The 288,358-nt window shown below is 33.7% G+C and overlaps 2 protein-coding genes and 5 pseudogenes across 3 annotated transcripts; 3 read left to right on the forward strand and 4 right to left on the reverse strand.

Moving 5' to 3' along the window:
• Nucleotides 1-9,823: 9,823 nt before the first annotated feature.
• LOC149570435 (uncharacterized) lies at nt 9,824-15,057 on the reverse strand (annotated as a pseudogene).
• Nucleotides 15,058-16,024: 967 nt separating this feature from the next.
• Nucleotides 16,025-155,900, reverse strand: LOC149570436 (putative ubiquitin-conjugating enzyme E2 23; annotated as a pseudogene).
• Nucleotides 155,901-180,736: 24,836 nt separating this feature from the next.
• On the reverse strand, nt 180,737-183,811 carry LOC149570437 (non-functional NADPH-dependent codeinone reductase 2-like). Its single transcript, XM_089823087.1, has 6 exons — nt 183,565-183,811; nt 183,317-183,463; nt 182,257-182,432; nt 181,923-182,166; nt 181,564-181,743; nt 180,737-181,470 (listed from the first exon to the last, which is right to left on the reverse strand). The coding sequence occupies exons 2-6, from the start codon at nt 183,440-183,442 to the stop codon at nt 181,243-181,245; spliced, it is 954 nt and encodes a 317-aa protein (XP_089679213.1). The 5' UTR covers nt 183,443-183,463; nt 183,565-183,811; the 3' UTR covers nt 180,737-181,242.
• Nucleotides 183,812-193,342: 9,531 nt separating this feature from the next.
• LOC149570438 (NADPH-dependent aldo-keto reductase, chloroplastic-like) lies at nt 193,343-196,676 on the forward strand (annotated as a pseudogene).
• A 19,020-nt stretch (nt 196,677-215,696) lies between these two features.
• LOC149570439 (deoxymugineic acid synthase 1-A pseudogene) lies at nt 215,697-217,599 on the forward strand (annotated as a pseudogene).
• Nucleotides 217,600-217,705: 106 nt separating this feature from the next.
• Nucleotides 217,706-218,646, reverse strand: LOC149570440 (rhicadhesin receptor-like). The gene is made up of 2 exons (XM_089823088.1): nt 218,408-218,646; nt 217,706-218,327 (listed from the first exon to the last, which is right to left on the reverse strand). Exons 1-2 carry the CDS (start codon nt 218,535-218,537, stop codon nt 217,795-217,797), a joined length of 663 nt encoding a protein of 220 aa, XP_089679214.1. The 5' UTR covers nt 218,538-218,646; the 3' UTR covers nt 217,706-217,794.
• A 60,001-nt stretch (nt 218,647-278,647) lies between these two features.
• Nucleotides 278,648-284,451, forward strand: LOC149570441 (NADPH-dependent aldo-keto reductase, chloroplastic-like; annotated as a pseudogene). Its single transcript, XR_016361806.1, has 5 exons — nt 278,648-278,773; nt 279,027-279,202; nt 279,279-279,522; nt 283,654-283,833; nt 283,918-284,451. The product of XR_016361806.1 is annotated as an NADPH-dependent aldo-keto reductase, chloroplastic-like (transcript).
• Nucleotides 284,452-288,358: the final 3,907 nt, after the last annotated feature.

The raw sequence follows: 288,358 nt of genomic DNA on the forward strand, positions 1-288,358 counted from the left end.
GATAAATGTGTAATCTTTTGGTTGGTCTTTGTAATGTATATTGAATCAAATTCCTCTACTTGGTCTTGGAAATGGTCTCATGAATGAGAGTATGTGATAATTATATGCATTCATATAGTTATATAATTATGAAAGCCATTATACCTCTCTTCTAACTTCTTCACTTCTCACAATACTTTATTGAACTGATAACATTTAGTTAGGCCCCAAAGCGGGTTCGGCGAAAAAAAATTGCATTTCCAAACAACTGACATGCAAAACTAACTCATTCACCCTCTGACACTGATTTGAAACAAATTCGACCACTTGAAACAAAACTGCAACTCATTTTACCATTAATCTGCAAACTATCAATTTAATGCCAGAAGGTCCTTTGACTAGCTTTAAAAAATGACAAAAACACTTGACCAAGCTTTGAAAGTAAGTAAACTGATTCTCTGTCCCACATTCTTGCACCCTGTCAAATCTCATGTCATGATGAATTCTCATTCAAAATATATTGACTGTCAAAGTTGCCTATTTAAAACTACTTAAACTACTTGCAAACAAACATGTCAGAAAACAATAAATCATGTTATGTTTTGGCTTCAAAAACTAGGCAAATTAACACTTGGGAAGACAAAAACTGGGACATTGGTTCATTGTCATGAGGAAAATATAAATTTATGATTAGGGATCATTACAAATAACTGGGCGCATTTGGCAAGCAGTCAAAATGATCTACTCAAATTTACAAATTGGAAGTAATGGTAAAAAAATATTTTTTGCGAATTGAATGGGCTTGGGAAAGTGTGCAGACGAACTCGTCAACACTTAAAAATTGGCACACTTAAAGTATTTTCAGAGTAGAACAAAGTGGTACAATCTATTTGATCAAGTATCTATCACAAATTTTGAGTTATGACATCATGAATAGGGGTACTGACCAATCTGCACTTTATGACACCCATAAAAAGCTATAAATTGCATTTGGGATCAATTTCAAAAATGATCAAATAGATTCGTCATAAGCTCAAAATTAAAACATAACAATTCTCTAACCTATAGAATGCAAAATGAAAGGAATTTTATCATTTTAATCAACTGGGTCAAAGTTATGACAAGTTAAATAGGACATTCCAAAATTCTAAACAAATCAATATGACAACAATAAATGACCAATTTTGAGGGATTCAAAACCTAGTCAAACAGACTTGAAATGACACAAAATCTAAAACATAGGCTATCTAGTATGGGCACTAAACACTCCCAAAGTGGCGAGTCTTAAAACATTATTGGATGTGATATATTCAACTGCAAACACAACCTCTTATCGCTATTTGACACTTAACACAAAAATGCAAAACTTGACATTTCTCAAAACGGGACTTCACGGAATGGCTCAGAATGGCAATTTATCATCATGGAACACATAGGCATACTGAATGCAAGGTGCTAGAAGCATTAAAACCCTCTTAGGCCTAAATGGACAACCAAGTACATATGCATCAAAAAGTGTTTATAAGGTTTAATTTCTCAATGGTATTCAAAATTGGGGCTTCTATTTTAAGTCCCAACAGGTGCAATGAAGGAAATGTCATAATTTGTGTTTCATTTATGCCTCTTCATTTTGATTTTGTTCAAGGGAAGCTCATCAATGCTAATAGAAAACAACAATGCACTTTCTAAGAGTTTACAATTATTCAACAAAATTAATGCTTTAGTTGAACTTTCAATAAATTTTTATAATTTAAAAATATATATATATAACATTTTAAGAGTGGAAATATTTAAATAATGTATAGCATGTCACAATATTCTAAAATTGTATGACTTTTAGTAATATTTATTTAGTATATTAAAATATCAAGAAAATATAATTTTGATTTCAAATATAATCACTTTCTTGCTAATAAGGATGCCATTGAAGATTTTGTAAGATGCATTACACATCCACTAAGCATCAATGTCTTGTTTACAAAGGTATTAATTTTGTAAATATGAAAATTTATATGATTTGATTGATTTGACTAAGACCAAGAATATATAAGAAGAACTTTAGTGAAATAATTAATTTCAACCAAGTATGAAAGTGGTAGAAAAGGGAATTTATGAATTAAATAATAAAATATATTTTGATATTAAAAATCTAATTTATTATATATTCATAGAGGTTAAGTAGAGAAATAATAATAATAATTAGTTTATATTTGACTTATGTGCAAAAAAAAATCAGTTTCAACATGCCCAACATGACCACCCAAATCTCTCTCACATTGGCACTTATCCTTGTCATTGACTCAATGCGATCTCCTCCAAAGTTTTGCAATAAAATTTTTTTTTGGATTTATTTTATTTCAATATGAATAGAAAGTATCTACTAACGTTAGCATATTTAGTTTTATTTTCATCACCATGATGTCATTCTTTATTCTTATTAATTCCTTTCTTTTAGTCGTGTGAGCTTTTGTATCTTCTTTAAATACTTAATTCCTCTTCTTTAAATTAGCCTACCCTAATAATCCATATAAACTACCAGTCCCTCCTTTTAGGAGCTAAATAAATGTCAAAAAAGACCATGGAAATTACATTCAATCCATTCATGGAGTCATATAGAAATCTGAACAATAAATTATATAAATATGAAGAATTATACCAAAAATGTCTTAGATGGAGACTGACTTGACACACAATTCCATGTTACAAATAATTGTCAATCTATCTATTATTAATGAATTTTCATGATACAAATAATTGTCAATCTACCTATTGTTAATGAGAAAGTATAGAGGGATGATCTCCTCAAAATTGGATGATTTAAATGTTAAATTTTTGTAATGGTCATCTCTCATTGGATGTATACAACAACATCTCAATTTCCAATATGGGAGACTACATGAATACATAGAATAGGGAGCATAGCAATTTGTTGGGAATAATTAGAGATTTACAAGTGTATGCAGTTGGCATGCCCAAGGCCAAATAACAGTCTACATGGAGATACCTATCTTAGGCATTTGGTGAAGATTCTACATGCCTTGTTTATATTTCCACATTTCTCATGCTTTCTATTGAAAAATACAAGGAAAATATGACAACAATATTAGTAGGCAATAATGAAAAGATGCCATAGAAAAATACTTTTTGTCACTACTAGAGACAATGATTATAGATGTTCTTAGTTTGAGAGGAGTTCATATTTGCATACACTATAGGAGCAATTTATTTACGAGGAGGAGGTTTTTTACACACCTTGACTAGTGCTACATAAATCTAGTTTCTCATTCATGCAAATTATTGGGTTTTGGAGTTTGCACACTAGGTGTTTCACAAAATTCCCAAAGTGTTGTCATTGGGAATACCATGGTTGCAGTTTATGTTAAGAACGAGAAAAATATTTTTGAAATGCACCATCTTGGCCCCAAATTGAATTATGTGATTATTGGTAGCCTGCTTCTTGCTTGCATTATCTTATTGGCTCTACATTAGGACAAGGAGATGCATGATCACATAGTGAGAAGTGAATTTGGTGCCTATATAGTTGTCGACAATGCCCTCATAGACATGCATGCAAAATGTGGGAGTATAGTGGTTGCATATGAGTCTATTGGGGGAACTAACTTTTTATGGCTTGAACCTTGGCTTTAATCACACAACTTTTTGTTTTCCTTTAAATCAATTTCACTACAATTTTAAGCTACTTCAATTCATAATTTTGGTACCATAATAGATCATTGAATCATGGGCACAAATTTTTGAATATATTCTAACATCAATGATCAAGCCATTTTTCTAAGATTTAAAAAGTCATCAGTCAATCATCCTTTGTAATTTAATTTATTCATGAAAACTTATGGAGAAAAACTAGAAAAATCCTAGTGCGTGAACATATTATATGATGTATGGGAACATAAGTTTAATTTAGGAAATTGATTCAAGACTTTTATTTGTAAAGGTTGACTAGATTTAAGAGTGGACTACCATTTTTTGTGCATTTATGAGAGATCAGAGAATTTTTAATATTGGGTATCAATGATTCAATCGGTGCTAGAAATTCTTATTCTTTTCCAAATTGATAAAGCAAAAATTTAGGATACTTGTCGATCAAAATGATTTTTATTCTACTTTTTTTTGGAAAAATATTGTACAAGATGTTGAGATAATGGATAGAAAATAATAGGTGGGATTTAAGTAGAGCCAAGAGAAGAGGTAGAGGGCATGTGGTTGTGGTTTAGACAATATAGTAAATGAATATATGAAACACGCAAGTCTGCTTCTAAAATGAGAGACACCAAATGTCAAGGGGTACACAAACTATTTTTGTACAGTTTTTCATTCAACCCTAGGTGAGAATGGGGTGATTCCATGAGAAGGAAGAATATCTTTGGGCATGGACTGCACAACTTTCCTCATGATAATTTCTTATTTTTCTATATTTGAAGAGTTCCCTGATTTGAGGCTACATGCATACATAAAGAGAAGAGAATTGAAAGGCTAGAATATTTGAAGATGTTGATGAAACCATTCAATTCAATCAAGGAAGGTGAATATTGGTTTATTTACACGTACAATGTTTTTTCAAGTTTTTTTTTTCCTCATTTTCTTTGATCAAGGGGTAGATTCTACTGCATATCAATGCCAACCAATCACTTCTTTTGTCTTAGTTGAATTAACAAATGGCTGGACTTCTTCAAGGAGAGAAGATCCCAACTTATGGAACACTCCTTTTCCACTTCTCAATCTTTTGTGTAGGGAGATTGCAATTCATTCATACTATCGTAGCTCTACTTTTACGTTCATGGAAACTTCTCTCTCTCTCTCTCTCTCTCTCTCTCTCTCTCTCTCTCTCTCTCTCTCTCTCTCTCTCTCTCTCTCTCTCTCTCTCTCTCTCTCTCTCTCTCTCTCTCTCTCTCTCTCTCTCTCTCTCTCTCTCTCTCTCGATAGAGCTCCTTATGAATGTTTTGACAATTTTTAAGACTTTCTATGTGTATGTCTATATTGATTTGTGATAGTAGTAATTATGCTAACATGAATTGTGAACATATTCTAATGATAATATGCTAGGCCTATAAATGAATAAACAATATTTTGCAAACCAATTTTTTATAGCAATCAAACTCATATCTCACAGTTAAATTATTATGGATCATAGGCCTTCAGTGACATTTATATGCCTAAAAAAAACCAATAGGGGTATATAGCTACCATAAAGTCCCACTAAAAGAGATCATAAAGAGGATAAACTCAACAATCTTTATTCAATTTTAACCATTTAATAAGAACAATATCTTAAACCAAATACCAAGCACAACACAAAACATTAAAATGTAGTAAGGGCAAGGATTTATTCGAATAATGTAAATACATCATTAAAAACATGGTTCATTTTTCTCAACTCAAAATTACATCATCTTAATGAATTTTTGTTTTTGGCAGTAATTTTTGGATTCTCTTCTTTGTATCATCTTCAGAGGTTTCAATTGCATTTAATTGATTGTAGTCTAGACAATGGTGGGGTGACCATCTCATGCTCTTGTTGTTATTATTTTGATTGGCTACTCCATGATTAGCAGAAAATAAAAATTGTAATCAATTTGAAATTTTTGGAAATATAAGAGTAACTGAGAGGGGAGGAGTGAATCAGTTACTAGAAAAATAAAACCTAGATCCATTAGATTCCAATAAAAATAAAACTATGATTAAATTGTATTCTATTATAACTTAACAAATCCACATGCACTCATTTTACACTAGCAAATGTTGTAACTCGATAGATACTAAAATAACTCCATAAATTCTTAACATGAAAACCTTAAGATATTATCTGTGATTAGTCTTACTTTAAGTTAGTTGTAAACACACAACGGAAATAGCTTGAACAAAATTGACATAAAGATTTAATGTTGAAACCTAATTTGGGAAAAACCACCAATTGCAACTAGTTACTAATTTTCACTCTTCTAAAGTGAGCCCTATTAGGAGAAAACCCTATAAAAGGTTACAAAAAAACTATTAGGTGTGACCCTGTTAGAGGATTTAATCACCCTATTAGGAGTGGCCTTGTTAGAGGTCTTTAGACAATTCAATTTCAAAATGTCACCTTGTTAGAGGATTTACAAATAGTTGTTAAGACAACTCTGTTAAGAGATTTTAGATCACTGCTACAATGGTTAGAAAGTAACAATGAGATGACTTGATTTATGATGCAATTGAATTGCTGATTATAGATCTCAATTCTAGCTTGTATACTTGATCCTTCTTGATAAAATGTATCTTTTCAACTCAACAAGCATATTCTTCTTATCCTTTCAATTTTCTTCCTCTAAGCATCTTTGAATCTTATATTATGTTCCACACATTCAATCCTCAACTTGACCTTATATTTATATCTTTCACAATGTCAAGTCGACTAGAATACAACTTAGAATACTTAATATTGATCTTCTTAGTTAACTATAACCAACAAACAAAATAATTGAACTCAATATGCCAAAATAAGAAAATCCTCCATTAGTTGATAGTACTCGATAGACACTAATTTCATAGTGATTTTCCTGTGTTAACCAAGTGAACTTAGTCAACACTTCATATTCACAAAGTTCCTTTGATAACTAAGTGAACTCGATTAACACTAGTTCCATCAAACATTTCCTTCATTAACCAAGTGAGCTCAATTAACACTTGACTTCTACAAAGTTTTCTTTGTCACCCGAGTGAACTCGATAGACATTGTCTTCTAAACTAGGTAAACTCTAGAATGCTTGACAGACACAGGAAACTATCTTCCATGCCCAAGTGAGCTTGGTATACTCTAATTTTCAATGATATGACATTTTGTGTAACATCAAAGATGATACACAACAAATCAATTATTTTCAACAATCTCCCTCTTTGGCATTGATGGCAACACAACATGTCATGATACAATGGAATTTTTAGAGCAAGAATAAAGTAAGGAACATATGCTTAGTTTCATTATGATTCTTATCCATGAGAACTCCTGCTATTAGTGTGAACTCCCTCTGCCTTTAGTTTCTCCCTCTGTCAGCAAAACTCTTTTTTCAACATCTTCTTCTGATAACAAACTTTAAACCAAGTTCTCTTTCTTCTACATCTCTGAAAAAATATACTATTCCTCTTGATAAAATTTTTGTGAGATATGACAGAAAATTTCTCCCTCTTTGACATCTTATGACAAAGACAATAGTTAGTCGATATCAATGTACCTTATGTACTAATTCATATGCAATGTGCTCTTTTCAATGCTACATAAACTAACTAATCTTCAACATGCTTTGCTTCATGCATCACTAGACATTATTTTAGTGAGCTTCAAATTGGGGAATGACCCCTAACTTACCTCTTAGATACATAAATGTATCCTTAGGTAATGGTTTAGTAAATATGTCTACAATTTGTTCTTTAGTATTCACATATTCCAATCTTACCTCTTTATCTTGTACCAATTCTCTTAGAAAATGATATTTTATAGCAATGTGCTTGGTTTTGGTATGGATCACATGATTCTTTGATATATTAATTTCACTAGTGTTAGCACATAATATAACCATTGGATCCTTGATTTCTATCTTCATACCTGCCAATAGTTGCTTGAACCAAACAACATTTTACAATTAATTGTTGTTGCCACATATTCTGCCTCTGTTGTGGATTGAGAAATACAATTCTACTTCTTTCTTGTCCAAGAAAATAGTCTTTTACCAAGAAAGAATACTCCACCATTGGTGCTCTTTCTGTCATCAACACTTCCTACCCAATCAGTATCTGTGAATGCTTTCAAATAAAAATTGCCTTCCTTTTTGAACCATAAACCATATTCTTCAGTACCTTTTAGATACATCATATTCTCTTGATTTCCATCATGTGATTTTCTTTAGGATTTGTTGAGAATCTTGCCACCATACCAGCCGCCAATGTAATATCAAGCCTTGTGTGTACTACATATTGCAAATTTTCAATCATTGATTTGTATGTGGTCTGATCTACCTCTTTGGAATCATTAGTTTTTGAAATATTATGTCCAATAGACATAGGTATTCCAACTAATCTTGAATCTTCCATTCTAAACTTCTTTAATATCTCCTTGATATATTTAGATTGAGTGATGTCGATACTATCTTTCTTCTATTGAATCTGCAATCCAATAAAGAAGTTTATCTCTCCAAACATGGAAATCTCAAATTCTTTACTCATCTCTTCTAAAAATGCCTTGCATAAGTCATCATTTCCTATAAACAAAATGTCATCCACAAATATTTTTGCGAATACAATCTTCTTGTCTAGTCCTTTGATATACAGTCTGTTGTTATCATTCATTCTTTGAAAACCAATCTTTATCATGTTGGTGTAAATAATTATTCACTATTTACACTTACTTAAGTTTACTTAGGTTAATGCATAGTTTTTAATATTTATTTATTAGCCACCTAGGAGTATGTGTACTCTTGTGAGTTATCATGTTGACAACATAGGAGTATGCACATGGTGTGTACAATACAGGAGTTAGCACACTAATTAAGCACATGGTGTCTACAACCTTGTCATTCTTCTCCACTCATCTAGAATCGTGGATAAGGCATGTGCTTAGTTGTCATGATGCTTAGCTTATCTCCTGTTTCTTTCTAGAGATATATAGGCACTCCTAGTGTGTTTACACATCATATACTGAACAAAGCAATGTATTAGGACATACTCTGATTAATTGATCATATTCATTTTTTGTTTATAGTTGTGCTTGTGTTTTAGTTCTAAATTCCTAGGTGAATTTTTCCCTAAGGAAAATTCTTACAAGTAGTTATGAAGTCTTTCATACCAAGTTCTAGGAGTTTTTTTTAGACCATACAATGCTTTGTGTAATTTACAAACCATGTCCCTTTTGTTAGGCTCTACAAAACCTTCAAGTTGTTCTATGTAGACTTCCTCTTCAAGAATTCCATTCAAGAATGTAGATTACACATCCATTTGATAAACTTTAAATCCTTTATGTGTTGCATATGCTAGTAAAGTTCTAACACCTTCTAATCTTGTAATAGGAGCATGTTGGTAAAAAGATTTGTTCTTTTTATCTTTCATGAAATTATGACTCTTAATGCCCAGATTATGAAAAATATCTATTCACAACAGTTGAAAGCCATTTTATGGTTACTGGCTTTTCTCTAAATTGGTAAATACAGCTCCCTATATGAATGATATTCAAAGAATTTTGTTTGTTCCTCCTATCTAATTTGGGGTATGTTCTTGACCCAAGAACAATAGAGGTGTAACCAAGTTAGACTTGACAAGACCTAACTCAGGCGAGTTTGAGTTCTAAGCATCTAATTATTTTTGTGTATTCACAAACTTATGAATTCACAAAACCTTTAGATATCTAACAACGAAAATTTGAATCTAAATTACTGCTTTTAATTAATTATACTAAAGTTTCCTCTTTGAATGAACAATAACAATGCTTATTACATTCACTCACTGTATTATGAACAAGGGAACTAAAACTTCATTTATTCCTCATTCCAATTCCAAAACATCTAAGGAAAACACTAATTTCAACAATTCTATGGAATAGAAAATGATTGATATTGAGTACTCTCAATTGTCTCTGCAACAAAAAGCATCTCCCACCAAAAATTTTTTGACCCTCTACATGCAATGAAATGAAAAACCTAAAATAATATGCCCTCCCTTCTGCTCTAGCTCTTTGACTGTATGCAACCAAGAAGAAGAATCTCCTTTCTTAACAGATGACAATTTGCAATAAATAGATCTTCCTTGACTAATTAGTTCACCTTCGATTGCCAAATTGACTATTAAGTTTCATGATGGCCTTTCATTTCCAGTGAAATTTGAAATTTGTTTCCTTGTCTTTAGCCTTACGACGCCTTCTTGAAGCCCCCTACTGCAAAGAAGCATCCATATTTTTGGTATCACTTACATATTTTGTCTGACTGTCAATTTCTTTATCACCACCAATGTGATCCTCAAAATCGAAGCCAAGATTAGTCTTTTGTCACTTTTTCATATTTCCTTGTTTTGATGATGGATGTAATTTAACATACTCCCCACATTTTGACTCAATCTCACAATCTTTATCAATCTTTACCTCAGTTTCACATTCTTTTTCATCAACTGACATTTTAACAGTGTCAGACACATGGGACACCTCTTCAGCAGGGAGAAGCCGTATTACAATGTCCCTAATAAAATAATTAAAATTTGGATGCTCAACTAGGTCATAAACACTCACTATCTCTTCATTGTCAAACTCTCAATTATCCTCTGGTCGAGACACAAGTTTCTGCCATCTTATTATGGCAATACATTCTTTTGAATCCACCATTTTCACAACTCCTATGCGTATAGTTTGAGAATCTTCTCCATCCTCATTGGAACCCTTCTCTAGCACATACTGCTCAGGCCAGAAATCATGCTCTCCAAGATTATTAATGGAAAACAAGACCTTTGAATCTACTCCAAGTGACTTTGTACCATCTTGCCAAAGTACATCAACCTTTGTCTTCATGTTAACAATAAGCAGTGCTGATTCAAGAACATATCTTTCTTTGAAAGTTTTTTATCATGTTTCACTTTGCACTTACGATATTTCTTGCAGTGTGAATATGTCATAATTTTTGATCCAAGGCCAGTAGAATCCTGTGTTGGTATGGTCCCATTCTTGACTAATACTAAAGTATCATGGGAAGATGAATCATAACCAAGCAAGTTATTAGAGTATGTTGTTAATTCTGTGTCCTTATCTAGTAGGTCATCATGTTTCTCAGGGAAACTTATGTTTGATTTCCTTCCAGATATTGGGAGGAAAACACCAATCACCTAGTTGCCAATTTGCATATGAAAAAAAAAGACAAAAGCTTTAAATGTTTAGGGTCTTGCATATCTGTAGGAACACTTGTTGACTTCATAATAGATGCAAGATTTTTCGTAGGAATCTAGTAAACATATATTGAACCTACCTCAACATTATTGACTGTACCCTCCATTTGAGATGCCTTCCATGTACCTCGAAGCCATCTAGCATTCTTGAAGATAACTGAAGAAGTAGCTTGTACACGCTGACTTAGATAATAAGGAAAGTTTGTATCTTCAAAAACATTCTTAGAAACGGATGTAAGGTGCTCAGGGTCTGCCCTCATTACTTTACACTTTGAACCATCATCAAACAAAACTATGACATTATCTATAACTTTAACAACCCGGCCCAACCAAGATTCATAAAGTATATAATCTTCTTCTATGAAGGCTCTTATCCATTTCAGGTTCCTACTAGGGACATCTATTTTAACTTGTCTAGATGGCATCTTCAAGTCAACAAAAGGTCAATGTCGACTACTATACCTGTCTGTCCTTTTGGATCTTAAATAGATGCAACAATATCACCATGCATAAAGCTCCTATCAACTACAACAAGATTTGACCAAACTACATGAGCATGATCTCTTGAAACAGATTCAACATCATCATCTTCTTCAATATCAAAATCTAAGGAGTCTGAATCACCTACAACTCTAGTTACCATTCCAAACACACCCTCTTCTATTCTACTTTGGACTACATCTAATCTGTAAACACTTGCAATAAGAGGGTTCTTTATCAATTTTAGAGGAAAACTAGTTTCCCTTGTAGTTTCGATCTATGCTTTGCATAATAGATATCATCACCTTTCTTTTGACTGTTACAAATGCATGGAAAAGCCTATGTTTGACTCTAATGTACTGACATGAAGGAGAAAAAATTTCTTAAATAACTCATTTTACAGTATGTTGGAGTCTATTCAACATCTTCGGATAATAGTTCTTGCTTTTATTAGTGGTGTCACATATTGCATTTGCATCAGTGTACAGGCCCGAGAATATAAATTGCACCTCGTATGCATTGCACCTTGTGTAATCATCAACACATTCTCATTGCTATACAACCGTTAGCATAGGTCCACTACTGTGTCAACTTTGTTTTGAAGATTGTATAAACCAAGAATAACATTTTTATTTTCAAATGATCAATGGTTATAAAAATGCACCTATTATACTTTGAGAAGCCATTGTTTCCTTAATCATAGCCAATTCTTTTGATTTGATAAGATTCAATATAATGTGGCACTGTTATATATATAATGAAACTTACATAATTACATCTCCTGTTATCTTCATAGCAATGTAATGATGACATTAATTTATCTTCTCCAAGTGATCCTTTTAACAAAAGATCCTTTAGAAAATTGAAGTCATAATTTCATAACAATAAAAGATTTCTTTCCCAAGCACCATTGTTTGAACTTTGCTAAAAACTATAAAAAATCTGAGATGTGGTTCAATCTTTAACTATCCATACTCTGCTCCTAAAAACTGAATCAACCAGTAGACATCAGGTATACATATGCATTTCATTACAAGGAATAAATTCTGAATCTTCTAAGGCCACCTTTGTCAATATTTCATGTGAAGAACTTTCCTCTGATTTTTATGAATACTTGAGAATCATGATTCCCATTGATTCCTCTAAAATAGATTACCAATAAGAACATATCATCCTTGCTAGGTTGGGATCTATGACCTACCCATTATGAAAAGACTTTAGAACAACTCGCCTAGCTGAGAGAAGAAAAGGCAATAACAAGAAAACCTGACAAAGAAGCCTACCTAAGAAAGACTTAGACCTAGACACCAGACTGACCAAACTATATGAATCGATATTGCCAAAAAAAATGGGTGACTTAAAGTCAGGCAATAGCTGGCTCCGACTGGGGAATATGCACTACAAAGTGCATAGAGAATCTAACATCTCTGGTTAAACAAGTGCCTTCAGCATTGGGTTGCGGAGTCTAGACCGAAGGTCAATGAGGAAGTGCATATAGGGAGGGCGGAGGGCAGCAGGGAAACTTGAAACAAAGCAGGAGAAAACCTCAACTTAACTAAACAAGAAGAAGCTACACTAGACACACCAAAATTGAAAAAGAAAATTATTTACAAAAGGTGAGGAGACCTCACCAGCAGAACCCAAAATAGAGAAAGATTCATACTTGACCATTTATAGGAAGAGGGAAGTATGAACCTTTCCTAAAAAGGGGAAGATACTCCATTAATTTGAAACAACATTGGTGACTTCTGGCTACTCCTTCATTGTTGAACTTGAATCCAAAAGCTGTTTGCAACATAGTGACCCATAAAACCTTGCCAAACAGCCATGCCTCATCAAATACTTATATTTCCTCTGTACTTGCCTGCATACTATCTTTCACATGCTCTATCATGTTTTGTGAAGAAGAATAAAATTCATTGAACTCTGGAAATATCACTAAATCACACTTGCATCTATTCTCCTCAAGCTTGTCACTTATAACAAGGATATCAATTTTCAAATCCAAACTGGTAGAATATTCAAGTGATTCTAAAAGAACTACTGGAACATAATTACATCTACTGATACTATTACTTTCAGTAGAAATATTTGCATTAAAACTGGGATGGAGAACTTCAAAAAATTCTGGCAGCACTGCTTGAAAATACTCACATCTGTTTACTTCATTATAACTCTTAGCAGAGATATCATCTTTCAAATAAGAATGAACATAATCAGAAAATTGAAAAGCTTCTGGAAGTGGAATAGCATCATACCAATCACAAGCTTTATCATTAGCAACTTCAGATTTCAAAATGGGGTCAAAATTGAAGGATTCTTTATTTGCTATAGCATCCATCCAGGCTGAGACATCTTCTTCATTTTCTATAGCAAGATGTTCATCTAAATTCACAACTTCAATATCTAGATTAATTATGGAAGAGTATTCCAGACCAGGATGATTATAATCAGTTTCACTACCTTCTTCATAATGCTGCAATACCTCATTATTTTTTGCAATTCCTTCCTTTTCAACATCTATTATTGCTACATCTTCAGATTCAGTATGATGACCACTAAAGCATAATGCAACTAGTATGTTTGTTTTAGGATAGTTTTCAGGAAGACAAAAATTTAAAATATAATCCCCATTTATTTCTCTTTCAACTTTGCTAATCATTTCTTCAATCATATTTTCAGATTTGACAAAACATGTTTCCACTTTTTCTTCAAGACACATAGATTCTAATATAGTATCACCACAAACCTTTGCAACTTGAAAATCAGTTTCACGAAAATTTTCAATGGAATTCAACTCTTCATGTTTTGCATTAACTATCTGATTATTCTCATTGGAGACTTCATGCAAAGGTTTATCCTTATTTTCTTCAAATCTAAAACTTTTAAAATTAGAGGTAAATGAAGGTATGAAAGAAAATTCTTTGTCAATTGTTCTTACCAATTCTTCATCATTGAGAAGGTTGTCTTCATTTTCTGAAAGTTGTGCTTCCAGAAAAAAAGGCTTCTCTTGCTGTTCAGAGCTCAAACCATTGGTTGAAATGATCTCTTCATTCTGCTCATTGATTCTATCCACCTTAGGAATGCTTTCTGCAACTTCAATGATTTCAGCATGCTAGTCCAAAACTGATTCTTTTGTTTGCAGTTCTAGATTCATACTTACTGCATTAGGCTCAGTATTAGGAGAAAATTCTCATTTCCAACCTTAAATGATGGATCTAAAGGTGTAGCTAAAGACTCCACAGGAAATACTGTTGAGTAACAAGGAATAAAAACAACCTTTTCTTCTTCTGGTGGTGTTTCAGGCTAGAAACGCTTTCCATGCTGATTACCTTCTTCATGCTGATGGCTCATCCATGGTAATACTGAGGATGAAGAAAATTCAGGTTCTCTCAAAGTAGGGAAGATGGGAGACGACAAAGCATCCTTTTTAGAACTCGCATCAGTGCTTTTCTATTTGAACTCCTGGAGAACATAGAATCTCTTTTCAATCAGCTTCCACACTTCTCTAGACCGATGGTCTTGAGCTATACTCAAGTTGTTTCTTGTGGCATAGCTAACACTCTCTTTAAATTTACTCCAGAGTTGTTGAAGCATAGGATCATCATCAATCACAATCTCTTCAATAGATGGAAAAAGTCTCTTTTTATATTTTAAATCATTTCTCAAAAGAATCTGACCTCGATACATTTCTTGAGATTATTTGTACAAAAGAGTAACAAAAATTTGAATCAAATTTATGGAAAGATAATGATGTTACCTCGATCATGAGCAACCAATTTTCTAGCAAGTTCTTCAAAAATCTATTCTAATAGGCATGATCTTTTTTACAACGAAGTCGCTAATCTCTGAGAAGCAGAGGACAACAATAAACTAAAAAAACAATCTCTAGCACTGATCTTCTTGTCCAAGTCCCTAGCGGAGTTGCCAAAAATCTATTGGTAAACAGATTTTTTCTTTTTATCTTTCGTGAAATTATGACTCTTAATGCCTAGATTATGAACAATATCTATTCACAACAATTGAAAAGCCATTTTATGGCTACTGACTTTTCTCTAAATTGGTAGGTATAGCTCCCTATATGAATGATATTAAAAGAATTCTGTTTGTTCCTCCTATCTAATTTGGGGTATGTTCTTGACTCGAGAACAATAGAGGTGTAGCCAAGTTAGACTTGACAAGACCTAACTCAGGTGAGTTTGAGTTCTAAGCATCTAATTATTTTTGTGTATTCACAAACTTATGAATTCACAAAACCTTTAGATATATAACTACGAAAACTTGAATCTAAATTACTGCTATTAATTAATTATACTAAAGTTTCCTCTTTGAATGAATAATAACAATGCTTATTACATTCACTCACTATATTCTATTTATTCCTCGTTCCAATTCCAAAACATCTGAGGAAAACACTAATTTCAACAATTCTACGAAACAAAAAATGATTGATATTGAGTACTCTCAATTGTCTCTACAACAAAAAGCATCTCACACCAAAATTTTTCCTACCCTCTACATGCAATGAAATGAAAAACCTAAAAAAATATGCCCTCCCTTCTGCTCCAGCTCTCTGATTGTATGCAGCCAAGAAGAAGAACCTCCTTTCTTAATAGATGACAGTTTGCAATAAATAGATCTTCCTTGACTGTTCAGTTCACCTTCGGTTCCAAAATTGACTATTAAGTTTCATGACGGCCTTGCATTTCCAGTAAAATTTGAAATTTGTTTCCTTATCTTTAGCCTTACGATGCCTTCTTGAAGCTCCCTACTGCAAAGAAGCATCCATATTTTTGGTATCACTTACATATTTTATCTGACTGTCAATTTCTTTATCACCACTAATGTGATCCTCAAAATTGGAGCCAAGATTAGTCTTTTTTCACTTTATCATATTTCTTTGTTCTGATGATGGATCTAATTTAACACACTCCCCACTTTTTGACTCAATCTCACAATATTTATCAATGTTTACCTCAGTTTCATAGTCTTTTTCATCAACTAACATTTTAACAATGTTAGACACATGGGACACCTCTTGACCATGGAGAAGCCATATCACAATGTCCCCAATAAAATAATTAAAATCTGGATGCTCAACTAGGTCATAAATGCTCACTATCTCTTCATTGTCAAACTCTCGAGGATCCTCTGGTCGAGACATAGGTTTCTACCATCTTATTATGGCAAGACATTCTTTTGAATCCACCATTTTCACAACTCCTATACGTCTAGTTTGAGAATCTTCTCCATCCTCATCAGAACCCTTCTCTAGCACATACTGATCAGGCCAAAAATCATGCTTTCCAAGATTATCAATGGAAAACAAGACCTTTGAATCTACTCCAAGTGACTTTGTACCATCTTGCCAAAGTACATCAACCTTTTTCTTTGTGTTAACAATAAGCAGTGCTGATTCAAGAACATCATCTTTCTTCAAAAGTTTTTTTATCACATTTTACTTTGCACTTACGATATTTCTTGCAGTGTGAATGTGTCATAATTTTTGATCCAAGGCCAGTAGAATCCTGTGTTGGTACGATCCCATTCTTGAATGATACTAAAGTATCATGGGAAGATGAATCATAAGTAGGCAAGTTATCAGAGTCTATTTTTAATTATGTATCCTTATCTTGTAGGTCATCATGTTTCTTAGGGAAACTTATGTCTGATTTCCTTCCAGATATTGGGAGGAAAACACCAATCACCTAGTTGCCAATTCGCATATGAAAAACAATAAAAAAGCTTTAAATGTTTAGGGTCTTGCATATCTGTAGGGACACTTGTTGACTTCATAATAGATGCAAGATTTGCTGCAGGAATCCAGTAAACATATACTGAACCTGCCTCAACATTACTAACTATACCCTCCATTTGAGATGCCTTCCATGTACCTTAGAGGCATCTAGCATTCTTGAAGATAACTGAACAAGTATCTTGTACATGCTGACTTGGAAAATAAGGAAAGTTTGTATCTTCAAAAACATTCTTATAAACTGATGTAAGGCACTCAGGGTCTACCCTCATTACTTTACACTTTGAACCATCATCAATCAAAACTGTGACATTATTTATAACTTTAATAACCCAGCCCAACCAAGATTCATAAAGTACATAATCTTCTTCTATGAAGGCTCTTATCCATTTTAGCTTCCTGCTAGGGACATCTATTTTAACTTGTCTAGATGGCATCTTCAAGTCAACAAAAGGTCAATGCTAACTACTATACCTGTCTGTCATTTTGGATCTAAAATAGATGCAACAATATCACCATGCATAAAGCTCCTATCAACTACAACAAGATTTGACCAAACTACATGAGCATGATCTTTTGAAACAGTTTCAGCATCATCATCTTCTTCAGTATTGAAATCTGAGGAGTTCAAATCACCTGCAACTCTAGTTACCATTCCAAAAACACCCTCTTCTTTTCTACTTTGGACTACATCTAATCTGCAAACACTTGTAATAAGAGGGTTCTTTACCAATTTTAGAGGAAAACCAATTTCCCTTGTAGTTTCAATCTATGCTTTTCATAATAGATATCATCACCTTTCTTTTGACTATTACAAATGCATGGAAAAGCTAGTGTTCGGCTCTAATGTACTGACATGAAGGAGAACGGAGTTCTTAAAGAACTCATTTTATAGTATGTTGCAGTCTATTCAACATCTTCGAATAATAGTTCTTTCTTTTATTAGTGGTGTCACATATTGCATTTGCATCAGTGTATAGGCCCGAGAACATAAATTGCACCTCATATGCATTGCATCTTGTGTAATCATCAACACATTCTCATTGCTATACAACCATCAACACATGTCCACCATTGTGTCAACTTTGTTTTGAAGATTGCATAAACCAAGAATAACATTTTTATTTTCAAATGATCACTGGTTATAAAAATGCACCTATTATACTTTGAGAAGCTGTTGTTTCCTTAATCATAGCCAATTCTTTTGATTTGATAAGACTCAATATAATGTGGCACTGTTATATATATAATGAAACTTATGTAATTACATCTCCTCTTATCTTCATAGCAATGTAATGATGACATTAATTTATCTTCTCCAAGTGATCCTTTTAATAAAAGAGCCTTTAGAAAATTGAAGTCATAATTTCATAACAATAAAAGATTTCTTTCCCAAGCACCATTGTTTGAACTTTTCCAAAAACTATAAACAATCTGAGATGTGGTTTAATCTTTAACTATCCATACTCTACTCCTGAAAACTAAATCAACCAACAGACATCAGGTATACATGTGCATTCCATTACAAGGAATAAAATCTAAATCTTCTAAGGCCACCTTTGTCAATATGTCATGTGAAGAACTTTCCTCTAATTTTTATGAATGCTTGAGAATCATGATTCCAATTCATTCCTCTGAAATAGATTGCCAATAAGAACATATCATCCTTGCTGGGTTGGGATCTATGACCTACCCATTATGAAAAGACTTCAAAACAACCCGCCTAGTTGAGAGAAGAAAAGGCAATAACAAGAAAAGTTGACAAAGAAGCCTACCTAAGAAAGACTTAGACCTAGACACCAGACTGACTAGACTATATGACTCAATATTGCCAAAAAAAAAAGGGTGACTTAAAGTCAGAAAACAGAGCAAAAGTGTTACCATAATCAATACCTTCTTCTTCAGAACAACCTTTACAAACTAACATTGCTTTATTTCTAGGAACTTCTCCATCTTCATTTAGCTTATTTCTGAAAACCCACTTCGTGCCAATTAAATTTTTATTCTTGGGTCTAGGAACAAGAGTCCACATCTTATTCCTCTCTATCTATTCAATTTCTTTATGCATAGTTTCAATCCAACTTTCATTATCCAAATAATTTTTCACTGATGTAGCTTCAAATTTAGCAAGAAAACATGTATCTTTTAATTTTTTTCTTGTCATCATTCCATCTAACTTGTCTCTAATGATTTTTTTTAGGTGCATGGTGCCTTCTATCATATCTTGGTAACACAGGTACTTTGGATTTGAAATTTGTTCCATTAAGTTCTTCATGATCTTTTGCATCAAGCTTGGGTGCCTCTATCTGTAACTCGGGTCTATTAGACTCAATTTGTTCTGGCACTAGCTCGTTAGCTTCTAATTATGACTTGGGTCCTTTAGACTATGACTTGGGTTGCACTAGTTGCAACTCGGTAGCTTTAGGAGACTTTGGGTACTCAGGAGGTGAGACCTTCTGACTTCCAAGTTGATTTGGCAATGTATTAGGTTCATAATAAAAAAATCTTTTGTAATCCTCAGGTTCTTTGTTTCTTTCTTCTTCACTCTTTTCTACAAGCTCATCAATTCTCACATGTACACTTTCTAAGATCTTATGAGTAGTTAGATTCAAACATTTATATTCTTTACTTCTGTAGGAGTATCCTAGGAATATGCCTTCATCACTTTTGACATCAAATTTACTTTTCCTAGATTCCTTCAAGATATAACATTTGCTACCAAATACTTTCAAGTAACTTACATTAAATTTGTAGCCATACCATAGTTTATAAGGAGTTTGATTTGAGTCTTTCTTTAACCATACTTTGTTTAAGGTATGCACTATAGAATTGATTACCTCCTTCCAGTATTTGATTGCAACATTCTTTTCTATCATCAAGGTTCTTGCATAATCCATGATGTATATGTTCCTTCTTTCTACTATAACATTTTGTTGATGTGTATTGGGGGATGATACTTGTCTCTTAATTCCTTTTTAAATGAAGAAATCATTGAATTCATTGGAAATGAAATCACCACCTTTGTCTAATCTTAAATATTTTACCTTCTTTCTAATTTCTTTCTCTACTCTTTCAAGATGCCACTTAAATTTTTGAAGTGCTTTACATTTTTCTTTTAGATACATTACAATCATCATTCTAGAATTATCATCAACAAAAAGAATAAAATACTTATTTCCACTGTAACTCTATTCCAATATGTTTGGAAATATTATGACAAGCTATGTTACTGAGAGGGGAGGGGTAAATCAATAACTTCTAAAACTTTTATCCCAATTAGCAATTAATCCTTTAAATGAATTCTGATCTAACTCTATACATGAGAAACTGAGAAAACATGAAAGCATAAATAACACTTTGATACAAGATTTGGTGACCCAGAAACCTTCCAAATGGAAAGTAAAACTAGGGTGATGATGATACCCACAAGCTTTAGCACTACAGTATAAAGTTGGCATGTTAAGGCTTACAATGATCACTTCTAATGATCTACCATGTTAGGAGAAATAAGGACTACTAGGTCCACCTTGTGAAAGAATTTGCAAACATACAATGAAGTATGCACTTAGTAAAGAGATTTACATAAGACTGTTAGGTCTACCTTGTTAAAGGATTTGACTGATCCACCTGTTAGGTTGAAACAGTAGCTGATCTCTAATCTACAACTTGGCTTGCTGAATGAGATTCCCCTGAGTATACAAATCACCTTGTTGTGGCAGATGAATCTTTGTTGCTCCTTATATTTTTGTAGCCTTTGTAATTCACACTTTTTCTCTTCTATGATGATTACATTAATTCCTTTTTTATTTCATACATACATTGGATGTGATACAATGTATTAAATATATATCAATCCAATTACACAATTACAAAGTCGAGCACAATATAGGTTTACACAAAATATTACAAAGTCATCTAAAGTGTAGTAACTTGGGCTCTGAAGACTAACTTAGTGAGGTTCTGATACTTAGCATCCACTATCAATGCTTGGCATCATCATGCACTTGGTAAACATAGACGCTCAGTCCATACTGATCACTTCCAAGTAGTGTTGAACCCAGTTTTCACTGGTGACTCAATGAATACTGTAAAACTTTTCATATAAACTGAATCACTTTGTTTACATTGTATAGCTTGATAAACACTATCACCTCAAGCTTAGTATAAAATGAATCACTTGGTTAATACTGAGTGGCTCGGTCAACACTAGATTCACATCACATCAACTATGAACTTGGTAAACACTACACAAATTAGTTTACACTAGTAAACTTGGCATACACTATAATACTTGGTTTACACTACTAATCTTCAATTTTTTAGTAACTGCTTAATTCAAACTTAAATCTATCCATAGGACTCAGTAGCAACTGAAATGCTTGGTTAACATTGTTATCTATACAAAATGCTCAGTATGAACTCACAATCTGAATAAGTGTATGTCACTAATAACAAGCATGACTAGAATGTCAACATAATAGGTCCACATAAGTCTGTATGAACTAGCTCCAAGACTTCTTTTGAATGATAATATTTTCTTTTAAAACTTGTCTTTCCCATCTTACCTATTTGATAATTTTTGCATAGACCCATATTAGGTTTCCTCAGGATAGGAATACCTCTTACTCTTTTCTTTTTTCTCATCTTGATTAGATTATCAAATTTTACATGACATAACCTTTTATGCCATAACCATCTTTCTTCTACTTGAACAATAAAACATGAACTTTCACTGAGATCTAGCATGAATAGATTACCTTTTTTTTGTTTTCCAGACCCAACTAGATTTCTTTTTCCATCCAATAGTTTGGCCTTCCCATTCATGAATTTGACCTTGAATCCAATGTTATTCAGCTATGCCACACTTAATAGATTATGCTTTAATCCTTGAACCCAATAAAAATTATCACATCTAAGAGTATTGGTTAGTGAGATACAAAATTTTCCCTTTATGCATCAAAGTTCATTGTTTCCAAATCTCACACTACCACCATCATAATGTTCGATGTGTTCAAATTTTGTTTTATCACCAATCATATGATTGAAGTAGCCACTATCAATAATCCATGTATCATTCTTGCTAACAAGAGAGATAAGTGTCATTTTATCTCCGTCATCATTAGATTCATCTTTTACAACAATATATACAGTTTCATCATCTTCACTCCTATTTGAGTCTTTTTCTATAAAACAAGATTTATTACCTTTGTTCTTGTAGTCCTTGAAATTCTTGAAATCCTTCTTACCTTTGCACTTGTTGTTCTTAATTTCATCTTTGTCTTCTCTGTTTGGACATCTTGCAGGAATGTGTCCAACTTCTTCACAAGAGAAATAGATTAAAGGAATATTTCCTTTGTATTTTCATTTGCCTTTGGGATACCTTCTTACAAGCAATGCTTCAATGGATTCAAGATCACTATTAGAACTATATACCTCTTCACTTTCAAATTGATTTCCTTTTGACCTTTTGTTTTTCTTCTTAAGTGACAACTTGGCTTTAAATGTAGACTCAAGATTGCTAGAACTAGGAACATAATTATCATAGTTATCAAGCTCAAATGTTGTTAATCTTCTAACTACTGCATCCAATGATATGTCAATCTTTGGATTGCATCTCATTTCTTGAGTTGTTGATACTTTGATTGCATATATAGGAAGAAGTGTTTAGAAAAATTTACTCACCACTATTTCATCTTCAATATTTCTCTGAAAGCTTTGATAGCACAAATACTGGCTTTGATTTGTTCACTATATTTTGCAATATTCTTATCTTCTTTCATCTTTATTTGATCAAATTTCCCTCTAAGACTTTTGGATTTAGCTCTTCTTACATTATCATCTCCTCTATGGATGAATTTTAGCTTGATCAACATTTCACGAGTGTTGGAATTAACAAGTGGGAAGATTTACTTCTGAGTTGTGGTTGGGGGGGGGGGGGGGTTGTGGTTGGTGAATCAGAAGTAACTAACTTTAACCTTTTCAAATCCTTTTAACTGAAACCATTTACATGCATCTAATTCATTTAAAAAACATGAAAGTAAAGACATGCATGAAAACTAATAACACACAAATTTTGTGAGCCAGAAACCCTCCAAAATGAGAAGGTAAAACTTGGGTGGGGATGACACCCACAAAATATCACTGCAACAATGTGTAACTATTCAAGGTTATGATGTTTGACCACTTCCAATGGTCTGCCCTGTGAAAGGCCTATCCTATTAAAGAATTTACAGCCTATAACAAGTGACTTGGTTAAAGGATTTCACTACCCTGCTAAAAGTAGGCCTAGTTAAAGGACTTTAATACATTCACTTGGAATGCCACCCTATTAAAGGATTTACAAATGGCTGCTAGGCCAACCTAAGTCCATAGGATTTCCATTATCTAATACAATTTCTAGAGAGCATTAGAAAGTCTTTGACTTGATAGATTTGCAATCTTCAATTGCTAATTTCAAATCCTTGTTCTACTTTGTCAGCTCTGATCCTTGCTTGATCTGATATGTCACTCTTTGAAGTCCTGATACTTTGTTCTTTATCAACTGGATTCTACAATGCTACTCTTTTCTTCACTAAGTCTTTTCAAACTCCCCTTTGAATTTCACTATAGTTCACCCATAAACTTCTCTCATCTGTGCATACAATGGGGTTTCATCCCCCTTTTAAATATTTCAAAGACTTAGGGTTAGGTATGAATCTACGATCAATGTTAAATCTTCATTTCCTACTGAACTCTTGCACTTTTCTTATTGGTTGCATGCCTTCTCCATTTTTCTTATTGGCTGCATGTTGATTACATAGGTAATGTAAAAGATTCATTCTTATCTTTGTAGACACCTAAATTTGATTACACTATTTTAGTAATCCTATTTAGTTATCTAAAAAGGTGTTATTAATTAAATTTCTATTTAATTAATCCTTTGTCATCCCCTAGTTGATTAATTTAATTAATCATCTATAGTCATAATTGATAAATCAAATAATCTATTATTTATCAATTAAATCCTATTCTTCTATCTAATTCCAAAAATCCCCATTTATTAAATAAATCTATTTGATAAATGAAATCCTCAAATTCAAAAACCCCTAACCTATCTCTAATCCTCCATTTAGCCTAATCCACCCCATCCACCCATACTAACCAAGCTTAGCCACTAACTCACCCACCCTCATTAATGCCATCCACTTGCACATCTCTAACAAGCCTAATCTAATCCTAAACCCAAGCCTAATCCACCCCCTAATGTTGTCACATTCCTTAAACAAGTTTAAGACTTTCCTAATCCAAAACAAAGTCTCCCCTCAAAAAACCCAACCACTAAGTCATGAGTGCTCTTACAAAACATAAAAGACTCTTACAAACCCACTCATGACTCTTACACCCATCTTCCACACTCTTCCCTCTTCCACACTCATTCCTCTTACATCCCTCTTACATACTCAACCCCACTCATCATGACTTTAACCAACCCTTAACCCTACCCTCTCACACTCATCCTCCTTGTGACAAGTGTCACCTTCCCATTGGTGCTAAACAAGCACAATCCATGTGCTCCCCTTTGAGTGCATCTTAGCCCTCCTTAAGCCTTCATCCATCCTTGCATCTAAGCCCTCCATCCCTCTACCCCTTAGCCTATAAATTGAATCCCATCCCAAGCCATTCCATCAACAATCTTTGAGCTAAAGTTACCATGCTATTTTGAGAACCAAAGCCATCAACCATACCCTTATAATGCCAAATTGAGAGCTCACAAAGCTACCAATTTTCCATTACCCATCTCCATTGAAGCAACTTTTGAGCATCTTGAGCATACATCCACAACAAAAGGACACATCTACAGAATCAAGAAAGCATGGAGTGTTTTCTCTTGTGAGGTTTGCACTTCTTATTTTCTTTCTTAGTCTAAGCATATATGTGAATTTAGTTTTTGGTTTTTGAATGTTTACTTCATTTGTTAATGTTCTTTGCATACTGATTCTGGTTCTACAATCTTCAAGATACTTTGAGATTCATCCTATGTCAGCTCCAAAAATGGTTTACATATGAGTTAGTGAAGGCACAAACTCATATGTTGATTCTGTGTTACTCGACACTTACTAGTTGTTGATGCTCGACACATATAGGAAAACTAGCTCACTCGGCTCCTATAATAATTTTGTTTCACTCGACATCTATAATGAATCAGCATCTATACTTTTCTTGACACTTGAACTTCACTCCACATCTATAGATTGCTTAGCCCCTAAAGTTGACTCAACACCTATTGAATTCTCTAGCTTGGCATACACTATAGCTCAACATTAACTAAAGAATTGGTTAAGTGTGTTGACACTCAAATGTCAAAACCAATCTGAGATCAAAAATCTCCTCCTTTGACATGAGTGGCAAAAATACTCAACTTAAACATTGTGAATCTGATCTCTATGAGTATAACAAGTAATCATTTCGGCATATGTACAAGACTTCAAAAACTTGTTCAGAATTTTATAGACCTCAAAATTTTGTAACTCCCCCTGAGATAATTTTCCATTTCCATTCTTGTAACCAAAAATCTTGTGCTAAATTTGTCTCATGTGGATGTATTTGATACTCTTTGTTTTTTTTGCCTTTGTTTCTATATATGTGTATCCTATTTTTGCTTCTTGTACTCTATATATGTTCCCTGTCACATCTTCTTGCAGTTTTGCATCCTTCTTGAATTTTAATTACTTTCTCAAAATTTGAATTTGAATATCTTCCCATTTGGATATTCTTTAATGCTTCCATGTATTATCTCCTATTATATCTCCCTCTTTCTAATTACACACTATTTCTCCCACTTTTTGACACTTATGTCCAAGGGTCCTAAGGGTGAATAGAGTACTTTGCCAAAAATGTTTTATTAACCTCCATAATGATCTTGAGAAAAGCATCCCAATTATCTAAACCAATTTTCAATGACTTGTGTTGGATGGTTGTCTCTGTTACAAGATGAACAAGGCATTCTAATGTAGAAAGATTAGGATCTTTTTTTAGAACATTCTCTACATAGGCTTGTTCCTTATGGAGTACTTCCAGATGTAGGGTAATGGAAGATTGAATATGCATCAATTTAGCCTTAATATTGGCCTCTTCTACTATCAATGTAGCTAATTATTTTTGTGTGTGAAGCGTAGTTGCAAAATGCTTCTCACTCTAAGCTAGATCTTTGGGTAGCTGAGTGCTGAAAATCTTTAGATTTTGTTCCAAGCTCAATATCCTTTGGCTAGTTTCCTATGTGAAATATGATGAATCACATAGCTTGGTGTACAATGAGAATACATTCTCAAGTACTTTCTTCACTTTTTCAATCTTCTTTGCCAATTCAACTTGTGAAAGTTCTATTTCACTTGATATTTTCTCATTCACTTTCATCTAAAACTTCTTTTCTGACCATTCTAATAGTTTAACATTACTGTCAAGGTCCTCATTTTGTACCTGGTCCACCATGTTGACCAATTACTCCATGATGGGTCTAGTTTCATCAGGTATATGGAAGCTGAAAGTATCAAGAAATATATCATTAAATTCCACCAGTGATTGCTTTTTTTTTATATACTCATTTATGAGTATCTCTCGTCTCTTCCTTCTCTCTAGTGCCTCTTGCACTTCATTTATCTATTGTAGATTCAAAGTTCTTGAGTCATAACTAGGTATGACTATTTCTTCATCAAGTGTAGGATCTCCATAATGAAGTGCCCTTACAGCCTTCGTGGAGCTCAAGCTTGGTGTTGAAATCTGCAATGGGACTACATCAGTGCTCAACTTCTTATTAGGAGTCCTTGAGGTAGGAAAGTTCATCAATGTTTGTATTGCCTCTTGTTCCTTAGTGGTTTTCTCCTCTTCTTTACTACCTTAATCGATAATGATAATTTGAGGAGGTGCACCTTGACTTTGTGTAGTAGGAACATCTTGCCCTATTTTTACCTAAGCTAGCTCCTTGACAGTTGTGGCTATTGTAACTATACTATCAACCTTAGCAATTTTTTCTTGTTCTTCTTGCTCTTTGGGTTGATCTATTGTAGCTGTGGGAGGTTATGTAGATTGTTCTTTTTTTCTTTCCTTCTCCCTTGATATCTCTACTATAGCTCTCTGCAACTCATCAACACTCACCAAAACTAGATTTGTACAAAGTTGTGCTTGGAATGTAGATTGGTGAAGGATCTTTTTGAGATCCTCTACAATTAAAGCATTGATGTTCTAAGTTGAAGTGTTAGGAACATCCTTTATGATTATTATAATTTTAGGTGTTGTATGTGGGGGACTAGGTGGTGGCAGTTGGGTGTCTTGGACACTCTGTTTAGTCTGTTGCTCTTCAACTATTGCCTCTTCACCATGTGTCTTCTCCACTGTATCTTTTTCTCCTTCATCTTTTTCTTTCTCTCTTTCTTCTTCTTTCTCATTCTCTTCTTCTTCTTCACCATTTCTACCCTCAAATGGGTCTTCCTATCCTTCCTTCATAGTTATCAAACCATATATTAATTTTCATACTTGTGTGGACTTTTGGACAACATCTTCTATTTGGTTTTGCAAAATTTTAAAGGCTCTATATTTGGGTGAAAATTTGCTCCCATGCTTTTTACTAGCCTTTTTTATTTGATCTTTAGTAAGGGTTGGCATTACATGAGCCAATGTAGACTCCCTTATTTCTTTCTCCATTTTGAGATAGTAATGCCAGTTATTCTCAACTAGTGAGCTTAACTCCTTAGGCATTGTGATGTCCAATTCAAGTGGGGTGGTCTTGAACTTAGCCATCATAGTGTAGATGGACTCTTCCACTATGTTTTGTTGTTCCCTTGACAACTTATTGAAATCTATGATCTTTAGACCAATTAAATCAGCATTGTCTCTAATATTATTATAGATATTTTAAAATTTTGATGTGTTAGAATGGCTTACCAATTTGAATTGATCTTCATCAGACTTTGTTCTTTCTTCATCTGATTTAGGAGGTGCAACATACTTTCTTCTCTTCTTTCATTCTACAGGCCCTCCTTTTTCTATTTCCTTTTGTTTCTCCTACTTCTTTGCCACTCATAGTTGGCTTTTCTAGACTTGGCTTAGTAGCTTTCTTCTTTTTCTTTGGTTGTGCAACTAGGTATTTCTTTTCCCTTTCTCTTCTTTGACTGAACCTTGGGTGTTTCCTACTCGACACCTTCCTCCTCATCTGCATCCTCTCCCATACCTTGAGTTAAGGCAAGTGGCCCTTGACCTTTTTCTTCTTCATTATCCGTAGCATCTTCACCTTCGTCCTCTGCTTCTTTTGCAAAGCCTTCCCCAAATTTGGCTTTTAGCTTCTTAACAAGCTTATCTTTCTTTTTCAATGTGGAGGTAGTTTTCAAGTCCATATCCACTTTAGATCTCAACACATCATAAGTACCAATATGTGTTGCATCCTTGTCTATTTCCTCTACCAATAATGTAATTGATATTGATGCTTCAACTATTTCAATTTCATAACCAAGAGGTCTTAGCCATCTCACTCTTGGTATAGCAACTTGAATGTATGTATAGTCTATATCTACAAGAAAATATACATCATTTACATGTTTTTCCACTAATGACACTAGAATCATTAGCCTTTGCTTCATTGTCTTCTTAAAGTCCTCAAAGTAGCTAGTCATTAGGGTCTCAAAATTAGCTTCCATCTACTCTATTTATTCATTGACTTGAGCTATGATTGACCTATTAGTTTTCCATGCTACTTTACCAAATGAAGGAAATTCATTCTAAACATAAAAGAATATACATATCAAAAGAGCACCAAATTTTCATTGGGCTCCCTTGGTTCTTCTAATTGCTACTAGATTCTCATTAATTTGTTGCAATTGCAATTCTATAAGATCATTGGTATGATCCTTCTTCACCAATTTGTATCCTAAATCCACTGCAATGCAAGGCATACTATTGAGTCTGCTGGATTGGTAGAATTTGTGTGCTATAACCCTAATAACAAAATCAACTAGAGGATCTTGGATGGTATTAATTGTCATCCCTCTCATATTCCATGTTGCATCAATATTTTTCTTAATTGCCTCCTTAGAATCAGTCCTAAGGGTCTTTGGCTGATCTAGGATTGGGTACCCTATCATTCTATGAGCAATTCTCTTGGTGATTTTTATTGGGCCATCCTCTAACCATAAACTTCCATCATGCATTCTGCTCAACACTAGCCTAATCCATTCTATCTTGAACACTATAGGGAATTCTAGTTCATGCGTCAAACCCTTGTTTTCAATGATTTTATACTCTTCCTTCAACACTCCATTTTCACATAATTTCTCACACACTTCCCTCATTTCCATATCACCTATGGCTCCAATCTTGCGATTATAGCATTGCCTTACATCTTTAACCATTACAACCTTAGGGGGTATGATGGATAGGGCTCCAACTAGGTCATTCTTATACGCAACTTCTAGGATTGGATAGAAATTAGGTTGTTTGACCTCATTTGACACTAGCTGGACTTGGAAGCGTTCCATCTCCTGAGTTTTCCTAGAGCTAGAAGCCATTTTACACAATCTAGGATTTTAAAATGAAGAAAACACAAAATTGCATAGCTTGGCACAGTCTTAAATACCTTGAAATTGATGGAATCATACTGGAATGTTGTTGAAATCTTCTTATACACTAGATTCTTTACTTTGGATTCACTCTGCACTCTTTCTCATCTTTTCTCTTTGTTATTAGTGAAGAAAAATGATTGAAAATATGATAATATAACCTATTTTCATTGCATTTAATGCTTAGTGCAGTTACATCTATCTACTTAACTTTTGAAGAATTCTACATTACTCAACTTCCATTAACTTTCCACCACTTGGCTTCCATTGGAGTATTCTTTTATTCAACTTCAACTGAGATTTCTTCTTCACTCAGCTTGCTCTACCAACTTGGCTCCTACTAATCATTCGGCTCCCACTGTTTTGACAATCAACTCGGTATGTACTAAATTTTTACTTGGCTTCTAAGGGCAACTTGGCAACACTAGTGAAATCTTTATATTTTAACTTTGCATCTTTGTTCATGCTGATCTCTTCCTTTTAGTGCTTACTTGTTTAGGAACTGATGTATGATAAAGCTTTGTAAATTAGTCTCTCATGCCTTTTCATTTTTTAGTTTGACGAAGTGTGATCACTTGACCTATTAGGTGAAGTGATCCCTTCATTTGATGTTCTACACCCATCTTTCTTCTTCCATGTCTTATTCATTTCTCCTTTGATGTGTTCAACATCCACCTTCTCTTTACCTTTGTTGTTCTTTGGTGCCTTTGACTTTGTAGGGCAATTCCTATTGATATGACCAGTCTTCAAGCAACTGAAACATGTGGTTTGGCTCAACCATCTACTGTAGTTTCCTCTAAAATGTGCCCTTATGCAATTTTCAGGAATGCATCCATATTCCTAATAGTAATGACAGTTATATTTGGTGTTGTAATCTCAATTGTAGTGATGTTCATTATTTCCTCTAGTTGGCTAGTTTGGTGTCCACTTAGGCTTTGATCTGCACTCAAAAGCTCGGTGTCCATACTTTTTGCAATTATAGTAGCGACCTTCAAATCTTGGTATCCTAATAGTCCTAGTCCTACATTTATGTGCTTGATGTCCTTTCTTTTTGCACTTATGACAATAACTTGCATTCTTAGGTTTGTCATGATGATGGGAATTATTACTCCTGCATAAATTAGAGGTATGTCCCTTTTTACCACAGAAATGACAAGTAGGCTTAGTGTTCTTACCTTTGTTACTCCTTTAATCTGCAGTCTTGGATGACTCTCCTTGTTCAGTACTAGTGTAACCAAGTCCTAAAGTATCATTTCTAGCCCTTGGTGATTTTAGTAACTGCTCAAAGTACTTGATGTCTTCATTGGGTTTGTTGAAGCTTTCTGCAATCTCCTTTTCTCTTTTTAGGTTATTTTTCTATTTTTCATTTTGCATCTTTAGTGTAGTGATCTCAATATTCTTGACATTCAGTTCATGATGTGCATTCATCATCTCGCTTAGGGTGTCTAGCTGCATGTTTGAGATTATTGCAAGGTCAATTGATTTTTCTTCTAGTCTATTGGCAAAGTTTTTGTTGTCTTGTTCTAGCATAGCCTTGTCTTTAGATGGCTCTTTTCTTTTGTTTAGTCACTTCACAAAGCATTATGGCTTGTGATTCTTTTTCAAGCTTGAGTGTTTTGATTTCTTTTGCTTGAGTTCTATTCTTCTCCATTAGGTCTACTATTGTTGCATCAAACTCCTTAAAATCTCCATTTGAAAATAGATTTGAGGTGTTAATCTCCTTATATTGTGTGCCATTCTTAGCTATGGCAATCTCTCTTCTTCTCTTCAAGGATTTTCTTAGTTCTTCTCTAGCTTCTTCCAAAGTATGTAAAGGAAGTTGTATGTCAATTTTCTAATCCTCTATTATCTTCACAAGTTTGTAGAATTCCATTTCCAAATCTTTTTCTCCAAGCTATCAGGCTCCTTCTTGTGAGAATTGTGCTCAGATACCAGTTGTTGGAATTAACAAGTGGGAAGATTTACTTCTAAGAGAGGGGGGGGGCTGGTGAATCAAAAGTAACTAACTTTAACCTTTTCAAATCTTTTTAACTGAAAACATTTACATGCATCTAATTCATTTAAAAAACATGAAAGTAAAGACATGCATGAAAACTAATAACACACAAATTTGGTAACCCAAAAACCCTCCAAAATGAGAAGGTAAAACTAGGGTGGGGATGACACCCACAAAATATCACTACAGTAATGTGTAATTGTTCAAGGTTACAATGTTTGACCACTTCCAATGGTTTTCCCTATGGAAGGCCCATCTTGTTAAAGACTTTACACTCTATAAAAAGTGACCTAGTTAAAGAATTTCACTACCTTGCTAAAAGTAGGCCTAGTTAAAGGACTTTAGTATATTCTTGGAATGCCACCCTATAAAGGATTTACAAATGGCTTCTAGGCCAACCTAAGTCCATAAGATTTCCATTATCTAATACAATTGCTAGAGAGTATTAGAAAGTCTTTGACTTGATAGCTTTGCAATCTTCAATTGCTAATTTCAGATCCTTATTCTACTTTGTCAGCTCTGATCCTTGCTTGATCTGATTTGTCACTCTTTGAAGTTATGATACTCTGTTCTTTATCAATTGGATTCTGCAATGTTGCTCTTTTTTTCACTGAGTCTTTTCAAACTCCCCTTTGGATTTTTCTATAGTTCACCCATACACTTCTCTCATCTGCACATACAATGGGGTTTTATCCTCCTTTTAAAAATTTCAAAGACTTAGGGTTAGGTATGAATCTACGATCAATATTAAATCTTCATTTCCCATTAACTCTTGCACTTTTCTTATTGGTTACATGACTTCTCCATTTTTCTTATTGGCTACATGTTGATTACATAGGTAATGTAAAAGATTCATTCTTATCTGCAAGATCCTTCGAGATTCATCCTATGTCGGCTCCAAAAATGGTTTACATCTAAGTTAGTGAAGGCACAAACTCATATGTTGATTCTGTGTTACTTGGCACTTACTAGTTGCTGATGCTCTACACATATAGGAAAATTGGCTCACTTAGCTCCTATAGTAATTCTATTTCACTTAGCATCTATAGTGACTCAGCATTTGTACTTTGCTCAGCACTTGAACTTCACTGAACATCTATAGATTGCTTGGCACCTGAAGTTCAATCAACACCTATTGAATTCTCTAGCTTGGCATACACTATAGCTTGACATTAACTAAAGAATTGGTTAAGTTTATTGACACTCAAATGTAAAAACCAATCTAAGATCAACAATAAGCAATTCCACAGTCTTTGACCTCATCAAATTCAACATAGTTGGGAGATGAAGTAATATCAATCATCATGATGTTATGGCTTTTCTTCTCTGTAATTTCTTCAACAATCATAGTTCCATTAGGTATCGTGCATTTGGTGTCTAGATATTTTAGCCCTGAATCATCAATGGTTTCCAAGTGTAGCCTCATGAGTTCCTTCCATGCCTTGAAGTTGTCTCTATTTAGCTTTTGGATACCCCTTCTATAAGACATCCTAATCTTTAGCTTAGGTCCTTGAAACCTTTTCTACAAGCACCAAGAAGCTCTGATGCCAATTGTTAGAAATATAAGAGAAGTAACTAAGAGGGGAGGGGTGAATTAGTTACTACAAAAATAAATCCTAGATCTCATAGATTTCAATACAAATTAAATTGTAATTAAATTGTATTCTATTGTAACTTGGAAAACACACATGCACTCAATTTACACTAGAAAATGTTGTAACTCAACAACTACTAAAAATTTTCAATAAATGCTTAACATGAAAACGTTAAGATATTACTTGTGATTAGTCTTACTTTAACTTAGTTGCAAACACACAAAGGAAATAGCTTAAACACAATTGACACCAATATTTAACGTGGAAACCCAATTTGAGGAAAACCACCTATTGTAACTAATTATTGATTTTCACTCTTCTAAAGTGAGCACTATTATGAGACAACCCTATTAAAAGTTAAAAAACACACTACTAGGTGTGACCCTATTAGAATATTTGATCACCCTATTAGGAGTGGCCTTTTTAGAGGTCTTTAGACAATTCAATTTTGAAATGTCACCTTGTTAGAGGATTTACAAATAGCTGCTAAGTCAACTTTGTTAAGAGATTTTAGATCATTGCTACAATGGTTAGAAAGTAACAATGAGATGACTTGATTTCTGATGCAACTGAATTGCTAATTATAAATCTTAATTCTAGCTTGTATACTTGATCCTTCTTGATCGAATGTATCTTTGCAGCTCAACAAGGATATTTTGTTTATACTTTCAATTTGCTTCCTCTAAGCATCATGAAATCTTTTGTTATGTCCCACACATTCAATCCTCAACTTGACCTTATATTTATATCTTTCACATGTCAAGTCAACTTGAATATAACCTAGAATACTTAATATTCATCTTCTCAGTTAGCTAGAATCAAAAAACAAAATAATTGAACTCAATATGTCAAAAAAAGAAAATCCTTTGTTAGCTAACCCTTCTTGGTAGACACTAACTTCACAATGATTTTCTCATGTTAACTAAGAGAAATTGGTTAACACTGCATATTCACAAAGTTCCTTTGGTAACCAAGTGAGCTTGGTTAACACTGGTTCCATCCAACATTTCCTTCATTAACCAAGTGAGCTTGGTTAACACTCAACTTCTACAAACTTTTCTTTGTCACCTGAGTGAACTTGATAGACATTGTCTTCTAAACTAGGTAAACTCTAGAATTCTCAATAGACATAGCAAATAGTTTTCCATGCTTGAATGAGGTCGACATACACTGACTGAAAATGATATGACATTTTGTGTAACATCAAAAACAATACACAATTAATCAATTATTTTCAATAAAAATGAAAGCTTTTTATAGACCAAATTCTTATATCCTTTGATTATCAGTCATGGCAAGTCACTGTGAAGATATTATTTTTCCTTCTATCTTTACAGGTGATTACATCTTTAGCCAATGTTCAAAATTGCTTTCAAAATTTAGATTATTAAATTTTTCATCCATTCCAAAGCTTTACCAAAACAATGAAGAGCATGTGATAGACTAGATGGGAAGACTTGCATATTTGATGGGTTAATTATGAAGTCTTCATATCAATGATAAATAGTAATACATACTATGAGCTATTAAGCTTCCTTTATCAAAATGGCAGAGGTTATCTTCTATTCATTGAGAAGATGCTCATTGAGTGCTTTTCAATGCATGCATCTTGACAACTTTTATCTAAAAGTATAAATGAATTTTGTTAGATGGAATTTTAATGTAGGTTGCTACTAGGGACACTCCTTATACTTCAGAAAAAAAGATTTGAGGAGTTGAACCTTTCAACTGAACTACTTAGGGGTCTCTATTCATAGATGGGATTTGAGAAGCTAAGCAAAATCCAAGAAATAACTCTTCCAATAATTATTAGATCACCTCATCAAAATTTAATTTCTTAGGCTCACAATGGGTCTAGAAACACTCCTTTTTTTGTTCTAGGTATGTTGAGAAGATTTAATATGAAGATTAGTACACCACAGACACTTTGTGTGTGCCCAAAAAGAGAGTTGGTAATGCAGGTTGTTATTGTTTCTTTCTAGATTTTTTTTTTTATAGGAATTTGAAATATAATCCTATGGATGATTTTTTTTGTCATACAATCCTCATTTCAAATTTTTTTTAATACAAAATCAAGAATTCCTTTTAAAAATGGGCAATCATACATCCATAACTTCAGCATGTGTTGTGATACTAATGCTGCAAATTACATCAAAATGTGTTAACCTTTTACTGAGCATGTTATAATTGGTATACCTAGTACACTTAAAAAGTGGATGATGATAAAATTTTTGAGGGTGAGATAAAACAGTATGTTGATCTCAAATTGGTTTTGACTAGTGAGTGTCAACACACTTAAGTTATTTACTTAGTTCACGCTAAACAAGTAACATTGGTTGAGAAAATCATAAATCAATCTGAGTCATAGTGAGTGTCGAGCCACTCAAATTCTGAGTCACTCAACTACCAAGAAAATGGTATATGTCAAGTGATATAATAGCTAAGTAAATAGTGGATTTTGAGCAATGTAGATGCCGAGTCACAATAGAAAGATTAAGGCATGTAAAGCATCAGAGACTTAAGATGTTGAGTGACACAATTTTGACATATTTTTTTGTAATGGCACAAAAAATTATGTAAACCATTTTTGAGCTAACTTAAGATTGAATTTTGATATTTTGGAGATAAGGAAGAATCTCTAGTTGGATTCCCTATGCAATTACATGTAGACAATCAAAAAATGGGAAGTATTAAGTGGAAAAATGGATGAATCTCAACCATAGATTCATACCTAACCCTAAGTGACTAAGTCTTCCTAAGGAGGATGAAATCCTAAATATCACTGAGTGTGTAAGGGAATTGAAGGAGCGAAGAGAGAAGTTTAAATGTGCAAATAGAGCATTCATGGTGGCTTAGAAGTTATGAAGTGAGATTGAATTGCAAAATTAGTTCAAGCAAAATAGAGGATAGAGAAGAGTATACAACACGATGACATCTGATCGAGTGAAGGATAAAAAATACAAATGTTTAGAGGTGATATGCTATCAGGAAAGAAGGTGCTAACTGCAAGATCAAAGTTGAGATATTCATTTAGGTGATTTCATTTAAAATCTCTTAATAGAGTAGTCCTAATAGGTTGTATGAAATCCTTTAATAGGGTGCTTACTTAATTGTGAGTTAAAGTCCTTTAACAAGGCACACTTCTAACAGGGTGTTGAAATCCTCTAACAAGGTGAGACCTAACAATCTCTGTAAGTCTTTAATAGGGTAGACTTTTCACAGGGTAGATCATGACTCATGATCAAAACATTGTAACCTTCATTAGATACACTTTATTACTGCAGTAGTGAAGATTTGTGGGTGTCATCCCCACCCCAATTTTACCTTCTCACTTGGATGGTTTCTGGGAAATCATATCTGGTGTTATGTGTGTGAATGCTTACATGTTTACATGATTTAGATGTGTAGGATTTGCATGTTATTTTAGTTTACTTATTGAATGCATGAGATAGATATGCGGTGAAAGTTTTATGAGTCCAAGTTCAAACTATTGATTGACCCCACCCTCCTCCAAAGTTTACCTTTCCTATTTTAATTCCAACAATTGGTATTAGAGCCTTGTTATCTAAAAGAGAAGCTTTACACCTTTGAGGAAAGATCTTGAAATGGAAGCCTACAAGTCGGGTAAGACTATTGAGATCTAGGAGGTTGAAATACATCTCATACTATATCAACTGAATCAAGTGAGAGAAGACCTAAAGAATAATTTGAAGAAAAGGAAAGAAATTGTCATTATGGAGAATGACACACAATACAAAGAGATTGACACTACTAAGCTATTTGCAGATGGAGACTCAAGTGAATTTGATGCAACATATGTAGATCTAATGGAAAAGAATAGAGTCCAAGCTGAGGAAATAAAAAATCTCAAATTAGAGCAAGAATCACAAGCTATAATGCTATGTGAAGTGGTTGAACAAAATAAGAAAACCATGGAAGACAAAGCCATGATTAAAGAAGACAAAAGGGTTTTTGCCAACAGACTAGAAGAGAAATCATTAGAACTAACCAAGATTTCTAGCATGCAATTGGATACTCTAAGTCAAATGATGAATGCCAACTATGAATTGAATGCCAAGGACATTGAAGTTGCAGAATGAACAATTGCAGAGTGACCTAAAGAGGGAAAAAGAATTTGTTGAAAGTTTCAACAAACCAAATGAAGCCATCAAATACTTTGAGAAATTATTCGGATCCCCTAGATCCAATAATGATACATCAAGATTGGGTTATACAAGCACTGAAGAAGGAGAATCATCCAAAAGTACAAAAGAAAGGAACAAAAAAGGCAAGAACTCCAAACCTACTTGTCATAATTATGGTAAGAAAGGACATACTACTAATGTATGTAGGAGAGATTACAAATTAGAATGTTAATCATAAGAGCATTAGGAACTACCATAAGTGTAACAAGCAAGGTCATTAGGCACATGAATGTAGAACCAGGACCATGCATACACAAAGATTTGAAGGATATTGCTACAACTATCATAAGTATGGACATAGAGCTTTTGAATGCAAATCAAAATCCATGTGGTCATCAAACAAAAAAACAAAGGTAAGGAACAATGACAACTCTTATAATTAGGATTATAATACAAGCTATAGCTATAATTATTGTCAAGAATATGGACATGTTCCTAAGAATTGTATTAGGACACACTTCAGTGGTAACTATCAAAGGTGGTTAAGTCAAACTACATGTTTTAGCTATTTGAAGACTGGTCACATCATTAGATATTGTCCAACTAGGTAAAATGCATTAAGTTGTGAATTTGATAAAGGCAAAGGCAAGGAAAATGTTGAACACATCAGAAATTAGATAAATAAGACATGGAAAAAGAAAGATGACTACAACACATCAAATGAAGAAGGGATCACTTCACCTAATGGGTCGGGTGATCACACCTCATCAAACTAGGCAATCGAAAGGTATGTGGGACTGATATTTAAAAGCTATATCATACATCAATTCCAAAAGAAGATAATACTAGAAGGACTACATTAGCATGAATAAAGATGCAAGGTGTTGTTAGGAATTCAAGATAAATCTTTAAGTCTTTCATGTGGTTGTCGAGCATGAAATATTTGCTATGTGTATTGAGTGAAATATTAGGAGATGTTGAGCTAGCAGTTTGGCTACTTGATGCCAAGCTTATAGTGGTTGCTAAGTGATGGACATGTCAATGGATGTCGAGTGAGTTTGAAATTGGTTGATGCCGAGCTTACAGCTGTGTAAACACTCAACATTAATTGCAAGGTTTTTAAAGGGTATTTGATCAATTTTAACTCATTTTTCATCATTACAATTTCAAGAAAGAGTGAGTAGAATAGAAGGTGATCGAGAAATACATCCAAGTAGTTGCATAAAGATCTAAGTAGTGATTCTACACTAGTTTGTTAGATTTCAAAAGGTATTTATCAAGAGCTAAGCTACACAATTTAAAAAATTTTAAACCCTAGTTTCTCATTATAGCATCTAGTTTGAAGAATGTATAAGGGAAGTTTGGAATGTTTAGTTAGTAATAAATGAGGTCAAGCAACCTATTTTCAAAGCCATTCCTGACATTGCGTATAAGCAAGACCCTTTTGGTGCATTATCAATGATTCCTCCAAATATAATAATGGTGCAAGATGTAAGAAAATGCTATAACTGCAAGATTGGAAGCATTGGTGACATGGATATCAAGGAGGCATGTAAAAAACTTTGTGATAATGTTTTTTTGAAGGAAGAGTTCAAAATCATTGAGAAAGGGATTAACACAAGCCCTAAATTTTTCAAATGTATTCAAGACAGAGTGGATTAGGATAGTGCTTAGTTGAATCCATGATAGTTCATGATAACTAGACAATGGACCTATTAAAATAACTAAGAGAATAATCCATAGGGTTACTAGTTACCCAACCCTAGATTAGCCTAAGACACTGAGAAGTGATTCTAAGGAAGTGATTGAGAAGAACAATAGAGTTGTCTGGAATAAAAGAGGCATGACAATAGATACAATCATTGATCCTCTTATTAACTTTTTCATAAGGTTAATATGACACAATTTCTATCAATCTAGTAGATTAAATAGTGTGCCTTGTATATTTGTAGATGTGGGATATAAGATTGTAAAGAAAGATCATACATATGATCTAGTAGAGCTACAATTAAAATAATTGACAGAGAACCTTGGATCAATTAGAAAAATTAAGAGTGCATAGTGCAAATTTGGTTCAATTTTGATTTGCATATTCTTCTATGTGTAAAACACATTCCCTTCATTTGGTACTCTGGGATGGAAAACCAATAGATCAGTAGCAGTGTAGATTGGTGAGTATATTGAACAACTAGGAGAGAATTTTGAACCTCTAATGACAAGCTATTGTGAAGACTTCAAGAAGTCAATGAAGGAAAGATTAAGAATACCAGTATGCTTAGTTGAGAAACACTATGATGTTATATGTTTTCTTGTGGATACTGAATATACATTTGTTCAAGCTGCTACACCAAGAGTAAGATGGTGAGGCCACTTGGTTATGAAATAAATGTGGATGAAGCCTCTATAGCCATCACAATGGAAAACCAATAGATCAGTAGCAGTGTAGATTGGTGAGTATATTGAACAACTAGGAGAGAATTTTGAACCTCTAATGACAAGCTATTTTGAAGACTTCAAGAAGTCAATGAAGGAAAGATTAAGAATACTAGTATGCTTAGTTGAGAAACACTATAATGTTATATTTTTTCTTGTGGATACTGAATATACATTTGTTCAAGCTGCTACACCAAGAGTAAGATGGTGAGGCCATTTGGTTATGAAATAAATGTGGATGAAGCCTTTGTAGCCATCACAACTTTACTATCAGAAGAGGTAGACAAAAGTGCTAAGGTATTTGGAAACTATGAGATGGTAAAAACCAAAATTAACATGGAATTGAAGACTACTTTAGCTTTGAAGAAAAAGGAGAAGATAGTAAAGAAGTTGAAAGCTAAGTTTAGAGAGGGTGCCAAGGAAGAGGACGAAGAAGAAGAAGAAGAAGAAGAAGAAGAAGAAGAAGAAGAAGAAGAAGAAGAAGAAGAAAAGGAGGATGAAGAGGAAGAAGAAACCCAAGTAGAAGAACCTCTAACTTTGACACAAGGCATGGGAGAAGATCAAGAAGAGGAGGAAACTAAAGGTGTTGAGGGAGAAGAAGCCAAGGAAGCACCTACTCCTGTCGAGCCAAAGAAGAGAAAGGCCAAGGTACAACCTATGGCAAGGGCTAAGAAAATTATTCAACCAAGCCAAGATAAGACCACTGTACCTACTACAAGAGCTAGCACACATGCAACTGCACAAAAGGCCAAGGAGAAGACTAAACAAACCAAACAATGAGGTCAAGAGCAAAAGAGATCAAGAAGAAAGTATGTGGCACAAGCAGATTCTAATGAAGAGAAAATAGAATTAGATGACAACAACCAATTTAAGGTGGTGATTCATAATCCTCTTTTAGATGTTGATAATTTATGTGAAAATGTTAGAAATAGTGAAGAGCTATTAGCATTTGGTCATGTTGATTTTGATAAATTGGGTAAAGTAGAGAAGAATCAAGTGAAGGAGGCCATATATGCCATGATGGTAAAATTCAAGACAACTCCACTAGAGATTACCAACTCAATGCCTAAAAGTCTATTTGACAAAGTTGAGCAAAAATGGCATTATTGTCTAAACTTGGAGAAATAAATAAGAGAAACATCTCTAGCCCAAGTGATGCCAAATGAAGGCACAAATTGCAAAGGCTGTAAAGAAGTATGTAGTTAGGTTTGTACCTAAATATAGATCCTTCGACATTTTGCAAAAGAACATTGAGGATGTTGTCAAGAAGACCACTTAGATGTCAAAACTTACTTATGGGTTGACAATAGTAAATGAAGGAGATGAACCCATTGAAGTAAAGGATGATGAAAAATGTGACACAGTTGGAGGAAGAATAGAAATGCAAGAAGATGACAAGGCAATAGCTGAGCCTGAGCAACCAGAAGAACATAGTGTGCAAGACACATAGTTGCCGAGTGCCAGTCCTCCACATATCAAAAGTGAGACTACTAAGACAATAACTATCAAGGATGTTTCTGAACTATCAGCTCAGAACATTAATCCCCTCACTGAAGATTATTTGAAGAAGATCTTAGATCAATCTACACTATAGGTCAAACTTTGTGGCAATCTTGTTTTGGTCAGTGTGGATGAGCTATAGAAGTTAGTGACTAATGTTACAAGGGAAAAGGTGAATCCATAAGAACCACCTTCCATCATCCCTCTAGTCACTAATGTACAACCTTTAGTAAAGATCCAAGAAGCCATATCAAATAAGGTTGATAAAATTGCCAATATTGATATTGTAGAAAAGAGCATAGTGGAAGCACAAGTTGTTACTATAGAAATAGGTTAGATAGACTTATCTGCACCTACTACACAAGGAAAAGGTGCAAGTTAGGTCATTGTGACAGAATGGGGAAATCCTAAAGAGAGATATGACACCACAACTAAAGGATTAAACTAACATCTGAGTCCCGGTAACCTTACCTATATCTAGCACACCATCAAGTCATACTCTTCAGAAGTCAGACATAGAACCTACTCCATTGAGATCTTAGTGTTGAGCCCTAGCTCATTAAAGGCTGAAGAACTAATTCAATATGGAGATGTGTTCCTTGATGAAGAAATAATTTTACCAAAATTTGATTTTGATACCATGACAATAGAACAAATGGGCATATTGTAGTAGGACCTAGCAAGGAGAAAGCATCAAGAAATACTTAGAATGGAGCACACTTTAAGATATCAAAGACATCTTTTTAGATGCATTTAGTTTGTCAACTCTAGATGAGACCAAGCCACTAATGGATCAATTGAATGATATAGTGGAGAAGGTCAGTAATGAAGACCTGGATACAAATGTCAAATTACTTGAATGGTCAGAAAAGAAGTTCCAAAACAAATTAAATGAGAAAATATCTGGCTATATAGCACTAACACAAGTTGCATCAGCAACTAAGGTTGAGGATGTAAAGAAGGTACTTGAGAATATATTCTCATTCTACACAAAATTATGCAATCCAACACTCTTCACCCAAGAGATGAAAAGTCATATTCTGAGTCTGGAAAGCCAAATCTCAGCATCAGGTGCAAGACTACCAACAAATCTAGCTCAGAGTGAGAAGCATTTTAGGACATTTCTTGAAACATAGAATTAGTTAGTTGTATTGACTTAGTTCATGCTGAATAAGTAACATATGTCGAGAAAATCATTACCAAGCCAAGTCATAGTGAGTGCCAAGCCACTCATATGTCGAGTCACTCAAGTGTTGAGTGACATAGGAGCCGAGTAAATAGTGGATGCTGAGCAATGCAGGTGCTAAGTCACAATAGAAAGATTAGTGCATGCCAAGCATCAGAGACTTCAAATGCCAAGTGACATAGTTTTGACATATTGGTTTGTAATGGCCCAGACAAATATGTAAACCATTTTTGAGCCAACTTAAGATTAAATTTTGATATTTTGGAGATAAGGATGAATCTCTAGTTGGATTCCCAATGCAATTACATGCAACTAATCAAAAAATGGGAAGAATTAAGTGGTAAAAAGGATGAATCTTAGCTATAGATTCATACATAACCCTAAGTCACTAAATCTTCTTAAGGGGGATGAAACCCTAAATTATCAATGAGTGTGCAAGGGAATTGAAGGAGCGAAGAGAGAATTTTGTATGCACAAACAAAGAATTCTTGGTGGCTTGGAAGTTATGAAGTGAGATTGAATTACAAAATTAATTAGAGCAGAACAGAGGATAGAGAAGAGTATATAGCATAGTGGCATTTAATTGAGAAGGATAAAAAAAGACATGTTTAGAGGTGATCTGTTCTCAGGAAAGCAAGTGGTAATTGCAAGATCAAAGTTGAGATATTCTAATAGGTGATTTCAATTAAAATCTCTTAATAGAGTAGTCCTAATAGGCTGTATGTAGTGAAGATTTGTGGGTGTCATCCCCACCCCAATTTTACCTTCTGACTTGGATGGTTTCTGGGTAATCATGTCTAGTGTTATGTGTATGAATGCTTACATGTTTACATGAGTTAGATATATATGGTTTGCATTTTATTTTAGTTTAATTATTAAATGCAATGCATGATATGGATATGTGATGAAATTTTTATGGGTCCATGTTTATGTTGGAATAATCAAATGGGAAGAATACTTCTAAGAGGCCGGGGGGGGGGGTGAATCAAAAGTATCACACTTTCACCTTAAAAACTTTTAACTGAAAAATAAATTGCATGCATGTAAACATATCAATTAACCATAAAGTAAACACATGCATCAAAACACATAACACCAAATTCGGTACTCCAAAAACCCTCCAAAATGAGAAGGTAAAACTGGGGTGGGGATGATACCCACAAAATATCACTGCAACAATAATGGTTGACCACTTCTGATGGTCTGCCCTATGAAAGGCCTACCTTGTTAAAGGCTTTACACTGTATCAATAGTGACCTATTTAAAGGATTTAAAAATACTTTACATGAAGTGTCACCCTATTAAAGGATTTTATCATCTTGTCAAAGGTTCTACAACCTAGCTGTGAAGCTAACCTATCAACATAGGATTTTCTTTGTAATACAATTTCTAGAGAGTATTAGATTAATAAACTTGATAGCTTACAATCCTTGATTACTTAATTCAAGCACTTGATCTACTCTCTCTAATCTTGATCCTTTGAGATATAATATTTGTTCAATGCCCTTGCTCTATTCTGCCTAACTAAATATGCAATTGCTAATCAAATCTCTATGTCTCTAAGAACCCTGTTGCTTTCCATGTACTGCAATTCACTTACCTCAATTATTCATTTGCTTAGCAACTATAGATTGAGGGGTCTTTTCCTTCTTATAAAGGCTTCAAAGAATTAGGGTTTGAAATGAATCCACAAACTAATTTTTCTTGCTCAAATCATTGGATTTATCCTATTGGTTACATGCAATCTCCAATTTTCTTATTGGCTACATGTTGATTGCATAGGTAAAAGAAAAGATTCAAACTTATCTCTAAAATCCTTTGAGATTCATCCAAAAATGGTCTGCATCTAAGTTTGTGTAGGAACAAACTCCTATGTTGATTATGTGTTACTCGAAATATACTGGATTATTGGTGCTCTCCACATGTATGATCCTAGCTTGCTCGACACATATAGAATTTTGGCTTGCTCAACACATGTAGCATTCTAGTTTGCTTGACATTAATTATGACTTAGTACATACAGGTCACTCAGCACCTGAAGTCACTCAGCACTTGAAGTCACCAAGCACCTGTATCATGCTTGGTACCTAAAGTTAGTCGACACCTATTGGAATTCTAGCTCAACACTTACTGTGGCTCAACATACATAGTGCACTTGGCTTTTATATGAAAATTGGTTAAGTGTGTTGACACTCAATTGTCAAAACCATTTTGAGACCAACAATATCCCCCTTTGACATGAGTGTCAAAAACACTTACTAAGCATTTTACTTGATCTTATGGGTACATCATTTACTCTTGTTTGGCATATGTACAAAATTTTAGAAACTTGTTCAAAATTTTGTAAAGAACAATATACCTCAAAAATCTTATAACTCCCCCTAAGCTGATGTGTCATTTCCATTCTTTTAACCAAAATTCTTGTGCTGAGTTTTTCTCATGCTAATGTATTTGATACTCTTTGCCTTTGCCCTGTTTCTACATTCTATGGTCTGTATCTGAGTTATCTTCCATTCTTATTTACAATTCTGCAAAACATCAAAGCATTATGTATGTCTTCCCCCTTTTTTATTTACATAGTATAACTCCCCATTTATTAAATCTCCCCCTTTTTGACGCTTATGTCAAAGGGTGCTAAGGGTTAAGACCATATTTTTCAAAAAATTTACTATTTACCTCCACAATCATCTTTAGAGTTGCATCCGAATTCTCCAAAGCAATTTCCAATGATTTATGTTGAATGGTAGTCTCTGTAGCAAGATGAACAAGTCCATATAAAGTAGAAAGATTAGGATCTTTCTTTAGAATAGTCTCAGCATAGGCTTGTTCTTTATGGAGTACTTCCAAATGTGGGGTAATAGAAGATTGTATCTGCATTAGTTTGGCCTTGATATTGGCCTCCTTAGTTGTTATCACAACTAATTCTTTCTATGTGTGAAGCATTTGGGGAAAATGCTTCTCATTTTGAGCTAGATCTTTTGGCAATTGAGTGGTAGAAATATTTAGATTTCTCTCCAAGCTCATTTTTCTTTGACTTGTTTCCTATGTGAAGTATGAAAAATCACACAACATTTTGTACAATGAGAATACATTCTCAAGTATATTTTTTACCTTTTCAATCTTTTTAGCCAATTCTACCTATGAAAGTGCTATTTCAATTGATATTTTCTCATTAAATTTTCCTTGGAATTTCTTCTTAGACCATTCCATGAGTTTTACATTGGTTTCTTGGTCTTCATTTGTCACCTAGTCTACAATGTCTACTAGTTGTTCCATTATTGGCTTGGTTTCATCAGGTGTTTGCAAGCTAAAGGCATCCAAAAATATGTCCTTGATCTCTTGTAATGCTTTCTTTTGTTTATACTCCTTCCTAAGTATCTCTTGCCTTTTTCTCTTATTCAATGCTTCCCACATTTCAGTGATTTTCTTAGTGCTTATTATTTTTGAGTCATAACTAGGGATGACTCCTACATTTCAGTGATTTTCTCAATGCTTATTGTTTTTGAGTCATAACTAGGTATGAATATCTTCTCATCTAACTTAGGGTCTCCATAGTGAAGTACCCTTATTACTTTTGTTGAGCTCAAGCCTGGTGCAGAAATTTGCAATGGCATTACATTAGTACTTAGCTTCTGAAGGACTTGTGTAGGAGTGCCAGTAGTTGGTAGATTAACCAATGTCTATATGGCAGCCTACTCCTCTTCCTTTGGTCTATCCTTATCTTCATTTGATCTACCTAGATTAATCACAATCAATTGGGGTGTACCTTCAATTTGTATTGTAGGATCAGATGTAGCAATCTATCTTGTTTTCTCTGTTGATGTATCTTTTTCTTCTTCTGCAATCGGCTTTTTCTACATTGTGTCAACTGTTCCTAATGTGTCAAATATTGGAAATGGTAATTTAAGCATTAGAAGTTAACTAGTAGTAGCTATAGAGATGATGGAAGGTGGTTCTTGTGGATTCACGGTATCTCTAATTGAGTCAGTTATTGCCTTTTGTAACTCATCCACACTGACCAATACAGGATTTGTACATGATTTTTCTTGTTGCGTGGATTGGTCAAGGATATTTTTGAGATCCTCTATAGTCATTGGATTGATGTTTTGACAAGATTTATTAGGAACATCCTTCATAGTTATGGTATCTATAGATGTGATGATGACATGAGTAGGGCTAGGAGGTGGCAATTGTGTGTCTTGAACACTTTGTTATTCTTGCTATTGCTGCTAATTAGTTGTTACCATTTCCTCTCCTTTTTCTATCTCCTCCTCTTCTCCTTTTTCCTTTTTCTCTTCATCTTTCTTCTCTTCTTCTCCTTTCTCTATTTCCTTTTCCTCCTTTTATTTCTCTTCCTTCTCCTTCTCACTGGTCTCAACCTTATTTGCATCTTGATCTTATCCCTCTATCTTATGTTCCTCTTCTTTTCCATCTTTGTTAGTAGTCAAGTTATATATTGACTTCCACAAATTTGTGGACTTATTGACAACTTCTTCAATCTTGTTTTGCAAGATGCTAAAAGCTCTATGCTTTGGTACAAACTTGCTCCCATGTTTCTTATTTGCCTTTGCAATTTGACCTCTAGTCAATTCTGGCATCACTTGTGCCAAACTGGATTCTCTTATTTCCTTTTCCATTTTCAAACAATAATGGCACTTATTTTCAATAATTTCATACAACTCCTTGGGCAAAGTATTGTCCAATTCAAGAGGAGTGTTTTTGAATTCTGTCATCATGGCATATATTGATTCTTCTACCTTATTTTGATCTTCTCTACTTAGTTTATTAAAGTCAATACTTTTCAAATTAGAAAAATCTACATTATTTCTAACATTATCATAGATTTTATCAATAACTGACTTGGGAGGATGGCTTACCACTCTAAACTAACTGATTTCCTCAAATTCTATCTTCTCCTGATCATCTAACTCTGGTTGTGCAATGCATTTTCTTCTTGGTTTCTTTTGCACTTGACTAGTCTGCTCGATAGCATTCTTCTTCTCTTTCACTTGCTCCTTCACCTTTTGAGTTGAGGCCCTTGTGGTGGCTCTTGTCACTAGTTTTGACTTGGCTTGGGTTGGCTTTGCATCCTTCTTTGCTTTGGCTCAGGTTGTAGGCTGAGCTTTGGCCTTTCTTTTCTTGGGCTCAGCTTGAGTTGGCGCTTCCTCAGCTTTTCTTCCTTGGCACCTTCTTTATTTTCTTCATCCTCACCTAAGTCTTGTGTAATCTATAGTGAGCCTTGCCCCTATTCATCTTCTTCACTCTCATCTTCTTCTTCTTCTTCCTCTTCAACAATCCCTTCAATTCCTTCACCAAATTTCTTCTTCAATTTCTTCACCAGTTTATCCTTCCTCTTTATCACAGAGGTTGTCTTCAACTCCATTTCAATTTTGGATTTCACAACATCACATGTTCCAAAAGGTTTGGTACAAGAAATTTTGTGATTGTTGTTGATGCTTCATCAATGTTTAGCTCGTATTCCAATGGTCTTAGCCATCTAACCCTTGGAATCAAAAGTATCACACTTTAACCTTAAAAAAATTTAACTAAAAATAAATTGCATGCATGTAAACATATTAGTTAAGCATAAAGTAAACACATGCATCAAAACACATAACACCAAATTTGGTAACCCAAAAACCTTTCAAAATGAGAAGGTAAAACTAGGGTGGGGATGATACCCACAAAATATCACTACAATAATGATGTTTGACCACTTTTGATGGTCTGCCTTGGGAAAGGCCTACCTTGTTAAAGGCTTTACACTGTATCAATAGTGACCTATTTAAAGGATTTACAAACACTTTACATGAAGTGTCACCCTGTTAAAGAATTTTATCACCTTGTCAAAGGTTCTACAACCTAGCTATTAAGCTAACCTATCAACATAGGATTTTCTTTCTAATACAATTGCTAGAGAGTATTAGATTAATAAAACTTATTGCTTAAATCCTTGATTGTTTAATTCAGGCACTTGATCTTCTCTCTCTAATCTTGATCCTTTGAGATTTGATATCTGTTTGATATCCTTGCTCTGTTCTTACTAACTAAATATGCAATTGCTGATCAAATGTCTAAGTCTCTAACACCCCTATTGCTTGCCCTGTACTGGAATTCTCTTACCTCAATTATTTATCTGCTTAGCAACTACAAATCAAGGGGTCTTTGTCTTCTTATAAAGGCTTTGAAGACTTAGGGTTTGAAATGAATCCATGAACTAATTTTTCACACTCAAATCCTTGGATTTATCCTATTGGCTGCATGCAATCTCCACTTTTCTTATTGACTACATGCTGATTGCATAGGTAAAAGAAAATATTCAAACTTATCTCTAAAATCCTTTGAGATTCATCCAAAAATAGTTTGCATCTGAGTTTTTGAAGGCACAAACTCGTATGTTGATTTTGTGTTACTCGACACATAGTAGATTACTGGTGCTCTCCACATGTATGATTCTAGCTTGCTCGGCACATATAGCATTCTGGAATGCTTGGCACATGTAGCATTATAGCTTTCTCGGCATCAATTATGACTCAACACTTATAGATCACTCAGCACCTAAAGTCACTCGGCACCTGAAGTCACTCGGCACTTATTGGAATTCTTGCTCAGGACATACTGTGGCATGGAATATATAGTGTAGTTGGCTTTTATATGAATTTTTTTAAAGTGTGTTGACACTCAATTGTCAAAACCTTTCTGAGACCAACAGTTTAAACTACTGATTCACCCCCCCCTCCCCCTCTTAGAAATTTACCTTTCCTATTGTAATTCTAACATAGTATACTTGTCTTTAATGAAGTAGATCATATGTTGGCTTAGGTAACAACATTTTTTTATAGATAATTATCTTTTTCTCCATTAAGGTATTTCATTATATATGGTTCAAAGAGGCGGTGTTTGATGAAGCTTAGTAACTTGATATACAAGACAATGTAGTTGGTCACACCTTTTTTCTATTACAGTTGTTAGAGATTATGTAAACACAAACACTACGTTATTGTAGATATACACTTTCTTACTTGTTTCATTGGGGTATAGATAACACTTAATCCTCTTCCACTCCAAGGCATTGCAGAGCAAGGGCATGACATGACAAAAAAATTGCAGAGTAAGGGCACAAAGATCACAAGGGCATGACATGGGAACAAAATTTCATAGCAAGGGCATGACATGACAACAAAATGAAAAGAAAGGGCATGACATGACAATGAAATTCTAGATCCACACTCTTTCGCAATTGATCTCCACATTCTTTCATGCAAAAGTCTCCATAATCAATCAAACGGGGAATGATTAATGATGTGTTTTCTTCTATTTTGTGTATAATCACGTGGACATCACAACTACGATGCCAACATCAATATAACAATGGTGTCGAGGACACTTGCAAAAAAAACATAAAAATAAAAAACAAATCACACCATCATCTCAAATTGCCATTGTAATTTAATCCCCAATGTTGTAGTGTTTTAATAAGATTTTGAATGTTAGAAAATGGATCAAGAATAAAGGAACAAGAAAGGATTTCTTTCCAACAAGTAGTGGAGAAGGCAATTTTCCATTTGTCAAATAGGTTGAGTAACTGAAAAGGGGGTCAAATTGGTTATAATAAAATAATTTTGTTAACCTAAATCAATTTAGAACAATCTTAAATCATTTAGATTTTAATAAAAATATGAAAATGAAAGCACATAAACACCAAAAATACTAGAATTTGCATGGAAACCCAAGATGAAAATACCCATATATAAACTAGTTCTCATGAATACAAACACCAACAAAGGTAACAAAGGTCAAAAGGGCTCACTACCAATTTAAGTAGTAATTCATAAAAAAATAATTTAAATAATATAATTTAAATTAGACTATATTTTGAAATCAATAACCTTATAATTCAAAGGTCCATCCTTGCCCACAAATCTTTAATTAGTAAAGGAACACAATACTTTCACTTTTTACTTTTCATTTTATTTTCTAGAATGTGAAGTAGACAAAATTTATTTCTTACATATACAAATTAATTGAAAATATTATTTACTCCAAATTATTTTTCTATCATATATATATATATATATATAAACTTTTTTAAAAATATATTAAAAATCACAAACAAATCAAACATTATCTATTCACAAGAATTAAATGTAACTTATTCTTAAATGAATATTTTGTTAAACAAATCCTTATTTATCTTAAGATTCATTTAAAGATTTTTATTTTAGAAATATTTCTATGTAAATTATAGTTAAAAATATTTTAAAAATATTTCTCATGAATTTGATGATTTTATAAATTTATTATTCAATTAAACTTACTTTACATTTAAAATAGTTAATATAATACATATAAATTGTTATATATAATATTTGATAATTTAATATAAGAAAAAAATATAATAGAAAAATTTATTTTAATACTTTTATCAATATTGTACTATATAGATATTATAATTATATTATTTAATTTTTTATTGTAAAATTTTAAACCAAAATCTTTCTAAAAAGAATGTTAACAATTTGATTATAAATCTATATATCTAATATTTATATTTAAAAAAATTAAAAATTAAAAAATTGATAAACTTGTATTTAAATAATATATATTAAATAAAAAAATTATTTTATATCTCATCTAATTATCTCACTTCAACTTCAAAAAATCTAGAAAATATGGTGAATGATAGCATAAATGATACTCAAACATAAATTATAGTAAATATTTCAATCATTAAAATAACATAATTTCATAAGGTGAAGTTCATTAACAAATTATGACAAAGTCATACTCTATTTTTACAATTTATAGGATGATAGATGTTGATGGAGATTATTGCACATCGAAGTATAATTTTGATTGGACTATGGCATGGTGGATTCCTTGGACATAAGGGACAAGGATATATTTGTCAATTGTTATTGATGCCATCGTATGGGGTGTGGCACTTGGCACCAACTACCCAAGCAACAGAATCCCCCACCGTCTTAGAACCAAAACAATGTTTAGTTTCATGTATACTCATCAACCCATGTTATCAATTTGTTGATAGGTACAAACTAGCACTTGCATCGAAAGAAGGTGCAACAAATATGCCAATATATTTTTAATGTGAAAGCATAGTTGAAATCTTACATATTAAAAGGAAGTCTATTAAAGTGTCAATCTATAAACATGTTTCATTGTAACATGAAGTATTGTACATAGTTCCACGGACTATGGATGAACTAAAGTTACAATTTATTGTCCTACTATATTTTTTGTTTGTATAGATAAGAAATATTCCAACATGTATTGCAAGGAGCATATAATCATTCAACTATACTAGAAAGATCTATAAATAAACCTCAAAGTAATGTTAAAGAACATTAATACCATTAATCTTAAATTGTTTTGTTTATTAAGACAACAATTTTTGAAGGGCCCATGAAACCCTGTACATGGAAATCTTAAAGATTAAACATTAAGCCCAATAAGAAAAACAAAACAAAAAAGACAGGGCCAATAGATGAACAAAAGTTGAGTACAAAAGGATAGCAAATTAACCAACAAAAAAACACAAAAGACACATAAAGCACCAGGACACCAATAGGAACTCAACCCATATTCTTTAAAAGTTTGGCAACTTGAATCTCGAGCTAGTCAATCTTCTCTACAAAATCCTTAATTTTGACTACCATCAGTTGAGACATCTACAACCATCTTCCTAGTATTGGCTCTAGTCCTTTTACTTGACCCATCCTTGTTGTCAATAGCACCACCTTCATCCTCTAGAATAGTATCAATGGCTTTCTCCCCAACAATATTCTCCATCTTGTTGATGAGAATATTATTATGCTTGTTGGAGGCTTTGAAGTTTTTATAGCTCTAATCAACAATACTTCTTAGAGTACACTCAAGTCTATTAATCTTATTGTCTAGCTCTAGCAACTTAGCCTCCAATCTATAAAAGGTCTCCATATCAGTCAAATATCTCATCATAGGGCTTTCCTTATTAGCATTTTCTAGGTTCCTATGGTTGTCAATCCTTCCCTCTAGGGAACCCATCCTATCCTTTAAATCCATGAATTGATGAAATAACCACTTGATGGATCTAAAATTATCCAACAAGTTATTTATGGCATTATTTAGTACATCCATGTTCCCCTCCTTGTTGTAGTCACTAAGGATAATAATTGATGGGTTAATAAGTTCTTGGAGATCAACTTTATCTGGCTCCACCCCATCATCCATAAGATCAATTTTCTCTCAGGCTATACCAAGCCTCACCTGATTCATACGCATATTCTTGCAGGCCATTTTCTTACCCTTGGAAGGAGAAAAGAAAACTTCAGCATGAGTCTTAGCCTAAGTAGCTTGGGTTGTGTTAGTTTACTAGTCAACCTCCTTGACAGGAGAGTCATCCCCACACTAGTTCTTAATAAGATTCAAAGGGAAATTTGAGCCCTTGATGACACCATCATAATCTTCTAAAATTTCTATTATTTCCTTAAGGGCTTCATGCTTTTGATAGTTCCCTCCTCTTCAATATTTATTTCCATATCATCACCCTCCTCATCATAATCATCAAATAAAATAACAACTTTGGCATATTTCTTGGTCATAGGGCTTCTGAGATTTTTCAAAGCCAATGGATTTTTCTTCTACTCCTTTTGTAACCCATTCCCATGATATTTCTTCTATAAACCACCTCCTCAAAATTAATCTCTATATCTTCATGCTCTTTGAGGTAATCATCATCGACACCCATGACCTACTTGCCCTACTTCATGCCCAGGGAAATATTCATTTTTTTCTTAGGAGACTTCACAGGGACCTTAGAAGAAGACCCCTTAACCTTTCCCTTACTTTTTGGAGCCACATCATCATCTTGCAAATGCAATCCCTGATTATCTTTAGTTTCAAAGAAACCCTAGGAATCCTTCGACTCCTCCTCTTCATCCTCCACCATGTCCTTCACCTCAATAAATTTCCCCACATAATGAATTTTAATGTGCTCATAGATAAGAAATATTAAGTCATCATGGAGGGGAGGATTTGTGAGAATTTTCTCTGTCAACCCATTAATATTGGCAGTCATCAAGGAATAAAGATAAAAATGAATGGAAATCTTAATGTCATCCCTAAAATGGTTCATAATAGAAAAAGGATGCGAGAAAACCGTAGAAAATCTACCATCCAAAGTAATATAGTATATAATAGCACAAAAACCAAAATGCTAGATCCTCTTAATATATTTGGGATAGAAATATGTTTTACCTTCTTTTTTGACCAAGGCCTCACTCTCACTTGGCTCCTTGGAAACTCCTCAATAGAAATATCATGGGATAAGCTCAAAATTCATGAGTTAGTTTGATATAGCATCGAATAGCGATTATTGTATTATCAGTGGGGTCCAGTTAGAATATTAGTTAGCCCTACTATTCCCCCTAAAATTCTATTCTCGCAAAAATATTTTTTATTTGGCTTTGAAAGTTGGATATCCAGAAATGGGGATTCAACCACCCCTACAATTTGATGGGAAAATAATCTAATAAGGGATGCCTCTAGGGTAGTAACAATTATCTCTACTAGCTCTCCTTCATTAATGAGATGACTACCAAAAGTAGCCAAATTGTTCAACCGGTTGATCTAGAAGGACAGGTTCCATCTATAGTTAAGCTATCATGATCGGTCATATCTAATCTAGTGTTGATTATATACATCACATGGGTGGTTCTTACATCCAAACAATCCTTCTAGTACACCAAAGCTATGTTTGTTAATTGGACCATTGGGAGGTAGGGGCACAATGAAACAAAAGGATGGGATAGGAGGAGGGGCATAGTATAAAATAAAGAATGGGATGGGTAAAATCCTTCTAGTGTATCAGGAGGAGAAAATGATGCTTTAACTATTCTACTTTCTTTTGGGATGAACTCGATATTCTTATAGCTTGCTCAATTATATTTCTTTAAGCATTCCCCCATTAGAATGGTAGGGCTCTAGCTTTAATTGCAACTAATCTAGCTCCAGACAAGAAAGAAAGAATGTTGAACCTTCTACACCACCATCATGCTAGGGGAGCACTAACTGTATTGCTCTTCTTACTAGCTAGGGAGTTATAGCCCCTAATTTACCATAATTAGGTGGGCCCTACTATCTACAAGCAATGACATCAATGAGGCCCTACTATTCTATAGGGCATGAGGTACATTTTCTCATTGAGGCATCAGGCCCTAGGGAGGGAGTTCAAGTCAATGCCTATAGAATGGTAGGGTGTCTAGGAGGAAGTGAGAGCATTATTCCTCATCTTTGTTAGGAGATGGATTAGCTAACACCAGCCAAACAATCAAAACTAGAACTAGACTAGTTCTCAACTAGATGTATTTCTAAGAATTTTCCTTAGAGAAAAATCACACCAAGATTAAGAAGCTCAAGAACTAGCACAATATGAACCAATAAAGAATGATCAGAATAACAATAATGATAATATCATTGTGTACATACATACTAGAAGTACATGTTTATAAAGGCCTCTAAAATGACTAGGAGTCAGCAAAGTGATAAGTCTCACAATTAAGCACATGTCCACCAACAGTGGATTATCCTCCATTGAGCACAAAAGTTAATGTGATGATGAGAGGATAAACTTAACATAGGTGTATCTCATAAAGAGATGTTGTAGACACCATGTGCTTAATTAGAGTGCGAACAACTATGTTGTCTATATGACAACTTAGATGATCATGCAAACTCATGTGTTGTAGACACCATGTGCTAAAATGAGTTGCTAACTCCTATGTTGTCAACAAGACTACTCATATGAGTATGCATACTCCTAGGTGTCTAACTAATAAATAATAAAATTAATACATTAACCTAAGTAAACTTAAGTAAAGAGTAATAATAAAAAATTATTTACACTAACATCCCCCCTTAAGTGCAACTTAGGGAAATGTACTTAAGCTCACAAAAGCTATGACAAAAATGCATAATGGGTCCCAACTACTAGGCCATGTTAGGTACCCATTACAAATGGAATTCTCTACATATAATTTAATGCAATCTCTCTAAAAATGGAGAAAGAGGAAAACCTCATGGGAAAAATGCTCCCCCAAAAAGGGAGATGAAAAAACAAGATGCATTGATGGATGGAGTAATTAAGACCCCCACCCCACCCTACACCCCCCCACCCCATTACACCATACATCATGTATATACAATAGAGAAGTATGAGAAGGAAAAAATCCAAAAAGAGGAAAAATTCCCGCCCCCCCATAAGAGAGAAGAAATAGAAGAAGAAGAAAGGAGACAATGTAGTCCCCCCTCAATACAAAATGCCCATCAGAGGCTGCCACATGGAAAAAAGTCAAGCCACACTTGACCCAAAGTTGTAAGGAGAGGCAAAAAGATGAAAAAAAATTAAAATGTTATTTTAAAATATTTTTCTAATATATGGACATTCAAAAAATTTTAAAGTTTAAAAGGACACATTTCTATGGTTTAAACTTTAGAACTTTTTAAATTTTTGAAAAATTTAGAATTTCATTCATAGAGCCTTGGCAGAGGGATGTTTTTAAAATCAACTCTCAGGGAGTTTTTGGTAGGAAAAATATGCACTCCAATATACCATTAGAACTAGGTGAAATTGAATTCTCTGAAATATAAAGTTGGTTTTTGCACAGAATCTCACCAGTACATTCTATAGGAGGTTTTGTCCCTCAGAGTGATTCGTGTGTTTTATAAGGTGTTTTGAGTCGTTAGTTGTAGGATTCAGTGGAAAAACACCTTAAACACATTTAGTGACTCTTATATCTAGTTATTTTGAGACTTAGTGGTGTTTTGTCTCCAAATTGATCAATTGGCACATATCTGGGTTTAGTTATTAGATTTTTGTCTTTTGTTGAGATACTTTGCATTTGGAAAGCCAAAATAGAAAGGATATGATTAGCAGTTGATGGGAGAAGGTAGAGAGAGGTTATTCAGCTTCTTGGGAAAGAATTCTTAGGGGACACATGTCATCTTTTGATCAAATCCATGAATTGCTTCTTTGATATATATTCTTTCTTCTTCTCTGCAAAATTTGTTGTTGGTTGGTTTTCAATTTTCAATTCTAGGAGCTCTGCTCAAGCTATAAAAGCCACACACCCAACATTTCTCTTGTATTGAGCAGCATTTAGGTTTTATGCAAATAGTTCTCATTGTTTAGGTGATTTCTAAATCATTTATGTACATCTTCCATGTGTTTTTTCTCAAGGAGAATAAATAAAACATAGCAAAAGGTTTACATTCATCTTGGATCTTGTCTTTTGTTCATGGATCTATAATTTTTTCTAGTTTGTGAAAAAAGAGCATAAACTAGGTTGCATTTTGTTTAGAAATGCATGTGGTTGAAATGTCTTGCTTGTGGAACAAAGAGCCATGTAATTACTTGATATTTATCATAGGGTTTGCAGATTTCATGATGGGATGGTCTAAGTATGAGATTCATTTTGAAACAGATGTCTATTCACAAGGTGAAAGATAGATTAGGGATCTTGATGTAGGAATTATATCACAAATTTTCAAGAGATGTATGGTTGTAATTCATGAAATTTCCCAATAGATAAGGCACTGATTAGAGATAGGATCATTCAATTTTTCTGCTTATACCTAGGTCTTGCTAATATCAACATATTAAATCATCTTTTCCCTTTTTACGTTGAAAGCTATTCGAAGTTTAACCCTCACTTAGCTTACTAGTTTCATGAGTCATTCTATTAGCTATTTCATCTTGTGATTTCTTGGTTAAGTATATAAGATTTAGGGGTTTCATCTACTATTCTAGTTCCTGATTATGCTCATTGCACTAGTCGCATAATCAAATCTTAAGAGGTGCACCCACCTAGGTTTTGTATAGCCTGAAGTGAAGGAGTGTAGCCTTATAGTCGGCCTAGGTTCTTGGTGAATTGTGTCCATTATTGGAGATAGTTGCCCATAGATGCATTCTTGCCTTGTATACCTGGTTAGTCAAACTCTGTTAAATTAGGAGCCAACAAAATGGTGACTCTGTTGGGGAAGTATTAAATCCTAAAGAGAGATTCAATATGATTGAAAGAAAGGCATGTGCAAAGTTTGCTACAACAGCAAGGTGTAGTGTTTTCCATCTCTCTGTTGAATATTCATGCACCCCAGTAAGTTTTTATCTGTTTATAGTAGTAGGTTGTAAGATTGGATGTAAATTGTGTTCTATGACTATTATAAGTCTATCTTCAATTAGTTCAATCTTTGCAAGTGTTGTTGCATAAGTTTCAGAGTCAAGAATATATTTATGAAGTGTATTCTCTTTCCAAGGTGTTAGTGATCTGCAAGTTTTCCATATTGAAAGTTTGGTTCAGAATGTAAAAGTGGTAAAATTGTTTCAAATCTTTTCTCACTAAGTGTGAGTGGTGACTCTGATCTAAATCTATGTGCCAGTGCATGCTTTATTGTAATATCAGAGGCTTTTATTGTAATCTAGTTTGTTGAGAAAGAGAAATTATAAGTTTCTTGATTGATAGTTTATGTGGTTGTTTGTATCTTCTGAAGTAATGATTTCAAAAGGTAAATCACCATCGTGATTTCATTTTCCTCTTCAAGGAGGTGGTGGCTCTACAAGGATTCTATCTATAGTGTGAAGGATTTCTTATTTGCACCTATGCCAATTAGCAGATCATAGGTTTCAAACAACAACACATAAAAGGTATTTTCAATTTTGGCATTTCATGAAAGTTGAATGAACAAAATGGTTGCCTCCATCTAGTGGTTTCAACACTAAGAAAATAGAGGTAGGATTTTAGTATTGTGTAAGATGGATTCAGAGTTGAGGTTTGAAAATGATATGCCAATTCTTGAAAGTGTTTGTGAAAATATTGCTAGGTTGAAAAGAAAGATTCATGATAAGATAGTTATAATGTTAAGAGATACAATCAGTGATATTAAGGGTTTTAGTGGATTTCAAATTTACATGAAGTTTAAATTAGTAGTTATGAATCTTGATGATTTTTTCAAACCTAAGAAGTCTTCATGGCTAGTGGTACTCTTAGAAGTTTTTATGCCACATTCAATTGATTGGTCAGCAAAATCAAGATTAGATAAGATTTGTGAAATCCAAGATTTTATCATGGAGATTGAAAGTGCTTTGAATGCTAATGAATCTAATGTTAATGAATGCAATGAATCCATTGAAAATGATATTGAAGATGAGGAGTCTTAGTTTTATGAATTAGAGGACAGTAATCAGCAATTTGATGATATGCATAATGTGGATTCATCTTGTTATGATGATGAGTATAAAGATGAGGAAAAGTGTAACAACAGTAATAGTCTTTCTTCTAGTAATGAATTTGAATGTGTTACGATATCGATTGTTGAGGTATTGTCTAAAGAATAAGATCTGTGGGATGATCAGAATTTTTATTTTTCATAATGTATTACTAACAAGTCTATTGTTATAAATGTGTCAAGCTATCTAGATAGTAATCATAGCCAAGGAAAAGAAACTAGTAATGAAGTCTTGTTAAGTGTTGATGAGATTTCAAATTTGTTGGCTCATGATTTCAAAAGGTATGCTAATCTATCTAAGGATGTTTGTGCTTTGCCATGTTTTGCAATTTCATAAAGTGAAGTCATTTCCCTTAAATTTGATGTTGAAGAAGATATAGTTTTAGAATATGCTCTGTCAAGTTTGGAGGTGTATGTGATAGTAATCCATATATTAATACACATGACGACTTCTATGTTGTGAATGAAAATGTAGAGATAAGGCCTATTGTTGGTTCATTGTTTTTTTGTTTTCATGAGGCCAAGATACATTCAAATTGCTCATGTGATGAGGAAAGTAATATTAATGAAGTGATTTATTCTAATGAGTTATTTGAGGAAAACATTGATATGGATCAGCATATTGTGAACATGCAGTTTCATGATGATTCTTGTGATTTGGTATCTAATCATTTGTTTGAGTGTGAAGAGATGGCAGCAAATGTTTAGTTTGATTTATGGAGTACTGATATTATAGACAAGGAGAAATCAAATTTTACATTTTCTTCATATCTGGATGCACAAGGTGACTTACCATCTGATTCATGTAACTCGTTGAATGAAGTAGAATACCAAGCTTTTGTTTTTCTAGTTGAAGGTGTCCATGAGTTAGTTAGTGATGATTAGTTTCAATTTGATATCAGTAGTTATGATCATGATGATTCATATTTTCATAGTGAGCAAGATGAAGAGTTTAAATGTTGATTTGTACATGCACTATGAGAATGAAGGTGTGAATTCAGTTTTGCCAAGTGTTTTGTTTCAAGATGCTAATCTGATTGGTGGAATTGATGAGATAGATAATTTCAATTTGCCTCAAGAAAATTTCAATGAGAATCATGTGTATGACAGAGGTAAGAAGTTTTGAAAACTTTCGGTGGCCTAGGGTCATTGCTTGCACATAGTAGTTGTTTCCCTATTTTCAATAAAGTTGTTCAAGAGAAGTTTCTACTGTCAAGTGTGTGGTCTACTTCTTCTAGAGATCTGAATCCTTGACATGCCCACAAGAGACATGCATCCCCAAATAGAGCCACTATTGGGACTGAAAATTGCATGGTCAATTTTTAGTCACATATTGAAAATTTTGAAGAATCAATGCCCATATGGATGCTTTTTATGCATATGTACCTGACTATACTTTTGAGCCCCAAGAGGTCTTTAATTCTTTGAGAACCTTTCATTCAACACATACACTCATTTCATGAAGTTAAACTGACATTCTAAGCTATTCTGTGAAGTCTTGTTTTGAGGAATTGTCAATTATGCATTTTCACCTAAGTGTCAAACAGTGATGGGAGGCTTGGTTTGCATGTGAATATCTCACACCTAGTAATGTTTCATGACTTGCCACTTTGGGAGAATTTAGTGTCCATACTAGAGAACCTATGTTTTAGATTTTGAGTTGTTTTGAATCCATTTGACTAGGTTTTGAATCCCTCAAATTTGGTCATTTATTATTGTCATGCTGATGCAAAATGTTATGAATTCTGTAAGGCCCTATTTGACTTGTTATAATTTTGAGCCAATTGATTGAAATTCTAAAAGTCCTTTTGCATTGCTTTTGAGAGGTTAGAAAATTTCTACGTTTCCATTTTGAGCCTATGAAAAATTTGTTTGATCAGTTTTCAAATGTGATTCCAAATGTAATTTCTAACTTTTTATTGGTGTCAGGAAGAGAAAATTTGTTGGGACCCCTGTTCGTGATGTCATAACTTGAGATCTATCATAGGTGAGATCAAATGGATTGTACCACCATGTTATACCCTAAAAATACTTTAAGTGTGCCAATTTTCAGTTCTTGATGAATCCATTTTCACACTTTCCTAGGTCAATTCCATTTGCAAAAAATATTTTTCTGTCAGTGTTTTCTAGTCTGCAAATTTGAGTAGCTCACATTGACCACTTTTCATTTGCGTCTTGTTATTCATCATGAGCCCAAATCCTAGATTTATGTTTTTCTCATGATAGTGAATAAGTTCCCTAGTTTTCATTTCCCCATGTGTCTGTTTACCTAGTTTTTGAAGCCAAATCCAAACACATTATGTTTTTTTGACATGTTTTCTTGCAGGCAATACTAAGAGGGAAACTTCAACAGTCAATATCTTTTGACTGATTATTTTTCATGAGACAAGATTTGACAGGGTAAGAGTATGCAGAACAGAGAATCAATATGTCTGATTTCAGAGCCCAGTTATCTCATTAGATTAGTTTTTAAAGTCAGCCAACAGGCCCTGCTAGCAAAAAATCACAGTTTACAGATAAGATGTGAAATGAGTTTTAATGATAAACTTGATCAATGGATTATGTTACAATGTTATTTGTTTGAAAACAAAAATTTTTTTTGGTCAAACCTTCTTTGGGGCCCGACTAAATAGTATCAGACTAACAAGGAATATTGAGGACTAAAAATTTCCTAAAATTGAAGGGTTATAATGATTGTAATCAGTATAATTGTGGGCATATATCTTTCAAAGTTGGAAAAAAGGAAGATGAAGCAAGTAGATACTTCCAGTAACTTATTAATGTTGTTGATTATTACCATAGTAGAGGTGTTTACCGTAGAGGTTTGAAGCCAAAAAATCTTCTTTTGGACACATGGGAATTTGAAAATATTTGACTTTAGCCTTAGTGCATTGTCTCAAAAAGTTAGGGACGATGGTCTACTTCACACCACTTTTAGAACCCCTAGCTATGTTGCCTCTAAAGTCATTTAATGATAAAGGTTATGATGAGGCAATAACAAACTTGTAGCCATGTGGTGTTACCTACTTATTTTGAGGGCAGGGTTAAGGGTAGTTACCTTTTAATGAGTTGTTTGGAGTGTTCAACCATTGAATTCATGTTGATGAGCTTCCTAAACCTGTTACACCTATAGTAAAGATGTTTCATCAAAGAAAAAAGAATGGAAACATGAGTCTATCCAATGATGCATTGATATCGTTAGGGAGTTCCAACTTTATATTTGCAATGTAAAACCCATACATGTTGCTCCAATGATAGCTAAATACTTCCTATCCAATGAAATCAATCTGATGTTTTAGCCTTAGTTGTGGGTATCTTTCTACACACAAGTGGGTCATATGGCAATGAATTTATAGTAGCCCATCTCATAGAACTCAAGCCTAAAGGGGTGAACCAGAATGAGAGAAGCCACAGGTTAAAGCATGAACCACTATGAGAATTTTTCAACACCATTCATAGTCATAGATTGACTATATTTGATGTGAAAGGAAAGAGCTATGTCTCATATTTGAACTATAAAAAAATAGAGCAAGAGATGGTTATTCAATTTTTTGGAAAAAAGATGTATTTAGGATTTTGCAAGAATATAGTATTGAAATTAAGGAGCAAACCCATGTAGTCAAAGAGGCAAATACTTAGATGCATCCATAGCCACATTGAAGAAGAGGGCCAAGTAGAGATTCCAAAGAATGAGGAAGCTATTACATATACAAGAGGATGCATATGCCAGATAAAAGGAAGGTAGCAAACTTGGTGGAAGGTGTTAGCAAATGAAGGACATTAATACACAAACAAAGTCACCAATCCAAGCCACGACATGCAATGATGAGGCATTGGAATAAAATCAAAAAGGCTGGAAGCCCCCACATTGAAGGCAAACCATGCATAAAGGGGGAGATGCCAGCTGTAAATAGGGGAAAGAACATGTTAATGGGAGAGTGCAGTTGGCATTTAGGGAAAAAATAGAGGAGCCCTTCACCACTAAAAAATGCAGGAGGTACTACATTCAACATCAAGCTCCCACACATGAAGAAAGAGAGGAAGCTAGTTAAGACAATAAAGCTCAAGTGGGCATGGAAAAAAGGAGTCCAAAGTAGCATTAAAGGGGAGAATAAAAGAACCCACGTGAAAGCCAAAGGGAAGACACCATTAGAACTGGGACACCAACATTTTGTAGTAGAGGAGAGCATCTAAATTGGACCATGGGTATTGCCAAAATGAAATTGGAGATGGGTTCCATCACCATATGACTAAGTACAAGTAATGGTCTCCAAAGTGATTGGGACATCCAAGAGGTAGAGTAATGGATGGGCAAGTAGTTGTTCTAGTGTATTTATAGGAAATATACACAAATCAAATAGGCCATGGCTTGGAAAGTATTCAAAGAAATGAATGCTAATGGTCTCCTTCACTTCTACACCTTCTTGTTGAGTTTGATAAATGGCCATGGTTTTGGCAAGGTGGCTTTGATGACAATTCAAGGAACTGAACATTACAGTACGCAATATGAAATAGTTAGTTATAATAACACAAACTTGCCAATGGTAGAAAGTGAAAAAAGGGATGGGAGGACAGATAGAAGAGGCCTTCCCAGTGGCCTACACAATGGAGATATGCCCATACCACGTTACTCATCCTCAAGAAATTCTACCCTACATGGTCAAAGCAAGCCAGTGAGTGCAAAGGTAAAATGATGAAAAAGCCAATATCCCACATTCACCAGACTAGGAGATTTTTAAAAGTTTAAATACCTTTCATTACAATAGCCATAGTCTCTTAAGGACACCACCTTTTAAAGGCAGCATTTGTGTGTGTGGGGCCCATGGTTGATAGTTGGAGGTAATAAATGCTCAATTTTGAACGAAGATGCATGAGTGTTGATGTGGAGGTAGATGCACAGGATGCTACCACATGGCCACATCAAAGGGTTGGTGCTTTCTCGCAAAAGAAAGCTACGAGAAAGTTAAGAAATGTGAGAATGCACTCGAATGCCATATGGCAATGGGCATGGGGCACATAGAGATGTGGCAGATTGGTTACATGTTGGCGGGCTAATCAGAAGTTGCCACCTAGAAAAAAGTCAAGCCATGGTTGACCCAAAGTTGTAGGGTGAGGCCAAAAGATGAAAAAAATTTAAAATGTTTTTCAGATATATGGAAATGCAAAATTTTTAAAAGTTTTAAAAGGCACATTTCTATGGTTTAAAGTTTAGAACTTTTTATCTTTTTGAAAAATTTAGAAGTTCAGTCATAGAGCCCTAGTAGAGGGATTTTTTTTCAAATCAACTTTCAGGGGGTTTTCGATAGGAAAAATATGCACCCAATATACCATTGGAACCAAGAGAAATTGAATTCTTTGAATATGAAGTTGGTTTTTGCATAGACTGTCACGGTACATGCTATAGGAGGTTTTGTCCCTCATATTGATTAGTGTGTTTTATCATATGTTTTGAGTCGTCAATTGTAGGATTTAGTGGAAAAACACCTTAAACACATTTAGTGACTCTTATATCTGGTTATTTTGAGTCTTTTTGGTGTTTTGTCTCCAAATTGATCAATTGGCACATATTTGGGTTCAGTTACAAGATTTTTGTCTTTTTCTGAGATACATTGCATTCAAAAAGACAAAATAGAAAGGATATTATTAGCAATTGATGGAAGAAGGTAGAGAGAGGTTATTCAGCTTCTTGGGAAAGAATTATGAGGGGACACATGTCATCTTTTGATCAAATCCGTGAATTTCTTCCTTGATATATATTCTTTCTTCTTCTCTAAAAAAGTTCTTGTTGGTTCATTTTCAATTTTTAGTTCTAGGAGCTCTGCTCAGGTTGTGAAAGCCACACACCCAATATTTCTCTCTTGTATTGAGCATCATTTAAGTTTTGTGCAGATAGTTCTCATTGGTTAGGTTATTTCTAAATCATTTTTGTAGATCTTTCATGTATTTGTTTTCAAGAAGAATGAATAAAACATAGCAAAAGGTTTACATTCATTTTGGATCTTGTCTCATATTCATGGATCTGTAATTTTTTCTAGTTTGTGAACAAAGAGCATAAACTAGGTTGTATTTTGTTTAGAAATGCATGTGGTTGAAATGTCTTGCTTGTGGAACAAAGAGCCATGTAATTGGTTGATATTTATCACAGGGTTTGCAGATTTCATGATGGGATGGTCTAAGTATGAGATTCATTTTGAAGCAAATGTCTATTCATAAGGTGAAAGATAGATCAAGGATCTTGATGTAGAAATTATATCATAGACTTTCAGGAGTTGTATGGTTGTAATTCATGAAATTTCCCAATAGATAAGGCATTGATTAGAGATAGGATCATTCAATTTTGTTGCTCATACCTAGGTCTTGCTAATATCAACAAACCATCTTTTTACTTTTTATGTTGAAAGCTATTAAAAGTTTAACTCTCACTTAGCTTACCAATTTCATGAGTCTTGCTATTAGTTATTTCATGCTTGTGATTTCTTAGTTAAGTATAGAAGATTTTGGGGTTTCATCTATTATTCTAGATGTTGATTATGCACATTGCACTGATCACATAATCAAATCTTAAGAGGTGTACCCACCTAGGTTTTGCAAAGCCTTAAGTGAAGGAGTGTAGCCTTATAGTTAGCCCAGGTTCTTGGTGAATTGTGTCCATTATTGGAGATAGCTTCCCATAGATACATTCTTTCCTTGTACACCTGGTTATTCAAACTTTGTTAAATTAGGAGTCAACACATTTGAAGTTGTAAAATGTAGGATTGGGTAGGTATAGACACCAAAAACTAATTTTTTTGACAAACTTGTGCACCAAAACCAAAAAATAATGGCACCACTAAAAATTTCAAGAATTGTAGCTTAAAAAAAAATTGCACCTAATTTGGATTCTGGATGATTGAGATATGGCCTCCCAAAGTTGGACTATCAAATCAAAATGGCATATGGAGAGTGGTCTGATCATCAAAACATGAGGTTAAATTTGATATCCAAATGACCGTTGTAGTAGTGCAATTTGGCTTGCTGGTGATGGTCAAATGGTCATCAAATTTAAGAAAGTGTACTGATGACATCAACAAAAGAAGAGCCCCTTGGTGATGTGGCAGTAAGGTAGTGGTGATGTATCACATACAAATTTGAGGTGTTAGCTAACATCAACAATGCTAATGTGGCAACTGGCTTGGGTTGGTAACATGTCTATTAATGTCAAAGTTGATGTGGCACCATAGACTGTGTCATGGTAGTGCCACGTGTTAGCTTGCTATGTTGTTAGAGAGGTTGGCAAGAGCTCTACAGACGTGTAACATGGTAGGATATTGTGCTAAGGCGTGGAAGAGAAAGCCATGTGGTGGGTTTGGGGTGGTTGAAAAAGGTCACCAGATGCAAAGATAGTAGTATTGAAAAGGTTTACAAGCCGCCAGTGGGGGATATGACAATGGAGTAGAGTCGGCCAAGCCATAGCGGTGAAAGAGGTGGCACCACTTAGCGGTGGTGTGAGGATTTAATCCCACATTCACCACATAAACAAGCACAATCATGTTTATAAGGTGGATGTCGTAGAGAATTAAAATGGCTTAGAAGCCACTATTATTTGGTCCACCAATTTAACTATGAACACTACCAGTTGGTTATGAAATGCAGTGCCAATTAAGGTGATGTCTAAGCCACTAGGTATTTAATGGAATATTCCAGCATAGGTGCCAATAATTGATTGCCTAGTTTCCTACAATAAATGCTCTCCAAAAAAATTAGGAAATAAAAATAATAATTGCAGATCTGAAAAAAATACAGAATATACAAATCCAAAAAAATTGCAGAGATGCAATATAAAATATGTAGATCTAAAAATTAAATTCAAAAATCTAAAAGATGATACTAATTCTACAAATCGGGCCTTCAAGTGTCAGTTTGCAAAAAAAAATTGCCTCAATTTTGACTATGGCCTCGGGTAGGAAAATTTATAGTCAAAATTCACCAATTTGATGCTCTGAATGCAATGGTAAGGCCTGCTTTGGCTATAGACACTCCCAATGACTATAGATACTTTGGATCTAAATCAAGGTCCTCTGAGAGATGAAGCAAAAATGGTCTCCAATGGCTATGTAAAGAGAAGCTCCCTTAGCTTTGATACCATGTAAGAATTTTCCTTAGGGAAAAATCACACCAAGATCAAGAAGCTCAAGTACTAGCACAATATGGACCAATAAAGTATGGTCATAATAACAATAATGAGATAATCATTGTGTACATACACATGAAAAGTGTCTATATATAAAAGCCTCTAGAATGACTAGGAGTCAACAAAGTGATACGTCTCACAACTAAGCACATGTCCACTAATAGTGGATTATCCTCCATTGAGCACAAAAGTTAGTGCAATGATGATAGCATAAGCTTAACATAGGTATATCTCACAAAGAGATGTTGTAGACACCATGTGCTTAATTAGAGTATGAACAACTATGTTGTCTACATGAAAACTCAGATGATTATGTAAACTCCTATGTTGTAGACACCATGTGCTAAAATGAGTTCGTAACTCTTGTGTTGTCAACAAGACAACTCATATGAGTATGCATATTCCTAGGGTTCTAACTAATAAATAATAAAATAATACATTAACCTAAGTAAACTTAAGTAAAGTGTAATAATAATTAATTATTTACACTAATAGTATTGGCTTGATTGGGCTTTGCTAAGTCCCTATCTTAATTATCTCTATGCCACCCTTTATCAGCTTCGATGGTCACACCTAGGCTGGATTAGCCTCCATAGAATTTTAGGGCTAATTGGGAGTCTAGAGCTCGATAACTTATTACTTGTTGGAACTTAGTCTCGATATCTACAACAAGGCATTTCTTAAACCACCTTCCTTTCTCCATATACTAGGGGTTGCAAACCACCCTTGTTAGGCTCCATCCCCCAGGTAGTCTTGCTATCCAGAACATAATTAGGAAGGTCATCCCTCACTACCTTAAAATAGTAGGCATACACCAGTCTTCCTTATGCACCTTATGTGTTAACTTCTTTCTCTCCATGCACCTTCCAAACAATTCTTGAACCAAACTTCTGTGGGGGGAGGGCGGGGGGAATCTCTCTCAATAGCCAAGAAAATGAAATCTCTCTCTCCATCCAACCACCTCATTCCTTCCTTCCCAATCTCTCAAGTCCCCATCTTGCACCACAACTTTATCTCCCATGAAGGTAGATACAAGATTTTTTATCCATCCCTTGAGTCTAATGGTTGGCCCCTATAACTATAGAGAGTTGTTAAGGGAGGCCCTTTAGAATAGTAGGGACCCTAATGTTGTTAACTACTCTCTAGTTAAGGATGGAGAAATAGTAGTTTCTCTATGAAGCCCATCTATGGAGTTGCTAATGTAAGGAGGGGTAGGGAATCATAGGGCCAAAGGTACACCTAGCAACCCAAGTCAACCTTGCAAAGTTAACACAATAGAAGAAAACACACAAAGAGGACAACACTGCAAAGAGGAAGCAAGATACTTTTATTGATTCAAAAAATGATTGGCATGTCTGCCCAACTATAAGGCCTTCTGGGTTACAGCCAATTAGAATATATAACTTAAAAATTCATGATCCAACTTCAAGTTCACATTCCAAACTCATATCCCTTTTGATCCTCTAAGTTCTAAGTTCTACCAATCTATCTAAAACTCAACCCTAGACCTCCATAAATACTTGCCAAATTGGCTTACAGAGGATTCTAGAACATAGGAAAGCCACAAGTCAGCTCACAATAGTTATTAACTACATAAATTAAATACAAGCAAGGTCAGCCCAAACTTGAACCAAACACAAACTACTCAACAAATGAAAGCTTTTCTAAAACTAGCACTCGACATCCACATAAGCTTGGCATCCAAAGAATCATTCAATAGAAACTATGACTTTGGCATCCTCCAATGCTTGGAAATCATGAAGAACTCACCAACCAAAGGACCACTCAGCAATCAAAGGAACACTTAGCCACCAAAGGAAGCACTCGGCAACCAAAGATTCCATGCCCCTCATTGCATCAGGTGGTATCAGAGCGTAGTTATTCCTGAGTGTGCAAGCAGATCACTGAAGTGTGAGGTAGTTTATACAAGGATGTTGGATCATGCAGAACCCTTATTTGAATTTGGTTGTGGGGTAGAAGATCTATAGATTTGACCTATAACTTGTAGAGGGTTATGATTTTGCAAAAACCTAATTCATAAAGATGGTTTGAGGTAGAGGAAATCTTGATAATGCAATATTAGATACATTGAGAGAAATTGCAGCTAGATTAGATGTTGTGGAGACAACCTAGAGGAGAGGAGCACATCTTGATGATGTAAGTGATGATGAAGCAATAGCACCAAACCCTAATCTAGAACCTAAAGAAGATCAAGATGAAGCAATGTTGTTGAGAGTTTTCTCAAGGGAAAATTTTATGCCTGTTTTAGAAGTTGTTCCTTATGATGGAAAATTGGACACCAATGTTGTGTTGGATTGGATCTCTAAAATGAAGAAGTTATTTGACTATGAAAACGCTCCCAACAATAGGAAGGTGAAGATTGTAGTTACAAGGTTGAAGGGACATGCCTCACTATGGTGAGAGCATTTGCAAACTGATAGACAAAGGAGAGGAAATGAGAAGATCAGAACTTGGGTGAAAATTGTAAACAAGGTAAAGAACAAATTCCTTCCTACTAATTGCCAAGTTAGCTTGCTAAGAAAGATGCAAAATTTGAGATAAAGAGACATGAGTGTGAAGGAGTATACTAAGGAATTCTATAGATTGGACATTGGATCTGGACATGTGGATACTGATGTTGAGGAAATTGTAAGGTACATAAATGGATTGAGATCTAGAATTCAAGATGAAATAAGGTTTGTGAAATTGGAAAGTGTGGAGGAAGCATATAAATATGCCTTGAAAGTTGAGGAAATCTTGACAAAGAAGCATGAACAAAGAAAAAGAGGTAGAGGTGGTATATTCCAAAGATACAAAGGTAGGTAATATGGAGAAGGTAGAAAATCTAACAATTTTGTGCAAGATAAAGGCAAATCTAAATGGAAGAATAATAACAAAAGCAAGACTGAGTGGAAAGGTGGTGATTCTTAAATGGGTGGTACTGATTCTTATCGAGGAAGATGTAATTCTTATTCTAGAGGTGGTTTTCATGGTAATTTTTTCAGATGTGGTAAAGAAGGGTGTAGATCTTTTGAATGCAGATCCTTTGAAAGTAGGCAAGGTAACATAAATGTTGTGATTCAAGGAGATGATGAGGGTGCACCAAGTGGACCTTAGGCTAGTGAAAATATGATGGTGAGAAGAACCCTATGTAATAAGGGAAGTGATGAGGAACCTATTTTAAGGAGAAGTCTTTTCAAAACTAGATGTAAGATGGCTGGAAAATGCTGCAAGGTGATCATTGATAGTGGAAGTTCTACAAATTTGGCATTAGAAGAGCTATTACAAAGTTGTAGTTGTGGAGGCTAAAACATCCCAACCCTTATCATGTTTCATGGATCAAATATGACCATAAGATATTGGTAAGTGAACAATGTTTTGTGAAGTTCAAGATTGGACATTACTTTGATGAAGTTTTATGTGATATTATGCCTATGGATTGTTGTCATATTTTATTGCGTAGACCTTGGAAATATGATAGATATGCTATAAATGATGGAAGATTGAATCAATAAACTCTTTATGTGAATGGGAAGAAGCAAATATTACTACCTTTGATTGAAATTCTAGATGAGGTAAATTGTACTACAATAAAAGTTTGCATGGTTAATGGAAAGCAATTTGAAAAGGAAGTAAAGAAGAATCAAGTTTGTTTTGCTATAGTTTCTAGAGGATTGAGTGTTGGTAGTAATAACTAAGTGACAATAGATACTAGTAGTCGAGTACTAGAAGAAATTACAAATTTTTTGAATGAGTATAAAGAGATTGTTGTTGAGGATATTCCTGATGGTTTGCCACTAGTAAAAAGTATAAGTCACTATATGGATCTAATTCCTAGAGCTAGTTTTCCAAATAAAGCACCATATAGATTGACACCTACAGAGAATGAAGAACTTAACAAACAAGTGCATGAATTATTGGAGAAAGGATTGATCAATGAAAATTTGAGTCCATGTTTTGTACCTACTATATTGGCACCTAAGAAGAATGGAGAATGGAGAATGTGTACTGATTCCAAAGCTTTTATTAAGATCACAATGAAATATAGTTTTCCTATGCCGATGATGGATGACATAATGGATTTTTTGAGTGGAGAAAAGTATTTTACCAAGATTGATTTGAAGAGTGGCTATCATCGGATTAGAATCAGAGAAGATGATGAATGGAAGACTCCTTTCAAGACAAAAGATGGTTTGTATGAATGGTTGGTTATGCCTTTTGGTTTTACTAATGCACCTAGTACTTTTATGAGGTTGATGAATAAGTTCTAAAAAGATTTTTGGTTAAGTTTGTGATTTTTTATTTGGATGAAATTTTGATATTTAGTAAGACTAAGGAAGAACATCTTGAGCATATTAGACAAGTATTGCAGAGATTGAAAGAGGATAAATTGTTGATTAATCTAAAAAAATTATTCTTTATGCAAGAGGAGATTGTGTATTTGGGATTCATGATTTTATTTAATGGTTTGAAGATGGATCTGAGATGAGCGATTTTAGAATGGGCTACACCTAAGAATGTGGGTGAGGTAAGATCATTTCATGGTTTGGCTAGTTTCTATAGAAAGTTCATAAGAAATTTTAGTTCTATTTGTAATGCTATGACTGAGACAATGAGAGGAGATAAAAAGGAATTCAGGTGGACACATGGAGCTAGTAAGAGTTTTGAGATTTTGAAACAAAAGGTTGCTGAGTTATTTGTATTGGCTTTACCTAATTTCAACAAGGTATTTCAAGTTGAATGTGATGATAATGGTAGTGTAATAGGAGTTGTATTGAGTCAAGCAAGGAAACCTATTGCTTTCTTTGGTGAAAATTTGAATGATGCTAAAAGGAAGTATTCTATGTATAGTCAAGAATTTTACACTATTGTTCAAGTCTTGAAGAAGTGGAGACATTATTTGATTCCTAAGGATTTTGTGTTGTATACTGATCATAAAGCTTTACAGTACTTGTAAAGTCAACATAAATTGAATAAGAGACATATGAAGTGGTTTGAGTATTTGTAGAATTTTACATTTTTCATTAAGCACAAGAATGGAGTTACTAATAGAGTTGTTGATGTATTAAGCAGAAGATGTTCTTTATTGACTGAAATGGAGTTTGAAGTTCTTGGTTTTGATGAAATACAAGAGTTATATGATACTGACCCTAATTTTTCTGAGGAATGGTGAGAGTGCAGAACACCAAATCTGACAAATCACATTAGTAATTATGATGAGTATTTCATTCAAGAAGGTATGTTGTTCAAAGGTATTCATTTGTGTATTCCTAGAAGTTCTATGAGAGTTAATTTGATTAAGGAAAAACATAGTGGTGGATTGGCTAGACATTTTGGAATTGATAAGACATGGAGTTTTCTGAAAGAAAAGTATTATTAGACACAAATGCATAAGGATATTTAGAAATTTGTAAAGAGTTGTGGAGTTTGTCAAGTTGCAAAAGAAGTAAGTTAGAATCCTAGTTTTTATGCACCTATTGTTGTTCCTGAAAAACCTTGGAGTGACATCAATATGGATTGTGTTCTTGGATTGCCTAAACTAGTAAAGGGGTATGATTCTATATTTGTTTTTGTGGATAGATTTCTAAAATGGCTCATTTCATACCATGTAAGAAGACATTAGATGCTGAGCACATTGCTGAAATTTTCTTTCAAGAGATTGTGAGATTGCATGGATTACCAAGAAGTATTATTTTTGATAGAGACAGTAAGTTTTTTGGTTATTTTTGGAAGACTTTATGGAAGAAGATGGGTATTGAGTTGAAGTTTAGTTCTACATTCCATCCATAGATAGATGGACAGATAGAGGCTATTAGTAGAAGCTTGGGTAATTTGCTGAGATGTTTAGTTAGAAATAATCCAAGTAATTGGGAAGTAGTGTTAGCACAAGCTGAGTTTACATATAATAATTATGTGAACATGAGTATAGGGAAGAAACCTTTTGAGATTGTTATTGGAATGTAGCCTAGAGGAGTATCAAATTTGAGGGATGTTGCTGGTGAGGAAAAGTGAAGTGCTACAAGAGAAGAATTTGTTAATTTTATGGGATCTTTACATAAGAAAGTGAAGTTAAGATTGGAACAAAGTAATCAGAAGTATAAGGAGAATGCCGATAAGTCTAGAAGACATTATGATTTTGAAGTTGATGATGAGGTGATGGTTCATTTGAAGAAAGGAAGATTTCCTATTGGAACATATAGTAAGCTTAAGATGAAGAAGTTTGGACCTTGTAAGATCTTGAAGAAGTTTGACAATGGTAATGCTTATGAAGTTCTGTTGCCTGAGGACATGGATATATCTTCTATATTCAATGTTGCTGATTTATATAAATATTATGAGTCAAATGATGAATTTTTTGTACCAAATGATTATCCTAAGAAGAAGATTGAATAAGTTGAATAGATATTGGATTAGAGGGTTAGTAAGAGCACAAGAGGAAAAGATTACTATGAATATTTGGTGAACTGGAAGAACAAACCTAGTGAAGATGCCTCATGGATCTCTCAATCAGAGTTGGATTTAGCACAGGTTGTGACATCTCAATGATTCAAGAGAATCATTTCTTCCAATATTGGTTCTCTAAAGTAGGAGCATCTTGGGTTGCCTTGTAATCCTATACTTTTGTTCATTCTGCCAATTGCTTCCAAGCTTCAGTTATTATTGAGCACCAATTTTCTTTGGTTGTTGAGTTCTTAATTACTCCTTAGTCATTCCTTTGGCTATCAAGTGATCCTTTGGTTGTCGAGTGTTTCCTTTGGTGGCTAAGTGTTCCTTTGAGTGTTGAGTTGTCCTTTGGTTGCTGAGTTGTCTATGATTACTGAGCATTGGAGGATGTTGAGTTCGTAGTTGTTGCCAAGTGATTCTTTGGATGATGAGCTTGTGTGGATGCCAAGTTCTAGTTTTGGAAAAGCTTTCATTTTCTAAATAGTCTATGGTTCCAGTTTGGGCCAACCTTGCTTTATTTAATTTATGTAGTTAATAACTATCATGAGCCAATTTGTGGCTTTCCTATGTTCTAGAATCTTATGTAAGCCATTTTGGCAAGTATTTAGGGAGGTCTAGGGTTGAGTTTTAGATAGATTGGTAGAACTTAAAACTTAGAGGATTGAAAGGAATATGAGTCTAGAATGTGAACTTGAAGTTGGATCATGAATTCTTAAGTTATATATTGTAATTGGTTATAACCCAGAAAACCTTATAGTTAGGCATGTATGCCAATCATTTGTTAAATCAATAAAAGTATCTTATTTCCTCTTCGTGGTGCTATCATCTTTGTGTGTTTTCTTCCATTGTGTTAACTCTACAAGGTTGTCTTGGGTTGTTGGGTGTGCCTTTGGCCCTCATGATTCCCTGACCCTCCTTTTGTTAGGTGCATCTAATGTTGTCACCTCTAGGAAGAAAAAATGTTAGCAAGGGACCAACATTAACCAATCCAATCGAGGGTTTAGGCATGGAGATTGAACAATCCATTTTCTTGTGCATGTAAAGGTCGATTGATATAATGTCACTTTTTTTTAGAACATTTGGAAGGCCCTATCGATCTCTTTGAAAACCTCTTCTCCATCAATTAGAAAGGCCCTATTGATCTCTTAGCATTCCTTTGCTCAGTTAATCTTTCCTTCCAACCTTTCCCTTCTAGGTTAGGCATGATGAACTTTCAAAGATATCACCACACTGGATGGAATGTTCTCTCCTCAGGAAATCATGAACCAAGCTCCTCCCTTTACCTTCGGTTGGTAGGATAAAAAGTATTTATTGTATAGAAACTTTGGATGGGTAGATAGAAATAAATTTTCCTGGGGGCACCCTATTGTGGTCTAGTTTTTCTAAGAAACTATCTTGCCTGGGGTTTAGGCTTCACTTTCCTCTCACCTTAGGATGGTCAAAATAAATAGGAAATTGTATTTAGTCATCTCCTAGGACATTATTGATTAAATATTTACTATTTAATTAATTACTCATCATCCCCTAGTTAATTAATTAATTTAATTAACTATAGTCCAATTGATAAAATCAAGTGATCACGCAAAATCAATTTATCAATTAAAACCCTATTCCTCTATTAAATTAAATAAATACTCAAATATATTTTATTTAATCCCATACCTCCATTTTATTGAATAAATCATTTAATAAAATATCTAAAGTCCTAAGAGTATCCCTAAACCCTATCCTAACCCCTAATCCAACTCATTCACCCATACTAACCTCACTTAGCCATCCCATCAAATCTAAACCACTCACCCCCTAACCCCCTTTCAAAGTTAATCCTAATTCCCCTCCTAAAAATGTGCACAACTTTAAGCAAGGGTTAAGACTTGCTAACCCAAGATAAAATCAAAAAACTCAACCACATCTCTTACACCTCCCTGTATGACTCTTACATGCCTCTTACATACTCAACCTCCCTCTTTACTCCTTTGATCAACCCTTATCCTATCCTCTCACACTCATCCTCCTTGTGACAAGTGTAACCTCTTTATTAAACAAGAACAATCCATCTTCTCTCTTTTGAGTCCATCTTGAGCCTCCCTCACCATCTTACCATCCTTGCATCCTGGCCATCCATCTCTCTACCCCTTGGCCTATAAATGAAACCATCTCCCTTCACAAATATCATTCACCTTTCATGCAAAGTTATCATGCTATTTTGAGAGCCTAAAAACTACCAAAATACCATCATAATGTTGAAATCCCTCCATACCTTCATTGTTTGAAACCTTCATCCACACACACATTTGGTTGAATCCCCCATCCTTTGGAAGCTTGAGCACAATGTGAGCATACATCCCCTCCTATCAAGGACATAGCTTCATCATCATGAAAAGCTCATGAGGAGTTTACCATTCTTTGTCTACTTTCCTCTATATATTCTTCTTGGGTCCTATCTTAAGTGTTAGCTTTGTTTAGTATTGAGAATTATTTTATAGATTAGTATTCAATTTGCACTACTAGATAATAGGTGATACATATTCCACTTTGGAATCTTTTCTATATTGTTAAACAAAAACTAAAAAAACTAAAAAAATGGATAAAATTCAAAAAGTAGTCAAAAATCATTATGAGATGAAATGATGTAGGAGCATCCTAGGGTTTTTAGCAATTTTGCATGTTGGAGGTATTTTAGCTAAGAGTTGTGGACTCAATCACCAAACAATGTTGCACAATTGCTGAAGGTGTAGTTTTGGCCAAGGAGCTTAGTCATTGAAGGGGCCCAGTCATTGAAGGAGCTCAGCAGATATAGATTGCTTGACATTCAGTCTAGTGCTTGACATGTGTTGGTTTCTTGACATGTACTAAGAGCTTAAAAATGCTTGTGATTTGACTTATGCTTGGCTTGGTTTTCTTGATACTGATTCTGATCTTGGCTCATGTAGGTGTTGAGTTGTCAATGAGATGACTTTTAACATTGAATTCATGTTGTAGCTAACTTTGGGTATTTAATTTGTGTTGTAGCCAAATTGTGACTCAACATATATTTAATGTAAGGGTTTTAAACTAATTTGTAATGAACTGGGCTGATTTGTAGCTTAGTTAGCTATAAGTAGGGGTTCTTTTATAGTCTTTTAGTCATGGTCATATGGCTTGGAGAAGAGGATGAAGTGGAGGATAAAACTTTGAAGGACTAGTAGCTGTGGCTTGGAAAACTAGGAGATTTTTTGGTGAGCTTGCAAACACAAGTTAAGATTTCCTTTGGGTTTTATTCCAGAGTGTAGATCTAGACTAGCTGGGATTAATGTTTGGATTGAATCTTGCAGAACCTTTATTGTAGTTTTTTTAATATTTGGCCTTAACTTGGAATGCCTTATAGCCAAGAATATTGCAAGTAATCAATTATTTTATGAATAAAGAGTTGTGATTTGGTATCAGATCTTGTTTTGTTGTTGTGTTTTCACTATGTAGTTATTTGCTAGGGGATAGGATATATCCTTTGGGGATTCTCCTATCATTGCACTGTATCAGGTGTTACCAGAGAAAAGTTTTCCTCGGTGTGTAGATAGATCGCCGAAGTTGAGGCAATTTTCACTAGGACTTGAGTGAAGGCTAAAGGATAAGGTTGATCTAGTAGAGTTTATTGATCTTCTAGATTTTTGGATCTATTACTTTGGGTTTACAAAAATCTTGGAAGATGCCTCCAAGAAGATTAGACTCCAGGGAAATTGATGATCTCTATGATGTTGTAGAAGAAAGGATCTTAGAAAAGGTTAAAGCCAATTTTAAGATCTAAGATGGAAATGATGAAGAGTGACATGATTTTTGAAATTGTGAGTGCTTTAGGTGGTGTACCTAGGCATGTGGGCACTGAAGATGGTTATGCAGAAGTTGTGAAAGACTTTGAGATTGTTGGATCCAGTGGTGAGGAAAGAACTAATCATGTGGAGAGACCTATTGAAACTAGGGTTGGTCAATTTGCTAGGCTCGGATCTCAATTGAAGTTGAAGCATAAGATGGAGGTTTCTAATTTATCATGTAATTTGAATCCTAAAGACTTGATTGATTGGATTGGTGAATTGGAAGACTACTTTGGGCTTGAGGATATTGGAGATCCACTTAGAGTAAGGTTGGCATAAACTAAGTTGAAAGGACATGCTACTCTTTGATGGAAAGAACTACAAAGATATAAAGAGCAAGGTGAAATGAAGATCACTAGATGGAGGTTGATGGTGACTAAATTGAAGGCTAAGCTTATTCTTATTAATTATGAACTTGAGTTGTTTAAAAGATTGTAGAATTTTAAAAAGAAGGATATGACTATGAAAGATTATACCAAGGAGTTTTACAAGTTGACTATTTGGTTTGGTCATAGAGAATTGTCAAAGGAGAAGGTAGCTTGGTACATTAATGGTTTAAGATTCAATATTCAAGATGAGTTTGGTATGTTAAATATTTCTTTGATTGATGATTCTTATTAGTATGCCCTAAAGGAAAAAGATAAGTTGAAGAGGAAAATTCAAGGTAATGCTAGAGGGAAGGAGAAGCAAGATAGCTCAGAAAAGGCCAAACCAAGTGTAGAAGATGAACCAAAATCTATTTATTAGAAGAGGAGGATAGATAGAGGTGATTTTAAGGGTACTTGCTACAAATGTGGTGATGTAGGGCATAGATTTTATGAATTTTCAAAGGCTATTGATAGAAGAGTTGTTGTTATGAATTCAATTGAAGTCCAAGACAACCAACCTAAGCACTAAGAGAGTTTTCTAGCTTTACGAGTACTAGTTGGTCAAAATACAATAGAATCTTGTTAGAGGACTAATTTTTTTAAGACTTGTTGTAATTCTAGTGGTAACATTTGAAATTTGATTGTGGATAGTGGTAGTATTGAGAACCTTGTTGCTAAGAAGATAGTTTAGAAACTTGGTTTGAAGAGACTAAGACATCCTTATCCTTATATGATTGGTTAGTTGCAAGGTGCTCATGTGATTTGCACATGAACAATTGTCATGTGTTGCTTGGTAGACCTTAGCATTATGATTTCAAGGTTGTGCATGATTGTGTCAAGAATGTGTTTGCAATTGTGAAAGGTGGCAGGAAGCATTCCCTAATTCCTTTGTAGAATAAATAGCTCAGTAGGAGGAACTTGAGTACTGGTAGCCAAGTAGAGTTGAAGGATTTTGGAACTTTGGAGATTAGCATGGAAAATAGACCTGTGAAACACCAAGGATGGATGTGAAAAAGTAGAAGAAGAACAAGGGAAAGAGTGTTCAAGTTAAGGACTTAGAGGAGATGTATTTGAAGAACCAATTTGGGATTTATGTGTTGAATCCTAGATGATGTTCTTCAAGCTACTAAGAACATCTTTTCAAACCTAGGGTGTCTGATACAAGAACATCCTAGGGTTTTTAGCAATCCTACATGTTGGAGGTATTTTGGCTAATAATTGTGGACTCGGTCACCAAATAGTGGTGTTTGATGATCTCAGTGATGTTGTAGAAGAAAGGATCTCAGAAAATGTTAAAGCCAATTTCAGATCTTAGATGGAAATGATGAAGAGTGACATGATTGTTGAAATTGTGAGTGCTTTAGGTGGTGTACCTAGGCATATGGGTACTGAAGATGGTTATAAGGAAGTTGTGAAATACTTTGAAATTGTTGGATATAGTGGTGAGGATAGAACTAATCATGTGGAGAGACCTATTAGAACTAGGGTTGGTCAATTTGTTAGGCCCAGATCTCAATTGAAGCTGAAGCATAAGATGGAGGTTTCTAACTTCTAATGTAATTTGAATCGTAAAGACTTGATTGATTGGATTGGTGAATTGGAAGACTACTTTGGGCTTGAGGATATTGGAGATCCACTCAGAGTAAGATTTTCATAAACTAAGTTGAAAGGACATGCTACTCTTTGATGGAAAGAACTACAAAGATATAAAGAGGAGGAAGGTGAAATAAAGATCACTGGATAGAGGTTGATGGTGACTAAATTGAAGGCTAATCTTATTCCTATTGATTATGAACTTGAGTTGTTTAAAAGGTTGCAAAATTTTAAAAAGAAGGATATGACTGTGAAAGATTATATTGAGGAGTTCTACAAGTTGACTATTTGGTTTGGTCATAAAGAATTGTCAAAGGAGAAGGTAGCTCAGTACATTAATAGTTTAAGATTCAATATTTAGGATGAGTTTGGTATATTAAATATTTCTTTGATTGATGATTCTTACTAGTATGCCTTGAAGGAAAAAGATAAGTTGAATAGGAAAATTCAAGGTAATGCTAAAGGGAAGGAGAAGCAGGATAGCTCAAAAAAGGAGGATAGGTAGAGGTGATTTTAAGGGTACTTGATACAAATGTGGAGATGTAGGGCATAGATTTTATGAATTTTCAAAGGCTATTGATAGAAGAGTTCTTGTTGGGAATTTGGTTAAGTCCAAGATAACCAACTTGAGCACCGAGAGAGTTTTCTAACTCGATTAGTACTAGTTGGTCAAAAGACAATGGAATCTTGTCAAAGGAATAATTTGTTTAGGATTTTTTGTAATTCTAGTGGTAACATTTGAAAAGTGATTGTGGATAGTGGTAGTACTGAGAACCTTGTTGCTGAGAAGATAGTTTAGAAACTTAGTTTGAAGAGGCTAAGACATCCTTATCCTTATAGGATTGGTTAGTTGTAAGGTGCTCGCATGATTTGTACATGAACAATTGTCATGTGTTGCTTGGTAGACCTTAGCATTATGATTTCAAGGTTATGCATGATTATGTCAAGAATGTGTTTACAATTGTGAAAGGTGGCAGGAAGCATTCTTTTGTAGAATGAAGAGCTCGGTAGGAGGAACCTGAGTATTGGTAGCCAAGTTGAGTTGAAGGATTTTGAAAAGGTTGGAGATTAGCATGGAAAATAGACCTGTGGAACACCAAGGATGGATGTGAAAAATCAGAAGAAGAACAAGGGAAAGAGTGTTCAATTTAAGGACTTAGAGGAGATGTATCTAAAGAATCAATTTGGGATTTATGTGTTGAATCCCAGATGATGTTCTTCAAGCTACTAAGAACATATTTTCAAACCTAGGGTGTCTAATGCAAGAACATCCTAGGGTTTTTAGAAATCCTACATGTTGGAGGTATTTTGGCTAAGAGTTGTGGACTTAGTCACCAAATAGTGGTGTTCGGTTACTGAAGGTTGTAGTTTTGGCTGAGGATATTGGTCATTAAAGGGATGCAGTCACTAAAGGAGCTTAGTAGATATAGATTTCTCAACATTCATTGTAGTGCTTGACATGTGTTGGATGCTCAACATGAACTAGGACCTCGACAATTCTTGTGGTTTTGCTAATGCTCAACTTGGGTTTCATGACACTCAGTCTGGTCTGAGCTCCTATAGGTGCCCAATTGTCTGTGAGTCAACTTTTGGCATTTAATTCATGTTGTAGCCAAATTTAGCTATTAAATTTTTGTTTTAGACAACTTGTGGCTCAACATATATTTAATGTAAGGATTTTAAATTAATTTGTAATGAATTGGACTGACTTTTGGCTTGGGGAGTCTTTTAGTCATGGTCATCTAGCTTGGAGAAGAGGATGAAGTGGAGGAGCATTCTTTGAAGTGCTAGTAGCTATGGATTGGAAAACTAGGAGATTTCTTGGTGGGCTTTCGAGCACAAGTTAAGATTTCCTTGGGGTTTTCTTTTAGAGTGCAAATCTTGACTAGCTAAGAATGGTGTTTGGATTAGATCTTGAGGGATCTTGTAGAATTGTTATTGTAATTACTATTTTATTTGGCCCTAACTCGAAAGGCCTTATAGCCAAGCATACTGCATGTAATAAGTTTTTTTTATGAATAAAGAGTTTGGATATGGTATCAACTCTTGCTTTGTTGTTATGTTTCCAATGTGTGGTTATTTGCTTGGGGCTAGGACATTTCCTTTGGGGATTCTCCTACTTTAGACTACATCATGAAATCTAGTATAATTGTTTTTAAAGAAAAAAGAATAAGTATTAGATTTTAGATAAAATAAATCCTAGTCTTTTCTTTAACACAACTTAGAGAATAATGATTAAATGTTAGGACAAATATAGTTCTAATCTTGCTCTTTTTTTACCCTCTATTTGGAGGATGAATTTACTTGGCAACTATATTGGTTTGAGAATCTACATTTTCATAAAAAGTTAATCCTCATTTACTTACTTAATTTACAACCAAAAATAATAATGTTCATACCTCATCTATGTGAATTTTTTTTATTGAGAAATAATAGGTTTTGAAGGGACCCTGAAACCTAACACAAAGTAGGTTTTAAATAGAAGGACCTGAAACCCACATTGAAAGATATACAATAAGATCTACATAGAGTAACAAACGAAAGAAAAAACATGACAAAGACAAGGAAGGGGGAGCCAAACAACTCACAAACCCCAAAAATACAAACTCAACTATGTGAATGTTACAATGTCAAAGGCATAAATGATGCAAAGAAAAAAATCGGGATAAATATTAATTTCTTGAAACTCTAAAATTATGTCATGTAGTGATCATCATTCTCTATTAGTAGATTCATCAAGGTTCTTCTATGATATAGTAGTTTTGTTCCCAGTATATTCATACTTATCTCTAGACCAAATCTTGAGGCCCAGAGTAGGACCTTATAAAAACATAAGGAAGAAGCCTAGGTGAGCTTGGGGAAGACCCTTTCGAGTACAAAAAAATGTCATAGTTAACTTTAAAAGAAAAATAATTATAAGAAACAATAAACATTAGCTAACAACTTTCCATAGTCTCACTCAAAGGTTTATAGAGTATAACTAATGAAACACAAGTGTTGCTTGAGGTAGTGCAACTAGTGGGAGTAGAACTAGTGTCACTTGTGGTGTGCACTAAAACTTTCTAAATTCTCGCTATTGGAAATATAAGATGAGTAATTGAGAGTGGAGGGGTGAATCAATTAGCACTAAAACAATTCCAAATCCCTTAGATGTCAAAACAAACTTATTAACTCAAATCCTTTCATAACTCGATTAGAACTAGATATTCATTCTAACTCGGTTAACAAAGAAATCTTGAGATATTAATGTGTATTAACCTTTAGTAAATTAGTTGTAGAAAGATAAATCAATAAAAAAATAACATGAACAAATGAGACACCAAGATTTAATGTGGAAACCTAATTTGCGAAAGCCACCAATGCAACTAATTATGACTTGTCACTCTTCTAAAGTGAGCCCTGTTATGAGCCAACCCTATTAAAGGTTACAAAACACACTATTAGGTATGATCATGTTAAAGGATTTGAATCACCTATTTAGGAATGGCCTGGTTAGAGGTCTTAAGACACTTCAATTTAGAAAAGCCACCTTGTTAGAGGATTTACAAAATGATTGTTCAGTCAACTCTATTAAGAGATTTATTCACTACTATAATTGTTAGAGAGTAACAATGATTGACCTAATTAATGAAGCAACTAATTTGATGATTTAGATCACTCTTTAGACTTATCCTCTAGATCCTCTCTAATTAGATTAATATTTGCAGCTCTTTGGATTTTTTTCTCTTAATCAAATATCCTTCTTTATTCACATCTTATGTTCTTCCACAACTTCCATATTTCAATCCACAAATTGATTTTTCATATATATAATAGCCAATGTCAAGTTAGCTTGAATACCTTTACAAATAAGAAACTAACATCCACTATGTCATCTTACATAAATAAAATGATAAACAAAACCTTTTTTTTGTAGGTCAACTAAAACTAAAACTAGGTCACTCAGTTACCACTGAGTTCCTTGGTAACTGACTTGAATTGGCTTACACTAAACCCTTTTGGTAACCAACCTGACTCGATTTACTTAAGAATCCTTCAATGACCGATAGAGCTTGATTTTCACTTGATCACTAAACTTATGCTCGGCTGATGCTGGAGTCTTTTGAACTCAATTACTTCTAGTAGTGCTCAATTAGAGTGTAAGATTTGTGTAACATCAATGACAATATATAATTGAATAATTATTTTCAACAATATCCCTATTTTTAATTGATGGCAACATAGCATGTCATAAGAAAATGATACTTAGAGAAATCAAAATGATTTAAAAGATATTATAATATCCTTAGTTTCATTCTAATTCTTCATCCATGAGTACTCTCTCTTAGATTCTCCCTCTGATATCATTAACTTCAGAATCCATCTGATCAAGTTCTCCCATTTTTATTTTGTTATGAACGTGACATATTCATTCCCTCCCTCTTTGACATCAAATGCCAAAGACTTGAAAAAATGATTTTATAGTGTACCTTAAGTATTGATTCATATGAAATTAGCTCTGACTTCTTTATATAAACTTGATAGATCTTTAATGCAGTTTGGTTGATGCATCACTAATCTATACTCTAGTAAGCATCAGATAGGGGAATGACCCTTATCGTTCCTCTGAGATACAAAAATGTTTCCTTAGATAATGGTTTGGTAAATATATCAGTAACCTACTCCTTTGTGTTCACATATTCCAATCTAACCTCTATATCTTGAACTAATTCTCTCATAAAATAATACTTGATTGCAGTATTTTTTGTCTTAGAGTGCATCACTAAATTTTTGGATATTTTGATTGCACTTGTGTTATCACAATAGATAACCACTAGGTCCTTGATTTCTTCCTTTATTCCTAACAATAATTTCTTAATCTAGATAGTGTTGGAACAATTAACTACTGCAATAACATATTATGCCTCTACTATAGGTTGAGAGATGCAATTTTGCTTCTTACTAGTCCATGACACTAGCCTCTTTCCAAGAAAGAATGCTCCTCTACTAGTGCTTTTTCTATCATGAATGCTTCCATCCCAATCCACACCAGTAAAGACTTTCAACTCAAGTTTCCTCTTTTATTTTACCATAGACCATAGTCTTAAGTACCTTTTAAATATCTCATAATTCTTTTGACTCCCATCATATGATTTTCTCTAGGGTTTGCATAAAACCTTGCAACTATACCAACTGCTAATGACATATCATGTCCTATGTGAACAACATATTGAAGTTTTCAAATCATTAATCTATAGGTAGTCTAATTTACCTCTTTTGAATCATCATTCTTTGATATTTTGTTTCCAATAGACATAGGTATTCCAAATTGTTCAAAATCTTCCATTTTGAAGGTCTTCACTATCTCCTCTATCTACAACTTGACTTCCTCTATCCAAGACTTGGTTCCCATAGTCTGTGACTCAGGTTCCTCTGTTTGAGACTCAGTTAGAATGATTTCTAGCTCAGGTTGCATTTTTTGTAACTCAGGTTGAACTATAGAGTCGGTTTCCTCTATCTAAGATAGAAAACATGTAATTTGGGTGAAGTCTAGGTAAAACAATTTACCTTTTTTCTTATTTCCAATTCTAAGCAGGTTTCCTTTACCATCCAGTATTCTAGCTTTCTCATTCATGTATTCTACCTTGTATCCATTGTTGTTTAGTTGTGCCACACTTAGAATATTGTATCTTGATCCTTCAACCTAGTAAGCATTATCACATTTGAGTTCATTGGTCAATACAATGCATCATTTTCCCTTCACATAACTATTGGAATTACAATATGAAAGGTAAAATTCTGAGGGGGGGTGAATCAATAGTTTAAACTTGAACCCATACAAAATTTCACCATAAATCCATCTCATATATCCAATAAGTAAACTGAAATAACATGTAAAGCATGTACATGTAAAACATATAAGAAATCACACACATATGAAACGATATATGATTACCCAAAAACCCTCCAAGTGAGAAGGTAAAACTAGGGTGGGGATGACACCCACAAATCTTCACTACTAAAATAATAAAGTGTACCCAACGAAGGTTACAATGTTTTGATCATGTGTCATGATCTACCCTGTGAATGGTCTACCCTATTAAAGGCTTACAAAGACTATTAGGTCTCACCTTGTTAGAGGATTTCAAGACCCTATTAGAAGTGTGCCTTGCTAAAGGACTTTAATGAGAAACTAAGTAAGCACCCTTTTAAAGGATTTAATATAGCCTATTAGGACTACTTTTTCAAGAGATTTTGAATGAAATCACCTATTAGAATGTCTCATCTTTGATCATGTTATTAGCACTTGGTTTCTTGATAATAGATCACCTCCAAAGTGATGTTTCTTCAATATTTCTTGATCAAATGTCTCTTTGTTGTATCATTTTCTCTATCCTTTGTTCTTCTCTAACTGATTATGTAATGTAGTTTCACTCCATAACTTCTAAGCCACCATGAATGCTTTGTTTTCACATGCAAACTTCTCTATTTTATCCTTCAACATTCATAGCGAGTTTAGGGTTTATCTTCCTTAAGAAGACTTATGTGACTTAGGGTTAGGTATGAATATACGACTAAGATTCATCCATTTTTTAGCTTAATCCTTCCCATTTTCTCATTGGTTGCATTTAATTGCATAGGGAATCCAACTTGAGATTCATCCTTATCTCCAAAATATCAAAATTCAATCTTAAGTCAGCTCAAAAATGGTTTACATAGTTGTTTGTGCCTTTACAAAAAAAATGTCAAAACTATCTTACGTGACACCTGAAGTCTCTAATGCTTGGCATACACTAATATTTCTATTGTGATGCAGCACCTATATTGCTCAGCATCCACTATTCACTTGGCTCCTATGTCACTTAGCATATACTGTCTACTCAGCACATGAGTGGCTTGGCACTCACTATGACTTGGCATGCCCTATGGTTTTCTCAACATATGTTACTTGTTTAGAATGAACTAAGTAAATAATTTAAGTGTGTTGAAACTCACTTGTCAAAACCAATCTAATATCAAAATTCTCCCCCTTTGACATGAGTGTCAAAAAAACTCGAGTATACATTAACATCCTTAATCTTACAAGCATAACATATCTCAACATGGCTTATATACAAAATTTCAAAATGTCAAATTTTGTAATAACTTGTATACCTCAATATTTGATAGCTCTCTTTGAGTTGATAAGTCTGTTCTATAACCAAAATTTTGTACTCCTATTGAGTAAATGTGTCTCTACTGATACACTTTGACTTCATGCTCTATTTTTATGATACTCTTTCATCTGATACTTCTTGTATTTTGATACTTCTCCCTCTTTTCTTTCTCTCCCCCATTTTTCACTTTCCTTATGTCCTCCCCATTCTCTCATTCTTATGCAAAATATGTCACCCCCATTCTCTCATTCTCCCCCTTTTTGACACTTATGTCAATGGTCTATACACATATTGTGTGTTTGTTCAGAAAAGATTTATGGACATCCAATATCATCTTGAGAGCTACATCCCAGTTCTCACATGCTACATCCATTGACTTGATTTGGTTTGCTAGCTTAGTAGCAAGGTGAATTAGACCATCTAAGGTAGAAAGATTTGGGTCTTTCTTCATTAAGGTTTTGGCATATCCTAGCTCCTTGTGCAAAATTTCCATATGGGGGATGAGAGTGGCTTGGATGCTAGTCAATTTGGCCCTTATATTGGCCTCATCTATTGTTAATACAGATAATTGACTTTGGGTTTGAAGCAATGTCCTAAAGTGCTTCTCACTTTGAGCTAGATTTATTGGTAGTTTTGCACTCGATGCAGTAATTTGGCTCTCCAGACACAAAATGTGACTTCTAGTCTCTTGGGTGAAGAGTGATAGATTGTTCAATTTAGTATACACTGAGAATATGTTCTTAAGTACCTTCTTCACATCGTCAACCTTAGTTTCCAATGAAACTTGTGTCAATACTATTTCACTTAATACCTTTTCATTCACTTTGTTTTGGAATTTCTTTTCTGACCATTCAAGCAATTTTGAATTAGTATCTAGGTCTTCATTACTAACCTTCTCCACTATATCTATCGATTGTTCCATTAGTGTCTTGTTCTTATGCATTACGTGTAGATAAGTTTATTTGACCTATTCCTTTTTGTTCTACAATAGCAACTTGTGTTTCTACTATGCTTTTCTCTACTGTATCAACCTTGAAAATTGTATCAACCTTTTCTAATATGGCTTCTGGTGTCTTGACCAAGGATTTTACATTAGTGACTTGAGGGATGTTGGAAGGTGGTTCTTGTGGATTCACCTTTTCCCTTGCAATATTAGTCACTATTTTCTGTAGCTCATCCACACTTACCAAAATAGGATTGTCACAAAGTTTGGCCTGTAGTGTGGACTGATCTAGTATCTTCCTCAAATAATCCTCTATAAGGAGATTGATTTTCTGAGCTGATATATTAGAAACATCCTTAATAGTTATTATTTCAATAGTCTCCCTTGGTACATGTTGAGGGTTGATACTTGGTAATTATGTGTCTTGTACACTTCGTTCTTCTTTCTGTTGCTCTTACTCAACTATTGCCTTGTCATCTATTATCATTTCTACACCTCCTTCAACAATTTCATTTTGATCATCATCTTCATCATCATGTACTTCAATGGGTGCTTTCTCTCCTTCCTTGACTATTCTCAACCCATAAGTACGTTTCCACATCTGTGTGGACTTCTTAACAACATTCTCAAAGTTATTTTCTAAAATGTTGAAGGCTTTGTATTTAGGTGTAAACCTAACTACATATTTCTTCATGGCCTTAGCAATCTATGCCTTAGTAAGTTCAGGAATCACTTGGGCTAGAGATGTTTCTCTAATTTGTCTCTCCAAGTTTAGACAATAGTGTCATTTTTTCTAAACTCTATCATATAGACTCTTAGGCATTGAGCTGGCAAGTTCTAGTGGAGTTGTCTTGAATTTTTCCATCATGGTATATATGGCCTCCTCCACTTAATTTACTTTACCCAAATTATCAAAATCAACATGACTAAATCCTAATAAGTCTGTACTATTTTTAATATTTTCGCATAAATTTTCAAGATTTGACAAAGGATTGTGACTCACCACCTTTAATTGGTTGTTGTCATCTTATTCTATTTTCTCTTCATCTAACTCAACTTGTGCCACATATTTTCTTCTTGTTCTCTTCTACTCTTGACCTCCTTGCTCTAATGGTTTTGTCTTTTCCTTAGCCTTTTGAGCTATTACAAGTGTCCTAGCTCTTGTAGTAGGTTTAGTGGGCCTGGGTTGACTTGTCTTAGCTACCTTCTTAGTTTTAGTCACTAGTTAGACCTTAGCCTTCCTCTTCTTTGGCTCAACAGGAGTAGGTGCTTCCTCAGCTTCTTCTCCCTCAACAACTTTAGTCTCCTCCTCTTCTTGGTCTTCTCCCATGCCTTGTGTCAAAGCAAGTGGTGCATGTGCTTGTGTTTCTTCTTCCTTTTCATCCTCCTCCTCCTCTTCTTCTTCTTCCTCCTCAACACCCTCTCCAAATTTATCTTTCAACTTCTTCACTATCTTCTCTTTTTTCTTCATGGCCGAGGCAATCTTCAATTCCATGGTAGTCTTGGACTTTTCCATCTCATAGTTTCCAAATATCTATGCACTTTTTATGTACCTCTTCTGCAAGTAATACAGTAATGGCTAAATAGGCTTCATCTACATCTATTTCATATCCAAGTGGCCTCAACCATCTCACCCTTGGTGTAATAGCTTGTACATAAGTATAATTAGCATCCACTAGAAAAGATACATCATCATAGTGTTTCTCTACTAGTGACACTGGTATTCTCAATCTTTCCTTCATTGACTTCTTGAAGTCTTCAAAATAACTCATCATTGAAGATTCAAAATTCTCACCTAATTGCTCAATATACTCACCAATTTGTACTGCTATTAATCTTTTGGTTTTCCATCCCATGGTTCCAAATGAAGGGAATGTGTTTTGCACATAACATAATATACAAATTTATATAGAACCAAATTTACATTGTGCACTCTTAGTCTTTTTGATTGCTCCACGGCTCTCCATCAATTGTTGCAATTGTAGCTCTACTAGATCATATGTGTGATCTTTCTTGACAATTTTGTATCCAATATCCACACCTATATAGGATACATTGTTTAGTCTACTAGATTGATAAAACTTGTGTGATATTACCCTTACAACAAAGTCTATCAGAGGATCAATGATTATATCTATTGTCATGCCTCTCTTATTCATGATGGCTTCAGTATTCTTCTCAATCACTTCAAATAACTTCTCAATGTCTTAGGTTGATCTAGGGTTGGGTAACTAGTAACCCTATGGATTATTCTCTTAGTAATTTTGATAGGTCCATTGTCTAGCCATAATGAACCATCATGAATTTGGCTAAGCACTATCCTAATCCATTATGTTTTGAATATATTCGAAAAATCTAGTGCTTATGTCAATACCTTCCTCTCTATGATTTTGAACTCTTCCTTCAACAAGCCATTATCATAGAGTATGCCATATGCTTCCTTGATCTCCATATCACCAATGCTGCCAATTTCATAGTTATAGCATTTTCTTACATCTTGTACCATTATCACATTTAGTGGAATCATCCACAATGCACCAAAAGGGTCTTGCTTATAAGAAATTTCAATAATACCTTTGAAAATGGGTTGCTTGACCTCATTAATTACTAATTGAACATTAAAAACTTCCTTTCCCTCTACATTCTTCAAACTTGATGCCATAATGTCAAACTAGGGTTTACAAACATTAAAACTGCATAGCTCAGCTCTTGATAAATACCTTAAGAAATCTAACAAACTAGTGAAGAATCACTGCTAGAATCTTTTGTAACTAGTTTGAATGAATTTCTAGATCACCTTTTGCTCTGCTCACTCTTTCTCAAATTTAAAATGATGAAAAATGAGCTAAAATCAATCAAATACCCTTTGAAAACATTGTAATAAATGTTGAGTGCTTACACAGTTGTAAGCTTGGCATCAACCAATTTTAGGCTCACTCGGCATCCATTGGCATTTCAATCACTCAACAACCACTATGAGCTCGGCATCAACTAGCCAGACTATTAGCTCAACATCTTCTAGCATTTTACTTGCCATACATAGGAAATATTTCATGCTTGGTAACAACATGAAAAACTTAGAGATTTATCTTGGATTTCTAACAACATCCTGCATCTTTATTCATGCTAATGTAATCTTTATAGTGCTAAGTAATTTGGAACTAAAGTATGATATAACCTTTAAATATTAGTCCCACATACCTCTTGGTTGCCTAGTTTGATGAGGTGTGATCACTTGACCCATTGGGTGAAGTGATCTCTTCTCCATTTGATGTGTTGCAATAATCCTTTCTCATCCATGTCTTATTCATTTTATCTCTGACATTTTCAACATTTTTCTTTAGTTAGACAATACCTACTAATGTGTACAATCTTCAAATAGCTAAGACATGTGGTTTGACTCAATCACATTTGGTAGTTACCTATAAAGTGTGTCCTAATACAATTCTCAAGAACATGTCCATATTATTGACAATAATGATAGCTATATCTTGTATTATAATCCCAGTTATAAGAGTTGCTATTGTTCCTTACCTTTGCTTTCTTTTTTGATGACCACATGGGTTTGGATCTACACTCAAAAGCTCTATGTCCATACTTCTGATAGTTGTAGTAATAACCTTCAAATCTTCGTGTATGCATGGTCTTGGTTTTTGATTCATGTGAATGATGACCTTGCTTGTTGCACTTATGGTAGTGAACCATGTTCTTAGGCTTGACATTTTGATTTGTAGTCTTGCTACTATACACATTAGCAATATGTTCTTTCTTACCAAAATTATGACAAGTGGGTTTGGAGTTCTTATCTTTTTTGTTCCCTTGTTTTACACTTTTGGATGACTTTCCTTCTTCAGTGCTTGTGTATACCAGTCCAGATGTATCAATATTAGATCTAGGGGATCTCAATAGTTGCTCAAAGTATTTGATGGCTTTAGTTTTTTTATTGAAACTTTCAGAAAATTCCTTTGCCTTTTTTAGGTCATTCTGCAATTGCTCATTTTGTAGTTTCAATGTTGTTATCTCAATGTCCTTAACAATTAGTTCATAGTTTCCATTCATCATTTGACTTGGAGTATCCAATTGCATGTTGGAAATCTTGGTTAGTTTTGATGATTTCTCTTCCAATCTGTTGGCTAAAACTCTTTTGTCTTCTTCAATCATAGCTTTGTCTTCCATGGTTTTCTTCTTCTGTTCAGTCACCTCACATAGCAGTATAGCTTGTGATTCTTGCTCTAACTTGAGATTTCTAATTTTCTCAACTTGGGCTCTATTCTTTTCCATTAGATCTACAACTATTGCATCAAATCATTGGAGTCTCCATCTACAAATAGCTTAGTAGTGTCCATCTCTTTGTATTGTGTGTCATTCTCTACAATAGCAATTTCATTCTCTTCAAGAATTTCTTTAGTTCTTTGCTTGCTTCATTCAGTTGATTTAGAATGAGACATATTTCAATCTCATAATTTTCAATATTCTTTCCCAACTTGTAGACTTCCATTTCAAGATCTTTCCTCAAAGCTGCAAAGCTTCTATTTCAAATAATAGGTCTCTAACACCAATTGTGGGAATTACAATAGGAAGGTAAACTTCTAAGGGGGGGGGGGAGGGGGTGAATTAGTAGTTTAAACTTAGACCCATAAAGCTTTCACCATACATCCATCTCATATATCCAATAAGTAAACTAAAATAACATGTAAAGCATGTACATCAATAACATTTAAAACATAAGCAATCACACACATATGACACTAGATATGATTACCCAGAAACCCTCCAAGTGAGAAGGTAAAACTAGGGTGGGGATGACACCCACAAATCTTCACTACTACAGTAATAAAGTGTATCCACTAAAGGTTACAATGTTTTGATCATGAGTCATGATCTACCCTATGAAAAGTACTCCCTATTAAAGGCTTAGAAAGGTTGTTAGGTCTAACCTTGTTAGAGGATTTCAAGACCAACTTCTTCACAAGAGAAAGAAATTAGTGGAATTTTTCCTTTATATTTACCTTTGCCTTTTGGTAACCTTCTTGCAAGTAGGGCTTCAATAGCATCAAGGTCATCATTTGATTCTTTGTATTCTTCACTATCAGACTATTTTCCTTTTGAAATCCCCCCCTTCTACCAAGAGTTAGTTTGGCTTTGAATATTTATTCTATGTTTCAAGATATAGGAAGATAGTTATCAAAGTTATCCAACTCAAAATTTGTTAACCTTCCCAGTAGTGCATCCAAAGTTACAACATTTTTGGGATCACATCTCATCTCTTGAATATATGAAACTCTAATTGCATAAATAGGAAGAAGATTTCTTAATACCTTATTGACTCATGTCACATCATCTATTTTTCTTTTTGTAGCTCTAATTGCACTGACACTTGTTTTGATTCTTTTACTATATTTGACAATGTTTTCATCTTCTTTCATTTTCATCTGATCAAATTGGCCTCTTAAAATTTTTGATCTAGCACTCCTCACATTTTCATCTCCTCCATAGATATTTTTTAGGTTGTTCCACATTTCATGAGGAATAATATAATCTTTGACCTCATCAAATTTTGAATAATTGAGAGCAGAAGAAATCTTAATCATCATTGTGTTGTGATTATTTTTATCTACCATCTACTCCATAATAAAAGGATCAGGAGGTGACACATATTGGTTCTCCAGGAAGCTTAGGCTTGTAGCTCCTATGGTTCCCAAATAAAGCTTCATGAGTTCCTACCATGCTTTGAAGGTTTTCTTGTTCAACTTAGGAATCTCTCTTCTTTAAGAAATCTTGATCTTTAGCTTAGGTACTTGAAACCTTTTCTGCAAGCACCAACAAATTTGATACCAATTGTTGGAAATATAAGAGAAGTGAGAGGGGATGGGTGAATCAGTTACCACTAAAAAAATTCCAAATCCCTTAGATGTCAAAACAAACTTATCAACTCAAATCCTTGCACAACTTGGTTAGAGCTAGATATTCACTCTAAGTCAATTAACAAAGCAATTTTTAGATATTAATGTGTATTAACCTTTAGTAACTTAGTTGTAGAAAGATAAATCAGTAAGAAAATAATATGACCACATGAGACACCAAAGTTTAATGTGGAAACCAAATTTGGGAAAACCACCAATGCAACTAGTTACAACTTTTCACTCTTTTGAAGTGAGCCTTGTTAGGAGCCAACCTTGCTAAACATTACAAAACACACTATTAGGTGTGACCATGTTAAAGGATTTTAATCACCCTATTAGGAGTGGCCTAGTTAGAGGTCTTAAAGCACTTCAATCTATAAATTCCATCTTGTTAGAGGACTGACAAAATGATTTTTAAGTCAACTCTATTAAGATATTTCTTCACTTCTACAATTGTTAGAGTAACAATGATTGACTTGATTAATGAAGCAATTCATTTGTAGATTCAGATCACTCTTCTAGCTTATCCTCTAGATCCTCCCTTATTAGAATAATCATTGCATCTCTTTGGATGTTCTACTCTTAATCATATATCCTTCTTTATTTGCATCTTATCATCTTCCACAAGTTCCATATTTCAATCCACAACTTGGCCTTTCATATACATGAAACCCAATGTCAATTTGACTTCAATACCTTTACAATAAGAAATTATTGTCCACTAAGTTGTCTTACATGAAAAAAAAGAAAAATCAAAACTATTCTAATGTAGGTCAACTGAAACTGAAATTGGGTCACTTGGTTACTACTAAGTTCCTTGGTAACCAATCTGACTCGACTTACACTAAACCCCTTTGGTAACTGACCTGAATCATACTCAAGAATCCTTTGATGGCTAACTAAGCTTAGTTTGTACTTGATCATTGAACTTGGCTTCTTCTGAACTTTTGTTGGGTTGATACTGGAGTTTTCTAATCTTAGTTTCTACTAGTAGTGCTCGCTTAGAGTGTAACATTTGTGTAACATCAATGACAATATACAATTGAATAAAAATTTTCAACACTCACATGATCTCATAGAAAATCAATTGATCACATTTGTAATTATTTACAGCTAGCAATTTGTGCTCCCAAAATAGCCAACCATGTACTTTGAAAATTACCAAATAAATAGAGACGTGCAATATAAGGAACCACACTGTGAGATATGTCTATAAAAAAACTTATGCAAAGTGAAATCCAAAAGAAAAAATTAGACTTGACTTGTATTTTAACAATATACAAGGAAACATAGAGACAAAAAATTGATCACAGTTGTATATTTGAGTTAAGTGTTTCTAGATTTCACTATTTGAGTCAAATCTAGGAATAATTCACTCTAATACCATGGACTATTAATGTTTTATGTCTAGACATCTATATATATTTGGTTTCTAGTCCATAAACCCTAAAGATAATAGAAGCCTTGAAATGAATGAATTACAGGGTTTGGAACCTACCAAGCAATTCTAGGTCCTTAGTGGGTCTGAATTCACCTTAGGTCTATGAAGGGTACAAGCCACAAGATGTGAGTCTATGTAGGTTCATGATGACATACACCCATAATCCATAGTGTAGACCCTATAAGAACCTATCACAGACTCTTATATTTTATGGCAGACATGATCAAACCCGAAGGGACCTTGCATGGATCCATGGGGACCCACCCAAACCCATGACTCTAGAGGCCAAAAAGTGAAAAAAAGATTTCATAGAATATGATTTTTAAATTAATTTTTTCCTTTTAATCATAAAACGATCCCATTAGAATACATCACACACATTTTAGTTATCTCATTTTGGCGTACCCATTTTGCAAGTTTGAAGAGGTGTTAGAGATTGATTTTGGATTTACAAATCCTTCCAAGAATTGGTGTTCAATATTCCAAGTTTGAATTTAAACATTTCTTTTAGTTATTTGATAGCTTGTTTTATGTTTTTTAATTATTCAAAAAATTTCCAAGTTTTAAAATATTATTATTTTTTTGTATTTTTATAGATTGCAATGATGAGTAGTCAGAGCTTAGTAGGTAGGGAGGGGCCTAAAAAAGTTAAAATTAAAAAAGGCTTTCCTTTGTGGAAGTATACAATAAGAGTTGAACAATATCTTGGATAAGGTAGGGGGTTTATGGGTATGTGCAAGATCATGGTCAACCAAACTATGGCCTTAAGTGGCAATGAAAAACCAGCAAATCAGGGTTATGTCAACTTGACACATTATTTTTAAGTGGTTTTGGAGTTTATATCAAAAAATTGTAAGAAAATAATCTGTAGAAAATTGAATGTAGTTTCTAAACTACTAGGCCTTATCTAGAGAAAAAAATAATTGATTGGTCAAAAGTTTAAATTTTAATGCAATACTACAAAAATTTCAAAGCAAAAATAAAAAGTAGGTGTACGTCGGACCACCTTAATCAAAATCAAATGATAATATTTTTTTAATATAATTATACATATAAAAATTAGATTCATGCCCGGATGTGACGCTTATTTTTAAGTATTATTATTTCAAATAAATAATTAAATATAAATTTTCTACTAAGACTTTTTCAAAAAAAAAAAACTCCCATGTCTGACCACCTTAACTAGTAGAAAACTTTACCAAATTTTATTTTTCTTATACTAGGCAAAGCATAGAATGTGACACAACTTTTGGATTTTAAAAATGTTATATCGTTTGAAAGTTATAGCTATTTTTCAATCAGCATGTCAATCAGCACTTTACAATCACCTTCATTGAAAATTAACTAATAAATACTTATTGAACTCAGAATTTGACAGCAATTATATCAATGAAATCTCGAGAGTGTTATAAAAAAATTCTTTTCGTTTCATTCAATTTTGACGAAAATAACATTGTCAAATGTCTACCCAAAGTCTGAGTGTCAATGAATCCCTTCTCAAACACATTTTTTGGGTTGACCGAATAGGCTTGATAAATACCAAGGCTAATTGGATACCTGAATACAAATTGGGTATCCAATTTCAAATTGAATACCCAGGGTATCCGATCAAGTCTGAGATTTTTCAATTGAAATTTGGAGGGAAATTTGAGAGGAGAGATTATCCAATGTTAAATTTGGAGGGAGAGTAATCTGAGAGGAAATAAATTTAAGAGGGAAACTTATTTGGGGGAAGTGTGGACATTGATATTATTATTATTAACTATTATTATTATTATATATGATTATAATTATGAATATATTATAGTAATATGTATGACTATTATTATTAAATATAATATAGTTATAAATATTATTATTATTATAACTAAATATAATCTAGTAATATATATGATAAATATTATTATTATTAAAAATATATACTAATATTATATGACTATCATTATATATAATAATATATATGGTTATTATTATTATTAAATCTATAATCTAGTAACATATATGATTATTATTGTTATATAATCTAATAAGATATTATTATTATATTAAAATATACAATATTATATTATTATTAAATATAATATTGTCATAAAATGCATCAAAAGGGGTCATAGGTTAGACTATGACCCCTTTCAATGCATATGCATTTCATGACAACATATGTCCATAGGGCCACTAGTGACCCCATTCGATGCATTCCCAATCGGTCCCTAGGGGTCCTAGGGGTCCTAGGGATATAAATTGTCATAAAATGCATTGAGAGGGGTCATAAGTTAGCCTATGACCCCTCTTGATGCATTGAAACCAACCAAATGCATCCCTAGGGGTCCTACGTCCCCTAGGGACATAAGTTGTGATAAAATGCATACAGAGGGGTCATAGGTCACCCTATGGCTCCTTTCAACCCATATAAAAAATTATGATAAGTCCTTAGGGGTCCTAGGACCCCTAGAGACATAAGTCATCATGGAATGTGTCGAAAGGGGTCATAGATCATCCTATGACCCCTTTCAACCCATACAAACAATTATAATATGTCCCTAGGGGTCTTAGGGCCCATAGAGACATATGTTGTAATAAAATGTGTTGAAAGGGGTTATAGGTCACCCTATGGCCCCTTTCAACCCATATAAATGATTCCAATATGTCCCTAGGGGTCATAGGGCCCCTAGAGACATATGTTGCAATAAAAAGTGTTAAAAGGGCTCATAGGTCATCCTATGACCCCTTTCGACCCATATAAATGATTGTAATATGTCCCTAGGGGTCCTAGGACCCCTATAGATATATGCCATCATGGAATGTGTCAAAAGGGGTCATAGGTCATCCTATGGCCCCTTTTGACCCATATAAATGATTCTAATATGTTCCTAGGGGTCCTAGGACCCCTAGAGACATATGTCATCATGGAATGTGTCAAAAGAGGACATTTGTCATCCTATGTTCCATTTTGACCCATATAAATGATTATAATATGTCCCTAGGGGTCCTAAGACCCCTAGAGACATGTCGTAATGGAATGTGTCAAAAGGGTCGACCCATATAAATGATTATAATATGTCCCTAAGGGTTCTAAGACACCTATAGACATATGTCATCATGGAATGTGTTGAAAGGGGTCCATAGGTCATCCCATGGCCCTTTTGACCCATATAAATGATTCCAATATGTCCTTAGGGGTCCTAGGGTACCTCAAGACATATGTTGTAATACAATGTGTCGAAAGGGGTCATAGGTCATCCTATGGCCCCTTTCAACCCATATAAATGATTTTAATATGTCCCTAGGGGTCCTAGGCCCCCTAGAGACATATGTTGTAATAAAATGTGTCAAAAGGGGTCATAGGGGTCATAGGTCATTCTATGACCCCTTTTAACCCATAGAAATGATTTTAATATGTCCCTAGGGGTCCTAGAACCATTAGTGACATATGTCGTCATGGAATGTGTCAAAAGGAGTCATAAGTCATCCCATAGCCCCTTTCAACCCATATAAACGGTTCAAATATGTCCCTATGGATCCTAGGGCCCCTAGAGATATATGTTGTAATAAAATATGTCTAAATGGGTCATAAGTCATCCTATGGCCTCTTTCGACTGTAATACCCCAAAATTGGCTCATTGTCATAATACTAATTCTGGTCTATCTAAATCAATTCTAAAGTCATATTTCGCTAGGCAAATCTTTGTTCTGACACTCGCTACTTGACTTAATTTTTAAATGTAGAAAATCCTAATTTGTATTACTCACACTCTTTATTTAAATCCTAAGTATTGACTTAAATTAGCTACATTAAACCTATTGATTTAATTTAATTTAATTATAAGCATTTATAATTTAATTAAATTAAATTACTTCTTTAGCTAATGTACAAAAGAATTAAATATATTTGATTTAATTAAATATTCTCATTCTAATTGTTGAATTTAATTATTCAATTTAGAATACTCAATTATGAGGTCATATTTAATTTTCTTAAAACAAATATCTTCTCCAATATTCTCTCTTCAGTTCCAAAATGGAAACTCTGAGTGAACTATCTCTTGAAAAAGAATTAAATCAGTTAACTCCTTATTCCACTTATGAAAAGCTCAGTTAACTATCCTTTCTTAAGGAAGTTTCCATTTTAATTGAATCTTGCTTCAATCCTGACCATTGATCTAAATCAATCTCAATCATTGATGGATTCCAGGAAAGTCTATTTAAGAAACTCTCATTTCTTCATTACAAAGGTTGGAATTTGAATAGTATTGAATTGCTATCGAACTAAATACTCATTTCACTTTCTAGCTTTCACATTGCTATTACTTTTAAATTCTCATTTAAAATAAGAAAGCATACATTTAGCTTAATATCTTTTATTTCCTAGATTAACTTCTTGCACTTCATCTAAATTACTTGCATACCATATAGATTTAGCTATATCTTTAAATCCTTCATTCTTAGAGGGTCTGGTTGCCTACCCCTCAAATCAGATGATATTAATTAGGAAAAATCCCTTTAGATAGGAGGTGACAGGTCACTCTGTTGGACCTCTTGGATAAATAACTCAATGTTTATTCTAGGATGATTCCACAAGTAATGACTATGTCGAGGTGTCTGTGAGGTTCAGAGGCCCACAATTCACTAGTACATCAACCAATATAAATGATTCTAATATGTCCCTAGGGTTCCTAGGACCCCTAGCGATATATGTCATCCTAGAATGAGTTGAAAGAGGTCATAGGTCATCTTATGGTCAACTCATATAAATGAATCTAATATGTCCCTAGAGGTCATAGGGCCCCTAAAGACATATGCTATAATAATATGTGTCGAAAGGAGTCATAGGTCATACTATGACCGCTTTTGACCCATATAAATGATTGTAATATGTCCCTAGGGGTCCTAGGACCCCTAGCAACATCTGTCATCATGGAATGTGTCAAAAGGGGACATAGGTCATCCTATGGCCCCTTTCGACCCATATAAATGATTATAATATGTTTCTACGGGTCTTAAGACACCTAGAGACATAAGTCATCATGAAATGTGTCGAAAGGGCTCATAGGTCATCCTATGGCCTGTTTCAACCCATATAAATGATTCTAATATGTTCCTAGGGGTCCTAGGACCCCTAGCGACATATGTTGTCATAAAATTTGTCAAAAGGGTTCATAGGTCATCCTATAGCCCCTCTCAACCCATATAATGATTCAAATATATTCCTAGAGGTCCTAGGACCCCTTGAGACATATGTTGTAATAAAATGTGTCAAAAGGGATCATAGGTCATCCTATAGCCCCTTTTGACGCATATAAATAATTATAATATGTCCCTAGGGGTCCTAGGACCCCAAAAACACATATGTCATCATCGAATGTGTTGAAAAGGGTCATAAGTAATCCTAAGACCCCTTTCAACACATTTTATTACAACATATGTCTCTGCAGGCCCTAAGACCCCTAGGGACATATTTGAATCATTTATATGGGTCGAAAAGGGCCATAGGATGACCTATGGCTACTTTTGACCTATATAAATGATTGTAACATGTCTGTAGGGGTCCTAGGACCCCTAGCAACATATGCCATCATGGAATGTGTTGAAAGGGGTCATAGGTAAGCCTATAACCCCTTTCAACTCATATAAATAATTATTATATGTCCCTAGGGGTTCTAGGGTCTCATAAGACAAATGTTGTAATAAAATGTGTCGAAAGGAGTCATAAGTCATCCTATGACCCCTTTCGACCCATATAAATGATTGTAATATATCCCTAGGGGTCTTAGGACCCATAGAGACATATGTGATCATGGAATGTGACAAAAGGGATCACAGGTCATCCTATGACCCCTTTTGACCCATATAAATGATTCTAATATGTCTCTAGAGGTCCTAAGACCCCTAGCAACATAAGTCATCATGGAATGTGTCGAAAAGTGTCATAGGTCATCCTATGGCCCCTTTCGACCCATATAAATGATTCTTATATTTTTCTAAGGGTCTTAGGACCCCTAAAGACATATGTCATCATTGAATGTGTTGAAAGGGGTCATAGTTTATCATATGGCCCCTTTCGACCCATATAAATAATTCTAATATGTTCTTAGGGGTCTTAGGGCCCCTAGAGACATATGTTGCAATAAAATGTGTTAAAAGGGGTCATAGGTCATCCTATGACCCCCTTCGACCCATATAAATGATTCTAATATGTCCCTTGGGGTCTTAGGACCCCTACAGATATATGTCATAATCGAATGTTTCAAAAGAGGTCATTGATCATCCTATGCCCCCTTTTGACCCATATAAATGATTATAATATGTTCCTAGGTGTCCTAAGGCCTCTAGCGACATATGCTGTAATAAAATATGTCAAAAGTGATCATAGGTCATCTTTTGACTTGTCTCAACCCATATAAAGGATTGTAACATGTCTCAAGGGGTCTTTGGACACCTAGAAACATATGTCATCATGAAATGTGTTTAAAGGGGTCATAGGTCATCCTATGGCCTCTTTCATACCATATAAATGATTCTAGTATGTCCTTAGGGGTCCTAGGGCCCTTAGAGATATATGTTGTAATAAAATGTGTCAAAAGGGGTCATAAGTCATCCTATGGCCCCTTTCAACACATATAAATGATTCTAATATGTCCCTAGGGGTCCTACGACACTTAGAAACATATGTTGTAATAAAATATGTTGAAAGGGGTCATAAATCATCCTATGACCCCTTTCGACCCATGTAAATGATTATCATATGTCCCTAACAGTCCTAGGACCCCTAAAAACATATGTCATCATGGAATGTGTTGAAAGGGGTCATAGGTCATCCTATGGCCCTTTTCGACCCATATAAATGATTCTAATATGTCCCTAGGGGTCCCTGGAGACATATGTCATCATGAAATGTGTTGAAAGGGGTCATAGCTCATCCTGTGGCCAATTTCAACCGATATAAATAATTCTAATATGTCCATAGGGGTCCTAGGATCCCTTGAGACATATGTCATCATGAAATGTGTCAAAACGGTTCATAAGTCATCCTATGACCCCTTTCGACCCATATAAATTATTCTAATATGTTCCTAGGGGTCGTAGGAAACTAAAAGACATATGTCATCATGGAATGTGTAGAAAGGGGTCATAGGTCATCTTCTGGCCCATTTCAACCCATATAAATGATTCTTATATGTCCCTTGGGGTACCATGAGCCCTAGAGACATGTTGTCATGTAATGTGTTGAAAGTGAACATAGGTCATCCTATGGCCTCTTTCGACCAATGTAAATAATTCTAATATGTTTCTAGTGGTCCTAGGACCCCTAGTGACATATGTCATCATGGAATGTGTTGAAGGGATGATAGGTCATCCTATGGCCCCTTTCAACTCATATAAACAAATCTAATATGTCCCTAGGGGTCCTAGGAGCCCTAGAGACACATATAATCATGGAATATTTTAAAAGTGGTCATAGGTCATCCTATGGCCCCTTTTGACCCATATAAATGACTCTAATATGTCCTTAGGGGTCCTAGGGCCCCTTGAGACATATGTTGGAATAGAATGTGTCGAAAGGGGTCATAGGTCATCATATGGCCCCTTTTGACCCATATAAACTATTCTAATATGTCCTTAGGGTTCCTACAGCTCCTAGCGATATGTGTTGTAATAAAATGTGTCAAAAGGGGTCATAGGTAACCTTATGACCACTTTCAACTCATATAAATGATTTTAATATGTCCCTAGGGGTCCTAGGACCCCTAGTGACATATGTCATCATGGAACATGTTGAAAGGGTCATAGGTCATCCTATGGCCCCTTTCAACCCATATAAATGATTCCAATATTCACTATGGGTCCATGGTCCCCTCGAGACATATGTTGTAATAAAATGTGTCCAAAGAGGTCATAGGTCATCCTATGGTCCCTTTCAACCAATATAAATGACTCTTATATGTCCCTACAGGTCTTAGGACCCCTAAAGACATATGTCATCATGGAATGTGTCGAAAGGGGTCATAAGTAATCCTATGGCCAATTTGAACTCATATAAATAATTTTAATATGTCCCTAGGGGCCATAGGGCATCTAGAGACATATGTTACAATAAAATGTGTCGAAAAGGGTCATACGTCATCCTATGACCCCTTTCTACTCATATAAATGATTGTAATATGTCCCTAGGGGTCCTAGCACCCCTAGCAACATATGTTGTTATGAAATTTGTCAAAAGGGGTCATAGGTCATCCTATGGCCCCTTTCAACATATATAAATGATTCTAATATGTCCCTAGGGGTCCTATGACCCCTAGAGACATATGTCATCATGGAATGTGTTGAAAGGGGTCATAGGTCATCCTATGGCCCTTATCGACACATATAAAATATTCTAATATGTCTCCAAGGGTCCTAGGACCCCTCGAGACACATGTCATAATGGAATTTGTCAAAAGGGGTCATAGGTCATCTTATGGCTCCTTTTGACCAATATAAATGATTTAAATATGTCCCTAGGTGTCCTATTGCCCCTCGAGACATATGCTGTAATAAAATGTGTCAAAAGGGGTCGTAGGTCATCCTATGGACTTTCTCGACCCATATAATCGATTATAATATGTCCTTAGGGGTCCTAGGACCTCTAGAGACATATGTCATCATGGAATATGTCGAAAGAGGTCATAGGTCATCCTATGGCCCCTTTCAACCCATATAAATGATTAAAATATATTCTTAGGGGTCCTAGGACCCGTAGAGACATATGTTGTAATACAATCTGTCAAAAGGGGTCATAGGATGACTCATGACCCCTTTCGACCCATATAAATGATTTTAATATGTCTCAAAGGTCTCAGGACATTTAGAGACATATGTCATCATGAAATATGTCGAAAGGAATCATAGGTAAACTAATGACCCATTTCAACCCATATAAACAATTAGAATATGTCCTTAGGGGTCCTAGGGCCCCTAAAGAAATATGTAGTAATAAAATGTGTCAAAAAGAGTCATAGGTTGTCCTATGACTCCTTTCGACCCATATAAATGATTTGAATATGTCCCTCTAGGTTCTATGACAAATAGAGACATGTCATCATGAAATATGTCCAAAGGGGTCATAGGTTATCCTATGGCCCCTTATGACCCATATAAATGATTCTAATATGTCCCTCAGGGTCCTAGGAAACCTACAGACATATGTCATAATGAAATGTGTCGAAATGAGTCATAGGTCATCCTATGGCCCCTTTCGACCCATTTAAAGGATTCTAATATGTCCCTAAGGGTCGCAGGACCCTAAAGACATATGTCATCATGGAATGTGTTGAAAGGGGTCATAGGTCATCCTATGGCCCCTTTCGACCCATATAAATGATTCTAATATGTCCTTAGGGGTCATAGGGCCCCTAAAGACATATGTTGTAATGAAATATTTCGAAAGAGGTCATAGGTCATCTTATGGCCCCTTTCGACCCATATAAATGATTCTAATATATCCCTTGAGGTCCTAGGACTCCTATAGACATATGTCAAAATGGAATGTATCGAAAGGGTGATAGGTCATTCTATGGCCCCTTTCAACCCACATAAATGATTCTAATATGTCCCTAGGGGTCTTAGGGCCCTTAGCGACATATGTTGTAATAAAATGTGTTGAAAGGGCCTATGACCCCTTTCGACCCATATAAAAGATTGTAATATATCCCTAGTGGTCCTAGGACCCCTAAAGACATATTTCATCATGGAATGTGTCAAAAAGGATCATAGGTCATCCTATGGCAATTTTTGAACTTTATAAATGATTCTATTATGTCCCTAAGGGTCCTAAGGTCCCTAGCGACAAATGTTGTAATAAAATGTGTCGAAAGGGGTCATAGGTCATCTTATGACCCCCTTTGACCCATATAAATGATTGTAATATGTCGCTAGGGGTCTTAGGACCCCTAGCAACATCTATCATTATGTAATGTGTCGAAAGGGATCATAGGTAATCCTATGGCCCTTTTCGACCCATATAAATGATTATAATCTATCCCTAAGAGTCTTATTACATCTAGAGAGATATGTCGTCATAGAATGTGTCAAAATGGGTCATAGTTCATCCTATGCCCCATTTCAACCTATATAAACTATTCTAATAAGTCCCTAGGGGTCCTAGGACCTCTAGAAACATATGTCATCATAAAATTTGTCAAAAGGGGTCATAGATCATCCTATGGCCCCTCTCGACCCATATAATGATTCAAATATGTCCCTAGGGGTCCTAGGGCCCCTCGAAACATATGTTATGATAAAATGTGTCGAAAAGGGTCATAGGTCATCTTATAACCCCTTTTGACCTATATAAATGATTCTAATATGTCCCTAGGATTCTTAGGACCCTTAGAGACATATGTCATCATGGAATGTATTGAAAGACCTATGACCCCTTCCGAAACATTTAATTACAACATATGTTTTTAGGGGCCCTAGGACCCCTAGGGACATATTTGAATCATTTATATGGGTCAAAAGGGGCCCATAGGATGACCTACGACCCCTTTCGACCCATATAAATGATTATAACATGTCCCTAGGGGTCCTAAGACCCCTAAAGATATATGTCATCATGGAATGTGTTGAAAGGTGTCATAGGTCATGCTATAACCCCTTTCGACCCATATAAATGGTTATAATATGTCCCTAGGGGTCTTGGGACCCCTATATACTTATGACATCATGGAATGTGTCAAAAGGGTTCATAGGTCATCTGATGACCCCTTTTGACCCATATAAATGATTCTAATATGTCCTTAGGGGTCTTAAGACCCCTTCAGACATATGTTATAATAAAATGTGTCAAAAGGGGTCATAGGTCATCCTATGGCCCCTTTTGACCCATATAAATGATTCTAATATGTCCCTAGGGGTCCTAGGTCCTTTAGAGACATATGTCATCATGGCATGTGTCAAAAGATGTCATACGTCATCTTATGGCCCCTTTCGACCCATATAAATGATTCTAATATGTGTCTATGGGTCTTAGGGCCCCTAGAGATATATGTTGTAATAAAATGTGTCGAATTGGGTCATAGGTCATCCTATGACCCCTTTCAACCCATATAAGTGATTGAAATATGTCCCTAGGGGTTGTAAGACCCCTAGAGACATATGTCATCATAGAATGTTTCAAAAAGGTTCATAGGTCATCGTATGCCCCTTTCAACCCATATAACTGATTCTAATATGTCCCTAGGGGTCGTAGGACCCCTAGAGACATATATCATCATTGAATGTGTTGAAAGGGGTCATAGGTCATCCTATGGCCCCTTTCGACCCATATAAATGATTCTAATATGTCTCTAAGGGTCATAGGACCCCTAGAGACATCTGTTGTCATGGAATGTGTTGAAAGGGGTCATAGGTCATCTTATGGCCCCTTTCAAACTATATAAATGATTTGAATATGTCTCTTGGGGTCATAGGACCCCTACCAACCTATGTCATCATGGAATGTGCCGAAAGGTGTCATAGGTCATTCTATTGCCTCTTTCTACCCATATAAACGATTCTAATATGGGACCCCTAGAGACATATTTTATCATGGAATGTGTCAAAAAGGGTCATAGCTCATCCTATGGCTCCTTTCTACTCATATAAATGATTCTAATATGTCCCTAGGGGTCCTAGGACCCCTAGTGACATATGTCATCATAAAATGTGTTGAAAGGGGTTATTGGTCATCCTATGGCCCCTTTTGACCCATATAAATGATTCTAACATGTCCCCAAAGGTTCTAGGACTCCTAGAGATATATGCCATCATGGAATGTGTTGAAAGGTGTCATAGGTCGCCCTATGGCCCCTTTTGACCCATATAAATGATTCTTATATGTCCCTAAGAGTTCTAGGACCTCTAGAGACATATGTCATCATGGAATGTGTCGAAAGGAGTCATAGGTCATCCTATGACCCCTTTCGACCCATATAAACAATTATAATATGTCCCTAAGGGTCCCAAGACCCCTAAAGACATGTGTTTTAATAAAATGTGTCAAAAGGGGTCATAGGTCATCCTATGGCCCCTTTCGACCCATATAAACAATTATTATATGTTATTATAGTAACAAATATAAATAATATAGTAAAAAGAATATTAATATAGCATAATAATAAAATATATATTATATTTATAGATTATAATAATAATAATAACATAATATATTATTATATATTAATAGCTACATTATTATATTAAATAATAATAATAATATTTTATTTTATTTCATATATATAGATTAGTCATAACTCATTAGTCATATCATATATTTATAGATTATATATTATATATTTATATATTTCATAACTCATTAGTCATAACTCATAAATTTATTTTTCCCTCCAATATTTGGTGCCAGCCAATATTAGATATCTGATTTTCTATCAGATATCAGATTTGAAATCGGGTATCTGATCTAAAATTGGATACTTGATATTTACTGGCATTATTTTCCCAAAATATTCCCTATCACTACAGACCCAACAACATCGCTTTTTGTGGGCCTTTTTCACAGGTCTTAGAAAAAGTCACATTTGGGACCCAAAAAATCGAAAAAAGTTTGATAATATATCCCTAGGTGTCTGATATTTTCATCTGAATGGGGAGCATAGGTCATTGAAAGACTAAACACAAAAAGAAGGTATCCAATGAAGACATTGCGACATATAGGTAAAGGGAGAAAATAGAACACTGAAGGAAAAGACAAGGTATGTTAAATGTCATTCAAGTTGATGATGAATTAGTTGAAGGTGAAATCATAGAGTCAGATAATGAATATGTGCAGTTGGGAAATAAAAATGTACCAATTAAAAATGATAATGCCAGAATTGAAAATTTAGTGAATGAAAATTTTGAGGAAGTGCTACCAGGTCATAATGTAAATTGCATAATTGACCATGCTGAAGATGACAATGCAGAGGAACCTAATGCACAGGAACCTTACATATCTCCTAATTATAATTGACATGAAGGTTCTAGAACACCAAAATGGATAATTGAAATTGATGAAATGATTATTACAAATTTAGAAGGGAAAAAATTAGAAAGAACAATTGGATTATAGGCTTCAAGACTATATAAGATGTTTTTTAGCAACAAGATAGTGGTTCAGCAATGTCAGCTTTTTATGCACTTATTAAATATGTAAAAGATGAGACCTATGCTTTCTAAATTGAAGATTCATGTCAATAAAAAGTTAGAAAGAAATCTCATTATTGTGAAAAATCTTTTTAGTGCTCTCAAGAGCATTGGGAAAAATAGTAGGGAGAAGGATAACAGAGCTGCTCGAAGGGTTATTACAACCTCTTTGATAAGTCATCATTTGAGAAAGAGTAGATATATAAGACAAACTTGTATTGATTTGAATCTAAATTGTACTACTTTGAGAAGAGCACTTAGTCAATGAGAGAGAATTGATGATCCTCTTCAAAATGAAACATGGGTATTTGGTGAGAGACTTTCACATTTTGATAAGAAGCTATTTGATGATGTGAAGGAAGAAATTACACAATTTTGGCACTCTAGCTCATGAGTATCACCCAATACTAAAGACATTTTAAAGTTGAGAATTGGCATCAGAGATTGCATGCCACATCCTAAAAACTATTTGGAGGTAAGTCAAACTATGTTGTTGAAACAATTTAGAGAGAGTCATCTAAGTCTTCATATATTGCAAAGGGATTTTGAATCTTTGAAGCCATTTTATTGTGTGCCACTTAAAATTTGAAATACATATTGCAAATATCATGTTGAGTTTTCTATGCACCATGAACTATTACACTTCATCCATTCTACTTTTCATAGTAAAGAAATGTTGGAGAGTTATGGTGCTAGTGGGCTTCCAAAATCATCAAGAGACTTGCTAGATCAATTTTTATGTCATAGATTTGATGGTTGTTTGCTTTATAAAAATGCTTGCTTAAATGAGAAGTATTTAGAATGTGGTGGCTTATCCAAGTTTGACACATGTTTCCATGAGGGGTGCGAACAAGATCTTGGAAAGACAATAGTAAAAAGAAAAGGTATATGAAATGGTGAAATACACATTGAAGAGTGCGGGTGAGGGCTCTAGATGTGAATTGGTTGGAAAAGAAATTAGTGTGGCTAGTTTTATTTCAGATTTCAAAGAAAATATTTTCTACAAGTATGCAAGACATAGTCATAGGTCTTAGTGGTTGGATCAACAATTTAGAATGTGTAAGGAGACTTTTCCCATTGGCACTATTATATCAGTTGTTGATTTTGCTGAGAACTACTCATTGCAACCTCAGAATGAGACACAATCTCAGTATTACAACTCCATTCATATTGTTATTTTTTTCCACATAAAATATAGACATGCCCCTAATAATGTGAAAGATAATTGGAAGATTATTAGAGAGTATCATTTTTATATGAGTGATGATAGATCTCACTCTAATGAGTTTGTGTAATATTGTTTCAAGAATTATTTTGATTTCTTATAGGAACATGCAATTGCTATGGATAAACATATCATTTGGCCATATAACTATACCGATCAATTCAAGAATGATCACATGTTTTATTGGTTGTGTAGGATGCATGTAGAGAGGGGGGTGCCTCATATTTGGAGTTTTTTTGAATCCGGCCATGGGAAAGGCGAACATGATGGAGTAGGGGCATGTGTGAAGAGAGCTCTAGTTAAGGAGCAATTGAAGATTTCAGTAGCAGAGCTTCTTGATGCTCATAGCATTATTGATTGGTGTAGTTTAGCATTGTCACAAGGGGGGACTCTTGATTCAGTGGTACGCAGGTTCTTTTGGTTGGTTGAGGAAGGGTCCATAGGTGATAGATCAGATTGTGCTATAGTGAGAGACTCATCAAAAATGCATTCATTCTGGAGCTCTAATTCTAGTACATAGAGCATTTGGACATGACAACTAGCTTGTTTTTGTCCTAGTTGTTTTCAATGTGATTGGGATCACTGTGAGTCAAGTGAGTGGGTGGACACATGGGCTCTACATTATCTTACTCCATTTTCTAGCACACCCTCTATCAGAAATGATGACATGGAAAGTTCACTTGAGCATAACCATCTATCAGATCTTCTTCAGCCAGGACATGTCTTTGCATTAGTTGCACCACAAGGGAATGATGAGAAATCCAATTATTGGTTAGCACATTGTGTAAAAGGTAAACAAAAGCTTGCACAACTGATCACAGATGATGATGGATTCACATATCCTATTGGTTCAGTGGTTGTCACTGGAACATGACTGTGGACATACATGCTTAGAAGGAATAGAATTCCAACATTCGAAGACTATCAGAAGCACAAAATAATTCTCATATATTTGCATCTTATTATAGTAACAAATGTAAATTTGTTGAAGCATCAAGAAAGACCAAATGTAAAAGAACTTTTTACTATTACTAATGTTGATCATGAAGCCCTAATGGAGACCCTAAAATAGAGAGAGGACCATATTGGAACACTCAACTTGGTATATTTACTTCTTATGTTATTTTCTTCATAATGATTCAGTGAAATGATGATTATCTTCTTCAATACAATAAGTTACTAATATTTTTTATGATATTGGAATGTAGGTACATTATGAAGAGTGGGGGGGTGTTGAGGAGAATTACTAAGATTTATGATGTATTATGATATAAAATGTGAATTTTTTTTGTATATGATTTTTTTAATAATGAAAAAGACAACTTAAATTAGTTACACATTCTAATTTGTATTTTGGTAGGTTCTTTGTAAGGAATTATAAGAGGAAGATATTGAATAAGTTCTTGCAAATCATATTTGCATGTGATACAAGGCTATAAGGACAATTTTAAGAGCATTTATAACTATAAGAGTACTGAAGCAAGGAGACAATGAAACATAATTGCTTGATGATATCTTATTACAAGTTTGGCTTTTTTCTTATTTTACATAGAGCTAACATTATGATTATTAAAACCATTTTTATCAAACTAATCAAATAAGACAAATCTAGAAAATATAGATGAACAATTAGAATACTTGATTCCTTAAAAAACAATCACATAAACTTATTGAAACACTTGTGTGCTTTGCTACATTTATCTAATCTATTTGTATAAACTCAAAGTATTGTTGTCCATATTTATTCATTGTATATTTTACTCATTGTTTAGTTCTAATAATGTGATCTTGTATATTGTCAAAGTTAAACCCTTGTCTTTTTTTCTCTTTACCTATCTGTGACAAGTTCTTGTATACATGTGTTCTTCAAGGTTTCATGAATTTATATTATGCAAATTCTGCAATGACAAAAAACAAAGCAAGCCTACAAGTCACCCAAATTCCAAATTTACAACTCTAAGGAAAAAATTGCACTAGGACCCAAAGTCCCTAGGAAATAGGTCAACTCGGGTCATCCTATTTTGAAATAGTTGAACCTAGGTTAACCTATTATAGACTCATTCAACCTAGGTTAACATATCCCAAAAAGAGAAGACAATGAATTATGATAATAACATTGAAAAATTAATCCTTATTGGTTATTATGACTCTAGTAAAGCCTATTGGTTGTATGATCTTAAGGGGAGTGAATTAGCATCTCTAAAGATATGTCAAATTAAAATAAGTGTTTCACCTTTCAACCTTTTTCCATGTTGGTTTATTTGAAGAGAGACATGGTAGTGACACATCATCATACTTACCCAGAAATGTTGAGCTAGAATTAAAAATTCCTATTGAATCTATGTACAAGAAAGGAAAGATACTAACAAGCCAAATTTAGGCTTAATGTACACTCCACAATTGACAAGTATTATCCAAAGGTAACACTTGTAGCAAGCTTGAAAACTAACCTACTCTACCCTAACCAGTAATAAGACAAATGCTAAATAAATTCATTCACTAGTTGACTAAATTAGTTGACTTTATTCTTAAAAGTGCCATGATTAACATGCTTAAAGGAAAATACTAAAATATAGATAAATGAACAATATTGAATCATTTGATGCAACATCTATTGAGGAATGAAAATGGTGTGACTTAATTCACATTGTTGATTGAAAGTATTAATATTTGGGATTGAATCAACATGTTGCATTTGATCCTCTCCATAATCATCTTCATGTTCAAGTGCTAGCTTGAATGGTGACTCCTCCCTTGACTTTAGCTGGGAAAAATACCCAATTGCATAGGCTCTTGAAAGCACAAACTTTAAGCTTGATTTTTAGGTTTTTATAATATTTCTCCTTTTTGTTGGTTCATCAAGCTTACCATGCATTATTACAACCATGCCAACTCTTCCTCCATGTTCAAGGAGTAGCCTCCTTTTATTAAGATAGCTCAAAGTTCATAACAACTATCAACTTGTCAAATGCTCTTGAGAAATTGATCCATCTTTCATTTATGCTTAGAATCATTAGGAAAAATGCATATACTCTGAATTTTCAGTAGCAAGGTTCTCACAAAAACCTTTTACAATACTATAAAAATAATCTTCCAAGCTTTGGTTAGCTACCATCTCATTCATATATTTTATATTGGAATTGAATCATTAGCAACATTAGCTCTAGATTGGCGAGTGAACCCTAGTCACACCCTTGTTCCAGCCACGGAGACCCTCCATCATCCACGACCACCTCATATGGAGTAGTCTCTAATTTGCTCTAAGTGCATTTTGAGGTGGATCTTTTGAGGGTCATAACTCAGAGCTCATGAGGGCTATCTATGAAACATCAAATTCTATAAGATAGTGATTCCGAGGCCTAAAATAACCTATCTCATTTTTGAAAGATCATATTCCATTTGGATTTGGCACAATGATCTTGCTCGATGCCAAAACTCACAGTGTACCTTAGTTCATAGGTGCACCACAACGTAACTTTGAAACTGTTGATCTTGGCATTGGATCATCAGCACCATTAGCTTTGAATGGGTGTTTGAACCCTAGTGACACCCTTTTTCTAGCCACAGAGACCATCCATCATTTGCAGGCAGCCTATACCAAGAAGTCTCCAAAGTGCGCTAAGTGCATTTCGAGGTCGATCTTCCAAGGGTCATACTCAGAGGTCATGAGGGCTATCAATGAAATGTCAAATTATACAAGATGGTGATTCCAAGGTATAAAATAACCTATCTCATTTTTGAGAGATCACAATTCATTTGGTTTTAGCATAGTGATCTCGCTCGATGCCAAAACTCGTAGTGTGCCTCAGTTCATAGGTGCACCATAATGTAACATTGAAACTATTGATCTTGGCATCAAATTGTCAGTTTCATTAGCTCCAGATGGGCGAGTGAACCCTAGTGACACCCTTGTTCTAGCCATAGAGACCCTCCATCATCTGTGGGCAACCCATACAGAGTAGTCTCCAAGGTGCTTTAAGTGCATTTTGAGGTCAATCTTCTGAGGGTCGTAACTCAGAGCTCGTGAGGGCTATCGATGAAATATCAAAATTTATTGGATGGTGATGCCAAAGCCTAAAACAACCTATCTCATTTTTTAGATATTATATTTTTTTTGGATTTAGCACAACGATCTTGCTTGATGCCAAAACTCATAGTGTGCCTCAGTTCATAGGTACACCATAGTGTAACTTTGAAATTGCTGATCTTACCATTGAATCATTAGCACCATTAGCTCTAGATGGGTGGGTGAAACCTAGTGACACCCTTGTTTTGGCCACAAAGACCCTCCATCATCCATGGCCACCCTGTACCAAGGAGTCTCCAAGGTGCTCTATGTGCATTTTGAGGTCGATCTGCTGAGGGTCGTAACTTGGAGCTTGTGAGGGCTATCAATAACCCCTTACCAAGTTTGGTGAACTTATCTAATTATGAATTTAAAGTTATATCAAAAGTTGTTCAAAATTGAAAAGTTGCAAAATTGCAATTTTCCAACTTTTGCAACTTTTTCTTACAAAGTGAAAATGAGTGCAAAGAGTCAGTTAGGGGTTTGAGCATGACCATACAAGATTGGAAACATGTATATAAGGTGTGAAATTATAGCATGCATTAATGAAGCCAATTTTGTTAAGTGGATCAGTATGGGTTATGTGAACCTTGTGTACGAGGTTAACAAGTGACTTTATGTCATGATAGCACTTCAAATTAAACATTGCATCAAAATTTGATAATAAAAGTTGTTAAAATTTTATTCACAAATTATTTAATTTGAATCAAATATAAAAACCATGATCAAAATTAGTGATATTCTATAAACATGAATGATACACATGATCCATGATAAATTAAACAATACTAGATACTAAATTAATATGTATATCATTGTGCACATAAATGAAAAAATATATATCAAAATACATGTATCCATAGACAAATTACACAAATATATATAAAAGATCGTGTATCCATAGACAAAGTACACAAATTTATATCAAAATATATAGATCCATATACAAAATGTGGATGATCATGCCATCAGAATGTGTATAATATCAATGTTTCTATAAACAATGTGGCATATGCCATCTCAAAATGTCTCATGATGCATCCTATGACAACTATACTATCTTAGAGTGCTGGTGGATGATCAAAATGTAGACTCCTCGCTACACTAGGTGGATCGAATGCCTCCTACATAAACAAAAAAAGAAAACCAAAAGTTAGACTGCTAAATTTATATGATTCTTTGTATCTAACATTGAATTACTCAAATGCATAATGATCTTTTTTTTAATGAAGATTTATACTGTTAAACTTTCATAAAAGATACCTCTCTCATTGACCTCCTATGCCAGTCAGGAGTCCTCTCATATGCCCTACGCAATGCTCGTACCTCATTGATTGTAGGTTGTGTATGTTCAAATATGTTTTTTAGATGAATCTACAACTTAAACTATAACATTATAATTCATAGCATGCTAAATTTATAACATATTTAATCATGAATTCAAACTATGACTTACTAGTGTAGGCTCCTCCTTAGGATATAGTGGTTGCATCATCAAATCTACATAACTCTCCCGTCAAACCTCATGTGCACTAGGAGTCTCCTATGAGATATAAAATAGTAGTTGTTAATATCAGAGAAATCAATTTTGAATTTATTTTTGAACATAAGAAAAATAAAAAATAAATGATACTTATACATACAATGGAGCTCTCAATGTGAATGGAAATGCCTAAGCATCTATGACGCAAAATCTATACGGGCTCGTCACCAGTGGCCATGCCCTATATACAATAAAGAATGTAATTAAATTTTATTACCACAAACATTTTACAAGAATGCATCAATATTTAATCAAATAGAAAGCACCTAATTACCTTTCCTTTGTCAATGGGTGCTAGCTCATCCCCCACACTTTGTCCCCCAAGGACAGGTGGTACCTGCAAGATAAAAGAAAGATTAGCAACCATATATGCTAAAATATCAAATATAAAAAATAATGAGAACACAACATAATGTACCATAGATGTCTCAAGGAAAAATGAAATGGCTGAGAGTGTGGCATCATTAATCTATCTGAGCTCCTCCTCGATCATCAACTAAACATGAATGAAGATCACATACATGTATAAGTCAATATGGCTTAAAAATTAAAATTACTCTATTATAAAAATTAACTTTAAATCACATATGTCATAACAAAAAAATGTATACACGTATAGACACCAAAGGAGTCCATGCCTCCACATTCCCCTCCTCTCTTGCATTAGGGTCTGTAGCCTCTGCACATGTGTCTAGTGTATCCTTGTCTAATACAAAATGATACTCAGGAAGATCACCTATGGGACCCAGGAAAATATTCTTACATGTAATGCAAGTGTGAGGCACACAAATGTGTGATGAGTTAGCCGATGATGAACTAGCACCAACATCATCAACATGAGGAGGTAGGACTAACCTAGCCTGAGATATCAACAGGCTACTCAGCCTATGAATGGCTCTAATGGTCTAAGAGCTAGCCTTTTCCATAATATTAGGATGTTGCACTCGAGGAGGAGGGGAGATATCAGTAGCGGGGACAAAAGTGCCAGCTTTCTTCTATTGGGAAGATGGTCTATCTTGAGGAGCTCCTAGTCCTACACCCATGTTGGGCTTCATGCTCCAATAGTTCACTTTGAGTTTCAAGACAAATTTTGCATATAATTTTCTAAGGAAATAAAATGGCACCTCTAAATTGCTATGTGGAGGGATATCAAAAACCATCCACCAACGATCCCAAAAGTTTGCATGTATGGCATCATTTGTGCACCATTTAATCGATAGTTTAGGTTTTTTTGTCAACTGGTATACCCATTTTTTGGTTCACAAAAAGGCTAGCCAAATCCTCTTTGGTTATATTGAGGGCTGCAACCTCATCATAGTCCAAGCCATCATCAAACATCTCATGCATTTCATCACACCAATGAAGAGGGGCATTTTGTTGGTTGGTAAGAGTTTCAATGTTATCCACTATGGTGTTTAATGTGGATAACATAGGAGCCAATGCGAGTACATTATTATATGTTCTTTGCAAAGTCCTCAATTGGGTGAGATTTTCAATTATCAAATCCATGATTCGAGGAGGGTTTTGAGAGGGTAAAGGATCATTTGGTGGATGGTTTTGCAAGGGTACTAGATCATTTGGTGGGGGGTTACAACGAATATTATTCCTTCCCTCAATGTCATCATTTTGATTAGCCATTCCTTTTAATTTGCAAAACATAATATATATTAAAAAAAACCTTAATTTTAACAATTTCTATCAAAAAAATCCTAAATTCAACTAAAACTAACAAATTCATGACAAAATCTATTAAATTTATATTAAAATTGATAATTAAAAACAAAACAAAAAATTACCTTATATCGTATATCCGATCTCAAACCTAATATCCGAGCCATTGAACACAATATAACCCTATGAAAACAACCCACGGGTTATCTTTTATGAAACACCCCGCGGGTCAAGTTTAATGTATTATATTATAATGTAATGTATTATAATATATTATACTATTATATTATTATATTATATAATATATTATACTATATTATAATATAATAATAATAATATTATAGTATAGTATAATTATTATTATATTATTATTATAATATTATATTATAGTATAATATATTATACTATTATATTATATAATATTATATAATATATTATACTATTATAATATAATATTATTATATTAGAGTATTATATTATAATATTATATTATACTATTATATTATACTATTATATTATATCATATTATAATATTTTTTGAAAAAAGAGGGGTGAAAATTTATTCAATCAAAACCAAGTAACAAAGCTAAAGGCCAAAGGCCCAATACAGCACTACATACTCCTGTCTTCCAGTAACATCTGATCAATGATCTCACAATATTAAGAAGATAACTCATCCCTACCATTAATATCCCGTCTACCCACATTCTCTGAAGCCCACTTTGCCAAGTAGTCTGCCACTCTGTTCCATTCGTGAGGGATATGACAAAAGGAGATAGAATCCAAGGAACTAAAGAGACTAAGAATTTGTTTGGCCAAAGAAGCAAGTTTTCAGCGAACGTCTTCCAACCTCTGGTTATTCAACATATCCACAACAATCTGAGAGTCAGACTTGTAGATGATCTTCTACTATCCTAATGAGAAACCATGCTCAATAGCAACCTTAATAGCTAGGGCCTCCATCAAATTATTAGAATGGTGACCCTTGTAAATAGAGAAGAGAAAAACCACACCACCATCATTGCCTCTAGCAATAGCCCCAATAGCAGCATGACCAAAGTTCCTCGGAGAGGACCTATCTGTATTGATCCTCAAGAACCCAGTCGGGGGAGGTGACCACCTCCCATCTCTACACACTCATTGTTTACCATGGCTTGGTCTTTTTTCAGGAATGCCTCCTCAATAATTATCTCCCAAGTTCAAATTCCTCCCAATAACTTGATCCCCAGGATCTATAGTAACAGACATATCGCACTTCGCATAAATCATCTCCTGGGGCCTATTAAGAATCAACTTCCATAATTGGGAGCTTCCAAGTTTGGACTCACAAAAAAATTTGTGATTCCGTTCTAGCCAGAGGTTCCAGAGAATAAAGATCGGGCCAACCAACCAAGAAATCTGTAAGAAAGAAGTCTTCATTGGAGGTCTTCCCAAGCTTTCCTAGAAATCAATAAGACAAGTAGCTTGAATACAACCATGACACCAAGCCTCCCACCATCTATGTCATATCTCTCTCGAAAAGGGGTAGAGGAAAAACAAGTGGGAGACACATTCCTCATTGTGCAAACAAAGAACACAATTTGAGGGACCCTGAAAACCTTATTTGCAGAGATTCTCCCAAGTGAGGCATTTCTCTTGAGCCAACAACCATAAGAAAAATTTACGCTTGGGCCATGAAAAGCTGATCCAAACCTTCTTCCACCTATGCACTTTAGACAGACCATGAAGGTTCCTGTCGAGAATAGCATAGCCTTGAGCCACTATAAATTTACCTTTTGGACTTGGACTCCAAGCCAAGCTATCCCTCCCACTAAGAGAACTACAAAATCTATCCTCTAGAACATGAGAGAGAAGGGCACGATCCTCATCAGAGCCACCCATCAACCACTCCTGAGAATCCTTCTAGCAAGTCATCTCAACCTACCCTGGGCACTTTATGGTCTTAAAATGCTCCACCTTAAGCCACCTAGCATTAGTGAAAATTTGGGAGAGAGAGAGAAGCTAGGGAAAACTAGAAAGAATGGGAGGATGGTCATCCCACAAGTCCTACCAAAATAGAGTATCTGAGCCTCTATTACAAATCCAGAAGAGCCCCACCTTAACTAGCTGGGCTCCCTTCTTAAGAGTATCCCAAATATAGGAGCCTTTTCCCACCAAAGGAAGTCATGGAAACTCAGAGCAATCTACACTAGGAAAATACTTATGGGTAAGAATCATGGCCCACTCTTGATCTTGATTATTACACCATCGATAGTACAGTTTGGCGGCTAAAGTTGTGACAACAAGAGCCACCAAGAAAATGCCAAGGCCACCCACATGTTTTGGCCTACACACATACTCCCACTTGACCAAGCTCCACTTTGAGGATAGAAGACTACCAGACCAAAGGAATTGTCAAGATAAAGCATCAAAGTCACTCACAAAATTAGAAGGAGGAACCTAAACACAGCACCTATAGATGGGTAGAGATTGCACCACAGTCTTTAGTAGAACTAATCTCCCAGTAGAAGATAACCATCTATAAGTCTAGTGACTAACCTTACTTCTGAATTTATCCAAAATCCCCACTAATAATCATTCTACTATGTACCAAGGCCAAAGGGACCCCAACATACATCAGAGCAAGGGAGCCAATTTGGAACTTAAGGATTCGAACAATCCTGTTCTGAATAAGCAGAGGAGTGTTAAAGAAATATATAGAAGACTTATCCTCATTAATTTTCTAACCTAAGGCTTTCAAATAGATATCCAGAGCTTTCCTAATATTCACTACCTCATTGATTCTAGCCATCCCCATCATAGTATCATCCACAAACTAAACATGAGAATATGAAGGAAGTTTATTATTCCAACTCCAACCTTGGATATTCCCCTATCGCACCTCAGCTTTTAAAAATCTGCCAAGACCATCTGCCATGATAATGAATAAGTAGGGAGATAGAGGATCTTTTTGCCAAAGTCCCCGAGAGGCACCAAACAACTCAGAAGGTTCTCCATTAATAAGAACTGAGAGGGAGGATGAGGTCACACAATTTAGAACCCACTCGACCCAATCCATAGAAAACCCAAAAGTCAAAAGAATTTTCTATAAGAACTCCCAACTCACTAGATCATAAGCCTTGGCCATTTCAAGTTTGATGAACATAGCTTTCTCCTTAGAAGTGGCCATAGAGTGGAAAGCCTCTACTGCTATCGTAATTTAATCCAAAATTTGTCTTCCATCAAAAAAGCCTCCCTATTCACTAGAGATCAAAGAACTGAGGAATGGCTTGAGCCTTTCAGCAATCAATTTGGTGATAATCTTGTAGACAACATAACATAATGCTATAGGGCTGAATTGATCCAATCAATTAGCCCCATCCTTCTTAGGTATGAGGGCCAAGAAGGTAAAATTTAAGGACTTCAACATCTATTTATTCCTATATGATTCTTGGACCACATCTAGGAGATCATACTTTATTATCTCCCAAAATTCTTGAAAAAACTCAATCAAAAACTCGTCTGGACCAGGGGCCTTAGCTTTCTTCATATTAAACACAATTTTCTCCAATTCTGGAAGCAAGATAGGGCTTAAGAGGGTACCATTCATTTCTACAAATACTAGGTGAGGAATACAATCCAAGATATCCCACCCCTCAGACCCAACCCTAGGAACCTCTCTAGAAAAGAGATCAGAGAAGTAATTGACTACTTCCCTAGAGATATCTTCACATGAAAAGATCTGAGTTCCATCTGTTAGGATAAGAGAGGGGGGAGAGTTCCCATGCCTTCGAGCCTTAATAGAGTTGTGGAAAAAAGTAGTGTTCCTATCCCCCTCCTGAAGCCAATCAATACAAGATTTTTGCTTCTGAAAAATATCCTCTCGTAGCTCCCATTCTTCTAGCTCCTTAAGAGCTAGGGACTCGGCTTCACTCATCTCAAAGCTCAACCCATTGTCTCGAATCTGGCAAGTAATTTTATCTAGCTTGGTTTGAGCAATAGACTTCTGAACATGTAGATAACTGAAACACTATTTATTCCATCTTTTAAGTCTATACTTCACATGTTGGAGCCTCTTACTGAAAGTATACATGGTTGTACCATGATTAGGCCTCCCCTCATACCCCCAATCTACCATAAGATCAAATAAAGACAAGTCTTTGAGCCACATCAACTAAAAGTTGAAAGAGGGATTCTTGCTAACCCTATATGAAGTGATGGAAAGCTTAACAAGCCAGTGATCCGATCCCCTCCAACCAAGAATTTCAAAATTGGTGATCCACTTGTTAACCATCCAATAGCATGAAACCAAAAATCTATCAAGCCTTTCTAAGATAGCCTCACCACCACATCTCTAATTATTCCATGTAAAAACACCATTAGTCAGCTTCACATCAATGAGATACAATAAGCCAATCATATCCCTCAGCAGATTTGAAGATTGGTCCAGCCTAGCTAGCCCTACTTTTTTTTCCTCTAGGCTAATGATTGCATTAAAGTCTCCTACTAAAGTCCAAGGAAGATAAGGTTCTAGGGATTGGATGAATCTAATATGGGCCCATAATTTGGATTTACCTGCAAAGTCTGTAGGAGCATAAATGTTGGAAAAGAAGCACCTTTCTCTATTCTCAAAGCTAGTGGCAATCAAAGAAATGGATGACTAACTGGAGATCGACCATAATGGGGAGAATTTTCTTGGGTCCCAAAAGCAAGCCAGCCCACCTGAACTATTCAAAACACCCACCCCCTACCAAGAGCCCTAGGGCTAGATATACGTAGCACAATTAGCCAATCCATCCAATGAAAGCTTAATTTCTTGAATAAAGACCATATTAGGAGACTGAGATTCAATTAATTTGTGAATAGCCTTTTTTCTAGGGATGCTATTCAACCCCCTTACATTCCATGATAAAAAAATCATTTATGGGTGTGAGAGAAATGAAAATCAATGGGTCTCACAAACCTTGACTCAGCCAAATTTTCACCCATTATCTTCACTTTCTCTTGATCAGTCTTCCTACCACTTTTTGACAATTTATCTAAAAGCCCCTTTTTGAATGGTTTCTACTGAATGCCCAAAACAAGAGGAGTCTTATTACCCTTAACCAAATCAGATATCCCCTTAGCCTTAAGGGGGTGAATGGCCACCAAAGTTGGTCCCTATGAACCCTGTGCTCCACAAAGATCCCTGATATCTTGAACAAGAGGGGGCACATCAATTTCCAACTGCTCGGCCTGTAGGTCCCCTATAGCTAAAATCTGATCCTCTCTTTGCATATCCCCTACTTGATTCTCATGCTAACTTTTGGCCTCAGAAGAGAGCTCGACTAGGATACCTTCCTCTTGGACCATGTCTCCAAGAGCATAAAACCTATTAAAAGTATTGCCAATCCACCTATCCATCCAGGTTCTCTTCTTACCTTTGCCCTTGTTACGTGACTTAACTTGAGTAAATCATTCACTGTCAACAGTTCCATTAGATACTTTAGCCTTTCCCTTGTCCTCCCTAGGGGGACCTGGTGTATCCAAGAAGTGATTCTTATACCTAGGACATTTGCGTAGTAGAAGCCCATATTCATGGAAAATTCCTCATCTAAATTGTAGCGTCTCATAATCCAACTACTAGATCTAGGAAACTAAGCCCCTACAAATCTCCATAGAATCTAGCAATGGATTATTCAAATCAACTTCAACACAAATACGAGCAAAAGAAATTACCTTGCGATCTTGAGTCTGTGTAGTCAATCCCACAAGTTTTCCTAGAAGCATAGAGATTGAGTGAAGAATATCATCCCTCCAGAATTCCAAAGTAAGTCTTGGCAAGTGAACCCACACCAGAATTCGAGAGGGGATTTCCTCCCTAGAGTTAAAACCTATGTGCCAAGGCTTGATGAATAGCCCCACCTAGTTAAAGAAATAAGGGCCACCTTCAAAATCCTTATTCCTATCTAATATGCATGAGAAGATAACCATAAAATAGTTATTAGCTGCTAGCAGAATCTCCATATCTCCTTCTGGGTTCCACACCCAGTGGGCCCAGGAATCCAACACTAGCAATGAAAGATGAAGGCCCAAAAATTTGTAGATAAGAGAATGGTTACTCCAATACTCGACATCCTCTATAACCTATTCAGGTTGAATGACAAGAATTGGTTAGACCTTGGCTTTCTACAAACATCCATTAATTTTTTGAAGTTAGAGCTTCCCATTCAAAGAGGATTCTCCTTCCCCTAATTGAGATTTACCATTCGGGGCCTAATTATTGGCATGCATCCCCGCACACATCTCATCCATCTCCAAATATCCTCCACAAGGCTAGGGAGAGGTGACACCAAGATCTCCCATCCACCCCGAGCCCAGATTTAGCAAGCCCATAATGAAAGACAGGGTAGGAGCCCCTCGATCCCATGCTGCGTATGACTCCTGCCAAAAATGTTGTTATGCAAACATAGCACTAGCTACAGGAAATCACCCACAGCCACGGTGGAGCCAGACGACCAAAAAACTGACCCATACCCCTATAGTAGTAGCCCACGAATCTCTAACCAGTAGGCACCAACATATTATAATATTATATTATATTATATTATACTATTATATTATACTAAATTATATTATATTATATTATATTATAATTTATACTATTATATTATATTTTACTCATATTAATATTTGTGAATGATTTTTGAAATATAAAAATATTAATCTTCATAAATAATATAATATTTATTTATTATTTTATAATTATATAATGTAATAACTAATTTATTATTTCATATTGCTTTATATATATTTCATATTTTTAAGTGTTATCAGGTATCTGATATTATATTGGATATCGGATATAGTATCAAGTATCTGATATCAAATCGAATATCTGATAAGGGTTAGGCCTTACTTTCTAGGTTTGGTACCTGGATAGGTGAAAAAAAGTTAGAGAAAATTTTGAAGCGCTTTTAGACATTTTCAAACTCTATTTTTTTCACATCACCACTTTTTGGCACACCACGATCCTACACATACCCTTATATGAAAATATAACTTTTGTAATTCTTGATATAGAAGCTCTTATTACTAAGTAAAACTTCATTTTCTAGTCCCTTGGGATAAAGATCATTATGTGTGAGGGCACAAAGATAGAAAAGAAGGGGTTGCCAACTTCTAAAATAGAAGCCATGTTAAAGTATCAAGAAGCTGATAGGTTAGTTTCTGTGGGGGAAACAAGAAAAACAAAAAAAATAAAGCACCAACACTAGCCCTTCTATTGGAAGGATTTAATGGGAAAAAAGATACTGAGAGGGGGGATGAATCAAAATCTTTAAAAAATCTTGCAAAAACAAGTTACTAATTTCACACCTTACTCATCTCATATCTTAGATCTAACATCAAAATTGCAATGCTAAAATGTAAATTAAAACATCACATCTATGAAAATATTCAACACATAAGACAAATAATTTTGTTACCCAGAAACACTTCAATGTGAAGATAAAACTGGGTTAGGGATGAAACCCACAAATCTTCACTATTGCAATAATAAATTTGACCTATTAGGGTTACAATATTTGATTATAATGAATGATAAAAAGGAAAAGTGGAAAAAAATAAGAGAAGAAAGAGATAGAGAGTATAATATTATAGATGATGCTAAAAATATATTTTTTGAGGCTATACGAATTAAGGTTGATACTTCTCAACCTATATTTTGTTACAATTAGCAGAACTAGTCTATAAGTTTAATGAGGACACTAGTGGACAAGACAAGCTAATTGAGAAAGTTGAAAAAAAAATTGATACTAAAGTGTTGGAGCACATTGCTTAGCAAATTACTATTCATCAAGTTGAGCTTTCATCAATTTTGATTAATCTTGAGAACTCCTGCACCAATGTGACATCACTTTTTGGGAAGTTGTGTGATGTTTCCAAGTTCACAAAGGAAATAAAGGGAAAACTATCAAAAATCGATGAGGATCTAAAAGCCAGTGCTCAACAGCTGCAACTTGACCATAGTTCAAGCTTTGCACATCACATGAAGATCAGATTTTTGTCAGACATGTAGACAAAATTATTAAGAGAAGAAGCAAGGATCTAGTCAACACTAATTGATATTTAGAATACGATCCTTCCTATCATGAATACAATGTAGAAACATATTGTTTACTCAAAAACCTTGATCCATGAAAACAACTTTTCTATAGCAGATCACATGATAGAACTCTATGTAGAAGTACAAATTGCTCTATATACATGCAAGATTTTGCAAGATAATTGGGATAAAACCTTAGCACTTATTCTTAAGGTACATTCTAATTTTTTATCTCATTTTGGTGTCTCCATGTAGATAAGTTCTGAATAAATTTTTGGCATTATTGTCAAAAAGGGAGAAATTATTGGTATGTTATATATGGAGAGACACATAGTATGGGGGAGAAACATGCTATGAGGAGAATGTATATAATAGATGATGTATAGCATGCCTTATAAAGATAAATTTTGAAAAATCTCAAAACAATATAATCTACTGAGCTAGTATCACATGGTGATGTATATAAGATTTTGGCTGATAAGTATTTTTTTCACTAATGCCAAAGGGGGAGATTGTTGACATATTAGTCAAGTTTGTTATTATTGACACACACTTATTTAGATTTTGTATGGCTACCAAGCTTATTGAAAAGTCTACTATGTTTGCCATGTAATTTAGTAGCCATCGAGCTTCTATGTCCACCGAGTGCATGACAATGCCAAGTAATGATAGTGGGCGCCAAGTATAAGAACTTCACCAAGTGAGTCTTCAGAACCCGAGTGTCTTCATTTGGGCCAACCTTGTCATATTTTTGTTAACTTGTGTCTTGGACAACTTTGTAATTTTGCAAATTGGTTTGATATATATGTGATGTATTGTATCATATCAAAAAAAAGTATGGAATGAATTGTGTATGTAATGCAAGTGCAAGAATGTGAATGTAAGCAGTAGATAAAGATTTATGAAGGCCATATCAGAAAAAGGAGCAACAGTGACAAATGCATCACAAAAAGGTGATCAATACAATCAAGGAATCTCTATCAACAATCCAGTTGTAAGTCAGAGATCTATTGTTTCATCCTAACAAGTGAACCAATCAAAATCCTTTCAAAAGGTAGACTTAATAGTCTTTCTTAAATCTTTTAATAGAATGCATACTTCATTATGTGTTTGTAAAACTTCTAACAAGGTGGACCTAGCAGTCCTAATTGCTCCTAATAGGGTAGATCATCAGAAGTGATCAATGTAAGCCTTAACGACCAACTTTGTGTTGTAGTATTGAAGTTTTGTGGGTATCATCCCCACCCTAGTTTTACTTTCTATTTGGAAGGTTTTTGGGTCACCAAATTATTGTGTTCAAGTGTTATGAATGTTTTATGTTTCTAGTTTTTCATGCATGTAATTTGATTAGATGTGATGAACTAAATGATAATTTGATTACTGCAATTAAGATCTGTAATTGATAAATTTTTTGGTTACTGATTCAACCCTCCCCTCTTAGTAACCTATCATAGTCTTGAATATTTCCAACACTTAGGTGTAGAGATCAACACCCTCAAATAACCACTAGACATCTTCTCTTCTTACCTATGGCTTCTAGGGATGAAGAAGATGTAGAAACACCCAAAACAACCACCTATAAGAGAGGCCCTTTAGATAGGTCCTTTCAAAATGAATTAAGAGAAGTTGTTGATACAAAGTTTTGACATTTCCTCTTTTTGAATGTTCTTCTATTCAATCCAGTTAGATCACCTTATTACAGAGAGATGGTGCAAGCAATAATTTAAGTGCCTAATAGTTAATGTTTGAGTAATAAGATTGTTTTTATTATCTCTATGTTACTTAACCTAAACTTTAGGCATATAATAATTAATTTAATTATTTTATTAATTATAATAGATTGCAACCTAGGTTTTACCTTTTTGGGATTTGATCTCCTTAAAAAAGATTGATCTATTTGTAATTATTCATTTCACTTTTTGATTAATATCATTTTTATCATTTTTCTCATCAAGAATGCCTCCTCTATGGATCTGCGAATTCCATCCCCCATAGCTTTTCTCCTCTCTTTATGTGGCAAGGGTTTCCATGCAGTGATTTTTTGGGGGCATGGGGTTGAGCCTTCATAAACTTCAACAATTGCCAAAGTCCTAGTTATGAAAAGGTGATAACCACCTTATTACATCATGAGAGAGAAAAATGTAGACAGCCTCCTCAAACCAATAAGAGATTCATGTTGTCTCTTATGGATGGAAAGATTGCAAAAACTATCCATTAATAAATGTGACTGTTGTCTCCCTAAAGGGGGTAATATTTTTTAAGGTGATTGAATGTGAAGTGGAGGTAAAGTATGTTGAATTTATTGTGTAGATTCTAGTTGAATCTATAGAGTGTGTGATTGTTTATAATGTTGTCCATCTAGTAATATAAAATGAAAAATTTTGTAGGGTTGTAGGTGCTTTGGTAGAAGCACAATATAATCACATCTTTTGGACACCATACACCATCCACTCCTTAAATTAGGTGATGAAAGCAATTGGCACCCAAATTGAATGGGTGAAAAAATTATACGAGGATGGTGAGGAGATCCAAATTTTTGTGAAAAGATACCATTTGTCAAAAGCAATTTTTGGAACTTTCTCCAATTTGGAATTGTTGAAGGTAAAAATTTTATTTTATTTTTTAAATTTTATTTAGTTTCATTTATCATTTTGTGTCATGTTTACACAATTGAATAAATGGTTTTTGGGTTGTTTACATATTTAAAATATGTTATTAACTTACAATTAAAATTTTATTAGATAGTTGAAACATGGTTTTTTTTACATACTTATATCATCCTTAGATGACTTTTAAGGGTGAAAGATGCATTGTCCCTTATGGTTAGTAGTAACCAATGAGGTGCTTGGAGCAATTGAATGCAAAGAAAGCCCAAAAGGTCAAATCAATTATCTTAGATGATGCTTGGTAGGATCAGGTGGATTTTGTATTAGAATTCACCAATCCCATCATGTTTATGTTTTAGTTTTTTGAGATTGATGAGCCTTGTTTGGGGGACTTATATGATGACAGGGACTCTATGCTAGAGAGAGTGAAATTGGTAAGTTAATACAATCCTCTATCCTTGTTTATTGAGAATTTTTAATTTTTAATTAATTGTACATCAAGATAACTTAGATGAACATCATTTGACATCCCAAGTCATTCATAGGATAGAGCATGATCTTGAGGACACCTTGTACAAAAAGATGGAGTCAATTATTCTTCATCACTGGAACAAGATGACTACACCTTTACACCTCTTAATAGAGATTGTCTCAAGGAAAAATGTAGACCCTAAAGAAATTAATGACCAAACTGGAAAGGATGATATTAGATAGTGGTGGCTATGTGGGGAAGACTATATGTACCTCTAGCCTCTTACCATTAAGATCCTATCACAAGTTTTTTTTTCATTTCTTTTTTTTCTTTTTTTTATCGTCACTTACCTTGTAGAATTAACACTCTTAAATTATTTAAAAATTTTGTAGGTTTCCTCACTAGGTTGCAAGCTCTTAAATCTATACTTTGTATATGTTTTTTAAAACAAATTATTATTTGGAGATGGATGGCATGTGTTGATGGATATATGTGTGCATTCAATTTTTTCGGAAAAGTAATGTTGGACATTTTTATTTTTCATTTTTTATTTTGTATTTGTGTTATTTAACAATTTAGTGTGTATTTATTCTTTTATATATTGATTGAATTATACATTTCAATAAAATGTGGACAATGTATTATAATTTAACTCATAATTGAAATTTATAATATAGATATTAGTATACATTAGCAATTGTACCTAGGTGTGCAATGGGTATGTTGAAGATGGCACAAATGATGTTTATGCAAGTAACATTTAGGACATGTGATAGAATCCACTTAGAAGAATCTAATCGAAAATTAAATAAAGCTTCTAAAGAAGGAAGATAATTAGTCTAGATGTAGGGAAGCTCTATCGTTGAATGGTTGGTATAAAATATCAAACCAAAACACAAACATTTAAAGAAGGAAGATAATTATTCTAGATGTAGGGAAGCTCTATCCTTGAATGGTTGGTATAAAACATCAAATCAAACAAACATCTAGTCTTTTCAAAAATCTAAATTTTAAGGTTGTTTTCTATTATATAAATTTTTTAAAAACTTTAAAATATAATCATTCTATAATCATTAATATTTTAATAAGACAAGTAACAATAGGGTAAATTAATTCTAATAAATTTTAAATATTATTTATAATTTTATAAAAAGAAACAAATATTAATTAAAAACATAAATATAATCAACTAAATGTAAAGTTAAGATATACTTAAAATAAAATAGTAATAAAAATAATTAATAATAAACTTGTTAAAATGATGTTAATAAATTGTGTGTGTGTGTGTGTGTGTAAAAATTGGGTTTTGACATTATAAAAAAGTTTGTATTATATAATAATATAATATAATCATTACTGAAATATATTAAATTTTAAATTTTAAATTCTAAGATTCATTATAAAGTGCCATGTAATAATTATTAACATATTAAAAATTAAATATATTTTAAAATGTAAAATTTATTTTTAAAAAGTTTATTTTTTTTATTGGTAAAAGGCCAAAGCCCTTTTAATAATATATAAATAAACATAAAGATTACATAGTCTTCATTCAAATGGGTACTGGTAGGAAAGAGCAAAGAAAGAAAACCTCTAGTCTTTCCCAAGACAAAAAATATTTTATTGTTAGATAGAATAAAAGGGGCATACTCCAGTTTACAATACATCATGAGAGGCATACCTTCTTAGATGAATTTAGATAATTAAATATAATGCCTTTAATGGATATCCCTTGACATGCTTCATGATTTGATTGATGACCTATTGCATTCCATCCCCTCATTTAAATATGTTTGGCAAGAGTCCTTCATTTTATCCTGTTAACATGTGCTTCTTGTGGTAATTACTGTAAAAAAAAACTTATTCTGACCAAGATCATTGTTAGTGAACATCATATTGTGTAATTGTTGAGAATTGGCTAGTGAGGACATGTAATTATTGTCATTTATAGTAATACATGATGTGCATGCTTACGGGAAACCTTGGAAATAAAGATGCTTAGCTTTTGGTAATCAGAAAATTGTCTAAGTATGAATTTGGTATAGAACAATGTATTGTTTTGTTTGTAACTTGTTGGTGATGTCATATTATGACTAGTGAAGTTAGATGGAGATAGTATACATGTTGATGATGATGGGTATAACCTCAAAGTCAATACAAACTATATGAAAAAGAGATATTTGTGTTCTAATGAAACAGGACAATGAAATTAAAGGAAAGGAATTATTTTGTTTACAAAATAATTACTTGTCCAATTAGGGCCGACATCCTAGATGTTTACTCTAAGTTGGAAAAGTGTATTATGGTCTTAGCTGATCTAGTAGCAATTTGTGTAAAGGCATGGTATTTATGCAAAGGACATCTTGCAAATCCAATCACGCTACTGTGCTATATTGGAGAAATTATGTTGGAAAATTGTATGCAAACTTTTGTGAAAGTGATATATGTGAAGTTTGTGAAGTTATTTCAACATCCGAGATTGAACTATGAAAGAATCTATATTCAAAAGGTTTTATTACTTGTTTGGGCAGTGAGCTCTTCTTTTAATTGGAAGTGCATGTTTGGGTAGTGGGCTCATCTTGCATCTACTGTACTACAACTCCTGATAGGGTTGGAATCTCCTAATAGAGATTCAAAGTCTCCTAATAGGGACTCGTTATACAAAATTTTCTCATTAGCTCTTAACAAGATTTATCCTCCAACAAGGAACTTATATATCAATATATTATCTAGTGGGTATCACCCCCATCAGGGTTTTCCCTTGGCTAGGGTTTCTCTAGTTAACAAAATGTGGTGTTATGAGTTATGTTTGTGCATGGTTACTATTACTGTTTAGCATTACTTTATTACTTTGTTATGTATGGTTCAAAGTAAGAAATAATATCTAGTTAGAAACTAAAGTTTGTCGATTATTGATTCACCCCCCCCCAAACAATTGGCATTAGAGCTTAGTTACTTTGAAGAGGCTTAACAGCTTGAGTAAGATCCCTATGAATATGGAATAATTAATGAAGAACCTTGAAGAGGCACTTGAACAAATTGATCTCCTTACTAAAGAAAGAGATAAGCTAAAGAATAGATATGAAGACTCCAAAGTATACATTGAACAATTGAATAAAAAGATTGAACATCTCAAATCCAAGCCTAAATCTACTAAATCTAAAACTAGTGATGATGACTACTCTAAGCTAAAGATAGAGTACAAGATCTTGAAGCATGAATTGAAGATTATGAATCTAAAGTTGACTTTGAGGAATGATCCTAGAAAAGTTGAATCTAATTTGAAGACTGAGAATGTAGATCTCAGAGCAATTTTGGCAAAGAAGACATCTAAACTTAAAACATTGAAAGAAGATCATGAAGAACTTATAAATACAATACTATTGTGAAAGGTGAATTAACTTAGTGGAAGCAACAACTTGAGAAGCCTGATTCTAGCAGAGCAAAGCTTGATGATTCAATGTCAATACAGAGACCTACTTATGATAAGACTAGTCTTAATTATCTATTCAACATATTTGCAAAGAAACCTAAAATTAGATTAGATCCAAAAGAAAAAGATAAATCTGATGATAAGATTCAATCTAGTCAATCTTATGATAAACCTAAAGAAGTTGGACAAGACAACGAAGTTGAAATTTTGGATGAACCAAAGCAAGTGGAATCTCCTAAGAAAACCAGGTATGAATTTAGAGGTAAGTGTTTTTCATGTAATGAAATAGGTCGTATGAAAAGAGATTGTACAAATAAGTCATTTAATCATGTTAAGGATTTTTATTTTCACAATTGTCATAGTATGGGTCATAAAGCAATTGATTATAGGAAACCTAAGTATGATAATGATAGAATGAATAGTAGAATGTCTAGTAATACTAAGCCTATAGATAGAAGAAGATCAAATGAAAGGTCGTTGAGAGAATGAAGACCTTATGAGAATAGAAGATAGATCATGTGTTATAAGTGTAACAACTTTGGACACATAGCTCAGGACTGTCATACACCTGATGATCAACAAAATCCTAGAAGTAGAACTCCAGTATGTCAATTATGCAACAACTTCGAACATATAGTAAATTATTGTAGAATGGATAGAAACTTCAGAGATAAAAGCAACAATGGAAGAAACGTCAGAAATAGAAGGAATGAAGGAAGAAACTTCAAAAATGACAGAAAGAACCATGAGAAGAACTCCGAAACTAAAAAATATAATGAGGAACAAAAAAATGTATTTAGTGAACTTCAAGAAGAACTCAATAGGACATTTGTAAAAGGATTAGATGTCTCTAAAGAAAAGCTAAAAGATGATGAGATAGGAAGAATGAAGTCAGTTGTTGAGTTTGATTCAATTAAGTTGAATTAATCTTGTTCACAACACCAAAATTTGTAAGTTCACTCAGAGATCAAAGTATGGGTAGTGAAGTTTGTAAAAGTTGTATCAAGATAAGTTTAGACTATATCTAAGCTCGCTTGTAATTTGGAGCTTATTTGAACTAGTTGTGAAGGACTATTATTATAGAGAAAGTCAATTATGTAGTAGAAGATGAAAACTATGTCTTTGCTGAGAATTTCATGAAGAGAAGTTTACTGGAGCTTTGTCATGATAAGAGAAAGCTATGGAAAACCTCAGGAGGTATCTAAAGATTGGATAGAAGATCTTGAGCAGTTATTTGATTATACAATGTAATTTTTAAAAAATCATGTTTACAAAGTACACAATTAATGCAAGTTCAAGTTGAAGGAATAAAATGGAGTACAGATTTGATTACTACTTCATTGCAAATACATCTAAAGTAGGGAGAACTTAGAAGTGACTTGTTAAAGAAATTTTGAAGAAAACCCTATTTTTAGGAAAGGCATTTTATCATTTATCAGCAAAATTTATTCGATAAAAATTCATATTTTCTAGAAGCATGGATATGTCAGTAGTTCATAATGTTGAGAATGAGGACAGACCTAAGTTGAAGGTTTTTTCTATGAAACCTATAGAAGGAAACCCTAAAATGCAACATTATCCATTATATCAAATAATGTAGTTTATTTGGAAGATATAGGAAGTTTTCTTAACAACAAGTTTTAATATATTGAGAATGAATTTATGAACAAGGATATGGAACTAGTCTTTAACCCTGATATGACTATGAAGCCCATATTTGAACATTTGAAGGACCTAGAACTATTTAAATATCATTTCTACCATGAATTGGACATAGATGAGTGGACACAGATCATATTAAGCAGAATAAATGATGGAAAACTATGGATCGAAGATAGTGTAGTTGATATCTCAGGTAACTTTATTCATGAGGTAATTGGTCTTAGTAAACAAGGTAGTGTACCTATAGGTGAGAAATTAGTTAAGAAGAAAGTTGAGAGTTATACCAAAGTAGTATATAATGGAAAGACTATGGTGATCAACACTATTAAGAAAGATGATGCAAGATTCCTACGTAGAATCATTGCCTACTCTGCATGTGCAAGCTCAAAGATTGATGAATTATTAGGAGGATTCATTTATGCAGCCTACAAGATATGTTTAGAGAAAGAACAAGTTAACCTCAGTGAAATTTTGAGAATGCAACTACTTGAGAACCTAGAAAAGATCAAGAGGACTAAGAATGGTGTGTTTAGATTTCAATCACTAATCAATCACATATTATTTCATGTACTTGAAATATTTATATATTTGTTAGTCATAGAGATTATGAGTAGTGATAGATGTACAATGGATAAGATTACAAAAGTATGTAGAAGACATCCAGCAGATAAGATATTGGATAGTGGGAACTTGATAATGAAGAAATTTCAAAATGAAATGAGACAGAGATTCAAAATTACACCTACAATTGTAGATAGATGTAAAGATGACATTTGTATTATGGTTGATACAAATTTTACTTATATTCAAGTAGTAGAACCTTGGGAAACATTTCTTGATCCCTTAGGTTATGAATTGAGTGATGAAATAGTAGTTGGCTACATTGATTTATTATTAAAATCTGAGAAGGACCAAGTTGAATATAGATTTGGAACCTATGATGAGATTACCCAGTCAGCTCATTAGGCATCCTTGGAGAAGGCTTCTCACAAGAAGATAGAGTCGATAATGAAGAAAGCTTTATCAAAGGCCAGTATGAGTAAGAGTGAATCACAAATAGTCAAGAAAACCATGAAACAAGGTATACTAAATGTGTAACCTTTGTCAGTATATATTGTAGAGACATCTTCGAAGTAGAGCATTTCATATGCAGTAGTATCTAATGTTCAGCCAAGTCAACCAAAGAGAAAATCTAAGAGATTAGTGGAAGCTATGAGCACAAAGACTAAAAGGGTCAAGCAACAAGCCAGTAGACCAGGAAATAGACAAAATACATTGTTGACAATTGTTGAGTCTAGCAAAGAAGAACAAGAAGAACAAGAAGTTAAACAAGTAGAGAAGGTAACCATTTCTAAGCAATTAGCAAGAAAAGCTCGGCAACCCTAGAATTTGAAGATAGAAAAGATAAATTTAGCCATTACTATTGAAGGAAACTTTGTTTAGATGAACAAATTCTATGATTTGTATAACAAGTTTGAGAAAGATCAGATTGATATCTCTAATGTGAGATATATTATAGCCAATAATCTAAAACTATAAGATATTGAAGGTTTGGTAAACCAAAAGGTCTATGACAGACATATCGAGAAGAAGGCTCTAGCTAGAGAAAAAAATTTAGAACTTCAAAAGTCTATGCTAAGGACTATTTGCAAGACTGCTGACAAAGAAGAAATCAAGAGATTTTTGAACAATCTAGCACCATACTTGAGGAACAATGTAAGACCATTTTTATTTATGGTGGGTGAGAAAGACAAGTTAAGAAGTGAAACTATGGTAGCAATAAGTTAGATTTTGATAGAGTCAAAGGCATCATCTTAACCAACACCTAGAACCTTGGAAGTGTTAGTGAGCAGTGACACAATGCAGATAGATCAGACCAATGTTACCATTAACATTGATGATAAAAATCCATTTGAACGTTCCAAATAGAATGAACCTCATATTGAGGATATCGAAGACAAATTGAGACAAATTGAAAAGGCGAAGAGGTTACTAGAAGAAGAGAAAAGGAAAGTAGAAGAAGCCAAGCAAAAATTTCTTGAGGATGAGATGAAAAGAAAAGAAGAGAAAGAAAAGAAAAGAGTAGCCAAAGAAGAAAATAGAGGAAGACAAGAAGAAAATATTGGAAGAGGAAGAAAAGAGAGAAAAAGAAAGAAAGGAAAGAGAAAAGAAAGAGGAAGAAGAGAAAAGAATCAAAGAAGCAGCTAAGCAGCAAAGGGAGGATGAAACTAAACCTTTTAGTTCATCTACTTTGCTTTCACTTGATATCCTAGCAACTAGTGATGATGATCAAACTGACTTGATGTCATCCTTATCAAAACCCATTTAGAAGAATAAAAAAGTGAAGAGACTATAGAAAAACTTAATGGAGGTTACTGACAGACTATATAGTACTCTGGTAGTGCATCATAGAGAGGCAGATCCAAAACAGAGGGCATAGGTAGTGCTAAAGTCATTTGATGAAGAATTCACTAATTTGTTAAGTGTTGTAGAAACAAAGGCATAGATCACACATGATGCTAACTTGTTTAGAACCATTTTTCAACATATTAAGAATGATCTGATAAGTCTTGATACTTGTATCAAGGAACTTTGGAAGTGTCAATAGGATGGTAAGATATTGTGCATTAAGTGTACCCTATATTTGTAATACCCCAAAATTGGCTCATTGCCATAATACCAATTCTGGTCTATCCTGATAATTGCTAAAGTCCTATTTCATTAGGCAAATTCTTGTTTTGATATTCGCTAATTGACTTAATTATCAAATTTAGAAAATCCTTCAAATGTAGAAAATCCTAATCTGCATTAATCACGCTCTTTATTTAATTCCCAAGTATTGACTCAAATTAGCTACATTAAACCTATTGATTAAATTAAATTTATTTATAAGTATTTATACTTTGATTAAATTAAATTACTTCTTTAGCTAATGTACAAAGGAATTAAATATATTTGATTTAATTAAATATATTTGATTTAATTAAATATCGTAATTCTAATTGTTCAATTTAATTATTCAATTTAGAATACTCAATTATGAGGTCATATTTAATTTCCTTAAATCAAATATCTTCTCCAATATTCTCTCTTCAGTTCAGAAATAGAAACTTTCAGTTGACTAAAATCATAAAAGGAATTAAATTAGTTAACTCCTTATTCCACTCAAAAGAAATTAGTTAACTTCCTTTTCATAAGGAAGCTTTCCATTCTAACTGAATCTCATTTCTAATCTCAATTGTCCATCTAGATTGATCTTGACCATTGATCAATTCTTGGATTATATTTAAGAAGCTCTTAATTCCTCATTTAAAAAAAGAGAAGAGAGGAATTAGAATTTGCATCGAATTGCTGCCAAATTGCATACTCATTTGAAGCTTATTGCATTTTCAATTGATTCTCATTTAGCTTAATTTTCATTTAGCACAATATGCATACATATTTAGCATAGCTTTCTTTTACATATTCTTAGATTAAACATGCGTACTCCATTCTAGATTAATCTGCATTCTCATATAGATTAGTCGCATTTTCTTTCAAATCCTTCATTCGTAGAGGGTCTAGTTGCTTAACACGTCAAATCTAAGGATATTAACAGGAAAAATCCTTCTAGATAGAAGGCAATAGGTCGCCTTGCCGGCTGATTTTTGGATGAACAATCCAATGTTCATTCCGAGATCAATCTGCAAATAAGGACCGTTTTGAAGTGTGTGTGTTAGCATAGGCCACATATTCATCCATACACTATTATAAACTGACTAAGGATATTGATAGTTAGATTGGAGGAAAGATGAGTGAGCTAGAGGCTCTATCTAGCAAGTTACGACATCCATCTTGTAAAGTTGATGATTTTGAAGGACAAATGGCTAGTATTCACAATGATATCAGGAAACTGGAACTTTGGAAGGAAAAAATTTTGGAGTATCAAATTTTAGAGAGTCTATTACTCTGAAAATATCTTTTTTTGAGAAATAGTTGGAAGAATGTGTCAAGGCCAAGGACACTTATTCTAACTTTTTGTATTCAAACCTTAATGTAGTTGAGATTGCATCATATGCCTTATGTGCAATTCTCACCTCTACTGAAGTAGCCAAAGATACATAGACTAAAGGTATGGATAGTTTGAAAGTAGATTTTGATGATTACATGAAGATTCTATTAGCTGACGGTAGAAGTATAAACATTTTGATAGTTTTTTGATAGTTTTTGACATTTTAACATTTTTCATTGATGTCAAAGGGGGAGAAGTACATTAAGAAAATTATATAGGGGAGAAGTACATGAGAAAATTGTAAATCAGCATAGTATTGTAAAGTATGAAACAATATTGTAAGGGGGGACATGTGTAAAATGAACAAGTTGTATTAGATGTAATGTTACTATTTTATTTTTGTTAAGTTTTTGTCACTTACCCAATTTTCCCTATTTTTTGTCATCAATGCCAAAGGGGGAGATTGTTGACAATTTTCTAGTGAGGATATGTAATTTTTGTCATTTATGGCAACACATGATGTGCATGCTTATAGGAAACCTTGGAAATAAAGATACTTAGCTTTTGATAATTAGAAAATTGTCTCAATATGAATTTGGTATACATCAGTGTATTTTTTTGTTTGTAACTTGTTGTTGATGTCATTTTATGACTAGTGAAGTTAGTTGGAGATAGTATAAATGTTGATGATGACATATATAAACTTAGAAGTTAGTACGGACTGTATGGAAAAGAGATATTCATGTTTTAATGAAATGGGACAATGGAATTAAAGGAAAGGAATTATTTTTTTTACAAATAATTACTTATGCAATTAGGGCTGACATCCTAGATGTTTACTCTAAGTTGGAAAAGTGGATTATGGTCTTAGATGACCTAGCAGCTATTTGTGTAAAGGCATGGTATTTATGCAAAGGACATCTTACGATCCCAATCATGCTATTATGCTATCTTAGAGAAATTGTGTTGAGAAATTGTATGTGAACTTTTGTGAAAGTGATATATACAGAGTTTGTGAATCTATTTTGAGATCTGAGATCTAATTGAGAAAGAATATATATTCTAGAAGTCTAATTACTTGTTTGGGTAGTGAACTCTTCTTGTAATTGGAAGTACATGTTTGGGCAATAGGCTCATCTTGCATCTACTGTACTACAACTCCTAATAGGGTTGGCACAACTCCTAACTGGGTTGGAATCTCCTAATAGGGATTCAAAGTCTCCTAATAGGGACTCCTTATACTGAATTTTCTCATTGACTCCTAATAGGTTCAATCCACTAACAAGGAACTTATATATCAGTATATTATCTAGTGGGTATCATCCCCACCAAGGTTTTCCCTTGGCCAAAGTTTCCCTAGTTAGCAAAATATGGTGTTATGAGTTATCTTTGTGTATGGTTACTATTACTATCAAGCATTACTTTATTACTTTTTTATGTATGGTTCAAAGTAAGAAATAATATCCAGTTGATGACTAAAGTTTGTAGATTACTGATTCATCCCCCCCACCTTAGTAATTCCTATTTCTAACATTAATAAATTGGAAACGAACCCAAAAAGTAGTATCTATCCCTTATTAATTTGATCTTAGGTGAACTTAAATTGAATTGTCTTTAGATGATCTCATTTACTTTATTTATTTATCTTCTTGGCAATAATCTTGTTTAAGATATCCAATCTCATTCCATTCCTTTGATAGTCTATTTTTTGATTTATTATTGTTTAGGTTATTACGTTATTGTTAGTATGTCTGATTAAAAGCTTATGCTCAAGGATACTTCTAAGAGGGGTTAGAGAGGGAAGCAATCTAAAAAGTTTAAAATACTACCAAGAACATTGACAAGAGCTCAGCTAAATAATGGAGCAAGAGCCAACTAAGGAAGTAGAAGAACCCTAAAAGAAAGGCAAAGAAAAATGGGGTGGACAATAGGTTGAGCCAATAGAAGAGCTTGAGAGGTAGAGATTAGTAGTTCATCTACTGAAGAGAAATAACATAATACTATAATTCCTTAACAAATTCTACCTATCTATGCTAATTTGCCCTTTTACTAAATGTCTCATATTCCCTTTATTGTTATCTCTATTTTATTACAATTGAATGAATCTACCTCATTTTGAAATGTTATACTACGTTCAAATTTATTAGTAGGATTTTCATGTCACGGTCATGGTCAAATTTGCATTACTTGGGGGAAGATCAAAACAAATTAAGAATGGAGTATAAGTGAAAATAGAATCCACATAACCTGATCAAGATACTATCAACTAAATTGATTTGGAAAAAAATTAATCAAGGTGTCCTATTTATTGCTTTTTATTTTCTTTTTATTTCTTCTTCCATTTGGGTTTTAACATCAACTCATTTTTGCATAAGCATAATTATCTACTACATTGATTGTCATGATATAATGATATCCTAGGAAGAATTGTGAAGCCCTTCCTATTAGCATGAATGCCGATGGTATTCCTTAGGGGAGTATCCTAAGAATTTCTAGATCATGTGTAGATTAGTAACATGATTGACATGATACATTCATGACTATGGTTTTTCATTAATGACAACATAGTATGGTTTCTATGAAGATTGGCAGAGTAGCAGATAGAGATCATGGTCATACGGAAATAGGTTTGATGTTCAAGTCAAGAGAAATTAAGGACATGTTCTATATTGTGTCCTGATGATGAGGTTAAGTGTGCATGAAGTAAGTCAAATATATGTAGAAGATATGCTTGATGTACAGAGAGAAGTATAGAGGCAGAGTAGTTAGTAAGCAATTTCTAATGCGATAATTGTATCTCCTAACGGAGATAGAATGGGGATATGTGAAGTTATACAATGATAGAGGACATTTTGATGCTAATTTTAACAAGTGCACAAGGTCTAGAGTCACATATGTGAGAAGTTTTAAAGACTATGCGTTGATAGTATTGTGTGCTTGCAAAATAATTAATTATCTTAATGTGGTCCTATTATAATTAATTGGGAAAGCCCCAAGGCTAACTCAAGGATTTTTTTTGAGGAAAAGATATAAAGGAATGATATTTTCCTTTTGTTAAGGTATGTGTTGGATTTGAATTGTGATCAAGGAGTGCAAACAAGAGTAGAGTATTTGGTAAATGTCAGTGAGCGATCCAACGGATAATTGCATGCGAAGTTTGTGATCTAGTATTGAGATCAAAAGAAGAGCATCCATCTGTATGACAAGATAGAGAAAAAGGAAGTATAAGTACAATTCATTTTTATTATTTTGCAAGAAATAATATAGAGATCATTTGGAAATTGGGTTCATTGGTCTTTCCCTTGAAATTTTTTGGACAATGGGTCCATCTGCCTTCTACACCACCTAATAGGGTTGGAATCTTCTAACAAAGATTCAAAGTCTTATAAAAAGGACTGATATGTACTAAAAAAAATTATTGACTCCTAATAAGGCCCATCCTCTAACAAGGAATATTTATATGGGTACATCATTTTTTGGGTACCATCCCCACTGAGATTTTCCCTCTGATCAAGGGTTTCCCTAGTTAACATATCTGGTGTTATTGTGTATGAGTATCTTGTTATGGTTTCTGATTATATTGCTCATATGGTTAAGGATTAATAAGGTTGATAATTTTTGTAATAGTTAGATAATTGATTTACCTTCCCCCCTCCCTCTCATTTATATTGGTGAACTTTATATTCTAACACTTCCTTATTCAAGAAATTATAGTAAGAGCCAATTTCTTTGTATAATGCGATAAGATCAATTTCCATACTAAGTTTAGAGTAGTTTTAAAGAATAAAGACTCAAGAATTGTGCACACCAAAAGTTCTTAAAAATTCCTAAATTTTGATTTGTAATATCATTCTAAATATATACAAACAAGTTGTCTGGTCTCACTTGACTCAAAAAAACAAAGTGGACCCATCAAAACCAAGTATCATCTTTACTACAAACATCTGGTAAGTTATTAACATGAAAACTAATACAAATGGCCATTATCAAAAAAGATGGCCAAGCATTGCATTGAATCTAAAGCCACCCATAATCTATTTACACTGGGTCTATTATTGGAGACAATATCATAACCCTGAGAAAACATAAACTTCTAGGCTAGACTATACCTTAGAGCTTCTAAAGTTAGATAATTCCCCATCATCCAAATATTTTTCTCCTTGAACCTCAATTTTTAATTGAGGCTTTCCTCCTAAAGATACTACACCATGCCCTTCCAGTCTACACAAATGTGGGTGTCTAGTTTTGTGTGATTTGGTCCATCCTCTATAAAAAGTTCCCTATATTCTTGATAATTAAAATTGAGAAGACTTGGACATGCAAGGAAACTTTCAAGAAATAATATAATCATTTCCACATAACCCATAATAGATCTCAAATAAACAAGAAATTAAAATCCACATGCAAGATAATAGAGAACATACTCATAAAAATTGTGACACAAGATATACCTTGGGAAACCCTCATTGAGGGAAAAACCCAGCCTCCAAAAGCATCCATCACCATGTATTATTCAGCAAAAAGTACCATTTCCATACAACCATGGAAGCCTTCAAGGCCATAGCCACCACCGAGCAAACTATGTGAACAAGCATGAATCTACACATTCCATGTCATGCTTCGAACCTTCACAAATGCTCCCTTAGCTAACCTATCAAGCCTTGTCCCGCTTGACTCTCTCCTTTATCACTCACCCAACAACTACCCTTGTGGCTTCTTATATAGTAGCAAGTCCCACAAAACCACCAAGTGGTATTACATAAACCATGTGCTAAAACCATGTGCTACCTAACCCATTGATCCCACATTTAATATTGGACATTTAATTCTTTTTCCCAATATTAAATAATTACATGAAATATTATCACAATGTTACAATACAACTCATCAAGTATATCCAATTTGAATCTTTACATGTTGCATGTCCATCTAGGTGCAACATTACATAATAAAATACAATACAAAAATATTATGCAATGTGTGCAACACCCATTATCTCAATAGGATAGGGTCTTCTTGGATGTCATACTCACTTCTCTTGGGGATACATAGGTCATCATCTATGTTTTCCTAGATGGATTCTAATTTTCATGATAATGAGCCCCTTAAAAATGGCTCTATAAAAATCTTCAATAGTTTGTTTGTACCTATCCAGATGGTGAATGGTAGCTACAAACATGGCTACTATATTATAATTTTGTTTTTGCCTATCCATTAAGTTAGAGAATTATTGTCCCACAATAACCTTGATAGCCCTATAGACCAACCTATTCCTAGATTTGACCATCTTGTTAATCCTAAGATCCATGATTTCTCCCCAAAAGGATATTTCCCTAATGCTAGACCTCATCCTAATGGGTGTATCTATATCTAGCCATAAAGGACTCAAAATCAAAGCTCTATAACTGCAATGAAGTGAAACTAAAGATAGAAAGACTAGACTCACTCCTAAGATAACCAACGATGATGTTCTACTCCTATGCTAAAGGAGACCTTAAATAGTTAAAAGGGTCATAGTTAATGAATAAGGAAAATCTTTGATTCTAGTGCCTGAGATTATGGAAATCTTGCATAGCTATGTAGGAGCACATGGTTCCATTATTTCATACTTCTTATGGCATGTATGAAATGTGTTGGCAGTCTTCAAAACTAAGGTTGGTATTATTCCCAATGAGGAATGAATTATTCACATAAAAAAGACCTTTAGTATCTAGTTTCCATGATGAACTTAAAGCATGTGGGGAGAGGTGTCAATTAAACCTACTAAATTGAAGATTCAAGAGTTTTGATGTTAGATGATAGAAATTTTGGGGGCTGAGATCTTAAGTTCTATAATCAGTGGAACACCTTTCTCTCAAGCATCGATTATTGGCAAACTAAAACTAATTTTGGAAAACAATAGTTCTAGAAGGACTAAGGACTAACTTATTAGGTTCCAGATTAGTTTACTTTATTTATATTTAGTGTACTTTTTTATTTATCCCCTTCCCTAGTTCTATTGATGTGTGATTACTTTAATTGGATTGTGATGTATCCATATTTTTATAGAAGAGATCTTAACCATCTACTTCCAAATTTTCTAGTGTATGTGCCTCCTTATTACCTTCCTAATAAATATGTTGAATTTTTATTTCTTCAAGTTTATCTATCAAAGATACTACATATTCAAGTTTAGAGTTGAGTTTCCAATTTGGTGTACTTTTATTGATAATTTTATTGATTCCTAAGTCTAGACTTAGTTTTAAACCCTCTGATAATGCTTCCAATTCTGCAAGGATGTTGTAAATTGAGCCTAAAGGTTTGGCTCTTTTGATAATCTAAGAGTTTGAGGAAGATATTAGGCAACCTAACCTAGCTATGCCTGGGTTACCCCTGGAAACTCCATCAAAATTTAGTTTAGCCCACCCCAAAGGAGGATGTTCCCATTTGCAGTTCACCTTGGCTGTCTTTTTGGCTTTGGGATAAACAATAGGGGGGTTGATGAGGTTACTCCAATTCTTTTTTATGATGGCATCCCAATCTGAAAATGTTCCTTCCTCTTTGATTGTGTTTCTGAGGTTATTATTAAGAACTTATGTGATGCTTGCTTCCACTTGATTTAGAAAGGATCAAAAAGACATTTCTTCATCATTAAATATTCTTTTGTTGCTTTCTTTCTAGATTTCCCATAGAAGTATTGAGGGGGATATTTTCCAAAGGTTATCATAAATTTTGGAGTGCCCTTCTTTAGGCCAACTCTTCAAATGATCCCATAGATTATTGGGAGGGGTTGAATACCAATTTAATTTGTGGCATGGCCATTGCTAGCATTCTATTGTAGATTCACACTGAAATAATAGATGTTTAGATGTTTCTAAATTGCTTTTGCATAGAGGGAATCTTGGTGGGCCTTCAAAGCTTATTTTTGTGAACCTGTCTGCAGTCATGATTCAATTTTGTGATGTTTCCTATAGAAAGATGTCTTCTTTTGGTAGGCAGGCCAAGTCCCAATGGAGGGCTAGGGGAATTTCAATCATTTCCCACCTTTCTGAGATGATTATAAGTTTGTATCATTTTTTGAAACTATATGTTTAATTTCTTTATGTTGCCCAAATCAACTTATCCTTTCTATCTTTGTGATTGATTTTTCTTTGGCCGATTAATTGCTCAAATAGGTGTTTATCGTATTTAAATAAATGTGTTCCTTCTAAGGATTTCCATTTCCATACATCTATTTGATTTTCATTTATTTTATGTTTGTAATCCCTTACATGAATGCCCCATGCATTGATTAATATGTTTTTGATAGTTGGGGGTAGAGTGTAGGAGTTTAGTAGGGTGAGTCCATCCCATGAATCTTCCCAGAATAAGGCTTCCTCTCCTTCTCCTATATCCCAAGTTAGATTTTTATTGATTATGGGTTTGCATTGCCTCATAGAGTTCTAATATTTTTAGCCCTTGGGGAGGTTTGTTGTGCAGAACAAAGACAAAGGGGTGGTACTATTAAGGTATTTTTGATATTAAAAAAATACATTTATTTTCATTTTCCTTATACATTCTCCATACTAATTTTGCTCCAAAGGCTTCATTTTGGCAACTTAATTTTTTAATTCCTAAACCTCCTAGCTCTTTTGGACTGCATATGCTTTCTCATTTGATCAAAGGTTTCCTTTTGTTCTCCTCTATCCCTTTCCCAGAAAAATCTCTAACTTTTGTTTTGATTTTATATTTAAATCCATTTGGTAATGAGATACTAGATATTTGGTATGTCGATATGGTTGTTAGTACTAATTGAATCTTGGTGACTCTTCCTACTTTAGTGAGCCATTTGTTTTTCTAGCTTTTGATTTTCTTATTCATTTTTTTGAGAATTGGGTCCTAAGATTTCCCATCTCTAGCCACTTTTCCAATCGTATGCCTGGGTATTTACAAGGGAAGGATCCTTGCCGATATCCCATTAGTTGGTAGATGTTTCTTGTGGTTTCTAGATTAGTGTTTAAAAAGAATATTTCTAATTTTCTGCATAGACTTTTTGCGGTAAAATTATTTCATCAGTGAATTGTTGATGCGTGATATTAGAAACATCTTTTGTTACTGAGATTCCTTTAATCTTTCTTTCCATTTGAGCCTTTTTAATGGATCTATTAAATGATTCAACCATTATTATGAGTAAAAAGGGGGAGATTGGGACCCCTTTCTTTATACACCTTGATGTGCTAAAAAAACCTCTGGGTGTGGCATTAATTTAAAGTGAGGGTTTAGGCGTAGAAATAAAATTGTAAATTAGGTTGATCCATTGATGTGAAAAACCAAAAGCTTCTAAAGTTTTACATAAAAACCTCTAGTCAACTTTGTAATAAGCCTTTTTTATATCGAGTTTCATGAACATGAAAGCTTCCTTTTTGGTTTGGATTGAGCAAATCAATTCTTGTATAATTATTATTTCATCTAGTATTGACTTGTTAGGAAAAAAAAACTTGTTTGTTCCTCTTAGATTATTTTAGGAAGAATAGATTTAATCCTACTGGGTAAGGCTCTAGTTAGGATTTTGTAAAATGGCCTTACAAAGAGCTATTGGATGAAAGTCTCCCAAGTTTTGATTATCCCTTTTTATTGGGATGAGAGATGAAAAAAGTGTTGTTGATTTCTACCAAAAGTAAGCCCAAATTTCTAGTTGCTTCTATGGCCTACCATAGATCCTCACCTAATATCATCCAACATTTTTGAAAGAAAAAGGCTTGGAACCTGTTGGTCCCGAGATATTTGTCTAGGTTCATGCTAAATAAGGCTTCCTTGATTTCTTCTAATGTGAAGGCCTTATTAAAATTATTATTATCCTCCTTTGTAATTACCTTAGGGATTGTGCTTAACATAACATTTTGGGTTGACAGGTTTGAGTGCTCATAATTATTCAGTATATTTGTGTAGTAGTTCACAAATACGTATCCTATGTGTGATGGGCTATCTACCCAAACACCTTCATTGTTTTTTATTTGGGAGATTTTGTTAACATTTCTATTCTTAATCGTACTATTATGAAAAAAAATGGTGTTCCAATATCCTTCTGGTAGCCATGTTTCTCATATTTTTGTTTCCAAAATACCTCCTCTTTTGTTAAGATATTTTCCTATTTTATCATAAGTTTTTTTTTCTCTTTCATATGCATTATTATCCATATGTGTCTTATGACTTCTTCATTAAGCTTTTTTAGCTCTTCTTCTATGTCTAATTTTTCCTTAAAGATGTTGTTAAAGTGGTTTTTGTTCCATTTTAATACATTTTCTTTTAATGATTTGAGTTTAGAGACAAAGAAAAACATCTTGGAGCCTTCGAATTCACTTTCTTACCACCACTAGTTGATGTTTTCTATAAGTCCTTCATCTAGGAACCACATTTGAAAGGTTTCTTGAGGGTTTTTGTTGTTCTATTATTTCCAAATAGATTGGAAAGTGGTATGAACCAACATTAGGAAGAAAGGAAGACTGCATCATGTAGTTGAAATTTTGCATATCCCCTTTAAAAATGAATTTGTTCAGTCTTTCTACTATGTGAGAAAAGTCCTTCCTTCTATTGTACCAAGTGAATGAAATATTGGTTGGTGGTATATCAATTAGGTTGTCCTAGGAGAACCAATCTTTGAAGTCCAACATTGATTGAGATACAATTTTTAACCCTCCATTCTTTTCTTTTAGTTCCAAAATGGAATTAAAGTCTCCCCAATCCAAAATTTCTTTGAATGGTGTGCATCCATAAAGGTATTGATTTCATTCCAGAGAGTCCTTTTTGCTACTATTTGGGCTAGGCCATATACATTGATAGCAATGAATTAAATGTCAAACTTATAGTACTTGACCCTACCCCCTATCCAATTATCATTTGAGCTCACACTCTTGAAATCTATATTTCTAGGGTCCCAGATTATTCAAATTCCACCTGATTCCCCATTTGACTCAATCAATAGTGATTTCCAGTAACCTAGTTTTTTGCTTAGTTTTTCACTTTCAGATTTGTTCAATTTAATTTCTTGTATCAAAATAAGTTCTTATTTAAATAAATGTTGCACTTGAGTAAGCGCTTCTTGTTAGGGCCATGTTGTTAGCCTCACTTTTTGATGGGAAGGAACTTCTCCTTCCCAACTTTTAGGATATCTTGAATCTTCCTCTAGTTTTATGTCTTACTTGAAATTGTTATTATCTTTGCTAAAGATCTTCTTCTTCTTTTTATTTTCTATTGTAATCTACACCTTGGAGTTGTTATTCCATCCAAATTTTGTGCTAAGCCTATCAATCTTTAAGCCTTGTTTCTTGTTAGTGTCCAACACTTAGTCATTTTCTAGGCAGTGTCCAATCGGTCATCACTGTGACCAAGCCATCCTAAGAAGGTTGAGTTAAATAGACTTGTTTATATTTCATTACATGCCAAACAAGTCAAAAGTTCTCGAGCACCCCAATAGAGACTGAGTTACAATACATGTTGAGTGAAACATATGGAGACCAAGCAATGTAAAGATAATATATACTGAGTGATTCAATATATGTCTAGCCTATAGAAGTCAGGAGAAAACATGAATGTTAGTTATGACCAAGCATCAAAACATTTAATTGTTGAGTAAAATAGATTTTATATATGTTTTTGTAAATGCACAAAAACTTATGTAAATCATTTTAGCCAAATTATAAATTATATTTTTGGATTGTAAAGACAACTAAGGAGCTAATTATGGATTTTGTTAGAGGACATCAATTCCTAGGAAGGAAGAGAAAAAAACCATAAAAATAGAGGGACAAAGTAGAAAAGAAATGAATTCTAGATCATTGATTATGATGAGCTAGAACATACCATGATTATCTATTTAAGAGGGGGTAAAATCCTAAATCATTATGGAATGTGAAGGAAGATTGTGAATGTGCAAAAAAGATAAGGATTGAGTAAGGAAGGCTAAGTTTGATAGATTCATCAAAAAAACAAAACTAGAAGTGAAGGGAAAAATAGAGAAAATCATATAAGGAGATTGGATTTAGATATTAAAGAGAGATTTGTAATCAGCTTTGTTAGAGAAAACTAAAGGATCGAGTACTAAGACTTTATAACTAGTGTATCAAGGCAAATCTCTTAATAGAGTAGTTTTAACATACCTAATTACATTTCTTAATAGAGTGCTCACTTCAATGAAAGTTTTAAATCCTTTAATAAATGTAGACTTGATAGTATTGTAATGCTTTTAACTGAGAAAACCCCTCAGAGGGTAGATCATTAGAATTAATCAAAATTGTAGCCCTAATGGGCAAACTTTGTTGTTGCGGCAGTGAAGATTTGTGGGTGTCATTGCCACCCCAGTTTTACCTTCACCATGGAGGGTTTCTAGGTTAGTAAAATCTTTGTGTTATGTGTTTACATTTTCACGTTGATGGATGTTATGCATAGTTAGATTTATTTCAGTTTTATAGTTTATGATTATATAGTATGAGATTTAGATATGAGATGGATTAGGAGTGAATGTGGTTAATCTATTATTTTATAGATCCTGATTAACCCCCCCGCCCTCTCAATATCTTGTTTCCCAATAAGACTTCCAAAAAAGGCCTAAGTTTTCCATATGCTCACTTTCTCTTTGGGTGCTTTCTATTATCGTTTCCTTTGTCTAATCATGTTCTTCATATCTAACTTCCTCAAGTATTTTCCCATTAGTGTCAGTTTCCTCTCTATCTATTAAGGCTCTTGCTATATATATCTTGTTGATGCTTTTTCCTTTCTTGGGTTCTAATTAGCTTCCATAAGATCTAAGACTCTGAATTTTTACCAATAATCCTTGGTTAGCATCTCTGATTTTTCCTTATTTTCTATTTTTTTGGGTTCTTCTACCCAAATCTAATTTAGGAAAGTTTCTACCCCCCGGGGATATAGCCATTTGAATCATCTTGTGTGTTTTCCTTAGAATCAAAGGGATCCTTGTTGTTCATAGGTGTTTTCCAAAATTTGTTAGTCTTTTTCTTATATACTTTTTTCCTAATAGTAATCAATTATATTTTTCCTATTATGGCTGGGGGTGGAAATTTCTTCTTGCCCCATATTGCCACTACTATCTCTCTTTATCTAGTCTTCTGAAACCATATTTATCTTGATAAGGATTAAATTTCCTTCATTCTTTTGGGAAAATTTATGTGATGTTTGTGGAATCTTTTTGACCTTCCAAGAACTTATTTTCTAATAGGGTTTTATCCTTGTTTATTATTTCTTTGAGAGGATTGTACACATTTGGGTTGTTGCAGTGCTCTTTTGGGGAAATCCCCTTCACTCTCTTTAAATTTGTATGCATGTCTGATAAATCCAGCCTCTCCATAGGATCTATTTTAGTTTCTACTTCTGGTTGAAAGTTCTTTTCCCTCTTTTGTAAAGAGGCATTATCTAGAATCTCATATGGTACTATGTCACCTTTGGTTTCTTCTAATTGTCTAGATGTTTGTTGTGAATCAACTTTATTGTAATGGTCCCTGTGGGATCCTTCCCATAAAGTAAGTAGATCATCTATATCACTCTAAGTAAGCATAATGTTATGTGCTAATTTTTCCACACTACTCATGTTGCTTCTTATATCATTTTCAAATAGGTTTTATTATTTACTTTGTTCCAAGCATGACAATTTTTCGTCTATGCTAAAACTATTTTTTTTAATAGTTTTAATCATTATCTGGAGTTCCTCTTCTTCTAATGGTTTCACCCACCTATCCTATGAATCATGTATCTATCTAGAATCTCTATTTTTTCCTCTGTTGTTGGTATTTCTCCTTCTTCCCAATTCTCTCCTAGTGATGATTTTCTTCTTGGAGTCTCCATTTGTTTTACTAATAGGGTGGACTAAACCCTAGTTTCAGAAGATATACTTCTAGAGTTAGTTTTGTTGTTAGTGTGGGTCAAGAGGAATAATTCTCTCAAGGAAGAGTTTTCTCTAAATATATAGAGGGGTAATGGTTCTGAGGGGGTTTGTTTTTAAGATTTTCTTTATTTTTCCCTCATATATTGAAATTTTTAGTTCATATATTGATTTATTTGTTATCAATTTTAGGGGTTTCAAATCCTACTTACCTAATTCAAGATCAATAAGGAATTTGATGTCATTTAAAGAATTATAGTTTGATTCTATTCCTTGTAAGTTACCTATAGCAATGCCTATGATGTTGAGAATTTGAATTTGTTTAAGTTTGGATGGTAAAGATTTTATAACTACCCACGTTGGAGCCAAAATATTCTTAATCTTAGTTTCATTGAAATTAGGTGTTAGAATTGCTTTAGAATAACTGAGAGGGAGGGTGAATTAGTTATTCAAGGTCCAAATGTCCTATTCAAACCTTTCACTAACTAAGTATAGTGAGCTCATTCAACCATTTGTTCATCCAAGCTTTAACTTTTCTAACCAACAAGTTATGGTAAATCAACATGCAAGCATAACACATAAGAAATCAACATGACACAATGATATACGTGGAAACCCAATTTGGAAAAAACCACCAATAACATGCTACTCAATTCTCACTCTTCTGAAGTGATGCCCTGTGAAAGGCCTACCCTGTTAAAGTCTTACAACACACTATCAAATGTGAGCTTGTTAGAGGATTTAACCACCCTATTAGAAGTGGACCTGGATAGAGGACTTTAGAACATTCACTTGGAATGCCACCCTGTTAGAGGATTTACAAATGGCTATTAAACCAACCTAAGTCTATAGTATTTTTAGATCTAATACAATTTCTAGAGAGTATTAAAAAATCTTCACCTGACTACAACATAAAACTTATCTTGCAGATCTCAAATCACTTCTCAGCTCATACCCTTGCCTAGCCCTCAATCTCTGCAACTCTGACAGCTTGCCCTCCTTTCAAGCTTAGTCTCCTTGAGTCTCCATGCTCAATGTACCAGTGCAATCATCTCTTCATGACCACTTATAGTAGCAAAACCTCTGTGCTCTTCCTTCTCCTAGATGTCTCCTCCTTGACACCCTTCTAACTACTTTGCAGATTTGGCTCTTCAGCAGCAACAATATCAGCAGCTCTTTTCTTCTTAGTCTATGACTCCTTAAATAAGAGTCTTGGAGTTCCTTTTCCCTCTCAATTCTTTCATTTTTTAATTTTAATTCATATGGATTAGGTAGGATTCATTGCATCTAACCCATGTTTTTTTTCCTCTAAAAACTTCTTGAATAATCCTTTAGAATTCACTCAAAAATGGTTTACATAGGATTCTATGCCACTAGCTCATCATCCTTATCTTCCAACTTGTTCACAAAATTCAATGTAACCACTTTGTCAACTCAAATTTGGAAAATCTTTGTCATTTGAAATAATATAGTATCTCGGCACAATTGAAATATTGGTGCTCGGCACATACTATGTTACTCGGCACCCACTAAGTTTTTCCTGATGCTCGACACCAACTATATTTTTTTTGATGCTTGGCACCTAATCTTCACTCGACGCTTGAAGATCACTTAGCACATGCTAGAATTTCCTGTTACTCAGCTCCAACTGAGAATTTTGCTTGGATTCAACTAACTTGCTCGGCATCCACTAATGATCTTAGTTTAAGCTTTGCATACCACCTTGTTACAACTTCTTCCTCCAATGTTTCTAAGTGTGACCAACCTATGTATCCTTAAGTATGTTATCAATCCATCATTTGACCATTGTCTTAACTGATCCTTGCACTTCATTACAACATCATAACTCAACCTTTCCCTTAGGTTCTCTTGTTACATCTTGTTGATCAAATCCTCTTCATCAATCAACTAAGTGATAGTACTTGGATCATATAAGAAAATATCATTCCTACAAGTAGTAGATTTGACATCAATGACAAAACAATGATTGAAAACAATAGTTTTCCTTCTTTGCAACAATCTCCCTCTTTGATCTTCAATAATGAGCTTTTCAATCAAATTTCCAACAATCTCCCTCTTTGGCATTAATGGAAAATCAAACTTATCAACCATCAGACTAAACTATTCAACCAAATGCTAACTAGGTTAGAACAGCAAGTCAAATGCCAAAAAGTAAAATATAACTTTGCATCTCCTTTTACTATTCAAATTGCTTCATTTCAACTTCTCCCTCTTATTGCTCTTCTTCTATTGTTCTTATCAATATCTCACAACTTCTCCTTGTTGATTAACTTTTTGCTATTTCTCCCTCTTGATCCTTCTCTTGATCAATTTCAAACATCTTCTCCCTCTTTGACAATAATGCCAAAGACATATAAGCATCTTAGTATGCAAGTGTAACTTTTACAAGTTCATTCAATTTCTCCCTCTGTCACCTTGCTTGTGACTGATTTGGAATTTCAGCACATCTACTACTTTAGGCATGAATCCTAAAGTAAACATCCTCTGCATCAATGTGTGAAATCTTCATTAATCAGCTTGTTTAATGCAGGGCATACTTGCTTGTGCTTCAAGTAGCCTAAGCTAGGGGTATTACCCCTAACTTACCTTTAAGATACTCAAAAGAATCTTTAGGTAGTGCTTTTGTGAAGATATCAGCAATCTATTCTTTTGAGTTAACATATTCCATCTTCACTTGTTTGTCTTCTACCAATTCTCTGACATAGTGATACTTGATTACAATATGCTTGGTTTTGGCCTGCATTATAGGATTCTTTGATATGTTGATAGCACTTTTATTATCACAATAAAGTATCATAGGCTCAGTTACCTCTTCCTTCATACCTTCCAGCAAATGTTTGATCCATACAATATTGGTGCAATTTAGAGCAGCTGCCACATATTCAGCTTCAGCAGTGGACTGTGAGGTATAGCTTTGCTTTTTACTAGTCCATGTAATCAACCTTTTTCCCAAGAAAAGTGCTCCTCCACTAGTACTTTTTCTATCATCAATGTTACCTCCCCAATCTACATTAGTGTAGGCTCTTAATTCAATTTTTTTACTCCTCTTGTAGTACAAACCAAAGTCATCAATTCCTTTCAGGTATCTTAGTATTCTCTTTACTGCTATTAAGTGATTTTCTCTTGGATTTGCAAAAAATCTAGCTACTATTCCAATAGCTAATGTAATGTCTAGTCTACTATGTACAACATATTATAGCTTTCCAATCATTGAACTATACAATGTCTAATTTACTTCAACAGATTCATCATTCTTGGGTAGCTTATGGCATGTTGCCATTGTTGTGCTGACTAGTTTTGATTCTTCCAACCCAAATGTTTTGAGTACCTCCTTGATGTATTTAGATTGGGTCACAAATATGCCATGTTTCAATTGATGTACTTATAATCCAACAAAGAATTTGATTTCTCCAAACATTGACATCTCAAATTCATGCTTCATTTGATTAGCAAAATCTTTGCAAAGAACATCTTTTCCTCCAAATATTATGTCAGCAACAAATATTTATGATATCAAAATGTCTTTACCTTCTTCAACTTTGATGTACAAGTTGATGTTGTCATCTATTCTCTCAAATCCTATCATCACAAGATATTTGTGCAGTCTCTCATACCATGCTCTAGGTGCTTTCTTCAATCCATAAAGTGCTTTGTGCCATTTGCAAACCATGTCCTTGTTCTTCTTATCTACAAATCCCTCTAGTTGTTCTATGTAGACTTCCTCTTCCAGTATATCATTCAGAAAAGCAGACTTTACATCCATTTGATACACTTTGAAACCTTTGTATGCAACATATGCAAGTAATGTTCTCACTCCTTCCATTCTTGCAAAAAGGGAAAAATTTTCCCCATAATCCAATCCTTCTTCTTGTGCATAGCCTTTGCAAACTAGTCTGGCTTTGTTTCGTGTTATCTCTCCATTCTCATTAATTTTTTTCTGAACACCCATTTGGTACTAATCACATTCTTATCAACTAGTGTAGGAACTAGAGACCATGTTTTGTTCTTCTCAATCTAATTATTTCCTCTTCCATGGCTGTATACTAGTCATCATCTTGTAGTGCATCTTTCACTATTTTAGGTTCAACCTTGCTCAGCAGACATTATTCATTCCTAAGCCTATTCCTTGTCACTGGTTTGGCATCCTTGTCACCAATGATTTGATCTACAAGGTGATGCCTTCTCACATACTTGGCTAGTCTGGGTTTTTTCCTTCTTTCCATGTTTGATCCTTCAGCTTCAAAGTCATTTTGTTCTTCTTCATTAGGAACTTCATCATTCCTTTCATGTGTACTATTTTCAAAATTAGAATGTGTATTTTGTACATTATGTAGCTTGGCTTCTGAATGTAGCTCGACATTCACAAGCTGAGACTCAGTAGATACTAAAGTTTGTTGTTGATTCCGAACTTGATTTGCAGCATTGTCTTCAACTATCATTCCTTCATAGAAGTATACAAAGGATCTATAGCCCTCTATTTTCTTGGACTCATCAACCTAAACTTCTACATGCTCATCAAAATTTACATTTGCACTCTCCACAATCTTGTTAGTATTAGTATTCAAACACTTATATGCTTTACTTCTAGTGGAGTATCCAAGGAATATGCCTTCATCACTTTTTGCATCAAACTTTCCATTTCTAGTATCTTTGAGAATATAGCATTTATAACCAAAGACTTTAAAATGTTTAACATTAGGTGAGTGATCATAACACAATTCAAAAGGTGTTGCATTTGTGCCTTTCTTGACTTGAAATCTATTTAGTGTGTAGACTGCAGTACTTACAACTTCTCTCTAGTATTTCAATGCAACATTTTTCTCCATCATCAAGGTTCTAGCACAATCAATCACTGACCTATTCCTCCTTTCAGCAATACCATTATGTGGTGGAGTTCTTGGTGCTGATTTTTTCCTTTTGATACCTTTGTCATTGCAAAATATTTCAAATTCTTTTGATGTAAACTCACCTCCTTTGTGTGACCTTAGGCATTCCAAGTTGTTTCATGTTTCCTTCTCAACTCTAGCCAAATACCACTTAAATATTTGAAATGCATCAGATTTTTTCTTTAAGAACATAATAGTCATCATCCTAGAATAATCATCTACAAATAGCATTATGTATCTATCTCCTAGGTAGCTTTGTACTTCTATTGGACCACATAAGCCTCTATGGACTAGTTCTAGTACTTTATTGGAAGTGTATGTTTTGCTTTTAAAACTAGATTTAGTCATCTTCCCTAGTTGACATTGTTTGCACATTGTGTTTTCAGATTTCTTCAACTTGAGCAACCCTTTGACCTTCTTCTTCTTGCTGATGCTAATCAGATTATCAAAGCTAACATGACACAACCTTTTATACCACAACCACACATCATCAAGTCTAACAACAAGACATATTGTATCTTCCATATCTAGGTAAAACATATTACTCCTAGTTTGTTCACCCTTTCCTATTAGCTTTTGATCTGTGTCATAGATCTTAGCAGTTTTGTTTCCAAATTCAACTTTGCAACCTACATTGCCTAACTATGATACACTCAACAATTTGTAGTTAAATCCTTCAACATAATATGCATTTTCACATGAAATATTCTCTGTGAGCTTAATAGAACCTTTTCCTTTGATTTGATATGGAGCATCATTACCAAATCTAACACTATTTCCATCATATTGTGTAAAGGGAATGAACTTACTTTTATCTCAAGTCATGTGATGTGAGCATCCACTATCTATGATCCACTTATCATTCTTATTTACATAGGTAACCAATGCTATTGCTTCATCTTCATCTGATTCATCCTTCATAGCTACATAGACTACTTCATCACCATTCTCATCAGAATCTTCTTCAACAATGTAGCATCTCTTTCCTTTCTCCTTGTAATCTTTGTTATCATCTTCCCTCTTGTTCCTGTGCTTGTTTCCTTCTTTGTAGGTCTTCTTCTATGTACATCTTGTAGCAATATGACCTACTTCATTGCAATTAAAACATATGATAGGGATCTTACCTTTGAATTTACCTTTACCTCTATGGAATCTCCTAGCTAGTAGTGCTTCTAACTATTCCACATCTTCCTGATCTGTGTTGCTATCACTGGATGCATGTTTTCATTTTCTTCTCTTCTTGCTTGATGTCTCCTCCTCAATGTCTTTTATTGTCATCTTGGCCTTGAAAGTAGATTCAAGGTTCTCAAGTCTATAGTTATCAAAATTGGATAGCTCAAATGTAGTAAGTCTTTCCACTATTCGTTCAAACGTTAGTGTGTTTCCTTGTACACACCTTAGCTCTTGTATGGCTAAAACTCTAATAGCATAGATAGGAAGTAGATTTCTTAAGTATTTGTTGATGGTTGTTTCCTCTTCCAATTGTCCACCTAGACTTCTTACTGCACTTACCACTTCTTTCATTCTCGCAGCATATTGGGTAGCATTTTCACCTTCCTCCATTTTCATGTCATCAAATTTTCCTCTTAGTCTTTCTCTTTTTGCTCTCTAGACATTTTGATCTCCTCCATAGATTTCTGATAAGGTTTTCCACATCTTGAATGCAATGTCACAATCTTTGATGTCATCATATTCTGCATAGTTAAGTGCAAAGGCAATTTCCAGCATTGCTCGATTGTGCTCCTTCTTTTTGTTCAAATCATCTGCAGTAAGAGATCCTACTAGATTTACATGTTCTATTCCAATTGAGGTTTGTGCCTAATCACCTATTGATCCAAGGTGCAATTTCATTAGACTTGTTGGGTGATGCGATGCGTTCCCCTGTCCACAGGTGGTTGATTATGTGGTGTTCCATGTTCACTAACAGTCATGGCTTTTGGTGCAACAGAAAATGGGCCCAACAATTGGTATCAAAGCTTGGTTTTTGGCCTGGTCATGGGTTCAAATCTCTCTGGTGCCTTCCCAACCCGCGTAAGCACCCGGTATGCACATCAAGAGGGATATTGTTGGGTGATGCGATGCGCTCCCCTATCCATAGGTGGTTAATTATGTGGTGTTCCATGTTCACTAACAGTCATGGCTTTTGGTGCAATGGCAAATGGGCCCAAAAAGACTCTGCCATGCAACAAAGTTGTCTTTATTGAGCTTGGGAACTTCTCTCTTGGACATCTTGATCTTCCTACTTCTAGTACCTTGAAACTAAATGAGCAGATAGGTCTAATACCAATTTTTAGAATTGCTTTAGAATAACTTAGAGGGGGGGTGAATTAGTTATTCAAGGTCCAAATGTCCTATTCAAACTTTTTACTAAGTATAGTGAGCTCATTCAACCATTCGTTCATCCAAGCTTTAACTTATCTAACCAACAAGTTACAGTAAATCAAAATGCAAGCATAACACATAAGAAATCAACACATGACACAGTGATTTATGTGGAAACCCAATTTGAGAAAAACCACCAATAACATGCTACTCAATTCTCACTCTTCTGAAGTGATGCACTATGAAAGGCCTGCCCTATTAAAGGCTTATAACACACTGTCAAATGTGACCTTGTTAGAGAATTTAACCACCCTATTAGAAGTGGGCTTGGTTGGAGGACTTTAGAACATTCACTTGGAATGCCACCTTGTTAGAGGATTTACAAATGGCTATTAAACCAACCTAAGTCCATAGGTTTTTCAAATCTAATACAATTGCTAGAGAATATTAGAAAATCTTGACCTAACTACAACATACAACTTATCTTGCAAATCTCAAATCACTTCTTAGCTTATAGCCTTGCCTGGCCTTCAATCTCTACAACTCTAATAGCTTTCCCTCATTTCAAGCTTAGTCTCCTTGAGTCTCCATGCTCAATGTACCAGTGCAATCATCTCTTCATGACCACTTATAGTAGCAAAGCCTCTATGCTCTTCCTTCTCCTAGATGTCTCCTCCTTGAAACCCTTCTAACTACTTCGTAGATTTGGCTCTTCAGTAGCAACAGTATCAGCAACTCTTTCTTCTTGGTCTATGACTCCTTAAATAAGATTCTTGGAGTTCCTTTTCCCACTTGATTCTTCCATTTTTTAATTTCAATTCATATGGATTAGGTAGGATTCATTGCATCTAACCCATGTTTTGTTTCCTCTAGAAACTTCTTGAATAATCCTTTAGAATTCGCTCAAAAATGGTTTACATAGGATTCTGTGCCACCAACTCATCATCCTTATCTTCCAACTTGTTCACAAAATTCAATGTAACCACTTTTTTGACTTAGATTTGGTGAATCTTTGTCATTTGAAATAATTTAGTAGCTCGGCACTATTGAAATGCTGGTGCTCAGCACATATTGTGTTACTTGGCACCCACTGAGTTTTTCCTAATGCTCAGCACCTAAAGATCACTCGGCACCAACTATATTTTTTTGATGCTTGGCACCTGATCTTCAGTTGACACCTGAAGATCACTTGGCACACACTAGAATTTCCTGTTACTTGGCTCCAACTGGGAATTTTTCTCAGTTTCAACTAACTTTCTTGACATCCACTAATGATCTTGGTTTAAGCTTTGCATACCACATTATTACAACTTCTTCTTCCAATGTTTCTAAGTGTGACCAACCTTTGTATCCTTAAGTATTTTATCAATACATCATTTAACCATTGTCTTAACTGATCCTTGCACTTCATTACAACACCATAACTCAACCTTTCGCTTAGGTTATCTCATTACATCTTGTTGATCAAATCCTTTTCATCAATCAACTAAGTGATAGTACTTAGACCATATAAGAAAATATCATTCCTACAAGTAGCAAGTTTGATATCAATGACAAAACAATGATTCAAAATAACGATCTTCCTTCTTTGCAACAATCTCCCTCTTTGATCTTCAATAATGAGCTTTTCAATTAGATTTCCAATATTAGGTTCCCATTTTAAAGAAATTAATGAATGGCCTTTAAAGAAATAATGTGAACCTAACAAATATTCATTTTTTAATATAACTATTTTGATAGTGAGTATACAGTAAGTGATCAACAAAATTAGAGATACTTACCTAGTTTCCCCTGAAATATTCCAACCATTTAATTAGTTTGTGACTTTTTTTCCTTAGGCCCATTCTAGAAAGCATATATACCTAGATCTTTGTTGACATTCCAGTCATGTTTGTTATTAGTGACATACACTTATTTAGATTATTAGTTCATACTGAGCATATTCTATAGTTAACAGTGTTAATCAAGCATTTCAGTTGTTACTGAGTCCTACAGTTGCTACCGAGTCCTATGGACAGATTTCAGTTTGAACCAAGTAGTTACTACAAAGTTGATGAATAGAAATGTAAACCAAGCATCTTAGTGTATGCCAAGTTTACCAATGCAAACTAAGTTGTGTAGTGCTTACCAAATTCACAGTTGATGTGATGTAAGTCTAGTGTTAACTAAGCTACTCAGTGTTAACTAAGAGACTCAATTTATACCAAGCTCGAGGTGATAGTGTTTACTAAGCTATGTAGTGTGAATAAGGTGATTTAGTTTATATGTCGAGTTTCACAGTATTTGTTGAGTCACCAGTGCAAACCGAGTTCAAGACTACTTGGAAGTGATTAGTATGGACCGAGCTTCTATGTCTATTGAGTGCATGATGGTGTTGAGCATTGATAGTGGATGTCAAGTATCATAACCTCACCAAGTCAGACTTTAGAGCCTGAGTTTCTACACTTTGGCCGACTTTGTAATATTTGTGTAAACTTGTATTATGGTTGACTTTGTAATTGTGTAATTGGATGTATATATATGTAAAGTATTGTATCACATCCAAATATATATAAGGAAGTAATGTAATCATAAAAGAAGAGCAGTAGAGAAAATTAAAAAGGCTATAGTAGCATAAGGGGTAGCAAAGATTCATCTATCATAGCAAGGTGATTTGTACACTCAGAAGAATCTCATTTAGCAAACCAAGTTGTAGATCAGAGATCGGTTACTATTTCATCCTAATAGGTGGATCAGTCAAATCCTTTAACAAGGTAGACCTAAGAGACTTATGTAAATCTCTTTACCGATGCATACTTCATTGTATGTTTGTAAATCCTTTTGCAAGGTGGACCTAGTAGTCCTTATTGCTCTTAATAGGGAAATCATCAGAAGTGATCATTATAAGCCTTAACAGGACAACTTTATACTGTAGTATTAAAGTTTGTGAGCATCATCCCCACCCCAGTTTTACTTTCTATTTGGAAGGTTTTTGGGTCTCCAAATCTTGTGTTAAAGTGTTGTGTATGCTTTCATGGTTTTTAGTTTCTCATGCATGAAGATTAGATCAGAATTCATATAAAGGATTAATTGCTAATCAAGATTTAAAAAAAATAGAAGTTACTGATTCACCCCTCCCCCTCATTAACTTAGCCTATCTTAATATTTTCAACAATTTCTATCAAAGCATTGTGGTTCTCAATGAAAAGTTTTAATGGCTTGAGCAAAGATCAAAGCCAATGGAGGTATTTAGACTTGACAAAGCTATTGACAATGAGAAGCTAGATTTGGAATTGGCCATTGGACAACTTAACAAAGAAAAAGAGAAACTCTCCCAATCCCTGAAAAGAAGAAAAGATCTTGCAATCCAAAAGAATGATTCACTCTATATTGAAGAAAGAATTGAAGACATCTATTCAAGCAATTTAGATCAAGTTGATGAAGCAATCAAAGAACTATTGGAAAAGAATAGTACTCTTCAAGAAGAAGTAATAAAACTAAGAAGAGAGAAAGAAATTTAGTCACTAAGATTGTGTCAAGTCATGGAAGAGAAAAGGCAGATAAGAGAAGAGATAGAAGAGAAGAACAATGAAATTTAGCACCTATCCCTTCAAAAAGTAGACTTCATTAATCAGCTTACCAATGCAAATGAACAAATCATGAACCTGAGATTAGAAAATAAAATATTGCAGAATGATCTAAACTTTGAAAGGAAAACCAATGAAAGAATGATGAAATTGTAAGCAAACATGAATCAGTTGAATGAGCAAATTCATTACAAACAAAAAGGAAAAGTAGGAATTGGATATACAAAAGAAAGTGAAACATCCAAGCAAGGAGCTCAAAAGAATAAACCTACTTTTAGTTACTATGGTAAGATAGGTCATACTCCAAATAAATGTTGGAGCAATGGGAAAGAAAAATTTAATGGAAAATTCTATAATTGTAATCAGCATGGTCATAGAGAAAATGAATGTAAAGAGAAACCAAGATTTAATAAAGGTAAATCTAACAAGTGTAAGAAGCATGGGCACAAGTCATCAGAATTCAAAACCAAGATAATGAATCCAACAAAACAAATTATGAAAGCTATATTTGGTTGGGACTATAACACTTGGTGCAGATGTCATTACTATAGAGAATTTGGACACATTGGAATGAATTGTGTAAAGCATCACACGAGGAAAAGAGATACTACCAAAAGATGTTTTATCTATATAGAACTTGGTCATCTCACAAAGAACTGTATGAATACTAGAAGAATAGAAGATGAAAAGAAGGCAAAAGCTAATAACATCAGAAAACAAATGAGACAGCAATGGGTTCCAAAGTCTACTAAGAATGCAAGTCTGAGAAATGATGATCAAGGCACTCAAGAATTGGGTGACTCCACCATTTCCACTTAATTTCTCAAAGGAGAACTAGAACTAGGCTACTAAAGTAGTCATCTAAATAAGTTCCAGTTAACAGGACAAAAGATCCATATCAGCATTCAAGATGCAAAGGGATCATCGAGTAAGAGGTACCAATTACTACCGAGTTACCTTCCTTACCAAGTGAGGTTGGATCACAGATTCTACTAAGTGAGGTCAAGAGTAACTAAGTTTTATATGGTTACTAAATGATGGAAGACTCTATCGAGTAATCAATACAAGTGAATTGGATGACACTCTGTCAATTTGATCTAACATTCGTACTAGGAATTTATGGAAAAAATTGATAAAAGGAATGAAATTGAAGTCATTTTTCCACCATGAATTTCTGAGCAAATTGTGTAGAGCGATCTTCGAGAGCATTCAAAAAATTTGAGAAAATTGTTACCAAAAGTTTTCTAATTCTCTCAATCCCTACTAAGTGAAGATGGTAGCTACCAGTAACAAGGTAAAATAAGGATCAAACATGTTGGTTTGTGGTGTAGAGTGGAAAGCACCAAATTTCAAGCTCACTCTTGCAATCGCTGAAACCCTAGATCCAAGTGGAGCACAATCGCAAATCCCTCCTAAGGTATTGTTGATCAATGACATCCATTCTCATTTTAAATGTGCAATTTAGGATATTGGTACACTAGAAATGGATGAATGTTTAAAGGATTTATGTGTTGATGTTGTTTTGAAACCTGAGCATCAACATCTCAAGGCAAAAGGTTTAACCCATATTTCTCACATGCCACATGATTTCCAAGTGAAATGGATTAGGTTTATCCTCAGTCATGTACACAGTGGTCAGTTGTGATTGGAGCAACCAATTTTGATTACTAAGAAGATGATCCACAGGATCATTAGTCTCCCAATGTTGGCAAAAGCTAAAACAACTAAAACCCTAGGTCAGGTCAAACTACTAAAGAAAACCCTAGCTGAGTGGGACAGTAGGGGAATGAAAATTAGTAGTGTCACTAACATGGAATTGAAATTAAATATTCATGTCATTTCACACAAGATCTATAGTCTGAGTGGGTTAAATAGTGTGTCAAGCGAAGCACTGGACCTAGCATACAAGGTAGTCAAGAACAACCTTTCACTTGACCTTGCCAAGCTACTATTGAATCAATTCAACAAGAACATGGAGAGCATCGGGACATCAAAGAACAATCCATGTAGGTTTTGCTCTCTATTGACATGTTTATTCTTTTATGTTCAGAAATTCTTTCCATCAAAAGGTATTGTTGTTTGGAGGAAAGATATGATACTGCTTTATCAGATGAATGAATACATTGCTAAGATGGGAGAAAATTACACTAGTATCATGGAAAATTATTTTGATGCATTCAAGGAGAAAATGAATAACAGATACAAGATCCCCAAGAAAATAGATGAGGACTATAAGGATGATGTTTTTTTTATGGTGGATAGTGATAAGGTATACATTCAGGTAGTTAGGCCTAGAATTGCATGGGTAAAACCTCTAGGATATAAGGTAAATATTGATGAAACAAAGGATATAAATGAGGCACTGATAAATGAACTAGTTGATCCCAAGGTTGCATATTTTGGCACATATGATGAGGCTAAGGCCTAGATAGAATTGGAGATTAAGCTTCCTTAGGCAGTTAACAAAGGCAAGAAAAGGATTGCCAAGTTGAAAAAAAGTTCTTCTCTCCTATTGATCAACAAAAAAGGTGAAGATGAAGAAGCAGAGGATGAAGAATTGGAGGAAGAGGAGCCACTAAAGAAAAAGGGCAAGGTAATCATTACAAAGCTTGCCAAGACAACCGCTATAGTATTCACCAGGACATCCTCCAAGAAGAAAGCAGACAAAGAAGGGGGAGACATAAATTTCAAGAGGTCTCCACCCACATTTGAAGAGAGGATGAAAGTATTGGAATCAAATTATAGAATAACAAAATTCAAGGCATTAAAATATGAAACTAGAATAGTTGATGATCAAAAGCAAATTGAAGACATGTTGATATCTAAGATGGGTAAGTGGAAGTACCCACCTGATTAGTTCACTCAAAAAATTCCAAATGCTTAAATGGATAAGATTGAGCCAAGATGGGAACAAGCAATGAAAACTACAAAGGATATTCATGAACATACCTTGAGGCAACTTATGCCAAATCTGAATGACAAGAAAGTGAAAGAATCTTTAAAGAAAAATGAAGAAAAATTAACGTTAACATTCAATACTTGTCTTATTTTGTTGAATGAAATAGAGCATGTGGTGAAGAATGCAACAAATACATGGAAGAATATTTATCTTCTTCACAAATAGAGTGATTTTTTGGTTAGTATAAGTGACAAAGATGATGATGATCAAGAAAAGAATGAAGAGAAAGATGATGAAGAGGTAACTCATTTTGATAATATTGATGATGAAGAGGAACAAGATCAAGAGGCTACCGAGGAAGGTATACGAGATGTTAAGGAAACCAACCTAGTTAAGATTGTTGTAGTAGTTATTGCCTCACTTCCTCAATCTCCAAGCATAATAGTGACAACACCAAGAATGGAGACAGCCTCAGTAGGATTGATTGTGACTACCACTAAAAATCAAGCACTCAATCAATCTTTGCACCAGTCCAGCTCAGCACTACATTGACTGAAGTGTTAACTAGTTCATCTACTGAGTTGCAGACTCTTCCCTCTTCAACAATTTTGGATACATTAATTTTGGTTACAACAAGTATTATTTCCACTAGTATTTCTACAATGACTACAGTATCAATTTTTGCAGCAAGTCCTACTATTTCTACTATTGTTTCCATTCTAAGTACACATGCAATAAGTACAAGGAAAATTGAGACCAAACCTCAACCAAGCACAAAATTTTTGGGTAAACGTAAAGAAAAGGAGGAAGATATAGATCTTGATGAGGAGATTGTCATTCCAAATTGGGACATCTCCAATCTAACTCCAGATTAGATGCAAATCTTTGGTGAAATTCTCCAAAAGAAAGTAAAGCAGCAAAGGCTAAGAGAAGAAATGAATAAGAAGTTCAAGATCATTGAAGATGCAAAGAACATTCTAGCAGAGGCTATAGGTATAGAGGTTGATACTTCTCAACCAATTTTGTATTATTTAGAAGAGGTAGTCCAAAAATACAATGAAGATCTGAATGGATAGGATAAATTATTATAGAGAGTAGAGAAAAAGTTTGAGAATAAGGTCTTAGAACTTATTGCTCAACAGATTGACATTCACCAAGTAGAGTTATCTACTATTTTGAGTTCTCTAGAAACCTCTTGTATTAATGTATCATTACTTTTTGGTAAGTTGTGTGACACATCAATTTTCACAAAAGAAATAAAAGACAAATTGTCTAAAATTGATGAATATTTGAAGGCAAGTGCACAATAGTTGCAGCTTGACCCAAGTTCTAGCTCTGCTCACTTCAACAGAATTAGATTTCTAACAGATATGCAGGTAGAACTCCTTAGAGAAGATACCAGAATCAGATCTACTTTGATAGATATCCAAAATATGATTCTCCCTAACATGGATGTACTAAAGAAGCATATTACATATTCAAAAACCCTCATCCATGACAATGATTTCTCTATTATAGACCACATGATTGAACTATTAGCAGAAGTGCAGGTTGCATTGCACACATGCAGGATCTTGCAAGAGAACTAGGACAAGACCTTGGCACTCATACTAAAGGTACATTCAGACTTCTTGTCTCATTTTGGCATTACTATGTAAATATAAGCATAAATCTTTGGCATTAATGTCAAAAAGGGGGAGAAAATATAAAAGTTATAAGGAGAATCTTTAAAGAAAATGGGGGAGAAAGATGTAAAAAAAGATAAGGGGAGAAGATTGTAAGAAAAGTTTAAAGAAAATGTACATTATACTATGGAGGAGGCATTACCATGTACAGAAATGTATCCTTTACAAAACCAATTTTGAAAAATCTCAAAAATAGTATACTCTACTGAGTTGAAGACATAAGGTGATGGATAATTCAGTTTTGACTGATAAGTGTTTTTGTCACTAATGCCAAAGGGGGAGATTATTGGCATTCCAATCATGTTAGTTATTAGTGACATACACTTATTCAGATTGTGAATTCATACTAAGCATATTGTATAGTTAATAGTTTTAACCAAGAATTTTAGTTGTAATCGAGTCCTACAATTGCTACCGAGTCCTATGAACATATTTTAGTTTGAACCAAGCAGTTACTACAGAGTTGATGAATAGCAGTATAAACCAAGCATCTCAGTGTATGCCAAGTTTACCAATACAAACTGAGTTTTGCAGTGCTTACCAAGTTCATAGTTGATGTGATGTAAGTCTAGTGTTAACTGAGCTACTTAGTGTTAACCAAGAGACTCAGTTTATACCAAGCTCGAGGTGATAGTGTTTACCGAGCTGTGCAGTGTGAATCAAGTGATTCAGTTTATATGTTGAGTTTCATAGTATTCACTAAGTCACCAGTGTAGACTGAGTTCAAGACTACTTGGAAGTGATGGGTATGGACTGAGCTTCTATGTCTACCAAGTGCATGATGATGCTGAGCATCTACAGTGGATGTCAAGTATCAGAACCTCACCGAGTCAGTCTTCAGAGCTTGAGTTTCTACACTTTGGCCGACTTTGTAATATTTGTGTAAACTTATATTGTGGCCAACTTTGTAATTGTGTAATTGGATTGATATATAAGTAATGTATTGTATCACATCCAAATATATATAAGGAAGTAATATAATCATAAAAGAAGAGAAAAAGAGTGAATTACAAAGGCAACAATAGTATAAGGAGCAGCAAAGATTCATCTATCACAACAAGGTGATTTGTACACTCAGAGGAATCTCATTCAGCAAGCCAAGTTGTAGATCAGAGATTAGCTACTATTTCATCCTAACAAGTGGATCATCCAAATCCTTTAACAAGGTAGACCTAACAGTCTTATGTAAATCTCTTTACCAAGTGCATACTTCATTGTATGTTTGCAAATCCTTTTGCAAGGTGGACATAGCAGTCCTTATTGCTCCTAACAGGGTAGAGCATCAGAAGTGATCATGGTAAGCCTTAGCAGGCCAACTTTATACTACAGTACTAAAGCTTGTGGGTATCATCCCCACCCTAGTTTTACTTTCTATTTGGAAGGTTTTTGGGTCACCATATCTTGTGTTAAAGTGTTATGTATGCTTTCATGTTTTTCAGTTTCTCATGCATGAAGATTAGATCAGAATTTATATAAAGGATTAATTGCTAATTGGGATGTAACTTAGCCTATCTTAATATTTCCAATAGATCTTGACACTTTATTGACCTATTTTCACTGCAATAGTCACTAATGATCAAAATTTACTCACAATTTTTTGATGAGGGTCTTAATAGGGGAGGTCCTTTACTAAATTTTCCTTGATTGGGGATATGAAACAAAGGGGTTTTTTTTCTTATTATCACAACCTTTTTTGACTTAGAGTGTGGTGCACAAGTCTATTTCTCACATGGAAGGTTGAAGGTTCTGAGTTTCATCTGTGGGGGAGGATATAAGCTTTGATTGATGTATTTTTGTTGCTAGTTTTAGGCTTGTATGCTTGGGTAGTTGTGGGTTTTGAGGCAACTATATTGTCAATCTAGGGTTTTCCCCTAATCAGGTGTTTTTTTAGCAATTTGATGGGTAGGGTGTGGATTGTATAGCAGTTTGGATGGAAGACATAAGGTATCTCCATGCCCTTTCCTTTTAACACTTTGATCCAACCTTTCATTTCTTGTTGTCTGTGGTCTTCCCTCCATACTCCCATCTAGTGTGGATGTAGATTTTGATATTCAGCCAGTGACAGATTGTCAATTTTAGTTTTTGATTGTCCCAATCTAGCCTTCCAAGTAGAATGTGCATATTTGGTTTTTTTAGAGAATCATTTTTGTTCCTCCTCCTTATAACCCTTAGCCATTGTCACTTATTAAGATCTACACAATCATCTTGTTGTGAGTCCAAATGTTTGGCCTCCTAATCCTGGTCTACATCCAAATATGTGAAACTATTGAAAAGTTTGATTGGAGGCTTCATAACATACTTTGTTTTGTTGAAGTGTGATTTATGCATTTGAAATCCTTATGAATGTTAACTCTTTGGTGAAATTTAAAAATTTGCGCTTACTGCCATTTTTTGCTTATATTTTAAAAGAACTTATATTTATTATTTATATCATTTATTTAGCTATTTATATTTAAATTGTATGTGTTAAAAATTTTAAGATGTTATTATTTTTTATCTGCAACAAATTTTTACTAAGTATTTTTTTCAAACTATCAACATTTTAGCCATTTGATCCATCTTCATGTTTAGAATGAAAGAGAGCTAAAGAAATGTAGAATTTAGAAATACAAAATAGATAGCTATATTAATTGTAAAATTATGTTAGCATTGATTCATTTTGTTAATTTATTTTGCAAAAATATTCAGCATTTTATCTTATGGAAAAGATATATGAATTGTGGAAATCTATAAGCATTGAATTTTTATAACTTGATTTGGAGACTATTCATGAACATAACACACTAACTAAGAAATAAAAAAAACTCATATTATTTTTAAATATTGTAAGAAAACATGTATGAAGATTAAACTAAGCATCAATTGGAAAAAAAAAATGTATTCATAATAAGTGTATATGCATTGACAATTTATTGAATTTGTCCAACTACTAAGTATATGCTATGTAGCGAGATATGTTGTATCTTTGACCCCAACACACTTGGAGAGCTCTCTCATTTAGAAATAAGAAACTTCACAAGATTATGGTAAGCTTTCTATTTATTATAATTTTTGTTTAGTGCTCTAATTTTTTGTGCTTGGAAGACACATATTATCTTTTCTAGCATAGCTTTATTTGCGTCTCTATAAACAAATTTGAAGTTTCCTTGTGAAGAGAATTATGAGCTCCTCATTGATCTTTTTTTTATTTCTTTCAACATACACTATGACCAACTAGATCAAATAAACTTGTAAGAACCATGTCCTACTAAGCATTTGCCACATCAACAAATTGCTAGAATTGCGAAAGTAAACAAGACAAAACCCTAGTTGAATAGTAAACATCTAATTCTTTAATTATAATCAAGGATTAACAAATAGGTTACCATTATAGAATGTAATTAGATCACATTATCCAAGATGCTAACCTACATGTCATCCATCCATCAAATGCATGATTATCAACTACATTTAGATACAATGTCCATTATATATAATTACATCCAACTGATCATCAGAAGATGATTGATTAGATGATATCATATGTGTTAAAAAAAGGTGCCTTGAACATGTGTCCATTTGCAAGTCCTAATCTCCACAACCATCAGACATCATCCATCTACTATCTAAGACAAAAGTGTGGCCCAAACACTCTTACCACGCCAACCACAGAGTGTATAACTCCCTCGGGGTCTTTCTTGACATAAAGAATGCCCCAACCCTAGCATAAGAATTCTAACAACTTGAAACAAGAGGATCAAATGGATCTAGTCCAGCCATGAAACATACTACTTTCCACATATGTCTAAGTAGCCAAATCACAGAATGTGGTAGGGAAAATAAAAACTAGCATATCTACACATATGTAGTACAATAAATAATGTCATATCTACTCATATGCAGTAAAATGAAATAACATCATATCTACACATATACACTAATATAAAATGGCTTGGCCAAGCACTTTTAGAGCTAGATTTAGCTAATAGAAAATATAGAACATATTGTATCCATTCTAACAGTATTTTGTATGTTCGTTACATGCAATGTACTAATGTTTTCCCCCAATATTTATCATTCATCTACTTCTACAAGTTACACGTAATCATTTTATTTTGTAGAGATGATTCGGATGAGTCGAGAGAGGACTATACTCCTTTTGAAACTGAGGACAACCAAGAGATGCACTCGGACACAAAGGAGGATGCTACCCCATAGTAAAATATTGGAAAAAAGAGTATCAAAATGGAGAGAAAGGAGAAAAAAGTGAATACCAAACCTAAATAGGGCTTTGAGATTTCATTTGGCAGGGACTACAATGAAAGGGTGGAGGGCATGGACATGGAGGGTGACAACGTTGATGGAGAAGAGGAAACCAATCTCGGAGAGGGGGACGATAAAAATAGGATTATGAGGACAAGACTTTCAGGGGTATGAAAAGAGGGAGAGATTTTGAATTCAATGAGGAAAATTAGGGGGCATGGAAGGATAGTGATGAGGATGATAAGAATCAAGGGTGTGTGGAAGAGCACGAGCAGAATTATGAGGAATTGGGATCCAGCCATTAAAAATACATGATTTTGGGCAAAGATAGGAATGTGGTGTGGAGGAATTTTGATACTATTGCTACAATGATGGGGATCAATAGAAAAATGATTAGAACAATGGTCAAGGAGAAAAAAGAGGGTAAAATTCAAATGGAGAATCCGATTGACCCAAACCTTGTGATTTTAAGTGATATCACAAAGGAAAACCCTCAAATGGATGTGCTTAACAATGAAAAAAATAGTGTGGTGGATAGTTATCGAGCCACTAAATGGATTTTCCATGAAATCTAGGAGCTCAATTACAAAGTGAGAAATTTGGAGAAGGAGAATTACAGTTTGCAAAATAGGAAAATAGAGGAGGATAAGGACATGGATAAAAAAGTGGAGGAAGTAAAGAGTAGGGTTCAAACCATTGAGGGCTCTATGCAAAATATTGTTGAGCAAAGCTACAACATCCTCAAAGAGGCTAATGAGAACATAAAGGTGCTCATCAACAAAATTGAAGAACAAAAGGTCAGCAAAGAGGATGACCATTCTCTTAACAGTGCCAAAGATAGGTCTCCTAAGGATGGCTCAAGGAAGAGAACCAGATCCAACACAAAGAAGAAGGACATCCAGGAACTTGATAAAAATTTGTCTGATATAAAAGAAGTGGCTGGAAGAATGTTTGAGCTAGAAATTTGAGCTATGGAAATACTCAGAGAAATAACCTGAGTAGCTTTCTTGGCTTTTGGGTCTCTCCTGGTTTTTTTTTCTACTCCCCTATTTTTGTCTGGTTTATATCTTGTTTCCCTATGGGGGGCTGTTTCAAAATGTTGCTTTTATTTTTTCTGATACTTTAAGCACTTTATCTATGTTTTACTTTCGGAAGTGTAAGGGTTTCAGGGCCCCATTAAAACCTATTTTCCTTAATCAAAAACTATAAGGAAGACCTTAACTATGAGGAAGCCACTCCAAGGGATAAACACAATCTAGCTTTGATTCACTGTATTGCAAAAAGCATTCAACACAATTATTTTGGATTTATACAGTAGAAACTACCACACCATTATAAATGATTACACTTATCCTCTAATTATTCTTAGAAGTAAAGTAAGGTAAATGCATTGAAAGAAACCTGATAAAATATTGATATTGTTCAACTCTTCCTCTGTTTGATTTTCTAGAATCATTTATTCCTCCTGCCACCAATGCCAATGATCTCCTTCCAAGAATTAGGTACCATATTTAATTCCCCCCAATCTTTTTGGGGTACCTAATTGACCCAACTCGAGAGTTCTCAATAAACTTTGTTGTATATTTTTGCTCACACAAAATGAAGGAAAAGGTGACACCTTCCTAAGTTATTTACTTATAAAATTTCCTAATATCCCAATGCATATCCAATTTACATAAACATGTGAATTTTTTTCTCTAATTGATATAAAATAAGGCAATTACAATTAAATGAAACTTCAATGCATATAGTATATTAATTTAAGTTTTTTACTTTACAATAAAAATTCAGCATTTTTATGTTCAAACCTTTTCATCACATTTTATCATGCAGGGAGTAGGTTGAAATAAAACACACATTCTAAGTTAATTCTACATTTAGGATCTAAATGGTGTGTAGGTTGCTCGAATATCCGACCATCTCCTTCCAAGGAGCTAACCTCCCCTACCTTGACCACACCCTCACCTTATTGAACCTATTACCACTCAAACACTTGCAACAATGAACATGAGTTAGTAATTGCATGAGTATAACATCAGTGGAAATTAATAAGTCACTTACTTTTATATGCCTATAATGAAATAACATACACATCATCATTAACATACTCATAATACATCATTAACATAATCATGGTTTGTAATGAAATGTGGCATTCATCATGAACATACATCTATGCATTAAATTAACCATTTAAATTGTATTAATTAATGCATCACATGTTTTTCCCTTATTCAATATTCAAACAAAGTTGATCAAATCAAAGTCAACAAGGTCACTACATAAGCAAGAAAATTAGAGAGAGGTGACAAAATTGAAAATCAATTGGATTCAAAATAGAAAGTCATACAAGAAAATGAACTATGAAAACAAGAGGCAAGATGAAAAGTTGCTTTTTAGTTTTTTTTCAAACTCAAGACACTTTCGTAAAAAGGGGAAAAAGTCATCAAGTGTGGAAATATATCGATATGTTTGTGCATTTATAGAGGAGGAAAGGATGAGTGCAACTATTCAAATATATAGAGAGACATGTGCCTTGTGATGGGGGTGGATGGATTGGATCCACAACAAGAATTAAACATAAAATACACAATATAGGCACTTACAAAAATTATAGAATCATTTCATTTCCTACTAATAAAACATTACATTGTGCCTCTTTTATAGAGCTCTTTGATTATTTCTAGAAACATCTAAATTAACCAACATAAGACAAATAGATCTTTCTAGAACTATCTAAACATAAATGACTTCTAGAACTTTACAAACCTAAATATTAATTTGACCTAACCCTATTTAGTAATCTAGTTGGAATTTCTAGAATCCTTTATTATGATTTTACATTTCATTTGAGGGGGAAATTACACATTCCAAAACTACCCCCTCATTTCAACCTCAAATGTTGTTGCATACAAATTCCAATGTGCTATTTTTTTGCCTATTTCTCATGTCCACATCCACACCTATAGACTTTGAAACCTTTTGCCTCTTTGATGCCTTTCCCTAACATGTTTCCCAATGTTGTTGCATTCCTTCTTACACTTGAACATTTGTACCTAAATAAACCTCTAATCATTCCTACAATTTTCTACCAATTTGATCCATAGCTCCATCCACAGTCCATTTTTATACAACCTAACATTGATTCCCCCTTTGATTCTCTATTCCAACATTTTTTTTGCATAGTGACTCTTCAAGCCACAAATACTACACAGATTTAAATCCCAACATCTATCCTTTGTATGCCCTTTCCTATTATAGTGTGAACAATGCACAATCTTTATTCCTTCAATTAATTATCTTAATCCTTTATTCATCTTTCCATTATCTGTAGCATATCCAAGACCTTCATATTTTTTTCCTATAAGTAGGTTCAATCTGATTCCTTATTTCATGTTCATTTTTACCTAAACCTTTACCTATGAAAACCATTTTTCTCATTATTCTCAATCCAACATTACCATTAAAATAATTTAAAATATTTTTATTATCATTGCAATTTACACCTTTCTTTTCATATTCTTTAGCTTTGTCTTCATATTCGCTCTTATCAACCACTTCAACATAATTGCAATGATCAAGTGATAAACTCAAATCCTCTATACTACAAGAAACATCATATCTCAATTTTGATTTATACTCATTGCTTGCACTAAGTGACTAATTTAGTTTATCTATCAATAAACCATTCTCCTCTTCTAATGCCATGGCCTTTTCCTATAATTCTTTATTTTTCTCTCTAAGGTTGCATGATTCCTTCACTTGCCAATTATGTACTTCTTCCACAAATTTTAACTAGTTCTCTAGTTCTTCAACTGCCTCTATATATAGACTAATTTCATTTAACAATTTTGACTTTTCTTCTCCCATTTCATTTCTTAATTTTGCCAATTCCTTGTGTAAAATTCCTTTTTCATATAGCAATATTGCATTTTCTTTCTTTACCTTCAGTAATTCTTCTTCTAAATGATGTATCGTCTCTTTCTGAACTCTACTAGATTTTCCCATTGAAATCAAAAATTTAACACACCTTACTCTTTCTTTTAGAAAATTATAAATGCCTTTTTACTTCCAGAATTCTTTAATTAAATTTTCAAACAACTTGAAACAAACCCTTTAGGCAGCTAGACTTCTTGCAATATTCTTCTATTGACATAATTTAGTTAACACCTTTTTCTAACTATATGTGCTTTCTTGTCAACTTTCCTTCTTTCCTTCTTCTCATAACTGCTCAACACTTCCTATGTGGTCTTCTTCAAAACAACTATCTTTTTCATAACACAAAGCAATCCTCCACAATTTGGCAGCACCAAAACATCAGTTGCTCTTTTATCACAATCTGAAATTTTGTCCTTCTGGCTCTGATACCAATCTGATGGGGGTAGATGGATTGGATCCACAACAACAATTAAACAAAAAATACACAATATAGGCACTTATAGAAATTATAAAATCATTTCATTGCCTGATAATAAAAACATTACATTATGCCTCTTTTATAGAGCTCTTTGATTATTTCTGGAAACATCTAAATTAACCGACATAAGACAAATAGACTTTTCTAGAACTATCTAAACATAAATGACTTCTAAAACTTTACAAATCTAAATATTAATTTGACCTAACCCTATTTGGTAATCTAGCTAGAATTTCTAGAATCCTCTATTATGCTTTTACATTTCATTTGAGGGGGAAATTACACATTCCAACACCTTGGAGGTGTGGGTTGGTAGTACAAAAAATTAAAAGCGACGGTAATATAGGTTGAATGAATAGAAATAGAGGTGGGATGTGTTATAGTCAAGAGGAAGCTCCATTGTATTTGTGTTTGGATGAGAGATGGCTAATTGATAGCAAGTTTCTCCAGAGAAGGTTGGTTGTAAGTTTTTTTGCTCAACGATTTTGAGAGCATTTTAAGAATAAATGAAAATAATGTTCATTTTTGTGGAATCAATCTCGTTTGTCTATGTGAATTTTGTGAGTTAAATGGCAGGGGAAGATAGTCTCTTTTAAATTATATAATAAAGTTTAATTATTTTGGAATGATTCAAAATTTTAATTAATATTTTAAAAAAATACGTCTCTTTTATGTTCACTAATCTTCCTTTTTAATGATAAAATAAAGTTTTATTATTTTGAATTGATTAAAAAAATTAATTAATATAAAAAAATTGACTCTTTTATGTTGACTATAAGCTTGAAATGAATTAATAAATCATAAATGATTAATATTTATATGTTAAATATGTTGTTGATAATATATTGACAGGAACAATTAATTAAAAATATAAGTTCATTTAGTCATAAATATAATTTCTAAGAACGAATCAATAGCATTTAGTTGATTGATTGTAAATAAGGAAAGTTAGTTAAAGTGAAATTAATGACCAAAATTATTGGTTTTGATTAACATGAATGATAATGTTTACAAATTTCAAAAACTTTGTGTCATTAGCTTTGTAATTACTATGAACTCCTACTTATTAAACAATTATAAATTTCAAATTTTGAAAAAAAAATTTATAAATTTAAGATTTAATTATAGTATTTCTTTTAATAATCAGTTCTTACTCAATGTTAAATTTAATTAAAATTTATTAAATTTTAAATATTGATAAATTTTAAATAAGATTAAATTAAATTTTTATTTATAATAATTTTATAATTTAAAGAAAAAATAATATTTAATAGATAAAGAAATTTTTTTTTTACTAAATTAACTAAAGAATATAAATTTCATAAATTTATAATCTATATATATATATATATAATATTTGATAAAATAATAATATGAGTTAAATTATAATACATTATTTATGTTTTTAAAATATATATACTTTAGCCGATATATAGAATAACAAAGACTTTTTATACCTATAAAAAGTAAATACAAATACAAAATTGAAAAATTGAACCTTAAAACTTAACAATATTTATTTTGACAAAAACTATAAATATTTTGGACAGTGTACTATCCTAATATTATTATGCATAACATGTGTGACACAACAAAAATTTCTCAAATTTTTTGTTGTTTTCGATTATAGAATATAAATATAATGAAGATCAAATGCTAAAAATTTCAAAAAAAATCGTTGTGTTTTCATTTTTTTGAAATTTACTCAATGGTGCAATTTGTAGGGAGGATAGCCACGTCCTAACATGAGAGGCATGGGCATGGCATTGTATAACATGGGCACAACTTTTTTTTAAAAGTCAACTTTGACTATTTAGCACTTTTAACTTAAGAATCAAAGTCAACTTTGACTATTTAACACTTTTAACTTAAGAATTGTCTTAGTGTGTGATGTTTAGCCTTCCTCAACTTACATAGACTCTTTACAAAGAAATTCAACGACACTACATTGAGAATTTTGACAACTAATGAGATTATAAATCAAGTTGGTGAGGTCTCTAATTCCCACAAAAAAAATCTCTCCATTGTATTTGAAGAATGCCTTTCACCCTCAAAGTCCTTATAACTTAGCGGCTTATTTCCCAACATTGAATTCTAACTAGTAAGAATCTTCCCATAAGTGCAATTCTGGAACCTCACATGTAACAAGTGTTTTAAAATTGATAGAGTTACTTCAGGAACCTCACATGTTACAAGTGTTTTAAAATTGATAGAGATCATAACTCGCTTGTTTTATATTGCTCTTTTAGAGCTCAAGTTTGGATCTCTCTTAGAAAAGGTGTTGGCATTTATCTTTACATTAATCTATACTATTTTATATTATCTATCTTTATATCAATCTATACTATTTTATACTATCTATCTTTATATCAATCTATACTATTTTTAAGTTGAGAGGTTTATTTCTGTGGAGCTTGCCACCGGAATGTTATGACACTCTGGTAATGTCAGACATCGTTTATTCAATACGGCCATCAAAAATCTTGTCCTTTCCACGCACTAATATTTCTTCTTTGGTTTAAAATCTGACGAGCAATTTAATCGTTTTCAAAATTATTCATTCATATTTTAAATCTATGAGATGAGTAGTCTTTTGTCGAAACATTCACCTAGTTTAGTTTTTTAAATTTTACTATAAAAAGATAGGAAGCAAATTCATTAGTAAAAGTATATGATTCATCAGCGTAACTACCAAGCTTTATATTAGACAACAATAATCTAACGCGTTTAAGTTTTACCAACAACGCCTTACCGTAGAAATGTTATTGTTTCTCAAATTACATTAAGCTTAACCAATATCAAATGGAAAAATTGAAACAAATTTTCCTCCCATGAGGAGCAACTGAACAATTCAATTATGAACACCACGTACACAAGAAAAACAATCAATTTTATAAACCATAATTCAAGCTAAATGTTTCTTTTATTAGAAAAACATATATTTGAACTATGTATAAAGATATATCTTATAAAACTATCCAAACTATCTCCTCTGGCCAATAAAACAAAGCAACTCTTCTATTTAACAACCTAATCACCATTGAAATGTTGAGTTTACAAGAATTTTTCATATTCAAACAGGGGTTGATGCAAACTTTCCTTGATACCACGACAATTGTAAGTTGAAATGTTTTTACATCAACCAACTAGGAAAGGCACGACAAATAACATGTTTTGGGATCTATGATAATCTGAAACGGCCATGCACAACAACACGAAAGTTCATAGAATGCCCTGCCACTGCAACGTCCAACCTATAAAGGTACCAACACACATAATCATCTCCATTCATTCCTCCCAAATCTCCTTGACAATTTTTTTGTGATTAGGTAAGTTATATGCTTCGTCGGAGCTTCCTACGTATTTTTTCTCTAATTTGATTATAATTCTCTCTAAATATAATGTTCTCTTCATCTTCCTATTTGTCATGTTGTTTTTTTAGTTCTTGAGACCATATTAATAAGAATATCCATTTCTCCTAGGTCTCCTGGTGGATTTGTTGCGACTAGGTAAGTTCTATGTTTCCTTAGAGCTTCCTGCTTATTTGTTCTATAATAAAAATACCAAATGCCTTATATGCTTGTGTTGATTCCAAACAACACTTCATCTTGCATGGCTTATTCGTTATTTGTACTCACTAAATCATCTACACTTTACCGTCTGGGCTTTCTATCATTTTAATTATTTAATTGCATATTTCCATGATGATTTCATAACTGTTATAGACCTTGTCCTTGTGACCAGCACCTAAGCATGTTTTCTCTATCATCTTTGTATAATATCATCCTCCACGAAAAATGTGCTAGCTTCCTGCTATCAAATCCACTTAATTATTTGATATGTGTAAATAGCCCAAGCAGGAATACATTTTTAAAAACTTTCATAGAGAATAGTGAGATCAACATGCTAATTATATGATTAGAAAAATGAAAAAACCCATGAATTCAAAATGCTAATTATTTGTATAGAGATTTGTACTAAAATCAAAGTGTAATTATTTGTATTCATGGCATGTTGAACTTTTGTCAAAGTATGGTTAACGATGAAAACAAAAATTGAGGCATTTATAGATAACTACTGAAAAAATGATATGGGGTAGAGTAATCATCTATCTGTAGCTACAACCATTGGCTATGATAGGAATGTGTGGGCTCAAAATGGCATGTTCTTAGCGATCAAAACAAAGGATGTGTCTATGATTATGAATATCTTTATCAATATTGGACTTTACATTGGTTAGAACATGATACATGATTATCCAAGCTGAGCCTTGTGAGCTATATAATAAAGCCACAAGCATTTCAATGAGTAAGGAAAAATAAAAGCCAATAATCATAGGGAATTTTAGTTTATATTTATCAATTTTCCTCGTAACAATCCTCTTACATACTATGGTAGTAAAGGACTACAGGAAGCCCTGTTAGATGTTTGAATACAATGCTTTAGAACATAGGGAAATTAATGTACTATTAAAACCCTAGAATCAATTTATGCCAATACTTTGACAACATATGTACCACTGGTGATTTGAAAACATGGAAATAAGATCTCTCCTCAAAGAAGAAATTCATATGTGAATGATTGTGGTTGTGTTCATAGGGTTAGAATCACTTTATGTCTCTCATTAAGATTTAGGTTTATGTTTCACTCCATGTGACATTAAATTAAGAACTAAAGAAAAGGTGAATAATAGATATTTAAATATAATAATTCATACAATATAGTATAGGATTTAATTAGAGTTAAATTCATATACTTATTAAATACGAAAACTAAATGTTCTTTTATGCAAAAACTTCATTGTTATACATTTCTTTCATATTTTATACATAGAATATTAAAACTTCATTGTTATACATTTCTATCATATTTTATACATAGAATATTAAGAGTGTGGCTTATGTTTCACTCCATTAGGTTCTACTATATGCTATGATTATGATTAGAGTTAGGGTTTTGGGTACAATTAGTGGAAGACTTGTAAATGATTTTAAGGTTAGGTTTAGAATTATTGTCCAATTAAGGATAGAATTATGCTTATGATTAACAATATTAGGGTTAGTGTTTAATCATAATAGGCTTCAATTAGGATTATACTTTTTTATACATAAAATATTAAGAGTGGGTTAGGTTTAGAATTATTATCCAATTAGGGATAGAATTGTGCTTATGATTCAACGATATTAGGGTTAGTGTTTAACCATAATGGACTTCAATTAGGATTATACTTTTTATATATATAGAATATTAAGAGTTTGGCTTATGTTTCACTCCATAAGGTTCTACGATATATGTTATGATTAGAGTTAGAGTTTTAGGTACAATTAGTGCAAGACCTTAAATGATATTAAGGTTAGGTTTAGAATTATTGTCCAATTAGGGATATAATTGTGTGTATGATTCAACAATATTAGGGTTAGTGTTTAATCATAATGGGCCTCAATTAGGATTATACTTTTTATATATATAGAATATGAAGAGTTTGGCTTATGTTTCACTCCATAGATTCTATCATATATGTTATGATTAGAGTTAGGGTTTTGGGTACAATTAGTGCAAGACTTGTAAATGATATTAGGGTTAGGTTTAGAATTATTTTCCAATTAGGGATAGAATTGTGCTTATCATTCAATAATATTAGGGTTACTATTTAATCATAATGGGCTTCAATTAGGATTATACTTTTTTCATACATAGAATATTAAGAGTTTCACTCTATAAGTGATAATATAATTGAAGACGAGGGTCATGCAACCTACTTTGACTTTTGAAAGATACACAACTTTCCAAACAATAAAATTTGACATTTTCATGACTATATAAGACTATCGCCTAAACCCTTGCACCCCTCAAAGGTGCAAGTGTTAGTATACTATTGTCTCACTTGCAGCAATATCAATCTATACTATTTTATACTATTTTCTCACTTGCAGCAACCACTATTGGCCGATGTTTTCAGAAACCTCTGCCTAGACATTTATGGAACACCACATCCTTGCTTTTATATTGGCAAATTTTGACAGAAGGTGACAATATATCTATCTTTCTGTTTATCTATTCATTCATTTATCTATTAATCTGTTTGGCTGTCTTTATAATTATTAAAAAGGAAAAACCGTCTATTGGATAAATAAATTTTAAAACAATGAAGCAATAACTTTTTGAAATTGTAAAGAATTATAAATGATTTAGATAATAAATTTATAAACAGAGATGATTCTTAAATACAGTGTACAAATATAAATAAAACATATCAACATTATTGTAACGGTAAATTTGGTATATCCTTACCAATTCCAATTTAATTTTAGATCCATAAGCTTTATACCAATGAAGTTGGGCTTATTCTCAAATTACCAACCCTTCCCACTTAACTCATTCTCATAATTGATAATTATAACCATATCCTCCCATACATTCACATGCCACATATAGGCATTCAAACATCACAATTATCTGGTGATGCTACGAACTTCATCTTACACAATTCATCAAGGCATATGAGGGCATGGACATTTTTCAACTGTGTAAAATAAGTTTGCTGCCCACCAAAGGAGTTTGAAGCAGATATTCACAAGATATTCCAGTTATAGGCATTTTTAACTTGTAAATGCACCATGGTCTGCAGATGTCTGTATAAGGTTGCCATTTTACATACAGATCGCAAAAAAAACTCGGTCAAGAAAAGTCATTCTTGTGAATTTTAATATTGTAATTGCACCTAGACATTGCATGTATAAAAATGAGCAATTACCTAGGATTCAGGAATCATCTTAGGAAAATCATTTCGTAGTTTATACAAAGAAAATGAAAGCATTAATTATTGTAGTTACTTGAGAAGCCTATTATCACATACACAGTATCATTTGTAATCAGGGAAATTCCACATAAATCCATAATGAATAATTGAATAGAAGCAACAGAGTTCCTTTCTGGATGTCTGTGCAATATGACTGCAATCTATCAAGTTGTGTAATAGGTCACATAGAGGGTGAAGGACTCAAAACACGTTTTAGGTGAGATTCCAGATATGGAAATAGAATGACTAGCACAATGATTCTATGCTTTCTGTTCACGACTTTCATTTATAATCATAAAGGTTGATAATGGGGTATCAATAAATACAGCTTTAAGAACATATTTCATGATGAAGGTACAAACAAATTGCATATCTTATACACAACAAGATTCTAAGGGCCGAGTTAGCATGCAGAGATTGGTAGAACAATATCACTATCATCCATACAACACTATTTTATCACAAAAACTAAACCAACCTCCAAATCTTATCAGATATTTATTGATAATTTTAGTAGAATTAACTGTTTGTAGAGCCCCATGAAAACATTGCCACAATTTGCGGCAACTTAATCTTAGACTTCTACTTTCTTGAGCTCCGGAAACAGAGATTGTATCACTCCAATATCTCCTTGTAAACATCAGTACTCATAGAAAACTTCTTGTGCCCAAGAAGGCAAGTTCATTATAATTCCCCCAAAGCTAACAGAAACATTCACAGGTGATTAAGCAAATAGATCTATTTAATATGTTCATAAAAGTCTCGAAAACAGAGATTGTACCACTCTGATATCCCCTTGTAAACATTAGTACGCATATAAAACTTTGATATTACCCAGGAAAGCTATCGCCTTCATTATAATTCACCCAAAGGTTATAGTAACATTCACGGGTGATTAAGCAAATAGATCTAAAAATTATCCTCATAAAAGTCTCAATTACTTGTGACAGTATTAGACCATGGAGTATGACTGCATCAAACCTCCCCATCCCATAATTCTTCAACAGTTTTGTAGGGGCTGGTTGTGCTATTTACAAATTTGTGCCCTGTGGATATCCTACCCTGTTTAAGCTTGGAAATCTTGTCGTGATCATCCAAAGTTAATGACCAATCGAATATTTGAAAATTTTCAGCAATTCTGCCTGGATTGAAGCTCTTGGGCAGCACACTCACTCCCTGCTCAACAGTCCACCTTAAAATGACCTGCATTTCCACTCCATTGATCTAAGTTTCTAACTCATGTTCAAGCACTAATTCAATGATAATAATCACATATTCATATGAACAAGTAAATACCTGTGCTCTAGTCTTTCCATACTTTTGAGCAATTTCTTGAATGAGGGGGTTATCCATCACCACATTAGAACCCCATGGAGTATTTAGAGATCCAAGAGGAGAATGTGCGGTCACATGAATGTTATGCTTGCTGCAACACTCTCTCAACTTCTTTTGCTGCCACATTGGATGCACCTCCACCTGTCATTGCATACTATAATCATCACATAATGAAACCATTTTAGTGCAAAAGACTACCATACAAGTAATGCTTGTTCTCTAGATGATTTGGAACATGTATAGACTAAAAAACTGAACACATATAGCCCTTTGTTCAGATGGAAAGCAAGCCTTCAAGAAAGAAAATGCAACTCATTTACCTGATTAACAGCAGGAGGAATCTTGGCATAGCTCAGTAAGTCTTCAACCTTTTTAGAGGAAAAGTTACTGACCCCAATGGCTTTGGCAAGCCCCATCTCCATGCACTGCTCCATTCCCTGCCAAGTAGACTTTAGATCCAATGGCAAAAAGTCTTCTTCTTTTGGCGGGCAAAATGGAATCCTTGTTCTCATCTTGACAGGCCAGTGGATAAGGTACAAATCCACATACTCCAGTTGTAAAGTCCTGGATATTAGAAATATTTTTCAATAAGAAGGCCTACAAAACAATGTGAATACTGATTCCTGAACAGATGACATAAAAAGGAATCGATACATCAAACTATTCCTGATTGCAGCAACTGGGTCATCGTGTTCAGAGTTGCATAGTTTGGTCGTAACAAAAACATCTTCTCTGCTGACAATCCCACTCTGGAAAGCTGAATTAAGTGCTTCTCCTAGTGCGTGCTCTGTGCGGTAAAGACTTGCTGTGTCAAAGTGTCTATAACCCACCTACAAACAAGAGTGAAAAAAAGGTAGAGATGGTCATATTAGGTTAAATGGGCAACTCAATTACATCACTCTAAGTACAGGGCAAAGGAGGCTCATAGACCAGCAATAATGAACTTCAGAAAAATTACAGAGGTTTGAAAACCTCCACTCATAATTTCGTCGGGTAAATGTTGGAAACCCACCCAGAACATAGAATAATTAAGGAGTGCCAAAAATAAAACAAAAATCCACACATAACACAGAATAATATTTTCAATAAAGGATAACCTAGAATTGGAGGTATGATGAAACTAGGGGAAAAGATTTAGTAGTCATTCAGGCTAGTTTTGGGCACCTAGAACTCTTAAACTGAAAGTTGGATTTTACCAATTTTTTTGTATGTTTTTCTAGCTGAGTGAAGGGCTTAAAGCTAAGCTTTTGGCTTTTGGGTATTTCCAGACCTCAAGCACACAAAATAGTCAATAGTCAAAAGGTGTCAGTTCAAAACATTTGCCCCATACCCGCTATATTCATGCACAAATAGTTGTTCACCCAAAAAATACCAGTACTTGTGGTTTGAGGCACATTAGTCATTATGAAATGTCCCAATAGTGGTGCACAAATTGGTCAATCACCAACAAAAAAAATACTGACTATTAGTGCATGTACGATCAGATATTAGTACATATTATCATTTTTTGAAGTTTTTTTAGAACGGATATTGAAAGGTATCTATGACAAAACTATCACGATTATTAGAAAGTATCCATGACAAAACTATCACCATTATTAGACACCTATCATTACTAAATCTATTGGACTCCCTAGCAGCTCCTGGGTCTCTTCCCCTAAGTCGGAATAGATAATTATGACATTTAATAGAGTGAAAAAATTGAGATGGGTACCTGGAGAGCAGTAATCACGGCTGCTTTAGTCTCCTCGTCATTCAGATTCGTGGTTACAGTTCCCAACCCAATTAACGGAATCAGGGCTCCTGTATTAAGTTGAGCTCTCCCCTCTGCAATTCCCATTACCTGGTGCCCGAAGCCACTCTACAAGCATTCAAAGAGTCATAAATTGTCTCCATTTTACAAACTTTTTTTTTTCCCTTTAATTTTCACCATTTCTGATTCAAAAACAACAGGAAATCTACCTGAAATTTCTGATCAAAAGATTTTATTCGGGACGCAGCTCTAGCTCTTTTCTGCAGACTGCAACGATCGTCTACATATGCCTACATATGCCGTGGATTTCCACCATGTACAAACAAAACCCCTCCTCTAATTAGCCACAGAAAAACTCCCTTGTGAGGTATTCCCTACCAGAATCTTGATGTTTCAAACTCGTTGTTTTTAATTGTTCTTGTGTTTTCCGGCTTCGGTTTTATCCACCTTTGGGATGTCAGCTTACGGATAAGGAAAAAAAATTGTAATATTAAAAATAGAGTTCAGGAATATTTAGATGTCAGTCATCCCATGAATTTTATATTATAGTTTTTCTTAAAAGTTTCACCTCTTAAATTCAAGGACTATGTAATTGATCAAATATTATTAAAAAAAAAAGAATTTTATATTCTTTCTAAATTTATAGTTTTGGTGAGAATAAATTTTATAAATTTTTTGACACGTGGCAAACATTTTTTCTAACACCCTATTTTCACCCCTCAATTTTAAATTTTAAAGGCCTAAAAATGTGTGACTCATATTTTGGATGAAAATCTTCTCATGAGACCTATTTTGCCTAAAAAATAGAATTGTGGCCCCTCCCATCCTCTTGTGCCTAGAAAATAGAGTTGTAGCCCTCCCATGGGACCTTGCCTAAGGCAACGTTTAGGTCCAATAAACATTATTGCTAAGCCAATAAGGGTGGGGTCCCATGGAGGGGACTTCCTTAAAAAAAAATTAGCGGGTACTCTAGAAAATTTTAGTATTAATTTAAAGTGGGAGGTTCTATGAATTTTGTATTGGAAGTATTCTTACAAAGTTTAAGCCCCATAATTTATGAAAGAGGGTGGTCTCATATTGAAAATTGGTATATGATTGAAAAGATGGGGGGCAATTTCTAACCCCCCATCTTTTCCACCTGCTTAAATTGTACACTAAAAAGTAGGGGTTGCGACATTTGAGGAGAAGATTCCAATTAATCTCGTAGCAAACTTTTTTTTGGCTTCATAAGACCACCCACTCCACCAAAATAGATCCCGCAGCCCCCTCATGGGACCGCACCCTAAGATTTAAGTAATTTTTGAAGATTTCAAATTATGATGAAGTTTTAACTTTTCACATATTTATTAAAAATTTAAAATGCTATCAATCTAACATCTCATTGGCTCATAGAAAAAAAAAAAAAAATTTCAACTAAAAATTATTTTAAAAAATTGTGGGTGTTCAGATTAACGAAATCAGAGTGATTATTTTTTAAACTTCTTGTTGTTTTCGATACAATATATGCAGATCATCAAAATCAAATGATGATTTTATTTTTTTAAATAGTGCATTTTCGATTTTTTGAAATTTAGTCAAACGTACATTTTGTAAGAAGATAGCCACATCCATATGTCACCATAGCCATAAGCATAGCTGTCAGCTTCGGCTAAAGAACTCAGCTCATAAGGTTAACCCTCAGCCACGATCCAGTCCCATACATGCTCTATACTTTTTTCTACAATTTCTGACATTTATATAGAGAATTTTGGATTGAGAATTCTACTATCCGTGGTAGGCAGCTGCTATCCTTCAGTTTCATCACAGATTTCTTAAAATTAATCTCAAATGTAGGCCGAAATCTGTCAACATGGCCCCAATTTTCTGGAAAAAACTAATGGAAGGAGGAATAAAATATTCCCTGATCGACATCCATTCAAGCAAGCACAAAATATTCCTTCCTCTCACGCAATCACCCTATGCTTATCCACGCTTGAAAGAAAATATGTGCAAAAATAGTATGTTTACACCTTGAAGCGCACAGAAAATTTGTTTGAAATCGTCATCAATTGGTAATTGACATATTCTTAGGGCGTAATTGAGCAGCACAAAGCACAATTTGTGGCATCAATCTTTTCAGGATGATTTCTTTACAGGATGATTGCAATCTCAAATAATTGGAAATGATAAAAGAGGCAATCCCAATCCTAAAGAATGTGTCTACAGGAAAGGAAAGATAGATGAATTGAACAAGAGGGAAAACAATATCGCCCGGGTGAAGAGTCAGTTCCATCAAATATAGATACCACTGCAGTTAAACCTATAAGAGGCATTGAACTACAGCAGAACCTGTCAGTTTGATACATGGTCCTTCAATTTCTACAGGTCATACTTCTTGCATATGGACTCAAAATGAAACAACTTTTGTTGTGATTACAGTTATTTTAATTAGGAACACCAATAGCTGGCATATCCCCTATCTCATCCAGGAATTAGCAAGTACACTTGCATGAATTTTTGATGCCACGTTTAAAGGAGAGTGCAAGATGTAGAAGCAAAGTTAAGACATGTGTACAGTTGAACAAATGCATGCATAGGAATGGAGAATAGGAATGCAATATTGGGAAAAGGAATGGCTATTCCAATCATAGTTATTTTTTGGAATGGGTATAAGCTCATTTTAGAGGCAAAATGAAAATATATATTTCTATGCCCTTTTCTAATTGACAAAACAAACAAAAAATAGAAAACGTATTCCGAATTTTCTATTCCTATTCCAACAACCAAATGGACCCTAAATTGTAGAAGTCCATGTGATATGACTAGATTCGACTTGTTCAAAGGTCTATAAATACAATACAATGTAAAAAAAGTGAATTGAATTATAGACACCTACACCCATACATGTAAAGTAGGCAAAGACTACCTTGAGTTGGATGCCTACCCATCAAGCCATTTCATAGTCAAATTCCTTACCACCGTACAAGTGGATGATTTCTCTTTTTTAATCCAATTTTAGTTTAGCATGGAAAACATTGCAAAATTGGCATCATAAAAAATGAGCCTCTTTCAAAAGCTTGGCTTATTTGGTTAACACAACAATGACTAGAAATTCAAATTTTTTATAGGCCATAACAGTTAAAAAAAACAAAAGATTTTAATTGTGTACAATCCTAAAGTAGTAACATGTCTTTAGCGAAAAAGTCAAATAAATATTGTAATGCGAAAAAAGAAAGTCATGCATACCATTGTAATACTATTTTTCACTACGCCTTAAGATACCAATGTTAAATATTCGATTCGATTGTGTTAATTTCTTACTGTCAACATTTGAAATCAATAATAGATCGCATTTGCATGTTCAACATTGTTGATTTCTCATCACCCATTTTAGTATCTCAACATTACGTTGATGGAGCTACTCACAAACCCCCCCAAAGACTCCACAACATTCGTGATTTCTCATCACCTATTTCAATATCTTAACATTATGTTGAAGGACTTGCTACTCACAACCCCCCTTAAGGACTACACAATTGAAAATAGTTCACCATCACATGTAGTTTCCCTATTCTACACAAAAATATATTGATTAGAAAAACACGTGTCTTTAATGTTAAAAGTTTTCTTTTTAAATGAATATCAATTTACATGTCACAAGTCTTATTATTTGAATATCTAAAGATGAAAATAATAATAATAAATCATTCATCAATGTTCTTTCAACTTAAGTTATAATCAAAACCTTTTAACTATTTCAAGCTCTTCTAAAAATATATAGAATTTATATTATAATTATTTGTAAAATGTTATTTATCTTCCTTATTACATTTTAAGTGTTGTATTTTTAGAATTTGGCATAAAAAATTGATTGGCCACTTTTAACAACTCCTTTGAATGACTTCAATGTTATCAAGTAAAATTGTATTAGAAGGGAAAGAAATCATTTTAGTAATTTATTAGCTAAGTAAATCTCTAACTAGACTGGCGTACTCAAGAGAACATCCAATGTCCATCAAAGGCATGTTAGCAAAGTTACAAGCATTAAAAACTATAGTCGTATCACCATAATTATTTAAATTTCTCTTTTCTAAAATATGTAAGTTTCAATTGTGTAGTTTGTCCACTCAAACTAATTGGCTCATGTTACATGACCAATGGGTCACAAGAACTCATCTCTCATGAGAATGAAGGAATACTTAGCACATCTTATTGAATAATATACATGTAGATGCAATAAGAATTGTCACTCCGTTTATCATAATTATGGATCTTTTCAAGCTTATCAATTGGTTATGCATGACCTCTTTGGTCATGATATTTCTAATAGATTTAGTCGTGTTATTTTTTTTTTTCAAGTCAATTCAAATGAATGGTTTTCTCACATTCTTCATTATCTACAAGATGGTACTTTTCTAAAATCTTCTACAACATATACTAGAGCTCTAATACAAAAACTCTCTACTAAATATATCATTATTTCTAATGTCCTATAAACAATAGGGTTTAATGATCTTTTCCTTTGATGTCTTAACTAAATTCAAATCCTCTTGTGCCTTGAACAATGGCATGCATGCTCTTGCAAGGGGAATTTTAATGGAAAAACCTTACTTAATAAGTTGCTTTGGATGGGATACTATTGGCCAACCATGGGCCAAGGTTCTTTCACATTTATCTAGCATTGAAAAATTTGAGCTTGGTTAATCTAACTATTATGTAGTGACTTATGGAATTTAGAGCACATCATTCTAGCATTCAAGCACTTTTATGAATTACCCCAAATCTTTAGTCTTGTGGATAATAATCATATATTGAAACAATTTTCCCTAAAATATTTGGTGGAACATATGTTGACTACTCTGCCCTACCCTGGACTAGTCCATTTTCACATATTTCTACCAGAAATATTTGAAGGAATATATGTTTAGAGGCTCCTTTACTGTAGATTTCATGGTTTTCTTTTCATTTGCATTTTTTGTTTTAATTCATGCAGACTAGGGCTCCATTCCCATATATATACTATAATATTATTTTATTTTTACTATATAATAGTCCTTACTATTTTATTTGAAGTTCAAATGTATTTATTACTTATATTTGCAATTTTCTTTGGATTTACTATCGACATGCTTCCATTTACTATCAACAGGAACTTTGACACTTTGTGTCACTTGTTGTTATCAGGTTTCAAACTAAGAAACGTATTTAGTGATTTATGTTTGATGAGTGATCATTCACAAATATCCATTTGAGGATGAATGCATAAATTATATTTAGGTGATATTGATTTTATATGGCTGAAGCATTCGATCTTGTTGAGGTCATCATTTCATTTTGATTATAATTCAAACATGTTTAATCATGGACTTTCTTCTAAAGGTATTTATCTTGTCATTATAGCTAAGGGAATCTTATTAAAATGGATGACCTCCCAATCATTCATGATGGAGTTTCTTCTAAGGTTAATCACATTTAACTTGTTCTTGAGGTTAAGAGCACTTGAGTTGCAGTCGTATTATTCTTGTGGTTAATAGCATTTGAATTAGAGTCGTATTAAAATGGACTATATACTCAAATTGATGTTTCACCCTTATGAACGTCACCTACATGCACTAAGCATTAAATGTTCCATTCATTCTCATGAGAGATAGATTCTTGTACCCACTCTCTTCACGCAAAACGTAGTTCAAAGAGTTTGACATATCCTAATAAATTTAACACATAAGATGATTTTTAATAGATAAGAATAAAAATGTAATACTTACTCTTTTTAATATTTGTGATTGTTTTTAATTTAAAATCTTTAATAGATAAGAAAATATTTTTAGATGATAGTATTAATAGTTTATATAAAATTAACAGAAAGTAAAATAAAGATATGTTTATTAAATATTAATATGGTTCAAATTAGATTAAAGTTTATATAATTTAAACTATATAATATATTTTCTATCTAATATATTCATAATTATTAGAGTTTAAATTAAGAATATGTAACATTTTTATATGTTTTTTTAAATTATCTTATTTATTTTAAGTGTATTATTTACATTGCAATCACAATATTAATAGAATAAAAATAGTTATAATAATTTAATATCATAATATATAATATACTAGTAGTATAATAATTTAATAATATATGGGTCAACATAACAATAATGTCATTTTCTTATGGAATATGTATAATCGTTAATTAAAAGATTAGCACATAATTTAAAAAATAAATGTATGGACCGAAAGTGTCGAAAGGGCTTACCTCAAAATATAGAAACCATAAATAACATAGGCACTACCTCGAAAATGAGTAAGCTTTACGTAGCTAATGCAATACCAATTGAAGGAGGCAAGTCTAGACCATCTTTCTTCCTCCACATGTTAGTAGGGTCAAGAATAGACCAACTATCAATTGTCTCTTCTTCATCTTCCTTATCCTCTACATGGAGAAATGACAGGGAAAGTTTGGGAAGCCATTTTGATGAGAATATTTTTGTGCATAATTTTCGTATCTTATATATATATATATATATATATATATATATATATATATATATATATATATATATATCTTAGTAGGTATCTCCAAGATATGACCTAATGACCACCCTGCTTTACTTTGGTCATACAAATTGCCAAATTGGGATCAAGAAGGGGTGAGTGAGGTGAGACTAATCCCGCTAGGTTGCATAGTAACCAAGATGGGACCCACCATATCTATGGCAAGGTAAACCTCATCTTGAGTACTTGATGAGGTTTGAACCTAGTCGATCAACTGCTCGTCCAACAAAAAAAAGTAATTGGTCTACACCCTGAGATTGATACTATAGCATTATTAAATTTAAGAATGGTAACTTTTTTATGATTTCTGAAATTCCAAGGTCTTTTGGTTTAGTTTTTACTTATATGCTTGTATGTGCTTAATTTTATGTTTAAATACACACACACACACACACACACACACACACACACACACACACACACACACACACACATATATATATATATATATGTATGTATGTATGTATGTATGTATGTATGTATGTATGTATGTATTTGTTAAATTTCTATATGCATGTTCATGTGTGTGTGTGTGTGTGTGTGTGTGTGTGTGTGTGTGTGTGTGTGTGTGTGTGTGTGTAACTTGCATTTTTAGTCAAGCTTTATTTAATTAGTATGTAGTTTATATCTTCTATTCTATTTTCCTAGTGCTTGTTTCTTCTACTTTCTCTCTTTTCTATATGAATGTGGTTATTCCTCTCTTTTCTTCCTTAGTTTATTAAATTTCTTTTTCAATTGTCACTCTCCTCTTGCCTCTCTTTCTCTCATTCCTCCCCTCTCCCCTTTTTTGGGGTGGCTGAGTCTTCTACTATTTTCATTTTCTTCTTAGATTCTCTATCATTTATTCTAAGGACCAGTCACTTAATGTGACGCAAAAAACACTCACACAATTGAATTGAGAAGAGAATCACATATTACTATAAATAGTAAGTATTATTTCTAGATAAAAGGAATGTGACATGTGACTACAGTGATCCCTTATGGACACTTTTCATGTGATTTGTCAATGCATTTATATGTTGCACATGTGTCTACAAAAATGATTGCAACTAGTATACCTAACAAAATTCCTAACTTTTAAGCTTGATAGATATCTATATTGTGTTCCAAAATAGTGATGCCCCTTCCCTACTTACACAAATTCACCTTGTAATGTCTCGTGTTATATTTTTATATACAAAATAATAACTTTGAGAGGAATCAATAGGGTAGTTTAAAATTATGGAGCTTAGCTCTTTGATAGGACAAGTTTTCCCTACAACCTATTATGGTGTTGATCAAGCTCAAACAAGCCAACCACCAAATTAATTCTAGTGAAAATAAAATGTATATATATATATATATATATATATATATAATGCTAACCCCCCAATTGTGCAAGAAGTTACTATGATGCAAGCAGATGGTTTTCCTGGTGACATGCAGGAGGTTAACGTGGAGATCACGAAGAAGGCTAGCAGTGAGGTCTAGGAAAGAATTCATGTGCTAGAGGAGAGAATGTGTCTATTGACAAAGTTCACTATTAAAGTGACACATGCTATTGCCATCACACTGAACTTTCTCAAGGACTTGGAGGGTGACTTTCCTAAGGAGGACACAAAAATGTTGTTTGACTTCCTTGTGAAAGATTGGGCTAACATTCTCTTGGGGAAGAAAGAGGATAAGAAGCCTTAATGGTTTTTTCTTTTCTACTTTTATGCTATTAATTTGTTGGTCTTTGAATTTGATGGGGTTTAAGGCTATCATGCCTTTGTTTATATATTAGTATAGCTTTTATGGTTTTTACACAAGCAGTATGTATGTTAGGCCTACTAATACTCTTTTAATTATGGATCAGAACCTTGTTTTTGTTTTATTAAGTGGTAGGGGTTACTTTTAGTTGATGGTTATTTGCTGGTAGTTGACTCTAGTTTGATTGTTAATGGGCTAGCCCCCTAGTTTTGGTTGTTTTTAATTCAAAAACTAAAAGTTTAAAAATTCAAATAGTAATTGTATTTAAAAATTATTAATCTCACTTTCATTCACATGTCCAATATGATTAAAAATTTAAAATTTGCAATAGTAATTATATTTAGAAAGTTACCTGAAGATGGGTAAATTTCGAGAACTAATTATATTTATTTAAATTATTAATCTCACTTTCATTCACATATCCAATATGATTAAAAATTTAAAATTTTCAATAGTAATTATATTTAGAAAGTTACCTGAAGATGGGTAAATTTCTAGAACTAATTATATTTATTTATTTTGTGATGAGGGGATCACTATTTGATTGATTAGTTGCTTTCAATCATGTATCCCCCAACTTCTTTTTTGTAAATATGTACTTTTATATTATAAATTAATAGAGAAAGTTAAAGTATTAATCTCATATCATAAAAGTTAAAGTATTAATCTCACTTTCAATCACAACATTTCGAACTACTAAAAATTCAAAAAATAAAGTAATAATCATATATAAAAAATAACTAATCTCACTTTTATACACAATAATCCAATAATTAAAAATATATTACTTAACTCAATAATTTATAATCTTTTAACAATTACTTAAAAACTAAATTTAAAATATTAATCTCACTTTCATACACGATACATCCAATAACTAAAAATAAAAATGTATTAACAATATATTACTTAATTCAATAATTTATAATCTTTTAACAATTAATTTAAAAGTAAATTTAAAATATTAATCTCACCTTCACCTTCATTCACAACATTCTTTATGACTAAAAATTAAAAAAATTAAATAGTAATCATATATAAAATTAATTATTCTCACTTTTGTTCATAATATATCCAATAACATAAAATAAAAACTAATTAAAAATATATTGCTTAATTCAATTATTTATTTATTTATTTCTAAATTAGAATTGAAGTTAAAAAATAAATAAAATATTAAAAATTATTAATCTCACTTTTACTCGTACCATTTCCACTAACTAGCTTAACAATCATATTTAAAAATAATTGTATCTCAAGACAATCCATCCAATCTCTTATTCAAATGAAAAAGCGACAAGTATGTCCAGGACTCTAGATGCTATGAGCTCCAAAATCGACGGTGACTTTCTCATTCAACCCTACACGTTTCAGAATCTCTATTCATGCTTAAAATGGGCGTCTTCTCCAGACAATTCGGTAAAATACTGGAAATTTCTCGATTCAGCGGATTGCATACTGTCATCCAATTCTCTTTTCCCAATCACAAGGTTCTTCAATTCCTTTTTCATGTCAGGGTTTCTTTAAAAAATAAGTAGTTCCATTGTGGTTTCATATCTACATAATCTCAGCTTTCTCCCAGGAATTATGCAAAGGTAATGAGATTTGGAGCTATACAGTGAATTCAACAACAAAATATGCAAATTAATCAGTACATTTTGTTTAGTTCTTGTATCATATAGACAATAAATGGGCCTGTGAATGCTTGTAGGGAACATCATGGGAATTGTCAGAAGAAGTGTTGAGCTTAATACAAGAGCCCTGATTCCCTTAATTGGGCTGGGTACTGCATCCCTTGAGAAGAACCAGGAGACTATTATAGCAGCAGTTACTGCTGCTCTTCAAGTATTTACTCTTTTCATTAGCAATTCTACCTCTGGGTCATGGAAAAGAGGATATACTCTGTTTAATCTTGAAAAATACCTCTACATTGTGGGAAAAGGGTTTTATGTCAACTTCTTAGAATTTTCCACATTTTATAATTTTAGGGTTATGAATTCTCCTTTGTTTGATTCTAGGAATGATGTGCTTGGGGCAGTCCATTTGAAATATAATGCTCATCTAATGTTGGTATTTTTACAATGCTCTGTTTCTGTAGGTCAATATTAGACATTTTGACACAGTTAGGGTTTACGGCTCAAAGCTTGCATTGGGGAAAGCCCTGAATGCAACTTTTCAGAGTGGGCTTGTCAACAGAGAAGATGTTTTTGTCACCACTAAACTCAAGAATTCAGAGCACGATGATCCTATTGCTACAATCAAGGATAGTTTAATGTATGTTTATTTTTCACAAATTCAGTCTTTTTTTCCTCTATTTTATACACCTTAATTGTTTTGTTGTTTTTTCAATTCCAAGACTCTGCAATTAGAGTATGTGGATCTATTTCTCATCCACTGGCCTATCAAGACGAGAGTAGATACTCCAAGTACCCCTGTCAAAGAAGAATATTTCTTGCCATTAGATAAAAAGTCGACTTGGCAGGGTATGGAGCAATGCATGGAGATGGGGCTTGCCAAAGCCATTGGAGTCAGTAATTTTTCCTCCAAGAAAATTGAGGACTTGCTGAAACATGCCAAGATTCCCCCTACTATTGATCAGGTAAAGAGTTTGCAAAAATGTATTTCCCTATTTTAGAGGCTTGTTTTTCATCTGACACAAGGGCTATCTGTGTTCATTGATTTTTTAACATGTTCTTGGTGTCTTTAATGAAATGTCTCACTCATTGTTCATGGACAAATTCAATAAGTTATGAGTAAACTCTAATCGAATAGTGTGTATTGGATCATGTGTTGTCACTTTTCAGTGAAACAATAAACTTTAGTATTTATTCAATTATGAGTAGTTAGACTCGTGGCAACTTTAACTCTTACATAAGCTGCAAAATCACATTGTTATAATCATATGCAGGCATTTTAGATCATTTTGTTCCAACTTCCAAGCATAAGCATAATATATATAGAAAATATATTGAATCAATGTAGAATACAAAGTATATACTTCAAGAAAGAACTAGCAACTATATAAGTAGAAAACATACCAGCAAAAGAGCAACTACAGAATGCTTGAGAAACCAGTACAAAATGGACCGGAAAAGATTAAAACCACATATATAGTTTTAAGAACTATGAAACAAGGACATAAACATTGGTACATAAAATTAATAGAATGTTCAGTAAGCTTAACAAAAGAGATCAGTAATGACGACAACCAGAGAATTGGAATTATAGGAGAAGAGAAACTAGGAAGAGCAACAATCAATCTAAAAGAAAGATCTTAGGCTCTGTGCCATTATGTGAACTGTGAAGTATTGTGATCGTATTAAAGATTATTGGTATCTCTTTTAAAGTCGATTAGGAAGTTGTCTCTTTGAAATGAGATATTATTATCAAGTATTTATTATATTCCATTAATATTTATTATATTTGTTCCATAACAATGTTGTCCTTTCACTATTAACTTATATATTGATGTCAGATAGCACAGTAGAATTAAATGGATTCTGTCTACCTACAATTTCTTTTTGCTACAAAGTTCTCCAGATGTTCCTCTTGGTGTATAGTTGATCATGGATGTTTCTATTGTTAGAGATAATTAGTTGTATTTATAGGTGGCTATTGTGACTATATCACTTTGATATAATCCCATTTTCTCACCAAATCCCTTCATGGGAGCTTTTAAATCACAGTATTACAAGTCCAGAGTAGCTAATAGTTTTATTAATGCAAATCACCTTTGTAACTATCTGTTTTCTAGTCCAATTTTGTAAGGAAACTCAAGTGTGGAAACAGCTTCCTACACTAATCTCATAACGAAAGTATGATGCAAATCCTATTAAAATCTTCTACACTTACAGATTCAATATCATGTAAATAACAATATTGCAGCCAACCATGCATACAGAAAATAGACAGAGAAAGGAACACATAACACAAGGATTTTTCGGTGGGGAAAAACCTTTCGGTAAAACAACCCCACCCCTTAAGAACCGGCACAATGTATTATCTTCAACACGAGGTTACAATACACTTGCAATGCAAGTTCAACATCAACAACAGAAGACTCTAGTAGCTACTCGCAGTACCAACAATACACCTTTTTTGCATCGCATCTCTTCGCAACCCTAAAAATGCTTATAACATGTGCTTCACTTTAGGGCTACTCCCAAAGGTAAACCGTATTAGGGTTTTACCATTCTCTGAGAAAATAGGAAACCCGAACCCCACTATTGGGGTAGAGTGTACAGTACTCAAATATCTTAGTTGCCACATGTCTTCACCTGTCATTGAATCTTCCTAACATAGCTCTTACATGTCATAGGAATCTGTCATAACCGTTTTAGTCATGATCTCCTTACACAAAATTCAAGATGTCGACACATCAACATTATTTGCAAGAAAAACATTTTACAAAACAAATAATAAGAATAAGAATTATACAAGGTTGAGACACCTTATTCCTAACATTTCACCTAGTATTTTATCTAAGTCACAAACATTACTTGGTCTAGTAATTGGAATTTATTGAATTGCATCAAGTTTATGTTGACTCAGTATGGAAACACATAGGTGGAGATGCATCCACAATGGCAGCAAAAGAAGTTGAGAGATTTTTGCATCAAGCATAACATTCATGTGAGTGCATGGTCTCCTTTGGGAGCTCCAAATACTAGATGGGGTTCCAATATGGTAATTGAAAACCCCATTATTCAAGAAATAGCCCAAAAGCATGGAAAGACTAAAGCTCAGGTATGTGCATTATTTTAGATTAGTTTGGTTTTTTGTGTGGACATTAATTAGAAACTTATATTGGCGATGTGCAAACGCAGGTTATGTTAAGGTGGGTTTAGAGCAAGGAGTGAGTGTGCTGCCTAAGAGCTATAACATAGGCAGAATATCTAAAAACTTTCAAGTCTTTGGTTGGTCTTTGACTCCAGATGATCATGACAAGATTGCCAAGATTAAACAAAAAAAGTTAATGTGCAGAGAGAATTATGTTAATAGTAGAGCCGGCCCTTACTCTTCCATTGAAGAATTATGGGATGAAGAGGTTTAACACAGTCATGCCCTTTAGTTTATAGCGCACCAGAATTGGCACATAGACGTAGATATTTTATAGATTTGTTTACCTAATCTCCTTGTGAACACTATTTTTACCTCGTGAATATGTGTGTGTGAGAGTGATGGGCATTGGCTTGACTGGGTACCTCAAAGTTATCCATGGGTGCAAATTTTTAGAAGAATAGCTCAGAATGATAGAATCTCTATTTCTGATTCTCAAGACAGCAACAAGTCTAATTGAATCTTATAATAACAAGTTTGTATCAAAGTTTTAATGGTGTTTCTAGAAATAGTTAAAATTCATAAAATAATATAAATAGATTTTCGATAAGATGTCATTTTATTGGGTGATAAAGAAGTATTGTGTCAATGCTTTAACATATATATAAATGATGAGTTTTATTATTTTTAAGGCTAGCTTGATCAAATAGAATGTGCAATTCTTGTGTACTTTGACTTTACAATGTGACTTTTTAAAGTTGCTCTGACTGATATTATTTATTACCATTTTTTATTGTTGGAATCTAAATTGTGAACAATCAGTATTACAATGTTAAATAATTTACATACTAGCACTCACACCCGATGGAGCAAGGGGCATGCCGATAGTCAAAAAAAGTACAAGTCTATAAGATGATTGGGGTCATGTATATTTGTTTTTTCTAGACATTTAATTAATAAAATAGGAAACTTAAAGTTCAAACAAATAAATTAAACATTATTAATTTGAAATATAAAATATAAAATATACACTAAAATATAAAATTTAGTGCACAATCATGCCAATTCTAGCTCTCTCTCTCTCTTCCCCCCCCCCCTTATCCTTATACATATTATATGATCAAATGGGTCAAAAGGGATCTCATAGATAAAATTTAATCATTTTTAACAAACTTGATTCAAGTACTTTATTTTTTACAGAGGTTAGAAGATCATAAATTGATGAAATCTTTTAGTGGCTCCTATTAAACCCTAGAAAGTGTCATTCACAAGTATCAAACTATTTAGAAAGGTCACATTTTGTAGCTTGTAAGATTACATTGATTGATTCTTTGGTTTGAGCTTCTGATAGTGTATTTGCACAATGTTGAAATTTTATAATCTTGTTTGTTTTGATAATCTAATTTCAAGAAATAAATGTACTTTACATTGTACTTTCAAGAACCTCATGTAGATGTTTTAACATTAATCTCACTTTCATTAACTCCATATTTCATCTCTGCTATGATTTCAAAATTTGTAGATGATGATCCTTTATGTTTCTTTGAATTTGAATGGTGCATGATTGTTTGCATGAAGTATAGTAAGATCGAGGATGATTACAATTTGATTATTGTTAATGAAGGATTCATACAATAATTAGTCTAACTTAGATAGCTATTCTTAGCTTCTTGTTATTCACTGAATATCTTGTTTTAATTGGTAGTCGATAAATAATGCTTCTGTGCATATTGTAATTATTGAACATTGGAAATGAAATTTAATTTTTACAAATTCTATGATTTGTTTATTCTTTTTCTTACCTAGATTTATGATGAAATTTCTACACCTCGTTGGTTTATTTTAGCCTTCCACATGACATTAACAATTATGGTTATGCTCTTATTTTAGACATCATGGGAAGGAAATCTGAGCAAGCGCAATGCTTTTTGCCCAGATTTTTGAAGTTATTGGATGAAATAAAAGAGAGTCAATAAAATGATTGCTGAAATATGAACATGGAACCAACATCCATATTTTGTTAGAAGGAAATGCTGAAAATGTACATTAATGAGGCCTCAAGAAGGGGATGTAAAATAATCAAAAGAGGAGGGAAAGTAAGTTTCTAAAAAACTTGACAAAATAACTATTTAACAATAATATTTTGTGTATCTTAATTATCTAATAAATTTATTTTATAAATATTAAAGTTGTTACCTAGGGTTTTGAAACCCTAAGTATTCCCCCATCAATTAAAAATTTTAAAAATAAAAAAAACTTTCAAAGCAAAAAGCATTATATTTAATTATTTAAATAATTAAATACTAATGTTTGCACAATAATTAAATAATAACACTTTTAATGTGTTCCTTCCAATAATTAATTCTTTAATTCCGAAAGAATTAATTATTTCTATCATAATGTGATATTGAAGGTTAAATGATAAATGAAGTCGGTGGGGTAAAATAAATGTAAAAAAAGAATTTGAAAAAATTAATTCTTTAAAAAGAATAAATTATTCTTGTAAAATGAAATTATAAAAGCTCTTGGGCAATTGACCTAAGTTGAGAAAAGATATAAAATAATTAATTCTTTTATAAGAATTAATTATCATAGCAAAGTGTCGGAGAAGAGAAGAGAAGTTCGGTAAGAAGTTATGGTAGTTGTCCAACTTCTTGGAAAATTTATTTAATAGGAGCAAAAACATTTGAAAAGGGTTTTGTTCTTCTTTTTCAAGGGTGGGAGTTCTACAGCTACTGCTACAGGGAGAAGAATATTTTCTATTCTGCAAGGGAAATGTAGAGAGTTAATTTCTTTTGTTCTTTGTATTTGATGGTAACAGAAGGGATGAAATAATACTATTGTTATTTTGTTATGTGTTAGAAATGGAAAGGAATGTTTGTATGTTAGATCTTAAGGTCTGAATATTTATTTTCTGATGGAGAAAGATCATGTGGTCTTTTCTATCATATTTCAAATACAGTCCTATGTTGTTGTCTTTTGCAAAAATGATATGTTTGATTATCTCTATTCTCTTCTAGTATTGTGAAAGACTTGGTAAATAGTCCTATGGCTATTTGCTAGTTTTTCCCTCATAATCAGCTTATTAATTTGATAATCACATTTATTCCATATTGATGGATGAATGTCAGAAAACCCTTCGTGTCTTTAGGTTAAAGACATAATCAATTTATTGCATTCATTGTATATCTTTTATGAGGGAGCTGTACCTCTCAATTCAGAGGAAGATTATCAATAGAATGATAATCTATCCATTTGTTAGTTCGTTTTGTTCTTCTTTTGAAACCTATTGATTCATTGTTTGCATTTCTATCTGAAGGACAAAACTTTTTACTAACAATTTTTGGCGACTCCGCTGGGGAAAGAAAGCAAGTTCCAGTGCTTTTCTTTTCTTGGAAATCTAAAGGTTACCTCCCCGAGGACGGAGGTTGGCGACTCTAATTGATTGTGGTGAAAGAATTTTGGTGTTATGGCTTTGGTTGAAACCCAACCATGGGGGGCTCAGATTGGGCCATTTTCTTTGTCTCAATACTCAGCCTTACCTAAGAATTCATTGGAATATCTCCTAAAGTTTTCTAGTGATGCAAATCAAGATACTAATGACCACATCAAAGCATTTACAGTTGCTTGCAGGATTCTTGGTGTGCAGGAGGAGAATCTATTTGTTAGATTATTTGTTGGAAGCCTCATTGGAAATGTAGTAGATTGGTTCCAGAATTTGGCGGACGGTTGCATCACCTGTTGGAATGACCTTGAGGTAAGATTTTTTCAGAGGTTTATGCCTGCACTTGATGTAGCTAAATTTTTATTTAATTTCTTTCAAATCAAGTTGGAAAAAGGGGAAGTTATGAGAGATTTTGTTGATAGATTCAATAGAACTATTGGTAAGATACCCCTAACCAGCCAACCAACTGAAAACAATCAGTTGTGTGCTTTCATTGCTGCCATGCAAATAGAAATTAAATTCTTGCTTCTTCGTTTAAAAGTGCAAACATTGCAAGATGCACAAAGGGAGGCTATCAGTTTAGATGATGATATGATTCTAAGTGGAATGAAGTGTAAAGACATTGCACAGGAAGGAGTTTATCTCCGTGAAAAATAGAATTTTCTAGAGGTAAAGCCTAAACAAAAAAGGCTCATTCTCAAAGAAATTAAATCAGCACCTCCTATTTGTCAAAGTCTAACAGTTTTCAATGATAAAGATCTTCAAATCCCTCCAGTGAGTAAAAGGACTTCCTGTAGTGTAGCTGGAACGTACCATCTACATGTTGAGTCTGAGGATGAATATGTCTCCCAATCATCTAACTCAATGATTAACCTAGATGTACCTCCTAATGAACAAGGGTTGCAAGGTGGAAGATCAAATGAAAACTTGTCAGAGGATGTTTCAAATGCAGAGTTTGATTCTTTTATATTTGGGACTACTATTGATATTTCATCAATGATGTTATTCAAGAGGGTATGAAAGATCAACATACACAAGAAAAGATTGAAGCTGATTATGAATTGTTTTTGTTTGATCACATTGAAATGAATGAAGAGTCTTTTCAGCCCAAGGCATTCAACGATATTGAGAAAGATGAGATGGAAGTTAAAGGAAATACTTTTAGCCCTAGACCAATTCCATGCACACAACCTGAATTAGAAGTGTTTAGGTTTGATTGTGAAGACGGGCTAATGGATTTTGGTCCTGTGCTAGAATATTTTTGTTTTGAGATAGACTTCATAAATAGATTCTTGGAACCTGAATCTTTGAAGGAGGAAGTTGCAAATTTAAATGAGAACTATGTGAGTGATCACTTCCATAATTTCAGGAAAGGCTTTCATTATAAAGACTCCATTTTATTTTCCAAGAATCTCATGGGAGACATCAAGAGTGCTGATAAGAAACAACCTGTGCGGGAAGACATTGATGTGCCACAGTTGATTAGTTATAATGTTGGTTGGCTTCTTGGTTTTAACCTGATGTTTAGAAAGCTTATAGCTGTGGAGTTTTTCTTTTCAATGGTTGTTCTCCAATTTTCAAGAATGGGCTCACTTGCACACCAACCATTGTTTTGCACTGGCACATACTTCTCTCAACCAATTAATGGTTTTCTGTGAGCAGCCAGGTACTTTCTTGAGTACTCTTTGTACATAAAGTTTTTGTTGTGGCTAGGTGTGGTTTGTTGTGTTCATTTTTGTAGTGTTGGTGGTTTTCGTGTTTTTGGTGTTCTCTTGCTCTTTTCTTCTCTACAAGCAGCTCTCTTTGTTCTCTGCCCTTCGACTTTCCCTAATGGCTCTTTTCATTAATGGAGTGGATATATTTTTTGAACTACATGGGCTCTAGACATTTCTATGCTTACACCTCAAGAAATTAGGGTTCATTGAAAGATTAATGATGATGAGTTGGCATAATGGAATAATACTCATCTTTATCATCAATGGAATATGCGAACAGTAAGGGCTTCATTTAGAAACACTTTAAATGCTAAATGTGTGGGTAAATATTTAGTGCCAGACTATAGTTTTAAAAAAAGGATACCTTTGGAAAAAGGAATATATTCATTGGTTGGAGACTTAGAAGCATTGTGTATTGCACCAATGTACATTTTACCTATAGTTGGTTTGCTATCGAGCCTTTTCATTTGACAGTATATAACAGTGGGTCAAAGCAAAAATTTGGAATGGTATGCCTTCTTTATCTAGTATTCATGACTGCAACCTATATAGAATTCTATAAAATTTGAAAGTGTGGACAAGTGTACCTGATTTATCGGGTGTATATGGAGAGATTCATTTTGGCCATCATACATTAAGAATATGTGTTGCTAAGTCAGATAATTCCTCATCAAGGAAATCCAAAATGTGATTAGTAGAAGACAGTGAACCCTATCAAGGTATTGGTCTGAAATTTTCATGCTTAAAAGCTACAATCGTGGGTCGTGGAGGTTGCTTGAAGGCAGTGTCATTCTGATTTGTAACGTTTGACACTTTTTCTCCCCTCAAAGAAAAAGAAATAAGTGAAGGAAGGACCTGCAAGCTTTTAGTTGATAGTTTCTTCTAGCATCACCATAAATCATATAACTCCCGAAATGTTTTGGTGTACAACTATGCAATCGCTTGGAAGCTTATGCAGTGCATATGGATGGTTTGATTTATAGTACATTTGCAATCACGAAGTCTCACGCCTAAAATGTGATAACCCTAATTAGGGTTGAGATGTGATGGCTGGAAGATAAAACTAGCTATATATACCTCTATATATATTACGCCGAGAGTAATCGTTCTCGAGGCGCCTATTTTTATTTAATCCCAAAGTTATTTTAATTGAAGTTGGGATTAATGAAAATAAAAATAGGTGCCTCGAGAACGATTACTCTCGGCGTAATATATATAGAGGTATATATAGCTAGTGGCAGTCACGGCGCAATAGGAAAAATATTTACTTTTTATACCTCTATATATATTACGCCGAGAGTTAGATTTAGGGTTAGAGTTAGGGGTAGGGTTAGGGTTAGGGTTAGGGTTAGAGATAGGGGTAGACAAAGGGTTAGGCTTAGGCTTAGGGTTAGGGTTAGGGTCAAGGTTAGGGTTAGGTTTAGGGTTAGAATATGAGTTACGGTTAGAGTTTGAGGTATAGTTAGGGCTATAGTTTGAGTTAGGGGTAGACAGAGTATTAGAATCCTAGCTACGATTAGGGTTAGGTTTTGGGTTACGGTTATGGTTACGGTTAAGGTTAGAGTTAGGTTTAGGGTTATAGTTATAGTTAGGGTTAAAGTCCAATTATGGTAGAGTTAGATTCAGGGTTACAGTTAGTGGTAGGGATAGGGTTAAAATTATAGTTAGGGTTAGGGTTAGGGTTAGAGTTAGAGGAAGGGTTATATTTAGAAGTTTTCTTATGGTCACAGTTATAGTTAGGAGGGGAGTAAGGGTTGGGATTTTAGATTATATTTATTATTATATAAGGTGCCCTATATAATAATATGTATATTCCCACGCTCATGGATAAGGTTAGGGAAAGAAGTAGGACTGTGGTTATTAGTGTTACATTTAGAATTTCATTTAGGAGGGCATTGTGTGCTATTTTTTCCCCCTATTCAACCCATCACTGATGTCTGATCTGAGAGACCTTAAATGGGATAGGTTCTTTGCAGAGGGTTAACATCGCTAAAGTTGGCGGCTAACATTTTGTGTTGGCTCGGTTTCTTCATTGACCACGCTGGATCATTTTTTCTTGGTCGGGTTGATTCATGCTGCAAGATTCGATAACTCTTATTTCTTCGCGAGCTATCTTCCCATCTTCCCAAAAGTGCAAGATGTTGCCATGCATTCCCATTCTAACGTTTCTTTATATGCTAGTGTCTTCGAAACACTCTAAAGCCTAGAATTGCACAAGATGTTGCCATGCATCTCCATTCTGATGCATCGTCATGCTACATTGTTTCTTCAATTCTCTGAAGCCCAAAATTGCATCATGCTACCACGCATTGCCTTTCCAACATTTCCTCACTCCACAATGCTTTCATGAGTCTTTAAGACCCAAAATTGTGCCACATGGAGGAGGTTCACACCTTTTGTGCTATCTGCTTCGTTTGTTGGGAGGAATCTCTTCACTACATCTTAGTCATCCATTGGAAATAAAGCCAATCTTGATAGACGAATGTGACTTAATCCTTCATTGGGAGGAGTTTCCTTGTTGCATCTCAGTCATCCTTTTTGAGGAGAGAATCTACATCGACGGTTGCGACTTAATCCTTCGTTGGTGAGGATTCACGATGCATCTATGCCATCTATTTTGAGAGGAAGACCTTTATCGATGACCATCATTCATTTTTGGGGAAACCAAATTCCCCCTTGGGATCAACCTTGCATTTTTTGTGGGAGGTTAAGACATCATGTTATCTCTTTTCATAGTTTTTTGCTAGTGACATGAATGTCTTTCCTCTTCTTTCCATGAGTCTCCATTCTAGCACCTCATTAAGTTGCATTTTTTTTGCAATGCTCTAAAGCCCAAAATTGCATCATGCCACTACATGTCACCTTTATGACATTTCCTCACTCTGTAGTGCTTTCGCAAGGCTCCAAGACCCAGAATTGTGCCATGTAGCGGGGGTCCCCACCTTTCGTGCTATGGTTACAATTTAGATTTTAGGGTTATGGTTAGAATCAAGGTCAATTCTAGAGTTTATAGAATATTTAGAGTTAAGATTAGGGATTAAATATACATGAGGGTTAGCATTGGGTTGTATGATAATTAAAGTTAGGATTATAGTTAGATATATCATTTAGATTAGGTTTTAGTCAGGGTTTAATTAGACTTAAGATTAGGGTGAGGATCAAGGTGAAGTCTATATTAGGGTTCATATCATGGTAGGATTGAAACTAATGTTAGGGTTAACATTGAAATTATGATTAGGGGTAAGGTGAAGATTTATATTTGGTCATGATTGTGGTTTGTGCTAGGATTAGGGTCTAAGCTATGATTAATTTTATGATTGTACCTTTAGGGTTAGGGTTTTGTTTAAGTTTATGATTATGGTTACAACTATGGTTTATGGTTCAAGTTTAAAGTTGGGAATGTGATTAGGATCAGGGATTAGTAAATTTTTTAAGAGTTCGGTTATAGGTTTACACCATGGTTAGGACCTTGGGACTGGATTTAGAGTTTAATATCATGTTTATCCATATAGGTAGGTTTAGGATTTTGATCAATATTTTTGGAGTTTTTTTTTACATTATGGTTAAGGGTTAGATTTTAGGGTTAGGACTATAACCAATATTAGTGGGTAGGTTTATGGTTTAGATTATGGTTTGGACTGAAATTTTCCTTATATCAATAGGGATATGTTTTAGTGCTATAATTATAGTTTAATGTTGGATTATAGTTATATTGTACATCATTTTTGGGGCTAGGGTTAAGGTAGGGGTTGTTGTTAGGGTTAACTAAGGATGACAATTAGGATGGTTTATCTTTTCAAGTAGAAAAAAAAACTCATATTGATTCAAAAACAAAGAAATTATACTTCGAAAATATTTTTCTATGTCATAATAGATTCATTTATTTTAATTATTGTATTAGTTAATTAGTTGTTTGATGTTTCAAAGTAAACATGGCTTATTTTATTTAAATTTAAATAATATTATTGTTTTGAATTGAATTTAGCTTAATTGTTAATGATCATATTTATATTTCTAATATTAACTCCAATTTGATCAAAGACCAAATATATTTTTGGTATTTTTGTAAACGAACTTGCTTAACACTTCCCTATTTCAAAGTTAATAAAATATCATTTCTATTGTCTTAGATTTGAGAGTAAGTATATTAAATAAGTAATAATAAATGAACATTATGATTAATATATTTCTAAAATAAAAATATATTACTTAAAAACTTGTTTACTTTAAATGAATAAAGTACTCATTTACTTGTAAATTTTAAAAATAGAAATTAATCTACATATATATAAAATATTTATTCTTTTTCCTATTTGCATACAAATTAATTAAAATCTAAACTTTAAACTACATAAATATTTTTAAAATATATATCCATCAATAAATAGTTTAGAATAAAGTAAAATCTAAAAATTAGACACATATAGAATCTTTTTAATTTCTATATACATGTTTTTCTAATTTATTTCTACAAACATGCAACTGATATTTCTATTATCCATTTTTTTCCATTCTAAAAAAATCTAGATGTAAATAGAATTGTTTTAGATGCATGCAATCTTTCTAATTTTTTCTACATACATATATTAACATTTCTATTTTATATTTTGTTTTTACATTATGGTTATTTCAATCAAAATATGTAGATGTAAATAGAATTCTTTTCAAAAAAATTTATTTAAATTTAAATAACATTATTGTTTTGAACTGAATTTAGCTTAATTGTTAATGATCATATTTATATTTCTAATATTAACTCCAATTTGATCAAAGACCAAATATATTTTTGGTATTTTTGTAAACGAACTTGCTTAACACTTCCCTATTTCAAAGTTAATAAAATATCATTTCTATTGTCTTAGATTTGAGAGTAAGTATATTAAATAAGTAATAATAAATGAACATTATGATTAATATATTTCTAAAATAAAAATATATTACTTAAAAACTTGTTTACTTTAAATGAATAAAGTACTCATTTACTTGTAAATTTTAAAAATAGAAATTAATCTACATATATATAAAATATTTATTCTTTTTCCTATTTGCATACAAATTAATTAAAATCTAAACTTTAAACTACATAAATATTTTTAAAATATATATCCATCAATAATTAGTTTAGAATAAAGTAAAATCTAAAAATTAGACACATATAGAATCTTTTTAATTTCTAGATACATGTTTTTCTAATTTATTTCTACAAACATGCAACTGATATTTCTATTATCCATTTTTTTCCATTCTAAAAAAATCTAGATGTAAATAGAATTTTTTAGAGGTATGCAATCTTTCTAATTTTTTCTACATACATATATTAACATTTCTATTTTATATTTTGTTTTTACATTATGGTTATTTCAATCAAAATATCTAGATGTAAATAGAATTCTTTTCAATAAATCTAGATGTATATAGAATTCTTTTAATTTTTTACATACATAAAATCTTTCTAATTTTTTTCTACATACATAAAAGAATAATTTCTATTTTCTATTTTTAAAAAAAAGCTATCATAAAGATTGATAAAAAAATTGATTGCATATGCATTCTTTAGTTTGTGCACTAAATGCACAAAATAAATTGTATAGATTAAAACTTTCTTTCAATAAATCTAGATGTATATAGAATTCTTTTAATTTTTTACATACATAAAATCTTTCTAATTTTTTTCTACATATATAAAAGAATAATTTCTATTTTCTATTTTTTTTAAAAAGCTATCATAAAGATTGATAAAAAAATTGATTGCATATGCATTCTTTAGTTTGTGCACTAAATGCACAAAATAAATTTTATAGATTAAAACTTCCCGTGCTGGGCACGAGAATATACAATAGAAATATCAGTTACCAAGAATAGTCGGCCATAAGCAATCAAATCTTAAACTCTGCAAAATTTCTTGCAAGCAATCTTTGTTCTGTCTTCGGCTGAAAAGGAAAAAAAAAATTTCAGATCTGAGATTGTTTAGATTGCCCTATTCGATTCAAAAAGCCATGGAAGTCACCGCAATTACATCTCCAAGAGGCCTAATGTGCCTTGATTCAGTACCCACATGCTTATCTCCACGAAAAACTCTGCACAGGTCCTCCAGTGGCCTCAATTTCGGTCATATGAACAGAATTCTAAATCTAAATGAAATTAATTAAAATTGAAATATAAATCAAAGTAGAATATTATAATTAATTTTGAATTTCAATTTACTTCTACATCTAAATCTAAATGAAAATGTAAATAAAAAATAGAAATCTCACCTGCAAAAATGTTACTCCAAAACTTCAATTTACTCCTATTCAAAAACTCCAATCTAATCCTCCAATAACCTCCACCTCTTCCTTCCTGCAAAAATATAAAATGAAAATGAAATGAGGAGCCTTGGTTTTATAACTTCTAAGAGGCTCCTCATATCCCCCAACAGACGTCTCTTCACATTCCACGAATTTGTTTCAAATTCCCCCACTCCCCGCAAAAAAAAAAGCATGAATGTGCATGCAAAATTATATTTAACAAAAAAAAAAATCATATTGAAATTATTTCGCCCCTATTTTTTCGGGCCCTATTTTTTCGGGTCCTACTTTTTCGGGCCCTACTTTTTCGAGCCTATTATTTTGGCCTCCATTTGGCTTCCTATTATTTCGGCCAGCTATTATTTCAGAAATTCTTTTTTAATATTTAATTTGGAAGTTTGTAACTGCTCCCAATTCTTTTTTATTGACAAGGAATCTTGGCATATTCCCGTGCTGGCCATTTGTGCTACCATTGTATAGAACGCCTCTCGGCGTAACAAGTTCAGCTGGAAATGATATTTTCTATCAATTTTTCCCATTAGCAAACAAATCAAAGCATGCCTTGTTGTTGAAGTGTACAGGATGGTGCACCTAGTTGAAATGGTATAATCAATGATACAATTATTACCACTGAACACAAAGATGTAAAATGCATTCAAGAAATCTATCTTGTGGTCAACATATTGTAATAATATTAGACATTGCTCCAGATTTCACTAATATTCCCGTCATATATTTTTGGGCGATTGAATTAAAGACCAAACCAGTAGGTTGTATTTTTAAAGTGCAATGTCCAAAAAGGGTGCTCGATGATAAAGGTCCCTGATAGGTCAATGACTTTTCCTTTAGTAGCTGTAACTTGTAGTATGTGGCGAACCCATCATTTTGATGTATGGCACTTCCAGCATTTCAGAGTAAAGGATGATAATGCAAGTTTCTCTCACAGTATATATATTACCTCTGCGCATGAATGAGCAGTATGTTTCCAATTGCAGCAATTTTTTAGTTGCGACTATTACGTCTGTGTCAACATTTAGAAAGAAGGTTCAAATGTCTACAAGTTCTCTTCGCAATACTAGCATTAGAGCTTGTACAACAGTGCTGGAGAATCGATATGTGAGGCACGTATTGAAGTTATTGTGGGGATTCTCTCATCCATTAGACTGAAATCAATTCTAGAGGAGAAAGGACAGTGTTTGCTTGATTATACTAGTCTAGGAAGTGCAAGTTTTTCCACTAGAGTTGGAGGAAGGTCTGGAGAGATTGGCAGTTATGAATTACAACAGATAGTTTTAGTTATATTTTAGGAAGCTTTCAAATTATGCTGAACAGAAAACGCAAACAACAAAGAAGAAGAAGAGAAATTGTCATCGAAGAGATAGCAGGAAATCGATGCATTTGATCAGCAAAATAATGGCGCAGTACCTCAGTATAATGGCAAAAACTATGTTAAAGATAAAAGCAATTTTCATGGGGCCAATAGTGTTAAAGTAACCTCATTTGGACAATGAAAGCATTTTGGTTGCCTTCTACAATGCCTTATGCACGTGTGAAAATTGAAGCACCTCCAATTGATACAATTTGCCCAGAAGGTAAAAAGAAGCTCAGGTTGAATTCTCTTCTCCTTGCTATTTTCACAAAGGATAAACATGAGAAGCAATCTGAGACTTTGGGTGCAAGTCATATTTGTCCCAGTTGCAAAAGGATACATTAACAAATAGACATGCTAAAATCGAAAAGGTGGTGTGATATCTTCTAGCGGCTCTTGTTCATGCGAGTCATCTGCAGTCTTGAGTCCTGAGACCATCACAATACATATAAACAAAAAAAATTTGAGATCAATGGACATTGAAGATTGATCATGTCATACACCCTCAAATTATGATGATTGCTAGATCTAGGCTAGAATCTATTAAAATGGAAGTTCGTTGAGACCGCATGGTGAAGGATGGATTTGCCTAGAAACTGAAGTCTTCTATTTATGTTTTGTTGTCAATGGACATAGTCTTCCAAAAGATTAGCCCTTTGGGATTAGGGTACAAATGATTGAGTTTCTTTGAAGAGTTATAGGTCAATATCAAAGGTTAGATGTGTCATCATGCTCAGAATTTCATGACAGTTCACAAACAAAAAGGATGGAACTTCTTGAAATAGAGAAGCAATGGTGAGTAGCTGCCCAGAAGTCATAAAACATAGAGGAGCTAAGTGAGACAGTGTTATGATCATTATTGTAATTATGGGAAACCCAAATTTTGGTTTGTGTTGTGGACTGTCACTCCAGATATGCACATAATACTTTTTGAAGCACATCTTGTTGAATGAAGTAGATGGGGACAGATTGGTGTGAAAATGTTAACAGATAATTGCTTTCAGAGATAATTTGAAGATAGTGGAATGATGACTCTATGGCCCAAAGGACAGACACTGGATTGCAGCATTGAAGCAAGAGCTAGAGATTCTGGAGTTCTCTGCATCCTGGCACAGAATGCAGCCCCCAAAAAGAGCCAATGTTACCTAGGGTTTTGAAACCCTAAGTATTCCCCCATCAATTAAAAATTTTAAAAAGAAAAAAAACCTTCAAATCAAAAAGCATTATATTTAATTATTTAAATAATTAAATACTAATGTTTGCACAATAATTAAATAATAACACTTTTAATGTGTTCCTTCCAATAATTAATTCTTTAATTCCAAAAGAATTAATTATTGCTATTATAATGTGATATTGAAGGTTAAATGATAAATGAAGTCGGTGGGGTAAAATAAATGTAAAAGAAGAATTTGAAAAAATTAATTCTTTAAAAAGAATTAATTATTCTTGTAAAATGAAATTATAAAATCTCTTGGGCAATTGACCTAAGTTGAGAAAAGATATAAAATAATTAATTCTTTTATAAGAATTAATTATCATAGCAAAGTGCTGGAGAAGAGAAGAGAAGTTCAGTAAGAAGTTATGGTAGTTGTCCAACTTCTTGGAAAAATTATTTAATAGGAGCAAAAACATTTGAAAAGGGTTATGTTCTTCTTTTTCAGGGATGGGGGTTCTACAGCTACTGCTACAGGGAGAAGAATATTTTCTATTCTGCAAGGGAAATGTAGAGAGTTGATTTCTTTTGTTCTTTGTATTTGATGGTAACAGAAGGGATGAAATAATACTATTGTTATTTTGTTATGTGTTAGAAATGGAAAGGAATGTTTGTATGTCAGATCTTAAGGTCTGAATATTTATTTTCTAATGGAGAAAGATCTTGTGGTCTTTTCTATCCTATTTCAAATACAGTCCTATGTTGTTGTCTTTTGCAAAAATGATATGTTTGATTCTCTCTATTCTCTTCTAGTATTGTGAAAGACTTGGTGAATAGTCCTATGGCTATTTGCTGGTTTTTCTCTAATAATCAGCTTATTAATTTGATAATCACATTTATTCCATATTGATGGATGAATGTCAGAAAACCCTTCGTGTCTTTAGGTTAAAGACATAATCAATTTATTGCATTCATTTTATATCTTTTATGAGGGAGCTGTACCTCTCAATTCAGAGGAAGATTATCAATAGAATGATAATCTATCCATTTGTTAGTTCGTTTTGTTCTTCTTTTGAAACCTATTGAGTCATTGTTTGCATTTCTATCTAAAGGACAAAACTGTTTACTAACAAAAGTATAAGTGTTATTAGAAATAATATTGAAATTTAATTGGCTAAGATTAAAAAAATTAATCACTAGGTAAAATTTATTGCCTATATTTTACAACATTGAGTATAATTTTTTTTTTAACTTTAAAAAGTTATAAATTTGTGAAATATTTTAGAATTTGATATTTGTAAATTTGTTTACTTAAATTTTGAAAAAATAAAAATATATTAAATTAGTCATATACAAATAAACTATATATAGATTAAAATATTATATATTATGTATTATGATGGTTAACAAATGTTGAACTCTATGATGCTTGTATACTGTATAAAGATTGAGACAATTTGTATATAGAATCAAGTAAAACCACAATATATAGCACAATGTTCAATTCACAAAAAAAAAAAAAAAAAAAATTATTACCTATTTCCATTATACTATTGGTCAAAGACTAGTAATAAATCAAAATATAGATTAGAAAATATTCTTTGAATAAGACAATGAAATAGAGGTACATATTGAAGAAAGGCCTAGAGAAGAGGAAAGAACAGGAAAATATATTGCAAGGAATCATCTTGAACACAAATCATTTATAGTGCACACAAAGGAGTAATGATAAAAGGTAAGTTAAGAAAAGAAATATGTTTCACAAGTTAAACCTAGAGCTATTGATGAGGCCATGTAAAGACAAATTTTGGGTAAATGAAATAAAAGAGGAACTTGATCATATAGAGTAAACTAAGATATGAGAATTAACTCTTAGACTTAAATACAAAAACGTCATTGGTACAAAATGGATTAAGAAATAATAAGATGAATAAACAAGATGAGGTTGTGAAAAACAAATCAAGATTGGTATACAAAGAATATTCACACTAAGAAGCCATAGATTTGTAAGAAACTTACTAAAATTAATTTGAAATTTTTGAAAATCTTAAAAGCATACAATGATTATAAATATCATGAGGCATTCTTGAATTTTTTAGTTGTACATATCCTGCAATCATGGCATTCGATGAGATCACATTTCTTTGAGGCGGTTTGTGGAATACTTCTTGTACTTTAACCATTTTGTCTTACAGCCCAAAAACATTATATTCGCTTTCACTCTTTGCGTACAGGTTTGCCATACTAGTAGTAACTACACCATCTAAGAAAGTTCCTCTATTCGTAACGATTTGATTGGTGTCCATACGCTGCTCCGGAGCTCTCAGTTGGCACAGGGTAGGAGGACTGGTAAAAACTCACAAATTTCAACTTCACCACTGCTAATTGCATTTGCTTGAAATGAAGATTTTGGAAGCTTTTAAATCAACAAATCCATTTGGTGTATTGCATTCCATGAAACCCTTCTTTTAGGGAATTATCTAACAACTCATGAGGCTTATCTATGCTTGAAAGCATGTCAATCAAACAAAAATATCAACATCTTATTGAAATGGTCAATCCTTCTTGCTTTTTCCATATCTAAGCTCTATTCGAATTCTCCCATTTTGTCACAGCAGAGGGAATAAAATGGTAAATGTAAATTGAACAGGTTGCATACAGCAAAATAATACAACTACACCAAATCCACACAGCTTCTGCAAACGGGCAGGAAAAGCATTTAAATTTTAAACTGTCTTTTTCCGTCATGAGCGGCAACTACTAGCCACTAACTATTAGCGCTACCACGAATGTTTGTTAGGAACATAAATCCATAGGAGAACAGGAGCAAAACAGGCCCACACCAGACACCTAAGCGTGGTCAACGCGTACAGTGTAATACACAAGGCAGATGATGAATCAAAATAAATGCTCCTATCGAATCTCTTATCAGATGGAGCAGTTAATTTTTCATACTATTCTATTTATCGATAGATATACAATACATTCTATAGTGCAAACCACCTACATAAAACAATAAGCTGTTTCAAGGGTCGGACAGGTTTTGGTTGAAATCTTTACCTATAATAGTCTATCGGCTAAAAATACATACTCTTTCTAGAATTTTCTATGGTAATGTAATGAATACAATTATTTTCAATTGGAGATATCATGAGATCTTGCGTTAGATTTTACCAGTCTGAGAATTAAAATGGATAATGAAACTTAACTTGAACATATGCATGTAGAACTCTGAATTTATTCTTAAAATTTTGAGATAAATAAGAATAAAAAATTTCAAGGTGAGAGATTGAGTGAGGCAAAAGGGTTATGTATATAAGTTTCTTATTAATTTAGTATATTAAGTTATTTTTAAATACAAATGATACATGCATGCATGCATGCATGCATACATACATACATACATACATATATATATAATTGTATATCTATTAGTGGATAAATATATTAAAATGGTATCTAATATAATTTAATGTATGATGCTTCACATTTAAAAAGTTAATTATTTTGAAAAAGATTTATGTTCAATATATATGGGAGAGGAGTAAATACATGCACAACTCCAATATATGTTATAGTAGGAGCATCCAACGATGTGCAAAGGTAATCCTACATCACCAAAATAAAAGTAATTTTATTTAGTTTATTTTCAATTTTTTTCATTTCTTGATACCCATTTGGGCAATTTAGAAATTTCCATTCTTAGGTGTCCCCAGTTGTAGGTCAACTTGCTATTTTTCATAAGTTTTAATTCTTAAGGCAAATGGAGCCAAAATTTTAAGGAAAACTAATGGAAGATAAAACACTTTGGCAAAAGAATTAAGTCAAAATCAATCACCATTTGAAAGTTTTTATAGTTCTAAGTTAATGAAAAACTACAAAAAAAACAAATCTTCTTAGTCTAGTTTCAGGCACTAAACAACCCCATACGGCCTCATAAATGTGGAAACAAGTGAAGCCCAACCATAAGGTTGTAGAGCACTCAAAGAGCTTTTCGACAGTGCAAATAGTTCATCAATCAAGCCCCAAATCCAAAGTTATGCCTCTCAGAAGTTGACATTTTTTGCCTAGTTTTTAAACTTGGTTCAAGTTTAAATTTCAAATTCTCTATTTTGATGCCCAACCACCAAAATTCAACATCAAATTTAGAAATTAAAAAAGTCTATTTTGGACCCACCTTTAGGGTTGGAAGCCAGTTTTAGGAGAGAAGACATGATTGTGGGAAACGAGGGATTTCCAAAGTTTCTGTAATATCTAGTGTCTGCTTGTGAGGCATGCGATTTGATTTCATATTGTAATTCTTGTGCAATAGAATATTTTCAATTGGATAATAGAAATCTTTCTTTTGGTTGTGTTATTTTGTGTCTTGAGTTGGGCCTTCATCATTCTTGATATACTAAATCTGATATGCATCATGTTATTTTAGTAATTGATTACTTCTCAAGTCTCATTACTGAATATATTAGTTTATTAACATATACTCCCTACATGTTTTTAAAATGTTGATTGACTTATTTTTTCTTTCCATAACAGTTAAAGCTAAATATCTTAAAGATGTCATCAAGATTAGTTAGGATTACGAGTCTATATTCAACACAATAAGAAACAACATAGCATATCTTATATGTTGATGCTCTACATCTAAGATTCATTTATGTTAAAATCATTCTTATAGCATCAATGTGTTCCCTTATAACATGATGCTATTTTGTTATGTTCCTATAGATTCAAAATGTCATCTTGTAGTAGTTATATGTTGTTAATGTAGTTATATAGTGTTCTTGTAGCTATATATTGTTCTTGTAGCTTAATATGTTGTTCTTGTAGCTTAATATGTTGTTCCCGTAGCTTTAAATTATCATCTTGTGCTTACATGTTGTTCTTATGTCTTTATATTATTGTAACTAAATCTTATAAGCATATTTTGTTCTTGTAGGTTTATGTGTTGCTCCTACAATTTTAAATTGTTATCTTGTAGACCTATATGTTGTTCATATAGCTATATGTTGTTCCTGCATCCTCGTAGTACTCATCACAAACAAAATGAACATTGATAAGCCACATAGATTCCACACAGGGTTTTCTCCACATCTGAATCTACTAGATGTTTAACTTTTGAATGTCATTATTTTAGCATTTAATGTAATTTTGCTATTACCTGTAACTTTAATTGTTTGAGTATTATTAGCAATGCATAAATTTATAAACCAATATCACCCTAATTTCACCTAATCTTAACTCTAAATACATTACATTATTAGAGGTACCCCTGTCAAAGAAGAAGACTATTTCCCATTATCTATGAAGTCTACTTGGCAGGCAATGGAGCAGTGCGTGGAGTTGGGGTTTGCCAAAGCCATTGGGGTCAGTAACTTTTCCTCTAAGAAAATCGAAGACTTGTTGCAATATGCCAAGATTCCCCCTGCTGTTGATCAGGTAAAGAGTTTGCTCAAAAGTATTTTTCTGTTTTATTGGCTTGTTTTTCATCTGACCCAAAGGGTTGTCTGTCTTTACTGAAGTGTCTCACCCATTGTTCAGGGATAGTTTCAGTAAGTTACCTAGACTACTGAAGCCGGTAATGGCCGTTTAGGGTTATGAGTAGCCTCTAATCGTACAGCATGTATAGATTTATTAGTAGGCTAGTTATGGTGTGTATTGGATTATGAGTAGTTCACTGGTGGTAACTGATATAATCAATGTTCTAATGATATAATGATTGGTCTAATCATATACAAACATTTATATCCTGTTAGATATTATACGTAAATATCCAAACAAGATTGAGTTTATCCAAGACATAAGCATGATATATACTGAAAGTGCAGGCCAACTTTTTCCTTTTTGAAGTAATGTAGACTGCAAATTATTTGCAGATAAAACTGCAAGAAAGAACTAGCAACTTTAAACTAGAGAACAGACCATCAAGTTTACAACCACCAATCTTGTAAAATCCGCAAGGAAAACTATAAATATAATCATCACTGTTGTAAAACCTGCAAGAAAAATTATGAAACTAGAATATAGACATAGGAGTGATACAATTAGAGAAAATTACAAAATGTTTGAGTAAGCTGAACCTAGCAGACGATCAATGATTACAACCACAAAATTGATATTACAGCAGAATAGAAACCCGGAAGAGCAGCGATCAATCTTGAAAGAAAGATCTTAGGCCTTGTGACATTTTGTGAAGTATTGTAATCTCATTAAAGATTAATGGAAGCATCATTCTGAAGTAGATTAAGCTGCTCGTTTGAAGCCACATATTATTGTCAAGTATTTGCAACATATTTACTTATATATTTTTTAAATATAATTGTTTTATAACAAAATTTCCTCCTCTATTAACATTATCATGGCAGATCTGAGTTGATTATTTTTACCTACGATTTCTCTTTGGTACAAAGATCTGCAAATGTTCCTTTTGTTGTATGCTTAATCATGTCTTTGTGTCTGCCGTTGGAGATAATTAGCTGTATGCATAGGTGGCTATTATGTTCATATCACGTTCATCGAATTCCATTTTCTCACAAAAAACTGCCAGACGGCTATTAAATAAATTACAATTTTACAAGTCTAGGACACCAGAGGAACTAATGGTTATTTATGCAAACCTACCTCTTTGACTGCCTATTTTTTTAATCCATTTCACCTAGTCTTTTCTTAGTCACAAACATTACTGGGTCTAGTAGTTTGATTTTATTGAATTGCATCAAGTTTATGTTGGCAGTATGTAATCACAGGTAGAGATGCATCCACAATGGCAGCAAAAGAAATTGAGAGATTATTGCAGCAAGCATAACATTCATGTGAGTGCGCAGTCTCCTCTAGGAGCTCCAAATACTCCATGGGGTTCCAATGCGGTAATTGAAAATCCCATTATTTAAGAAATAGCCCAAAAGCATGGAAAGACTAAAGCTCAGGTATTCATTTGTTCATATATAATTGTGTTGGAAATTTTATTTGGACATTAATTAGAAACTTAGATTGGCGGTGTGCAAATGCAGGTTATGTTAAAGTGGGGTTTGGAGCCACAACACAGGCAGAATATCTGAAAACTTTCGAGTCTTTGACTCCGGATGATCATGACAAGATTGCCAAGCTTGAACAGAGGAAGTTACTGCGCGGAGAGAATAATGTTAATAGTAGAGTCGGCCCTTACAAGACTCTTGAAGAATTATGGGACGAGAAGGTTGACTTTAAGCCCACCATATTTGGCACTTAGAATTCGATATTTTATGGATTTGATTACTTAATCCCTTTGTGAAGGCTATTTTTAGCTTTTGGGTATTTCTATCTGTGCAAAGTTTTAAAAGATTAGCTCAGAAGACTTAAAAAAGGTGGGCTTCCTACAGGGCCTCTTTATTGTTTTATTGAATAGACGACAGCAACTTCACTTTTAACAATCTGACTCATCATCTTACATGAATTTTGCCTTAATACGCTCCACAAGTTTTTGACCGATGCGGAAGGCCTTGCTCAATACTGAATCGGGGATTGGTGGATTTGCTGCAAACAGAGAATTAGCAATTGTCTGGACTCCCGGAAACTGGCTGCTCAATCCGGCGATGGCCACCGCATTCTCTTTCCCCACATTCTGCTGGAAATGCACGAGCGCCTTGGGGAACACGAACACGTCTCCCTTCTCCAACGTCTTGCTGAAGAAGGTGTTGTTGGTGTCAATAAACCCTACGAAGAGCTCGCCTTCCATCAGAAAGAGAACCTCGGTGGCTCTGGGGTGGGTGTGAGGAGGATTAATTCCATCCACTGCGTAGTCGATGCGGACCAGAGATATTCCCATCGTGTTCAGCCCCGGTATCTGCATTACGTTCGCCGCGGTTACGTTGGAGCCCACTGCATTGTCGGTGTTCCCCGGCTGCGCCAGTCCCCGGAAGAAGAAGTCCTCTGCCGAAACCGCCATTGCCTCCTTGCACACGAACCCGTTCACCAGAACTGTTCAACTCCATTTGTTAGCAATTCAGCTTTGTTAGAAAATTATACCAGATCGATCTATCAAGTACTATTATAATCACCTTTGTTTGCCAGGTCGGCAACGCAAAAATCTTGCAAGGGGTCCGGATCATAAGCCATGACTTTGTCATGGGTGTAACAACATATGAGCAGATAAAGACCCAGCGTGAAATAAATCATACGATTAGCCATTTGGATAGAAACACTAAAATATCAGACAGAACAGTTGACGATATGAATTCGTATTTTGAATTGTGTGTTACGAACAAATTGCCTGCTTTATATAGCCAAAACATTAACCACTCCGCAAGGAACGAGTCATCTCGACTGCGCATTTTCTGGCCCGCCTTGGAATATATTACAATTGTACGGGAGTTGTTGCTCTTTAGTTACTTGGATATTGCAATGATGATGTAAGCCTTACTAAAATACCGACATGGCAGTTGGTCACTCAGCTGCCACCATATTTAATTCAAAATTCGTTGGCTGGTCCTCGCGGAATGCCCATTTTTAACATTTTCAATGTCAACTCTGCTGTCATGTAATGGGAATTGGTGACTTTATTTTTAAGGATTAGGTCTGCAGAGGAAATAATATTTACATTATCATGAAAGGCTGAAAAGTTGTCCTAAAGAGTTTATAAAATATTGTTAACAGTTTCTGTAGTCTCTTGTGCAGCTCAGACATTTGGGACTCCTCGATTTGTTGCAAGGGCAAGGTGCTAAAACAAAGTCCTCGTTAGAACATATCATCACAAGTGAGATTGTTTTGAAAAGAACAAATAAATGTAAGGGCCAATCTTTAATAATCTCATTAAAGTTCGTATTAGGAATATCTCATACTTCTTAAAGTATGAAAGGTATATGGATTGAAAGATAGTTGAGAATTCAATGTGTTTTCTTGATAGCAGTAGTTTTAAATTAAAATTAATTTTAGATAGCATTGTGCTTGCTCTTTGGTCGTAATATAATTTGTATTAGGAATATTTCATACTTCTTACATAATCTTATTTATGAAAGGTATATGGATTGAAATATTGTTAAGAATTCAATGTGTTTTCTTGATATCAGTAGTTTTAAATTTAAATTAATTTTAGATAGCATTGTGCTTGCTCTTTGGTCGTAATATAGTTTTAAAATTGTTAGGATTTTTCTAAGAATGTTATTAGGGATTTTGAAAGATTTAAGTCTCTTTTATAGAAACAATTAGAATCATTTAAAGAAGATAAAGAGGATCGGTATTAGAAGATATGAGATAAGTAAAATGAATTAACTAATAACAAGAACCTACAAAAAGTAGATAAATGATAATACAATACAGAAACGTCTTGTTTCTCATGAATTAGTTTTGGATGTCCATTGACACCTCATCATTCTTTGGTATGGATTTTAAGTCAATCAATCAAAAATATCTAATGGTGGTTTTCTTCAATAGTAATAGTTTACCTACTTAAGCCGTGGACTTCAAATAGCATTTTGTAGAACATAAGATTAGTAGTTGAGGGTTTTATGGCCTGCTTGTCTTATGAATTGCTTGTTGAAATTCACAAATTGGGATGAATTTTCCTTCAATTCTTTTTTATTCTTCTAGAGAGTGGAACTAATATTCAAACTTTTCCTAATTTGAAGACTATTTTCTAATTTATCATCATGTGTCTATGCACACTTACTTTTTAAGTTGATGTTTAGTCTAGTTCATGATCTTTGTCTCCAACTTTTTCATTCCTAGCCTATTATTTTGGTGTCTTCTTTTATTTCCTTTTCTACCTTATTTTTCAAAAGATTAGCTTAGAATGATATAGTCTCTATTTCTGGTTCTCAAGAAAGCAGAAGTCTATAGAATTTCGTAATAAATTGAATTGAATTTTGTAACGAAGTTTGTATTAAAGTTTTCATGTTATTTCTAGCAATAGCTAAAATCTATCAAAAACAATTAATAGATTTTTGTTTGATAAGATGTCCTTTTGTTGGGTGATAAAATAGTATAGCGTCGATGCTTTAAAATATGTACAAATGATTAGTTTTAACATCTTTCACACTAACTTGATCCTTACCATCTATCTATGCAAATAGAATGTGCAATGCTTGTAGTTGTGTATCTTCACTTTAAATATAATCTTAAAGTTGTGGTTATTAGCACCATCCATCCATTATCATTCTTTATTGTTGAAAACTGAATTTTCTGAACAAAAAGCACAGAATCACTAACACAACAAGAGCTCGGAGTCCTTGCCTATTGTAAGGAAGGGGGAAAATATGAGAATTAAGTTTATTGGAAACTATTAGATAAGGTGTACAATTATAATGAGGTGTGAAATTTTATTTGTTTCTATTATAATGAGGTGCGAAATTTGGGAAGACTATTATCATTTGGTCTTTGGTCTTCGCAAACTTTATTTCTTTCTTTTGTTAGATATGAGGGTCAGACAAAGCATACAAAGAGTAAATTCTATGAACTATGGTTGGGAATTCAAGAAGCCACATTGGCATCAAGGTAATGCAAATCAGTTACTCTTCTACAAGGACTAGTGCAGATTTTATACATTTTATGTACACCCTTAGTATAGCTACTATATTGAATCTCTTTCAAACATTTGTTCTATATGATCTCAATACATAATCTTAACATATCCTTGAGCATGCAAACTAAATTTTAAAATAAGGATGGAAATCTTGTACCTATATTTACATGCACATTATCATGAACCTTGATATAGAAGTTAACATTCCATTTAGCCACAATAGTGGGAGAATACATCTTCAACATATAACTCACATTAATGTAGCTACATTTCAATTTCAGAATTGTTGCAAATGCCTTCCTCAAGTTTGAGAGTATCTTTTAAAAAATTTATAGTTCCATATTTGTGTTGGTATTCCAACAAGATGAAAAATAAGAAGAGAAAGCTTATTGTTGAATATTTGTTCACCTATCTCCAATAACAAATTTGGTAATGATTCATTTTTCTTGTTCGAGTTTACTAAGTCTTTCCCCTACAAAAACACAAACAATATGGTGACAATATTGAAAAATAAATGTCTCTAAAATCAGCCCTGTAACATATTGTTGAAAGTTGTATCTTCTACAATAGGTTTCTTGCTAACAGGAGGACCATCAAGGTTTAACCTTGTGCAGTAGCAACAGAAAACAACTCTTAACTCTAATGTAGAAATTATCTCAATTTGGTTCCGCTAGTCTAATATATAAAATAGAAGTAGTCATCCAATCAACAAGAAATCAAACCTCAGCCATGGAACAAAAAACAAGATAAGGAACTGCTAATTTAAGCACACAAACAATAGCTTCAGGCTGGGTGAAATAAAATTAACCATTTAACCCATATAAGGATTCAAGAAATACAAACATGATTTTGAAATTCGTTCACATATATGATTAAAAGAGACAAATAAGGCACATTTTTTTTAAAAGCAAGTGTTAATTTCCACTGGAATAGATTCTAGGTGCTATAAACAGATAGAAGAGTAATGAAATTAAAGGATGCAGTATACAACCAACAAAAATTTGAGTGTAAATAATGTCTTTCCATAGATAGAAAAATATTAGATTGCATGTTTATGACTGCATGTTCTTTCTTTATGCCTAAATGCAGGATACAGATTTGTAGTCACACGACAGAATTCTATGTAAAGTATCTGCAAGATCTTTGTAGTGGGACTTCTCAATAGAAAAAATAGTAAACTACATATAGTTGTAGGTCATCTAATGTATTGGACATAATATTTTCGATGAAGCCTTTCTACAGATACCAAAATTTTAGAGTAGAAGGCATTCATATGGAAAATATTGGTGGCAGTACATCTACAATGTCTTTAGTGGGTTAAGTTTGACGGTGTGGATTTAAGCCTTTTAATGACGAAAAACTTCAGCTCCAATCTACAACCCTTAATTGATCTACAAGATAGTCCAACATTGCTTCGTTTGTTCTGATGACAAAAAATTTAGCTCTAGTCTATGACCCTTAATTGATCTACAAGACAGCCCAACATTGCTTCGTTAAGTACGAAGTCCTGGAAGGGAAGAAATTTTGATAAAGCAAAAGGAAAACAAAGATGAGTTGGTCTTATCTCATGTTGTTAGTATCTCATACAATAGAGGTTATAATGTTATTCATTGCAATGGAAAAAGTCCCTTGTATTTCAAATGTTTACAGCAGGTAGACAACTATTGACATATTTTTTTTGTACGACTAAAATGATATGTTTGTAAGTTGCAGCAAGCTTTGTTGAAGCATCTTGCCAGCCATGGTAGATTCAACAATTTTATTATTATTTTCTATGGTGCAATGCAAGAAAGGTCAATACACGAAGTCTATGTCCTGGCCACATGCAAGATAGTGGCCATGTGTGGTGGCTGAGGATGACGTCAATGGAGTTGGCTGGTTGCATTTTCTACATAGCAACTAGTATGGTTGTAGATAAGGATTCTTTGGCTGTAGGGTACCGATGACCTAGGAGATTGAAGGAGATTTTGATATCAGTTTGAGATGTCATTTGTCTAGAATATGATTGTAGTTATATTTTAGAAGTGGTATGGTTTTGTCAGTTACCTAGACACTATAGGAGAGTATGTTCTATAGAGCATTAACTGTACTCTCATCATTGAAGCTATCAACATATGCTGATGGTGTTGTTTTAAATATATTTGTTCCTCTAGGCCTACTACACACAACATTCTTCAGGAGCAAGAGCGGTGTTGTGGTAGAATGTAGGATTTGTTGGAGTGTTGTGTAAGCTTGAGCATGGAATTCATGCACGATCACCTGAAATTTAAAAAGATGTGTCAGTTAGCATAGTATGGAACTATATTATGACTAGGAAAAGTCAATTTTGGATTTAGAAATGGAATAAGAAGATTACAATAGATGTATCAGATATAGATTCTCCATCTTTGACATGGAGCTCATACTCCTTTGTCGTTTATTTATGAGTTGCCACTATAACACCCAATGTGCCAATTGAATAGTTGTTAGGTGACTGAATAAGTTGACATATTCTTGTGTTAGGCATTAGTTTTTGTTGCCTACAGACCTAGTCAATTGTTTCAATGGATTTTTGTGTAGTGAAATGGATGCAATAGTCTGCATCACCTCTTTCATACTGTATTTTTTCTTGAGAGAGAAATCTTCGATGTGGACACTTGCACCAGGCAACAACTTTGTCATAAATCTGTCTATTAATTGGTTGGTTATGTTTGTTGTTATGGTCATCTAGCCATCACTATTGACAAGATCAACATGCACAATAGGAGCCTTTTCTGGGCTTGTTAGATTTTTTGCATAAGCAGGACCATAAGTGACAAGGACATCACCTTCAAAAATAGTAGTTGATTATGTTCTACAAATATCTGCAATGGTGGACACTTTTTTTTCATCTATGTCCAGCCTGCAAAGAGAAGACATTATTATTATAGAGGCTACAATGAGATGGGAATCAATTAAATAGTTTTAGAAGTATACAATCATTTATACCTTTTTGCTAGGTCTCTAACATCAAAGTTGTTGTTTTCTTCTGTAAGGCTATCCTCTTGAGGCGAGGATATGAACAAAGTTCTAGAAAATGTATTTTAAAAAGTTAGTAGAACAAATAAATATGTATATAAATTGAATGGATGCATGAAAAGGTATGGAATGTTGCATGTATTATTGCAATACCTTTTTGTTAGGTTTGAATTTCACTTTTGCGACTGATTCATTTCAAGGCTGTCGTCAGCTTCATGTTTGGTTATTTTGGATGGCTCCATCAAATATATGTTCATGAATAAAACCATGACATTGTTTGGAGGCAACAACAATATGAAGGTGAGTTTGACAAAGGTCATGTGCATGAACCAGGTCAATATTCTTATGCAACAAAAACGTTGTAAAGTTATATGTACTTCATTAAAGATATGGCTTGAGGGAGGCATATAAAGCAAGTCAAGAAGCTATGTGCAATAGTGGGTTTGGAATGCATAAGTAAGGAATGTAAGATGTTCTGTTGAGATTATATTGTAAGACAAAGGAATTGTAATTTACAGCTAGACTTGTAAAGATACTGCAAAATGATCTGACCAATATGTATCGAGAAGAATGAATTTTGTAGATTCTTGATTAATATTATGTATCCATTAATGGTCTAGTAAAGTATCTACAGATATTGTTGTTTTGTCAATAGTTAAAGAGAAGTTGTGTTGTTGCATGAGTTCTACAAGCATTTTTTGTTTTTTACTAGCATGTAGCATGTCAATGTTGAAGTCTCCAGTAATTATTACTTTTGAATTTGTTGGCAACAAGGTTAAGATAGTATTAGATTTGATATGTCGGTCATGGGTGCACCTAGTCTAATATAAACATTATTAATTCATATGGTATGATCAACATGTAATATATCAATCGTTATTGATTCTAGAGTCTCTGTTGCAAAAGAATTTGTATTTAGTATTGTAGTTTTTTTGGTACAACAAGTCAATATACCATGAATAGAAAATGAAAAATGGCATTTTTATATTTCATGTAGCAATGGGAGGTGTGCATTGGTCTTGTATCTTGTTTCTTAGAGACATAGGATGGAAGCTTTTAGCTGGTCATGGTCGTGAACAATTTCCTCTACATACAATGGAACGCTTCGAGTACTGAGTGAGCATATGATAAGATGAAGTCTTGGTATGGAAGGGAGGTTATATTGAAGTTTCCATTTTTCCTTATTTCGAAGTTGTTCCATTTCCTTGTCTACTTTTCGGGAGACTTTGAAATTTTGATGTTGCAGTTTATGTATCAAATATAAGGTCTCAATTGTTCTTACATGAGATAGAGTTGTGTAAGAAAGACCATGCTAGTATACTTTATCAGGATCAAAAGAAAGTCCATCCATTGTAAGACCCTGTGCCCTATGGATAGTTCTTGCAGATGCTAGTTGAATGGGGAATTTTTTTCGTGTGATAAATTTAGTAGGGGCTCTCATTTTCTTGCCTGTTTCCATAATTGAAGTCCAAGAAGGTGAAATATAATTGTTGTAAAGGCTTTGCATTCTCTTGTGCCATGACATGCCAATTGTAGTGTCATTGAATTCAATCCATATAATGTCTCCATGATTTTTGTATGTAGTTGGAAGACTCCATCAGCGCCATTGACCAATCCATCTTCTATGTCAAGGTTGCCAACTATCAACTCAACTAGAATTCCTAATTTTAGATAGATTACAATAGGCAACAATGTTTTTTGAACTTGGGAATGAAAATTGTCAACGTCTGAATCTGCTCCATCGTGAGCCTCAAATACATGGATCATACTAGGCAAGGAGTCCAACATTTGTTTGTTATGTTCAGACACGGTTGAGTTCCTATGAAACAAGTGCGAGAATTTAGGGTCATTAGGAGGTGTCTTGTAACATGTTAAATTCAAGTACCTAAGGTCTTTGTCACTTTGTTGACCAGTTCTAGCATGGCTTAGAGTGGAGATGAAGTGTTTGTTTGTTTGGCACACAACATTTTTCAACTCAAAGCATAAGACGTTGTCCAACCAAAATGTGTATGAAATTTTTTCATTTCTTATTGTTGGCTCTTCAAAAATCTAATTATCGCATACAAGCTATGCTTGATATAGGCCGTCATCGCAAAATATGATGTTAACATTGCCAAATGGTTTTTTTGGTGTATGCTTGATTCGGTGAAGTCTTCTATCAATATAATATAGCATTCTTGAACCAATTAAGGACACCTCATTAATGAGCAAGACTTGTAGTTGGTCTAATTTCTTGGTTAAGTTGTCAAGACTGTTAGAGTCCAATGGCAACATCTTTGAAGAGTTACATGGTAGATGGAAAATAGAATGTGCAGTTATGCCGCTTACATTGAATGCAGCTTTTCTTGTTGAAACAACAATAATGCCTTTAGGCTTGTAGGGGTCACTTTCTAGTTGCCTTTCATAGATCCAAATGATTACTTGGAAGAGGACTTTTCTTGTAAACATTTTGCCAGTGCCAGCACCCCCTATCAAGAACAAGTAATATAGTTTGTCAAATGCAAATCACTTTTTCATGAGAACATATTTCACTATTGATTGCTGCTCTTCGTTAACTGCCTTTGCAAGCTGAAGTATTCTTTATTTGGAAGAAGAAATGGGTGAGGAATTTTTGAGAATAGTGAGGATCTACTAGCATGCATGTTTTGTGAGGCTTTTATATGTTTTATGTCAGTCATAATGTCGTATTTCTCAATTCCAATTTGGGTCTCTTTCTGTACATGGTCAATGTTGAGGTCTTCTATCAGCTGGTTGGTTTCACTAGCTTCTATTGCAACTTTGTCAATGTCACCCCATCTATTGTCTATAGGTGAGGTAAACAAATTTTCATTGCGAGCAATTTATATTTTGTGTGTTTCAAATGTTACATTCCATGACTTGTACTCGGACAAAAATGAGGTTTCATTCTTTCTAAAAGGGACATAAAGCATGAGTTTTTCTTGATAGAAATTTTCATAATCAATATGTGGATTGTATCTAATCTGGGGGATATTTTCACCAAAAATTAAAGCATCTCCAAAAATCCAACAATCAACATCATTTTAAAGTCTTCAAAATTTTGCACCCAACGTAATTTGAATGGGCAAAAAAGGAGATCGTACGCAAAAGTTATAGCTAGTCAAAGTTTGGTCAAACCAGGTACAGAGGTTGTCAAAAGGTGAAAAATAATCATCTCAAAAGTGGTCAACAATGGATTTCAAATTAAAGATCTTGTCGAGAGCTTTCCAGCGACGTTCATTTCGTCAAAAATGGAGCTCGTATGTGAAAGATATGCCCAATTGAAGTTTGAGATGATGAGGTGGAAAAAATAATAATAAATTTTTAAAAATATATATATATATAAAATATTAAAAAAAAATTAGCAGTGCCGGGATTTGAACCCGCGACCACCGATCCCTAAAATCTGGCCGATGGTCGTTACACCGCTGGCAATCTTTGAAACTTATATAAGGAATGTTTTATTTATGGTTTAAAATGGCGCTAATTTTAGTTAAAGGGTGGAGGTCGGTGCGGAGGTTGGAACCACCGACCTCCACTGTCACAAAAACCTCCTTTGCCATCATGCCACATGAGTGGCTTTAACATTAATTTACATGGTTTTTATTTAAGCTATAACCAGATGTCGCAGCCACCTTAAAATAGACTCTTGAGGTTATTTGGTTAATTATTTAACCCCCAAAATTGAATAAATGCCAAAATGTAAAAATGGAAAAGGGGGTTATTTGAAGGGGGTGTTTTGTTTTATTAAATTAATTGGTTTTGAACCAATTTAGGCAAATTATTTTGTATAAAAAGGGGGGTAGGATGTCTTTTGAAGGAGCAAAATTAAGGGAGAAATGATGCAAATCATGAGAGAGGTTTTGTGTATTTGGAGACTTAGTGATTTTTCCTGCACATAGAGGAATTTTGCTGCGTGTGCTTGAAGGGAATTGTCACAAATCATTTGTATTGGTTTATTGGAGTTAATCGAATTGGTCCCCCTATTGGAGCTGGACCCGGAGACGTAGTCCTTCTCGGATGAACTTCAAAATCAAATGTGTTGTGTCTCTATCTCTCTTTCTATCATCTCATTCTATGTTTTCTTATTTTCAATTACATTAATTTTGCTTTATTAAAGCTTTAAAATTAACTTTATGTAATTGGTTAGCATTCTCTATAATAGTTCTAGATCCTAGAAATCAAATCAAATTTGGTATCAAAGCTTTGTTGGACTAGTATTGCAGATTTGAATGTTAACAAGATCCAAGTTGAATCAAGGCGAAGGTGATCTTGAAGAATATAATCCTGAGATAGGAAAATGAAGAGCTAATCCACCATTCCAGATGGAAGATAAAGGTGGTGGACAATGTTCAGAAGATCAAAATGTCCAGAAGACTCTCCAGAGTTTGCAAACAATGGTAGAAGTTTTGTTACGAGAAAGAGAAGAGAAGATGCGAAGGCGTGCAGCTTGTGATGACAAAGGGAAAAAGAAAAGCATTGATCATGATCTTGATCATGAGCCTCCATCTTGTCCTTCTTCTCCCTCTTCTCCATCTCCTCCCTCTTCTCCTTCTTCTACACATTTTGAGTCTTCTAATATTTTTAAAGGCGGACATAAACCTCGAATTAAGTTGGATGTAAAGTTTGACTTGCCAAAATATTGTGGGGAGTTAAATGCAGAGAAATTATATGACTGGATTCAACAAGTAGAAGTCTATTGTAGAGTCCAAAACCTTGTAGATGATGTTGATAAAATTCAGTTAGCCACTCTTTGATTAGGCGGTGTAGCTCTAACTTGGTGGGAGAGTAGGACCCAACATGAAACTTCAAAACATAGTAAGTTAAATATGTCTTGGTTAGAATTTGTTAGTGCTTTAAAGAAGCAGTTCTAGACCCCCTAGGCCATATGCAGCAATTAATGTTGAGTTGGCAACATTTTAAGCAAGGGAAAGGTCAAACTGTCCAAGAGTACACCCATGAGTTTCGTAAAAGGGATATTTCATTAAATGTCCCATTGTATACCCAAGACGCTTTACTCAAGTATATAGGTGGTCTTCATTCTTACCTAAGGCACTCTATTCTCGTCCTGAATCCTTGTAATTTGGATGAAGTATATGTCTAGGCAACAGATTTAGAGTCAAGAGGTAAGGGTACCTTCATTGATAAGTCAGACAAAAATTCATCTAAGTCTGAGGAAAAGTCCAAAGGAAAAGGGAAGGGTAAAAAGATAGCTACAGTAAAGAAGGAGGGTGAGAAAACCACATGCTCACATTGCAAGAAAGAAGGGCATGATGATTCTAAGTGCTGGAAGCTGCATCCTAAAAAGAGGCCGAAGTGATTTGGTGGAAATAAAGGCAAACAAAAGACTACTACTGTAGCTCAACAAGATCTTGGATCTAACTCCAGAGATGAAACAAAGATCGTTGCTTCCGAGATACAAGGTAAAGGAAAAGGTATTTCTCTTTCATCAGCTACCAGTTCTTCTAGCATAAGTGCAAGTACAAGTGAAGATTCTTGTACAAAGAATGATAGCAAAAGGAATGAATTGTTTCACATTCGAGTTGTCATCAAGCAAAATAAGGTTGATACATTATTTGATACGGGTTCTCAAGTTAACTTGATATTTGAGGAAATTGTTAAGAAGCTTAATCTAACTACAACACCTCATCCAAAGCCATATCCTCTTGGATGGGTTTGCAATGATGCACAATTACAGGTAACCAAGCAATGTAAGTTAAGATTTGCTATCACTGCAAACTTTGTAGATGACGTAGAAGCTGATGTAGTCCCTTTAGATATTTGTGGTCTTGTACTTGGGAGTCCCTATTTGTATGATCAATAGGCTATCTTCTATAGGGGGGAAAATAAGTATCATCTGTTTAAAGATAAAATTGAATACATTGTACGGGCACATAAGGTTAAGACTAATCTAGCACTAGTTAATGCTGGTCAAATGAAAAGGTTAGTCAACTCTAGTAAGAATTTTGTGTTAATGCTTGTAAAAGCCAAAGAAGATGAAACATCTGAGGCATTTAAGGGATGTGATCTGAAACATAAAGTTGAATTGGTCAAAGTTGTTTCTGCCTATGATGACTTTTTTCAGGAACCGAAGGGATTGCCTCCTAAAAGAGAGATACAACATGAAATTCAGTTGTAGCCAGAAGCACCACTTCCTAATATCGACATGTATCATCTATCAGTCTTGCAAAATGAAGAAATCAAGAAGCAAGTTCAAGAGCTCGTCGAGAAAGGAGTTATCCGTCCTAGTACTTATCCTTGTGGTTCTCCTATTGTGTTGGTTCCAAAGAAAGATAGGACTTGGAGAATGTGCATTGACTACAGAGCTTTGAACAAGATAACGGTAAAGAATAGGCACCCTCTTCCCATAATTGATGATTTACTTGATCAGTTGAAACATGCAATTTATTTCACTAAGCTAGACTTATGTAGTAGATATCATCAAATAAGAATAGTGGAAAATGATATTTGGAAAACTGCTTTTAAGACAAAACAAGGACTTTATGAGTGGTTGGTTATGCCATTTGGGCTTTGTAATGCACCAGCTACATTCATGAGAGTCATGAATGATGTCTTTCGTCCTTTTATTGATGATTTTTTCATTTTCTACCTAGATGATATTCTTGTATTTAGTAAGTCTTGGAATGATCATGTAATTCATGTAAAAAAAGTACTTGATGTATTGAGAAAAGAAAAACTCTATGTAAAGATGTCAAAATGCGAATTTGTAAAGACATCCTTAGTGTACTTAGGCTATGTTGTAGGAAATGGTCAATTGAAAGTAGACCCTGTGAAGGTCGAATGTATTGTAAAATGGCCTAAGCCAAGTACAGTTACAAAAGTCAGGAGCTTTTTAGGTGCAGTTCAGTACTGGAGAAAGTTCATTGCAAACTTCTCTTATATTGCATCATTATTGCATGCATTGACTAGTACCAAGGCAACTTTTCAGTGGGGAGGTCCACAACAGAAGGCTTTTGACACTTTGAAGGAAAGGTTGAGCACCGCACCAGTTCTGGCTTTACCAGATTTACATCAACCATTTGAGATTGAGACAGATGCAAGTGGGTTTTCCATGGGAGCAGTACTCATGCAAGGAGGTAAACCAGTCTACTACCACTCTGAGACTTTTTCAGGAGCAGTAAGTAACTATCCTACTTATGGTAAGGAACTTTATGCTTTAGTTCAGAGTGTTAAAAAATGGAAGGACTACTTAATGGGAAAGGAGACTATAATCCACACTGATCACCAGCCGCTACAATATTTGCACTCACAATCGAAGTTGCAACAAAGTAGGCACTTTAGGTGGATGGAGTTTCTACAATAGTTTCATTTGGTAATTAAGTATAAAAAGGGTTCCCATAACAAAGTAGAAGATATGCTCTCTAGGCCTCCTGTTAAGAACGCTTTGATAATCCTTCATAATAGTTCTATGGTTCATGAAAGTTTTCAGGAACAATATGCTAATGATGAGGACTTTAAGGATATCTATGCAACTTTAATCCTGGGTAAACATGTGGAAGAGAAAGGTTACTATGTGCAAGATAATTTGTTGTACCACTTGGGAAAACTATACATTCCTAAAGATGAACAAGCACATGTAACCCATGAAGCACACACCTCTTTGATTGTAGGACATTTTGGGGTAAGCAAGACATTATCTCAATTGCAGAAATATTGTTACTAGCCTTGTATGCAAGAAAATATCACCAAGTATATAAAAGGATGTGTAATGTGTGCAACTAGCAAACCAAGTAATAGGAAATTGGGTTTGTACACACCCTTACCTATACCATCTTGTCCATGGGAAAGTGTGTCTATGGACTTTGTGGGGGGTTTACCTATGTCTAGGAAAGGTCATGATTATTTGTATGTAGTAGTTGATCAGTTCAGAAAAATGTGTATTTTAATGCCTTGTAAAAAGCAAGTCATTGCTGAACTGACTACTCATTTGTACTTTCAAAACATATGGGTTCATTTTGGGTTACCCACTTCTATTGTATCAGGTCATAGGGGAATTTTGGTCATCTTTATGGGGACTCATGGATACCAAGCTGAAGAAGAGTACAACCTTCCATCCACAGACTGACTGACAAAGAGAGGTAGTGAACAAGATAGTTGTGCATCTGCTTAGAGGTTACTGCAGCAAGCATCCTAAGTTGTGGGATGAAAGTCTTCACTATGTGCAACACACTTACAACCATGCAACACACTCTTCTACAAAGAGGTCTCCTTTTGAGACTTGCTTTGGTTATTTGCCAAAAACATCAATAGATTTTGCTTTTGGAAAGGACGATATCATCGATGGACGCCATGATGCAGAAAGGGCTTTGAAGTTCATCATGAAGGTCCAAGCAATCCATCGGGCAGTAGAAGCACAGTTGGAGCAGAGCCAAGCAAAATACAAGGCTCGCCATGATAAGCATCGCATTGATCATCAGTTCCAAGTTGGTGATAGAGTTTGGTTACATATCAGTAAGGAAATAATGCAAGGTGAAGGAAGGAAGCTCAAGCCTATCAGGTATGGTTCTTTTGAAATCCTAGAAAAGATTGGTACTAATGCCTTCCACCTTAATTTTCCTCCATACATGAAAATTTACTCAGTTGTCAATGTTGAGAATTTGAAGTAGTATGAGCCTCCAATGATCTTGGATGAGGACATAAGTGTTCAGGTTCCATCAGTTGATGATCTTTCACCAGAGTACATGATAGAATTGCCAGAAGATGTCATCCTAGACAAGAATGTCAGAACTTCACGAAGAGGACATGTTGAATACCTCCGAGTGGGATTAAAGGGGATGCATCCAAGCAAGGCAAGATGGATGGAGATTGGTAAAGTGAGGGAGAAATATCCTCACCTTCTTTCCGAGTAAACCAAACTTTTGGTGGTTTGAAAGCTTCTCAGTGGGGAGGCTTGATCTGGGGGATATTTTTACCAAAAATTGAAGTATCTCCAAAACTCCAACAATCAACATCATTTTAAAGTCTTCAAAATTATGCACCCGACGTAATTTGAATGGGCAAAAAAGGAGATCGTACGCAAAAGTTATAGCCAGTCAAAGTTTGGTCAAACCAGGTATAGAGGTCATCAAAAGGTAAAAAAATAATCATCTCAAAAGTGGTCAATAATGGATTTCAAATTGAAGATCTCGTCGAGAGCTTTCTAGCGACGTTCGTTTCATCAAAAAAGGAGCTCGTATGCGAAAGTTATGCCCAATTGAAGTTTAAGATGATGAGGTGGAAAAAATAATAATAAATTTTTAAAAATAAAATAAAATAATAAAATATTAAAAAAATAAAAAAATAATTAACGGTGTCCAGATTTGAACCTGTGACCACCGGCCCCTAAAATTCAGCCAATGGTCATTACACCACTAGCGGTCTTTGAAACTTATATAAGGAATGTTTTATTTATGGTTTAAAATGGCGCTAATTTTAGTTAAAGGCTAGAGGTCGGTGCGGGGGTTGGAACCACCGACCTCCGCTGTCACAAAAACCTCCTCTACCATCATGCCACGTGAGTGGCTTTAACATTACTTTGCATGGTTTTTATTTAAGCTATAACCAGATGCTACGGCCACCTTAAACTAGCCTCTTGAGGTTATTTGGTTAATTATTTAACCCCCAAAATTGAATAAATGCCAAAATGTAAAAATGGCAAAGGGGGTTATTCGAAGGGGGTGTTTTTTTTTATTAAATTAATTGGTTTTGAACCAATTTAGGCAAATTATTTTGTATAAAAACGGGGGTAGGATATCTTTTGAAGGAGCAAAATTAAGGGAGAAATGATGCAAATGGTGAGAGAGGTTTTGTGTATTTGGAGACTTAGTGATTTTTCTTGCACATAGAGGAATTTTGATGTGTGTGCTTGAAGGGAATTGTCACAAATCATTTGTATTGATTTATTGGAGTTAATCGGATCGGTCTCCCTATTGGAGTTGGACCCGAAGACGTAGTCCTTCCCAGATGAACTCCGAAATCAAATGTGTTGTGTCTCTATCTCTCTTTCTATCATCTGATTCTATGTTTTCTTATTTTCAATCACGTTAATTTTACTTTATTAAAGCTTTAAAATTAATTGTATGTAATTGGTTAGCATTCTCTGTAATAGTCCTAGATCCTAGAAATCAGATCAGTATCTTACATATCATATGATTTGTGATCTTCTTCTTTTCTTCAATTTTAATGAGTTGTTTGGGTAAAGCGTTATATATTCTGCAAGTGACATTTTCTCCAAGATTTCTGACCATTGTATATACTTGTCTATTGTAGATGCATACATGATATTTTCAGAGTTGTCTTTCTCTTTTGCTAAAAACTTAGGGCTCTTTAGCATAAAAATTCTATTTTCTAGTGGCGAGGTATTGATGAAGATGGTACTTATCGAGCTTCTTTGCAATGGTAAAGACAATGCAATGTGAATTACTTGACGACTGGACATTTGTTGGTAATTTAACAATGCATTTCCTAGTTTGCATATAAAATGTGCCTTGTCATTGTAAGCATACATGCATTGTTTTCATATTTGGTTGAATGCTCATGACAATGTTCTATCTTCTTTTGTCATGTATGAACTACAATATGATGCAACAACATATGAATCCAAGATAAATTGTGTGTCTATATTTGCATACCATAGCACATAAACTTTTCTAGTAAATGAATTTATCCATATGTCAGTTGGTTGCCCCTTTAGCAAGACAATTTTCTGGAACAACGATGCTTGCAACATGGCAATGTAGTCAGCTTCTTTGAATTGAAATTCATTAAGAAAATTGTCAAATGTAACTTCCTTTGTGTAATGTTTGGTCTCTAATTGTTTGTAGAAAACTTTAGCTCTATCTTTAATTGTAGGATCGGCGCTAAACAAGGGCTCCAATATTTTTGTTTATCTCTTTGGAGCTAAGGAAAAGCTAAATCTACAGCTAGATGCTTTATACTTTTTGCATTTTTTTGTGTGGTGGTGAATTTGCATCTTGACAAGATTTGGATCTAATAGCGTAGAGTCACATGAAATGTACTTGTCAATGAAGACCTCTATGATATTGTTTTTGCAATGGCCAAAGAGAGGCACATCTTTGATCCATAACATGGAGTGTACATGTTCATTGCCTTGGTTTTGAAATTCAATGATGAAGAAGTAATCAGAAACTTTTTTGAACAAGGTATCATTTTTTAGCATCATTTTCCTAAATGCATTCACCCTGTGATTGAAATAGCAGCTACAAAGAACTGATTTTTTCCTTATTTCGAAGTCCAAGTCCTTATCCTCTAAAGATTCATTTTGGATCAGTTGTTGTGTGCTATAAATATCCTACAATGCATTGCATAGTGGCTACCATAAGTGTTTGAAACTTGTCAAGGTAACAAAAAGGTAGGAGGGCCAAGTTGTCAGATCATTGAAAAAATATTTTTCCTCATATTTTGTAAATAATCAAGATATGTACAAATACTCTTTAGAGATCTGAAACCTATTGGAGATTTTAATATGTTTTCTAGGTTTGTATGATTTCACACATCCTTTGCATATAGTTTTTTACCCTTTAATTCAGCCTTCCTTATACAGACCCATGCTACCGATGATATTTGTTGGATAAGTATTTTGATACCCTTAAAGAAAATGTTTGTTATATGTGTTGAGAAGTTGTTGTATTTACGCATAAGCTCCCACTTTACAATTTTTTGGAAGGTGTTCAATTTTTTGGTGGGTGTTCAATTTTTTGGTGATTTCTTTTGCTCATGGGAATCCAAAAAACAATGTTGGGAAGTTCATTTCTTCTGAGTATGTATCTTGGAAAATGCCAAGAGGTTTGAAGCCTTCTATCAGCACAATTTCTACAATAGTTGAATGAAGATCATTGATTGAATGTGATTCATTACACCAATGTATACGTGATTCAGCTTTCGATTCTTCGATCATCATCTTCAACTACAGTTTCATGGACGTCAATTTCATCATCTATGTTGTTATTTGTTTGTTATTGCATCTTCTTCTTTGTGAACAGAAGTTGCCAATCTTTATTGATCAAGATTTTTTTCCTTTCTATACAATGGTGTCTTAGACAAGATGGTTAAAGCATTCATGACATGAGCAGGTCTAACATTTCCTTGTGCATATGCATTTTTATATTGTAACTTGCATTTTAGTCTAACTACAATAGTGTTTGTCTCATTTGTCTCATCAATGTCTCTAAGCAATGCATGTTGGACTTTATTGAAATCAACAGGAATATTATTGTACTATTAAAGTCATATTGTGCTCTTTTGTATCCCAATTGCCTTATCTGTCCAATAGTAATTCACAAGGAGACAAGTCTTTCTTCCAGAGTAGTCAAGGCTTCTATGACAGGGGATGGTTTATTTCAGCTAATGTTCCATGGAGTAGCATGATCAAAAATTTTGCTACCTAGAATAGCATCTAGATAATGTTTACAAATTAGTTCGCCTACTGTAATTATCTTTCTAGCTGGTTGAAGAGAAAGCAGAGAGAAAGCATTGACAAATGCATGAGTGACTTTGCGGATGTTTTTGTTGAAGCATAACATTTCGACATGGTTGAGTTGGTGTATCATTGATTTCATGTAGATATTGTCTTATTGATTTATCAAGTGGTCTATTTACTGTACTTTGATGTGGAAAGCTTGTAGCTTGGTGTGTCCTGTGTGGCTTGTAGAATATGTACATTTCCTTAACAGTTGTAGATGTTGGTTCTTCTTGCATGGTATTGCTAGTGTCAATTGATTGGTTGTTGCCCATGCTTGTGGCAATTATTCTCTATTGCGGATTGCTGCTTTCAAATATCTAAGTGAACAATGACTTTTTGCGACAGTTCTAGGCATAGTTGCAATAACTAGGGTGCATGAGCTTTCGAGAAGAGACAGACTTCTTTTCCTTGTTCTAGTTCCAATGTCTTCATCTTTTTACAAATTTTGTCCACCTCTTATAATCTCATTTAATATTTGTTCATTTGGTTCAAGTGGTTCATAACGGAAATGACCTAGGCTATTCTTGAAACAAATCAAGTTAATGCTTGTTCTTGGTTCAATACAATTGCAGTAGATGCAAAATTTAGATAGTGGATTTGGTTGCCTTATATTTATAAAAATATTGAAGATGTATGAAAGCCATAGCAAGCATGATGCACAATCTTCCAAGCTGCTTTTTGCATATTGTATTCCAACCTTACCAACTGTTATGTGTGCTTGCAAGAGGAGTTTGTAATTTGACATGGGCAATTGCTTGTCCATATGGAAGTAGTGCAATACAATTTTTTTTTTTGCTTTTAATGCATTGGGCCATGAACAATCACAAGGCAATTGCATCAAATCAGCTGTCTACTAAGTACACTATAGATGCGAACATGTTTTCTCCATATGGAGAAGTAAAGGCAGTGGATTGTTCCATACCAGTGCGAGCCAATTCTTCTTCAGTTATGCTTGGAATACGTGGTGTTGAGGACAATAAAAGTGGCACTTGTTGTTGCATAGTTTGAATTGTATTGTATGTACTTATTCTTGAGAAGATAGGCTCATAGTGCCCCACCAACGGATTAACATAATGGAAAAGAATTGATATTGTAGGATGAGGTGCATCTTTTTTGAAATAGAGGTATGGTTTTTTTCATATCAATGACCAAATGCATATGGGTATGTCCAACCAAAGAGACAACCAATGAATACAAAATATGTCACCCCAAAGGCCTGATTCACCTAGTGAGTTGATTTCAGTTGCTGAGAGACAAATTCTTCGCAAGTATGTCACCTTATTAGTCACTCTATGCAAATCATATAATAATGAAGGGTGAAGCTCATGTTCAAAAGAGGTTGAAGCTACATGACAACCATGGTCGAGTGATTGCAAGAAATGGTCAACAAGTCCATTTCTAAGTTCAGTAGATGTATATCGAGAATGAAGCAATACTCATATTCTACCAAACAAACAATTTCCAATGTTGAAGTTGAATGAGTTGATGTGAAAGCAATGGACATCATTAAGGACATCGTCAATTTTTATATCTTGGAAAATGATGCTAGATGTGTGTGTGTGTGTGTGTGTGTGTGTGTGTGTGTGTGTGTGTGTGTGTGTGTGTGTGTGTGTTGTGTGTGTGTGTGTGTGTGTGTGTGTGTGTCATATTTTGGGCTTTGGCAATGACTGACCCACTGTAGTTGGCTCATCTAAATTTGTGTCTATCATTTGAGGAATGGAACCAAAATGAAGTAGTAGCAAGTTCAACCTAGGTACCAGATACGGTAATCCTCCTACGCCAATGCCTGCAACATAGTGGGGAAAACATGTTGTCAGCTCTTACACTAGCAAGACAACACGCTTAGGTATGTAGCAAAAATATTGATAAAGGTGATAGCCAATGCCAGTATACATAGCTATGACAAGAATGCATGCACAACTTATGTATTTGAATGTAGACTAATTTTTCAAGTAGTCAAAATTTGAACTTGGGTGGCTATCAACACTAGTTTTCTCTTACAAGTTTTCCTAAATAAGTCAGTGAAACCTAGGTGTGCAATTAGTGCTAGTTAAATGGAATAAACAATAATAGGTGAAGACTAATACAATGGTTGAAATGGAGAATATGACAAGAAGTTTAAGAGATACAATCTGTATCCACACATCTTGAAGGGTCTCTCTGCTACAATAGTATTTTGAAATTGCTCGGATGTATTGAGCACCTTGAGACAATAGAAAATATCAAGCGACAATAATATGCGAATAAAATAAAGAGGGAAAAGGACAAAGTAGAATGACACAATAAGAGAGGAATGAAGATATAAAAATTAATAGATGATCATGTCAATCTTAACTAAACAAAAGTACTTCTAACAGCAAATAGAATAGGAAAGTAACTATAGGGGGATAAAATATTATAAGAATGTATCATAAAAGTGGAGCAATAAGAAATGACAAAACTATACCTTTTGACAACATCAAAAACCGATATGGGATATACAACAACCAATATAATGATCATAATAATTAGTAAGTTGATGGTCATTTATTGAAAAGATGAAGATTAAAGAATTGGTTGTTATTCAAATGATGGTCTCAATCATCGAAACAGGCTGAGGTACTCTATTTCCCAATAAACTCTTCAAATTCTACTTATTTGTTATTATTAAGGTTATATAGTTTACTTGTCACCTATCTTTTAATTTTAATGGTCCTACATGACCATTGTCAGTTTTCTAACAGAGTTAGGAAAACAATTTATGAGACAGTACTTCTTCTTCATCAATAACATTATTACTAGAAGAGAGCAGCCAAGGTTGATTGTGCAGGATTCAAATCTTAAGGATTAGTAAAGATGGTTGTTGACTTCAGCTGCCAATCACAGCTAGAGTAAGTACTACCAAGCTCGTGACATCAACAAACATTAAGTCTATTTCTATTTCTAGCTGTATACTATGTAGTTTTACTTTCTTATTAAACCTGATGGAATTAGTATGGGATTTTTTGTCTGGAGCAGTGACTTGTCTTTTGCTAGATTATATTCTTTGCGAGGATCTTTTGCTAGATAGGAAAAGGGTATAAAGCCATTGGTAGAAGGAGCAAAAGATTACAGACCAGTGAGAAAAATTCATTCAATGGTGGTGGCCAAAATCAAACTGCAGGGCTCGTAGATCCTAAAACAACAACAGATAGCTCTGACACTAATGCAAATGCCATCATGGTGTTGCAGCATCATGCAGTGGCATTACATACAACTAGATAGTTTAAATCTCATAACTATGTATGCACAGTGGGTCTTTTCCACCATTCCTTAGGAAGGTTTAAATTTTACAATAGATTAGCTTCTTGAGCATTAGTGAGAGATGAAAAGAAAAGAAATTTCCTATACTATAAAATTACAACCACTTTATTTAATGATTAAAAAAAATCACCTTTAAAAAAATGGCAGTTCAAGAAGAACAGAAAAAAAGTAAACAAAAGAGAGATATAAAATCCATTGCAAAACTTCAACTGAACCAATTAAGAGAACCAACAAGAGATAATAAAATACATAAGCCATGTTCCAACAAGAAATAGCTATAAGCATTAGCTGAACTATTGATAGTACCAAGGTCTCACAAGATGCAACAATATACCAAATGATAGGACAGCCTAAAGTTGAAACTTAAAGAATATTTCTAACTGTCTGGAGCATTTAACATGACCATCATTTAATTGCAAAAACTTATATTTGATTTCATTCATGTGCTTGTTGTAAGAGGCCTCTTTTTTGAGCTAAATTTACAAAAATGAAAATTGTAACAAGAGGTCATAGTAAACTGTATCATTTCTATTTCTTGATGAATAATATGGTCTAAAATAAATGTTGAACATCTATTTATCCAATGTTCAATAAAACAATTTTCCTCAATAAGCAATAACATTCTTATAAAAGACAAGACCCAAAACAACTTCTTTCCAACCCAAGACATGATCAAAGATGACAGTAAAGTATACAAGAACAATAGTCCAATTTCTCTTAGCCCAGAAACAATTCAAGAAGATGTGTTTAATATATTCAGATTGTTGACAAAAATGACATTTAGTGTGAGCATTCCTTAGGTATTTCATTTTGTCCCTAACAAGCAACTTAAAGTGAAAGATTTTCCATGCCAAGATCTAGGCATTAGCTTTTGCTCAAACCTTCAGATTCGAGCAGTTAAGTTGCTCCACTTCTTCTCTTTACGTTTGCCACCCTATTTCACATTAAGTTATGGGTTTATTTTATGAGTTTGGAAGAAGGTTTGAGTAAATATATTTTAAAGGGAAGGAAATTTTCTCCAGCCAAAGCCAATTTTAAAAACATTGCATTGAGGAGTGCAAATTTACATAAGAAGTTTCGTAGGTGATTTCAAAGTTCTGATAAAACCTTTGAACTCATTGGTTAATTCAAGAGTTTTTTTTGGCACTTTTCTACTCAACCCAAGCAAATGAGTTAAAATCTCAATTTTTATTTAATTTTTGCATACCTTTCTTGAAGATATAATGAGCTTGTTTGGGAAAAAATAACTGCAAGCAGTTGTCCATGTTATTGCATTAGTTTGTTCTCCCAAATGGAAGAGAGACCAAAACTAAATTCATGCTAAAGAGACTCTCCAATTTAAGCAATTGTAGATTTTTTGTTAGGCCTTCCAAATAGGGTGTGAAGGAAAGGAGACTCTTGAAAAAAAGTAGGGAGCCATAAAAAATCACCACATAATACACATATTACAAAAAGAAAATGGTCATACATTTGCAAAACAATGCTCTTAGACTTTGTGCCCTTAATTGTCCACTGAACTCACATATTTGCAAATCCTTATTAATGTTGTAGAGAAGGTCCTTGTTTGTGCCTCTATGACTCCATAACATATTTTAGACTCCATAAGAGGTTGGTAGTCACAAGGGGGACCTTCTCATCCAACATATTGGACTTGGAAGCCCCATAAGGCACTTAATCAAACACTGCATAGATGTTACTTTGGGAGATCCAAAGGATTCGCCAACATGAGAACCTTATGGCCTTGCCATTTAAGCAAGCCAAGGTCACAATGAGAGTTCATAACAATGTTATATAGAAAAAATTATTATCTATGTATAAATTATATCATTAAGGGTTCTAGTTTATTTTACACTTGCACAATAGCCTAGCAATGATTGATCACCTCCCCAAACGAATAGGTTACTTTGACAGTGCCCTTTCATGTGTTTCATAAATAATTAAGCGATTTAAGAGGATCTTTTGTATTCTCTCTACACCTCTATAGTCTACCCTTTGTTGGGATGCCCTTAAAGTCCTCAACTAACTTGCGATTTTCATCCCTATTGTCAAACAATAACAATCAACCCTTCATTCTATTATGCAATGTTACACAAAATCTTGGTTGGGGAAAATCAAATATTACTTCAGCTAGATAGTAGTTGAGTGGAAGAGGGACAATTTTAGACTTGGAAACAATCATCACTCAACCAAAGTAGCCCACTTATATCTCTCAAAGATTCCATTACAATCATCTCTTAAATCTTGATGGTCTGATCCTCAAAAATTTCAATACACTCATCAACATTATTTCTAACCCTTTACAATTTAATAATAAATTTATTACTGATATGCTCTAAATTTTGTGATCTTATCTAAAGGAAGCAAATAGATGGCCTACATATTTTGAGATATTTTCTTCACAATAATTTGTACATAATTGTCAACTTTTTATAAATTTATTCCACATTTTTAGAAGCTGATTAACTTTTTTCTGGTCCTTTTAGTTTACCAGTTTTCAATAAACAACAAAAACTCAGCTTGTGAAAATTTTAAAATAGTATAGCAGCCCATTTAAGTGATTTATTATAGTCAGAAGCTAGAAATTTCACAAGTTCTGTCTTTAGTTGAACACAGTTGAATCAAGCAATCACATCCAAGTTGAGTGGAACTGATATAGCTTAAAAAGAAAGATAATGTCAACAAGTCGCCAAAACAAGGTCAATGGGCTTCAAAAGAATTCATTTAGTCATTATAGAGACTTGCTAAGGTGAAGTTGCATGAAATAAAACAAACATAACTAATTGAAAAATACAAAGCATTAAAGAAATGTAAACACAACTAAGGGCAGATTTAAAATGGTCAAACTACAATCATTAAAACAATGTATAAAACATCATCTATTCCAATAATATATCTTCAATTTATCCTGTGTAAACACACATACAACAGATTTTTTTTTAAATGAGCTAAAATCATAAACACTAACCAAAAAAATTCTTGTAAGATGATGAAGACAAAATCTATAAATCATTCAATCAGGCAAACATGCCCTATACAAATGTCAAGGTTTTAAGTCTATCACTTATGATAAAATTAAAAATTAAAAATGCCAAAATAACATCAAGCAATGCTGGTAGGAAATGTCTAGGATTGATGAGGCCATGTTACACAATCTTAGAAAAAAATCAAGTATTCCATTAAGGACTTCTATAATAGTGATCAATTAATCCTTGGTGCTCAAGAATGAACTGGTAATGCACCATGATCTATGCAAATCAAGGGAATGTCTTCAGTGCCAAAATACACTCCACCTTATGTTTCATCGATAAAAATATTCAAAAATGATTGTGTTCTCAGTATTTTGACACCTATTTTTGGATTAGATAACCAATTGGTGCTTATTGTATGCAAGGCCTAAGCAAGTTAAAAGAAGAAAAAAATGAACATGAGAAAACTATATCACCTATAAGAACCTACATATGAGAATCTCATTGTAATTAGTCTCAGCATGTAAGGATGAAAACATGTTCTTCAGCTGCCCAAAGGGACTCCTCACACAATGTGACCAATAATATCAGAGACAGTAAGGTTGAATGACAATATCATCTACAATCATTGAGAAAGTAACAATGAAGAAGAAATTCAAGCAACCTATATGTATGTTGGAATAAAGTGCATCACATCCTTGATAGATTTGGTGATTCTGTTCTCCAATGAAATAACATAATGATAAAAATGTCAAAAATAGTTGAGTGGAGGATGATGTTTAATAATGATACAATAGGTTGGAGGATCAAATTGGTCTAATTACACCCAAAAACCTTGAAAGATAGTAAAACATGTAACAAGAAAAAAGTAATCAATGGCTCTATGTACTTAACAGTGACACCAAAAGTTCTAACTTCGTGAATATGGGAAGTATGCCCAACAATATTATCTTAACAAAAATAAATTGTGTGGAACTTATGAGAAACAATGAATTGATCTGTCAACATATCCAATTTCATTTAGTCTTAGTGGTTAAGTCACATTTTCTAATTAGGGTACAACTCCCTCCGCTAGTACAAGTTAGATTAAAGGCCTTCTAGTGCATTCATTCTCTGTCTTTAGAATAAATAAAAGTTAAACTCTTAAGTCTACTTCTGTAATCAGTTTAGATTTTCGAGTGCTCATATTGACTTTTGGAATCTATTACTTGATTTGCAAGTATTTGTAAAATAGGGCGAGGAGGGTAGGTATGACTAATAAATAATAACAAAGATGAAAAAAAGTTTCACAACTTGGAAGTGGGTGTAGTTTCTAAAACAGAAAAACCTTTGTACCCATGATTCCCTAGTCACCCCAAAATCAAGAGAAGCTTTAGGAAATCAGTAAAGGAAAAAAAATTATTTAAAGATGGACTGTTGGACACCAAAGATGCCCAAATCTTGACCACCTAGGAATGTCCAAAATACACTAGAAACAAAACCCTTGAATGCAATATTTTAGTTTAGATTATTACCACAAACCCAACAACTATAAACCAAATTTATGGTAAAGACACAGGCTAAATTTTTACTATGCTCTATAAATTCATACACCCTATTTTTTGCATGAAGACAAAATTCATAATCTAGGATAAGAACAAATAGGACACACAAGACAAAGAATTGGAGATAAGAAAATACCTTGAAACCAATATCCAGTGGCCTATTTGGAAAACTTGATGCCTATCTTTCTATTGTCCAATGATCCCTCTGCCTTGCTACCAAAATCTGCAAGTCGAGGGTGTAAGATTTGAGCAAATATGCAAATCAAATCCACGAAGCCCAAGAATATCTACATGTACAAAACCTGTCATGGAGAAGAAAAAGACAAGAAGAGGCAAGGGTTTGATCTGAAAAACATGCAAATTGTATTCAGATGAAGAAAAGATTATTCAAAGGATTAATTAATTACAAAGAGATCAATCCTTATAAAAGGAGATTGAAACCCAAAAAGGGTAACTTAAAGCCTAAAAAAGCTAGGTTGCACATTATAATTAATATAAAATATTAATTATATGCACCTAAGAGATAGCTTAAGAAAACTAGAGTACTAGGCAACATTTAATTAAATCAAAGTGATTTATTTAATAAGTGTAAACAAATAATTACTCTAACACCCCCCCTTAAGCAAAGCTTAGGAGGTAGGCTAACCTAGCACAACTATGAAAGCAGAAAATGGGTCCCAGCAATAAGGCTTGATGAGGTACCCAATCACAGCAAAATATCTATGAAACAGAGGAATAGAGAAAACCACATGGGAAAAACCCTACTCCAAAAAGAGATAGAAAAGAATGTTCCAAAAGATAGGAACAAAGAGTGATCATGAAGAGAACCACTAAAGCATGAAGAAGCCACAAACTCTATCAAAAATAAATTGCTGACCTAAAGAACCTCCATGGAAATAGAAGGCTATGAACCAAGAGTGTCTATATGGTAGATGATCCATCTCACTGAAATGCATAGGTAGCCAGCCACTGCAATCGCCTAGTATATAGGATCAAAAATTGAATACATAGCTTACTCCAATGAACCACTAAACCAAGGAAGCATTAGAAATAATAGAAGAACCCCCCCTTAATGCAAACAAGGTGAGGTGACAAGCAGCTAAGAAAGTGGTCCAACAAACTCCTACAACACAAGAACCAAGCACATCGATAGTGAGGTACAGACACCTATAAAGGCATGTGTCACCAACACATCATGGGGCTAATGTCATGGAAGGGACACTCACTTGACAAAGGAAGAGGGCACTAAAAGGAAATCAACTATCCCCCCATGGCACTTTATAATAAAGTGCTATTACAATAAATCAAAATGATGAGAAGGATCTCAAAACATATGGAGTGGCACTTTATCTCAATGTGTTTGCATAAAGATGCTTACAAATGATATCAGCAATGATCAGAAAAGACATAAGACTAATACAAAAGATAGTACAAGTCATGACGAATCATCTGAAGCAAAGAAATAGATCTCTGGACTTGAAACAACCAGGATATCTACCAGAATGCAAAAAAATAGAAGAATGAATAGAATGTGCCTAGAGTAGAATCTGGAACAACAACCAAAATCACTAGAAAGAGTATAGAAACAACTTTCTAACAATATAAAGAAGTCCCAAATTGGAGATCAGATGCTCAAGATATGCCTCCCAGAGTGCAAAATAGAGCATCTGGCTTTGACTACCAAAATAGGCAACCAAACTGCATCAAAACCCAAAAAAACCTACACCAATGTCTTCATCTCAGAACTAGCTTTTCGATGCATTTTTTGGATCGAAAAAATACATCTGTATGCTCAAGTTACGGAGACAAAACCAACAAGGCCCCTGGAATTCACAAAAAAAAAAAAAAAATTAAAAAAACACTAGGTAGCAAGAGGTGGCCACGGTGGTGGAGGGAGGTAGTCTGCTACAGCGCCACTATGGAACTGTAAGCAGAGCTGCTAGCGGTGATGGCTAAGTGGGTCGCCAGCAGTGACCACTGTAGTAACTATAGTGAAGCCGCTAGTGGTTTTCTAACCGCAACGACATAAAAGCATTGAAAATATTTTTTTTTTGGTGACTTTTTTTTTGCCTCGAACTATGTACCAAAGGCCATACGGTCCTGCCAAGCAAAAAAAAAATTCTCCGGGGTCAACGTTGTCCAATTCGGACAAATTTTATATGAAAACAGAGGTTTTGATGCCTTTTGAATCCATCCATGACATCTGTTTGGCCTCAAACTACTCCAAAAATTGGTGACCCCCTTGTTTTCTCATGGACTACTCAAAAAACACTAAATTTGATCTGCCAAACCCTTGTTCTCCCTTTTTCTCCAAATACCAAACAAGCTACAGCAGATCTGGCTCTAATACCATGTACAATTTGAGCAAACATGCCAATCAAATCCATGAAGCCCAAGAATACCTACATGTACAAAACCTATCACAGAGAAGAAAAAGACAAGAAGAGGTAAGGGTTTGATCTGAAAAACATGCAAATTGTATTCAGATGAATAAAAGATTATTCAACAGATTAATTAATTACAAAGAGATCAATCCTTATAAAAGGAGATCAAAACCCAAAAAGGGTAACCTAAAGCCTAAAAAAGCTAGGTTGCACATTATAATTAATATAAAATATTAATTATATGCACCTAAGAGATAGCTTAAGAAAACTAGAGAAATAGGCAAGTTATTTAATTAAATCAAAGTGATTTAATTAATAAGTATAAACAAATAATTACTCTAGTAGAGGATTTGAACAAAACAAAATAGAACCCAATTATCCATACAACAATGAAATTTGTAGGAAAAAAAACCATCTAAACCACCTCAGACATATAAGTGAAAAGGGTGTAGAATTTATGCTAAGATTAAAAAGTGAAGGGAAACTTATTTATGAGAAATCTGAAACCCCTGTTTAATGAAATATTGAAATCTGACTGAAACTAACTAGCATCTGATGTCATAAAATTATTTCAAAAATTAACTAGAACCTTGTTTCATAATTTACAATTGGCTAAATAGATGATTCTATGGCCAATATCAGAGAAAATAAAGAACCATAAATTAAACCTGCTACCCTAAAAACTTGCACACAATTTTCACTCAACTGAAAATAGCATAATCTAAAATATTAAAACCTAGGTATGAAAGAATTCTACAGAAGACAACAACAAGAGCTTCAAAAGTGCACAGTTCTCTAGCCTCTGCTCTCCAATATCCAATGCCCACTTAAACTCATTCACACTATTTTATTCTCGCTTGTCAAATTGTATTTCCGTGCAAGTTTCACCATAATAACATTAATAACATTAATAATATTAACATTAGTAAAAAGAAAAAATGCCCTCGCTCGTAACCTGCCAACTAGCTCCCTCGCAGTGTTACCACTTATGTCCCTCTACCAAATTTTTTCCCCCTTTTTTTAAACAATTAAACCACTGGAAAACACACTCGACGAATAGGAAAGGAAGAACATTTTATATAAAATAGAAATAAATGTAATTAAAATACTCTATAGCATACCATATCTTTATTTTCTCTATGTCCAAGCAAATTTGAAAGCACGATTAATAGGTTATATTTCAAATGAAAACAATAGTCTCCACCTTTTAAAAGGTAGGGACTAATAATAAATAATTTATATAAAATACATACTCTTTTTAGAATTTTCTATCATAATTTTCTTTTGACTCGGTACATGATACAATATAATAATAATAATAAGGTGATGAATGCAACTATTTTCAATTGGAGATATCATCAGATCTTGTGTGAGATTTTATCATTTTGGCTTCATCAAAGTTCACACACTAATTGATTTCCACAATGCATGAAAATCACTTTATGTATTTTTCTAGGCTCAACACATGGAAATTTTATTTCACTTTTACAGGTAGTCTTTGTTCTATATGCCATAAAAAATGTTTTATACTACACTTGAGTGAGTTTGTAGTTATGTAACAAAAGATCCCTATTGCCTGGATATTTTATTGCTAGAGTTAGTTAAGTTAATTCTAAAGAGAGAGAGAGAGAGAGGGGTTAATTCTCAACTATTCAAAACTACCTCCCTCTACATATTTTTCTATCTCCACATACTAAAACTATTCTCTCTCCACATACTTTTCTTTTTCCCTATACTAGAACTATCTCTCTCTGCGTACTAAAACTTTTTACCCTAATCCTAACTAAAACTCTTGAACACAAACCCCAACTTTTAAGTAACCACCTACTAGTAACGATAGGTAATAGAATAGCTGGAAGAGATATGAGAAAGATTTGTTTCCATTGAATTCAAAGAGATAGGTTAGGCAATCTCAGTTTGATAACGTCAAAAGAAGCTTTTGTTGTTGCGTCACATTTTCTCCAACAAGCTCCAAATTTCTTTCGAAAGGCACCAATTCTCTTAACAGAACCCCTGCTGAATTCTAACTCTAGAGGTGAATGGGAGATGATAGAGATTATGTTTGATGCTTCCAATGTTCTTTTTATTCATATTGTTGTAAGCAAGCAATGCTCTCAACCATAATATCCTTCATTATATTGTGCAATAGATGTATGAGCTCAAGGGGTCTGTAGCCTCCATTTGGTGATCAAAAAATTAGATGTGCATGTATGTGTAGTAACATTCACAAGGTTGGAAACCATCTAAGACAATGGTATCGATGAGATAACACCCACTAGAAGACATGTATTCCCAACATTAGATTATCAACAAACCAAGGAAATGTACTTGTGGATTCAAATAACAAGGTGCAAGAGCCCAATATAATAACATTTCTATCAAACATAAGACAAGGCATGTGCGTTGTTTGATAGTGGTCATATGAGGGTCAAGATGTCTTCCCAATATGCAACGGCAAATGCAACTATTTTCAATTGAAGATATCATCAGATCTTGTGTGAGATTTTATCATTTTGGCTTCATCAAAGTTCACACACTAATTGATTTACAGAGTGCATGAAAATCACTTTATGTATTTTGCTAGGCTCAACACATGGAAATTTCATTTCACTTTTACTACACTTGAGTTAGTTTGTAGCTATGTAACAAAAGATCTCTGTTATCTTGATATTTTACTATGAGAGTTGGTTAAGTTAATTCCGGACACAGAGAGAGAGAGAGGGGGGGGGGGGGTGTTGGGGGGTTAATTCTCAACTATTCAAAACTACCACCCTCTACATACTTTTCCTCCACGTACTAAAACTTTTCTCTCTCCCCATACTAGAACTACCTCTCTCTATGTACTAAAACTTTTTACCCTAAGCCTAACTAAAACTCTTGAACATTAACTCCAACTTTTAATTAACCACCTATTGGTAATGAGAGGTAATAGAAGAGCTGAAAGAGGCATGAGAAAGATTTGTTTCCATTGAATTCAAAGAGAGACAGGTAGGCAATCCTGGTTTGATAACGTGGAAAAAAACTTTTGTTGTTGCACCACATTTTCTCCAACAAGCTCCAAATTTCTTATTTCTTCCGAAAGGCACCAATTCTCTTAACAGAACCCCTACTAAATTCTAAGTCTAGAGGTGAATGGGAGATGATTGAGATTATGTTTGACGCTTCCAATGTTCTTTCTATTCATATTGTTGTACGCAGGCAATGCTCTCAACCATAATATCCTTAATTATATTATGCAATAGATGTACGAGCTCAAGGGGTCTGTAGCCTCCATTTGGTGATCGAACAATTAGATGTGCATGTATGTGCAACAACATTCACAAGGTTGGAAACCAACTAATACAATGGTATCGATGAGACAACACTTGCCAGAAGACATGCATTCCCAACATTAGATTATCAACGAACCAAGGAAATGTAGCAGTGGATTCAAGTAACAAGGTGCAAGAGCCCAATATAATAACGTTTCTATCAAACATAAGACAAGGCATGTGCACTGTTTGATAGTGACAATGTAAGGGTCAAGATGTCTTTCCAATATGCAGTGGCAAATGCAACTGGAATTGTTTGACATAACGTTCATTGAATATAATCAGAGGTGAATCATGAATCACGTGTGTATATGACTGGTCATAAGTTGCACTGTATCAAAAACCCATGCCAGCTCGATAGTGAACTTCCTATGTAACCTGTGGCATTCATAACAATGGTGGATGGCCATGAACAAGTGAAACCATTGACAAGATCACCATCCATCCAAGTCTTCCAGCTCACAAACAGAGGAGATCAATATGGTCAAGGCATATGAGTTGATCACCATAATCAAGACACATTCGAACTGTTTGATAGAACATTTTCACATTCATCCCGATGCCATCTAAACAAAGTGCATAACATTATATTTATATGGTGGTACAGTCAGTATTGGACGTCATATGTTTGACAAAATGCTTCGATCTCCAAACTATGATATAAAGGAAGATACCGTGTATCATCTATGATGGAATGTCTCAACTCTCAACTCTCAACATGCCATTCATCTAGAAAGTTCATGCATAAAGAGACTATTTTGATATGAGACGATACCACAAGATGTGAAGCATACATAACAGTCTACTAGCTCGGTGAAATGACTAGAATGTAAAGGATGTACACCATGTAGTATTCCAATCCAGAGCCTCTAAAAATATTTGCTACTTTGGTTGGAGATTATTCTATATCTCGCAGGCCAAGTGGAGATTTTGTTCCACAAAGACAATGTGCAAAGGGTGACACAAGAATTGTTTGACAAATGAATTTGAAGATGTGGATGCAAATATAGATGCACACATCGCACATGAAGTTCGTCCTCTATTCATTGTGCAGCATAGGAAAAGTTTATAAGTTCTTTAATAAGTCGTAGAATGGTGAAAGAAGTCTGGATGACTTAGATAATGAACATGTCACCTATATTGTCATGTTTTGTGCTACATTCTCTGCAGGCGAGATATATTCATAGTGAGAAGCATCAGAGAAGCTGGGTAGACACATTAAAGAATAGTTTAGTGCTATTACAGTCTACTTACTTGAAAGGATTTGACCAAATTTTTGTAAGGCATGGATGCACAAATTCAGCAAGTACGCAAAGATGAAGAAATGTTTGATTGAATTCCAATCATGATGGAAGCTCATTAAGTGCATGTCTTTCTCAAATATTCCCCATGCCCACAAAAGGTGAAAGAATTAATGATCAAGATGACGCACATTATGACTGTATCCAAATTCATTTGCTCCTTCTTGAGATGGATGTAAAGCAAAGCAATTCCTCCAACTCTTCAAACATAATTAGGGTCCTTCACAACCTAAAGAGAGAGTGTTGGCTATGATTTCTAAGAGTTGATCTTATCAGCAGAAATCTCCATGTATCAAGCTTAAATGATCTAGAAAGCTATGAAATGGAATGATCACCTTAAGATTTCAAACTTTCAAAAGAATCCAAAATTATTAAGGAATGTGTGTGCTATGCTAGTGAAATGATGAAAAACAAAGAAGAAGCATATGAAGATAGAAAGCTACGTCAACAAAACCAATCACGTGAATATCTTTAAAATTACATATTTTAAGTTCTAGACATGTCACTTGTAACTCATAAGTTAAAATTTTTACCTTGGATTTGTGAAAAGGTCAGAGTTGGTTGTAATATGCATTTCAAACATTTAAACTCTAACTTTTGAGGTAGTTAAGAACCCAAAAGGTTGGTTATTCTAGAATAGCTATAAATTCTCAAATCTCAATGTAATAGGGGACTTTTGGAATTTGGAATAAGGGAACACTTATGTTTTCAATGATAAGACAACTTTTGGAAAGTATGTACAAAGATTGTCTTTGGAATCAATTTCTTCTTATTTTCTTGGTGCAAGGAAATAAAGGAACGTGCATTTAGTATTCTCTTTTCTTCAAAGCCTGAACTGTTTGGGTGTTGCTTTAGGTTGTAATTAATGTTTTCATGATATGGTCTAGATGTTAGTGAATGATCAAATCATCACTAAGCTAATGTTAGCCTTCAAGTGTAGTTCTTGATCATTCTTATTAGCGGTTTACGTTATCCAAGAATGTTGTGAAGTCGTGTGGTGTATTCGTCATCAATAGCTTTTTCTCTACCTTTCAAAATTTTAATTCATTTATTTTAAAAAATCAAATACACCCATCATACGAGGGAGTTGCCCCTCTCAAACGCAGAGGAAGATTGTAATTTGGCAATGATCAGTTTCAATCTCTAGAACTGTTGGCACAGTTGTCACTGCTCATAAGGTGAACAGGGTCTATTTCAGAAGCAACTATCACAATGGCAAATCAATTTACCAACAATCTCACATTTGCATTAAGAATTGTTAATCTCCAAATTGTCTATTAAGAATTTGTTGCTTCTTTACTGAATTGTACAAGATTTAGATGGACTTGTCATTAAATCAAGTGTTTTTGTCCCTTGGCTAAACTTATTGGTTTACTTTAGTAGAAATATAATGGACAACAATAATGGTGAAGATTTAAATATTACTTCCAAATGAAGAGTCAATAAAGACATTGTAGTCAAAGCCAAAGTTTCTAATAGTGTAATTATTTTATGAGAGAGAAAAAAAAAATTAGAAAAAATAGTAATATTGCAGGTCTGTGAAAATGATGACACCAATGAATTGGTATTGAAAGCTGTAAAAGATCAAAGCAAATTGATGAGTGAGAAATCCAATTTGAAGATTAGAATGGATTGTGAAGTTTAGTAACTCAACTTAGAACATATCTTTGTGGTGATTCTGAACTTACTTTTAAAATTTTGGAATAAACAAGAATGATAATTTGTCAAAGTGGGAGTGAGTGAGACACATGTATTATACATTAGCATAAGTGTAAAATAAATGGGTCCATGAATGCTTGCAGGAAACATCATCGGAGGTGTAGGAAGAAGTGTTGAGCTTAACACAGGAGCCCCGATTCCGTTAATTGGGCTGGGGACTATATCGTTGGATAACAACGAGAAAACTATCATATCAGCAGTGACTGTTGCTCTTCAGGTATTTTCATTTTTCAATAGAATTTTTATTCTACGAGAGATGTACTTGGAGCAGTCTGTTTGACCTATTATGATCATCTAAAGTTGGGTTTTTTTTTTTAATGCTCTGTTTTTGTAGGTTGGTTATAGACATTTTAACACAGCTAGGGTTTACGGCTCAAAGAATGCACTGGGGAAGGCTCTGAATTCAGCTTTTCAGAGTGGGATTGTCAGCAGAGAAGATGTTTTTGTCACCACTAAACTAAAGAATTCAGAGCACGAGGATCCTGTTGCTGCAATCAAGGATAGTTTAATGTATGGTTTAGTTTTTACAAATCCAATCTTCTGTTTCTGAAGACCTCCTTATTGAATATTTTTCTAATATTCAGGGATATGCAACTAGAGTATGTGGATCTATTTCTCATCCACTGGCCTGTCAAGACGAGAGTAGATAGTCGAGGTACCCCTGTCAAAGAAGAAGACTATTTGCCATTAGATATGAAGTCTACTTGACAGGGAATGGATGAGAATATCCAAACTCTTAGGTGTCTACATGACAACTAATATGCTAATGCGTTAACCTAAGTAAACTTAAGTAAAGTGTAAATAGTAAATACTTATTTACACCAACACATCCAATGTTCATCAAAGGCATGTTAGCAATGTTACAACCATTAAAAACTATAGTTGTATCACCAAAATTATTTAAATTTCTCTTTTCCAAAAATATGTAAGTTTCAATTGTGTAGTTTGTCCACTCAAACTAATTGGCTCATGTTACATGACCAATGAGTCACAAGAACTCATCTCTCATGAGAATGAAGGAATACTTAGCACATTTTATTGAATAATATACATGTTAATGCAATAAGAATTGCCACTCCAGTTATCACAATTTAGGATCTTTTTCTAGCTTATCAATTGGTTATGCATGACCTCTTCGGTCATGATATTTCTAATAGATCTAGTCATGTTATTTGTTTCTTTCAAGTCAATTCAAATGAAAGGTATTCTCACATTCTTTATTATGTACAAGATGGTACTTTTCTAAACTCTTCTACAAGAAATACTAGAGCTCTAACACAAAAAATCTCTACTAAATATATCCTTATTTCTAATGTCCTATAAACAATAGAGTTTAATGGTCTTCTCCTTTGATGTCTTAACTAAATTCAAATCCTCTCGTGCCTTAAACAATGTCATGCATACCCTGCAAGGGGCATTTTTGATGGAAAATCCTTAATAAGTTGATTTGGATGGGATACTATTGGCCAACTATGGGCCAAGATTTTTCACATTTATCTAGCACTAAAAAATTTAAGCTTGGTTAATCTAACTATTATGTAGTGACTTAAGGAATTTACAACACATCATTCTAAAATTCAAGCACTTTTATGAATTACCGCACATCTTTAGTCTTATGGATAATAATCACATATTGAAACTATTTTCCCTAAAATATTTGGTGGAACATATGTTGACTACACTGTCCTACCTTGGACTAGTCCATTTTTCACACATTTCAACTCAGAAATGTTTGAAGGAGTATATGATTAAAGGCTCCTTTATAGGGTAAACTTTAAGAAACCACCCTCTAGAAAAAGATATAAATTATTGGTGAATCTTTCATTATTTTGAAAAACCAAATTATTTTTATCAGCAAATCTATCAATTTTTTTAATCTTAAATATTACTTACATTGGCGATTATTTTGGAATCATAATTTTTGAGTAGAAAATATTAGTGAAACTCAATAATAATAGGAAGTTTGCTAATCATCATGGAATATTAAAAATTAGAATTGAACATGTTTTATCTCATGGGAATTATGAGGATAATTACATTATATTTTAAATCAATAGTGAAAACTAAATATTGGTAATATATCCCTAAAGTAACTAATAATTATGATAATTATTGGTGAATTAATTTTAATTTCTTTGATAATATATAATATCTAGGTGAATCAAATCTAATCATGTATCGAATATTGTGGCGAATCTTTGAGTTTTTTTTTTTAAATAAATTAAATTATTGAGTGATTTTGAATATTTTAGAACTAAATTAAATAAAATTGTGGCAATTTAGGTTGCATTAAATCATAAATTATTAGTCAAATTACTAGCAAAAATATTCTAAAATTCACAAAAATATGAATATTCACCACTAAAAAACACCCTACTCCTTTACTGTAGATTTCATGGCTTTATTTTCATTTGTAGTTTTTGTTTTAATTCATATGGCCTAGGGCTCCACCCCTATATATATACTATAATATTATTTTATTTTTACTAAATAATAGTCCTTACTATTTTATTTGAAGTTCAAATGCATTTATTACTTATATTTGTAGTTTTCTTTGGATTTACTATCAACACTTCCATTTACTATCAACAAAAACTTTGACACTTTGTGTCACTTGTTGTTATCATGTTTCAAACTATCAAACTTATTTATTGATTTATGTTCGATGAGTGATCATTCACAAATATCCATTTGAAAATGAATGTATAAATTACATTTAGGTGATGTTGATGTTTATATGGTTGAAGCATTCAATCTTGTTGAGGTCGTCATTTCATTGCGATTATAATTCAAACATTTTTAATCATGGACTTTCTTCTTAAGGTATTTTGCTTGTCATTATAGTTAAGGGAATCTTATTAAAATGAATGACCTCCCAGTCATTCATGATGGAGTTTCTTCTAAAGTTAATCACATTCAACTTGTTCTCAAGGTTAAGAGAACTAGAGTCGGAGTTGTATTATGCTTGTGATTAATAGCATTTGAATTAGAGTCGTATTAAAATGGACTATATACTCAAATTGATGTTTCGCCCTTATGAACATCACCTACATGCACTGAGTATTAAATGTTCCATTCATTCTCATGAGAGATAGATTCTTCTACCCACTCTCTTCATGCAAAACATAGTTCAAAGAGTTTGACCTATCTTAATAAATGTAACACATAAGATGATTTTTTAATAGATAAGAATACAAATTTAATACTTACTATTTTTAATATTGTGATTAGTTTTAATTTAAAATCTTTAATAGATCAAAAAAATATTTTTAGATGATAGTATTAATAGTTTATATAAAATTAACATAAAGTAAAGTAAAGATATGTTTGTTAAATATTAATATGGTTCAAATTAGATTAAAATTTATATAATTTAAACTATACAATATATTTTCTATCTAATATATTCATAAATGTTAAGAGTTTAAATCAAGAATATGTAACATTTTTATATGTTTTTTTAAATTATATTATATTTTAGATCACATTTTATCATTTTCTATTTTAAGTTTATTATTTACATTGCAATCACAATATTAATAGAATAGAAATAGTTATAATAATTGAATTTCATAATATATAATATACTAATAGTTTAATAATAATATGGGTCATCATAACAATGATTTCATTTTCTTATGGAATATGTATAATCGTTAATTAAAATATTAGTACATAATTTAAAAGATAAATGCATGGACAGAAAGTGTCAAATTGGCTTAGCTAAAAAAATAGAAACCATAAATAACATAGGCATTGCCTAGAAAATGAGTAAGCTCTAGCTAGCTAATGTTAAGTTGGTAACAATGATAATCTACAGGTCTGAGTGTGCAGACCACACTTAATCTTCTCATCTTAAATATCATATGAATGACATTAAATATATTCCAATACACCGCTTGTGATAGGCAATGACTTCTAAAGATTGATTGATATTTTATGCTAATTTAATAGTTGTGTTAGTTGTTGATTAAGTGTTAACCATTCTTGCAAATCACTAATTACTGGGAGAGGATATTTGTGCCAACTTAGGAAGGGTCATGTCCCTTTGAGGGACTTGCCCTTTAGTCAAGATATTTAGCGAGGGTACTATTGTAGTTTTGAGGACACACAAATACATTAAGTTTGCTCCCTCAAGCAACAATATCCAATTGATCTATTGCAAAGATCAAATGACTTTCAATTCAAGATAAAAGAAAACAACTCCTTCATAATTCAATATATAAAGAAGTTCATTTGAGAAATCTAGGATAGATCACAAGTCTGAGAAAAGGTACAGAATTTGTAGAAACTTTACATGGTATCAGAGCTCTGGTAGTCAAACCTAGGCTCTGCAAATTTCAGTAATCAAACCTTAAACATGTCTAGCATTTTCCTCCTACCTTCAATGGCATACACAATCAGACCCAAGGATAGGTTTGATGGGAAAGAACACTTTGATGCCTGGATATTCAAAATCATGATGATTCTTGAAGAAAATGATGTAAAACAATTTGTTGATTCAGCATCCAAACAACCTCTAGTTGAACCTCATACATCTATTTGGAGTAAACAAAATAGAAGAGCTATTCAGATCATATCAGATGGAGTAAAGAACGATAATATACCTATGTTAACAAAACATCGGACAACATTTGAGATGATGAATGCATTATGAAATGCATATGAGTTCAACAATGCAACTAGAGTTCTCACACTAAAAAGGCAACTAAATCACATACAAATAAAGAAAGGAAAATCGATGAATTCTTATTTCTTAAGGGTTGTCGGCATTAGAGATGAACTGTCAAGTATAGGAACCATTATTAGTGACACAGAATTAACACTAATGGCTATATATGCATTACTAGATTTCTGGGAAACTTTTGCACAAGGAATAAGTGCCAGAGATAAAATTTTTGACTTCAACAGACTTAAGGGGGATTGTTTTCAAGAAGAATCCAGAAAATTAGGGAAATTGAAAATAGAAGATGAAGAACTTCATATTCTTAATATAAACTCCTATAAGGGCAAGAAGAAGCATTTCAAGAAGAAAAAGGGAAATCAAAAGAATGGAAAAACCAAGAAAGATCTATCTAAGATAAAATGTTTCAGATGTCAAAATTTTGGACACTACAAATCTAATTGTCCCGAAAATTCTAAACAACAAGTGAACTGTACAAATGTTACTAAAGAAGATAATTATGATCCTGAGAATCATGTATTATATTCATCACTATCAAATGAAATCTCAAATAAAGGATGGGTAATTAATAGTGGATCTTCTAGACATATAACAAGATACAAAGAAGCACTAGACTCTATTTCAGAAAAGGTTAATGGCGAAGTTACCATTGGTGATAATTTAGCACATCTCATCGAAGGAATTTGAAATTGCACCTTGAAACTAAAATTTGGAAATTCTCTTCTTCTCAAAGGTGTACTCTATGTACCAGGAATTAAAAGAAATCGAATCTCAATTACATCACTTGAAGATGATGGGCATAATGTTGCATTTGTGGATGAAAAAGTAATCACTTGGGCAAAGAACCCAGGTCAATCAAGAAAAGAAAGTTGATTGGTCAGAGAAAAGGATATTTGTATATATTGAATTCAGAATCTAGTTGACCTATTCAAGCCTTAATTCATGAAGCTGAAGACATAAATGAAATTTGGTATAGAATATTAAGGAATCTAAACTTCAAAACCTTATCAACTATGGAGAAGATGGTTATTGGTTCACCTAAACTCAATAAAGACCACTCAAGCATATGCAAAGGGTGTGCACTAGGTAAGAACACCAAAAGTCTATTTCATGATAGCACTAGAAATACAAATAATGTTTTTAGAATTAATTCATTTAGATCTATGTGGACCTATGTCTGTTCATTCTCTTGGAGGATTCTGGTATTTTATTTTGTTCATAGATGATTTCTCTAGGAAAACATGGATTTACTTCTTAAAATGCAAAAAATCAAAAGAAATCCTAAAGAGAATTAAAGAATTCAAAACATTAACTAAAAACTTATCATGGCATAAAATTAAAACTCTTAGAACTAATAATGGAGGGGAATACACCTTAGATTTTTTTTAAAGGTTTTGTAAAGAAACAAGAAGTAAGAGGGAGTACATTGTTCCTTATAATCCAGAACAAAATGGGGTAGCAAAAAGAAAGAATAGAACAATTATAGAAGCTGCTAGAGCTATGATATTTGATCAAAATCTAGAATATTATCTTTGGGCAGAAGCCACTTGTACTACTGTTTATATTCAAAATAGAAGCCCTCACTCCTACCTTAGAGATAAAACTCCAGTACAAGTCTTTACTAAGGTTAAACCCAATATAATTCATCTCAAGATTTTTGGGTGCCCTGTATCTATCCATATTCCAAAAGAAAAGAGAACCAAGTTACAACCCTCTAGGAGGAAAAGTATTTTTGTAGGGTATAGTGAAACATCTAAGGCATATAGGATTTTCATACCTAGATAGAAAACTATTAAACTTAGTAGGGATGTAACTTTTTGAAGAAGATCTTGCATTCAAAAGAGCCCTAAATTTTGAAGAACCTTCTTCTTTACCCAGTTCTGAGAGAAATACTGAGTTTGAGTCTTAAAGGGAGAACTTAGAAAAAATTGAAGATGAAATTCAAAATCTAAATCTTGAAGAAATTCAAAATTCAAAGAAAATACCACTTTGGGCCATCAGAACAGTAGAGGAAGCAGAAGACTTTGCTACACCTTTTGGAATAGTCAGTGAAAGAAAAAGACCTAAAAGATTTTCTAGTTATACAACAAACATGAATGATTTGTCCAAAACATAACCAACCAATCCTTTAGATGCTAATAAACGTATAGCTTGGAATGAAGCTATGATAGAAGAATACCAATCTATTATAAAGAATGATGTTTGGGAAATTGTTCCAAGACCTAAAGGAAAATATTTTATTTCTTCCAAGTGGATATTTGAAATAAAGCTTGTTGTTGATGGTAGCATTGAGAAGTATAAAGCTAGATTTGTAGCCAAAGAATTTTCTCATAAAGAAGGGATTGATTATGAAGAAACCTTTGCTCATGTTGACAGATATACCTCCATAAGAGCAATCCTAGCAATTGCAACATTGAAGGGATGGAAAGTACATCAGATGGATGTAAAAACAACATTCCTAAATGGAAAGATTACAGAAGAAGTATATCTAGAGCAACTTGAAGGATTTGAAACTCATGATCCTAACATTTTTGTTTACAGGCTCAAGAAAGCTCTCTATGGGATTAAGCAAGCTCCAAGGGCTTGTTATAAAAGAATTCATAAGTATCTCACCGTGTTAGGATTCTCCAAGAATGAAGCCAATTCAAATTTATATTATAAAAGAGATAAATATGATATGGTAATTCTGATACTGTATGTTGATGATTTACTAATAACAAGTGATGATCATCTTATAGATCAATGCAAGAAAGATCTAACTAGAGAATTTGAGATGAAAGACTTGGGACTAGAAGTATGACAAAATTCTGACAATATCATACTTAATCAAAGGAAGTATACATTAGACATTTTGAAGAGATTTTAATGTGGAATTGCAAGTCTATGTCTTCTCCAATGGAGACTAATCTACATAAACTTAAAGAAGTAGCAACAAAGTCACCCTTCCATAGATTCTACTCTATACAGACAGATGATTGGGTCCCTTATGTACTTAGTAAATACAAGACTAGATATTTGCTATGTTTTTAATGCCTTAAGCCAGTTTATGTGCGAGCCAAAAGAGATTCACCTAGTTGCAGTTAAACACATTATGATATACTTACAAGGCACTCTTAATTTTGGACTCAAATATGAGAAGGTTGGCTTAGATTTACATGGATTCTCTAACTCAGATTGGGGTGCAAGTGTTAAAGACATGAAAAGTTCTTCAGGATGTTGTTACAATTTAGGATCAGCAATGATATATTAGATATGCAGAACAGAGTCTTTAGTAGCTCAAAGCTCCACATAATCTGAATACATTGCAGCAACAATGACATCTTGAGAAGTAGTTTGGCTAAGCAAGTTACTTGTGGGATTATTTTGGCAAGCCATGAATCCTATGATTATTTATTGTGATAATCAAATTTTCATCAAGCTTTCAATGAATCCATTTTTTCGTGATAGGTCCAAGCATATTGAAATTCCTTATCATTATGTAAGAGATATGGTAGATAGGAATTCTGTAAAATTAGAATACATTTGCACTGCAAATCAGACAACGGACATTCTCACCAAACCTCTATCTAGAGTAAAGATAGATCACTTCAAGAGAAGACTTGGTATGGTTTAATTGTAATCCATTTGAATTCTTTAAATTATTAATAAAATAATTTTATTTGTCAAGCTATTGACTATTATGGGCTCCACCATTTGTATTCATTATTTAAGAGGTGACGATCTCTAAGATAATGAACACTTGTATAAAAGACATTATGAGAGATATGATCTCTTAACTAATGTGCTAAATAATAGAGTTATATTGTAAGATCTAGATGAGTTCAAGATCATATTGTGATGTAGACATTGCTATGCCTATAAGTCACAATTTGGATGAAGGAAGAATTTTATTGTTCTCTAGGTTTTATCCTATGTTCTAATAGATTTTAACTCAGGGTCATGTTGTGATATAGGAATACTAGTATCTATGAGTCATAACTTGGATAAATGAAGAACCTAAATTATTCTTTAGATTTATCCTGTATATTATCACTAGTAGCAATGATTTGTCATATCACAGGTGTTAGATTGTGGTGACTGATCAGGGAAGTATTGTACATACTCCATAACTCCTTGCTGGGGTTTGAGGGCTCTACTACTAATTTATAGGGCTATGTTGACTCAAATTTGGCAGGGGATATTGATACTAGGCAGAGTACTATAGGTTATGTCTTTATTGTTAGTGGGGCAGCCGTGAACTGGGTTTCTAGGTTACAGAAGGTTAATGCTTTATCCACTACAAAAGCAAATTATGTTGCTGCTACAAAGGCAACCAAGGAGATGATATGGCTTCAATTCTTCTTGGAAGAATAGGGACATCCTCCTAAGGATAATTATTTGTTTACAGATAGTCAGAGTGTCATTCGTCTTGCAAATAATTTAGCTCTACATTCGAAAAAAAAGCACATAGAATTGTGGTACCATTTCATTCGATCAATTTTGGAGGATGGACAAGATACATACAAATGAAAATCCAGCAGATATGTTTACCAAGGTAGTGACAAGGGAGAAGTTGAATTCCTCTTCAGCTTCAGTTGGTCTTCTAAACTGAACATGAATAAAAGAACAACAAGGTCTAGGGTGGTTTGATCTAGTGGGAGTCTCATGGAGTAGCAGCATAGCTACAAGATCAGTCTCCAAGTGGGAGATTTTTGTTTAGTGTGGAGCCTAATCACTCCCCAATTGGGAGATTGTTAGATTGTGGTGAATGATCAAGGAAGTACTGTACATACTCTATAAATCCTTGTTGTGGTTCAAGGCCGGGCCAGGCCTCAAGCAGGGGTTTGGGAGCGGTAGCCCCCAATACAGCCCAAAAAAAAAAAAATTGGGCCTTATTTTATCAGGATTTTGGGTTGACAAGTAATTATTAATTGTAACCCTAAAGTGGTAAAAATACTTGTATAAAACTGTTAGAAGTTGTAATCTTTCCTTGGTATGTTTATAAACCAAGGTTAGACTTCCTTTCTTTATTGTTGTAATATATTAGGATATAAGCCAAGGTATCCTAATATATTTCTTTTTTGTCCTTTTTCCACTACATCTTATTTTGTCATCTAGTGGAATATGTGAGGATAAATATGTATTGTAATTTCTAATTTTAGATTATTCCTCCTTAAGAGGAATCTCACACTTGGCCTCACACACTTATGAATGGTGGCATTCATAGACATGGGAGTTACATTATAACTCCTCTCTCTCATCTCTATTTAAGAGATGACCCTCTTCTCTCATTCAACAATGAGGTTTCTTCCTCTTCTCAATTATTGTATGAGCATTGCTCTCTATCTCTCTCTCTCTCTTCCTTCTTATGCTTTTCATGCCTCATTCATAATGTCACAAGGGGTTTTCTTTGCTTTCCCCTTTCCAAATATCTTGTCTCATGGTGTTGCAGCTTGAGGCTTTCTCTCTCCTACTTTATGGTAATATCTTTTCATGCATTTACTCACTTAGATTCTTTCCTGGTATTGTTTATTTACAGATTTCTTTTTCCATTTCTAACAAAAACGGCCTAGGGTTAGGGATAGTTTTCATAGTAGGTGATACAAAATTGGTTATTGTGGCAATATTGAGTTGTAAGGGATTACAGATTGTAATCAGGTTGTAATCATTGGATCGTAATGATAACGAACTTGTTGTTTGGTGGACGTAGCCCAGGGATTGGGTGAACCACATTAAATCTTGGTGTCTTGTGTTCTTCTCTATGTGATCTATTATTTTGTGATATTGTTTATATTTTCATGTAATTGTTATTTCTGTCCATGGTTTATTCCTAACAACAGGTTTAGTAATATGGCATTGTATCATGTGTTCTATGATACCACATGTTAAGAAGAGTCAGATAGTATAGAGTATCAATTCTTGCTTGTTCATCTTTATTGATGTTGCTAGATATGATATCTCTCTGTATGATTATCAAGTTAAGAGGGAGTGATAAGTTTGTAACAATGATAATCTAGAGGTCTGAGCATGCAGACTGCACTTAATCTTCTCCATCTTAAATATCATATGAATAGAATTAAATATATTCCAATACACCTCTTGTGATAGGCGATGACTTCTAAAGATTGATTGATATTTTATGCTAACTTAACAATTGTGTTAGTTGATGATTACGTGTTAACCATTCTTGCAAATTGCCAAATTCTGGGAGAGGGTATTTGTGACAACTTAGGAAGGGTCATGTCCCTTTGAGGGACCTGCCCTTTAGTCATGATATTTAGGGAGGGTATTGTCGTAGTTTTGAGGACACACAAATACATTAAGTTTTCTCCCTAAAGCAACAATATCTAATCGATCTATTGTAGAGATAAAATGACTTTCAGTTCAAGATAAAAGCAAACAACTCCTTCATAATTCAGTTTATAAAAAAAATTCATTTGAGCAATCTAGGATAGATCACAAGTATAACTAAAGGTACAGAATTTGCAAAAAAATTATAGCTAATGCAATACCAATTGGAGGAGGAGGGTTTAGATGATCTTTCTTCCTCCATATGTTAACAGGGTCAAGAATAGACCAACCATCAATTTTCTCTTCTTCATCTTCCTTATCCTCTACATGGAGAAATGACAGGGAAAGTTGGGGAAGTCATTTTGATGAGTATTTTTGTATAATTTTAGTATCTTATATTATTATGATATTATAGCTTTATTTTTTATAAATATTTTGTTATCTCAGTGGGTATCTCCAAGATATGACCTAATGGCCAACCTGCCTTACTTTGGTCATACAAATTGCCAAATTGGGATCAAGAAGGGGTGAGTGAGGTGAGAATAATCATTGGCATTAAGTTAGAGTTATCATTAGTGACAACACTTATTCAATTTTGTATGGTTAATGAGCTCATCACTCAGTCTGCAGTTCATATCGAGCATTCTAGAAGCTATCGAGTGAAAATAAATAGTGTACAGCCCAATAGTTATCACTGAGTAGATAGTGGTCATCGAGCTTCATAGTGTCTACCAAGTCATCAATTTTTGTGATGTGAAGCCAGTGTCTACTGAGTGATGGATGTGCAGTATTTATCGAGTGAAAGAAAGGTAACCATAGTGTTTAGTTTCTACCAAGTCTCCAATGGTCACCAAGTTCAAAGCTACATTGTGTGATTAGTATGGACTGATATTCTACTCACACTGAGTGCATGGCGATGCCGAGTAATGCAGTGGACATCAAGTATCAAAAGGTCATCGAGTCAGCTATTTAGAACTTGAGTTTCTACTATTTGGCCGACTCAATAATATTTTGTTTACTTGTGTTTTAGCCAACCTTGTAACTGTAAAATATTGGAATGCTATATATATGTGATGTATTGTATCATACCAATGTATCATCATGAGAAGAAGTATGAAGTAACATTTTGAGAAGAGTGAATGTGAATTAGCAGTAGAGCAGAGTAAGGAATTCAACAAGGTCAATTAAGGAGCAATAAATTTATATCTATCACAAGAGATGATATGTACTTCAATGATCTAATCAGCAATCAAGTTGTAAGTGAGATCTAATGTTTCATCCTAATAGGGGAATCAATTTTTAAATCCTTTAATAGGACAGACTTAACAGTATTTCTTCAAATCTCTTAACAGAGTGCATACTTCATTGTATGTTTGTAAAACCTCTAACAAGGTGGATCTAGTAGTCCAAATTGCTCTTAATAGGAAAATCATCAGAAGTGGTCAATGTAAGCCTTAATAGGCCAACTTTATACTGCAGTAGTGAAGTTTTGTGGGTATCATCCCCACCCCAGTTTTACTTTCTATGTGGAAGGTTTTTGGGTCACCAAATTTTGTGTTCATGTGTCATGAATGATTATTTTTAGTTTCTTATGCGGGCAGTAAAGTAGATCAATTAATGGTGAATGATTTATATTGTCAAGTGTTGAATTTATGAAAGTTTTAAGGTTACTGATTCACCCCTCCCCTCTCAGTAACCTAGCTAGTCTTGATTATTTCCAACAATTGGTATAAGAGCATTGTGGTTCTCAAGATAAAGCTTGATAGCTTGAGAAAAGATCAAATACAATGGAGATATTCAAACTTGACAAAGCTATTGACAATGAGAAGTTAGATATGGAGATGACCATAACTCAACTCAAAGACACAAAAGAGCATCTTTCCCAATCCCTAAAAAAAAGGAAGGAATTTGCAAAACAAATGAATGACCACTAGTATATTGAAGAAAAGATTGAAGACTTTTTCCCCTCAAGTAGTTCAGATGATGCAAAAGAAGCAATCAAATAACTCCTAGAGAAGGGTGGTTCTCTGCAAGAAGAGATAGGAAAACTGAAAAGAGAACAAGAAATTCAATCAATAAGAATGTTCAAAATCTTGGAACAAAGGAATAAGGTTAGTGAAGACTTGGAGGCAAGGAACAATGCAACTCAAAATCAATCCCTTCAGCAAGAAAGTCTTATCAATCAACTCTCCAATGCAAATGAGGAAATCATAAGTCTAAGATTTGAAAATGAGAGGCTAAGAAATGATTTAAGCACTGAAAGACAAATCAATGAAAGATTGAAGGCTGATCTAAATTCTGAAAAGCAACTCAATGAAAGAATAATGAAATCCCAAGAAGACATTGATCAATTGAATCAGCAAAGTGAGCAAAATCTGTATAGGCAAAAAGGAAAAGCAAGAGTTGGATACAAAGAAGAAGGTGAATCTTCCAAACAAGGTGCTCAAAGGAATCAAAGACCTACAATGGTAAGTTAGGTCATACATCAAACAAATGTTGGAGCAATGGAAAGGCAAAATTCAATGGAAAATGCTACAATTGAAATCAACATGGTCATAAAGCTAATGAATGTAAGGAGGAACCAAAATTTGAAGGCAAATGTCACAAATGCAAGAAACAAGGTCACAAGGCATCTAAATGCAGATCTAAACCATTCAATCCAGCTCAACAATTTATAAAAGCATTATGTGGTTGGGACTACAATACTTGGTGTAGATGACATTATTATGGAGAATATGGACACATTGGCATAAACTGTGCAAGGCATCACTTGAGAGAGAAGGATACCACCATAAGATGTTATACATGCACTGAACTTGGTCATATAGCTAAGAATTGCATGAATATAGGAAAGGTTGAAGATGAAAAGAAAGCTAAAGTTGATAACATCAGGAAGTAGATGAGACATCAGTAGATGCCCAAATCTACTGAGCAAGCTAATTCAAATGATGGTCATGTACTCAAGAAGTGGGTGACTCCACCATTTCCAATTAAGTTCTTAAGGAAGAATTGGAACTATATCTTTAAGCCATATCTTAAGCAATTCCAATGATTAGGAAGCAAAGATCCAAATCCATGTTTCAAATATAGAGGGATCACAAGGAATCAGTATTCATCAAGCAAGGTTGGTCATAGACTCTACCGAGCTAGGTCAGGAGTAATAAAGTTTTGTTCGATTGCCAAGTCACAAGCTTCTACCAAGAATAGTCAGTGGATGACAATCTATCATGCACTATGTCATTATGGCACCAAGCATTAATGGAAAATTTTCATCAAAAGGGCAGAATTCAACTTCATTTTTCACCGCGACTTCAATATACCTAGAGCAGAGCAATTTGCAGTGCATCCAAGCAATCTCGAGCGAATTTGCTTCAATTTTTTTTCCAATCCAAAGGTTCAGTTGTATGGAGGAAAGATACTCCCATTTTGTATCAGATTAATGAATTCATTGCAGAAATGGGTGAAAATTTTGAAAGCATTATGGATAATTATTTTGAAGTTTTCAAGGAAAAGATGAACAACAGGTTCCAGATTCCTCCCAAATTAGTTGAAGATTATAAAGATGATGTATGCTTCATGGTTGATTGTGATAAAGTTTATATCCAGGTAGTCAGGCCTAGAATTGCATGGGTGAAACCTCTTCCATATGAGGTAAGCATTAATGAGACAAAGAACATTATTGAGGCCCTAGTCAATGAGCTAGTGTATCCAAAGCTACCTATCTTTGGAACCTATGAAGAAGCTAAAACTAGAATAGAGCTTGAGATCAAGCTACCTCAGGTGGTAAACAAAGGAAAGAGGAAGATAGCAAAATTGAAAACTGCTAGTGCCCCTCTTATGTTTATCAAGGGAAAAGGTGAGGATGAAGAAGAGGAGCAAGAAGAGGAGCGAGAATTAGAGAAGGAGGAAGAGCATGTAAGAAAGAAGGGAAAGGTAACCATCACTAAGCCACCCAAAACCTCCACATTTGTGTTTACAAGAAGGTCTAAGAAAAAAGGAGTTAGTGAAGTTGTGCTTGTTAAGCCTCCTCCCATCTTTCAGGAAAGACTTAACCAATTAAGAGTAGGTGTTGGGATCAACAACTTCAAAGCACTTAAGTATGAAACTAGGACTCCAGCTAAACAAAAAGAGATTAAAGATCTAATCATGGACAAGTTAGGAAGATGGAAATTCACTCCTGATCAGTTTTCTTCACAAATCCCTACAGTTCTATTAGACAAAGTCAAGGTTACATGGGAAGCAACTATGCAGACAACCAAAGACATATTTGAAAAATCTTTGAGAAAGTTGCTACCTAATCTTACTAATGCAGAAGTCAAGGAAGCAATGAAAAACAATGAAGAGAAAATGATGATGAGATTTCATACTTGTCTGATTTTGGTCAAGGAAATTGACCATGTATTCAAGGATGCTACATCTATGTGGGAAAATATTTATCATTTGCATAAACCTAGGGAAGATCCAGTTGAGATCAAGGATGATGATGATAGTGACAATGATGAAGAAAATAGCACACCTTGTGTCACTTTTGATGTTGAAGAATATTGGGCACTGAAGGATGATGAAGAAGAGAAAGTGGAAGAAGCTGATGAGGAAGTTAAGGAAGGAGATGAAGAAAATGATCCAGTAACAATAGTTGCATAGGTTATAGCCTCCCTTCCTCACTCTCCACCAAAGACTGCTACATCATCTGGCATAGAGATAGCTTTAGCAAGTGTAATTGTAACATCAACAGATATATCATCTGCTCTATCAGCCTTTGCTACCTCTCAGACCTAGGTATCATTAATGGAAGTGTCATCCACTTCATCTGCCAAGCTACAGACCTCCTCTTCATCAGCTCTCGAGTCAACATCAGCAATGTGTACAGCATCTAGTTCTACAATTTTATCAACTACAATTTTGCATGCTTCTATAAGTACATCATTTGTAAATATTTCTACTAGTGCTCCTATTGTTTGTGCTCTAGTTAGTGTTCCACCTGTTATCACTTCAATTTTGGATAGAACAAAAATTTTGGATTTAGTTAGCACTCCTTTCAGTTTTCCTCCAAAAGGCCCTATTCAAGTTTCTACAGCTAGTCCAACCATCTCTACAATTGTTTCTATTCCTAAGTCCACGGTAGTAATGATAGAAGTAGAATCAAGCACACCCCTAAAACTTCTAATTACTGGAAAGGAAATTGATGATGATATTGACTTGGACAAGGAGATTGTAATTCCAAAGATAGATCTTGATACTGCTACAATTGGTGAAATGAGATTGGTTAGCCATCTTTTGGAACAGAAGGCAAGGCAAAAGCAATTAAGAGATGAAAGGGATAGGGAATTCTAAATTATTGAAAGTGCAAAGAACATTTTGACAGAGGCTACAGGCATAGATGTTGATTCTAATCAACATGTTTTGTTGTAGTTGGAAGAAGCGATTAATAAGTTCAATGAGGACACATCTGGTCAAAAAAGGTTAATTGAAAAGGGAGAGAAAAAGTTTGATAATAAAGTGCTTGAGCACATTGCTCAACACATTTCCATAAATCAAGTAGAACTATACTCCATTTTGGCTAACATTGAAAATTCTTTTACAAATGTAACATCACTTTTTGCTAAGCTATGTGATGTTACCGAGTTCACTAAGGAGGTGAAAAAGAAATTGTATAAGATTGATGAAGATATGAAGGCTAGTGTTCAAAGGCTATAGCTTGACCCTATCTCAAGCTCAGCACATCACAATAAGGTGATATTTTTATCAGATATGCAGGCTGAAATACTGAGAGAGGAAGCAAGGATTAGATCTACATTGATAGACATCCAAAACATGATCCTTCCAATCACGGACACAATGCAAAAGCATATTGTATATTCAAAGTCATTGGTCCAAGATAATAATTTCTCAATTGCATACCACATGAGACAACTTTCAGTAGAGGTTCAAGCAGCTCTCCATACCTACAAAATTTTGCAAGAGAAGTGGGATAAGACATTAGCTCTTATTCTCAAGGTACATTCCGAGTTTCTCTCACATTTTGGTGTCTCTATATGAATCTATTGTATAACTCTTTGGAATTATTGTCAAAAGGGGAGAGTAAGAGACATTTTGTGGAAAGAATAAATTAACATATGTACAAAATAAAAGGAATGTGACTATGTGTATATTATGTCTTATGTATGGGGAGATATGTGCAAATGTATATACAACAGCCTTACAAAGATAAATTTTGAAAAATAAAAAATCAATAAGTCAATTTACATAAGTCTTGGCTTATAAGTGTTTTTGTCACTAATGCCAAAGGGGGAGATTGTTGGCATTAAGTTTAATTTGTCATTAGTGACAATGCTTATTCAATTTTGTATGGTTATTGAGCTCATCACTTAATCTACAATTCATACTGAGCATTCCAAAAGCTACAGAGTGATAATAGATAATGTGCAATCCAGCAATTATCACCGAGTAGATAGTGGTCACTGAGCTTCATAGTGTCTATCGAGTCATCAGTTTCTATGATGTGAAGCTACTATCTACCGAGTGATGGATGTGTTTAGTTTCTACCAAGTTACACTATATCTACCAAGTCTCCAATGGTTACCAAGTTCAAAGCTACGTTGTGTGATTAGTATGGACCGAGCTTCTACTCCTACCCAGTGCATGATGATGTCGAGTAATGTAATGGACGTCGAGTATCAGAAGGTCACCAAGTCAGCTATTTAGAACTCGAGTTTCTACTATTTGGCCAACTCAGTAATATTTTGTTTACTTGTGTTTTAGCCAACCTTGTAATCATAAAATATTGGAATGGTATATATATGTAATGTATTGTATCATACCAATGTATCATCATGAGAAGAAGTATGAAGTAATATTTTGAGAAGAGTGAATGCGAATCAATAGCAAAGTAGAGTAAGGAATTCAGCATAGTCAATTAAGGTGCATTAAAGTTATATCTATCACAAGAGGTGATCTATACTTCAAGGATCTAATCAGCAATCAAGTTGTAAGTCATATCTACTATTTCATCCTAACAGATGAATCAGTTTCTAAATCCTTTAACAGGGTAGACTTAACAGTCTTTCTTCAAATCTCTTAACAGAGTGCATACTTCATTGTATGTTTGTAAAACCTCTAACAAGGTGGATCTAGCAGTCCAAATTGCTCTTAACAGGGAAAATCATCAGAAGTGGTCAATGTAAGCCTTAACAAGCCAAATTTATACTATAGTAGTGAAGTTTTGTGGATATCATCCCCACCCCAGTTTTACTTTCTATTTCGAAGGTTTTTTGGTCACAAAATTCTATGTTCATGTATCATGAATGATTATTTTCAATTTCTTATGCATGTAGTAAAGTAAATCAATTAATGGTGAATGGTTTATATTGTTAAGTGTTGAATTTTTAAAAGTTTTGAGGTTATTGATTCACCCCTCCCCTCTCAATAACCTAGCTAGTCTTGATTATTTCCAACAATCCCACTAGGTTGCACAATAACCAACATGGGACCCACCATATCTGTGTCAAGGTAAACCTCAACTTGGGTACTAGATGAGGTTTGAACTTAGTTGATCGACTGCTCATCCAACAAAAAAAAGTGATTGGTCTACACCCTTAGATTGATACTATAACATTATTAAATTTAAGAATGTAACTTTTTTATGATTTCTAAAATTCTAAGTTCTTTTGGTTTAGTTTTTACTTATATACTTGTATGTGCGTAAGTTTATGTTTATATATATACATATACGTGTGTGTATACATACATACATCACATATCTATGTACATATACACATACATACATATCTCTATATCTATATATGTATATTTGAATACAAACATATATACATACATATATATATATATATATATGTATATGTATGTATGTATGTATGTATGTATGTATGCATGCATGTATATGTTATATTTCTATATGTGTGTGCATATGTATGTGTGTGTATAACTTGCATTTTTGGTTGAGCTTTATTTAATTAGTATGTGGTTTACATCTTCTTTTCTATTTTCCTAGTTCTTGTTTCTTCTACTTTCTCTCTTTTCTATATGAGTGTGGTTATTCCTCTCTTTTCTTCCTTTGTTTATTAATTTTCTTTTCTTTTTCAGTTATCACTCTCATCTTGCCTCTCTTTCTCTCATTTCTCCCCTCTCCCCTTTTTTGGGGTGACTAAGTCTTCTACTATTTTCATTTTCTTCTTAGGTTCTCTATCATTCATTCTAAGGACTAGTCACTTAATGTGATGTAGAAAACACTCACACAATTGAATCAACGAGAAAATCACATATTGTTGGAATTCTTTAGAATAACTGAGAGGGGAGTGAATCAGTTATCTAAGGTCTAGATGTACTATTAAAAAATTTCACAACTTAGTAAACCCATAAAACATTTTCATCATGCATGCATCCATAAGATTATGCAATCACTTAAAACTTGTAGGTTACTATCAAATCAATTTGCAGAAATGTAAACATGAAACATAAAAGATTTAATAATACACTTGACACAATGATTTACATGGAAACCCAATTTGGGAAAAACCACCAGTAACATGCTACACTTTCTCACTCTTCTGAAGTGATGCCCTGTGAAAGGCCAACCTTGTTAAAGGTTAGAATACACACTATTAAATGTGACCTTGTTAAAGGATTTCAATCACCCTGTTAGGAGTGAACCTTGTTAAAGGACTTTAGATCATTCACTTGGAATGTCACTTGGTTAAAGGATTTAAAAATGACTATTAGGTCAACCTTTATCCAAAGGACTTACCCTACACTAATACAATTATTAGAGAGTAACAATAAGGCTTGATCTGATAACAACTTACAACTCCATTTGCAGATTTTAAATCTCTATTTTAGTCCTTCATTCTGCTTGGCTTTCACACACTTCATCTTTGTTTACTTGTTCACCCTTCAAGCATCCATACCCGTAAGCCTTCTTGCTTAACTTTCCAATGTAGACTCTTCTCTTACGTCACTGAATGAAGCAATACCCTGGACTCCTTGTCTTCCTTAGGTTCTCGCACATGACAACCTTTGCTTCTAACCAACCATCTCTATAAATAGAGAATTAAGATATTTTGTCATTCATTCTTCATCGTCCAATTTAGGGTTTAGGACAGATTAGGTATGATTCAATGAATCTACCCCTTATTTCATTTCATTCCCTTGTAGAAACTTCTCCTTCAATCCTCTTGAATTTTCCTAAAAATGGTTTACCATGAATTATGTACCACCAGCTCATCAATCTTATCTTCTACATGGTTCACATAATCCAAGAAATCAAGTTTTACAACTCAGATCCATCGAATTCATGATCTTTCCAATAATGCTAACACTTGGCATTAACTAGCTTCTAATGCTCAACACATACTACATTTCTCAACATCCATTGAAAAATCACTTGACACAAACTAAAGTTCACTGGTGCTTAGCATCAACTAAACTTTACTCAACATCAATTGTTTCACTCGGCTTACACTAAAATAGACTTTTACTCGGCTCCATTTGATTTTATGCTTGGCTTGCACTAACTTTGCTTGGCACCTATTGTCCACTCGATCAAGCTTGGCAGAAAAACTTCATTTAACTTGTTCTTCTAACCTTACTTAGTGTAACCAACCTGTGCAACCATAAGTAGATTATTAATGCACTATGATATCACTGTCCTAGTTGATTCTTGTACTCTTTTTCCATATCATAACTCAACCTTTCCTCTAGGTGCTATTGTTACATCATTTTCATCAAATCCTCTTCATCAATCAAACAAGTGATAGTACTTAAATCATATAAGCAGTTGTCGTACCAACAAATAGCAGGTTTTACATCAGTGACAAAACAATGATTGAAACACATTTATCATACTTGCATCAATCTGTTTTCAACAATTCCTCCCCTCTCCTCCTTTTTTGTGGTGACTAAGTCTTCTACTATTTTCATTTTCTTTTTAGATTCTCTATCATTCATTCTATGGCCCAGTCACTTAATGTGATCAAAAAATGTGATGCAGAAAACACTCATGCAATTGAATTGAGAAGAAAATCACATACTACTATAAATAGTAAGTATTATTTCTAGATAAAAGGAATGTGACATGTGACAGCAATGATCTCTTATGAACACTTTTCATGTGATTTATCAATGCTTTCATATGTTGCATATGTGTCTACCAAGATGATTGCAACTAGTATACCTAACAAAATTCCTATCTTTCATGCTTGATAGATATCTATATTTTATTCCAAAATAATGATGTCCCTTCCCTACTTACACAAATTCACCTTGTAATTTGTCTCATGTTATATTTTTATATATGAAATAATAACTTTGATACAAATTAATAGGGTAGTTTGAGATTATAGAGCTTAGCTCTTTGATAGGACAAATTTTCCCTACAACCTATTATGGTGTTGATCAAGGTGATGATCAAGCTCAAGCAAGCCAACCACCAAATTAATTCCAATGAAAATAAAATGACTTCAAAACCTATATTGAATGAAACTAGAGCCCTTCAAAATGAATTTTAATAATAATTAATTTAATTCTTATGATGTTAATTAAACGTATTATATATATGATATATAATAATAATAATAACTTAAGTTAAAATTATTTTAATAGATTATTTAAATAAGTTAATTCAATAGTTTTAAAAATTATTGATCTCATTTTCAATCATAGCATATTCAATAACTCAAAGTTTAAAAATTCAAATAGTAGTCATATTTAAAAATTATTAATCTCACTTTCATTCACATGTCCAATATGATTAAAAATTTAAAATTTGCAATAGTAATTATATTTAGAAAGTTAGAAAGATGGGTAAATTTCTAAAACTAATTATATTTGTTTACTTTGTGATGAGGGGATGACTATTTGGTTGATTAGTTGCTTTCAATCATGTATCCCCTAACCTTTTTTTGTAAATATTTACTTTTCTATTATTAATTAATATAGAAGGCATATTCATAAAAGTATTAATCTCACTTTCATTCACAACATTTCTAACTACTAAAAGTTCAAAAAATTAAATAATAATCATATATAAAAATTAATTAATCTCACATAATATATCCAATAACTAAAAGTAAAAACTAATTAAAAATATATTATTTAATTCAATAATTTATAATCTTTTAACAATTAATTAAAAACTAAATTTAAAATATTAATCTGACCTTCATTCACAACATTCTTTTTAACTAAAATTTAGAAAATTAAATAGTAATCATATATAAAATTAATTAATCTCACTTTTGTTCATAATATATCCAATAACATAAAATAAAAACTAATTAAAAATATATTACTTAATTTATTTATTTTTTGATCAATAAATTTTAAATTTATTAAACATAGAAAAGCATTACAGAAAAGTTACATAAAGATCCTTCAAGGATCATCGAACCATCCATTACGAAAAAGCCACATAGGCTAAGATTGCCAACTACGGGTGCATACAGTAATCTTAATGCAAAACAACCCTCGACAAAAAAATAAAACCCCCATCCATCCCCCAACTATCCCAATCACTCAACGTTGTAACATAGCTACGACTATCCACAGGGAGTAATTGTCACCTATTAACATTATATAACAAAAAGTAACCCCCACCTCATAAAACTATCCCACCAAAAAACTGTTGACACATTGCATACCATCATTCCATCCTTGCCTATCTCTGGCCATTAGGAAGAACTCACCGGCCTTGTGGACTGTGTCATCGATGCAAAAAGTTGACCTAGTCGCTTTCCAATCAGTCCTCCCCTCCTTCTGCCAAGCTTTGCTCCTCCCACAGTTTCTCCCAAGCTTCCTTAGTAGCCTTATATACAGAAGGTTTGTCTGCCTTCGCTTTCCATTGCAAGAATGGAATATATTCATAACACCCCCCTGATCCTTGTCTTTGAAGCACTTTAAAAAATCTGACCCTATGCTTGGAATAGACCACTCAAGGATAGAATCAAGTCCTCCCAACATTTCCTCTGCGAATAATGACCTTCCTACATGCTCAACCTCTTCCATGCTATTATTCAACTCCAGCCCCCACACAACTACCATCGCAATAACATCTAAGTTTGAGTGACATTTCACTGTGCACTCTTGAAACTAGGTCCCTATCACTCCCAAAACCACCTTAATCATCCCTTCAATTTTTATTTTTAACAAGCCCTTCAATCTCTCCTTACTAACATGCCCTTTGAAAACTTTAAGCTGCTTGTTAGAATCCATAGAAATTGAGGCCTCCATTGCAGTCTTCTACACCTAGCTCTGTTTTGAATGCCAAGAACAAATAAACACCTATGCCTACATTTTGTGAATAAAATAGTCCAAACCTCATGCCTCATAATTACACCCTCTTTGCATGCCTAAAGCATCAAATCAACACCAAAACCCATACGCCAACACTACCAAAGCGATACAACCATCTAACAAGGATCTATTAGCCAAAGAAGCAAATTCAAAGTATTACTCATGTTGTCCATCACATGCACCAACCGTTTAAATCCATCATCATTACACCAAACACCATTTATTATTTGACTGCAAGCAAAAAAAATTACTACCACCCACGAACTCAACCATTCATCTGTGTCATTTGAAAATATTCAAAGGCAATTGTATTTATTTGGGGGAATGTTGTTGCCTAGTTTGCCAACTTGTCTGCCTCCATGTTTCCCTCTCTATAAACATGACTTACCTTAATATTATTAAAAGTATCAAGCTCATCTCTTATCTTCTGTATAGAACTATGGTAAAACCATGCTTGCAGAGATCCTTTAACAATTCCATCCACAACAATTTTTGAATCCCCCTCCAGATGGATACGACTGACACCTAATTTTTTGCCAAGTAAAACTGCTAGAAGTGCTGCCTCCACCTCAATAGCACTGAATATATTACTTAATTCAATTATTTATTTATTTTAAAATTAGAATTGAAGTTAAAAAAATAAATAAAATATTAAAAATGATTAATCTCACTTTTACTCACACCATTTCCACTAACTAGCTTGACAATCATATTTAAGAATAATTGTATCTCGAGACAATCCATCCAATTTCTTCAAAAAATGAAAAATGCGATAAGTATGTCCAAGACTCCAAGGCACTGGCTATGGTGCATTTTATTTGCACCGAGCCTTATGTCCCATCAAAATGTCCTGCTCGTATTTCAATGTAGTACTTTGCTTGCAGTTGACCCCGTTCTGACACTGCTACTGTAACTTTTAACCAAAACAAAAAATATATAATAAAAATGAGATGCAATATCTTTAGAACAATTTTGGCAAGGAAAAAACTAGGGATTCACTCTTAAATAATTTTTTTACTAGAATTTAGTTAGATAACATTAACAAATATAATAATATATATTTTTTTTATAGAATTTTGTTATATAATATTAAAAAATATTATAATGTCTTTTTTAGTGTAAAAAACAATTTATAGATCTACTTTCATAAAGAAAATTGATAATATCATATTTTATTGAATAGTTAAATTGGTATATAAAAATTTATTTATAAATTTATGTAAAAAATTGTTATTAATATTTTATAATATAATTTAATATTATAAGCAATTATTAAATCTTAAAGTTATATCCAAATTTTATATATATATATATATATATATATATATATATATATATATATATAGCGAGAGAGAGAGAGAGAGAGAGAGAGAGAGTTTAAATTTTCGTGGTCAACTTGAGGTTCTACGATCATGTTAGATATAACTTTAATATTTAATTTGTTTTTATAATTTAATAATTGCTTTTAATATTTTATATTATAAAATATTTATACGAATTTTTAAGTAATATTTATTAGCATGATTTGTATTATTAGAAAATAATTAAAATCATACACATTTAAATTATGTGAAATTTTGTAAGTTTACAAAATATTTAAAGGACAAAAAAAACTATGATAAAGTTATATATTTTATTATTTTATTGTTTGAATTTTATTTTGTTGGAAATGAAAAAATGAAAAAATATAAATACAGTAAAAAATTTACCAATCTAATATTTAATTTATTTAAAATAGATATTAACATTAATTTTTTAAAAAGATTTTTAAATATTATATAATAAAATTTATTGAGAAATAAAAGTTACATAAATAGATTAAAATTAAAATTAATAAATTAGTTTTTTAATATCTCTTTAACTATTCAATTAAAATGTTAATGTATATTTTTACAAATAAATAAATTTTTACATCCCAATTTAACTATTCAATAAAAATATTATGTTATCAATTTTCTTTATGCAGATCTATAAATTATTATTTTTCACTAAGAAAGACATTATAATATTTTTTAATATTATATAAAAAAATTCTATAATAAATAAAAAAGATATTATAATATTTTTTAATGTTATATAACAAAATTCTATTAAAAAAATTACTTAAAAATTATTTAAGAGTGAATCACTACGCTATGAGCTCCAGACGCTATGAAGCCGGTGCCGGACTCCAAACGCTATGAGCTGCAAAACCGATGGTGACGTTCTCATTCGACCCCACACGTTTCAGAATCTCTACTCATATGCTTAAAATGGGCATCTTCTCCAGACAATTCGGTAAAGTACTGGAAATTTCTCGATTCAGTGGATTCCCTTACTGTCATCCAATTCTCTTTCAGGATTTCTTTAAAAAATAAGTAGTTCCATTGTGGTTTCGTATCTACATAATCTCATCTTTCTCCCAGGAATTCTGCGAAGGTAATGAAATTTGGAGCTGTACAGTGAATTCACCCCCAAAATATGCAAATTACAGTACCTTTTTTACATTTTTTAATCATACTGACAATAAATGGGCCTGTGAGAGCTTGCAGGGAACATCATGGGAATGGTCGGAAGAGGTGCTGAGCTTAATACATGAGCCATGATTCCATTAATTGGGTTGGGCACTGGATCCCTTGAGAAGAACGAGGAGACTATAATAGCAGCAATGACTGCTGCTCTCCAGGTATTCACTGTTTTCATTAGCAGTTCTACCTCTGGGTCATGGAAAAGAGGATATACTCTGTTTAATCTTGAAAAATACTTCTACATTGTGGGAAAAGGGTTTTATGTCAACTTCTCAGAATTTTCCACATTTTACTATTCTAGGGTTATGAGTTCTCCTTTGTTCCATTCTAGGAATGATGTGATTGGGGTAGTCCATTTGAAATATAATGATCAACTGATGTTGGGGCTTTTACAATGCTCCGTTTTTGTAGGTCGGTTATAGACATTTTGACATAGCTAGGGTTTACGGCTCAGAGCTTGCATTGGGGAAAGCCCTGAATGCAGCTTTTCAGAGTGGGCTTGTTAGCAGAGAGGATGTTTTTGTCACCACTAAACTCAAGAATTAAGAGCACGATGATCCTGTTGCTGCAATCAAGGATAGTTTAATGTATGTTTATTTTTTCACAAATTCAGTCTTTTGTTTCCTATGTTTTATAGACCTTAATAGATTTTTTTATGTCCAGGACTATGCAATTAGAGTATGTGGATCTATTTCTCATCCACTGGCCTATCAAGACGAGAGTAGATATTCCAGGTACCCCTGTCAAAGAAGAAGATTTCTTGCCGTTAGATATAAAGTCTACTTGGTAGGGAATGGAGCAATGCATGGAGATGGGGCTTGCCAAAGCCATTGGGGTTAGTAACTTTTCCTCTAAGAAAATCGAAGACTTGTTGCAATATGCCAAGATTGCCCCTGCTGTTGATCAGGTAAAGAGTTTGCTCAAAAGTATTTTTCTATTTTATAGGCTTGTCTTTCATCTGACCCAAAGGGTTGTTTGTCTTTACTAAAGTATCTCACTCATTGTTCAGGGATAGATTCAGTAAGTTACCTAGACTACTCAAGCCAGCTATGGCTGTTTAGGGTTACGAGTAGCGTCTAATCGTACAACATGTATAGATTTATAAGTAGCCTAGTTATAGTGTGTATTGGAATATGAGTAGTTCACTGGTGGCAATTGATATAATCAATGTTCTAATCATATAATCATTATTCTAATCATATACAAACATTTAGATCCTGTTAGATATTATAGGTAAATATCCAAACAAGATTGAGTTTATCCAAGACATAAGCATGATATATATTGAAAGTGTAGGCTAACTTTTTCCTTTTTGAAGTAATGTAGACTATAAATTATTTGCGGTTAAAACTGCAAGAAAGAACTAGCAACTTTAAACTAGGGAGTGGACCATCAAGGTTACAACCACCAATCTTGTAAAATCTACAAGGAAAACTATGAATATAATCATCACTGTTGTAAAACCTGCAAGAAAAATTATGAAGCTAGAATATAGACATAGGAGTGATATATTTAGAAAAAATTACAAAATGTTTGAGTAAGCTGAACCTAGTAGACGATCAATGATTACAACCACAAAATTGATATTACAGTAGAATAGAGACCTGGAAGAGCAGTGATCAATCTTGGAAGAAAGATCTTAGGCCTCGTGACATGTTGTGAAGTATTCTAATCTCATTGAAGATTAATGGAAATGATGCAGGAGCATCCTACATGGAAAAATTATTGGAAAAAAAAATTGGAAAAAAAAAAAATTTCTGGAGGAGAGAGAAAAGTGACGAAAATTAGAGGAGAAATAATAAAAAATAAAAAGGAGAAAAGAAAAGAAAAAGGAATTTCTATTTTCGAGGTGCATAGGTGGCATAATAGAAAAAATAAAAAATAAATGATTGTCATTCCATTTATCGAGGTGTGTGGGTAGAATTCTAGAAAGTTATGAATATTGTAGAAAGTTGTAGAAGTTGTAGAAGGTTGTGGATAAGTCATGCATGGGGTGGTAAGTGCCTATTTAAGCAAGGCATATGAGCATTTCTAATCAAGCTCAAGGAGAAGCTTGAGGAGTGGAAGCTCAAGGAGAAGCTTGAGAAGTGGAAGCTTGAGGAGGAGAAGCGTTGGAAGGTGTGAAGCTGGAAAGTGTGAAAGAGAAGGAGGAAGTGAAGAGTGAGTTTTCCTGAGTCTGTGGACAGAGTGCCGAATTTGAGGCAGTTTACAGTAGGATTATGGTGGAGTTGTGAGTGTGTAGACAGAGCGCTGAATGTGAGGCAGTTTATGCTTGGATCTTGGATTAGGTTTGTGAGAAGAGCTAGTGACTGGGGTTTAGAAACAAGGAGGTTGCTTGGTGGCTTGCGAGCACAAGTTGAGATCTCAGAGGTTTCCACTAGAGTGTGGATCTGGATTTGGACTAGAGTGTTGCATTCTTGGTTGTGAGTTGGTAGGGTGGTGTGCCCCTCCATCAGTGGTATCAGAGTGTTTCTTCGTAAGTGGTATCAGAGCGTACCTCCATCAGTGGTATCAGAGCGTACCTCCATCAGTGGTATCAGAGCAAGAGATCCTGAGTGTACAAGCAGATCGCCGAAGTGTGAGGCAGTTTGTACCAGGACCTTGGTCGGGTGAAGTTTATTAGAGTGGGAGTTCATGAGTGTGTAAACAGATCGCCGAAGCTGAGGCAGTTTGCACCAGGACCTTGGGAGGACATATAGATTGATTGATGGATGCAGAGATGGAAGACTGGACTTGTTGAGGCATGATTGTGGAGAGTTGGTGGATTGCAAATCCGTTGTCCTAGAGTTGTGATGTGGTTCCTAATTGTTCATGCGAGGTGGCAGGTTGCGATCTGACTTGCAAACAATTCAAGGTTGTCACAAAGAGCATGGGAAGGATTTGTTGCAGAGGGTTTATGAAGATCTTGGGAGATGGCTCCAAGAGGATTGGACCCTAAGATGATTGTGAAAATCCATGATATAGTGGAGAGGAATTTTTCTAAGATGTTTGCTTGGTTGGATGCTAGATTGGCTGATCAAGCTAAGAAGGTCAAGGTGGAAGAGGTTGGTTTTGTTGATCAGATTGTGGAGTCTGATGCAGAACCTGCAGAGCAACTAGAGGTTGTTGCTGAAGATATTCCTAATGTTGTTAATGTTGGGACAGAGGTTGGTTTTCATGATCAATTGGTTGAATCTGACATGGAGACTGCAGAGCATTTGGTTGTGGATGATCTAGTTGATGTTGGTGGTAACTTGTATGTTGCAGAGCACTCGGTCATGGATGATCCAGTTGTTGGAGGTGAGTTATGTATTGCAGAGCATCTTGTTGTGAGCAATGAGGTTGCTGGTGTTGAGAATTTGGCATGTGTTGATGGAGATCTACATGTGGCTGTTGATGTGGGGTTTGTTGCTACTAGTGTGGATTCACTAGTTGCTGATGTGAATGAGGGTTTGTTGATGAAGAATTATGTTTAGTTTGTTCCTGGGAGTGAGCATGCTGATTGGATGGTTGAGATTCGGGTGTTTGATAGAGTATTGCAAATGTGGAAGATTTACATGGTGGTTTTCTTATCCCCGTTGAGGTGGAAACCTTTGGTGAAGATGAAGATGGTGGTAGATCTTTCTTTTTGGTGTCAAAGTGTGGGACACACTTTTCTATCTACCGGGGGAGTCTGATGCAGGAGCATCTTGCATGAAAAAATTGTTGAAAAAAAAAATTGAAAAAAAAAAATTGGGAAAAAAAAAAATTTCTGGAGGAGAGAGAAAAGTGATGAAAATTAGAGGAGAAATAATAAAAAATAAAAAGGAGAAAAGAAAAGAAAAGGAAATTTCTATTTTCGAGGTGCATCGGTGGCATAATAGAAAAAATAAAAAATAAATGGTTGTCATTCCATTTATCGAGGTGTGTGGGTAGAATTCTAGAAAGTTATGAATATTGTACAAAGTTGTGGAAGTTGTAGAAGGTTGTGGATAAGTCATGCATGGGGTGGTAAGTGCCTATTTAAGCAAGGCATATGAGCATTTCTAATCAAGCTCAAGGAGAAGCTTGAGGAGTGGAAGCTCAAGGAGAAGCTTGAGATGTGGAAGCTTGAGGAGGAGAAGCATTGGAAGGAAAGTTGGAAGGTGTGAAGCTGTAAAGTGTGAAAGAGAAGGAGAAAGTGAAGAGTGAGTTTTCCTGAGTCTGTGGACAGAGCACCGAATGTGAGGCAGTTTACAGCAGGATTATGGTGGAGTTGTGAGTGTGTAGACAGAGCGTCGAATGTGAGGCAGTTTACGCTTGGATCTTGGATTAGGTTTGTGAGAAGAGCTAGTGACTGCAGTTTAGAAACAAGGAGGTTGCTTGGTGGCTTGCGAGCACAAGTTGAGACCTCAGAGGTTTCTACTAGAGTGTGGATCTGGATTTGGACTAGAGTGTTGCATTCTTGGTTGTGAGTTGGTAGGGTGGTGTGCCCCTCCATCAGTGGTATCAGAGTGTACCTTCGTAAGTGGTATCAGAGCATACCTCCATCAGTGGTATCAGAGCGTACCTCCATCAGGAAGCATCTTTTTAAAGTAGATTAAGTTGCTCTTTTGAAGCCATATATTATTGTCAAGTATTTGCAACATATCTATTTATATATATTTTTAAATATAATTCTTTTATAAAAAATTTTCCTTCTCTATTAACTTTAACATGGTAGAGTTGAATGTATTATTTGTACCTACGATTTCTCTTTGGTACAAAGATCTGCAAATGTTCCTTTTGGTGTATGCTTAATCATGTCTTTCTGTCTGTTGTTGGAGATAATTAGTTGTATGCATAGGTGGCTATTATTTTCATATCACATTCATCAAATTTCCATTTTCTCACCAAAAAACTATTAGAGAGCTATTAAATCACAATTTTACAAGTCTAGGACACTAGAGGAACTAATGGTTATTTATGCAAATCTACCTCTTTGACTGCCTTTGTTTTATCCCCTTCACCTAGTCTTTTCTTGAGTCACAAACATTACTTGGTCTAGTAGTTTGATTTTATTGAATTGCATCAAGTTTATGTTGGCAGTATGTAATCACAGGTAGAGATGCATCCACAATGGCAGCAAAAGAAATTGAGAGATTATTGCAGCAACCATAACATTCATGTGAGTGCGTGGTCTCCTCTAGGAGCTCCAAATACTCCATGGGGTTCCAATGCGGTAATTGAAAATCCCATTATTCAAGAAATAGCCCAAAAGCATGGAAAGACTAAAGCTCAGGTATTCATTTGTTCATATATAATTGTGTTGGAAATTTTATTTGGACATGAAATAGAAACATAAATTGGCAGTGTGCAAATGCAGGTTATGTTAAAGTGGGGTTTGGAGCAAGGAGTGAGTGTGCTACCTAAGAGCTACAACACAGGGAGAATATCTGAAAACTTTCAAGTCTTTGATTGGTCTTTGACTCCGGATGATCATGACAAGATTGCCAAGATTGAACAGAAAAAGTTACTGCGCGGAGAGAATTATGTTAATAGTAGAGTCGGCCCTTACAAGACCGTTGAAGAATTATGGGATGAGGTGGTTTAACACAATCATGGCCCTTGGCTTTAAACCCACCATATTTGGCACTTAGAATTAGATATTTTATGGATTTGATTACTTAATCTCTTTGTGAAGGCTATTTTTAGCTTTTGGGTATTTCTATCTATGCAAAGTTTTAAAATATTAGCTTGGAATGATAGTTAGTTTCTGGTTCTCAAGAAGGCAGAAGTCTATAGAATTTCGTAATAAATTGAATTGAATTTTGTAACGAAGTTTGTATTAAAGTTTTCATGTTATTTCTAGCAATAGCTAGAATCTATCAAAAACAATTAATAGATTTTTGTTTGATAAGATGTCCTTTTTTTGGGTGATAAAATAGTATAGTGTCGGGGCTTTAAAATATGTACAAATGATAAGTTTTAACCTCTTTTACACTAACTTGATCCTTACCATCTATCTGTGCAAATAGAATGTTCAATGCTTGTAGTTGTGTATCTTCACTTTAAATATAATCTTAAAGTTGTGGTTATTGGCACCATCCATCCATTATCATTCTTTACTATTGGAAACTGAATTGTCTGAACAGAAAACACAGAATCACTAATACAATAATAAATAATTTATATAAAATACATACTCTTTGTAGAATTTTCTATCATAATTTTCTTTTGACTCGGTATATGATACAATAAAATAATAATATGGTGATGAATGCAATTATTTTCAATCAGAGTTATCATCAGAGCTTGTGTGAGATTTTATCATTTTGGCTTCATCAAAGTTCACATACTAATTGATTTCCACAATGCATGAAAATCATTTTATGTATTTTCTAGGCTCAACACATGGAAATTTAGTTTCACTTTTATAGGCACTTTTTGTTCTATATGTCATAAAAAATGTTCTATACTACACTTGAGTGAGTTTGTAGCTATGTAAAAAAAGATCTTTGTTATCCAGATATTTTATTGCAAGAGTTAGTTAATTCCGCGGAGAGAGAGAGAGAGAAAGGGGTTAATTCTCAACTATTCAAAACTACCTCCTTCTACGTACTTTTCTCTTTCCACGTACTTTTCTCTTTCCCCATACTAGAATTACCTCTCTCTACGTACTAAAACTTTTTGCCTCAATCCTAACTAAAACTCTTGAACACAAACTCCAACTTTCAAGTAACCACCTATTGGTAACAAGAGGTAATAGAAGAGCTGGAAGAGATCTGAGAAAGATTTGTTTCCATTGAATTCAAAGAGACAGGTTAGGCAATCTCAGTTTGATAATGTGGAAAAAAGCTTTTGTTGCTGCACCACATTTTTTCCAACAAGCTCCAAATTTCCTATTTCTTCTGAAACGCACCAATTCTCTTAACGAAACCCCCGCTGAATTCCAAGTCTAGACATGAATGGGTGATGATTGATATAATGTTTAATGCTTCCAATGTTCTTTCTATTCATATTGTTGTACGCAAGCAATGCTCTCAACTATAATATCCTTAATTATATTGCACAATAGATGTATGAGCTCAAGGGGTCTGTAGTCTCCATTTGGTGATCGAACAATTAGATGTGCTTGTATGTGCAACAACATGCACAAGGTTGAAAACCAACTACGACAATGGTATCGATGAGACAACACTCGACAGAAGACATGCATTCCCAACATCAGATTATCAACGGACCAAGGAAATGTAGCAGTGGAATCAAGTAACAAGATGCAGAAGCCCAATATAATAACGTTCTTGTCAAACATAAGATAAGGCATGTGCATTGTTTGATAGTGACAGTGTGGATCAAGACGTCTTCCCAATATGCAGCGGCAAATGCAACTGGAATTGTTTGACAAAATGTTCATTGATTATAATCAAAGGTGAACCATGAACCACGTGTGTATATGACCGGTCATAAGTTGCACTCTATCAAATACCCTCGCCAGCTCGATAGTGAACTTCCTATGTAACCTGTGGCATTCAAAACAATGGTGGATGGCCATGAACGATTGAAATCATTGACATGCTCACCATCCATCCAAGTCTTCCCACTCCCAAACAGAGGAGATCAATATGGTCAAGGCATATGAGTTGATCACCATAATCAAGACACATGTGAACTATTTGATAGAATATTTTCACATTCATCCTGATGCCATCTAAACAAAGTGTATAACATTATATCTATATGGTGGTACGATCAGTATTGGCCGCCATATGTTTGACAAAATGCTTTGATGTCCAAATTGTGATATAGAGGAAGATAGCATGTATCATCTATGATGGAATGTCTCAACTCTCAACATGCCATTCATCCAGAAAGTTCATGCATTAAGAGGCTATTTTGATATGAGAAGATGCCACAGGATGTGAAGCATACATGACAGTCTACTAGCTCGGTGAAATGATTAGAATGTAAAGGATGTGCGCCATGTAGTATCCTAAGCGAGAGCCTCTAAAAATATCCACTACTTTGGCTAGAGATTATTCTATATCTCGCAGGCCAAGTGGAGATTTTGTTTTGCAAAGACAATGTGCAAAGGGTGACACAAGAAATGTTTGAAAAATGAATTCGAAGATGTGGATGCAAATATAGATGCACACATCACACATGAAGTTCGTCCTCTATTCATTGTGTAGCATAGGAAAAGTTTACAAGTTCTTTGATAAACCGTAGAATCGTGAAGGAAGTCTGGATGACTTAGACAATGAACACATCACCTATATTGTCATGTTTTGTGCTACGTTCTCTAAAGGCGAGATATATTCATAGTGAGAAGCATCGGAGCAGCCAAGTAGACATATCAAAGAATTGTTTAGTGATATTATAGTCTACTCACTTTTAATTTTTGTAAGGCATGGATGCGCAAATTCAACAAGTATGCAAAGATATCTAAATATCATGGTTGTGTTGAATAGAAGATGACGAAATGTTTAATTGAATTCTGGTCATGGTGGAAGCTCATTGAGTGTGTGTCTTCCTCAAATATTCCTCATGCCCATGGAAGGTGAAAGAACTAATGATCAAGATGATGCACTTTATGATTGTATCCAAATTCATTTGCTCCTTGATATAGATGTAAAGCAAAGCAATTCCTTCGTCTCTTCAAACATAATTAGGATCCTTCACAATCTAAGGAGAGAGTGTTGGCTATGATTTCTAAGAGGTTGATCTCATCAGAATAAATCTCCATGTATCAAGCTTAATGATCAGAAAGCTACGAAATGGAATGATCACCTTAAGATTTCAAACTTTCAAAAGAATCCAAAATTATTAAGGAACGTGTGTGTAATGCTGGTGAAATGACGAAAAACAAAGAAGAAGCATATGAAGATAAAAGGCTACATCAGCAAAACTAATCACGTGAATATCTTTAAAATTGCATATTTTAAGTTCTAGACATGTCACTTGTAACTCATAAGTTTAAAAAAAATTACCTTGGATTTGTGAAAAGGTTAGAATTCGTTGTAATATGCATTTCAAATATCTAAACTCTAACTTTTGAAGTAGTTACGAACCTGGAAGGTTGGTTATTCTTGAGGAGCTTTTAATTCTCGAATCTCAATGTAATAAGGGACTTTTTGGAATTTGGAATAAGGGAACACTTATGTTTTCGATGATAAGACAATTTTTGGAAAGTATGTACAAAGATTGCCTTTGTAATCAATTTCTTCTTATGTTCTTGGTGCAAGGAAATAAAGGAACGTGTATTTTGTATTCTCTTATCTTTAAAGTTTGAACTGTTTGGGTGTTGATGCCGGTTGTAATTAATGTTTTCACGGTATGGTGTAGATGTTAGTGAATGATCAAATTGTCACTAAGCTAATGCTAGCCTTCAAGCATAGTTCTTGATCATTCTTATTAGCGGTTTACATTATTCAAGAAATTTATGAAGTCGTGTGATGTATTCATCATCAATAGCTTACTCTCTACCTTTCAAAATTTTAATTCATTTATGTTAAAAAATCAAATACACCCATCATACGAGGGAGTTGCCCTTCTCAAACATAGAGGAAGATTGTAATCTGGTAATGATCAGTTTCAATCTCTCCAACTGTTGGCATTTTCAATCTCTCCAACTGTTGGCACAGTTGTCACTGTTCATAGGGAAAACATGGTCTATTTCAAAAGTAACTATCATAGTGGCAAATTTGTTTACCAAGAATCTCACATTTGCATTAAGAATTGTTTATCTCCAAATTGTCTATTAGGAATGTATTGTTTCTTTACTGAATTGTAAAAGATTTAGATGGACTTATCATTAAATCAAGTGT

Source organism: Cupressus sempervirens, chromosome 3, assembly GCF_028749045.1.
Source record: "Cupressus sempervirens isolate cs-2001-9-10 chromosome 3, ASM2874904v1, whole genome shotgun sequence".
Lineage (NCBI taxonomy): Eukaryota > Viridiplantae > Streptophyta > Pinopsida > Cupressales > Cupressaceae > Cupressus > Cupressus sempervirens.

What these genes read in the sequence shown, in the direction of transcription:
- LOC149570437 (XM_089823087.1), bottom strand. Translation starts at nt 183,442, where the DNA reads ATGGGAATTGCAGAGGGGAGAGCTCAACTTAATACAGGAGCCCTGATT. An exon ending in GCAATCAGGAATAGTTTGAT is followed by an intron (nt 182,167 to 182,256) that starts GTATCGATTCCT and finishes TCTAATATCCAG; the next exon opens with GACTTTACAACTGGAGTATG. An exon ending in ATGGAAAGACTAGAGCACAG is followed by an intron (nt 181,471 to 181,563) that starts GTATTTACTTGT and finishes GTGGAAATGCAG; the next exon opens with GTCATTTTAAGGTGGACTGT.
- LOC149570440 (XM_089823088.1), bottom strand. Translation starts at nt 218,537, where the DNA reads ATGGCTAATCGTATGATTTATTTCACGCTGGGTCTTTATCTGCTCATA. An exon ending in TGCCGACCTGGCAAACAAAG is followed by an intron (nt 218,328 to 218,407) that starts GTGATTATAATA and finishes GGAGTTGAACAG; the next exon opens with TTCTGGTGAACGGGTTCGTG.